Source organism: Giraffa tippelskirchi, chromosome 4, assembly GCF_054371585.1.
Source record: "Giraffa tippelskirchi isolate mGirTip1 chromosome 4, T2T-mGirTip1v1.2.pri, whole genome shotgun sequence".
NCBI lineage: Eukaryota > Metazoa > Chordata > Mammalia > Artiodactyla > Giraffidae > Giraffa > Giraffa tippelskirchi.
Window position 1 is genome coordinate 195,708,994 of NC_137278.1, and position 286,747 is coordinate 195,995,740.

Here is a 286,747-nt window from a genome sequence, read left to right on the forward strand (position 1 = left end):
ATGGTGTCCAGGGCTCCAGCCTAGACTCACACTTACAGTCTTCATAGTTATTGACTGTGCTTGGGGATGGGAAGATCCTCAGGACTTCTCCCAGGGCAGCTCACATGGACATTTACCACTGGGACGTGATGAAATAAATGACATATGATGAAATAAATAAAGTATACTCAACAAGAAGCTCAGTGAATGCCAAGAAGACACAGATAAAACAATTAAATTCAGGAAGAGAATATATGAACAAAATAAGATTTAAAAAAATTATTTGATGTCATTATTATTGTTTTTAGTTTTTGGTTGCACTCAGTCTTTGTTACTGCCATGGGCCTTCTCTAGTTGCGGCAAGCAGGGGCTACTCCTGTTTGTGGACAGCAGGCTTCTCTATGTGGTGGCTTCTCTTGTTGTGAAGCACAGGCTCTAGGTGCCCAGGGTCAGTGGTTGCAGCATGCTGTCTCCTATTTGTGGTTTGTGGGTCCTCGAGCTCGGGCTCAGTAAGTTGTTGAGCTAGGGTGAATTGGTTCACCAAATAAATTCAGATAGCAATCATAAAAAAGGAAGCAAATGGGGAATTTGTTGATGATTTATTGGTTAGGATTCAGTGTGTTTGCTGTTGTGGCCTGGATTCAATCCCGGTCAGGGAACTGGGATCCTTCAAGCTTTACAGTGAGGTGAAAAGAATAAAAGAAAGAACCAAACAGAAAAATGAACCAAACATAAATTCTCTTGCTTAAGATTACAATGAATGAAATGCAACAAAATGAAAAATGCTACAGAGAGCATCAGTAACAGCAGAAGAATCTGTGAGTTAAAGGGCAGGATCATTGAGATTATCCAGCCAGGGGACAAAGAAGGAAAAAGAATGAAAAAGTGTGAAAGAACCTGTATGAACTATGCAGAAACAACCTGCACATTATTGGGGTCCCAGAAGGAGAAGAGAGGGAGAAAGGGACAGAGACTGCACTTAAAGAAATAATACCAGATAAGTCCCAACTCTGATGAGATTTAGACATCCAAGTTCATGTAATTAATAGGTCACCCCTCAGAGTTCATTGAAAATGATCGTCTCCAAGACACATTGTTTGTAATAAGAAAATGAGATAATTTTAGAAGCAGCAAGAGAAAAGTAAATGCTCACAAAAATTAATTCCCTTAAAAATAACAGTGGACTTCTTAGAAGAAATCTGACAGGCCAGGAGAGAAAGGGATGATATATTCAAACTTATATATATATAAAAAAAGCCTGCCAACCAGGAATACTTTTCTCAGGAAGGTCGTTTCTCAGAAATGAAGATGAGATAAAGACTTTCCCAAACAAACAACAGTTGAGGGAATTCACCAACATTAGACTTGTCTTACAAGATTGCTGAAGGAAATTCTTCAAGATAAATGAAGGATGCTAATTTTTATATAAAAGAAGTGAAAATATACAACAGACTTGTAAATATTTAACCCAGTTCAGAATACACTTAACACTGTAATATGGTACTGTGCTAACCAGTTAGCTCTAGTATAAAGGAAGTATTAAAATAGCTATAGAGGAAAACAAACCTTGTGCACACCAGGACCCAGAGACCCCACAAAGACTGAGACAGAACTGGGTTTGAGTATCTCCTGTGGAGGTATGGGTCAGCAGTGGACTGCTGCATGGGCAGGGGCTCTGGGTACAGCAGACTTGGGTATAGCATAAGCCCTCTTGGAGGAGGTCACCATTAACCCCACCATAGAGCTGCCAGAGCTTACACAGGACTGGGAAAACAGACTCTGGGAGGGCTCAAACAGAACCTTGTGTGCACCAGGACCCAGGAGAAAGGAGCAGTGACCCCACAAGAGACTGGCCCAAACTTGTCTGTGAGTGTCCAGGAGTCTCTGGCAGAGATGTGTGTTGGTGGTGGCCTGCTGCAGGGTTGGGGGCACTGAGTGTAGCAGAGCCTGCATGGGACCTTTTGAAGGAGGTTGCCACTATCTCCATTACCCCCACCATAGTTTGGCCCCAGGTATATAACAGGGAGGGAACGTAGTCCCACCCATTAACAGAAAATTGGATTAAAGATTTACTGAACATGGCCCTGCTGATCAGAACAAGACCCAGTTTTCCCCTCAGTCAGTCTCTCCCATCAGGAAGCTTCCATAAGCCTCTTATTCTTCTCTATCAGAGGGCAGACAGACCAAAAACCACAATCACAGAAAACTAACCAATCTAATCACATGGACCACAGCCTCGTCTAACTCAATGAAACTATGAGCCATGATGTGTAGGGCCACCCAAGATGGATGGATCATGGTGAAGCTGTGACAAAATGTGGTCCACTGGAGAAGGGAATGGCAAACCACTTCAGTATTCCTGCCTTGAGAACCCCATGAACAGTATGAAAAGGCAAAAAGATAGGACACTGAAAGATGAACTCTCCACGTCGGTAGGTGCCCAATATACTACTGGAGATTAGTGGAGAATTAGCTCTAGAAAGACTGAAGAGATGGAGCCAAAGCAAAAACAACACCCAGCTGTGGAATTGACTGGTGATGGAAGTAAAGTCCAAGGCTGTAAAGAGCAATATTGCATAGGAACCTGGAATGTTAGGTCCATGAATCAAGGCAAATTGGAAGTGGTCAAACAGGAGATAGCAAGAGTGAACATCAACATTTTAGGAATTAGCAAGCTAAAATGGACTGGAATGGGTGAATTAAACTCAGATGACCATTATATCTACTACTGTGTGCAGGAATCCCTTAGAAGAAATGGAATAGCCATCACAGTCAACAAGAGAGTCCAAAATGCAGTACTTGGATGCAATCTCAAAAATGACAGAATGATCTCTGTTCCTTTCCAAGGCAAACAATTCAATATTACGGTAACCCAAGTCTATGTCCTGACCAGTAACGCTGAAGAAGCTGCAGTTGAATGGTTCTATGAAGACCTACAAGACCTTCTAGAACTAGCACCCCAAAAAGATGTCCTTTTCATTTAAGGGGACTGCAATGCAAAAATAGGAAGTCAAGAAACACCTGAAGTAACAGGCAAATTTGGCCTTGGAGTACAAAATGAAGCAGGGAAAAGGCTAATAGAGTTTTGCCAAGAGAACGCACTAGTCATAGCAAACACCCTCTTCCAACAACACAAGAGAAGACTCTACACATAGACATCACCAGATGGTCAATACTGAAATCAGATTGATTATATTCTTTGCAGCCAAAGATGGAGAAGCTCTATACTGTCAGCAAAAACAAGACCGGGAGCTGACTGTGGCTCAGATCGTGAACTCCTTATTGCCAAATTCAGACTTAAATAGAAGAAAGTAGGAAAACCCACTAGACCATTCAGGTATGACATAAATCAAATCCCTTACGATTATACAGTGGAAATGAGAAATAGATTCAAAAGATTAGATCTGATAGACAGAGTGCCCAAAGAACTATGGACAGAGGTTCAAAACACTGTACAGGAGGCAGGGATCAAGACAATTCCCACGAAAAAGAAATGCAAAAAGGCAAAATGGTTGTCTGAGGAGGCCTTACAAAGATCTGTGAAAAGAAGAGAAGTGAAAGGCAAAGGAGGAAAGGAAAGATATACCCATTTGAATGCAGAGTTCCAAAGAATAGCAAGGAGAGATAAGAAAGCCTTCCTCAGTGATCAATGCAAAGAAATAAAGGAAAACAATAGAATGGGAAAGACTAGAGATCTCTTTAAGAAAATTAAAGATAGCAAGGGAACATTTCATGCAAAGATGGGCTCGATAAAGGACAGAAATGGTATGGACCTAACAGAAGCAGAAGATATTAAGAAGAGGTGGCAAAAATACACCTAAGAACTATACAAAAAAGATCTTCACGACCCAGATAATCATTATCGAACGATCACACACCTAGAGCCAGACATCCTGGAATGCAAAGTCAAGTGGGCCTTAGGAAGTGTCAGTAGAAACAAAGCTAGTGGAGGTGGTGGAATCCCAGTTGAGCTCTTTCAAATCCTGAAAGATGATGCTGTGAAAGTGCTGCACTCAATATGCCAGCAAATTTGGAAAACTCAGCAGTGACCACAGGACTTGAAAAGGTCTGTTTTCATTCCAATCCCAAAGAAAGGCAATGCCAAAAAATGCTTAAACTATTGCACAATTGCATTCATCTCACATTGCTAGCAAAGTAATGCTCAAAATTCTCCAAGCTAGGCTTCAACAGTACGTGAACTGTGAACCTCCAGATGTTCAAGCTGGATTTAGAAAGGGCAGAGGAACCAGAGCTCAAATTGCCAACATCTGTTGGATCATCGAAAAAGCAAGAGAGTTACAGAAAAACATCTATTTCTGCTTTATTGACTATACCAAAGCCTTTGACTGTGTGGATCAAAACAAACTCTGGAAAATTCTTCAAGAGATGGGAATATCAGACCACCTGATCTGCCTCTTGAGAAATCTATATGCAGGTCAAGAAGCAACAGTTAGAGCTGGACATGGAGCAAGAGACTGGGTCCAAATAGGGAAAGGAGTACATCAAGGCTGTGTATTGTCACCCTGCTTATTTAACTTATATGCAGAGTACATCATGAGAAACGCTGAGCTGGATGAAGCACAACCTCGAATCAAGATTGCTGGGAGAAATATCAATAAATTCAGATAGGCAGATGACACCACCCTTATGGCAGAAAGTGAAGAACTAAAGAGCCTCTTGATGAAGGTGAAAGAGGAGAAGGAAAAAGTTGACTTAAAGGTCAACATTCAGAAAACTAAGATTATGGCATCTGGTGCCATCACTTCATGGCAAATACATGGGGAAACAGTGGAAACAGTGACAGACTTTATTTTTAGGGGCTCCCAAATCACTGCAGATGGTGACTACAGCCATAAAATTAAATGATGCTTGCTCCTTGGAAGAAAAGTTATGACCAACCTAGACAGGATATTAAAAAGCAGAGACATTTCTTTGCCAACAAATGTCTGTGCAGTCAAAGCTATGGGTTTTCCAGTAGTCATGCACAGATGTGAGAGTTGGACTATAAAGAAAGCTGAGAACTAAAAAACTGATGCTTTTGAATTGTGGTGTTGGAGAAGACTCTTGAGGGTCCTTTGGACAGCAGAGAGATCCAACCAGTCCATCCTAAAGTAAATCAGTCCTAAATATTCATTGGAAGGACTGAGTCTGAAGCTGAAACTCCAATACTTTGGCTACATGATGTGAAGAACTGACTCATTTGAAAAGTCCCTGATGCTAGGAAAGATTGAAGGCAGGAGGAGAAGGGGATGAGAGAGGATGAGATGGTTGGATGGCATCACTGACTCACTGGACATGAGTTAGAGTAAACTCTGGGAGTTGGTGAGGGACAGGGAGGCCTGGCATGCTGCAGTCTGTGGGGTTGCAAAGAGTCAGACACGACTGAGCGACTGAACTGAACTGAACTGATAGAGAAAAGTATTTCATTACTGGATATACAATACAAAGAGAGGTAAATTCTGATATCAAAAACAAAATGTGTAGAAGTGGATAAAAATGTAGAGGTTTTGTATGTCATTGAAATTAATTTGTTATCAGTGTAGTATATACTGTTGTGTCTATAAGATGTTTTACGTGAACTATCTGGCAACAAAAATGTAAATACCTATAGTGGAGTCACAAAAAGAGAAGATAATCAAAGTGCACCATTACCAAAACTATCAGTTCACAATTCTAACTGTTGTACAGAATAGCTGAGTTGTCCTGGTCTCTATTGCATCTTTCAAGATCAGCCCAAGAGGACTTTCCTTTCACAAAGTCAAAGACAAATTAAGCTGTTTGTTATTTTAAGCCAAAGAACTCTTTCCGCACCTCATCTCCTTTCTTATGTCATACAGACAGTGTAGCTACACTTCTTTAATCACAAATTTTCTTCCTGTGATATTGCTGTGTGATTTTAATTAAAAAACTGCCAAATGATATTTAAATCATATGAATACCCTGTCTCCTCAGTCGGGTTTGATTAAGACTTAATAAGAAGCCACATATTAGTACCTTATGGTTTGTCTTGTGTATCCTTAGAGATAGAGATTTGCAGTGTTCATTGTGACATATTTGTTGGTGATAAGCTGCTTGTTTCTGAAAATCAAATTTTGCCTTGTTAATTGCTGCAAACATTTGCCTTTAATGCAAAAATATTAGCTAAATGATGTTCTCAGAAACATTTCTTTATATTTAAGACAATTTCTCTTCAACATTTAGTACAATGCCATTCAGCCATTCAATAAATGTTAGCTGAGCATCTATTAAGTTACAGAGAGGGGAAATACAGAGCTTATACACAGGTATAGGCCTCACTTCAATCTGGTCCCTGGCAGGGCCTCAGGAGATGCCTGCAGCCTTCAAGAGCCTTGGTTAGCATGCCCATACGGAGAAGGATTCGATGATAAGGAAAAGAGAATCTGTTCACAGACTTTTTGATGTTCAAGGAGGAACACATTTTGCTGTATTTCCAGTGTTCTTAGGTTGGGGTGCCCGCAGGACTCTGCTGCACCAAAGCTCCATGTGCAGTAGAGCATCAGTTCATAGAGTTTGAGTCTGAGCAACCACTCAGACTTTGAACTCTGAGTGCCACCCCAGAGGCACTAACCTTAAATTTAAGTGGTTTAGGAGTCACCACCCACAAGAACTCAATAGGTCTGCAGTTGGTAATTACATCAATTCTGAGCAGAGGTGAATTAATCATGAAGTTAATGAAGCTTGTTCTTCAGAACCTCTCCTTGAACCAGCCCCTTCCAAGTCCTGAGGGGTGCCCTAGGGCTGTGGTTGAAACGGAGCAGGACTTTATGATCCTTGCCCCCACTGCCCGCCGCCCCCCACACCATGTCTTCTGCCTGCCTTTTGCCTGTGGAAAACTTTAGTCAAAGAACAAGATTAATCACAGAAATGAGAAACATGGAAACAAAGGAAAACAGTCAAAGGAGGCTAAGTAATAATAATGTACTCATTAAGCACAGTCAAGGGCCTTTAGTTCTTTCTCAAGGGTTATAGATAATATTCTGAGCCATATCCTGTGAGCTGTCTTATAAACACAAAGCACCATATGGAGTAGTTAACTACACGATGACCATACTGTACCTAGGACTTGAGCATCCACAATTCTGAGAACTGACCATAAAGAAATGTGAACAAGTACACTCAAGAACGGAAGATTAACTGTACCTAAAACAACCAATGGATGTTTTGTATGATATCACCGACTCGATGGACATGAGTCTGAGCAAGTTCTGGGGCGTGCTGCAGTCCATGGGGTCGCAAAGAGTCAGACATGACTGAGTGACTGAACTGAATTGAAAACAACCAAGATGATGCTAGTCAAACCACTGATGACTAATTTGGAAATGACTGTACTGTTTCTGCATGTAACCTTCCCTACCCCAACTCTATCTATAAAAGCTCTCACCCTCTGCTTGTCATGGGGGGTGGAAGTTGGACTTTGAACAGAGGTCTGCCACCCTCCTCACCAGTTGTTGGCATGTGAAATAAAGCAAACTTTCTTTTCTACCGACCTGGCCTGTTTACTGGCTTTTAAGCAGTGAGCAGCCGGACCCAACACACATACGTTTCCTTAACATGTTCACAAGGAGATAGGCTTTGAATATGACATTTTCTTCGGCTGAGGGAAAAAAAATTCAGCAAAATTATATCTTACCCAAAGGTGAAGAAGTGAATTAACTACATGGAGCACTATATCTAGGAATCAGATTTGTTCAGGAAATCAAGAAGAAACTGAAGAAGTTTAGAAAGTACATGCTGCCTTTTCATTAGTACAGGATTGGTGGAAAGTAAAATTAAGATCAAAGATGATGAACTGACTAACTCAGAGCAAAGAAGAGCTGTTTAAGGATGAAGGTCAGTCAAGATGCTAAGAGACAAATTTGGGAAACTGAACCTGACTGTCAGCACAGATGATATAAAGGGAACAGGAGATGTACCAGGGGCGGGTGCTCTTAAACAGGACTTAGATCTAGTGGTTAGTCAGTCAGAGATGGTGACTGAGAACCAACCAAGCCCAACACGGGAAGCCAGGTGAGACCTGAGGGAGCAGCTTGGGATGAAGGCACAGAAGGAAGAGGAGATCCAGGAAAGTACCTGCTTCACGTGACAGATTCTGTCTTCTTTTCAAGTCTCTCTCCTTTGGATCTACCAGAATAGACTCTGTTTTGCTACTGGAACTGCTGCTGCTGCTGCTAAGTCACTTCAGTCGTGTCCGACTCTGTGCGACCCCATAGACGGCAGCTCACCAGGCTCCCCCGTCCCTGGGATTCTCCAGGCAAGAACACTGGAGTGGGTTGCCATTTCCTTCTCCAATGCGTGAAAGTGAAAAGTGAAAGTGAAGTCGCTCAGTTGTGTCCGACCCTTAGTGACCCCATGGACCCCCTACCAGGCTCCTCCGTCCATGGGATTTTCCAGGCAAGAGTACTGGAGTGGGTTGCCATTGTCTTCTCTGGGCTACTGGAACTACTGACCCCCAAATCTCAGAAGCAACACATACATGCATACACACATTCATTACCAACCTACAAATGTACCGTGGTCAGTGAGGCACCATCAGCTTGCATGTGCACCATTTGGAACACACAGCTTCTGGGGCAGAAAAGAGAGAGACTAGAGAGTTACACGGGGTTTTCATGCCTCCACTCGGAAGAGACACATGTGACACCACCCACGTTTCGTTGGCCAGAATGAGTCACTGGGAGCTAGAAAAACAGCTATTTGATGAGTATTATTGTCGATGCCACATCCTTGATAGCAATGCTTTTGGTTTTTTTCTTGCCTTGGTAAAGTTTCTGAGGTACAGCTTTGTGCAGAAATTAAATGTGGTTGGACCCTCCCCAGAGTGAGATTTGAAAAAGGCATTTTCTATCTGGTTCTTTTGTCTGATGTGTCTCCAACTCCTTACTCCACTTCAGTCTGTGCCAAGTGGGATTAGTCAGATTTGTGTCTCCCCTGTCCCTTTCCTGCTCAGTATCATTAACTCAGGGTGATTTTCAGCATTTGTTCATGCATTCATTTCTTTATTTATCCACTATTTGTTAAGCTCTTTCTGTGTGTCTTTACTTGACTTTAAGGAGATATTGAAGAATAAGACACAATACTTGCTCTCAAGAAGCCCCCACTTAAGAGACAGTGGACAAGGTTTTATAGATTCAATAGACACAGTGGTAATTTTGAGCTGGAGGAATTAGAAAGACTTCACGGAGGTGACAACTCTGTGCATTTAAAAACGAGAAGATGTGTGAGTTTTCTTTCTGTAGTGGGCTTAAAAATGTGTCCTCTAGAATTCGAATTTACATAGATGTAATATACTCTATTTTTATCATTGATTTCATCTTGTGCACTAGCAAGGGATGTTTGTGTGGATTGAAAGTTCCATAAAGTTAACACAGACTCTCCTATTTAAAATTTGTCCCTCAACTTAGCTCGGGTTCATTGTGATAACTGTCTTGTCATTTCTAGTTCAAGCTCCTTGCTGAGACTGGTTTTCCTCTATTTAAGAAGGTACTTTCTTGTCTCTCTTCCCACAGATGGTGTCTGGGGTGGGAGGGTACCTTCTTGTCTCTCCTCCCACAGATGGTGTCTGGGGTGGGAGGGCTTCTTCCTTTCCAACAGCAGGGAAGGGTCCTTGGTCTGCATGCTCTCCACTTAGAATCTGCTTGTCTTTGATTTAGTAGCTTTGATCTGGTCTGGTCTCTGGGTATCTGATGTTGCACTATGGAGGAATGAATGAAGCCAGTTCAGTACCACGTTCTTTGTTTGATGTTTCTGGTTATAGACTGTAAAGGGCTGAACAGAGATGATGGGCTGGACCTCAGCCAGCTCATGACCTTGCTTTCCTTTATGCCCTTGTGATGAACTGGTCTTTGGTAAAGGAGTCTTTACGAACCCTGGTCCCATCCATACAAGGAACACAGATGGTGAAGGGGGTCTCCAACGCTTTGGTGTAACAACTTATTTAATAATATCCCTTTAGAGTTGTACACCTCTTTTTTAATTAAAACATATTTTGTATTTTAGTCACTCTGATTGGTCCTGAGGAAATGTTTCTCAAGCAAGCAGGTTTAATTATTAACTTTCCTAGCAAAGAGATGACTGAACCTCTGACCACCATTTTCTCATGGTGATTTGGGAATAATAATGCTACATGTTGTATTGCTTTACAATCCATAAGGACAAATAGTTAGCCTAAGTAAAAGAAGAAGATTTTTTCTGCTTTTTACTTCTGCACTTCTAATTCAACAGGGAAGATTTTGCATTTTTTTTATAACAAAATTTCTTCCTGTTACAGTTGTGTGTGGTTTGAATTGAAAATGTGCCAGATGATAAATACATAAACATCCTGACCACGTGGCCATATCTGATTAAGACCAGAACAGGAGGCTTCATGGCCTTCACCTGTCAGTGAGCTGTGGTTTGTCTTCTTCATCTTTGGATATACAAAGAAACTTGCAGATTTTATACATGTTTAGAACTGGCTCTCTAAGCACTGTTCTTGTACTCGGGCTAGGCTGTTTCTAGATATTGCAATTTATGGCATTCATTGCAGGAAGGGGTTGAAGTGAACCATATATAGCTCATACCATTTAATAGTGTTGAAATATCATTAAAACAAATGACGCAGCTTGCATTGTGCTGTTACTTCCTCACAACAAGTTAAATTATTTCTCAAAAGATTTCTTTTTGATTGAAATGATTTGTGTAAAATACCAAGCTGACATTCACTCATTCAGGTATACAAGAGGCATCATTTATGATTTTTAGTTAGCCAAGCATTGGGGGTATGGAGGTGAATTAGACACAAAATATTTTACAAAGTAACATTTGAGTTTATAAAGTAAAATGAGCAAGTAAACAACTTAATTCACAAAAGGTCACCAGTGGTAAGGTCGAGGTTCTTGAGCAGTTGCATGTAGCGCAGAGAGAAGGGGTGATGTGTGGAAGACTCACAACTCTAATCGGCACCAATGACCATCACAGCATGTGGTTCCTGGGAGAGTTCTGACAGCCGCAGCCAAGGCTCCAGGCATCAGAATTGAATTCCTGTTCTAGAGCCCTGGGATTCCTGTGATGAGATGGTGGGAGATGCCCTAACACAGCTTCTCTGCTACTACCGTGTGTGTGTGTGTGTTAGTCACTCAGTAATGACTAACTCTTTGCGACCACATGGACTGTAGCCCCTCCAGGCTCCTCTGTCCATGGGATTTCCCAGACAAGAATTCTGAAATGGGTTGTCATTTCCTTCTCCAGAGGATCTTCCTGACCGAGAGATCAAACTCAGATCTCCTGCATTGTCAGTCAGTTCAGTTCAGTTCAGTCGCTCAGTCGTGTCCGACTCTTTGCGACCCCATGAACTGCAGCACGCCAGGCCTCTCTGTCCATCACCAACTCCCGGAGTCCACCCAAACCCATGTTCATCGAGTCGGTGATGCCATCCAACCATCTCATCCTCTGTCGTCCCTTTCTCCTCCCGCCCCCAATCCTACCCAGCATTAGGGTCTTTTCCAATGAGTCAACCCTTCGCATGAGGTGGCCAAAGTATTGGAGTTTCAGCTTCAACATCAGACCTTCCAATGAACACCCAGGATTGATCTCTTTTAGGATGGATTGATTGGATCTCCTTGCAGTCCAAGGGGCTCTCAAGAGTCTTCTCCAACACCACAGCTCAAAAGCATCAATTCTGCGGCGCTCAGCTTTCTTCACCGTCCAACTCTCACATCCGTACATGACCACTGGAAAAACCATAGCCTTGACTAGACGGACTTTTGTTGGCAAAGTAATGTCTCTGCTTTTCAATATGCTATCTAGGTTGGCCATAACCTTCCTTCCAAGGAGTAAGCGTCTTTTAATTTCATGGCTGCAGTCACCATCAGCAGTGATTCTGGAGCCCAAAAAAATAAAGTCTGACACTGTTTCCACTGTTTCCCCATCTATTCCCCATGGAGTGATGGGACCAGATGCCATGATCTTAGTTTTCTGAACGTTGAGCTTTAAGCCAACTTTTTCACTCTCCTCCTTCACCTTCATCAAGAAGCTCTTTAGTTCTTCTTCACTTTCTGCCATGAGGGTGGTGTCATCCGCATATCTGAGGTTATTGATATTTCTCCCGGCAATCTTGATTCCAGCTTGTGTTTCTTCCAGCCCATCGTTTCTCATGATGTACTCTGCATAGAAGTTAAATAAGCAGAGTGACAAGATACAGCCTTGACGTACTCTTTTTCCTATTTGGAACCAGTCTGTTGTTCCATGTCCAGTTCTAACTGTTGCTTCCTGACCTGCATACAGGTTTCTCAAGAGACAGGTCAGATGGTCTGGTATTCCCATCTCTTTCAGAATTTTCCACAGTTTATTGTGATCCACACAGTCAAAGGCTTTCGCATAGTCAATAAAGCAGAAATAGATGTTTTCCTGGAATTCTCTTGCTTTTTCGATGATCCAGCAGATATTGGCAATTTGATCTCTGGTTCCTCTGCCTTTTCTAAAACCAGCTTGAACATCTGGAAGTTCACGGTTCACGTATTGCTGAAGCCTGGCTTGGAGAATTTTGAGCATTACTTTACTAGCATGTGAGTTGAGTGCAATTGTGTGGTAGTTTGAGCATTCTTTGGCATTGCCTTTCTTTGGGATTGGAACGAAAACTGACCTTTTCCAGTCCTGTGGCCACTGCTGAGTTTTCCAAATTTGCTGGCATATCGAGTGCAGCATTTTCACAGCATCACCTTTGAGGATTTGAAATAGCTCAACTGGAATTCCATCACCTCCACTAGCTTTGTTCGTAGTGATGCTTTCCAAGGCCCACTTGACTTCGCATTCCAGGATGTCTGGCTCTAGGTGAGTGATCACACTATCGTGATTATCTGGGTCGTGAAGATCTTTTTTGTACAGTTCTGTGTATTCTTGCCATCTCTTCTTAATATCTTCTGCTTCTGTTAGGTCCATGTCATTTCTGTCCTTTATCGAGCCTATCTTTGCATGAAATGTTCCTTTGGTATCTCTAATTTTCTTGAAGAGATCTCTAGTCTTTCCCAATCTGTTGTTTTCCTCTATTTCTTTGCACTGATCGCTGAGGAAGGCTTTCTTATCTCTCCTTGCTATTCTTTGGAACTCTGCATTGTAGGCAGATTCTTTACCATATGAACCATCAGTAAAGCAAGTTAACAGTCGTACATAATACTCCTACTATGTACTACTGTTCTTGCCTGGAAAATTCCTTGGACAGAGGAACCTGGCATGGGGTCACAAGGTGTCGGCCACGACTGAGCAAATTAGCATCAGCACATGTACTACTGTTAACTAGTGTTATAATATCACATACTAATGCCAACTCACTTAATCCTCACCAAAATCAGTCATCTGGGCACGAACATAACCCTCCTTTTACTAATCAGAAAGTGTAAGAACCCTGTTCAAGGTCCACACTTGGCGTGTGGCTAAACTGTGAGTCAAGACCAGGCAGTCTGGCTCTCGAGTCTATTCTCCTGACTTCTGTACTGCACTCTCTAAAGCTCATTGTGGATAAAGCTGGGTTAGTGTCCTGCCTAAAGCTTTCCTCCTTCAAATCTTTGATGAGACTGGACACTGAGATTTACTTATGTGTCAGAGAAGATGTAGCTTGATCTGAGGGTGAGTTGGTCCATGTTGACCCTGCACCCCCATCTCTGGGGTAGAGGGTGCTGTGAGGACAGCCTTACAGCCCTGAGTTTGCTGTGCTCCTTATAGCCCATTCCTTCCTATAAAGGGACTGGAGCCCCTAACAACGTCTTACCTCCATCCTGAGGCAAGACCATGTATATCCGGTTCACTAAATGCATCCCTGTGTCACCCTGTAGGAGGGATGACTGGACCTCAGGAAGCACGTCCTGTGTTCTAGGTGTCTAGCTGATGGTGTCTGGTGATGGTGTGGAGTCCATAACTGGGTAAAGAATGATGACTCTGGGCCTAGAGGGAGTAGAGCATAAATTCTAAGTGACTGAGCAGATCCTGGTATTACTTCAGCAACTGAATTTAAATTTTGGTTTTGATATTTAGAATAAGTTTTTATCATTAATGTGTTAAAGGTCCAGTTATAGAAGGAGATGGAGTCAGGTACAGTCATGGGGCTTGAGAGTGAGAGGACCAGATGACAAGGAAGTGAGACTTGTATAAATAATGGGTAAATATTAGCATATTTAGAGGAAGAAAAGCATGTATCCAATTGTTTTTTTCTCCCAAGTCTCAAGTAGGAAGGATGGGCATGGCAAGACAGAGAGGTTGTGTCTGCTGACAGGGATGAGGGGTCCCTCTGGTGGGGAATATGACAGGGCTGTGGACTAACCTGCAGCTGCCCTCAGTGTTGGCCCTACTGAGACCTTAAGGTGGGCCACGGGTGGCTCATGAAGCTGTCTCAGAACTCTGGTAGGGACTCTGGGGCCTGGGTGTCACAGATGCTTCCTTCCACATCTGTGCTGAAAAGATGGAGTCAGGATGAGGGGGCCTCAGGGTGGGCTTGTGTGAACCACAGGGCTGCATCATGGCAATCTTGAGCCTGAGGGGGCATGAGGAATGGGGGCAGCACATTAGTGACCTTGAATTTCGATGGGGGCGCTCTATCTTGCATCCCTTATGGCCCCCCTCAGTCTCTCTATTCATCCCAGGCTACCTTCTGGGGGAGCATCTGGGAACTTCTCTGATGAGTGGAAACAGAACAAGGCAGCAATGGCTACACTGGATATCATCCCTTCTGCTTGTATCTGTCCCATCAACCCACCTGAGATTTCATTCTTGCCGCCACCTTTCTTCTTAAATGTAGAATAGAGGAGGTGGGTTCATTGGTGGTTTCAGGCAGCAGGAGCCCCCTTCTCTTCTCTGCTTCACTCACCCCTTCTTTGTCCCCTGCCTGCAGCTATCATGTAGCAGAAGACTTTCTATTTCCTCATCTCTCTGGAGCTGTTCCCTTAAATTATATTTTGTGTCTTCTTTAGTTATGGTTTATAATACAAATGTACTCTGAATCTTATCAAGCCATATTCTCAGCATATAAAGGGGGTACATGTGAAGTTTAGAAAACTTTAGTCTTTCTAAACTATAATTTTCTTTTTGTTTTCGTTGCTTAGTCACTTAGTCGTGTCCAACTCATTTTGACAAGATGGACTGTAGCCAGCCAGGCCCTTCTGTCCATGGAATTCTCCAGGCAAGAATACTGGAATGGGTTGCTATTTCCTTCTCCAGGGGAGCTTCCTGACCCAGGGATCGAATCCACGTCTCTTGCTTTGTGGGCAGATTCTTTACTGCTGAGCCATCACTGAAGCCCCATGTTTTCTTCTAGAGATCCCTGCTCCTATTTTGGTGGGCTAGAGTTGAATGACGACTCCTCCTTTCTCTTTGTTTCGTTTAATAGCAATCTCTTTCTCTCTGTCAGCATCATTTAGTGACAAGCTGAAAGAGATACTTCACATAAAATGAAATGCAATAAAGGGAAAGGGATTTAACATGCCTGAATGTCCCTATAGGGAACCCGCCTGCCAATGCAGGAGACGTGGGTTTGATCCTTGAGTCAGAAAGATCCCTTTACAAGGAAATGGCAACCCCCTCCAATATTCTTGCCTGGGAAATCTATTGGACAGAGGAGGCTGGCAAGCTACAGTCCATGGGTTGCAAAGAGTCAGACACAACTGAGCATGCAGGCACGTGCTCCAGGACCCAGTCCAGATCATTCTGAGAAGGGGGAAAAGACATGCAATCTGATCCCCCCAACTTGATGGGTCTCACTTCATGCCTTCACAGTCACCTGTGAATTCCTGTTCTCCTGGCCCTCATTTTCTGCTGACCTGATAAATATTCTTGTATTTCAAGACTTCTTGTAGTTCTCTGCTTCCACCCTGAGCTCAGTGCCGAGCTCAGTGCCGGGGGAAAATCAATACTTGATTCTACAAAAGTTATTCTCCACAGGTCAACAGATCCCACACCCAGACCCTGTGAGATCTCACAGTCTGCAGATGTCGACCAGGGTGATTAGGAGAGAGAAAGGCACTCATGGTTTTTGATGCACCTTTTCTATCCCAGTCCCAGTCATGGGGCCCGGCTCTCAGGACCACAGAAGCAGGAGGTCAAAGGACCGTGTTGCTCATATAAGGAGATGTGGAAGATTCAGAAGCTCATTGGTGTTTGAGCTTCAGAAAGGGGCAGATGCAGCCTCCGATAGTGCCTGAAATGGTGAAAGGTGTTGCTATTGGCTCTCAGGAGGGAGGATGTAGGGGGTGGTCTATATAGACCCCGGTCGGCACCCTGACGCCACCTCACAGGCTGATTCTGCAGCTGGGACTGTGATCTTGGGGACGTGGGGTCAGGATGGCTCTGAGCAGACACCTCTCCCTCCAAGGACTCTGTGTCCTCCTCCTCGGCACCATGGTGGGTGGTCAAGGTAAGAGCTGCCCCGCTGTCCTGGGTCCATAGCAGGGAGTGGATGCCTTGGTGAAGGGAAAGGTATCTGGAGTTGTGGAGCCGAGTCTCAGTGTTTTTGACTGAAAAGGAGCCACGCTGACTGTGAATACTGGTCCTTCTCCTGGGGGTCCACTGGTTGTAGTGGCAGATTTTACAGAGCAGTGAGGTTTGGTCTGGACCGAGCTGGGTCAGCCTGAGTCCCCTCCACTGTCTCCCTTGTTCTCATGGAGCTTCTAGGAGTCCCTGTGGCTCCCAGTGTGTGGAAGGTCCAGCAACTAACTGACCTCAGCTGGAACTTTGGACTCTTCCCACACGCTGCACATGCCTGGTGTGTGAGCACTGCCCCGGGTCCCTGTGTTTCCTATGTCTTCATTCCTGTAGGCTCTGTGATTGTGTGTGTGTATGTGTGCAGGTGAGGAGTATGTGAGGGTGTGTGTGTGTGAGGGTATGAAGAGTGTGTGTGTGTGTGAGGAGTGTGTGAGGGTGTATGTGTGTGTGAAGAGATTGTGTGTGTGAGGGTGTGAAGAGTGTATGTGTTTGTGAAGTGTGTGAGTAGTGTGCAAGTGATGTATGGAGGTGTGTGAGGAGTAAGTGTGGGTGAGTCAGGGTGTGTGAGGAGAGTGTGAGGCTGTGTGTGTGTGTGTGTGTGTGTGTGAGGGGAAGTGGAGCCTGTCTGTGTGAGAGGAATGGAGCTGCTGAGCAAGGACTGAGTCTGTTGATCTGTGAAGCACACGGTGTCCACAGGGCTGTATGTTATGGCCGCTGCATGTATCTGGATCAGAGGTAATCGTACACCTGCCTGCCTCTCTCTGGCTCCTCTCCCCCATCTCTCAGGCTCCCCTCTGCTTGTTGCCGTGTCTGCCTAGCACTGGGCTCTGTGAGAGGCTCTGCCTGCTGGCCTCACCTGTTCCCACCAGGTGTCCATTAGGGCTAGCAAAGAAGCCTCCAGCCAGGAGAGGGGACCTCTTGTCTGTTCAGTTGCTCAGTCGTGTCCGACTCTTTGCAACTCCATGGACCGCAGCACTCCAAGCCTCCCTGTCCATCACCAACTCCCGGAGTCTACCCAAACTCATGTCCATTGAGTCAGTGATGCCATCCAACCATCTTATCCTCTGTCGTCCCCTTCTCCTCCCACCTTCAATCTTTCCCAGCATCAGGGTCTTTTTAAATGAGTCAGCTCTTCGCATCAGGTGGCCAAAGTATCGGAGTTTCAGCTTCAACATCAGTCCTTCCAATGAATCACTTGTCCCTCTTGTCTGTAAAGATCAGTTGATGTGCAGCCCCACGTGTGTAAGTTCCCAAGTCCCTGCCCTGGTCCCCATGACTTGTTTCCCGATGTGCTGGGTGCCTGGGTTGGTCCTTTCCCCTCCCAGGAGTTGCTGTGACTCTGTAGGGAGCACTTTCTCTCGTGCCTTCTCCAATCCCTCCCTAGGAGCTGCTGTCCACTCAGTGGGAATGGAGTATGTTATCAATCCTTTTGTCGTGGTCTGCGGAGAAGGCAATGGCACCCCACTCCAATAATCCTGCCTGGAAAATCCCATGGACGGAGGAGCCTGGTAGGCTACAGTCCATGCAGTCACTAAGAGTCGGACACGACTGAGCAACTTCACTTTCACTTTTCCCTTTCATGCACTGGAGAAGGAAATGGCAATCCACTCCAGTATTCTTGCCTGGAGAATCTCAGGGACGGCGGAGCCTGGTGGGCTGCCGTCTATGGGGTCGCACAGAGTCGGACACGACTGAAGCGACTTAGCAGCAGCAGCAAGTTTTTTTTTGGACAAATCCGCTGGTCTCCTTAGGGGAGTTCTCTTGCATGACAGAATTTTTTTCTTCTCTTTAGACCTTTAAAATTCTCTCTTTGTCTTTGCATTTGGACAGTTTATTCTGTGAGTCTTGGAGAAGGTTGTTTTGGATTGAAATTTTGGGGTGACTTATTAGCCTCTTGAACCTAGATGTCCAGATCTTTCGCCAGGTTTGGAAATTCACAGCTGGTCTTTCTTTCTTTTTTAATTATTTATTTTTGGCTGTGCTAGGTCTCCTTGCTGCATGCAGGCTTTCTCTAGTTGCGGTAAGCAGGGGCTACTCTTCGCTGCAGTGCACAGACTTCTCACTGCGGTGGCTTCTCTTGCTGTAGACCACAGGCTCTAGGTGCACAGGTTTCAGTAGCTGTAGCACACTGGCTTAGTTGTTCTGTGGCATGTAGAATCTTCTTGGACCAGGGATTGAACTGATGTCCCCTGCATTTGCAGGTGGATTCTTAACCACTACACCACCAGGGAAGTCCTCAGCTCTTAATTCTTTCTTCTTCACTACTTCTGCTGTGACTCCAGTCCATACATTGTTTCTCTTTATGGTGTCCATAGTTCCCACTGGATTTCTATATTCCTTTCATTCTCTTTTGGCTCCTCTATTTGGATGCCGTCAACTGATCTTTCTTCTAACTCATTGATTCTTTTTTCTTTTTCTTTCCCTTGGTCAAGTCTGTTGTTGAATCTCTGTTTTAAATTCTTCAATTTACTCATTGTATTGTGCATGTTAAGTCGCCTCAGTCAAGTCTGACTCTTTGTGACCCCATGGACTGTAGCCCACCAGGCTCCTCTGTGCATGGGATTCTCCAGACAAGAATACTGAAGTGGATTACCATGCACTCCTCTAGGGGATCTTCCAGACCCAGGGATTGAACCTGAGTCTCTTACATTTCCTGCACTTGCAGACAGGTTCTTTACCACAAGTGCCACCTGGGAAGCCCATTCATTTATTATTCAGCTTCAAAATATCTGGTTGAAGAATTGAAGAAGTGAAAGTCACTCAGTCATGTCTGACTCTTTGTGACCCCATGGATACACAGTCCATGGAATTCTCCATGCCTTACTGGAGTGGGTAGTCTTTCCCTTCTCCAGGGGATCTTCCCAACCCAAGGATCGAACCCAGGTCTCCCGCATTGCAGGTGGATTTTTACCAGCTGAGCCACGAGGGAAGACCAAGATACGGGAATGGGTAGCCTACCCCTTCTGCAGCGTATATTCCAGATCCAGGAATTGAACCGGGGTCTCCTGCATTGCAGGCGGATTCTTTACCACTGAGCTATCAGAGAGCTGCAAAATATCTGGTTAGTTCTTTTTTAAAAAAACATTTTATATGTCTTTTTGCTCTTCTTATTTTATTTGTATCCTTTTCCTGGTATCATTAAATATTTGAGTTCTCTTGGAACTCTCTGAGCATCATTTGAAGTATTATTTGGATTTCTTAGTCAGGCATTTCCTGGATCTCCATTACTTTGACCAGGTTACAGGAGGTTTAATGCATTCTTTTGGTGGGATTTTGTTTCCCCGATTCTTCTTGATGTCTTATTCTCTTGTAGATGTCTGCACATTTAAAAAAGCAGTCACCTCTACCAGAATCTATGTCCTGATTTCAGTACAGAAAGCCTTTCACCTCTGGATAGGAGAACACTGGAATGTACTCCAGGGTGCCAAGTGCAGAGACACAAGGTGGCACTGAGTCTGGGAGGGCATGAGACCCGTTAGGCTCAGGCTGCTGACATTCACAGCATTGACAACTGTGTGCTGTTTCACAAGTGTTGCAGGGGGCCTACCGTCACTGGAATGGTTGTTGGTGTCCTCAACAGCACCTCTGGTTCCAAAGCCTAGGGATCATGACCAGCAGTGGTGGTGGCCAGAGCCAATGGTGTGTACACATTTGGCTTTGGGGGTCTGTTGCAAGTGCCTCTGTGGGGGAGATGATGGTTGCAGGTGCTCATGTTGTGGGAAGGCCTAGGAAGGCAGCAAAGGCCAAGACCAACAATGGCTCATTGCTCAAACTCATGTCCATTGAGTTGGTGATGCAATCAAACCATCTGATCCTGTGCTGCTCTTCTCCTTTTCTTTCAGTCTTTCCCAGCATCAGAGGCTTTTCCAATGAGTCAGCTCTCTGTATCATGTGGCCAAAGTATTGTAGCTTCAGCTCCAGCATCAGTCCTTTCAATCAACATTCAGGATTGATTCCCTTTAGGATTGACTGGTTTGATCTTGCTGTCCAAAGAACTCTCAAGAGTCTTCTCTAGCACTACTGTTTGAAAGCATCCATTCTTCGGTGCTCAGCCTTCTTTATGGTCCAACTCTCACATTCATACATGACTACTGGAAACCATCATCTGTGCTGGTTATTAATTCTTTCAGGGGTAAAATCTGCTGCATCTGTCTGCAGAGCAGGCCACTATGAACTGTGATTTCTCCTGCCATGTGGTTGTTATTGGTCCTTGGCTCTTCTTTCTTATGCCTAGCCATCTCTATAAGACTGGCTCAGCTTTGCAGGTCTGTGGGAAGTGAACCTGAAGCAGGACTTTCATATGGTGCCCCCAAAGTCTTGGGACACTGGTTATTCAGCCTGCTCTTACCCTCCTGGTGAGAGGAACTCTCCTGGAACTCTTGGCACTGAGTGATGCTGGTTTGAAGGATGGAATGATGCCACTAAAATGACAGTGTCTTGCCATGGTCAAACTTCTTGAGTACTCCAGATCTTTCTGGAGCTGTATTAATTACTGATCACTGTCTAACTTTTGGTCTTTTTTAAGAGAATGGAGGCTGCTGTCTCCTACATCAGTATTTTGATAATGGCACATTTAAGGTCTTTATTCTTTGAGAGAATATTTTTGAGTGTAGAATTTTAGATTGGCATATTTTTTTCTCTCAGTAAATCTAAGGCTTCAATTTACTCTACCCTGGCATCTCTTTTTGTTCTTGGGTATTTAGATGTTAGTATAGATGTTTCTCAATTTTATATACCTAGTGTTTATCTTAGTATTTTTCTTTGTCAATTTTCTGCTGTTATTTTCCATTTTAGTAAAAGTAAGCTAGGTGTGTTATAGTAACAAAACCCCCAAATTTATCCTTATATGACAGGTTCTGTTTACTTTGACAGGACTTCTGCTATCATAATTCTTCAAGCACTCAGTTTGTTGAATGCTCCACCACTTTCTTATGCTCCCACTACAACACAAGGCTGTAGTATTTGCTGCGGTAGAAAAACATACTGGCTCTTAAATCTTTCTATGTGGAAGTGACATCATTCGTTCTCCCACTTCATTGAATGAGCCAGATAACATGGTTATGCTTAACTTCAAACAGGCAAGGAAGTATTACTATTTCCATGTGCTCATAAAAAGAGAATTTTAAATGTTGCTGAACCAGTCCATCCTAAAGGAAATCAGTCCTGAATTTTCATTGGAAGGACTGATGCTGAAGTTGAAAGTCCAATACTTTCGCCACCTGATGCAAAGAACTGACTCATTTGAAAAGACCCTGATCCTGGGGAAAATTGAAGGTGGGAGGAGAAGGGGGTGACAGAGGATGAGATGCCTGCATGGCATCACTGACTTAATGGCTATGAGTTTGGGTAAACTCTGGGAGTTGGTAATGGACAGGGAGGCCTGGCGTACTGCAGTCCATGGGGTCTCAAAGAATCGGACACGACTGAGCGACTGAACTGAACTGAAATGAACACTAGTATTGTCTCCATCTATGATGTTCCTACAAATGAACTCCTTTTTACATGCAGAAACCAGAGTCATCTTATGACTTAATTGCTAAAGTGACATCTGATCACCTTTGTTAAATTCCATTTGTTAGATGCATGTTACTAGGTACATTGGAGTGTGGAATTACACGAAGACATGAACACCAGATGGCAGGAATAACCAGGACATTTTGGAGCCTGTTACCCCAGCCCTCTGTTCCTAAGCTGGATGAGATGCTCCCTATGGACAGGGAAGGAGAGGGAGGATTCTTCCCTGGGTCCCGGGCCATGAGCTGTAACTGAGATGGGGAAGCTGGGCCTTAGTAGCCTTGGGCACAGCTACAGGGAGGGCAGCATCCAGAGTCTCTGAAGGCCTGTCCTCGGTTGTGTCCCTGGAGCTGGTTTTACAGGCTCCTAAGAAATACCTGGTACCTCCCTTCCTGCTCCGTGTTCAGGAAGAGCACGGAGCTATCACTGGGAGCTTCAAGTTGACCATGGTGGGAATGTTTATACCACAGAGGTCAGGAAATACTATATCCCATGCACTATTTTGCTCCTCAGAGAGGTAACATTTTAAATACTTATACCACTGCAAGTCTCCTAAAATCTTTCCTGTGTCCTGTGTCTGTGTCTCTTTTGCAGCTCTGGAGCTGAGGTTGAAGGATGGAGCCCACCGCTGTGAGGGCAGAGTGGAAGTGAAGCACCAAGGAGAATGGGGCACAGTGGATGATGACAACTGGAGCTTGAAGGATGCATCTGTAGTGTGCAGACAGCTGGGGTGTGGAGCTGCCGTTGATATTCCTGGAGGGTCTCATTTTGGACGAGGACTTGGCCCCATTTGGCTTTTGTATGCTTCATGTGAAGGGGCAGAGTCAACTGTCAGTGACTGTAGGCATTCTAATATTAAAGACTATCGTAATAATAGCTATACCCATGACTGGGATGCTGGAGTAGTCTGCTCAGGTAAGTTCTGTCTGGTCTGTGTGGGGATCTCTAGCAGGAAAAGCGTCTGTCTTATTACCAGAATGACTCGAGATTACAGATACAGCCTTTAGAATATACTTGGGTGAAGGGTCTTTGTTATGTGTCACAGGAGGCAGAGGTGAGGTCAAAAGTTTCACACAGATACAGCTTCTGGGTTCGACCTCTGTGACATAGTCTCATCATCGTAATTGTTCTGTATTCTTTGACTGGTCAGTAGGGTGTGGCTACATTGTTGGGAGAGGGGGTCATAGGAGATCTGTAGGCAACAAGGTTTATCATACTCATAGGTCCTAAAAGTCAGAGTCACCACACTCCATCAGGTTGGTATGTGGGGGATGTGCCAATAGAAGAGGCTCAACCAAGCAATGGTGACCCCAGAGGGCATGTGAAGACCCATGGACAAGTGACAATATTGGAAGTCATGGTTCAGTTACACAAGGAAAAGTTGTGAGAGAAATTCAATGGTGCATTTAAATGTCCCTAGGTCACAGTCAGAGGAGGCCAGAAGTGGGACTTGTGGTAGGGAAAAGTCTCATCACACTGGTGCACCTGATTAACCGAATGGGGAGCTAACATCACATTTGCAGGGATGTTGAGGGAACAGGAAAATGAAGTCTTGAAGTTTACAACACAGTAGCTGAAGCACATCACGTTTAAGAGGCAGTGAAGCTAAGAGTTCATGGGGTTCTCAAGGCAAGAATACTGAAGTGGTTTGCCTTTCCTTCTCCAGTGGACCATGTCTTGTCAGTACTCTCCACTAAGACCTGTCTGTCTTGGGTGGCCCTACATAACATGGCTCATAGTTTCCTTGAGTTAGACAAGGCTGTGGTCCATGAACTGTGAAATTCCAGATGTTCAAGCAGGATGTAGAAAAGGCAGAGGAACCAGAGATCAAATTGCCAACATCAGTTGGATCACTGAAAAAGCAAGAGAGTTCCAGAAAAACATCTACTTCTACTTTATTGACTATGCCAAAGCCTTTAACTGTGTGGATCACAACAAACTGGAAAATTCTTCAAGAGATGGAAATACCAGACCACCTGACCTGCCTCCTGAGAAATCTGTATGCAGGTCAAGAAGCAACAGTTAGAACTGGACATGGAAAAAAAGACAGGTTCCAAATCAGGGAAGGAATACATCAAGGCTGTATATTGTCACCCTGCTTATTTAACTTATATGCGGAGTACATCATGAGAAATTTTGGACAAGATGAAACACAAGCTGGAATTAAGATTGCTGGGAGAAATATCAATAACTTCAGATATGCAGATGACATCACACTTATAGCAGAAAGTGAAGAACTAAAGAGCCTCTTGATGATAGTGAAAGAGGAGAGTGAAAAAGTTGGCTTAAAGCTCAACATTCAGAAACTAAGATCATAGCATCTGGTCCCATCACTTCCTGGCAAACAGATGGGGAAACAGTGGAAATAGTGACAGACTTTTTTTTTTTTTGGCTGCAAAATCACTGCAGATGGTGACTGCAGCCATGAAATTAAAAGACGCTTGCTCCTTGGAAGAAAAGATATGACTAACCTAGACAGCATATTAAAAAGCATAGACATTTCTTTGCCAACAAAGACCTGTCTAGTCAAAGCTATGGTTTTTCCAGTAGTCCTGTATGGATGTGAGAGTTGGACTATAAAGAAAGCTGAGCACCAAAGAATTGATGCTTTTAAACTGTGGTGTTGGAGAAGATTCTTGAGAGTCCCTTGGACAGCAAGGAGATCCAAACTGTCCATCCTAAAGGAAATCAGTCCTGAACATTCATTGGAAGGACTGATGCTGAGCTGAAACTCCAATACTTTGGCCATCTGATGTGAAGAATTGACTCATTTGAAAAGACCCTGATGCTGGGAAAGATTGAAGGCAGGAGGAGAAAGGGATGACAGAGGATCAGCTGGTTGGATGGCATCACCAACTGAATGGACATGAGTTAGAGTAAACTCTGGGAGTTGGTGATGGACAGGGAGGCCTGGCGTGCTGTGGTTCATGGGGTCGCAATGAGTTGGACGTGACTGAGTGACTTAACAGAACTGGATTGAAGCTAAGAGGACCTGAAGTGACTCCTAAGACGTGCTCAGTCCCTATCTAAGTGTGTTTGATCTGGGCCATGGTGGATGCAGTAAAGACACAGTGAAACTAGAGTGTGAATGGGTGCTCACAGTATTTGACAGCGATGCTTCTAGTTGTTATCACAATGGCGGATTGGATGTCCAGGTTATTAATCACATCAGAACAGCTGGACTGGAGGAAGATATTGTTAGTTATCACAGTAAATTCCTTAAGGTACAAGGCTGGTCTTAGGATAGTATCAGCCTATCTAATGAGATGGTGGGACAGGGGAGCCCTGAGGACATCTGCAGTAGGTCCTTAGCAGTCACAGCCAATCAGCTCTTGGGTGTTTATGTCGAGGAAGATCATTGGAAAAGTGATCTTTTCTAATCTCACCTTCAGCAGATCTTTGATGATTCTAGTTGAGGACCTTAAGAAGACAATTCTTTTCCTTTTTAAAGAGTACTTTATTGAGGTACGACTGACATACAAGACTGCTTGATAAGTATGCCTTTGTGAAACCGTTACAGTACTTATGTCAAAAATCTATCCATCTCTTCAAATGTTTTCTTCCATTCTCTTTATTATTCTTATTAAAAATAATTATTTTCAAGGTGCATTTGGATTTTAGTTAGAAACTTTTGTTTTACAGAAACCTGTTGTCTGGCATCTCAAGTAACCTTCCTTAGTGTCACAATGTCCTAATCATGGTTCCAACTGCAGATAAATTTGTGGAAACACTACAGGTGTCTCTACCTTATTTTGATAAATCAGCATCTGAATGAAAATGGAGTGTGTGATGTTGGAACTTTGTGTGAAATTAGAAGTCCCAATGTTATCATCCTAAGAAAACTGATGTCTTGATATTAATTCCAGTTAAGATACACTTGAAAGTAGAGAATTGGAGAGTGCTCTGATATTTAAACCCTGATTGTGGTTTGTGCTCCCTGATTACCATTGCTCTAACTTAGGCTCTCACATTTTTATGAACGGTTCCAGGTTTCTTCTATTTCTCTTTTTGTCACTAGTTTCCTCCCCCTGGACTGTCTTTTCGGTATTTTCAGACATGTTTTAATGATGTGATGATAAGTCAAAGTGGTAGTGATATAGCAGAGATAAGATTGGAATAGCATGTCTTTTCATTATCTTAATCAAAATTGAACTCTTGGAGTTTCTTCTGCTCAACCTTAGGAGTCAGGTATGGAAGAGACATTTCAGTCTCAGTCGTGATTGTTGAAAGTGAAGTACCGTGTTTAGGAAACAATAACCAGAGAAGAATGTAGAGAAGCTTGTTTGAAATAAGGAGATTCCATGGGGCTCAGGAGGAAGACGTTGGAGGAAACACACAGATTGTGAAGGGCTGTGGTGCAGGTGTTCCCAGTTGCTTCAGTCCTTCCTACTCTCTGCGACCCCAGGGAACATAAGATTCTCCAGGCAAGAACACTGGAGTGGGTTGTCATTTCTTTCTCTAGGGGATCTTCCTCACCCAGGGATCAAACCTGGGTCTCCTGCATTGCAGGCAGAGTCTTGATTATATTCTGAGCCACCAGGGACTACAGTACTGAAGTGCAAAATGGTGAGGGGATGAAGATGCAAGGATTGCAGGAGGGAAGGGTTGGAAAGATGCATGTGAATTCATAGGTTCACCACAGCCTCTGTGTTACACTTCCTTCCTGCCCTCATTCCTTCCCTCCCTCTCTTCCTTTATCTTGTGGGACTCATTTCTGAGCTCTGTGGAAGTGCTAGCATTTGTAGCTGGCAGTTTCCTTAGTGGAAAATTTTTATACTATGGATTCTGTTTATTTAACAAATATGTTTACTCATATTTTTCTCTTTTTTTTGTATCAGATTTTGGTGAGTTGTGTTTCACAAGTAATGTGTTTTCAAAGACTTGGCCTATTTTACAAAACATTTTCAAATTAGTAACACTGGTTCATATCTCATATCTTTAGAAGTTGGGAAGATCTACAATAATATTCCACCTTTTGTTATTGGTGCTGTTAATGTGTTCCCTCTTTTTTCTTAATTGGTTTTGCTAGAAGATTATCAGTGTTAATGTTCTTTTTAAGAGAATCATTCGTGGACTCTATTGATTTTCTTGAATGTGTTTTTGCTTTCTTCTTAATTGATTTCTATACTCAGTTTTCATTCCTCTTTTTCAGTTATGATCGCTGTTGCTTTTGTAGATTCTTAAGGTGGAGTCTTGGATCATTTCCTTCTGGTTCTATTTTTATTCTAATGTAATCATCAACGAGCATCAAGGTTCTAAATTTTCTTCTAAGCATCACTTTATTTTTAACCCACCAGTTTCGATACTATATAATTTCTTTTGTATTTTATTATCATAAAGTGTTTCTTTTTTCTGAATGCATTCTTTGTCTTATAGTCTGAGTTTGTATGATATTAATTTAGATATTATATACAGTTTTCTCTGATTTGTGCTTGCATGGTATGTAATTTTTACCTCTTTAATATGTTTCTGTGTTCATATTTAAACACATATATGTTTGTAGACAGTATATTGTTTTGTCTTATTTTATCTGGTCTGATTATCTTGTTTTTTATTTGGAGTACTTAAATTATTTACATTTAATGTAATTATTGATATAATTGTGTTTAAGTGTATTTCCCTGCTATTTGTTATATCTTTGTTCTTATTTTAATCTTCGAGTATATTTTATCATTTTAGTTTAAATACTCTGTTGGTTTATTAATCGTATCAGATTTTTAGGTGATTATAATGTTTAACTGTTTTTAATTTTGAAAATAATTTTTATTTTTTTGCTCTGCTAGGTCTTCATTGCTGCATGAGCTTTTCTCTAGTTGTGGAGATCAGAGGCTACTCTTTAGTTGCAGGCACAAGCTTCTCATTGCAGTGGCCTTTCTTGCTGTGGAGCACAGGCTCTATGATGCACAAGCTTCAGTAGTTGTGGCCCCTGGGCTCTAGAGTACAGGCTCACTAGTTGTGGTGCATGGGCTTAGTTGCTCCGTGGTATGTGGGATTTTCCTAGACTATGGATCAAATCCACATCTTCTGCATTGGCAGGTGGAGTCTTCAGCACTGAACCACCTGGGAAGCCCAAAGTTGAATTATTAATCTTTAATTACATTTTACCTTGAAATGATATAAGGTCACAACATGCAATGTCAGTCACTATAGTTTTCTTCCACTTTCCTGTTCTTGTCTTTGGTGCTGTCACTGTCATACATTCTACTTATAAATTTATTATGGATCTCATAGTTTGTTGCTAATATTTTTGCCTTAAATCTTCTAATAGAGAATCAACATTTAGCACAGTCTCTATAGCTTTGAGTGGATCCATGTTTTCATCTGCTGTCATCTCCCTTTAGCTTGAAGAACTTTCTGAGGCAGTTTTGTGTAGTGTGTGTCTGGTGACCTCCAATTCTACCATCTTTCATTTACCTGAAATCATTTTAATTTTCACTCAGGTTTGAAAAGTATTTTCACAGGTCATTCAGTTCTAGGGTAACAAATGCCCAACCCCAATACTTTAAATATGATTTTACATTGTTATCTGACTTTCATTGCCTCCAACAAAAAGTCAGTAAATAATACTTATCCTTTTGTTCCCTGTATATAATGTGTCAAACTTCCCTGGCCACTCTTAAGAAATTTTTGTTTTGTTCGTCGAATTTCAGTAATTACATTGTCAAGTTTTCTGAGAATGGATTCATTATCTTGTTTGGGGTTTGTTTAGCTTTTTGGATCAGTGGGTTTACAGTTTTCAATAAATTTGGGAAAATATCATTTATCTTTTCTTAATATTTTTCTGCACATCCCTTATTCTGAATCTCCAAATACACATATTTTATATATTTTGACATTATCCCACACGCCATTGAGTTTCCATTCATATTTTTCTGCCTTTTTACTCTCTTTTGTTCAGTTTAGATAGTCTCTACTGCTGTGTTTTACTTCCCAATTCTTTTATTCTGCAATGTCTAGTCTCTTGTGTAATTAATCCAAATAAATGTTCATTCCAATACTATATTTTTAAAATTTTTCCTAGTTTTTCTCCCTGTTTATTTTTATACTTCATTAAGCATATTGATATTAGGGATTTAAGGAGCTCTTCAGCCAATTCAATCATTTCTGTAATTTCTGAAGCTGTTTTAAATGATTGCTTGTTAAAAATGTGTTATGGGTTACATTTTTCTCTTTTGGAAATTCTAATAATTTTTTGGATGGATGTTGGGCATCACTAAGCAGTCCTTTACCAGGCAGAACTTTAGAAATAAATAATCAGAACACACCCAGAAATCAGGGAATTGTACTTGATGAATTAAATGAAGTTTTTCATTGGGTTATCTTCATTCAGTTCAAAATATGTTCCTTTGATAACCAAATGATGAATTTTTATTTTGGTTTTCCTCATTTAGTTTCAAAACTTCCTTGATCCCACGTTGCCTGCTATATGCCCCACCTACATCCTACTTCTTCAGCAGTAGCTATCCTTTCTGATTTTCTTCTCCATCCATCTGTATCTTTTAAAATGGTGTTTGCTTGTCTGAAGTGGGAGAAATGAGAAAGGATAGCAGCTTAGGTGGTAGATGAGAGGAGCAGAGGGTGATGTAATATGCTAACAACCTATTCAACTAGTGTTTCCCACAAATATTTACATGTTTTATCCATATTGAGGCTTTTTCAACTTGGAACTCTGCAAATTATGGCTTGTTTGGTCACTTCCTCCTCCTTCTCCTTCTGTTTCCTCCGTCTTTTTTGGCAACATGCCATCTTCTTTTAGAACTGTAAAACATTCATGAAAGAAATTAAAGACAATATGATCAATGGAAAGTCATTCTGTGTTTCTTACCTGAAATAATTAATATTGTTAAAATGCCTGTACTTCTCAAAGTGATGTACAGATTTAATGTAATTCTTATCTAAATCCTAATGACGTTCTTTTTTTTCTTTTTTTTTAAATTTTTTAAATTAAATTAGTTTATTTTCTATTTTTTAACTTTACAATATTGTATTTGTTTTGCCATACATTGACATGAATCCACCATGGGTGTACATGTTTTCCCCTTCCAGAACCCCCCTTCCACCTCCCTCCCCATCCCATCCCTCTGAGTCATCCCGGTGCACCAGCCCCGAGCATCCTGTATCATGCATTGAACCTGGACTGGCGATTCGTTTCACATGTGATAATTTACATGCTTCCATGCCATTCTCCCACATCATCCTGCCCTCGCCCTCTGCCATAGAGTCCATAATACTGTTCTATTTATCTGTGTCCCTTTTGATGTCTCGCATACAGGGTTATCTTTACCGATTGACTAAATACCATATATATGTGTTAGTATACTGTATTGGTGTTTTTTTTTTCTGGCTTACTTCACTCTGTATAATAGGCTCCAGTTTCATCCACCTCATTAGAACTGATTCAAATGTATTCTTTTTAATGGTTGAGTAATATTCCATCGTGTATATGTACCACAGATTCCTTACCCATTCATCTGCCGATGGGCATCTAGGCTGCTTCCATGTCCTGGCTATTATAAACAGTGTTGCGATGAACATTGGGGTACATGTGTCTCTTTCAATTCTGGTTTCCTCAGTGTGTATGCCCAGCAGTGGGATTGCTGGGTCATATGGCAGTTCTATTTCCAGTTTTTTGAGGAATCTCCACACTGTTCTCCATAGTGGCTGTACTAGTTTGCATTCCCACCAACAGTGTAACAGGGTTCCCTTTTCTCTACACCCTCTCCAGCATTTATTGCTTGTAGTCTTTTGGATAGTAGCCATTCTGACAAGTGTGAAATGGTACCTCATTGTGGTTTTGATTTGCATTTCTCTGATAATGAGTGATGATGAGCATCTTTTCATGTGTTTGTTAGCCATCTGTATGTCTTCTTTGGAGAAGTGTCTGTTTAGTTCTTTGGCCCACTTTTTGATTGGGTCGTTTATTTTTCTGGAATTGAGCTGCAGGAGTTGCTTGTGTATTTTTGAGATTAATTGTTTGTCCATTGCTTCATTTGCTATTATTTTCTCCCATTTCGAACGCTGTCTTTTCACCTTGCTTGTAGTTTCCTTTGTTGTGCAAAAGCTTTTAATTTTAATTAGGTCCCATTTGTTTATTTTTGTTTTTATTTCCAATATTCTGGGAGGTGAGTCATAGAGGATCCTGCTGTGGTTTATGTTGGAGAGTGTTTTGCCTATGTTTTCCTCTAGGAGTTTTATAGTTTCTGGTCTTATGTTTAGATTTTAATCCATTTTGAGTTTATTTTTGTGTATGACATTCTTTATAGAAATAGGAAAACAATCTTAAAACATGAGTGTGTGGTTTAATTTTTATATATTCATGAATTCCTGTTTTCTAATCATTATTGAATTTTAGTTCCATTCCATTGTGGTCATGAAAGATGCTTGGAATTGTTTTAATATTTTTGAATTTGTTAAGACTTATTTGTAACCTAGCCTGGAGAATATTCCATGTGTGCTTGAGAAGAATGCATATTTTTCTGTGGTTAGAATTTGTACAATGATAGTATTAAAATCATTTATTATCAGCCCTTGGCATTTTCTATGAGTCCTGTTTCAGAAGAAAAACCTTTAATAGGAGACGATCTGGAAACTGAGCTGTCTGGTAAACACTCACTGAGAACACACTCCCAGATACTTTGACAAATCCTAGGATTTCAAGAGAAATGACTGGGACTCTCTCTCTATGACTCTCTGGGCTTTCTTAACTCATTTTCTTTCCCACTGAGGTCTCTGAAGGAATTCATGGAATTTTTTGCAGTTGAAAAGCATCAGAAAGATGAGATGTGATGACATAAATGTGAATTAGTGATACTGTCTATATTTCTTCTCTGAAGCCATCACCCTTCTACACATTGGCATGCCCTCATGCATCCAGCCTCAGGACTTTCCTTAACCTAAGTCACTTGAGGACTAGCTCCTGGGAGAGAAAACTGGTCAGAATATTAGCCCCACAAGTCCCACGAAAACTTTCTAAGCTTGTCTGGATGCTAGGTCTCTAATCTCATAGCCCACGTCCCTCTGGGTGGCTTCTGTTCTGCATATCTCTACATTCAAGTGCCTGCATATTATATATTATCTTGGATCTGTAGGTCCTAGGCTGCTAAATGAGAAATTCACTTCTCCAACCAATGCTAAAAGATGTGTTTCCAGTATTCAGCCATTCCAATGATGTGAATTGGGCTCTGTAGTTTCCAGGCTCCTAGACCAAGGAATTCACATTTCTAACCAGTCTCAAAGTGTATGTTCTTGGGATTCAGCCATTCCAAACTGACCCTGTAATCCTTCTGGATTTCTCTTCAGAAACCTGCTCATGAAAATTCAATTATGACACCTACTGTCAGAGACTCTCTTCATGCTCCACTCCTAAAAAGAAAATCTTTCACACCACTGTCTGTGATGTGCGGTCTCCAACTGCCAAGTCAGTACCATCAACACTCACTGGGTTTGTCGTTGTTTCTTTTCAGGATTTGTGCGTCTGGCTGAAGGAGAAGGACCCTGTTCAGGGAGAGTAGAAGTGCATTCTGGGAAAGCCTGGACATCAGTGTCAGACGGGAACTTCACAATCCCCACTGCCCAGGTCATCTGTGCAGAGCTGGGCTGCGGCAAGGCTGTGTCTGTCCTGGGACACGTGCCCTTCAGAGAGTCCGATGGCCAGGTCTGGGCGGAAGAGTTCAGATGTGAGGGGGAGGAGCCTGAGCTCCGGGTCTGCCCCAGAGCGCCTTGTCCAGGGGGCACTTGTCACCACAGTGGAGCTGCTCAGGTTGTCTGTTCAGGTGAGATGCAGGTCAGGCCTTTCACCTCTGTGAACATCCTATTCAGGTGAGAAAGTCATGAGATTTTGCTGAAATCATGTCTTTTTCTACCAGCATACTCAGAAGTCCGGCTCATGACAAACGGCTCCTCTCAGTGTGAGGGGCAGGTGGAGATGAACATTTCTGGACGATGGAGAGCGCTCTGTGCCTCCCACTGGAGTCTGGCCAATGCCAATGTTGTCTGTCGTCAACTCGGCTGTGGAGTCGCCATCTCCACTCCTAGAGGACCACACTTTGTGGAAGGAGGAGATCAGATCTTAACAGCCCGATTTCACTGCTCAGGGGCGGAGTCCTTCCTGTGGAGTTGCCCTGTGACTGCCCTGGGTGGTCCTGACTGTTCCCATGGCAACACGGCCTCTGTGATCTGCTCAGGTAAGAGAGGGTGAAGGACTAATGGTACTCAAGATGCTCCTGGAGTGAAATGTCTCCAAGAACACAGAGTGAGGTTAAACGGCCTTCAAAGTCAGATATTTTGTGGTGAAATATGGATCTTCTCTTTGTTCATTCATTTTTCAGATCAGGGTAAGAAGTGTGAAGGGGAATAATATATTTTTAAGCAACATCCTGCTTACATAAAATCGTAGAAAGCAATGTAGGAGTCCTAAGTATAGACCTCAGTATGAACCCTAATCCAGAGCAACAAAGAGAGTATCCCCAGCACCACAGTCACTGTTGCACCCAGTAACTGTGTCCTCCCTCCTCGACAGGGAAAAACACTTACCTAACTTCTACTAACATACAGAGTTTTATCAATGTTTGAACTTTATATAAAATGATGCAGTATGTTTCATCTTTTGTATCTAATTTCGTAGACTCAAAATTATGTTTGGGATTCTCACATGATGTTGTTTATTGTAGTACTTTTTTTTTTTTATTACTGTAGAGTATGCTTTGAATGATCACTTGGTCATGTACTGATTCATTCTACTGACAGTATAAATCTGAGTTATTTATATGATACTACAACTTACCATGACAATGTCTTTGGATGCAAATATGTGTTACTTATTTTCCATGTTTAACCCTTGCTCTTTTATTTTCATGTTCTTAATCAAATGGTGTCCTTTGACGGACTTATTTCTCAATCTTATATAAATATAACTTACCAACATTTTTCTGTACATTTAATGCTTCTCACATCCTTTAAAAGAGAACTTTGCCTACTCCAAGATCATAAAAACACTCTCTAAGAGTATCTTACAGAAATGTTACTATTTTTCTCTTGCATATTATTGTGCATTCCTTCTGAGATTGATATCTGTGTAAGATAAAGGTCAGGTTTCACATGGACATCCACTTGACTCAGAATCTTTTTCTGAAGACTCTTTCCCCCACTGTAGTGCTGCCTTCATCATAAGCAGAAGGGCAAGTATGTCTGTCTTATTTGAGACTCTCTATTCTGTTCCATGTTATCATTCGTATATCCTTGCATCAATACTTCATTTTCTTAATTAACATAACTTTGTAGTTGTTGTTGTTCAATGGCTAAGTCAAGTCTGACTCTTTGTGACCCCATGGACTACAGCACACCAGGCTTCCCTGTCCTTCACTATCTCCCTGAGTTTCAAACTGTGTAGTAAGTCTGAATAATTTAATTTACAAGAGTCACTTTACATTAACTCCTCTAACATCGTTGCTTTTCTTACAAACTGTGGTGGTCATTCTTGGTTGCTTGTATTTTGTATGAATTTAGAAATCAGCTTGTCATTTTCACCGAAAGAAAAGCTTAAAGGTATTTTCATTGAGATTAGATTTGAAAATCTGAGAGTAGATATAGAAATTTGAGGATGATTGACATTGACAATGTTGAGTTTTCCAAATCATTGACATAATACATCCCTCCACTCAGTTAGATCCTGAATTTCTTTCAGAGATTTTGCCCATCTTCTACTAGGATTTCTCTTAGGTCTTTTATTTTTGATGTTATGAGTATTTTTGTGAAAGTGTCCTGGCAATGAATTCTCTTTGACTTGTTTTCATGTTTTAATTCTTTAAATTTTGATGTATGCTGAGACATAAAAATGTTTGGAATACAATATAAAAATTCCCTTATGACCTTTACCTGGGTTTCTAAATGTTAGTATCAATATTTTGCTTTAATCTCTGTGTGTGTGTCCTTCCTTCTCTGTTCCCCTTCTGCCCCATTTATTCCTGAATATGTAAGTTCTTTCTGAATTAAGTTGAACACATGATGTTCCTTTACCCTTAGAACAGTTCTGGGAATTTCCTTACAGAATCAGAGTTCAGTCAAGTCGTTAAATGACTTCAGTTCCAGGTGACATCTAATTGCAGCACTGAAAGACCCCACTGAAAGACTGCCAAACTGAGTATTTTTCCTGATTAATGACCCAAAGTCATAAGCAAAATGAAGTACATATTTTTTTCTTCAGCTACTAAGTTTTGCCTGTTCATACTGATCAAATTGCCAACATCTGTTGGATCACAGAAAAAGCAAGAGAGTTTCAGAAAAACCCCTACTTGTCCTTTATTGACTATGCCAAAGCCTTTGACTGTGTGGATCACAATGAACTGTGGAAAATTCTTTTAAAAACAGGACTACTAGACACCTACCTGCCTCCTGATAAATCTGTATGCAGGTCAAGAAGCAATAGTTAGAATTGGACATGGAACAACAGACTGTTTCCAAATTGGGAAAGGAGTACGTCAAGGCTGTATATTGTCACCCTGCTTGTTTAACTTATATGCAGAGTACATCATGCAAAATGCTGGGCTGGAAGAAGCACAAGCTGGAATCAAGATTGTCAGGAGAAATATCAATAACCTCAGATGTGCAGATGACACCACCCTTACAGCAGAAAGCGAAGAGGAACTGAAGAGCCTCTTGATGAAAGTGAAAGAGGAGAGTGAAAACACTGGCTTAAAACTCAACATTCAGAAAACTAAGATCATGGCATCTGGTCCCATCACTTCATGGCAAATTGATGGGGAAACAATGGAAACAGTGACAGACTATTTTCTTGGGCTCCAAATTCACTGCAGATGGTGACTGCAGCCATGAAATTAAATGATGCTTGCTCCTTGGAAGAACAGCTATGACCAATCTAGACAGCATATTAAAAAGCAGAGACGTTACTTTGCTGAAAAAGGTCCATCTAGTCAAAGCTATGATTTTTTCCAGTAGTTATGTATGGATGTAAGAGTTGGACCATAAAGAAAGTTGAGCTCCAAAGAACTGATGCTTTTGAACTGTGGTGTTGGAGAAGACTCTTGAGAGTTCCCTGGAATGCAGGGAGATCAAACCAGTGGATTCTAATGGAAATCAGTCCTGAATGTTCATTGGAAGGACTGGTACTGAAGCTGAAGCTCCAATACTTTGGCTACCTGATGCGAAGAACAGACTCACTTGAAAAGACCCTGATGCTGGGAAAGATTGAGGGTGAGATAAGAAGGAGATGACAGAAGATGAGATGGTTGGATGGCATCACCGACTTGATGGACATGAGTTTAAGCAAGCTCCAAGAGTTGGTGATGAACAGGGAAGCCTGGCAAGCTGCAGTTAATTGGGTCACAAAGAGTTGGACATGACTGAGCAACTGAACTGAATTGAACCAAGGTTTTTGGAAAAACTGCTATACAACAATATAACCAGAGCTCTTGCTATGTGACCTTAATTTCTAGATTGAAGAATATCCTCTGATTTTGCATTTTGATGTTTCTACTTTATGCTGAGCTAATGTGAGGGTACACTTATTCTTTAGTTCTTAATTGTAGCTAACAAGTTTTTCAGCTCTAGAAGTATTTGGGTTTTGATATCATTTCTCTGCAAAGATACACATTTTGTCAATTAATTCCATAAGCACTTTAGCCATGGCTATTTATAGTCTCTGTCAGGTAGCTCTAGCAGCTGAAAACCCTGGGAATTCTTTCTAGTGTCTCCTTTTTCCTTTCTGTTTTTCATATCTATTTTATTCAAGTGTTTGTTTTAAAGATAGACATTGAAGAAATTGTAGAACTCCTTCAGAAAGAATTTTGTTTTGCTTTAACTTAGGGATAGATTTGGGCTTCCCTGGTGGCTCAGATGGTAAAGAATCTGCCTGCAGTGCAAGAGACCTGGGTTTGATCCCTGGGTTGGGAAGATCCCCTGGAGGAGGGCATAACAACCCACTCCAGTATTCTTGTCTGAAAAATTCTATAGGCAGAGGAGACTGGTGGGCTATAGTCCAAGGGGTTACAGAGAGTCGAACATGACTGAGCAACTAAACACAGCACAGGGATAAATTTAGGGATACAACAACTTACTTAACTCATTCTTAAAGGAACACTGGGGTTAAAACAGATATTGTGGTACTGTCAGAAGCAGAACTTTCCAGGGAGGAGATGAACACTAAGAGTATGATAACTTTACTGCTGGGTCACAGCTTTCATCTTAGGCTCCATCACTAGGTCATTATTTCCCTTAATTTAGTTTCCTGTTCTTCAACCCTTCCAGACTTCTGATCATTGTTGTTTCTTCAGGAAACCAGACCCAGGTGCTGCCTCAGTGCGACGACTCTGTGTCAGAACCAGCCGGCTCTGCGGCCTCAGTGGAGAGCGCCCCCTACTGCTCAGGTGAGGGTCCCACAAGACAGAAGACCCTTCTCAACCCCTGGGGTCACCACTCCATTGTCTATTTCTCTCTCCTCAGACAGCAGACAGCTCCGCCTGGTGGACGGAGCCGGTCCCTGCGCCGGGAGAGTGGAGATCCTTGACCAGGGCTCCTGGGGCACCATCTGTGATGACGGCTGGGACCTGGACGATGCCCGCGTGGTGTGCAGGCAGCTGGGCTGTGGAGAAGCCCTCAATGCCACGGGGTCTGCTCACTTTGGGGCGGGATCAGGGCCCATCTGGCTGGACGACCTGAACTGCACAGGAAATGAGTCCCATGTGTGGAGGTGCCCTTCCCGGGGCTGGGGGCGGCACAACTGCAGACACAAGCAGGACGCGGGGGTCATCTGCTCAGGTCTGCGCTGCACACTGTCCACAGTCTGGGGGAGGGGTGGGGCCCTGGAGGACGGGGGCCTGAGCCCTGAGGGAGAGATGCTCAAAGGACTAGAGAAGGAAGCTTCCTCCCATGGAGTTTGTCTTTCTAGCAGAAGGGAAGACGAGGTGCTTTCACTTTCTCCTGCAACAGCTGACGATCTGATCCTTTTCTTTTCAGCAGTGTTCCCTGGCAGAGCCGTTTCTTACATTTTTTTTCTTGAAAGCAGGGCTCTCTCTCCAGTTACATACAAAAATTTTAAACCCATGGTACTAGTTTCCGTTTGCTTCCCTAACGATTTACCAATCAGTGGTTTAAAACAACATATATTTATTTCCTTACTCTTCTGTAGCTTAGATGTCCAGCAGAGATCTCACTGGGCTGGGATCAAGGCTTTAGCAGGGCCTCATCACTTTTGCGGCTCTGGGGAAGAATCTCTTTCTTGTCTTTTCAAACTTCTAGAAACCGTCTACATTCCTTGGTTCATAGTCCCCTCTTCATCCATTATCAGACCAGCAATGCTGCAGGCTTCCAAGCATTATCCAGAGTCACATCTCTCTCTTTAGCCAGAGCTAAGAAAAGTATTCCACGTTTAAGGATAGTGGGTCTAAGGATGTGGTTAGACTCGGCTCACATTTTTCATACAATATTCTAGCTTAAACTCACCATCCCAGGGTCCTTACTTAATCACATCTGTAAACCCTCTTGTCAGGTACGGCAACATATTCACCGGTTGCAGAGTTTGGGATGTGGACATTTTTGGATTAATTATTATCCCTATATCCCTAATATCCACATCACATCCCTTTAACATACTCTTCAAAAATATTGTCAGGAAGCAGGATTCAGCTGCCCCTCCTTGACTAGCACCCATGCAATTTGGCCTTCCTCTCAGTTCATATCCACTACACCACTGTGGTAGAAATAGAAGGACAGACACAAATGGACAAAGTCAGTTAAAAGGGAGGTAATGTCAGTCTTGTCATCTAGTGGGTATCTCTTGAACAAGGTCAGAGATAAATGTTCACCATTTCTAGAAGAAAGGAAAACCTAGAACATCCAGCAAAGTTTTCACTGTGTCCTGTCTCCTCCACTTTCAACCTTAGAATTCCTGGCCCTCAGGATGGTGAGTGAGGACCAGCAGTGTGCTGGGTGGCTGGAAGTTTTCTACAACGGGACCTGGGGTAGTGTCTGCCGAAGCCCCATGGAAGACATCACTGTGTCCGTGATCTGCAGACAGCTTGACTGTGGGGACAGTGGAACCCTCAACTCTTCTCTTGCTCTTAGAGAAGGTTCTAGACCCCGGTGGGTGAATGGAATACACTGTCGGAAAACTGACACCTCTCTCTGGCAGTGTCCTTCTGACCCTTGGAATTATGCTTCATGTTCTCCAAAGGAGGAAGCCTATATCTCGTGCGCAGGTGACTTACTGTCTGTTTCTGTGTGTCTGTCCCAACCCTGTAGGATACAGTGAGATTTGATATTTTAAAATCTAAGTGATGGGTTTAATTTGGGTCCACAAAATGACATTAAGTGAAAATGTTAGTTGCTCAGTTGTGTCTGACTCTTTGCGACCACATGGACTGTAGCCTGCCAGGCTCCTCTGTCCATGGAATTCTCCAGGCAAGAATACTGGAATGGGTTGCCATTCCCTTCTCCAGGGGATCATCTTGACCCAGGTAGCAAAATCAGGTCTCCCACACAGCAGTCAGATTCTTTACTATCTGAGCCACCAGAGAAGCCTAAATGAGGTAAGAATGAAAATAATGTAATTCACATATACCAACCTTGTTTGTTAAAATTTTTAATTGAGATATAATTCTTATAACATTATATTAGTTCTAAGTGTACAACATAGTGTTTATGTATTTGTACATATTGGTAAATCATCACCACACATACAGTAATATCCATCACCACATGCAGTTACAATTTTTTTTTCTTATGATCCCACAAGTAAGAATTTGCATGCTGCAACTAAGACCCAGCCCAACCAAATAAATAATTAATTTTAAAAGAGCATTATTTTCTTCATAGTCTTGACATAAGAGCATGCATCATGTTTTTTAATCCACATAAGGGCTTCCCTGGTAGGTCGACTGGTAAACAATCCGCCTGCCATGCAGGAGACCCCCGTTTGATTCCTGAGTCTGGAAAATCCACTGGAGAAGGATAGGCTACTCACTACAGCATTCTTGGGCTTCCCTTGTGATTCAGCTGGTAAAGAATCTGCCTGCAATGTGGGAGACCTGGGTTTGATCCCTGGGTTAGGAAGATCCCCTGGAGAAGGGAATGGCTACCCACTCCAGTATTCTCACCTGGAAAATTCCATGGACTCTATACTCCATGGGGTTGCAAAGAGTTGGACGTGACTGAGGGACTTTCACAAACACTATATACAAAAATATTATCTTCTTTCCTATATTGCTGTCTTAAGATATCTTTCATGACAATATTTTTTCTCTAGAATGTTTTAAAATTTCTTATTTATTCATAGGAACTCTTTATAAACAAACGTCACTTACTGTTTTTCTTAAATATTTTTGGAAGATTTTCCCTGTATTTTACCTATATTTTTAAGGCTGAATATGTGTATGGGGAGGGGTTATGTGATCAAATCTGTAATGTTTTACTTTTTTGACTTCTGCCTTTAATGCAATGTTTCAAACACCATTCTTCATCTCAAAATAACATTGGATCAAGTTGTATTTTCTGCAAACAATTTTATAGTTCCACTAAAGAATATTCAAAACCTAATTTCAAATTTATTTATTTATCTGAATTTATTTTACTATGTGTGATGGTGTAACATCATCACCAGACAGGAATTACATTTCAGGTATGTGATATCTTAGCTCCATCACAAAATAAAAGTACATTGTTTCATGAGTTAATGGATATGACATCAAAAGTACAAGCAACAAAGCAAAAATAGACAAGTGGGAATATATCAAACTAAAAAGCTTCCACAAACCAAAGGAAAGATCAACAGAGTGAAAAAGCAAGCTAGAGCAAATTATATAAGGTATTAATTTCCAAAAATAATAAGGAACTCCTACAACTTAAGATAAAAAAAAAACCAATAAACTTAAAACCTAATAACTCAGTTAAAAAATTGGCCAAGGGGTTGGATAGACATTTCTCTAAAGACGTACAAATGGCAATAGGTATATGAAAAAATGCTTGACATTGTCAATCATCAGGGAAATGTAAATTAAAACCACAAAGAGATATCATCTCACACATGTCAGAACGACTTTTTTTTTTTAAAAGACACTTAAGTGTTGGCAAGGCTGTGGAGAAATTGACACTTTCTGTGTACTTATCTACATTAAATATATAAATTGTATTAATAAAACTATGTAATCCAGGGGTTAGATCTCTGGGCTTTCACTGTCATGGGTCCAGTTTCAATCCCTGATCTGGGAACTACGATCCCATGGACAACAGCACAGCCAAAAATCAAACAAACAACAGCACAAAAACTATGACCAAAAAATCTGTATGATTCATAGTGATGTCCCTTTTCATTCTTGGTATTGTTAACTTCATTTTCTCTCTGCTATTCATTAGTATTGCTCAGTGTTAATCAATTTTCAATGAGCCACGTTTAAAGGGTTTTCTTCTATATTTTCTATATTACGCTTACCTTCTTTTCCATTAATTTTTGTTCCTTTTTTAATTAACCCCAACATTCTACATTCTTTAGACTTTCTCATCATTTCCTAGTTTCATAATTGGAAGCTTACTTTTTTTCACTTTCAGTCTTTCCTCTTCTCTAAATCTAGGGCATTAATTTCCCTTAGGCACTACTTGGGTTTCATTGAAAGATTTATTATCATATCAGTATTTTGTGTTTATTATCATTATTATCATATCTTTATTATCATTATTTCACAATATTTTGTAAGTTTTAAATTTATTCCCTGACTCAGGTGTTTTTTGGAGGATGATTGCTGAATTTTCCCAAATAGGGATGGCTAACAATATTTTTTTATTAATTCTTAATTTTATTCCACTGTGGTCAGAGTAAATACTCTGTATGGATTCAAAGAGTGAAAGATTTTGTCCTATTATATGGTCATTTTGATAAGTGTTCCTAGTGCATTTACAGTAATGTGAACTCTTGCGTTGTCGGGTACATTGCTCTATATATTACTTAGTTAAATGTGCTGATTATGTTGTTCTACATCTACTGCATTCTTCTTTGTTTTTTGTATGTTTGGTCTGCATGCTATTGAAAAAGATAGGGTAATAATCCCCCATTTTGATTGTGATTTTGTCTATTTCTTCTTTTCATTCTGTCAAGTATATTTCAAAGTTATGTTCTGTTACTTTTCTTGAATTTTGTTGTCTAAAATACCTTTATTAAGGGTGCATCTCATTATAATCATGAAAATTCCCGTTTTAATTCAATTAGTGTATCTTTGCTTAAAGTCTACTTTCTGGGACATTGATATAGCTACTCCAGTTTTGTTACAGTTAGTACCTTTTTTCCATCCTTTTACTTTCAATCATTCTTTGCTTTCATAATATAAGGTGGGCATTTTGCAAGTAACATTTGTGTCAGTGTTGTTTTATCTTAATCCATTACGGTAAATGCAATTACTGATATTGACGTGTTGGTATCTGCCATTTGTTTTTAATTCATCCACCTGTTTTATGTTCCTTTTTCTCTCCTTTTTTTCCCTTCCTTTTGTATTAAATAAATCTGTTATTATTCCATATTTTCCTTTTTCCTTTTGATTTTAGGCAGCTTTACTAAGAGTGGGGGTTTTCATACTCTTCCATTTATTTTTTGAAAATATTCTCTATCGTTATATCTTCAGATATTGCTCCTGCAGTTCTGTCTCTCTGTCTCTGTATCTCTTCTCCCTCTCCTTCTCCTCTTTCTTCTCTTTCTCATCTCTCATCTTTAGGACTCCTCTAAATCATTATATTCTGAGTTCTATCTAAAATTCTTTTAACTTATTCATTCACTTTTTAATCCTAGATATTTTATTTTCGATTGGCAGTGGTTCCTTTGATATTTTTATTTATTTATGATTATTTGTTATTTTTTTCATCTTTTTACCTATTTATTCTCTCCTTCTCTTTTTTTCTCCCCTAAATACATTGATTGTAGTTAAAATCCTTATATGCTAAGTCCAGCATTCCTATCATAGGTGTCTATGCATTCTCTTATCTTTTTTCGATTTGGTCATTTGTCGTGTTATCCTAGCTTGTCAAATGTCATGTCATTTTGAATGCTATAAATTATATATGAAAAAGTAAGATACTCCTGATACAGTTTCTAACACCTGAAAGTATTTACCCTTTGTTTTCCTAGGCAGGTAGGGGGAAGGGATGTGTATCACTCAAATATCTAAATATAACCTAAAACTGAGCTGTAACAAGTATGGGTTGCAGTTTTGGTAGCACTCAGTTCACCGCTGATTGCTCTCGCCCTATGACGTGGGCTTTCAGAGATTTCAGTTCAGAACCTGGATTCTTTGGTAGCTCAGTACCCAACAGAATGAAAAAGACTCTGCTTTCCAAGTCTTTTTATGTCATCCTTTAGCTTCCTGCCCTTCACAGCTTATATACTGGGCAGATATTTGAGGAGAAAACCTGCTGTGTGAGAGAGGCTCTCAAGACTCTAATTTTGTCACTCCAGCACCAGGTAACTCCCAAATTATGCTGGCTTCCTGTCACAACAGTAGTCCTCTGCTTGCCTGAGTCCACATTCTGAATCATCAAATTATGCAATGAATTGACAAATTCCCACAGAGAAAAAGAAGCTATAAATCCTTGACTAACGTTGAAATAATCTCCACTCTTCAGAATTTTAGCATATTTAGTCCATGTTGTGTTAACAAATGTCAAATACATTTACTGTTTCTTAAGAAGCATTTTCCAGCTTTTTAAGTTGTATCCAGCAAGACCCAGCAAGACACATTGGCCTGCTGTGAACTCCTCCATTCTCCATGGAAGTGGAAAATTTTAGGTTTAATTCTCTACTTCATTATTTACTTAAGGCACAGCTCTGATAGACATTATTTAACCTTTCTTTACATCACTATGTATAAAAGGAAAGAATACAGTGAGTCTGTTAATGTTATTTGTTCAAGGGCTTTCAGAGCAGGAATATAACCTATTTTTGTTCTGTGATAGAACTAGAAGGGCTTCGCTGGTGGCTCAGTGGTAAAGAATCCACCTCCAATGCAGGAGATACAGGAGACACTGGTTAGATCGCTGGGTCAGGATGATCCCCTGGAGGAGGGCATGGCAACCCATTCCAGTATTCTTGCCTGGGGAATCCCATGGGCAGAGGAGTCTGGAGGGCTACAGTTCATAGGGTCTTAAAGAGTCGGACACGACTGAAGCAACTAAGCCCACATACACACTATTTCCCCCTCAAGATCACATAGCTCCAAAATTTGAATAACAGAGATTCTTGACACAAAGTCCAAGGAGGGATTGTATGTTTGGGGGAGAAGAAGCAACATTCTCTGATTCCCAGTGGAATCTGGCCAATGTCAATCAATGTTACCTGACATCATCTCTCATGCAAAATTGTTCAATATACTCAAAGAGATCACATATTTTGAAAGTAAGTATCCAGATCTGAAGTCTGAAGCTTAGAACAATGAATGAAATATTCTGGGGTAAACCAATACAGCACAGAATCCATTTGTTTTTCAGTTCTGAATGACTGTACCAGGGAGAAGAATTCTAATGGTAGAGAACTCATGGCTGCTACCTGAAGCATCTGATGAGGCCAGTTCCTGACTTCACTCTCTTTAATCAGCCCCTTTAACTCTCAGATTAACAGCATCAAAGTGTGTGTGGTTTGCAAGGAATCCATCCAGCTGCCAGCTCATTCCTGTGACTCTGAATTCATTTAACTGCTCCGGGTAGAGACCAACATTTCCTGTAAATCTTTCTCTGATGCTGTGCAGAACTCTACAGATCACAATGTTAACTCTGATTGGACCTTGTAACACCTTCTGTCTCAGACTACTCTCTAGAGTGTTTTCAACTTAACATTTTCTGTTTTATTTTCCTCCTATTTTTCAACCTTATTATTCTCTTGCTGCTGATATAAGAAACCAGACCCAGCTGCTGCTCCCGTGCAATGACTCCATGTCAGAACCAGCAGGGCCTGGTTCTCAGAAGGGAGCGCCCCTTACTGCTCAGGTAAGGGTCCCACAGGAGAGAAGACCCTTCTCAACCCCTAGGGTCACAGCCCCCTTGTCCCATTTCTCTCTCCTCAGACAGCAGACAGCTCCGCCTGGTGGACGGGGGCGGTCCCTGCGCCGGGAGAGTGGAGATCCTTGACCAGGGCTCCTGGGGCACCATCTGTGATGACTACTGGGACCTGCCTGATGCTCACGTGGTGTGCAGGCAGCTGGGCTGTGGAGAAGCCACCGATGCCATGAGGTCTGCTCACTTCGGGGCGGGATCAGGGCCCATCTGGCTGGAAAGTATGAACTGTGCAGGAAAGGAGTCCCACGTGTGGAGGTGCCCTTCCCAGGGCTGGGGGCAACACAACTGCGATCATCGCGAGGATGTAGGAGTCATCTGCTCAGGTATGGTTAGTTCATTGCCCACCAGCTGAGAGAATGACAAGTTCCAAGAGAGCTGGTGTCTGATCAGCAGGGCAATAAGAGACGGTGGGCTAGAGAGCACTGAGACGTCTACACATCCTCCCTGGGAGCACTGTAGCTGTGAGCCATGAGCTTCATTTACTTTCCTCTTACAAGTCTCTGCTATTCTTTTCTTCTCCAGTGGTCTTGAGTGACACTAAAGTAGCTTTATTTATTCTCCAATTAAAATAAATCCTCATAATTTTTTTAAAATTCACTTTTTGTAAGCGTGAAACATTTGCCACATACACACTTCCTTTGCACAAGGAGACTATGAGAGGGAGGGGCAAAAATGAGGATGTACTTTCCTGGGTGGAGTTGTTTCTATGCAAACAGTGTGAGACATTATTTTGCACTAGGTTAGGTGATTGCAGCCATGAAATTAAAAGATGCTTACTCCTTGGAAGGAAAGTTATGACCAACCTAGATAGCATATTAAAAAGCAGAGACGTTACTTTGCCAACAAAGGTCCATCTAGTCAAGGCTATGGTTTTTCCAGTAGTCATGTGTGGATGTGAGAGTTAGACGGTGAAGAAAGCTAAGCGCTGAAGAATTGATGCTTTTGAACTGTGGTGTTGGAAAAGACTCTTGAGAGTCCCTTGGACTGCAAGGAGATCCAATCAATCCATCCTAAAGGAGATCAGTCCTGGGTGTTCATTGGAAGGACTGATGTTGAAGCTGAAACTCCAATACTTTGGCCACCTCGTGTGAAGAGTTGACTCATTTAAGACCCTAATGCTGGGAAGGATTGAGGGCAGGAGGAGAAGGGGACGACAGAGGATGAGATGGCTGGATGGCATCACTGTCTCGATGCACATGAGTTTGGGTAAACTCCAGGAGTTGGTGATAGACAGGGAGGCCTGGCATGCTGCGATTCATGGGGTCGCAGAGAGTCAGACATGACTGAGCGACTGAACTGAACTGAGTACGAGTGGAGGCCACTCCTACTATAGGAGGATATCATTTACATATACAGAGGCTTTCCCTACAAGGGTTATCATTTAACAGATCAGAGATTTGTGCCAAATTTCCAATTTCCTTTGCAAATGTAGACATAAACATTCATAGTTTTTTGATGGTAGAACCAGAGAACTGTGGATTAAATGCTCTGAGTCATATATTCTTCCACTGTTACTAGAAAAGTCTCTCTCTCCAATTTTTCCTTTAAAATATCTGCATAAATGCAAACTTTGGAGGAACACCTAGCCATGCACTGACAAGTCAAAAAGGAGGTAATAAAACATGAATTTCTGTTTTTTATGATAAGAGATTATATAGTTGATATTTGATGACTTCAGTGACATAAGAGAATTGCATTTGGGGTTTATTTGGAGTAAGTGGACAAATATAATTTTTGAAGAAGGTGGAAAAGGTTTTATAGTAGCTGGAGGAAGAAGAATGGCAATGGGAGCTGATGAAGGCAATTGTAAGGTTCTCTGAGCAGCACTGGGGGGCTGGGTGTGGTATGGAGGATGCTACATGTGCCTAAGGACAGAGAATGTGTACACAGCAAGAGACCAGACAAGGATATATCTTTATTATATTTAATATCTTTACTCACATCAGCCTTCTATTTAATAATTTTCTTGGAATTTTCACACACTTATTCTTCAACGTAAATTTTAAAATCAAGTAGAAAATAAAAAGGAAATAATATATGTCTCAAAAGTCTCTATCCTGATGTGTATAAGCCTTTATTGATTATTCAGCACATATTTGAATATTTCTCACGTATCAGGGTATATAAAACAGAATACAAGATATACTTCTTTCTTGTTCTTTCTAAATTTTTAATCTCATAGAATTACTATAACAATATCAATAAACTCAGATATGCAGATGACACAACCCTAATGGCAGAAAGTGAAAAGGAGCTAAAGAACCTCTTGATGAAAGTGAAAGAGAAGAGTGAAAAAGCTGGCTGAAACTCCACATTCAAAAACTAATATCATGGAATCCAGTCCCATCACTTCACAGCAAAAAGATGGGAAAACAATGGACATAGTGACAGACTTTATTTTCTTGGGCTTCAAAATCACTGCAGACAGTGACTGCAGTCATGAAATTAAAAGATGCCTGCTCCTTGGAAGAATAGCTATGAGAAACCTAAACAGTATATTAAAAAGCAGAGACATTACTTTGTGACAAAGTTCCATATAGTCAAAGCTATGTTTTTTTTCAGTAGTTATGTATGGACATGGGAGTTGGATCATAAAGAAGGCTGAGCGCTGAAGAACTGATGCTTTTGAACTGTGGTGTTGGAGAAGACTCTTGAGAGCCCCTTGGACAGCAAGGAGATCAACTCAGTCAATCTTAAAGGATGGAAGAATGGATGCTGAAGCTGAAGCTCCAATACTTTGGCCACATGATAAGAAAAACTGACTCATAAGAAAAGATCCTGAGGCTGGGAAAGATTGAGGTCAGGAGGAAAATGGGGAGACAGAAGATGAGATGGTTGGATCACATCACTGACTCAGTGGACATGAGTTTGAACAAATTCAGGAGATAGTGAAGGATAGGGAAGCCTGGCATGCTGCAGTCCATGGGGTCAAAAAGAGTTGGACACGACTGAGTGACTGAGCAACAAATACAACCAGTTAAATAAAAATGTTTTAATTAGAATGTATAGCCTATGACCAAACTCCCAGCCAGAGGAGGCTAGGGGTCCTAACCTGGGCCTCTCTGGGGAGATGGAAATGGATAAATAATAAAAGGCAAGCAGATCATCCTCTCTCTCATCATTCATTCTTATATCAGTGGTCCAGCTAATCCTTCAATTCCTTAATTTCTGCAATGTCTTTTCTGTTCTCTCCTGCTCTCTATAGTAGATTTTTATTCTGTTGCATCATTCTTTTTGAGACTTCAAAGTTCACATACTTATGCAACCAGAGTCCTTTACCAGACCAAATTCCACCATGTACATAAATAATCATCAGCACACTCAGACACCAGGCAAATTATTTAAAAAATTGATCTTTATGATGTGCAGAGTTTTTTTCCATTGGCTTACCTTTTCTCTATCCAAAATATGGTCCCTGAAGGAGGAAATCATGATCGTGAGTCTTTTCTTTGGTCTTCCTCTCATACTCCATCCATTCCCTGTTTAACCTACCACTCACCCCGCCTCACTCCCTACAAAAGTTCTTCCCTTTTGGAGTCTCCTTTCCAACTATTTGTAGCTCTTAAGATTGTTTCTTCTTTTCTGCATTGGGGTAAATGGGAAAGGGTAGCACCCTTAGGTTGAAAATGGGAGAAACACAGGGGATAAAAGGTGTTAAAATCTTGTTGAACAAGTATTTGTTTTCCAAATCTTTCTATGTTTCATCCCTATTGAGGTTTTTGCAATTTAGAAATCTCTAAAATAATCTCCAAAATCACTGCTGATGGTGATTGCAGCCATGAAATTAAAAGACTCTTACTCCTTGGAAAGAAGGTTATTACCAACCTAGATAGAATATTTAAAAGCAGAGACATTACTTTGCCAACAAAGGTCCGTCTAGTCAAGGCTATGGTTTTTCCAGTGGTCATGTATGGATGTGAGAGTTGGATGGTGAAGAAAGCTGAGCACCGCAGAATTGATGCTTTTGAACTGTGGTGTTGGAGAAGACTCTTGAGAGTCCCTTGGACTGCGAACAGATCCAATCAATCCATCCTGAAGGAGATCAGTCCTGGTTGTTCATTGGAAGGACTGATGTTGAAGCTGAAACTCCAATACTTTGGCCACCTCATGCGAAGAGTTGACTCATTGGAAAAGATCCTGATGCTGGGAAGGATTCGGGGCAGGAGGAGAAGGGGATGACAGAGGATGAGATGGTTGGATGGCATCACCGACTCGATGGACATGGGTTTGGGTAAACTCCGGGAGTTGGTGATGGACAGGGAGGCCTGGCATGCTGCGATTCATGGGGTCGCAAAGACTCGGACACGACTGAGTGACTGAACTGAACTGAAAATATATATGGCTTGTTTGATCTCTGCTCTCTGCTCTCTTCCTCTCACTCTCTTTCTTCATAGCTTGCTGGCTTCTTATCTCATAAATCCAAATAGGAAAGGCATGTGCAGTTGGCAAATAAATAGGGTTAGAATACACTTATCATTACTCCTTCACATGTGCTAAGTATCTCATGTCTAGTATGAAGTAATCAACTAACTCAGTTGTATTGCATAATCCCACTGAGATATCACTTTCTCCCAGGTATGTTCATAAATCCCAGGTTTTTAAGAAAGATGGCTTGGACAATTCCCTTCCTCTCCTATGACTCTCTGAGCTTTTGTCATTTCCAAACTTTTCTGTGAACAACTTCTTTCACAATTAGGTTACCTAATTGCGACCTAATGCCTGCACTCAGACCCAGCCTGTGTGATGTTCCTGTCCTCAGTGACTTGAATATTGGCTCCAAGAGAAAACTGGCCAGAATTCTAGCCCCAGAAATCTCAGGATGGCCTTCTAAGCTTCTCTGGCTCTTAGGCCTCTAACCTCTTGAATCTCATGGTATTTTTTTCCCTCTCAGTTCAGCTCTGCACCCATGTTTGAATGTCTACCACTGTGCAGTTTCTTTGGGCACTGTAGTTTCCAGGCCCACAGATAGGAATTAACATTTCTAATCAAAACATATATTCTTGGGATTCAGCCATTCCAAACTGACTCTGCAATCCTTCTGGATATCTCTTCAGAAACTTGCTCAAGAAAATACAGTTTGACAATGACAGTCAAATTCTCTCTTCTTATCCCCTCTTATTCCACTGTTGGAAAGAAAAGCTTTCACACCATTGCCTGTGAAATGTTGTTTCCAATTGTCAAGCCAGGTTCATGAACACTCACTGGGTTTGTCGTTCTTCGTTTCTCTTAGGATTTTTGCGTCTGGTTGGAGGGGATGGACCCTGCTCAGGGAGAGTAGAAGTGCATTCTGGAGAAGCCTGGACCCCAGTGTCTGATGGAAACTTCACACTTCCCACTGCCCAGGTCATCTGTGCAGAGCTGGGGTGTGGCAAGGCTGTGTCTGTCCTGGGAAGCATGCCCTTCAGAGAATCAGATGACAGGGTCTGGGCTGAAGAGTTCAGGTGTGAGGGGGAGGAGCCTGAGCTCCGAGTCTGCCCCAGAGTGCCCTGTCCAGAGGGCACTTGTCACCACAGTGGAGCTGTTCAGGTTGTCTGTTCAGGTGAGATGCATGTCAGGACTTAACCTCTGTGTACACTTAGTTCAAGATAAAAAAAAAAAAAGATTTTGCTGAAATCCTGTCTTTTTCTATCAGTGTACACAGACATCCGGCTCATGACAAACGGCACCTCTCAGTGTGAGGGGCAGGTGGAGATGAACATTTCTGGACAATGGAGAGCGCTCTGTGCCTCCCACTGGAGTCTGGCCAATGCCAATGTTGTCTGTCGTCAGCTCGGCTGTGGAGTCGCCATCTCCACCCCAAATGGAGCAGAAGGAAGTGATCAACTCTGGAAAGCCCGATTTCACTGCTCAGGGACTGAGTCCTTCCTGTGGAAATGCCCTGTGACTGCCCTGGGTGTTCCAGACTGTTCCCATGGCAACACGGCCTCTGTGATCTGCTCAGGTAAGAGAGGGAAGGGCTACTATACTTAGGATGCTCCTGGAGTGAAATTTCCCCAGAGCAGAGAGTAAGGGAAAACAGGCTTAAAAAGAAAGATATTCTGTAGTGAAATGTTTAATATTGTTACTGAACTCAGGTTTCAGCTGGTCATTACTCAAGAATCCATCACTGAGAGACAAGTGTGGGGTAAAATTAAAGATAGCTTTATTGTGGAAACCAGCAGTTCTGGGGAAACAGAGGACTAATGTACCAAAGAACCAGCTCCTCATTGCTGATCGGGGCAAGAGTTTTTAAATGGGAATTTCAGGAGTGCATAGGTAGAGGTAGGGGACAGGTTACCTGCAGATTAGCATAGCTAACTCTGACAATCATCTTGAAATAGGTCTGATCAGTGTCACCTTTACTGTTTGAATTACAGTTAATCATCAGTTCTAGTGTTGGTTTGTTCCCATTTCCTTGAGGCTGATTCTTGGAATTGTATAAGATGAAGATTATGGGTTTCCCTGTTGGCTCAGATGGTAAAGAATCTGCCTACAATGCAAGAGTCTCGGGTTTGATCCCTGGTTGGGAAGATCCCCTGGAGAAGGAAATGGCAACCCACTAGTCTTGTTATCATGTAATTTATTGCTACCACCCGTTTGGGATTTCAGTATCTGCAAAATAGCTCAAAAGATATGGCTCAGAATGTTATCTATAGCCCATGAGAAGGAACTAAAGGTCCTTGAATTTGTTTAGGGCTAAACTATTATTATTTTGTTCTATTTGACTGTTTTCCTTTGTTTCTGAATGTTTTTCATTTCTGTGATTAAATTTATTCTTTAGCTAGGCTTTTTCTACAAACAGAGGCAGGTGGAGGACATGAGGGTGGTCTGTCCTGAGAAGGCTCCATAAGGTCCTGCTCCATAACATTCTCATTGTTCACTCATTTTTTTCAGGGGAAAGAAGTGCTAAGAAATGCTAAGAATTGCTATGTCAGGGAAAGAAATGCCTAGATGAATACTATTTTTTATGAAACATTATTATTTAAGGATAATAATAGAGAAAAAAGTACAAACAATAAGTGTATACCTAGGTCATGTTTCCCAATCTAGATCTACTAAGAGAACATTCATAGCACCACAGAATCACGATTTCCTCCCAATAGCTGTGTCCTCCTCCTCTCCAGGGAAGATGCTTATCTAAGACTTGTACTGCCATAGAATATTCTGTCAGTTTTTGAACTTTATGTAAAACCATACAGTATGTTTTCTTTTGTGTCTAATTTCTTTGACTCCAAACTGTGTTTGAGATTCACTTGTGATGTTGTTTATGGCAACATTTTATTCATTTTTATTATTATAGAGTATTCCTTTGAATGATCACATGATCATGCGTTGAACCATTCAACTAATGGCAGAGATTTGAGTTTGTTTCCAGTTCTTGACTATTAAAAATACAATGGTGCAAATTACCATGATGATGACTTTTGGCAGAAATATTTATTATGATTTTTGTGTGTTTAATTGTTGGTCTTATATTTTTATTTTCTTAATAGTATGCTGTACTTCAATGAGCCAAGTTACTCATCTTAGGTTTGACTTATCAACTTTTTTTCTGTACATGTAGTGCTCCTTCAGTCAGTCAGTTCAGTTCAGTTGCTCAGTCATGTCTGACTCTTTGTAACCCCATGGATTGCAGCACGCCAAGCTTTCCTGTCCTTCACCATCTCCTGGAGCTTGCTCAAGCTCATATCCATTGAGTTGGTGAAACCACCCAATCATCTGATTCTCTGTCATCCCCTTCTCCTCCTGCCTTCAATCTTTCTCAGTTTCAGGGTCTTTACCAATGAGTCAGTGCTTCCCATCATGTGGCCAAAGTATTGGAACTTCAGCTTCAGCATCAGTCCTTCCAATGAATATTCAGGACTGATTTCCTTTATGGTTGACTGGTTGGACCCCCTTGCTGTCCAAGGGGCTGTCAAGAGTCTTCTCCAACACCACAGTTCAATAGCATCAATTCTTCAGCATTCAGCTTTTTTTTATGGTCCAACTCTCACATCCAGACATGACCACTGGAAAAACCATAGACTTGACTAGATGGACCTTGATTGGCAAAATAATGTCTCTGCTTTTTAATATGCTAAGTTGGTCATAACTTTTCTTCCAAGCAGCAAGCATCTTTTAATTTCATGACCGCAGTCATAATCTGCAGTGATTTTGGAGCCCACAAACATAAAGTCTGTCCCTGTTTCCACATCTTTTTGCCATGAAGTGATGCGACCAGATGCCATGATATTAGTTTTTTGAATGTTGAGTTTTAAGCCAATATTTTCACTCTCCTCTTTCAATTTCATCAAGAGGCTCTTTAATTCCTCTTCACTTTCTGCCATAAGGGTGGTGTCATCTGCCTACTTGAGGTTATTGATATTTCTCTCAGCAAACTTGACTTCAGTTTGTGCTTCATCCAGCCCAGCATTTCTCATGATGTACTCTGCATATAAACTAAATAAGCACAGAGTGACAATATACAGCCTTGACGTACTTCTGTTTCACTTTTGAACGAGTCCATTGTTCCAATCCATAGAGCTCCTTCAGACAGTTCAATCACTCAGTTGTGCCTGACTCTTTGCGACACCATGAATCGCCGCATGCCAGGCCTCCCTGTCTATCACCACCTCCCGGAGTTTACCCAAACTCATGTCCATAGAGTCGGTGATGCCATCCAGCCATCTCATCCTCTGTTGTCCCCTTCTCCTGCCCCCAATCCTTCCCAGCATCAGGGTCTTTTCCAATGAGTCAACACTTCACCCGAGGTGGCCAAAGTATTGGAGTTTCAGCTTCAACATCAGTTCTTCCAATGAACACCCAGGACTGATCTCCTTTAGGAGGGACTGATTGGATCTGCTCACAGTCCAAGGGACTCTCAAGAGTCATCTCCAACACCATAGTTCAAAGGCATCAATTCTTCAGCGCTGAGCCTTCTTTATACTCCAACTCTTACATCCATACATGACTACTGGAAAAACCATAGCCTTGACTAGTCAGACTTTTGTTGGCAAAGTAATGTCCCTGCTTTTTAATATGCTATCTAGGTTGGTCATAACTCTTCTTCCGAGGACTAAGTGTCTTTTAATTTCATGGCTGCAATCACCATCAGCAGTGATTTTGGGGCCCCCCAAAATAAAGTCTGACACCATTTCCACTATTTCCCCATCTATTTCCCATGAAGTGATGGGACCAGATGCTATGATCTTAGTTTTCTGCATGTTGAGCTTTAAGCCAACTTTTTCACTCTCCTCTCTCACTTTCATCAAGAGGCTTTTTAGTTCTTCTTCACTTTCTGCCATAAGGGTGGTGTCATCTGCATATCTGAGATTATTGATATTTCTCTCGGTAATCTTGATTCCAGCTTGTGCTTCATCCAGCCCAGCATTTCTCATGATGTTCTCTGCATAGAAGTTAAACAAGCAGAGTGACAATATACAGCCTTGACGTACTCCTTTTCCTATTTGGAACCAGTCTGTTGTTCCATGTCCAGTTCTAACTGTTGCTTTCTGACATGTACACAGGTTTCTCAAGAGGCAAGTCAGGTGGTCTGGTATTCCCATCTCTTTCAGAATTTTCCACAGTTTATTGTGACCCATACAGTCAAAGATTTTGGCATAGTCAATAAAGCAGAAAGAGATGTTTTTCTGGAACTCTCCTGCTTTTCGATGATCCAGCAGATGTTGGCAATTTGATGTCTAGTTCCTCTGCCTTTTCTAAAACCAGCTTGAACATCTGGAAGATCACGGTTCACATATTGCTGAAGCCTGGCTTGGAGAATTTTGATCATTACTTTACTAGTGTCTGAGATGAGAGCAATTATGTGGTAGTTTGAGCATTCTTTGGCATTGCCTTTCTTTGGGATTGGAATGAAAGCTGAACTTTTCCAATCTTGTGGCCACAGTTGAGTTTTCCAAATGTGCTTGCATATTGAGTGCAGCACTTTCACAGCACCATCTTTCAGGATTTGAAATAGCTCAACTGGAATTCCATCACCTCCACTAGCTTTGTTCGTACTGATGCTTTCTAAGGCCCATTTGACTTCACATTCCAAGATGTCTGGCTCCAGGTGAGTGATCACACAATCGTGATTATCTGGGTCATGAAGGTCTTTTTTTGTAGAGTTCTTCTGTGTATTCTCGCCACCTCTTCTTAATATCTTCTGCTTCTGTTAGGTCCATACCATTTCTGTCCTTTATCGAGCCCATCTTTGAATGTAATTTTCCCCTGGTATCTCTAATTTTCTTGAAGAGATATCTAGTCTTTCCCATTCTGTTGTTTTCCTCTATTTCTTTGCATTGATCACTGAGAAAACTTTCTTATCTCTCCTTGCTATTCTTTGGAACTCTGCATTCAAATGGATATATCTTTCCTTTTCTCCTTTGTCTTTCATTTCTCTTCTTTTCTCAGCTATTTGTAAGACCTCCTCAGACAACCATTTTGCCTTTTTGCATTTGTTTTTCTTGGGGATGGTTTTGCTCCCTGCCTCCTGTAAAATGTCATGAACCTCCATCCATAGTTCATCAGGCACTCTGCCTATCAGACCTAATCCCTTGAATATATTTGTCACTTTCACTGTATAATCATAAAGGATTTGATTTAGGTCATATTTGAATGGTCTAGTGGTTTTCCCTACTTTCTTCAATTGAAGTCTGAATTTGGCAATAAGGAGTTCATGATCTGAGCCACATTCAGCTCCCAGTCTTGTTTTTGCTGACTGTATAGAGCTTCTCCATCTTTGGCTGCAAAGAATATAATCAATCTGATTTTGGTGTTGACCATCTGGTGATGTCCATGTGTAGAGTCTTCTCTTGTGTTGCTGGAAGAGGGTGTTTGCTATGATCTGTGCGTTCTCTTGGCAAAACTCTATTAGCCTTTGCCCTGCTTCATTCTGTACTCCAAGGCCAAATTTTCCTGTTACTCCAGGTGTTTCTTGACTTCCTACTTTTGCATTCCAGTCCCGTATAATGAAAAGGACATCTTTTTTGGATGCTAGTTCTAAAAGGTCTTGTAGGTCTTCACAAAATCGTTCAATTTCAGCTTCTTCAGCATTACTGGTTGGGGTATAGGCTTGGATTACTGTGATATTGAATGGTTTGCCTTGGAAACGAACAGAGATCATTCTTTCATTTTTGAGATTGCATCCAAGTACTGCATTTCAGATTCTTTTGTTGACCATGATGGCCACTCCATTTCTTCTAAGGGATTCCTGCCCACAGTAGTAGATATAATGGTCATCTGAGTTAAATTCACCCATTCCAGTCCATTTTAGTTAGCTGATTCCGAGAATGTCAATGTTCACTCTTGCCATCTCCTGTTTGACCACTTCCAATTTGTCCTGTCATGGACCTAACTTTCCACGTTCCTATGCAATATTGCTCTTTACAGCATTGGACCTTGCTTCTATCACCAGTCACATCCACAATTGGATATTGTTTTTGCTTTGGCTCCATTCCTTCATTCTTTCTGGAGTTATTTCTCCACTGATCTCCAGTAGCATATTGGGTACTTACCGACCTGGGGAGTTCCCCTTTCAGTATCCTTTCATTTTGCTTTTTCATACCGTTCATGGGGTTCTCAAGGCAAGAATACTGAAGTGGCTTGCTGTTCCCTTCTCCAGTGGGTCACATTCTGTCAGACCTCTCCATCATGATCCGTCCGTCTTGGGTGTCCCCACATGGCATGGCTTAGTTTCATTGAGTTAGACAAGGCTGTGGTCCATGTGATCAGATTGGCTAGTTTTCTGTTATTATGGTTTCAGTGTGTCTGTCCTCTGATGCCCTCTCGCAACACCTATCATCTTACTTGGGTTTCTCTTATCTTGGACGTGCAGTATCTCTTCATGGCTGCTCCAGCCAAGTGCAGCCGCTGCTCCTTACCTTGGAGGAAGGGTATCTCCTCACGGTCGCCCCTCCTGACCTTGAACATGGAGTAGCGTGTCTCAGCAGCCGCCCCTGACCTCGGGTGTGGGGTAGCTCCTCTTGGCCACCGCCCCTGACCTCCTTATATCTTTCTAAAATGAACTTTGTCTACTCCAAAATCACAAAAATGTTCTCTGAGAGTATCTCACAGAAGTGTAATTACTTTTTTTTTTTGCATATAATTGTATATTGCTTCTAGATTAACATCTGTGTAGGATAAGGGTCAAGTGTCATGTTTCCACATGGGTATCCAGTTGATTCAAAATCTTTTTCTGAAAAGACTATTCCCCACTGCAGTGCCACCTTTGTGATAAGCGAAAGGGCACATGTGTCTGAATACATTTTTTAGACTCTCTATTCTGTTCCACTGTATCTTTTGTTTCTCCTTACACCTGTACCACATTTTCTTAATTATTGTAACTTTATAGTAAGTCTTGAACCTTTCCTGGTGGCTCAGACAGTAAAGAATCTGCCTGCAAGGTGGGAGACCTGGGTTTGATCCCTGGATTGGGAAGATCCCCTGGAGAAGGGCATGGTAACCCACTCCAGTATTCTTGCCTGGAGAATCCCCATGGACAGAGAAGCCTGGCGGGCTCTAGTCTATTGGGTCACAAAGAGTTGGGCATGACTGAGTGACTAAGCACACATTGTAAGTCTGGGTAACTTTGATTTAAAGAAGTTATGTTGTTGCTTTTCTTGACAGCTGCTTTGGTCATTCTTAGTTTTTGTATTTTGTATACATTTTCGAGCTGAAGCTCCAATACTTTGGCCACCTGATGCGAAGAGCTGACTCACTGGAAAAGACCCTGATGCTAGGAAAGACTGAAGGCTGGAGGAGAAGGGGATGACAGAGGATGAGATGGTTGGATGGCATTACTGACTCAAAGGATATGAATTTAAGCAAGCTCCAGGTCTTGGTGATGGACAGGGAAGCCTGGCGTGCTGCAGTCCTTGGGGTCACAAAGAGTTGGACATGACTGAGTGACTGAACAACAGCAACATAAATTTTGAATCAGCTTGTCATGTTTCAGACACACAAAAGCACAAGGGAATTTGACTGAGGTTAGATTTAATCTGTATATAAATTTGAGAATGACTGACTTTGACAACATTGAGTTTCCCAGTTCACTGACAAAATATATCCCTTCATTCAGTTAGGTCTTGAATTTCTCTCAGATGTTTTGCACATCCTTAACTAGGTTTTCTCCATTTTATGGGTTTGATGTTATTAGTATTTCCTTTACTGAAGGTATTCTAAGAATGAATTCTTTCTGAACATTACCTGGATTTCCCAAATGTTAGATTAGTATTTTGCTTTAATCCTTCTTTCTTTTCACTCTCTCTCTTGCTCTAGCTTTCCCTTTCTCTCCTTATTTGTCCCCCGCCTGCCCTGTTTTTCCCTGAGTATGTAAAATCTTTCTGGGTTAGGTTGCAGACATGATGCTCCTTTATCCCTCCCTCCCAACAACAACAAAAATACTTCTTGGAATTTCCTTACATAACCACAGTTCAGTCAAACCTTTAGAGATGTCAGCACCAGATGACATCTAAGTGCAACCATGAGAAACCCCAAAGATAGAACTGCCAAGTTGAGTCTTTCCCAAATTACTGACCCAGGAAATCATGAGCAAAATTAAAAAATAAATTCCTTCAACTGCCAAGTTTGGGGGGAAATTTTGTTATATAGCATTATTAACCAGGCACTTATCATATTGCCAGCATTTCTAAATAGAGGAATATTTATCCTCTGACAGTGGCCACAGGACTGGAAAAGGTCAGTTTTCATTCCAATCCCAAAGAAAGGCAATGCCAAAGAATGCTCAAACTACTGCTCAATTGCACTCATCTCACATGCTAGTAAAGTAATGCTCAAAATTCTCCAAGCCAGGCTTCAGCAATACGTGAACTGTGAACTTCCAGATGTTCAAGCTGGTTTTAGAAAAGGCAGAGGAACTAGACATCAAATTGCCAACATCTGCTGGATCATCGAAAAGCAGGAGAGTTCCAGAAAAACATCTCTTTCTGCTTTATTGACTATGCCAAAGCCTTTAACTGTGTGGATCACAATAAACTGTGGAAAATTCTGAAAGAGATGGGAATACCAGGCCATCTGATCTGTCTCTTGAGAAACCTGTATGCAGGTCAGGAAGCAACGGTTAGAACTGGACATGGAACAACAGACTGGTTCGAAATAGGAAAAGGAGTATGTCAAGGCTGTATATTGTCACCCTGCTTATTTAACTTCTATGCAGAGTACATCATGAGAAACGCTGGGCTGGATGAAGCACAAGCTGGAATCAAGATTCCCAGGAGAAATATCAATAACCTCAGATATGCAGATGACACCACCCTTATGGCAGAAAGTGAAGAAGAACTAAAGAGCCTCTTGATGAAAGTGAAAGAGGAGAGTGAAATAGTTGGCTTAAAGCTCAACGTTCAGAAAACTAAGATCATGGCATCTGGTCCTATCACTCCATGGGAAATAGATGGGGAAATAGTGGAAATGGTGTCAGACTTTATTATTTTGGGCTCCAAAATCACTGCTGATAGTGATTGCAGCCATGAAATTAAAAGACGCTTACTCCTTGGAAGGAAGGTTATGGTCAACCTAGATAGCATATTTAAAAGCAGAGACATTACTTTGCTAACAAAGGTCCGTTTAGTCAAGGCTATGGTTTTTCCAGTGGTCATGTATGGATGTGAGAGTTGGATGGTGAAGAAAGCTGAGCGCCGCAGAATTGATGCTTTTGAACTGTGGTGTTGGAGATGACTCTTGAGAGTCCCTTGGACTGCGAGCAGATCCAATCAATCCATCCTAAAGGAGATCAATCCTGGGTGTTGATTGGAAGGACTGATGTTGAAGCTGAAACTCCGATACTTTGGCCACCTCATGCAAAGAGTTGACTTATTGGAAAAGACCCTAATGCTGGGTAGGATTGGGGGCAGGAGGAGAAGGGGATGACGGAGGATGAGATGGTTGGATGGCATCACTGACTTGATGGACATGGGTTTGGGTAGACTCCAGGAGCTGGTGATGGACAGAGAGGCCTGGCGTGCTGCAATTCATGGGGTCGCAGAGTCGGACACGACTGAGTGACTGAACTGAACTGAACTGATCTTCCAGTATACTGTTTCTACTTTATGTTGATCTAATGTTCTGGTACACTCATTCTCTAGTTCTTAATTTCAGCTCTTAACTTTTTCAGCTGTAGAATTTTCATTTCTTTTTGTTATCATTTCTCTGCCAAGATACACATCGTGTTAATTAATTCTTTGTGCACTTTAATCATGGCTATTTAAATTCTATGTCAGACTATAAAACTCTTAGGGGAAACATAGGCAGAACGTTCTATGACATAAATTGCAACAAGATCTTTTGTCATCAACCTCCTAAAGAAAACAAAAACAAAACAAATAAGACCTAATTAAACTTAAAAGCTTTTACATATCAAAGGAAACCATAAACAGAACAAAAAGAGAACTCTCAGAATGGGAGAAAATATTTGCAAATGAAGCAGCTTACAAGGGATTAATCTTCAAAATACACAAACAACTCAATATCAACAAACCAAACAATCCAATGAAAAAATGGGAGAAAGACCTAAATAGACATTTTCCCAGACATACAGATGGCTAACAAATACAACATCACTAATTATTAGAGAGATGCAAGTAAAAACTACAGTCAGGTAATACTTCACACCAGTTAGAATGCCTATCATTAAAAAAAAATCCACAAAGAATAAATGCTGGAGAGGATGTGCAGAAAAGAGAATCCTCCTACATATGAGTATGTAAATTGGTACAAATACTATGGGTTGCCATGCCCTCCTCCAGGGAATATTCCTACTCAAGGCCAGGTCTCCCGCGTTGCAGGCAGATTCTTTACTATCTGAGCCACCAGACTCAGAAGCCCTACACTATTGATACTAAGTATAAAATAGATATTGCCTGGAGAATCCCATAGACATGGAGCCTGGTGGGCTACAATCCATAGTGTCACAGAGTCAGACACTACTGAAGTGACTTAGCATGCACGCACACATAAATAGATAAATAATAACCTATTTTATAGCACAGGGAACTCTACTCAGTGTCCTGTGGTAACCTAAATGGGAAGTAAATCCAAGAAAGAGGGGATATATATATATACATATAGTTGTTGTTGTTTAGTCGCTGAGTTGTGTCTGACTCTTTTGTGACCTCATGGACTGCCATGCTCCTTTGTCCACAGGATTTCTCAGGCAAGAATACTGGAGTGGGTTGCCATGCCCTTCTCCAAAGGCTCTTCCCAACACAGTTATGCAACCCCAGTTTCCTGTTTGGTAGGCAGATTCTTTACCACTGAGTCACCTAGGAAGCCCATATGTATGTGTATAACTTATTAAATTTGCTGTACAGCAGAAGCTACCTCAACATTGTGAAGCAATTATACTCAAATAAAAATTAATAAAATAAAATAAATTCTCTGTCAGGTAACTTTAAGAGCCAAATACCCTGGGAAATTTTTTAATGTTTCTTTTTGCTCTTGGGTTTTCCATGAGATCTCTTTTATGTAAGTATTTTTAAAATCACAAACATTGTAGTTAAAAAATTGTACAAATCCTTCAGAAAAGATTTTGTTTTGCTTCTTCTATTTAAGGTATAGACTTAAGGATAGAACAACTTATTTAACTCATTCTTAGGGCAAAGCTTGGCTTAAAACAGGAATTGTGGCTTTGTCAGGACCAGGGCTCTTCATAGAGAAAGGGAACACTAAGATAATGATAACTTCACTGGTATGTTACAGCTTTCATCTCAGCTCCATCACTAGGTCACTTTTTTTTTTCTTTTGAACTTTTTACTTTGTGTTGGGGTATAGCCGATTAACAACGTTGTTATAGTTCAGGTGAACAGCCAGGGACTTGGCCATACATATACATGTATCCATTTTCCCCCAAACACCACCCCCCCCCCCAAATTACTTAGTTTAACTGACTTTCCTGTCCTTTAACCCTCCCAACCCTCTAATCATCGCTGTTTCTTCAGGAAACCAGACCCAGGTGCTGCCCCAGTGCAACCATTTTGTGTCTGAACCAACAGGCTCTGCCGCCTCAGAGAAGGGCGCCCCCTACTGCTCAGGTAAGGGTCCTACAGGACAGAAGACCCTTCTCAACCTCTGGGGTCATAGCCCCCTTGTCCCATTTCTCTCTCTTCAGACAGCAGACAGCTCCGCCTGGTGGACGGGGGTGGTCCCTGTGCCGGAAGAGTGGAAATCCTTGACCAGGGCTCCTGGGGCACCATCTGTGATGATGGCTGGGACCTGGACGATGCCCGCGTGGTGTGCAGGCAGCTGGGCTGTGGAGAAGCCCTCAATGCCACAGGTTCTGCTCACTTTGGGGCAGGATCAGGGCCCATCTGGCTTGACGACCTGAACTGCGCTGGAAATGAGTCCCATGTGTGGAGGTGCCCTTCCCAGGGCTGGGGGCGGCACGACTGCAGACACAAGGAGGACGCGGGGGTCATCTGCTCAGGTCTGTGCTGCACACTGTCCACAGGCTGGGGGAGGGGTGGGGCCCTGGAGGTCGAGGATCTGAGTCCTGAGGGAGAGATGCTGAAAGGACCAGAGAAGGAGGCTTCCTCCCATGGAGCCTGTCTTTCCAGCAGACGTGAAGACGATGTGCTTAAACCTCCTCCTGCAGCAGCTGAGATTCTGGTCCTTTCTTCTCAGTAGTGTTTCCTGGCAGAGCCTTTTCTCACAGTTTTTCTTGAAATCAGGGCTCACCCTTCAGGTACATATAGTAGAGACGTCTTAAAGCCACGATGCTTGTTTTTGCTTGTTCTATAACAAATTGCCACATTGTTAATGGTTTAAAACAACATATTTATTTCCTTACACTTCCGTAGCTTAGATGTCCAGCAGAGATCTCACTGGACTGTGATAAAAGTTTCAGCAAAGCCACATCACTTCTGAGCCTCTGGGAAAGAATCTTTTTGCTGTCTTTTCAAGCTTGTAGAAACCACCTGTCTTCCTTCACTCATAATCCATTCTGTTCATCATCAGACCACCAACGCTCCACCTCTCTAACCGTTATCCATATTCACATCTCCCTCTAGCCAGAACGAGGAAAAGGATTCTACTTTAAAGGAAAGTGAGTCTAAGTATGTGATTAGACTGTGCTCAGGTGGTTAATCTGCCATATTTCAGGTTAATCTCACCATCCCAAGGTCCATACCTTAATCACATATGTAAAGTCCCTTTTGCCAGATAAGGAAACATAGACACAGGTTCCATGTAGACATTTGTGGGTCCATTATTCTGCCTCCACACTGTCCACATCACATCCCTTTCATACACTCTTTTAGATGTTTTGTCAGGAAGCAGGAGTCAGCTCCCTCTCCCTGAAGGTGTCCAGGTTGGTCTTCCTCTCAGTTCATATCCACTACATCATGGTGGTAGAAATATTTCGAAAGACAGACACAAATGGACAAAGTCAGGTAAAAAGGAGCAAGTTTCGCTCTGGTCATCTAGTGGATTTACTTCCTCAGCTAGGTCACAGATGAATGTTCACAATTTGGGGGAGAGAGGAAAACCCAGAGCACTGAGTGGGGTGCTCACTGTGTCCTGTCTCCTCCCTTTCAATCTTAGAGTTCCTGGCTCTCAGGATGGTGAGCGAGGACCAGCAGTGTGCTGGGTGGCTGGAAGTTTTCTACAATGGGACTTGGGGCAGTGTCTGCCGCAGCCCCATGCATGATGTCACCATGTCCATCATCTGCAGTCAGCTTGGCTGTGGGGACAGTGGAAGTCTCAACACCTCTGTTGGTCTCAGGGAAGGTTCTAGACCTCAGTGGGTAGATTTAATCCAATGTCGACAAACGGATACCTCTCTCTGGCAGTGTCCTTCTGACCCTTGGAAATACAATTCATGCTCTCCAAGGGAGGAAGCCTACATCTCATGTGCAGGTGACTTATGTCTGTTTCTGTGTCTGTCCCAACCCTGTAGGATGTTATTAGTGAGATTTGATATTTTAAAATCTAAGTGATGGGTTTAAGCTGAGTTTATAAAGTGAAGTTTGGATGGAGCTAATTTAATCCGCATGTTCCAAACTTGCTTTCTTAAAAATTTTTAATTGATATAATTGATACAACATTATATTGTTTGCTGTGTACAACATAATGCTTATATATTTGTGTGTTTTGATAAATGATCACTACAGTAAGTCTAGTTATATCCATATATATATCCATATATGTAGTTAAATATTTTTCTTACATGATGAGAATGTTTAAGATGTATTTTCTTGCCATCTTTCAAATAGACAATACAGTATTCACTATAGTTACCATGTGGCGTGTTATATGTCTTCACCTATTAATTTTATAATTCAAATTTACACCTTTTGACTACCTTTGCCCACACCAAATCCCCCGCCTCTGGCAGCTACCAACTGCTCAGCATCTCTGAACTTGCTTTTTGTTTTAAGATTACACATATAAATCAGATTATATGGTATTTTTCTTTCTCTGTCTGATTTGTTTCACTTAGCATAATGCCCTCAAGGTCCATCCATGTTGTTGAAACTGGCAAGATTTTCTTCTTTTTTTATGGGTGGATATATGTCTATATTACATTTTATTTATTCATTCATCAGTGAAGACTTACATTGTTTGACTCATATATATTAGTATAAAATACTAAAAGGAAATACTGTTAAAGTGCTGCAGTCAACATGTCAGCAAATTTGGAAGATTCATCAGTGGCCACAGGACCGGAGAAGGTTAGTTTTAATTCCAACCTCAAAGAAGGGCAATGCCAATGAATGGTCAAACTACCGCACATTTGTGCTCATTTCACATGCTAGCAAGGTTATGCTCAAAGTCTTTCAAGCCAAGCTTCAGCAGTAAGTGAACTGAGAACTTCTAAGATGTACAAGCTGGGTTTAGAAAAGGCAGAGGAATCAGAGATCAAATTGCCAACATTTGTTGGATCATAGAGTAAGCCAGAGAATTCCAGAAAAACATCTGCTTCATTGTATGCAGGTCAAGAAGCAGCAGATGGAACTCGACATGAAACAACCAACTGGTTCCAAATTGGGAAAGGAGTTCGTCAAGGCTGTATATTGTCACCCTGTTTATTTAACTTATATGCAGAGAACATCATGGGAAATGCCAGCTGGATGAATCACAAGCTGAAATCAAGATTGCTGTGAGAAATATCAACAACCTCAGATACGCAGATGATACCACTTTAATGGCAGAAAGCGAAGAGGAACTAAAGAGCCTCTCGTTGAGGGTGAAAGAGGAGAGTGAAAAAGCTGGCTTACAACTCAACATTAAACATTCTAAAAACTAAGATCGTCAGCACTTCATGGCAAATAAAAGGGGAGAAGGTGGAAACAGTGACAGATTGTCTTTTCTTGGACTCTGAAATCACTGCCGATGGTGACTTCAGCCATGAGATTAAAAGAGGCTTGCTCCTCTGTGACAAACCTAGACAGTGTATTAAAAAGCAGAGACATTACTTTGCTGACAAAGGTCCATATAGTCAAAGCTATATTTTTTTCCAGTAGTCATAGCTGGACGTGAGAGCTGGGTTATAGAAGAAGCTGAGTGCCAAAGAGATGATTCTTTGAATTGTGGTGCTTGGATGCCACAATTGAATTGAGAGTCCTTTGGGCAGCAAGGAGATCAAACCAATCAATCCTAAAGGAAATCAACCCTGAATATTCATCAGAAGGACTGATGCTGAAACTGAAGCTCCAATACTTTGGCCATCTGATGAGAAGAGCTGACTCATTGGAAAAGACCCTGATGCTGGGAAATACTGAAGGCAAAAGGAGAAGAGGGCCACAGAGGATGAGATAGTTAGATAGCATCACCAGTTCAGTGGACATGAATTTGAGCAAACTTTGGGAGATAGTGAAGGACAGAAGAGGCTGGCATGCTGCAGTCCATGGGGTTGCAAAGAGTCAGACACAACCTAGCAACTGAACAAATATTGCTGCAGTGAACATTCAGTTTTCAAGTTAGTGTTTTTGTTTCCTTCAGATAAATACTCCAAAGTGAAATTGCTACATCATATGGCAGTTCTATTTTTAATTTTTGATGCACCTCAATATTGTTTCCATATGAGCTGCATCAACTTACATTCCCTCTAACTGTGCAAAAGCTTTCCTGTCTCCTCACATTCCCCTCAACTCCTGTTATTTCTTCTTTTTGATAAAAGCCTTTCTAAAGGAGATGAGGTGATATATCGGTGTGGTTTTGATTCGTATTTTCTGATGATTAGTAGTGTTGAGCACGTTTTCATGTACCTATTGGCAAGTTGTATGTATTCTTTAAAAAAATGTCTATTCAGATTCTCTGCCCATTTTTAAAAAATCAGATTGCTTGTTTTTTGCTATTGAATTGTATGAGTTCCTTGTGTATTTTGGATAATAATCCTTACCATAAATATAATATGCAAATATTTTCTCCAATTCCATAGGTTGCTTTTTCATTTTGTTGATGATTTCCTTAATTGGGCAGAAGCTTTTTTAGCCTTATGTGGTCGCAACTGCTTGTTTTTACTCTGTTCCCTTTGCTTTTGGTGTCAACTCCAAAAAATCATCACAAAGACTGGCGTCAAGGATTTTATTTTCTGTTTCTTCCTGTATAAATTTTATGGCTTCAGGACTTGTGATCAAGTCTTTAATCTATTTTGAGTTAATTTTTGTGAGTGCTGTAAGATAGTGATCCAGTTTCATTTTTTTGCATGTGGCTGTCCAGTTTCCCCCATGCCATTTACTGAGAAAACTGTCCTTTCCCCACTATATATTCTTGGCTTCCTTGTCAAAAATTAATTGACCATACAAATGTGAGTTTATTTATGGGCTTTCTGTTCTGTTCCATTGATCTCTGTGTCCATTTTTATACAAACAACGTACTGTTTTGATTAATATAGCTTTGTAATATAGTTTGAAATCAGAAGCATGACACCTCCAGCTTTGTTATTCGTTCTCAAGATTGCTTTGGTATTCAGCATCTTTTGTGGTTCCATGCAAATTTTAGGATTGTTTCTTCTGTGTCTGTGAAAATTTCCATTGGAATTTTGATAAGGATTGCAGTGAATCTATAGATTGCTTTGGGTAGTATGAGCATATTAATAATATTAGATCTTCCAATCCATGAGCACAGAATATCTTTCCATTTATTTGAGTCATCTTCAGTATCTTTCATCAATGTCTTATAGTTTTCAGTGTACAGGTCTTTCACCTCCCTGGTTAAATTTATTCCTAGATATTTTATTCATTTTCATGCAAATGTAAATAAAATTGTTTTCTCAGTTTCTCCTTATAGCAGTTTGTTGTTAGTGTAAAGAAATGCATATGATTTTTGTATACAGATTTTTTTTTCTACAACTTTACTGAATGTATTAGTTCTCATATTTTTGGTGAAGTCTTTAGTGTTTTCTACACATAATATCATGTAAGAGGGTTTCTTTCCTCATGACTCTGATGGTAAAGAATCTGTCTGCAATGCAAGAGACCCGGGTTCAGTCCCTGAATCAGGAAGATCCCCTGGAGGAAGGAATGGCAACCCACTCCAGTATTCTTGCCTGTAGAATCCCAATGGACAGAGGAGCCTGGCAGGCTGCAGTCCTTGGGGTCAAAAAGAGTCAGACACTACCGAGTGACTAACACTTTCACTTTTCAGTCTACAAATAGTGTCAGTTTTGCCTCTTCCTTTCAGATTTGGATGTCTTGATTTTCTTTTTATTGCCTGATGGATCTCGATAGGACTACCAAAACTAAGTAGAATAAAAGTGAGAGTAGACATTTTTGTCTTGTGTCTGATTTCAGAGGAAAAGCTTTTGGTTTTTTACAGTCAAGTATGACAGACTGGTTCCAAATAGGAAAAGGAGTACATCAAGGCTGTATATTGTCACCCTGCTTATTTAACTTATATGCAGAGTACATCATGAGAAATGCTGGGCTGGAAGAAACACAAGCTGGATTCAAAATTGCTGGGAGAAATATCAATAACCTCAGATATGCAGATGACACCACCCTTATGGCAGAAAGTGAAGAAGAACTAAAGAGCCTCTTGATGAAAGTGAAAGAGGAGAGTGAAAAAGTTGGCTTAAAGCTCAACATTCAGAAAACTAAGATCATGGCATCTGGTCCCATCACTTCATGGGAAATAGGTGGGGGAACAGTGCAAACAATGTCAGATTTTATTATTTTTTTGGGCTCCAAAATCACTGCTGATGGTGATTGCAGCCATGAAATTAAAAGACACTTACTCCTTGGAAGGAAGGTTATGACCAACCTAGATAGAATATTTTAAAGCAGAGACATTACTTTGCCAACAAAGGTCCGTCTAGTCAAGGCTATGGTATTTCCAGTGGTCATATATGGATGTGAGAGTTGGACGGTGAAGAAAGCTGAGAGCTGAAGAATTGATGCTTTTGAACTGTGGTGTTGGAGAAGACTCTTGAGAGTCCCTTGGACTGCAAGAAGATCCAACCAGTCCATCCTAAGGGAGATCAGTCCTGGGTGTTCATTGGAAGGACTGATGTTGAAGCTGAAACTCCAATACTGTGGCCACCTCATGCGAAGAGTTGACTCATTGGAAAAGACCCTGATGCTGTGAAGGATTGAGGGCAGGAGGAAAAAGGGTCGACAGAGGATGAGATGGCTGGATGGCATCCCCAACTCGATGGACATGGGTTTGGGTAAACTCCGGGAGTTGGTGATGGACAGGGAAGCCTGGCGTGCTGTGATTCATGGAGTCGCAGAGAGTCGGACACGACTGAGTGACTGAACTGAACTGAACTGATGATGTTAGCTGTGTACTTTTCATATGGCCTTAATTATGTTGAGATGCAATCCTTCTATATCTACTTTGTAAAAGTTTTTTACCATAAGTGGATGTTGAATTTGTCAAACACTTTTTCTGCGTCCTTTGAGGATATGATTTTTACCTTCATTTTGTTTATCTGGTGTATCACATTGATTAATTTGTGAATGTTGAACTATCCTTGCATCCTTGGAACAAATGTCACTTGATCATGGTGTATGATTCTTTTAATGTATTGTCAAATTCAGTTTTCTAATATTTTGTTGAGGATTTTTGCACTTGTATTTATCAGAGTATTAGCCTGTAATTTTTTTTCTCATGGTATCTTTATCTGGCTTTGGTATCAGAATAATGTTGGCTTCATAAAATGAATTTGGAAGTGTTCCTTTCTTCTTTTTTTGGAAGAGTTTGAGAAGGCTCCACCACTAAATACTGTTACATTGGGAATTGAGATTTCGACAATAAATTTTGAATGAAACAAATAAATGTTGGTGAGGGTGACAAATAGTCAAACCATAGCCCCTTACTTCCGTCAACATTTCTCTCTTCGTTTCTCTCTCTCCTTCCCTCCCCCTCCACATACACAGACACACACACCCTATTCAGGTACACCTTGAATGCTATGCTGGATGTTGCCTGAAACCCATAGCTAAGAGAATGTGGGAACAGATATTTCAAAAGCAGAGGCTCACTCCCTTCCTTGCCTCTCTTTGCTCATCTCTTTGTCTTTTTCATTTGAAGGCCAAAGAGGCATTAAACAATGAGACCTTTTATTGATGATATTTTCCCTACAATTAAACCCCGTAAATTGAGAGGTGGTAAAGTCTTTGACCATGAAAATGAGCAACCAGCTCACAGAAGTCCCGCCATCGTTTTCTCAGAGGTTCTCTGCATAGAGTGGGTAGGAGTTTTGATAGGATGATCAGGAAAGAATGTATAAATATTGATACTTTATGACAGGTACTATTTACCCTTCTGTTTTTTTGAATTTGTATTTATTTCTCTCAGCTTTAATTCTTTTATATATATTTTCAGTCTTTTGTTTATTATTTCTGCATCTTCTCAGTACCAATTTTTCTCTGTAGGCTTTTTTTTGACTATTGTAAAAATTTCTGGCTTACTCAGTGTGTACATATATGTGTACATATATCTTCTCAGAATTCTATTAAGTCTTTCCTGTATAATTCCTTTTTAAGAGATTCCTAACCAACACGATGGGCTTTTCTGGTGGCTCAGACAGCAAAGAAACTGCCTGCAGTGCAGGAGACCTGGGTTTGATCCCTGGGTAGGGACGATCCAGTGGAGAAGGGAATAACAATCCACTCCAGTATTCTTGTCTGGAAAATCCTGTGGACAGAGGAGACTGGTGGGCTGCAGTCCATGGGATCACAAAGAGTTGGACATGACTGAGCAACTGACACACACACACACACACACACACACACACACACACACACCCAACACTACATTGTGGAGCAATTATCTTCCAATTGGAAATAAATTTAAAAAAGAGAGTTTCCTTTTACAACAGTAGTCTACGCTTGCCCACTTGTCACACTGAATAATAGGTAAGAGTAGTGTATAATTTATCTAATAATTTTCCCTTAAAATTATGTATATGAGATTTTGAATATAAATTAACTCTGTGCTTCTGGACTGATTATTTTTAATATGAACTATTATCATAGACTGTTACCATTAATTTATATTTGGTTTACTATTTCACTGATTAGTATGAATTAAAAAAAAGAAATTTTATTTCACTGAATTTTATTTGTCTATTCATTCGTTTAATAAATATTTAACAAGCCCCTATCTAGGTATTTAGCAAAGGCTTTCCATAGATATTTGTTGAAAGAGTGCATACAATGTGTAGGCACTGTCCTAGTAGCAGAAACATGGCATATATAAAATATACAAGGTCCTTCTTATAATGGAACTTTCTTCAGAAGGGTGTGTGTACATTCGTAGATGCCTGTTTTTATATTAGCTGTGGGGTGTGAAGACTGATAAATAAGCAAATATTTAAAGTAATTTCAGCTGGTGATCAGATACAGTGAATGTTTCAGCCCAGGAAATAATGAGCTTGTGTTTTCACGTGTTGTTTGCACTGAGTCAGACCTTAAGGTAATCTTATTTGGGGACAAGACCACCCCCAGCTGCTCCTGATCCAGTTTTTCCTTCTTGTTTGCAGGAAGAAGACCCAAGAACTGTCCAACTGCTGCACCCTGCACAGGTACGTCAGCCCTGCCCCCTCCCCGTGGCTCCCAGGGGCTCCTTCCTCCCACCGGGGGCAGTCACAGGAGGGGCCGCTGCCTTTTCAGACAGAGAGAAGCTCCGGCTCAGGGGAGGAGACAGCGAGTGCTCAGGGCGGGTGGAGGTCTGGCACAGCGGCTCCTGGGGCACCGTGTGTGATGACTCCTGGAGCCTGGCAGAGGCCGAGGTGGTGTGTCAGCAGCTGGGCTGTGGCCCGGCCCTGGAAGCCATGCGGGCTGCGGCGTTTGGCCCTGGAAATGGGAGCATCTGGCTGGACGAGGTGCGGTGTGGGGGCCGGGAGTCCTCCCTGTGGGACTGTGCTGCGGAGCCCTGGGGGCAGAGCGACTGCAAGCACGAGGAGGATGCTGGTGTGAGGTGCTCTGGTGAGTGAGGGGCTTGGAGTCCACCCTGGGTGAGCTGGGGCAGCGCGGGGGCACTGGGCTGAGCCGGGCATGGTGGGGAGTTTGTGTTCAGACAGTGTCCCAGTGCTGGGGCTGTGATCTACGATGGGGGAGTTGGGAGGACTGGACACTGGTGTTGTAGAGACTAAGGGGTGATTTCAGGCTCAGGAGGGAAAAATGGTTTGCCCTGCGTTCTGGCCAATTCCCCTTCCCTACACTGCTGTTTTTCTCTTTAGGTGCAAGGACAACATTGCCCTCGACTACAGCAGGTACTGTGATCCATCCATGGGCAGGGGAGAATACTCAAATACTGAGGACCTCTTCTGTGGGCTCTCTGACAGCTCAGGAGAGGAAAGTCTGAGGAGCCGTGGCTGGTGGGAGGAGCCAGGGCATTACATTGGGGAAATCCCCTGCCTTGATGCCCAGGGTCAAATGTTCTCATGCCAGGGGTCCAAGGAAGTCTGTTCAATGTTGTAGAATCTAAGGATCTGCCCTTGAGTGTCGGTTCTCATCAGTGAGGTGCGGGTCCCAGGACTGTTTGATGCTCTGTCTCTTGAAGCCCAAGGAGAAGGGAGAGTTGGGTCCTCAGAGGCTGTCTCGGCAGGGCAGCTCCCTGACAACCCCTGGCTCTGCCTTGGGGCCACACTGGCTAGACTGGAGTTGACTTGTCTCAGGACGAGACTCGTGGGAGCCCTGACACTCTCTGAGGCTGGGACACCATTGTCCGGAGCTCCTGAAAATGCTGACACAGGGGATTTCTCTGTGCCCAGGACCTTCTCCATCCCTCTTTCCTGTTCTCCTTAGGGACCAGACCAGCCTCAAATCCTCTCCCTGGCATCTTCTCCCTGCCTGGGGTCCTCTGCCTCATCCTGGGGGCCCTTCTCTTCCTGGTCCTCGTCATCCTGGTGACTCAGCTGCTCAGATGGAGAGCAGAGCACAGAGGTGGGCTGCAGCAGGAACTGGGGACCAGGGAGAATGTGTGGAGGCAGGAGATGGGGCAGGTGTGAGGAGGGGAACCTGGGCCAGGTCTCTGTTCTGAGTCTGTAGAGCTCCACGTGCTCCATGCTGAGCTCTAAGGGATGAACAGACGGAGGTTCTTAGGACTGGGGTGAGAACTCTCATAAGTCATGGCCTCTCCTGTGAGACCAGACAGAGTTGGCGCTGAGCCGTATTCAGGGTCAGACAAGGGGAGAAGGTGCTGACATGGTGCACAGGGTAGGAGACGATGCTAAGGTCCTGGCAGCCCCCGTGTGAGCACCAGGGAGAAGAAGGGTGGGCCTGCTGGACCGGGGTATCTGGGGCAGCTTCTCTGACCTGCTGGTGGAATCTCTCAGCCTTATCCAGCTATGAAGATGCTCTTGCTGAAGCTGTGTATGAGGAGCTCGATTACCTTCTGACACAGAAGGAAGGTCTGGGCAGCCCAGGTGGGTGTCTCTGTCTGCCCTCCTTGGACCTCTGGTTGTCACTGCCCTCTGTCTGTGTGCATCTTCTCAGCATCTGTAGACCCTATGTGTGCCCCAGGCTCACAGAGATGTCTCCTCCAAAGAGGCGGGATGGCCTCTTAGAGCTCCGTGAGCTCCTAGCCTCTGTCTACACTGCAGAAGCCAGGCCTGTCCCTTCTCAGCCTTAACACAGGTCCCATGGGTATGGGGAGGGTCATTCTGTGTGTTGTGTGATGTTTGTCTCCACATGAGGTTTCCTGTCAGATGACTCACTGACTAAACTGCCATATTACACCAGGGATGGTGAGGACAACAGTGACTACAGATCTGCTCCAGGAAATAGAGGTGGACCTGTCTTGGCTGGGCTTTGGGGAGGAGTTTCCTTCATAGAGAGATTTAAGGGGAACGGTCTCCCTTTGATGGACCAGAGGCATCCCTTGTGTCCAGATGGGGTTTGTCCTTCTCCTTCTCTGGCTGTTCTGTGATGTTTCACGTCCGGGCTGGTCTCTCTATGTCCAGAATCACAACAGGCACACAATGTTTTAAAAAAATAACATCTGTAAAGCACAATTTGTCAAAGTACTTTAGTAATGCTCAATGGTGGAAAAGTTGCTTTGAGATATGTAGTTTCCACCAGAAAAATATTAAGATATGTAAAATCATGTTTTGGCTTATGGACATATCAAAATGAAACATGGTCTTAGAGAAAAAATCTTTTGAAACAAGGAGTGACTGGTGCCTCTATTTAGCAACTCAGAAACTTTTGGTCAGAGGGTATCTTAGGTATTCCCCAGACCAACCCACTTACTGCAGTTTCATACACACCCTTGTCTGCTCTTGGAACCCCCAGATCAGAAGACTGATGTCTCTGCTGAAAATTACGATGATGCTGAAGAGGTACCAGTGCCTGGAACTCCTTCTGCTCCTCAGGGGAGTGAGGAGGAAGTGCCCCCAGAGAAGGAGGATGGGGTGAGGTCCTCTCAGACAGGTGAGTGGGATCAGTAGATCTCCTGAAATCTTTCTGTCTGGAAAGAGTGAATTTGTGCTCCTCAATGCCCAGCCTCCCTAGAGATTAAAAATATAGGTAATCTCATACATTTGGTAGCACCATCTTGACCATATGCCGTATTTAATGCTGTCACACTCCTTGCAGGGAGTGAGGAATCACTCTGTTTTTGGCATTTATGTCTCCATAATGTGACATAAACATCACTTTATATGTGATATACTTGTATTAAGATTTATAGACTATGAAATTTCCTGGTAGTCCAGAGGTTAGGATTCTGCACTTTCACTGCTAGGGCCCAGGTCCAACCCTGGTCAAGGAACTAAGATCCCACATGCATTGTGTCAAGGCCAAAAGAGAAACTTATCAATTAATTGAGCATATTTATAAAGAAAGCTAAGCGCCAAAGAATTGATGCTTTTGAACTGTAGTGTTGGGCAAGACTCTTGAAAGTCCCTTGGATGGCAAGGAGATCAAACCAGTCAATTTAAAGGAAATCAATCCTAAATATTCATTGGAAGGACTGAGCTGAAGCAGAAGCTCCAATACTTTGGCCACCTGATGTGAAGAACTGACTCCTTAGAAAAGACTCTGATGCTGGGAAAGATTGAAGGCAGGAGGAGAAGGGGACGACAGAGGATGAGATGGTTGGATGGCATCACTGACTTGATGGATATGAGTTTGAGCAAGCTCTGGGAGTTGGTGATGGACAGGGAAGCCTGGTGTGCTGTAGTCCATGGGGTCGCAAAAGTCAGACATGACTGAGTGACTGAACTGAAGTGAACCAAATTCAAAGGTGGAACAAGTGTTTTAATAATATCTTTGCACTGTCTCATACATGAAGGCAAACCATTCAATATCACAGTAATCCAGATCTATGCCAAATCAGTAATGCTGAAAAAGCTGAAGTTGCGGTTCTGTGAAGACCTACAAGAACTTTTAGAAATAACACCCAAAAAAGATGTTCTTTTCATTTTAAGGGACTGGAATGCAAAGGTAGGAAGTCAAGAAATACCTGGAGTAACAGGTAAATTTGGCCACGGAGTCCAAAATGAGGCAGGGCAAAGGCTAACAGAATTTTGCCAAGAGAATGCACTGGTCATAGCAAACACCCTCTTCCAGCAACACAAGAGAAGACTCTACACATGGACATCACCAGATGGTCAATACCAAAATCAGATTGATTACATTCTTTGCAGCCAAAGATGGAGATGCTCTATACAGTCAGCAAAAACAAGACTGGGAGCTGACTGTGGCTCAGATCATGAATTCCTTATTGCCAAATTCAGACTTAAATTGAAGAAAGTAGGGAAAACCACTAGATCATTCGGGTATAGCCTAAATCAAATCCCTTATGATTATACAGTGGAAGTAACAAATAGATTCAAGAGATTACATCCGATAGGCAGAGTGCCTGATGAAATATGGACGGAGGTTCGTGACATTGTACAGGAGGCAGGTATCAAGACCATCCCCAAGAAAAACAAATGCAAAAGGGCAAAACGGTTGTCTGAGAAGGCCTTGCAAACAGCTGAGAAAAGAAGAGAACTGAAAGACAAAGGAGAAAAGGAAAGATATATCCATTTGAATGCAGAGTTCCAAAGAATAGCAAGGAGAGATAAGAAAGCCTTCCTCAGTGATCAATGCAAAGAAATAGAGGAAAACAATGGAATAGGAAAGACTAGAGATCTCCTCAGGAAAATTAGTGATACCAAAGGAACATTTCATGCAAAGATGGGCTCAATAAAGGACAGAAATGTTATGGACCTAACGGAAGCAGAAGATATTAAGAGGTGGCAAGAATACACAGAAGAACTATACAAAAAAGATCCTCATTACCCAGATAACCACGATGCTGTGATCACTCACCTGGAGCCAAACATCCTGGAATACAAAGTCAAGTGGGCCTTAGGAAACATCACTATGAATAAAGCTAGTGGAGGTGATGGAATTCAGTTGAACTATTTCAAATCCTAAAAGATGATGCTGTGAAAGTGCTACACTCAATATGTCAGCAAATTTGGCAAATGCAGCAGTGGCCACAGGACTGGAAAAAGTCAGTTTTGATTCCAATCCCAAAGAAAGGCAATGCCAAAGAACATTCAAACTACTGCACAATTGCATTCATCTCACACGCTAGCAAACTAATGCTCAAAATTCTCCTGGGCAGGCTTCAACAGTAATGAACCATGAACTTCTAGATGTTCAAACTAGATTTAGAAAAGACAGAGAAACAAGAGATCAAATTGCCAAATTTGCTGGATCATCAAAAAAACAAGAGAGTTCCAGAAAAACATCTATTTCTGTTTTATTGACAATGCCAAAGCCTTTGACTATGTGGATCACAATAAACTGGAAAATTCTGAAAGAGATGGGAATACCGGACCACCTTACCTGCTTCCTGAGAAATCTGTATGCAGGTCAAGAAACAACAATTAGAACCAAACATGGAACAACAGACTGGTTCCAAATTGGGAAAGGAGTATGTCAAGGCTGTATATTGTCACTCTGCTTATTTAACTTATATGCAGAGTACATCATGCAAAATGCTGGGCTGGATGAAGCACAAGCAGCAATCAAGTTTGTGGAAGAAATATCAATAATCTCAGATATGCAGATGGCACCACCCTTACGGCAGAAAGCAAAGAAGTAAAGAGCCTCATGAAAGTGAAAGAGGAGAGTAAAAGTTTGCTTAAAGCTCAACATTCAGAAAACTAAGTTCATGGCATCTTGCCCCATCACTTCATGGCAAATAGATAGGGAAACAGTGGCAACAGTGAGAGACTTTATTTTTTTGGGCTCCAAAATCACTGCAGATGGTGACGGCAGCTATGAAATTAAAAGACACTTGCTCCTTGGAAGAAAAGCTATGACCAACCTAGAAAGCAAATTAAAAAGCAGAGGCATTACTTTGCTGACAAAGTTCTGTCTAGTCAAAGCTATGTTTTTTTCCAGTAGTCACATATGGATCTGAGAGTTGGACCATAAAGAAGACTGAGCACTGAATATTTGATGCTTTTGAACTGTGGTGTGGGAGAAGACTCTTGAGAGTCCCTTGGACAGCAAGGAGATCCAACCAGTCAGTGCTAAAGGAAATCAGTCCTGAATATTCATTGGAAGGACTGATGTTGAAGCTGAAATTCCAATACTTTGTCCACCTGATGCAAAGAACTGACTCATTGGAAAAGACCCTGATGCTGGGAAAGACTGAAGGCAGGAGGGGATGGGGATGACAGAGGATGAGATGTTTGAGTGACATCACTGATGCGATGGACATAAGTTTGAGAAAGCTCCAGGAGTTGGTGATGGACAGGGAAGCCTGGTGTGCTGCAGTCCATGGCGTCGCTAAGAGTGGGACAAGACTGAGCGACTGAACTGAACTGAACTGATACACGAGAGGTAGAGATTTAAAAAACGTATTGGTTGGGTGAAGTATGTTTATAATTTAAGATGAGCTCTGCTTATATGTTAACATTAACAAGTACAAAGTCTATGATATACAGTGACCTTAACATTAAGCCATGGTAGTGGATCATAGACTCAGAATTTGTGATCAGCTAAGATCTAATTTGCTCCAGTTACTTCAGTAGCTGCAAAAAGACACTCATTCTCTAGAAAAGAGTATTTCTCCATCTGAGGGCCTGTGTAGTCTCTGGGGAGGGGCCATCTGTGGCTGCACCTGTGACATGATTTGTGGACATTCGGGAACAGGAGTCAAGTCAACCAAGAGCAGACTTGTATTGTGAGTGAGGAATTCAGATTTTTCCTGTCTCCAGTCTCCCTCTTATTGTGAATTCACATCTATCACCTGTGAAAGGAGAACATTTAAATTCTTTTTTATGATTCTTACCATTGCTGGGTATCTCCTTGCTATTGTGTGGCCTGGAAACAGGTCTTCCCAGAGCTTCTGTGTGAGCACAGATCTCCTGCAATACAGGAATTCCACATGATCTGAGGCCCCAGAGACCACATGAACTGGAGGACAGCTGGGATCCATCCTCACTGTTACTCATGTGAAATATCCTGAGACTCCCTCCCCACACCTGAATCCCAGGGATGCTTTGTCATCACCACTTGCTTGACTCCCTTCCACCATAGGGCTCTGTCCCGTCCCCGTGTCTCAGTTCTAATCAAACTTCTCTTTACTATTTCAGGCTCTTCTCTGAACTTCTCCAGACAGGTGGCTGATTCTGGGGAAGGAGAAGAGAGCCCTTGGCTGTTCCAGGGGGAGAAAGGGGACACTGGGTATGATGATGTTGAACTCAGTGCCCTGGGAACATCCCCAGTGACTTTCCTGTGATGCTGTATTAAATATGAGATGAAGCCTCAGATATTCTAATTGCCTGTATTTCAATAGAGTAGTGCTGATCTGTAATCGTGTTATATGAAAATTTCTCAAAATTGAAATATTCTGAATAAATTAACTTTTTGCTGTGATGCTAATTTAACAAGCTTCATGTCAAATGTTTTTAGAAGATTGGTCCTCAAACACCATTTTCCTCAAAGGAAATACAAGATGAGTGAGCTGACCTGCTCTCTTACTTGTCTTAGAGGCTAATGAGGGCATGATTTTGCCCCAGCTCACAAATGCTCCAGGTCACTCTTATTAAAAAAAAGGATATAAACTTGGTCCACATTCATACCCTCTTTCCTAACAAGATGAGCTCACGGAAAACAAAAACAAAAACAATTCTGGACATTCCTGGATGCTCTCCCTGAGATGTCACATCACCTGTTTGTAACATTTTCCTGGACACCAGACTGAGTGTGAGTTTCAAAGTGGAAGGTTGACTGGTGGGAGAGAATGGATACAGCTTTCCTTATCCTGCCTAAATGTTCATGGGCCAATTAAAAATCAGACTGTACATAACTACCTCTTCCTTTTTCATCTCTCATTTTTCCTTTAGTGGATACAGAGACCTCTTTGCTCATCTCCCATGTCTATTTGATTATCCAATCCTTATAAATCCATTCTTTCCTCTCCATCTCTTCCTACTATTTCTTCAGGATGCTGCTCTTTCTTGTCTCTCCAAGGATCTTTCCTTCTAAGTGAAATATATCTTCAAATTGATGGAGGGTAAATTGATGCTCACCCACACCCTGTATTCAGGTGGGACAAGAGGGAAAGAATGTGGAGACCTAGGCAGAGGGGATCCAGAAGAACGGATGTAGACAGAAAGATCAGGAACAGTTGGCTGTTTATGTTTCAGAGATGTGGATGGAGGCATCTTGTATGACTGATCTCTTAGAGGAAGAATTTCAGACCAATGGGCTACTTTGGAAACATTTATTTTCAGATGTTTCAAGATTGCTTTAATCTGCTTACTACTGAAAATGTAATTGTGATCCTGCTGTGATTCCTCAGGGTAGAGAGAGCTGTCATGCAGAAGTGGCCAAGTAAAGATTACGTTTACACAGCACTCCCCCTGCACCCCCCACCACCAATTCCATTGTGGACATATGGAGAAGCTGTTGAACTAATATAAGGCCTGAGAGTGCTGGCCTGGTTGTGAGCTGGACCCACCCAGTTACTTGGTTGATGACTCTGGATGGTTTCTAGGGCTTCAACCTACATTCACACTTGCAGTCTTCATAGTTCTAGGCTGTGCTTGGGGATGGGAAGATGCCCAGGGCTTCTCCCAGGGAAGCTCATATGTCTATTCACTTGGGAAGTGATGAACTCAATGACATATGCTGAAATAAGGCACACACACCTAGAAGCTCAATGAACTCCAAGAAAACACAGATAAACTATTAAATTCAGGAAGACAATATATGAACAAAATAAAATTAAAAAAATATTTCTCATCATCATTATTATAGTTTTTAATTTCTGGTTGCACTGGGTCTTTGTTGCTGCACATGGGCTTTCTCTAGTTTCAGCAAGCAGGCACTACTCTTCTTTGTGGACAGCAGGTTTCTCTATGCATGGGCTTCTCTTATTGTGGAGAACAGGCTCCAGACACCCAGGCTTCAGGGGTTGCAACATGCCAACTCCTGTTTGTGGTTTGCGGGTCCTAGAGCTCAGGCTCAGTAATTGTCGAGCTAGGGTGAGTTACTCCACAGAATAAATTTTTCACAGAGATAGAAAACATAAAAAAGGAAGTAAACAGGGAGTTTGCCGAGGGCTCGGAGAAGGCAATGGCACCCCACTCCAGTACTCTTGCCTGGAAAATCCCATGGATGGAGGAGCCTGGTAGGCTACAGTCCATGGGGTCGCTAAGAGTCGGACACGACTGAGCGACTTCACTTTCACTTTTCACTTTCATGCACTGGAGAAGGAAATGGCAATCCACTCCAGTATTCTTGCCTGGAGAATCCCAGGGACAGCGGAGCCTGATGGGCTGCCGTCTATGGGGTCGCACAGAGTCGGACACGACTGAAGCGACTTAGCAGCAGTAGCAGTAGTTGTTAGGATTCAATGCATTTACTGCTGTGTTCTGGATTCAATTCCTGTTAGGGAACTGAGATCTTTCAAGCTTTGCACTGAGGCAAAGAGAATAACAGAAGGAACGAAACAGAAAAATGAACCAAACAGAAATTCAGTTGTTTAAGATTCAGTTCAGTTCAGTTCAGTGGCTCAGTAGTGTCCTACTCTTTGTGACCCCATGGACTGCAGCAGGCCAGTCTTCCCTGTCCATCACCAACTCCCAGAGCTTGCTCCAACTCATGTCCATTGAGTCAGTGATGCCATCATCCAACCATTTCATCCCCTGTCGTCCCCTTCTCCTCCTGCTTTCAATCTTTCCCAGCATCAAGGTCTTTTCCAATGAGTCAGTTCTTGGCATCAGGTGGCCAAAGTACTGGAGTTTCAGCTTCAGCATCAGTCCTTCCAATGAATATTGAGGACTGATTTCCTTTAGGATTGACTGGTTGGATCAGTTGCTTAAGATTACAATGAACGAAATGCAACATAATGAAAAATGCTACAGAGAGCATCAACAACTGCAGAAGACTCTGTAACTTAGAAGGCAGGACCATTGATATTACCCAGCCAGGGACAAAGAAAAAGAGGAATGAAAAGGTGTGAAAGAACCTGTGTGAACTATGGGATAACATTCACAGCAACAACCTGCACATTATTGGAGTCCCGGAAGCAGAAGAGAAGGAGAAAGGGACAGAGATTGTGCTTAAAGAAGTAATACCAGGTAAGTCCCAAATCTGATGAGATTTAGACATCCAAGTGTATGTAGCTAATAGGTCACTCCTCAGAGTTCATTCAAAATGATCATCCTCAAGACACATTGCTTGCAATCAAGAGAAAGAGAATTTTTTAAGCAGCAAGAGAAAAGTAAATGCTCACAAAAAAAGAAATTCCCTTAAAAATATCAGTGGACTTCTTAGTAGAAACCTGATAGTTCTGGAGAGAAAGGATGGTATAGTCAAACTTATGGGAAAAAAAACAACTTACCAACCAAGAGTAATTTTCTCAGGAAGGTTGTTTTTCATAAATGAAGACTATATAAAGATTTTCCAAAACAAACAACAGTTGAGGGAGTTCACAAACATTAGGCTTGTCTTACAAGATTGTTGAGGGGAGTTCTTCAGACTAAATGAAGGATGCTAATTTTTATATGAAAGAAGTGAAAATATGCAACAGACTTATAAATGTAAATACTGAATCCAATTCAGCATACTCTAACACTGTAATATGGTAGTGTGCAAACCAGTTAGCTCTAGTCTAAAGGAAGTATTAAAATAGCTATAGAGAAAAATATTTTGTTAGTGGATATACAATATAGAGAGGTAAATTCTCACATCCAAAACAAAAAGTGTAGAAGGGGATAAAAAGAACTTTTGTATGACATTGGAATTAATTTGCTATCAGTGTAGTATATACTGTTGTATCTATAAGCTGTTTTATGTGAGCCATGTGGCAAGAAAAATGTAAAAACCTACAGCAGATTCACAAAAAGTAAAGAGAAGGGAATCAAAGAGCAACATTATCCAAAATGATCAGTTCACAGTTCTAACTGTTGCGCAGAACAGTTGAGTTGTCCTGGTCTCCACATCATCTTTCAAGATCAGTCCAAGAGGACTCTCCTTCGAAAAGTGAAAGACTAATTAAGCTGTCTGTTATTTTAAGCCAAAGAATTCTTTTACCACCTCATCTCCTTCCTTACGTCATATCGATGGTGTAGCCGTACTTTTTTAATCACAAATTTTCTTCCTGTGATATCGCTGTGTGATTTTAATGAAAAAACTGCGAATGATAAATGATATGAATATCCTGTCTCCTCAGTTGGGTTTGATTAAGACTTATTAAGAATCCACATGTAAGTACTTTGTGGTTTGTCTTGTGTATCCTTAGAGATAGAGATTTTCAGCGTTCGTTATGACTTATTTAATGTTGATAAGCTGCTTGTTTTTGAAAATCAAATTTTGTCTTTCTAAGTGCTGGAAACATTTGCTTTTAAAACAAAAATATTAGCTAAATGATGTTTTCAGAAACATTTCATTGAAGACAATTTCTCTTCAACATTTAGTACAGTGCCATTCAGGAATTCAATGAATATGAGCTGAGCATCTATTAAGTTACAGAGAGGGGAAATACAGAGCTTATACACAGGTACAGGCCTCACTCCAATCCTGGGCCCTGGCAAGGTCTCAGAAGATGCCTGCAGACTGCAGGAACCTTGGTTAGCATGCCCAGATTGGGAAGCAGTCAACAATAAGGAAAAGAGATCTGTTCACAGAGTCTTTGATGTTAAAGGAGGAACACATTTTGCTGTATTTCCAGTGTTCTTAGGCTGATCTGCAGGAAGGATTCAGCTGCACCAAAGCTCCATGTGCAATAAAGCATCAGTTCATAGAGTTTGAGTCTGAGCAACCACTCTGGCTTTGAACTCTGAGTGCCACCCCGGAGGCACTAACCTTAGGTTTAAGTGGTTTAGGAATCACCACCCACAAGAACTCAATAGCTCTGCAGTTGGTAATTACATCAGCTCTGAGCAGAGGTCGATTAATCATGAAGTTAATGAAGCTTGTTCTTCAGAGCCTCTCCTTGAACCAGCCCCTTCCAAGTCCCAAGGGGGGGCCCAGGGCTGTGGTTGAAACAGAGCAGGACTCTATGTTCCTTGTCCCCACTGCCCGCCGCCCCCCACACCATGTCTTCTGCCTGCCTTTTGCCTGTGGAAAACGGTAGTGAAAGAATAAGTTGCTAAGAGACAAATTTGGGAAACTGAACCTGACTGTCAGCACAGAATGATATAAAGGGAATAGGAGATGCAGCAAGGCTGGGTGCTCTTAAACAGGACTTAGATCTAGTGGTTGGTCAATCAGAAATGGTGACTGAGAACCAACCAAGCCCAAAGGGGAAGCCAGGTGAGACCTGAGGGAGGAGCTTGGGATGAAGACACAGAAGGAAGAGGAGATCCAGGAAAGTACCTGCTTCATGTGACAGATTCTGTCTGTTTTTCAAGTCTTCCTTCCCCTTTGGATCTGTCAGAATAGACTCCGTTCTGCTACTGGAACTACTGACCCCGAAATCTCAGAAGCAACACATACATGCATACACACATTCATTACCAACCTACAAATGTACGGTGGTCAGTGAGGCACCATCAGCTTGCATGTGCACCATTTGGAACACACAACTTCTGGGGCAGAAAAGAGAGAGACTAGAGAGTCACACGGGGTTTTCATGCCTCCACTCGGAAGAGACATGTGTGACACCACTCACATTTCATTGGCCAGAATGAGTCACTGGGAGCTAGAAAAACATCTATTTGATGAGTATTATTGTCGATGCCACATCCTTGGTAGCAATGCTGTCAGTTTTTTTTTCTTGCCTTAGTAAAGTTTCTGAGGTACAGCTTTGTGCAGAAATTAAATGTGATTGGACCCTCTCCAGAGTGAGATTTGAAGAAGGCATTTTCTATCTGGTTCTTTTGTCTGATGTGTCTCTGACTCCTTACTCCACTTCAGTCTGTGCCAAGTGGGATTAGTCAGATTTGTGTCTCCCCTGTCCCTTTCCTGCTCAGTATCATTAACTCAGGGTGATTTTCAGCGTTTGTTCATGCATTCATTTCTTTATTTATCCACTATTTGTCAAGCTCTTTCTGTGTGTCTTTACTTGACTTTAAAGAGATATTGAAGAATAAGACACAATACTTGCTCTCAAGAAGCCCCCACTTAAGAGACAGTGGACAAGGTTTTATAGATTCAATAGACACAGTGGTAATTTTGAGCTGGAGGAATTAGAAAGACTTCACAGAGGTGACAACTCTGTGCATTTAAAAACGAGAAGATGTGTGAGTTTTCTTTGTGTAGTGGGCTTAAAAATGTGTCCTCTAGAATTCAAATTTACATAGATGTAATATACTCTATTTTTATCACTGATTTCATCTTGTGCACTAGCAAGGGGTGTTCGTGTGGATTGAAAGTTCCATAAAGTTAACACAGACTCTCCTATTTAAAATTTCTCCCTCTACTTAGCTCGGGTTCATTGTGATAATTGTCTTGTCATTTCTAGTTCAAGCTCCCTGCTGAGATTGGTTTTCCTCTATTTAAGGAGGTACCTTCTTGTCTCTCCTCCCACAGATGGTGTCTGGGATGGGAGGGCTTCTTCCTTTCCAACAGCAGCAGGGAAGGGTCCTTGGTCTGCATGCTCTCCACTTAGAATCTGCTTGTCTTTGATTTAGTAGCTTTGATCTGCTCTTGTCTCTGGGTATCTGATGCTGCACTATGGAGGAATGAATGAGGCCAATTCAGTGCAACGCACTTTGTTCGATGTTTCTGGTTATAGATTGTCAAGGGCTGAACAGAGGTGATGGGCTGGACATCACCAGCTCATGACCTTGCTTTCCTTCATGCCCTGGTGAAGAAGTGGTCTTTGGTAAAGAAGTCTTTACGAATCTTGGCCCCATCCATGCAAGAAACACAGATGGTGAGGCAGGTCTCCAACGCTTTGGTATAGCAACTCAGTTAATAAGTTTCCATTAGAGTTGTATACCTCTTTTTTAATTAAAAAATATTTTGTATTTTAGTCACTCTGATTGGTCCTGAGGAAATTTTCTTCAAGCAAGTAGGTTTAATTATTAACTTTCCTAGGAAAGAGATTACTGAACCTCTGAAGCCACCATATTCTCACGGTGATTTGGGAATAATGATGCTACATGTTGTATTTCTTTACAATCCATAAGGACAAATAGTTAGCCTAAGTAAAAGAAGAAGATTTTTTCTGCTTTTTACTTCTGCACTTCTAATTCAACATGGAAGCTGTTCACATTTTTTATAACAAAATTTCTTCCTGTTACAGTTGTGTGTGGTTTGAATTGAAAATGTGCCAAATGATAAATACAAAAACATCCTGACCACTTGGCCATATCTGATTAAGACCAGAACAGGAGGCTTCATGGTCTTCACCTGTCAGTGTGCTGTGGTTTGTCTTCGCTAATCTTCAGATATACAAAGAAATTGCAGCATTTACACGTGTTTAGAACTGGCTCACTCAGCACTGCTCTTGGAATGGGGCTAGGTTGTTTCTAGTTATTGCAATTTACGGCATTCATTGTAGAAAGGTGTGGAAGTGAACCATATATAGCTCATACCTTTTAATAGTATTGAAATATCATTAAAGCAAATGATGCAGCTTGCATTGTGCTGTTACTTCCTCACAACAAGTTAAATTATTTCTCAAAAGATTTCTTTTTGATTGAAATGATTTGTGTAAAATACCAGGCTGACATTCATTCATTCAGGGATACAAAAGACATCATTTAGGATTTTTAGTTAGCCAGGCATTGGGGATATGAAGGTGAATTAGATGCAAAGTGTTTTACCAAGTACATTCGAGTTTTTAAAGTAAAATGATTAAGTAAACAATTTAATTCACAAAAGCTCACTGATGGTAAGATTGAGGTTCTTGAGCAGTTGCATGAAGCACAGAGAGAAGGGGTGATGTGTAGAAGACTCACAACTCTGATTGGCACCAATCACCATCACAGCCTATGGTTCCTGGGAGAGTTCTGAGAGCCACAGACAAGGTTCCAGGTAACAGAATTGCATTCTTGTTCCAGAGCCCTGGGATTCCTGGGATGAGATGGTGGGAGATGCCCTCATCTGCTTCTTTACTACTGCTATGTGTGTGTGTGTTAGTCACTCAGTAATGACTAACTCTTTGCGACCCCATGGACTGTAGCCCCTCCAGGCTCCTCTGTCCATGGGATTTCCCAGGCAAGAATACTGAAGTGGGTTGCCATTTCCTTCTCCAGAGGATCTTCCTGACCCAGGGATGGAACTCAGATCTCCTGCATTGCAGGCAGATTCTTTACCATCAGAATCATCAGGAAGGCAAGTTGACAGTAGTATATAATGCTACTACTATGTACTACTGTACTTGCCTGGACGATTCCATGGACAGAGGAACCTGGTGGGCTACAGTCCATGGGGTCACAAAGAGTCAGCAACGAGTGAGCAAATCAGCATCAGCACATGTACTACTGTTAACTAGTGTTGTAATATCACATGCTGATGCCAACTCACTTAATCCTCACCAAAACTCCATAATCTCAGCATGATTACAACCCTCCTTTTACTAATCAGAGAGTGTAAGAACCCTGTTCAAGGTCCACACATGACATGCAGCTAAACTGTGAGTCAAGACCAGGTAGTCTGGCTCCCGAGTCTGTTCTGACCCCTGCCTTCCACTCTCTCAAGTTCACTGTGGACATAGCTGGGTTAGTGTCCTCCCTAAAACTTTCCTTCTTCAAATCTTGGATGAGATTGGACACTGAGATTTCTTATGTGTCAGAGAAGAAGTAAGCTCTTCCGAGGGTGAGTTGGTCCAGGTTGACCTTGCACCCCCAGCTCTGGGGTAGAGGGTGCTGCCTGGGGACAGCCTGCCAGCCCTGAGTTAGCCCCTCCTTTCTAGCCCGTCCTTCCCTGTAACAGAGTCTGGAACCCTTAACAGTGTCTTACCTGTGAGATCTCAATCCCAAGGTGAGTGAGACCATGTGCACCTGGTTCACTAAACACATCCCTGTGTCATCCCGTGGGAGGGATGACTGGACCCCAAAAAGCATGCCCTGTGTTCTAGGTGTCTGGCTGATGGTTTCTGGTGATGGTGTGGAGTCCATAACTGGGTAAGGAATGATGACTCTGGGCCCAGAAGGAGTAGAGCATCAATTCTAAGTGACTGAGCAGATCTTGGTCCTTCTCCAGCCCCTGACTTTAAATTTTGGCTTTGATATTTACAATCAGTTTTTATCATTAATGTGTTAAAGGTCCAGATATAGAAGGAGATAGGGCTCAAGTACGGTCATGGAACTTGAGAATGAGAGGACCAGATGACAAGGAAGTGAATCTTGTATAAACAATGGGTAAATATTAGCATATTTAGAGAGAGGAAAGCTTGTGTTTAATTGTCTTTTCTCCTGAGTCTCAAGAAGGAAGGATGGGTATGACAGGACAGAGAAGCTGTGTCTGCGGACCAGGATGAGGGGTCCTTCTGGTGGGGGATGTGGTAGGGCAGTTAAATGGCCAGCAGCGGCCCTGGGTGTGGGCCAGGCTGAGACATTAAGGTGGGCATGTGTGTGGCTCATGAAGCTGTCTCTAGCTCTGGTGGGGACTCTGGGGCCTGTGTGTTACAAATGCTTCCTTCCATGTCTGTGCTAAAAAGACAGAGTCAGGATGAGGGAGCCTCAGGGTGGGCTTGTTTGGACTACAGGGCTGCATCATGGGAATCTTGAGCCTGAGGGGGCATGAGGAAAGGGGGCAGCACATTAATGACCTTGAATTTTGATGGGGAAGCTCTCTCTTGCATCACTTATGGTCCTTTTCAGTTCTATACTCATCCCAGGATTACCTTCTGGGGAGCATCTGAGAGTTTCTCTGATGAGTGGAAACAGAACAAGGCATCAGTGGCTAGACTGGACATCAGTCCCTTCTGCTTGTATCTGTCCCATCAACCCATCTGGGATTCCATTCTTGCCACCACCTTTCTTCTTAAATGCAGAACTGAGGAGGTGGGGTCACTGATGGTTCCAGGAAGCACGAGCCCCTTCTCTTCTCTGCCTCACTTGCCCCTTCTTTCCCCATCACGTGCAGCTATCATGTAGAAGAAGACTTTCTATTTCCCCTTCTGTTTGGAGCTGTTGCCTTAAATTACATTTTGCATCTTCTTTAGTTACAGTTTATAATACAAATGTGTTGTGAATCTTATCACACCATACTCTCAGCTTATGAGGGGGATAAATGCGAAGTTTAGAAAACTTTAGTATTTCTAAACTATAATTTTCTTGTTGTTGTTGTTGTTTAGTTCCTTAGTTGTGTCCAACTCTTTTCAATTCAATGGACTGTGTTGGATGCGAAAGGACCACCAGGCCCTTCTGTCCACCGAATTATCCAGGAGTGGGTTGCCATTTCCTTCTCCAGGGGATCTTCCTGACCCAGGGATCAAATCCACATCTCCTGCTTTGTGGGCGGATTCTTTATTGCTGAGCCATCAGGGAAGCTCCATGCTTTCTTGTAGAGATCCCCACTACAATTTTGGAAGACTAGAGTTGAATGATGATTTCTACTCTCTTTGTTTCCTTTAAAAGCAATCTTTTTCTCTCCATAAACATTTTTTTTGGTGAGTATCTGAAAGAGATATTTCACATAAAATAAAATGCAATAAAGGGAAAGGGATTTAACATGTCTGATCGTCCCTATAAGGAACCCGCCTGCCAATGCAGTTTTTATCCTTGAGTCAGAAAGATCCCTTTAGAAGGAAATAGCAATCCAGTCCAGTACTCTTGCTTGGGAAATCCGCTGGACAGAAGAGAATGGAGAGCTACAGTCCAGGGTTGCAAAGAGTCAGACACGACTGAGCACACAGGCATGTGCTCCAGGACCCAGTCTCCAGATCATTCTGAGAATGGAGAAAAGACCTGCAATCTGATCCCCCCAACTTGATGGGTCTCACTTCATGCCTCCACAGTCACCTGTGAATTGCTGTTCTCCTGGCCCTCATTTTCTGCTGACCTGATAAATATTATTGTATTTCAAAACTTCTTGTAGTTTTCTGCTTCCACCTTAAGCTCAGTGCTGGGGAAAATCATTACTTGATTCTACAAAAGATATTCTCCACAGGCCAACAGATCCCACACCCAGACCCTGTGAGATCTCACCGTTTGCAGATGTCGACCAGGGTGATTAGGAGAGAGAAAGGCACTCATGGTTTTTGATGCACCTTTTCTATCCCAGTCCCAGTCATGGGGCCCGGCTCTCAGGACCACGGAAGCAGGAGGTCAAAGGACCGTGTTGCTCATATAAGGAGATGTGGAAGATTCAGAAGCTCATTGGTGTCTGAGCTTCAGAAAGGGGCAGATGCAGCCTCCGATAGTGCCTGAAATGGTGAAAGGTGTTGCTATTGGCTCTCAGAAGGGAGGATGTAGGGGGTGGTCTATATAGACCCCGGTTGGCACCCTGACGCCTCCTCACAGGCTGATTCTGCAGCTGGGACTGTGATCTTGGGGACGTGGGGTCAGGATGGCTCTGAGCAGACACCTCTCCCTCCAAGGACTCTGTGTCCTCCTCCTCGGCACTGTGGTGGGTGGTCAAGGTAAGAGCTGCCCCACTGTCCTGGGTCCACAGCAGGGAGTGGATGCCTTGGTGAAGTCAAAGATGTCTGTAGTTGCGGAGCCGAGCCTCAGTGTTTTTGACCAAAAAGGAGCCACGCTGACTGTGAATACTGGTCCTTCTCCTGTGGAGGGTCCTCTGGTCGTAGCGGCGGATTTTACAGAGCAGTGAGGTTTGGTCTGGACCGAGCTGGGTCAGCCTGAGTCCCTCCACTGTCTCGCTTGTTCTCAGGGAGCTTCCAGGAGTCCCACTGGCTCCCAGAGTGTGGAAGGTCCAGCGACTGACCTCAGCTGGGACTCTGGGCTGTTCCCACATGCTCCACAAGCCTGGTGTGTGAGCACTGTCCCTGGGTCCCCGTGTTTTCTGTGTCTGTGCTCCTGTAGGCTCTCTGTGTTTCTCTCTCTCTCTGTGTCTCTGTGTGTGTGTGTGTATGTGTAGGGTGTGAGAGTGTATGTGAGGGTGTTTGTGGGTGTATGAGGCTGTATGAGGGTGTGGAGTCTGTCTATGTGAGAGGAATGAGACTGCTGAGCAGGGACTGAGTCCGTTGGTCTGTGAAACACACAGGGTGCCCGCAGGGCTGGGTGTCATGTCTGCTGCATGTAACCAGATCAGAGATTATTGTGTACCTGCCTGCCTCTCTCTGGGTCCTCTCTCCCATCCCCCAGCCTCCCATATTTCTTGTCCTGCCTTAAAATATAAATTTTATTTCATCAGGCATTTAGTAGTTTTCAACATTTCTGCTATTATGAAAAAAGTTGCTCTGAGCTTTTCTGTATTTAAATGTAAAGACCATTCATGATTATTTCTCTAATGATGTTCTCTGGGTGGAACTGTTGTTTAATGGGCTGTGAATATCTTTAAGGCTTTTGGTGCATAGAGATTAAGTGCCTTTTGAAACGTTTACCCTGAGTTTTATTTCCACTAGTATTTTGGGAGAATATTAGTTTCCACTAACCCTCACCAACATTTGCTTTTTACTAAGCTTTAAAATCTTATCCAGTTTCATAGGCAAAAACTAGCATATATTCACTAATTTAATGCTCATTTCCTCCTTCATTTCTTGCTGATGACATTTGTGCTTTTTAAATTGTGATGTTTGTCATTTTGGCATGATTTATATTGGAGCTCTCTATACTACTACTGTGACTACTGCCCCAGTTCAGTTCAGTCGCTCAGTTGTGTCAGCCTCTTTGCAACCCCATGGACTGCAGCACGATGGGCTTCCCTATCCATCACCAACTCCTGAAACTTGCTCAGACTCATGTCCTTTGAGTCAGTGATGCCATCCCACCATCTCATCCTCCCTTCCCCTTCTTCTCCTACCTTCAATCTTTCCCAGGATCAGGGTCTTTTCAAATGAGTCAGTTCTTCCCATTAGGTGGCTGAAGTATTGGAGCTTTAGCATCAGTCCTTCCAATGAATATTCAAGACTGATTTCTGTTCAGATGGACTGATTTGTTCTCCTTGCAGTCCAAGGGACTCTCAAAAGTCTTCTCCAATACCACAGTCCAAATGCATCAATTCTTCAGTGCTCAGCTTTCTTTATGGTCCAATTCTCACATCCATACATGACTAGTGGGAAAACCATAGCTTTGGCTAGATGGGCTTTTGTCAGCAAAGCAATGTCTCTGCTTTTTAATACGCTATCTAGGTTTGTCATAGCTTTTCTTCCAAGGAACAAGTGTCTTTTAACTTCATGGCTGCAGTCACCTTCTGCAGTGATTTTCGAGCTCCCCAAAATAATGTCAGCCACTGTTCCCATTGTTTTCCCATCTATTTGCCATGAAGTGATGGGACCAGAGGCCATGTCTTAGTTTTTTGAATGTTGAGCTTTAAGCCAACTTTTTCACTCTTCTCTTTCACTTTCATCAAGAGGCTCTTTAGTTCTTCTTCCCTTTCTGCCATAAGGGTGGTGTCATCTGCATATCTGAGGTTATTGATATTTCTCCCGGCAATCTTGATTCCAGCTTGTGCTCCATTCAGCCTGGCATTTCGCATGATGTACTCTGCATATAAGTTAAAAAAGCAGGGTGACAATATACAGCCTTGATGTACTCCTTTCCCTATTTGGACCCAGTCTGTTGTGCCTTGTCCAGCTCTGACTGTTGCTTCCTGACCTGCATCCAGATTTCTAAGGAGGCAGGTAAGGTGGTCTGGTTTTCCCATCTCTTTAAGAATTTCCCACAGTTTGTTATGATCCACACAGTCAAAAGCTTTGGTGTAGTCAATGAAGCAGAAATACATGCTTTTCTAGAACTCTCTTGTGTTTTCGATGATCCAACGAATTTTGGCAATTTGATCTCTGGTTCCTCTGTCTTTTCTAAATCCAGCTTGTAGTTTTGGACGTTCACGGTTCATGTACTGTTGAAGCCTGGCTTGGAGAATTTTGAGCATTACTTTGCTAGTGTGTGAGATGAGTGAAACAGTGTCATACTTTGAATACTCTTTGACATTGCCTTTCTTTGGGATTGGAATGAAAACTGACCTTTTCCAGTCCTGTGGCCACTGCTGGGTTTTCCAAATTTGCTGGCATATTGAGTGCAGCACTTTCACAGCATCATCTTTTAGGATTTGAAATAGTTCAGCTGGAATTCCATCACCTCCTCTAGTTGTTACCTATATGAATTTGAGTGCACAATAGTCCTACAAGGCAGAATACATTTATCTCAAAAACCAGATCAGGAAACTGAGGCAAAGCAAAGTTAAATCACTTGCCTAAATAAGACAGATAAGATTTGAGTAAGTAGCACAGGTAAAATTAGAACCCGAGCATTGGCCTTTCCAGGTGGTGTTAGTGGTAAAGAAGCCACCTGCCAATGCAGGAGATGTAAGAGACATGGGTTCGATCCCTGGGTCAGGAAGACCACATGAAGAAGGCCATGGCAACCCACTCCTGTATTCTTGCCTGGAGAATCCCATGAACAGAGGACCTTGGCCAGCTACAGTCCATGGGGTTGCAAAGAGTCAGACATGACTGAGCAGGCATCTTGGATACCTTGTTTCTCCTAATGGCATCCATAATTCCTGTAGGTTTTCTTTATTCCTTTGCATTCTTTTTGCTCCTCTGATTGGATAATTTCAACTGCTCTTTCTTTTAGCTCATTGAGTCTTCTGCTTGGTCAAGTCTGCATTTTTTAAAACTTTTTGTTTCATATTGGAGTATAGCCAATTAACAATGTTGTGATAGCTTCCGGTGAACAGCAAAGAAACTCAGCCATACATATATATATGTGTATCCATTCTCCCACAAACTTCCGTCCCATTCAGGCTGCCATATAACAGTCAGTAGGAGTCGGTCCTAAGTTCCTTGACTATCCCTTCCCTTCATTCTTTTCCCTTGGTAACGATAAGTTAAGTTCTCTAATATGTGAGTTTCTTTCTGTTTTGTAAATAAGTCCATTTTTAAAATTTCTTTTTGGAATCATATATAAGGGATATCATATGATATTTCTCCTTCTCTATCTGATAGTCAAGTCTGTTTTTGATGCTCTGTATTGAATTCTTGAGTTCATTCATTGTATTATTCAGCTCCAGAATTTCTGGTTAGTTTTTTGCTTTTTTTTAATGATTCTATCTGTTTGAAACTCAATAAATTTACAAGCTCCCTTCATATTAAAGCCGATTTTCCCCTCCTATTTTATTAGGTCTTTAATGATTTTAGATAATTTTTAGTAAATTAATTCTACTTTTTCAGCAGAAGAGATAGCCTCAATAAGCAAGCCCACCATTACCGAGAAAATCTCCTAGACCTCTCCGCAGTAATGAAATCACATATGTGTTTGTGTCATAAACGAGATAAAAGCTCCATGTAGGCAAGGACATTGTCTTATTATTTTCTGTATTTATAGTACTTTAAAAATACCTGCCTCTCCATAGATAATTTTATCATTAATAAAAATTTAATTATTTAGTATTAATAAAAAAAAAAGTAGCTTCTTGTGTGCTTTCAGGATCCTATTCCATGCTTTACTCTTACTTCAGTGTCAGAATTCTAAAATATCTGAGTAAGCATCATAGGGTGTCTCTCTACTTCTACTGTTTCCCTTACCTCCCCCCAAGTATCTATATTTCCTTCCTAGGGTGGACCTCTCTGGGTCTGTGGAGTAAACTGTGTCCCTCCATAATTAATATGTTGAATCCTAGCCCCCTAGTGTGACTGCACTGGAGATAGGGTCTTTAGGAAGTAACTGAGGTTTAATAGGCTTCCCTGTTGGCTCAGTAGTAAAGAATCCTCTTGCCAATGCAGGAGAGGCGAGTTTGATCCCTGGGTCAGGAAGATCCCTGGAGAAGGAAATGGCAACCCAATCCAGTACTTTTGCCTGGGAAATCCCATGGACAGAGGAGACTGGCAGACTACAGTCCATATGTCACAAGAGTTGGACACAATTTAGTGACTAAACCACTAACACCAAGGTTAAATAAGGTCATAAGGATGTGGCCTTAATCCAATAGGTGACTTTATTAGAAGAGAATGAGACAGATCTCCCTCCCTCTCTCCCTGTGCATCTGTCCCGAGGAAAGGTCAGGTGAGCACACATTGGGGGAGCCATGGCTACAAGCCAAGAGCAGAGGTCTCAGAATGAACACCGCCTTGCCAGCACGTTGATCTCGCACTTACCATCCTCCAGAACTGTGATAAGATAAATAATTTCTGTTTTTCAAGCAGCCAGATTCCGGTTTTTGGGTGGCTGCCTGCCTGATCTGACTATACACCAGGATCTTCTCCGGTTCAGTATTTCCCCAGATGTTCCTGCTGTGATGCACCACTTTGGTTTCCAGAGTGAGAGCACAAGGAGCAGGGTGGAGATGTGAGCGCTGTTAAGGGTGCCTCAGGGACAACATCTTGGTAGAGTGTAAGAAAGATTCCCATTTTCTGACCTGAATTTAAAGCTAATGGTGCCGATCAAGGTCTCAGGGAACTCACTTCTCAGTTCCTGACAGGCAGGCAGGAGCCTGAGACACTGAGTGAGATCTAATGTGATAGAGAGAGGTGGTTTCGGTCCCAGTTCCAGGTGGGACCAGGCAGCAGACCTGGTCACACAGGAAGAAGTCTCACCTGGAAGAAGCAGTGAAGGCTCATGTATAAACACCCAGCTTGTTTACCTGCTGTCTTCTGACTCTGGAGGGAAGCCCTGCATCAGTTATGGGTTGTTGTGCAACCAATTACTACTGAACTCGGCAGCTTAGGTCAGCAAACACCTAGTATCTCACACTTTCTGTGGGTCAAGAATTGACATGGCTTACCTGGGTCCTCAGAATCATGATGTCTCACAAGGATGCAATCATCTGAAGGTTCAACCAGGGGAGGATATCGCCCATGTACTTCCCTGGTTGTTAGCAGCATTCAGACTTTGGTAGATTGTTGAGCTGAAATCTAATCTCATAAGTGACATCTCATCCCTTTTGCCAAATTCCATGTGGTAGATGCATGTTACTAGGTACATTTGAGTGTGGGGATTACACAAGGATGCGAACACTAAGCAGCAGAAATAATCAGAACACTTTAGAGCCTGTTACCACAGCCCTCTGTTTCTAAGCTGGATGAGATGCTCCCTATGGACAGGGAAGGAGAGGGAGGATTCCTCCCTGGATCCCGGGCCATGAGCTGTAACTGAGATGGGGAAGCTGGGCCCTAGTAGCCTTGGGCACATCTACAGGGAGAGCAGCATCCAGAGTCTCTGAAGGCCTGTCCTTGGTGGTGTCCCTGGAGCTGGTTGTACAGGTTCATGAGAAATACTTGGTGCCTCCCTTCCTGCTCCGTGTACAGTGATGGAACATTGGGAGCTTAGAGTTGGTTATGGTGGGCATATATATACCACAGAAATCAACAAATGCTATACACAGAGAATTTTTTTCAGAGATCAGAGTGTTCATTTTTTATTACTTGGCAGTATACTAATGCATGGTGTCCTAAGACCTGTCCTGCATTTTTGTCTGTCTGTCTTGCAGATCTGGAGCTGAGGCTGAAGGATGGAGGTCACCGCTGTGAGGGGAGAGTGGAAGTGAAGCTCCAAGGAGAATGGGGCACAGTGGTTGATTACAAGTGGAGCTTAGAAGAGGCAGCTGTGGTGTGCAGACAGCTGGGGTGTGGAGCTGTTGTTGATGCTCCCCAAGGAGCTTACTTTGGACCAGCAGTTGGCCCCATTTGGTTTTCTTATATTTACTGCAGAGGGACAGAGTCAGCTATCATGGAGTGTACCTATCCTACTGTTAAAGATTATCGTCCTGAGGGCTTTTCCCATGATCGCGATTCTGGAGCAGTCTGCTCAGGTAAGTCCTGTCTTGTCTGGGAGGGGATCTCCAGCAGGAAAAGCCTCAATCTCATTCCCAGCCTAACTATAAGAATACAGATCACAGTCTTTAGTACATACATGGATGAAGGTTCCAGCCACACAGTTATTCCTAGAGCAGTAGGTGTTCAAGGGAGCAGAAGGGCTTGCTTGGCCCTGAACAGGAAAGGCTCCAGATCCATTGGTCACTGTACCCTTCAGGTTTGTGTGATGTGTCACAGGAGGCAGTGAGAGGAGTCAAATATATCATACATGTATAACTGCCTGGTTGAACCTATGTTAACTAGGTTCATCATGGTAGGTTTTTGTTTTTCCATAGGATGGTCAGACAAGTGCAGCTATAAGAGGTGATATAGTAGAGGTATAGGTAAGAGGAGGTGTGAGTTCATTATACTCACAGGTCCTAGAGAGACAGAATATCAGGAGGTGGGTACTTGGGGGAGGTGCAAATAGAACACCCTGATCCAAGCAGAGATGCCTCCAAAATGGAGTAAGAGGACCCACTGATGAGTGACAATACATATATATGGGTCTTGTTTTTGTTTTCATCCAGCCAATCTATGTCTTTTGGTTAAAACATTGAATCAGTTTACATTTAAGGGAATTATGGATATATGTGTTCTTACTGACATTCTGTTAATTGCTTTGTATTTTTTTGGTAGGTCTTTTTTTCTTCCCTTCCTCTTTGGTTCTCTTCTCATTATTTGATGGCTATCTTTAATGTTTTGTTTGGATTCCTTTTTCTTTATTGTGTGAATATATGCTATAGATTTTTGGTTTGTGGATACCATGAAGTTTTGATATTCAGTCTATTGTAAGTTGCTGGTCTCATAATTTCCAATGAGTTTCCAATACCTTGCATTTTTACTCTCCTCGTGATTGCTAGTTTTGGTATCATATTTGTGTGTGAAAGCTTTCCTAACTTTACTGTACGTTTGCTTTTACTGGTAAACTTTCTCATTCATACTTTCTTTTTCCTTCTCTGGTCTTTTAATTTTCTGCCTAGAGAAGTTCCTTTAGCGCTTGGAAATTGGTATAGTGGTGCTGAATGTTGAGCTTTAAGGCAACTTTTTCACTCAACATACAGAAAACATTCAGCTCAACATTCAGAAAACAAAGATCATGGCATCCGGTCCCATCACTTCATGGCAAATAGATGGAGAAACAGTGGAAACAGTGGCAGACTTTATTTTGGGGGCTCCAAAATCACTGAAGATGGTGACTGCAGCCATGAAATAACAAGACGCTTACTCATTGGAAGAAAAGTTATGAGCAACCTAGACAGCATATTAAAATGCAGAGACATTACTTTGCCAACAAAGGTCTGCTAAATCAAGGCTATGGTTTTTCCAGTAGTCATGTACGGATGTGAGAGTTGGACTATAAAGAAAGCTGAGCACTGAAGAATTGATGCTTTTGAACTGTGGTGTTGGAGAAGACTCTTGAGAGTCCCTTGGACTGCAAAGAGATCCAACCGGTCCATCCTAAAGGAGATCAGTCCTGAATGTTCATTGGAAGGACTGATGTTGAAGCTGAAACTCCAATACTTTGTCCACCTGATACGAAGAACTGACTCATTTGAAAAGACCCTGATGCTGGGAAAGATTGAAGGCAGAAGGAGAAGGTGACAACAGAGGATGAGATGGTTGGATGGCATCACTGACTCAATGGCCATGAGTTGCGCAAGCTCCAGGAGTTGGTTGTGGACGGGGAGACCCGGCGTGCTGCAGTCCATGGGGTCGCAGAGTCAGACACGACTGAGTGAGTGAACTGACTGACTGACGGATGGTGGTGCTGAATTCTTTTAGCTTTTTCTTGTCTGTAAAGCTTTTGATTTCTCCATAGAATCTGAACAAGGGCCTTGTTCGGTAGAGTATTCTTGATTGTAGGTTTCCCCCTTTTATCAATTTAAATATATCTTGCCACTCCCTTCTGGCCTGCAAAGTTTCTGCTGAAAAATCAGCTGATAAACTGATGAAGATTCCTTGTAAGTTATTTGTTGTTCTTTCCTTGTTGCTCTTAATAGTTTCTCTTTGTCTTTAGCTTTTGTCAATTTGATTAATGCGTGTCTTGATATGTTCCTTCTTGGGTTTATCCCCTTTAGGACGCTGTGCTTCTGGACTTCAGTAACTATTTCCCTTCCTATGTTAGGGAAGTTTTCAGCTATTCTCTTTTCAAACATTTTCTCAGCCCTCTTCTCCTTCTGGGACCCCTACAATGTGAATGTTTGTGCATTTAATGTTGTCCCAGAGGTTTCTTAAACTGTTCTCACATCTTTTCATTCTTTTTTCTGTCCCATAACAGTGACTTTTCACCATTCTCTCTTCTAGCTCACTTATCTCTTTTTCTGCCTCATTTATTCTTCTATTGATTCCTTCTAGCATAATTTTCATTTCTTTTACTATATTATTCTTCAACTCTGTTCTGTATATCTTCTAGCTCTCTGTTAAACATTTTTTGCCTCATCTCATTCCATGCCTCCATTCTTTTTCCAAAATCTTGGTTCATCTTTACTATCAGTACTCTGCATTTTTTTTTCAGGCAGATTGCCTATGTCCACTTCACTTAGTTGTTCTTCTGGGATTTTATCTTGTTCCTTTGCCTGGAAAATATTCCACTGCTATCTCACTTTGTCTAACTTTCTGCATTTGTGGTCACTCTTTCACAGGCTGGAGGGTTGTCCTTCTTCTTCCATTTGGTGTCTGCCCCCTGGCGGGTGAGATTCAGCTAGGGGCTTGTGCAGGCTTCCTGGTGGGAGGGATTGGCGCCTGCTGACTACTGGATGGAGCTAGTTCTTGATCTTCTGGTGTGCAAGGCCATGCCAAAAGAGGTGTATAGAGGCAGCTGTGGGCTCAGAAATACTTTAGACTGCCTATCTGCTAATGGGCAGGGCTGTGTTCCTGCCCTGTGGGTTGTTTGACCAGAGGCATCTCATCACTGGAGACTGCAGGCTGTTGGGTGGGGCCAGATCTTGGTGTTAAAATGGCAGCCTCCAGGGGAGCTCACACCAGTGAGTACTCCCTGGTACTTCTGACACCAATGTTTTTTTCCCTGCAATGAGCCACAGCTGCCCCCACCTCCCCAGGAGATCCTATACGACAAACAGGTAGGCCTGGCTTTGGCTTCTTTGAAGTCATGGCTTTTTCCCTGGGCCCCAGTGGCCTTCCCTGGGAGCTCAGCTGGTAAAGAATCTGCCTACAATGCAGGAGATCTGGGTTCAACTCCTGGGTTGGGAAGATCCCCTGGAGGAGGGAAAGGCTACCCACTCCAGTTTTCTGGCCTGGAGAGTTCCATGGACAAAGGAGACTGGCAGGCTACAGTTCATGGGGTCGCAAAGAGTTGGACATGACTGAGCGACTTTCACTTCACTTCCCTTGTTCCTGTGGAGTTCCTATGATCAAGCCCCCTGGCCTTCAAAACCAAGTGCTCTGGGGGCTCCTCTTCCTGATGCCAGACCCCCAGGGTGGGGAGCTTGACCTGAGTTTCAGAAACATTCTGTGGAGAATCTGTCATATAATTATTTTCCAGTTTGTGGATCACTCACCTGGTGGGTATGAGATTTGATTATATTGGAAATGCACCCCTCCTACCATCTGACTGTGGCTTTTTCTTTCTCTTTGGATGTAGAATAACTTTTTTGATAGGTTACACTCTTTTTTTGTTGATGGTTGTTCAGCAGTTAGTTGTGATTTTGGTGCTTTTGTGAGAGGAGGTGAGCCTAAGTCCTTATACTTTGCTATCTTGCACATTTTACCTTAATATGATAAGTGAAAACCGAAAACAAAAGTCATTTAGTCATGTCCAACTCTTTTCAACCCCATGGATGACTATACAGCCCATGGAATTCTCCAGGCCAGAATACTGTAGTGGATAGCCTTTCACTTCCCCAGGGGATCTTCCCAATCGAGGGATAGAACCCAAGTCTCCCGCATTGCAGGTGGATTACCAGTTGAGCCACAAGGGAAGCCCAAGAATGCTGGAGTGGGTAGCCTATCCTTTCTCCAGTGGATCTTCGTGACCTAGGAATTGAACTGGAGTCTTCTGCATTGCAGGCAGATTCTTTACCAACTGAGCTATCAGAGAAGCCCTTAAAATGTAGTGTGTCAGTTCGGTTCAGTTCATTTCAGTTCAGTTGCTCAGTCGTGTCTGACTCTTTGCGACCCCATGGACTGCAGCACGCCAGGCTTCCCTGTCCATCACCAACTCCCAGACTTTACTCAAACTCATGTCCATTGAGTCAGTGATGCCATCCAACCATCTCATCTTCTGTCATCCCCTTCTCCTCCGGCCTTCAATCTTTCCCAATATCAGGGTCTTTTAAATGAGTCAGTTCTTCACATCAGGTAGCCAAAGTATTGGAGTTTCAGCTTCAGCATCAATCCTTCCAATGAATATTCAGGACTGATTTCCTTTAGGATGGACTGGTTGGATCTCCTTGCTGTCCAAGGGACTCTCAAGGGTCTTCTCCAACACCACAGTTCAAAAGCATCAATTCTTTGGCACTCAGCTTTCTTCACCATCCAGCTCTCACATCCATACATGACTACTGGAAAAACCACAGCCTTGACTAGACAGACCTTTGTTGGCAAAGTAATGTGTCTGCTTTTATATATGCTGTCCAGGTTGTTCATAACTTTTCTTCCAAGGAGTAAGCATCTTTTAATTTTATGGCTGCAATCACCATCTGCAGTGATTTTGGAGCCCCCAAAAATAAAGTCTGCCACTGTTTCCACTGTTTCCCCATCTATTTGCCAGGAAGTGATGGGACCGGATGCCATGATCTTAGTTTTCTGAATGTTGAGCTTTAAGCCAACTTTTCCACTCTCCTCTTTCACTTTCATCAAGAAGCTCTTTAACAAATAGTAAAACAAATTAATAAATCTTATAAAATGTTGATGCTATTTTTGTCTTAAATATTCTATTATCTCAAAAATATGCAATAGTTTTTGTATTTTCCCACATAATTATCATTTAGAGCAGTCTTTATAGCTTTGAGGAGACCCAAGTTTTCACATGTTACCACTTTCCTTTAGCTTGAATAACTTACTATAACATTTTTTGTGTAGTTATGGTCTGGTGGTCTCAAATTCTATCATCTCTTTTAAATGAAAACATTTTAACTTTTAATAATTTTTAAAAATATTTTCACTCATGACTGAGTTCTAGTTTAGAAAATTCCACCACACTACCTTAAAGATATTTTTACGTTGGCCTATGGCTAGCATTGCCTCTAATAAATAGCCAGTAATACTTATTTTTGTCCCTGTTTACATAACATGTCAATATTTCATGACACTTCTAGGTATTTGTTTGTTTGTTTATCACTGGTTTTCCACAATTATATTACCAAGTGTCAGACGTAGTTTTCCTTATTTTTATCTTTCAGAGTTTGTTTAGCTTTTTGGCTTTGTTTATAGCCTTCATTAAATTTGGAAAAAATTCCATCCATTATTTACTAGTAGTTTTCTACTCATCCCTTATTCTGAGTTGCCAAACACATATTTTTACATGGTTTACTCTTGTCCTAAGTGCCACAGAGTTTCCATTCATGGTTTGTTTTCTGCCTTTTTTTCTCTCTGCTTAGTTTGGATAGTCTCTATTGATATGTGCTTAATTTCCCCACCCCCTTTTTTTGTTCTGCCCTATCTAATCTCTTTTTATGTTAATCGAGACAATTTTTTATTACATACATGATTTTTCAGTTTTAGAAGTTCCATTTGTCTATTTTTTCTACTTTTTTTTCTCTGCTTTATTTTTTTGCTACATAAAGCTTATTTATATTAGTGTCTTAAAATATTGGTTAAGTTAAGTCGCTTCAGTCGTGTCCGACTCTGTGCGACCCCATAGACGGCAGCCCACCAGGCTCCCCGGTCCCTGGGATTTTCCAAGCAAGGACACTGGAGTGGGTTGCCATTTCCTTCTCCAATGCATGAAAGTGAAAAGTGAAAATGAAGTCACTCAGTCGTGTCCGACTCTTAGCGACCCCATGGACTGTAGCCTACCAGGCTCCTCCGTCCATGGGATTTTCCAGGCAAGAGTACTGGAGTGGGGTGCCATTGCCTTCTCCCCTGAGTTCTCATAGATACTTTATTTTTTGATTGCCTGCTCAGCTATGTTACACATTCCTTAAATACCACTTCTGCTCTCTTATAAGAAAGCAATCCTTTCTTCCCTTAATGAAAATAATTATTCTATTATGACTATATGTTTATTTTTGTACTAAAAATACCAATATTGAATTCTAGAAGCTTGCTTCCTGGAAGAGCACATAAAAACTGTATCAGAGAAACCTGAACGTTATGAAGCTAAAAGCCAAATTAAAAAAAGTTAAGCCAAGACTCAGAAATGTTCCTTACACAGGAAGTACAAACTTTGCAGGTAGCAAAAAATATATATACTTAAAAAAAAAAAAAAACAGCAACAACAACAACAAAAAATGGAGCTTGCTCTGGCAGAAAAAAAGGAGCTTTGGCTCCTCTGAGATCACCTGGATACTCTGGGTATTGATGAAATGAACCGAAGAGGTTGGTTTTGGGCAAAGAAATCTAAACTCACTGAAGAATATTCAGCCATGAACACTGATCATAAAATTAAATTCTGACAAATCAGGACAAAGAGAAAGAAGTCAGGGATAAAGGCAGGAATCTGGGAGGCACAGAACCATATAAATTCCCAGGACAGGAACGAGAGAAGATTTTGCAAGGTTTTTCTCAAAAGTCTTTGGGCAGCCTAAAACCTGATTACGAAGTGACTTGTAATCCAGAAAATCAGGGACCAGAGGAGGATTTAATGGAGGAGGTGGCGAAATAAAAGAATAATCTAGCCACTGTAGAAGATGAATTACTTACAGCAAAGTCGAGCAGACACAACCCAAACCTTACCCAAAACACTGACCTACCTAGCATCCATTCCTCATACAGCCAATACTTTTCACCTTAAACTCTCGTAATCTCATAGTCAGGATTTATAAGAATAATCCATGTCTTTATACTCTGAAATAAAATATACAAAAAATACTGTATAGCACAGGAAACTCTACTCAATACTCTGTAATGACCTATTTGGGAAAAGAATCTAAAAAAAGGGTAGACATATGTACATGTATAACTGATTCACTTTGCTGTAGAGCAGAACAAAACATTGTTAAGTCAACTATACTTCAATAAAAATTAATTTTAAAATGAAATAAAACATACAAAAAATAGAAAAATTATTTGTGCTAAGAATGCTATGAAAGTCAACGTGAATCTTGCCTCTAATCAAATAAAAGGCCACGAGAAAAACACAAGTCTTCAGCCAAGATTAACAACAGCAACACTGGTTTTCATCCAATATATAAACAATAATTTTGTGAATTATCTAATGAATAATTTCATCTAGGACTCAGAGAGTGGTGCTTTCAAGAGCTATGCCTTTCAGAGAATTTCATAATCCTCAAATGAAGAAACCTTAAAAGTGACAATCTCATTATAGTCAATGCTCAGTGATTAGCCAGGCAGATCAAAACCATCCCTTCTGTGATAACCCAATCCAAAACTGCCAACAGCTCCTTTAGCCCTCTGGTATATTCTTACAACAGGTACTAAATTACCTTTCCTAATCCTAGCCCTATGAATGGTAAAGACCTTTAAGCCAAAGTCTGTCATCATTTTCTTTTTCTCTTCCCACCAACTAGACAGCAGTGGCATTAGAAATAGAAAGAGATGGCACCAGGAACAGGATGGAATGAGAATACAAAGATATTAAATAGGAGAGCAGTGAAGCAGGAGTGCTTTAGCTCTTGAGGAACAATATAATGCTGTAACTTTTCATAAAATAAGACATGCTTATAAAATTTAACAACAAAATATGCATTCCAGGAATATTTTTTACATTATTCAAAATGGTTTCCCACCTACTAGCATAGCTAATTAAGGACTATACTAAAACTACATTATATCAGAAATGAAATTCTCCTGGAAGCACACAATTGACCAAAACTATATTTTTAAAAAATCTTGCTGATATGTTGTTTATTCTAGAATATAGGCAGAAGATGCTGTTTCTTTTTTTTCGGTACTTGGCCATTAGATATTTTTATTTTAACTAATGAAATTCTAATAAGAAACTGTTTGAATTTCATTTCTGACTTCAATGCTGATACTTTAAAAAAATGTAGGTTTTATGTCATACCTATCCTTGATCTGTCTGGCAGCCTTGGAGCAAACCAGGGAGAAGAGAAAGAAGGCAGTGAGTGCTTTTCATGCAAGTTTCAATGGCAGTGAAATGCAAGAAAAGTTAGGATAAAATCCCCGGAACAGATTAGTTCATTTTCACCAAAACGAATTTCCTATAATTTGTACAGTTCATGTCAGCTTGCATAATGTGATGTTAGAACTATAGAAAATCTGGTCCCCATATAAATATGTATCACCTTAAAATAAGGAGGGAAATGTAACACTTCAAAGTAATTTCAGATGACCGTAAATTTTTTTCTTACCTTAAGATTATCAACACACACCTCCACTTTCATTCAGTCTGATACTCTTCAGCTAGAACACTCAGTCTCCTTCATGGGGCATACATTTCTACGCATTCTGATGGTTTTCTCATGTATTTCAAATCTGCTCTCCAATTTTTCCTCAGAGATCTCTTTCACCACTTCATAATGGTTGTTCCAAGTTTTCTCTATTTGCCTCCACATGGGCAAGGACTTTGTATTAGAACTGCAGCCTAGTTTTATATGTTAGCAGGCAAGCTTAAAATATTAGCAGTCAGTTAAATAATTTCTGGAATCTGTTTTTAGTGATTGCTCTTTTAAAATTTTGCTATGAGTTACATTTTTCTTTTTTAGAAAGCCTTGTAATTTTTTGATTGGATGTTGGGCATTGCTTAGAAGTCCTTTAACAGAAAGAATTCTAGCAATAAATAATCAGAATACAGTCAGGTAGCAGGGAATTGTACTTGATGAATCAAACAATGTTTTTCATTGAATTACATTGCATTCTCTTCAAAATATGTCCCTTTGGTGACAAAGTGATAAATTTTTATTTTGGTTTCTCTACTTTAACTTCAAAACTTCTTGTTATCCCACTTTTGCTTGCCACATACCCAAATTACACTCCACTTCTACAGCAGTTGTTTTCCTTTATCCATTTTCTTTGCCATCCATCCATATGTTTTAAAATTGTGTTTGCTTGTCTGAAGTGGGAGAAATGGGAAAGGATGGAACAGTTAGGTGGCACATAGGAGGAGCAGAGTGGAATGAAATATGCTAGTTACTAGTTTAACAACTATTTTCCCCAAATACTTGTGTATTTTATACAGATTGAGGCTTTTGAAGCTCAGAACTCTACAAATTAGGCCTTACTTGATTTCTGCTTCCTTCTTACTCCCTTCTCCCTCTCTTTGGGCAGCATGCCACCTTCTTTCAAAATTATAAAGCATTTATGAAAGAAACTGAAGATATAGATAAATGAAGAAGTATCTTGTGTTCATGGACTGGATGAATCAATATTGTAACGTGAACTACAGGTTTTATGCAATCCCCCTCAAAAGTCCAATGGCATTCATTACAGATATAGAAAGTACAATCCTAAAATACAATCTAAAATATGTATATTATTTACTTTAAATCTATTCATGATTTTTTTGTTTTCTTACCATTATTGACTTTTAGTTTCATTCCATTGTGGTCAGAAAAGATACCTGATTCAAATTTTCTTGAATTTGTTAAGACTTGTTTTCAACCTAACATGTCATTTATACTGGAAAATATTCCATGTGTGCTTGAGAAAAATGCATATTGATTTTCTATTTGAATGATCTATTAATTATAGAGAGTGGGATATTAAAGTTTGCTACTGTTAATGTATTGCTTCTACTTCTCCCTTAAGAGCTGTCCATGCTGTCTTGTATATAAATGCTATAATGTTGGGTACATCTATATCTGTAGTTGTTATATCTTCCAGTTGAACTGTTTCTTGTGACAGTTTTTGACTTAAAGTCTCTTTTGCCTGACTTAGATCTCTTTTAGTTATTATTTGCATGGCATCTCTTTCTCCACCTGTTCACTTTCAGCCTATGTGAGTCATGAAATCTAAAGTGAGTCTCTTATACACAGAATGTAGTTGGATCTTGTTTTTAATCCATTCAGATAATCTATATCTTTTGATTTGAAAGTGTAGTACATTCACATTTATACTCATACTGAAAGATAAGCACTTACTTTGCCATTTTATTAATTATTTTCTCTCTGTTTTATAATTTCTTGCTCCTGCTTTCTTCTGTGTTGCATTTGTGGCTTGATGATTTCTTATAGTAGTATGCTTTGATTCATTTCTCTTTTGGTGTGTGTATGTACTATACTTTTTATTGTAGTTACCATGGAACTTGTATAAAACATTTCATAACTATGACAGTATATAGCAGAAGTTAAGTACTGTTATGAAAGCAACTTAATTTCAATAGCATGCAGAAACTGCATTTTACTCCTCCCCTACATTTTAAGTAATTGATGTCAGATTTTACTTCTTTCTATATTGTGTTTCCAACAGCAGCTTTCTGTAGTTATAGTTACTTTTATGATTGTCTTTTGATTTATATTTACATGAAAGTGTAAGTGAAGTAGCTCAGTCGTGGCTGACTCTTTGTGACCCCATGGATTATAGCCTGCCACGCTCCTCCATCCCTGGGATTTTCCAGGCAAGAGTACTGGAGTGGGTTGCCATTGCCTTCTAATGTTAAAGGCAAGTTATGTACCACTATTACAGTATTACAATATTCTGTATTTCTCTTTAGCTTTACCAGTAAGATTTACACTTTCATATATGAAGATACTTTTGTATCCTATCTTGTTTATTAATTTAAACTTGAAGAACTCCTTTTAGCACTTGGGTAATGTAGTGATGATGAAATCCCTCAGATTTTGCTTGTCATTTTATATATATATATGACATATAATTATATTTATATGACATGTATATATATGCTTCCCTGGTGGCACAAATGGTAAAAAAATCTTCCTACAGTGAAGGATACCCAGGTTTGGTCCCTGGGTTGGGAAGATCCCCTGAAGAAGGGATTGTCTACCCACTCTAGTATTCTTGCCTAGATAATTCTATGGACAGAAGAACCTAGTGGACTATATATAGTTCATGGGGTCACAAAGAGTTGGACATGACTGAACAACTAACACACACACAAGTGTATGTATAATATGTATACATTACACAGTATATACACACACATGTATTATATAACATATATAATATTCATATATTATTGTTGTTTTGGTGGTGGTGGAGGTGGTTGGGATTAAACCTGCGTCTCCTGCATTGGCAGGCTGATTCTTTAACTCTGAGCAACCTGGGAAGCGCTTTTCTGTGTATATACACACATATGTATATACACATATATATATCTAATACCTCCATTTTTAGAGGACAGTTTAGCCATATAAAGTTTTGATGATTGGGTTGACAAGGTTTTCTTTTTCCTGTGGTACTTTTGATGTATCATCCTGCTCTCTTAGCCTAAAAGGTTTCTAGTTTTAAAGGGTTTTTCTTGGTGACAAGTCACTTTTTTTTTTCTGTTTTCAAAATTTTCTCTTTGTCTTTAAATTTTGGTAATTTAACCATAACATGTCTTGGTGTGGACCTCTTTGGGTTCCACCTATCTGGAAACTCATGGGCTTCATGAATCAAGACATCCATTTCCCTCCAGAGATTTGGGAATTTCTCAGTTATTATTCCTTTGAATAAGCTTTCTGCTCCTTTCTTTCTTTTTTCCTACTGGGATTCTCAAATATATATATCTTGCTTGTGGTATCCCATATGTGCTATGTATTCTGTTCACTGTTTTTTCTTTTTGTTTTTCTAACTTGATAATTTCAAATGAAATGTCTTTAAGCTTATTGATTCTTTGATTTCCATGATAGAGTTTGCTTGACATTTTCATTTGGATTTGTAACTCAATTATTAAATCCTTGAGCTCCAGAATTTGTTTGGTTTCTTTTTTTATGTTTTCTAGTTCTTTATGAAGCTTCTCATTTTATTCATGTATATTTTTCCTGATTGTATTTACTTGTCTCTCTGTATTCTCTTGTAGGTCACTGAGCTTCAAAACAATGAATTTGAATTTTGTATCAAGCAGTTCATACATCTCTGTTTCTTTAGGATTAGCTTTGGAGCTTTATTAGTTTCCTTTGGTGGTGTCATGTTTGCTAGATTCTTCATGATCTGCGTAGGCTTGCACTGGTGGCTGTGCATTTGAAGGAGCAGACACTTCTTCCAGACTTTACAGACTGGTTTCCACAAGTAAAGATTTACTGCCTTGTCCTTGAACTGATAGGACTGCCTCTGGAATCATGGACTAGCAAAGCTGGAGTCAGGTTATGTGGCTGCTCCTGGAGCTGCTTTGGCATCTATGGTCAGTGGGTATGTAGCAAAGGCATGGATGGGTGTGGTTTTCTCTGGGTTCCTGCATGGTCAGGATTGCCTCCCTACTGTGGTAGAATGGGTTTGGACCTAAGTCAAAGGGCTGCTTCTTAATCCATACTCAGGTCTGCAGTCGGCCATCCTATTACCAGAGTTGCCAACAGGTTGTGCCTCCTTCTGGATTTCTGGGTAGACAGGACTGCCCAGGACCATGGTGGTGGAGGGTTGGAGCAACATCATGGAGCTGATTCTGGGTCCACAGTTCTGTCTGAAGTTGGCAGCCATGTTGCTGGGGACACCCTGTTTCTGTGGGAGAATGAGAGCAGCGGAATCTCCTTTTCTGTCATCTTGATGTCAAATATGAATACAGAAATGTGAAATAATAGAATTAAAATCAGTAAAATATCAGATTTTCTGTGATTCCTGTCTCAGAAGAAAAACCTGTAATAGGAACTGTTTGGCAAACTCACAGTCCCATAAACTTCCAATAGAACTCACTCTCTCCCAAGTTCATTGACAAATCCTGGGGTTTCAAGAGAGATGGTTAGGACCACACCCCCTCTTCTATGACTCTTTGAGCTTTTTTAACTCATGTTCTTTCCCACTGAAGTCACCTAAGAAATTCTTGGAATATTTGCCATTAAAAATTATCAGAAAAATATAAAAACCATAAATGTTGATTATTTATAATGTCTATATTTCTTCTCTCAGACAACCCCTCTACAGGTTGCCATGCACTCATGGATCCTGCTTCATGATTTTCCTTACCTAATTCACTTGAGGACTAGCTCCTGGGAGAGAAAACTATTGAAAATAATAGCCTCACAAGTCTCAGGAATATTTCCTAAATTCGTCTGGAGGACAGATCTCTACTCTGTCATAGTCCATGTCTCTCTGGGGTGGTTCTGTTCTTCATATGTCTGCATCCACATTTGAGTGCCAACACATTATGCAATTTCCTTGGGCTCTGTAGTCCTGGGCTCTTAAATGTGAAATTCACTTCTCCAATCAATGATAAATTACCTGTTCCTGGTATTCAGCCATTTCTGATGATAGGTCTTGGACTCTGTGGTTTCCAGGCCTGTAGATAAGGAATTCATATTTCTAACCATTCTCAGAGTATACATTGTTGGGATACAGTCATCCCAAACTGACCCTGCAAATTCTTCTGAACTTCTCTTCAGAATCCTGTTCATGAAAAGGCAACTCTGAAACCAACGATCAAATTCTCTCTCCATGCCCCATTCCTGGAAAAGAAAAGCACTCACATCATTGCCTGTGATGTGTTGTTTCCATTTGTCAAGTCAGGATCAAGAACATTCACTGGGTTTGCTTATCTGTTTCTCTTAGGGTTTATGCGTCTAGCCGAAGGAGATGGACCCTGCTCAGGGAGAGTAGAAGTTCATTCTGGAGAAGACTGGACCCCAGTGTCTGATGGAAACTTTACATTCCCCACTGCACAGGTCATCTGTGCAGAACTGGGATGCGGCAAGGTTGTGTCTGTCCTGGGACAACTGCCCTTCAGAGAGTCAGGTGGCCAGGTCTGGGCTGAAGAGTTCAGGTGTAAAGGGGAGGAGCCTGAGCTCTGGTGGTGCCCCAGAGTGCCCTGTCCAGGGGGCACTTGTCAACACAGTGGGGCTGTTCAGGTTATCTGTTCAGGTGAGATGTAGATCAGGTTTATAACCTCTCTCCTTACCGTGTTCAGGTGAGAAAATCAGAGTGTGCTGAAACCCTGTTTTCTTCTACCAATGTCCGACAGAAGTCCGACTCATGAAAAACAGCTCCTCTCAGTGTGAGGGGCAGGTGGAAATGAGCATTTCTGGACGATGGAGAGCTCTCTGTGCCTCCCACTGGAGTCTGGCCAACGCCAATGTTGTCTGTCGTCAGCTCGGCTGTGGAGTCGCCATCTCCACCCGCAGAGGACCACATTTTATGGAAGGAGGTGATCAGATCTCAACAGTCCGATTTCACTGCTCAGGGGCTGAGTCCTTCCTGTGGAGTTGTCCTGTGACTGCCCTGGGTGGTCCTGACTGTTCCCATGGAAACACTGCCTCTGTGATCTGCTCAGGTAAGAGAGGGTGAAGGGTTACTGGTACTCAGGATGCTCCTGGAGTGAAATGTCCTGAAGAGCACAGAGTGACAGGAAACTGGCATCAAAAGTCAGATATTTCAGGGTGAAATGTGGTTCTTCTCATTGTTCATTCATTTTGCAAGTCAGGGCAAGAAGTGGTAAGGGGCAATAATGTAATTTTAAGCAACACTATTATTTAAATATAATCATAGAAAGCAGTGTATAAGCAGTAATTGTAGGCTTCAGTCATGTACCCAGATCAGCAAAGAGAACATTCCCAGCACCACAGTCGCTGTTGCCTCCCCATAACTGTGTCTCCCTCCTCTCCAGTTAAGACTGCTTACCTACCTTCTACTACCATAGAGTGTTTTGCCACTGTTTGAACTGTATATAAAATTATGCAGTGTGCTTTCTTTTGTGTATAACTTTGCATCAGCATTATATTTGAGATTCACTCATGAGGTTGCTTGTAGAAGCATTTTATTCATTTTTATTACTGTAAAGTATGTCTTTGAAAGATCACACGACCATGAATTGGTCCATTCCACAATAGATGGTAGAGATCTGAGTTGTTTCCTGTTCTTGACTATTACAAATATGATGCTACATCTTACCATGACAATGACTTCGGGTGCAAACATGTTATTTATCTTGTGTGTTTAACCTTTGGTCTTTCATTCTCATTTTCTTAATGGTATGGTGTTCTTGGATGAGCCAAGCTCTTAATCTTAAGAAACTGCAATTTACCAACTTCTTCCTTTACTTTTAATGCTTCTTAGATCTTTTCAAATGAACTTCGTCTACTTCAAGACCATAAAAACATTCTCGAAGAGTATCTCATATAAGTTTAATTATTTTTCTCTTGCGTAGAATTGTGCATCCCTTCTGCAATTGATATCTGTGTAAGATAAGATCAAGTTTCATATGGTATCAAATTGACTCAGAATCTATTTCTGAAAAGACTCTTTTCCCCACTGCAGTGCCACCTTTGTCATAAGAAGAAGAGCATATGTGTGAGTCTTTACTAAGACTCTTCATTCTCTTCCGTTGTATCATTTGTCTATCTTTGCACCAATACTGCATTTATTAATTATTGTAACTTTATAGTAAGTCTGGATAATTTTAATGTAAAGAGTTACTTTATATTATTAACCTATCTACCTTTGTTGCTTTTTTCATCAACTGTGTTGGTCATTCTTGTTCTTTTGTATATTATTTCAATTTTGGAATCAGCTTTTTGTTTTTTAAAAAAATTGTGTATTTGTTTTTGACTGTGTTGGACATTAGTTGCAGCATATAAATCTTCATTATGTCTTGAGGGATCTTCTGTTATGACACATGGACAGCCTAGTTGTGAAGCTCCAGCTGAGATGCTCTATGGCATACGGGATCTTAGTTCTCACACCAAGGATCGAATCTGAGTTCTCTGCATTGCATGGCTGATTCTCAATCAATGGACCAGGAGAGGCATCACTCAGCTTGTCATTTTTCACCAAAAATAAAAAGTCGGGTTTTTTTGAGATTAGAGTTAATCTACACAGAAACTTGAGGTGATTGACTGACAATGTTGAGTCTTCTAATTCATTGACACTATATATATATATATCTATATCCCTCCATTCAGTTAGGTTTCCAATTTCTCTCCAAGGTTTTGCCCATCTTCTGCTAGGTTTCTCTCCCAGGCATTTTATGTTTTTGGTGTTATAAGTACTTCTTTTAGTGGAAGTATCCTAGGAATGATTTATCTCTGACTTGCTTTTACTTTTCCCTTTTTTTATTTTGATGTAATTTGAGACTTACAGAAAAGATGTAAGAATAATAAAAGAATCCAGAAGACCTTTAGCTGCATTTCCCAATGTTAGTATTCTGCTTTAATCTCTCCCCTCAATTGACATCTCTCTCTATCTCTGTTTCTGTCTTTTGTTCTGTCCCCCTCCCACCACATTTCTCCATGAATATGTAAAATCTTTCTGAATTAGGTTGCAGACATGATGTCTCTTTACCTCTAAAATGCTTCAAGGGATTTCCTTATGTAACCACACTTCAGTCAAGTCATCAGACCACTTCAGCTCCAGATGACATCTAAATGCAACCACATGAAAGACTCTAAGACAGAACTGCCAAGTGGGATCTTTCCGAAATTACTTACCCAGGAAGTCTTAAGCAAAATGAAGTATATATTTTTCCTTAAGTGGCTAAGTTTTATGGGAAAATTTATTATACAGCAATATAACCAGGATACGCCTCCTGGTGACTCAGTGGTAAAGAACCCTCTTGCCAACTCAGGAAACACGAGTTCCGCCCCTGGGTCTTGAAGACTCCCTGGAGATAGAAATGGAAACCTACTCCAACATTCTTGCCTGGGAAATCCCATGGACAGAGGAGCTTGGTAGGCTATAGTCCATATGATCCCGAAAAGTATCAGACATGATTGAGTGACTAAACAACAACAATAGCAACCAGGGCACTTATTATATGACCTGCATCTCTAAATAGAAGACTATTTGTCCTCTCATCTTCTGTTTACTGTTTCTACTCTATGCTGAGCTAATGTGCTGAAATGGTCATCCTTTATATCTTAACATCAGCTGTTAAGTTTTTCAGCACTAGAATTTGTCTCTTTTTTTTTGTCAATTTCTTTTGTCAATTAATTCCATGAGGCCTTCAATCATGGCTATTTAAATTCTCCATCACATAACTCTAGAAACTGAACAACTTGGGAAATTGTTTCTAATGTCTTTTTCCTCCTGCTTTTCTATGAGATTTCTTTTATATGTGTATTGCTTTTAATAACAAACATTGTAGATGAAAAAGTGGTAGAATCCCTTTGGGAAAGATTTTATTTTGCTTTTCCTGTTTATGGATAGATTTAGAGACAAAAGAGCTCATTTAACTCATTCTTAGTGCAATGGTTGGCTGAAAACAATTGTGGCACTGGCAGAAGCAGATCTCTCCCTAGAGAAGGTGAACCCTAAATTGATAACCTTACTGTTACATTTCAACAGTACATGAACCGTAAACTTCCAGATGTTGAAGCTGGTTTTAGAAAAGGCAGAGGAACCAGAGATCGAATTGCCAACATCTGCTGGATCATCAAAAAAGAAAGAGAGATCCAGAAAAACATCTATTCCTGGTTGACTGACTATGTCAAAGCTTTTGACTGTGTGGATCACCACAAACTGTGGAAAATTCTTAAAGGGATGGGAATACCAGTCCACCTGACCTGCCTCTTGAGAAATCTGTATGCAGGTCAGGAAGCAACAGTTAAAACTGGACATGGAACAACAGACTGGTTCCAAATAGGGAAAGGAGTACGTCAACGGTGTATATTGTCACCCTGCTTACTTCACTTATATGCAGAGTACATCATGCGAAATGCCAGGCTGGATGAAGCACAAGCTGGAATCAAGATTTCCAGAAGAAATATCAATAATCTCAGATATGCAGATGGCAGCACCCTTATGGTAATAAGTGAAGAAGAACTAAAGAGCCTTTTGATGAAAGTGAAAGAAGAGAGTGAAAAAGTTGGCTTAAAATTCAACATTCAGAAAATTAAGACCATGGCATCTGGTCCCATCACTTCATGGCAAATAGATGGGGAAACAGTGGAAACAGTGACAGACTTAATTTGGGGGCGGGGGGGCTCCAAAATCACTGCAGATGGTGACTGCAGCCATGAAATTAAAAGATACTTGCTCCTTGGAAGAAAAGCTTTGACCAAACTAGACAGCATATTAAAAAGCAGAGACATTACTTTGCCAACAAAGGTCTGTCTAGTCAAGGCTGTGGTTTTGCCAGTAGTCATGTACGGATGTAACAGCTGGACTATAAATAAAGCTGAGAGCTGAAGAATTGATGCTTTTGAACTGTGGTGTTGGAGAAGACTGTTAAGAGTCGCTTGGATTGCTATGAGATCCAACCAGTCCATCCTAAAGGAAATCAGTCCTGAATATTCATTGTAAGGACTGATGTTGAAGCTGAAACTCCAATACCTTGGCCAGCTGATGTGACGAACTGACTCATTGTAAAAGACCCTGATGCTGGGAAAGATCGAAGGCGGCAGAAAAAGGGGACAACGGAGGATAATATGGTTTGATGGCATCACTGACTCGGAGGACATGAGTCTGAATAAATTCCGGGAGTTGGTGATGGACGGGGAGGCCTGGCATGCATTCAGTCTATGGGGTCGCAAAGAGTTGGACACCACTGAGTGACTGAAATGAACTGAATTGAACTGTTACATTAGCATTGTTTATCTCAGACTTATCACTAGGTCATTATTTAGCTTAATTCAATTTCCTGTTTTTCTACCCACCAACCCTCTAAACATTGCTGTTTCTACAGGAAACGAGACCCAGGTCCGGCCCCAGTGCAATGACTCCGTGTCTGAACCAGCAGGCTCTGCAGCCCCAGAGGAGAACGCCGCCTACTGCTCAGGTGAGGTCCCACAGGACAGAAGACCCTTTAAATCCCCTGTCACCTCCCCATTGTCCCATTTCTCTCTCCTCAGACAGCAGACAGCTCCGCCTGGTGGACGGGGGCGGTCCCTGCGCCGGGAGAGTGGAGATCCTTGACCAGGGCTCCTGGGGCACCATCTGTGATGACGGCTGGGACCTGGACGATGCCCGTGTGGTGTGCAGGCAGCTGGGCTGCGGAGAAGCCCTCAATGCCACGGAATCTGCTCACTTCGGGGCAGGATCTGGGCCCATCTGGCTGGACGACCTGAACTGCACAGGAAATGAGTCTCACGTGTGGAGATGCCCTTCCCTGGGCTGGGGGCGGCATGACTGCAGACACAAGCAGGACGCGGGGGTCATCTGCTCAGGTCTGCGCTGCACACTGACCACAGGCTGGGGTAGGGGTGGAGCCCTAGAGACCTGGAGTCTTAGTCCTGAGGGAGATATACTGAAAGGACCAGAGAAAGAGGCTTCCTCGCATGGAGCCTGTCTTTCCAGCAGATATGAAGACTAGGTGTTTTTACTTCCTCCTGCAGCAGCTGACATTCTAGTCCTTCCTTCTCAGCAAAGTTTCCTGGCAGAGCCGTTTCATAGAATGTCCAGTTGAAAGTCGGATTCACCTTGCCTTACATACGGGACGAAAATCTTAAGTCCATGGTACTAGTTTCTGTTTGCTTCTGTGACAAATTACCACATAGTGGTTTAAAACAACATATATTTATTGCCTTAGAGTTCTGTAGGTTCAAAGTTCAACAGGATCTCCCTGGGCTTGAATCAAGGTTTCAGCAGGGCCACATCACTTCTGAGGCTTTGGTGAAGAATCCCATTTTTCATATCCAGTTTCTTTTCAAACCGTCTGCACTCCTTGGCTCATAGACCCCCTTCATCCATCATCAGACCAGCAATGCTGTAGTCTCTAACCGTTATCCAGAGTCACACCTCCCTCTAGCCAGAGCAAAGAAAATGTTTCTGTAGGTTTGGCCAAAATATTCCTTCTTTTTTTCCTGTAAGATAGTCTAGTAACAGTTAGTTGTCTTTCACTTCATTGGAAACAATTTTGTTAGATTGTTTTGTGGCAGCTATCATATCAGCATGCATCCCTTCTTAAAAAAAATCAAAATTGGTGAATTTTTGTGTAGCCATTTTAATATTGAAAATGGAAGAAAAAAGCAACAGTTTTGGCATAGTATGTTTATTATTTCAAGAAAGGATAGAAATGCAACTGAAATGCAAAACAAATTTGTAGAGTGTATGGAAGTATGGTGACTGATCAAACTCATCAAAAGTGTTTTATGACGTTTTGTGTTGGAGATTTCTCACTGGACAGTACTGCACAGTAGGATAGACCAGTTGAAGTTGATAGCAATCAAACTGAGATATTACTTGAAGACAATCAATGTTAAATGATGCAGGAGATAGCCAATGTACTCAAAATATCCAATCAAGCATCGATAGTCATTTGTACCAGATTGGTTATATTAATTGCTTTGATGTTTGGGTTTCACATAGGTGAAAAAAAAACCATCATGACAGTATTTCTACATGAGATTTTCTACTTAAACATAATGAAAACATTTTGCTTTTAAAACAAATTGTGATGGGTGATGAAAAGTGGATACTGCACAATAATGTGAAATGAAAGGGATTGTGGGGCAAGTGAAATGAACCACCACCAACCACATCAAAGGCCAGTCTTCCTCCAAAGAAGGTGATGTTGTGTGTGTGATGGCATTTAAAGGTAGTCCCCTATTAAGGGAGTACCTTCCAGAAAACCAAATGATAATTCCAACAAGTACTGCTCCCCATTAGACCAACTGAAAGCAGCACTTAATGAAAACCATTCAGAATTGATTCAGAGAAAATGCATAACTTTACATCAGGATAATGCAAGACCACATATTTCTTTGTAGGCCAGGCAAATACTGCCACAGTTTGGCTAGTTCTGATTCATCAGCTGTATTTACCACGCACTGAAGTTTCAGCTTTCCAATTATTTAGATCTTTACAAAATTCTCTTAGTGGAAAAAAGTTTAAATTCCCTGAAAGACTATAAAACACACTTGGAATAGTTCTTTGCTTAGAAAGATAAAAGTTTCGGGAAGAGGGAAATATGAAATTGGCTGAAAATGACAGAAGGTAGTATAACAAAATGATGAATATGCTGTTCAATCAAGCTCTTGGTGAACATGAAGAATATCTTTTATTTTTACTTTAAAACCAAAGGAAATTTCTGGCTAACCCAATAAGAATGTGATTAGACTCGGTTCACATATTTAATGCACAATAGTCCAACTTAATCTCACCATCTTATGATTCTTACCTTAATCACATCTGTGAAATCTCTTTTGCCAGGTAAGGAAATATATTCTTGGTTTCAGGGATTTGCATGAGACATTTGCAGGTTCATTATTCTGCCACCTCCCCAATATCATATCACATCCCTTTCACACTTTCTTATAGGTTTGGTCAGGAAGCAGAATTCAGCACCCCCATCCCACCCCCCCCATCCCCCCGCACAGGTGCCCAGGTTGCTCTTCCTCTCTGTTCCCATTCACTACATCATGGTGGTAGGAAGGTTTAAAAAGATAGGCACAAATGGAAAGTCAGGTAAAAGGGAGACAGCTTTGGTCTTATCACCTAATGGGTGTCTCCTCAGCTGGTTCAGGGATGAATGGCCACTATTTCTGGGAGAGAGGAAAACCCAGAGCACTGAGTGAAGTAATCACCAGTCCTGTTTCCTCCCTTTTGATCCTAGAGTTCCTGGCCCTCAGAATGGTGAGCGAGGACCAGCAGTGTGCTGGCTGGCTGGAAGTGTTCTACAACGGAACCTGGGGCAGTGTCTGCCGAAGCCCCATGGAAGACATTACCGTGTCCGTCATCTGCAGTCAGCTTGGCTGTGGGGACACTGGAACCCTCAACTCTTCTGCTGCTCTTAGAGAAGGCTCTAGACCCCGGTGGGTAGATGGAATCCGGTGTCGGAACACTGATACCTCTCTCTGGCAATGTCCTTCTGACCCTTGGAATTACAGTTCATGCTCTTCAAAGGAGGAAGCCTACATCTCATGTGCAGGTGACTTACTGTTTGTTTCTGTGTCTGTCTTAAACTCATAGAATGTTAATAGTGAGATCTTATATTTTCATATTTAAGTCATGAATTTAACATAGGTCCACAAAATGAAGTTAAGACCAGTTCAGTGCACTAACTCAATTGTATCCGACTCTTTGTGATCCCATGGAATGAATGCACGCCAGGCCTCCCTGTCCATCACCAACTCCCAGGGTCTACTCAAGCTCATGTCCATTGCATCAGTGAAGCCATCCAACCATCTCATCCTCAGTCGTCCCCTCCTTATCCCACCTTGAATCTTTCCTAGCATCAGGGTCTTTTCCAATGAGTCAGTTCTTCACATCAGCTGGCCAAAGTATTGGAGTTTCAGCTTCCGCATCAATTCTTACAATGAATATTCAGGACTGATTTCCTTTAGGATGGACTGGTTGGATCTCCTTGCAGTCCAAAGGACTTTCAAGAGTCTTCTCCAACACCACAGTTCAAAAGCATCAATTCTTCAGTGCTCAGCTTTCTTTATAGCCCAACTCTCACATCCATACATGACTACTGGAAAAACCATAGCCTTGAATAGATGGACCTTTGTTGGTAAAGTAATGTCTCTGCTTTTTAATATGCTGTCTAGTTCGGTCATAGCTTTTCTTCCAAGAAGCAAGCATCTTTTAATTTCATGGCTACAGTCACCATCTACAGTGATTTTGGAGCCCTGAAAAATAAAGTCTGTCACTGTTTCCATAGTTTCCCCATCTATTTGTCATGAAGTGATGGGACCAGATGCCATGAGCTTAGTTTTCTGAATGTCGAGCTTAAAGCCAACTTTTTCACTCTCCTCTTTCACTTTCATCAAGAGGCTCTTTAGTTCTTCACTTTCTGCCATAAGGGTGGTGTCATCTGCATATCTGAGGTTATTGGTATTTCCCTGGTGATCTTGATTGCAGCTTGTGCTTCTTCCAGCACAATGTTTCTCTTGATGTACTCTGCATATAACTTAAATAAACAGGGTGACAATATACAGCCTTGACGTACTCCTTTCCCTATTTAGAACCAGTCTGTTGTGCCATATCCAGTGGTAACTGCTGCTTCTTGACCTGCATACAGATTTCTCAAGAGGCAGGTCAGGTGGTCTGGCACTCCCATCCCTTTAAGAATTTTCCACAGTTTGTTGTGATGCACAAAGTCAAAGGCTTTGGCATAATCAAAAAGCAGAAGTAGATGTTTTTCTGGAACTCTCTTGCTTTTTCAATGATCCAGCAGATGTTGGCAATTTATCTCTGGTTCCTCTGCCTTTTCAAAACCCAGCTTGAACTTTTGGAAGTTCAGAGTTCACATACTGTTGAAGCCTGTCTTGAAGAATTTGAGCATTAGTGTGCTAGCTTGTGAGATGGGTGCAATTGTGTGGTGGTTTGAGCATTCTCTGGTATTGCCTTTCTTTGGGATTAGAATTAAAACTGAGCTTTTCCAGTCCTGTGGCCACTGCTGAGTTTTCTAAATTTGCTGGCATATTGAGTGCAGCACTTTCACAGCATCATCTTTTAGGATTTGAAATAACTCCACTGTAATTCCATCACCTCCACTAGCTTTGTTCCTAGTGATCCTTCCCAACGCCCACTTGACTTCACATTCCAGGATGTCTGTCTCTAGGTGAGTGATCACACCATTGTAGTTATCTGGATCATGAAGATCTGTTTTGTATAGTTCTTCTGTGTATTCTTGCCACTGCTTCTTAATATCTTCTGCTTCTGTTAGGTCCATACCATTTCTATCCTTGATTATATTCATCTTTTCATGAAATGTTCCCTCAGTGTCTCTAATTTTCTTGAAGAGATCTCTAGTCATTCCCATTCTATTGTTTTCCTCTATTTCTTTGCAGAGATCACTGAGTAAGGCTTTCTTATCTCTTCTTGGTATTCTTTGGAACTCTGCATTCAAATGGGTACATCTTTCCTTCTCTCATTTGTCTTTAGCTTGTCTTCTTCTCTCAGCTATTTGTAAGACCCCCTCAGATGACCATTTTGCCTTTTTTCCCTTCTTTTTCTTGGGGATCATCTTGATCACTGCCTCCTGTACAATGTAACAAACCTACATCATAGTTCTTCAGGCACTCTGTCTATCAGATGTGATCCCTTGAATCTGTTTGTCACTTCCATTGTATAATCATAAGTGATTTGATTTAGGTCATACCTGAATTGTCTAGTGGTTTTCCCTACAAAGACTGAGCCAGAACTCTGTCAGAGTGTCTCCTGTGGAGGTGCAGGTCAGCAGTGGCCTGCTGCAGGGGTCTGGGTGCAGCTGACCTGGGTATGGCATGAGCCCTCTCGGAGGAAGTTGTCATTAAACCCACCATAGAACCACCAGAAATTGCACAGGAGTGTGGAAACAGACTCTTGGAGGGCACAAACAAAACCTTGTGTGTACCAGGATCCAGGAGAAAGGAGCAGTGACCCCACAGGAAACTGACCCAGACATGCCCATGAGTGTCCAGGAGTCTCTGGCAGAGGCGTGGGTAGCCAGTTGCCTGCTTCAGGGTTGGAGGCACTGAGTACAGCAGTGCGTGCATGAGACCTTTTGAAGGAGGTCACCATTATCTTCATCACCTCCACCATAGTTTGGCCTCAGGTCAAGCAACATGGAGGGAACACAGCCCTGCCCATCAATAGAAAATTGGATTAAAGATTTACTGAACATGACCCCACCCATCAGAATAAGACCCAGTCTCCCCCTCAGTCAACCTCTCCCATCAGGAAGCTTCCATAAGCCTCTTATACCTATCCATCAGAGGGCAAACAGGACAAAAACCACAGTCATAGAAAACTAACTAAACTGATCACATGGACCACAGCCTTGTTTAGCTCAATGAAACTATGAGCCATGCTGTGTAGGGCCACCCAAGACGGACGGGTCATGGTGGAGAGTTCTGACAAAATGTGGTCTGCTGGAGAAGGGAACGGGAAACCACTTCAATATTTTTGCCTGGAGAACCCCATGAACAGTATGAAAAGCCAAAAAGGTGTGATACTGAAAGATGAACTCTGCAGGTTGGTAGGTGCCCAATATGCTACTGGAGAAGAATGGAGAACTAACTCCAGAAAGAATGAGGAGACAGGGCCAAAGCAAAAACAACACCCAGTTGTGGATGTGATGGGTGATGGAAGTAAAGTCTGATGCTGTGAAGGGCAATATTGCATAAAAACCTGGAATGTTAGGTGTATAAATCAAGGCAAATTGGAAGTGGTCAAAAAAGAGATGGCAAGAGTGAACGTTGACATTTTAGGAATCAGTGAACTAAAATGGACTGGAATGGGCAAATTTAACTCAGAAGTTAAGATGAAGTTGATTTGATCCACATTTTCTAACACTATTTTTTAAAATTTGTAGTTGACATATAATTCACATAACAGTATTAGTATTAGTTTCAGTTGTGCAACATAATGCTTATGTATTTGTACATACTGGAAAATGATGACTATCCTATATTTATTTTTGACTGTGCTGTATCTTCCATGCTGTGCATAGTCTTTCTCTAGTTGTGTTAAGCAGGGTCTACTCCCTAGTTATGCTCTGCAGGCTTCTCTTGTGGTGGAGCACTGGCTCCAGGGCGTGAGGGCTTCAGTAGTTGCTGCACACAGGCTCAGTAGTTCTGGTTTGAGGGCTCCAGAGCACAGGCTTAGCAATTGTGGCACACAGTCTTAGTCACCACGCGGCATGTGGGATCTTCCTGGGCCAGAGATTGAACCAGTGTCCCCTGCACTCAAGGTGGATTCTTAACCACTGGACCACTAGGGAAGCCCTTACTTTTTTCTTGTGATGAGAACTTGTAAGATGTACTTTGTTACCAACTTTCTAATATATGATACAGTATTAACCCAGGTGACATTAGTGGTAAAAAGTCCCCTTGCCAATGCAGGAGACATAAGAGATGTGGGTTCCCTCCCTAGGTTGTGAAGATCTCCTGGAGGAGGAAATGGCAACTCACTCCAGTATTCTTGCCTGGGAATTCCCATCAATAGAGAAGCCTCTCAGGCTACAGTCCATAGGGTCACAAACAGATGGGCAAGACTGAGCACACACACATGTACACATTAACTGTACTCCCTATACCATACATTACATCCTCATGATGTTAATTTATTGCTGTAAGTTTGTGCCTTTTTACATCCATTTTGCCCACACCGACCCACCTCCGACAACCACCAAACTGCTCTCTGCATCTCTTTTTTTAAAAAGCTATTTTAAGATTCCTCATATATATGAGACCATATGATATTTTTCTTTATCTGTCTGGTTTAGCTCACTTAGCATAATGCATTCAAGGTACATTCATGTTGTTGCAAATGATGAGAATTTCTTCTTTTCTTTGGTGGCTGTGTATGTACATATATATATATATATATATAATTTTCTTTATCCATTCATCCATCAGTGAAGGCTTACATTGTCCGGCTATTGTAACTAATTCTGCAGTGAACATTGGGTTGCACATATATTTTCAAGTTAGTGTTTTCATTTCCTTCAGATAAATACCCAAAAGGAAAATTGCTAAATCATACAGCAATTCTGTTTTTAATTTTTCAGGAACCTCAAAATTGTTTTCCATAGGCGATGCATCAACTTACATTCCCTGCAACTGTGTATAAACTTTTTCTTCTCTCCACATCATCACCAACTCTTGTTATTTCTTGTCTTTTTGATAAAAGCAGTTCTGTGAGGTGATATCTTATTGAGGTTTTGATTTGCATTGACATGGTGACTACTAATATTGTGCACCTTTTCATGTACCTGTTGACCAGATGTATGTTTTCTGTGAAAAAAAAATGTCTATTCAGGTCCTCTGCCCATTTTGAAATCAAACTGTTGGTGTTTTTTTTTTTTTCTGTTATTGAGTTGTATGTGTTCTTTAAATATTAATAGTTTGGATATTAACTCTTATCAAGTACATTTAATTTGTTAATATTTTCTCAAATTCCATAGATTGTCTTTTCATTCTGTGTATCATTTCCTTTGTTGTGCAGAAGTTTTTGTTTTATGTAGTTTCACTTGCTTATATTTGCTCTTGTTCCCTTTGTTTTTGGCATCAAATCCAAAACATCATCACAAAGACTGAGGTCAAGGACATTTTTCCCTTCCTTTTTTGTCTAGGATTTTTATGGCTTCAGGACTTATGATCAAGTCTTTAATCCATTTTGAGTTGACTTTTGTGAATGGTGTATGATAGTCGTGCCTTTGCATCTTTTGCATGTAGCTGTCCAACTTTCCTAACACCATTTATTGAAGAGGCTGTCATTTCCCCTTTGTATATTCTTGGCTCCTTTGTCAAAATCTAATTGATTCTATATATTTGGGTTTATTTCTGGGCTGTCTGTTCTGGTCTGTTGATGTCTGTGTCCATTTTTATACCAATACCATACTGTTTTTATTATGATAACTTTGTAATAAAGTTTTAGATCAGGATGCATGACACCTCCAGCATTGTTCTTCTTTCTCAAGACTGATTTTGATATTCAGGGTCTTTTGTGGTTCCATACAAACTTTAGGATTGTTTATTCTATATGTGTGAAAATTTCCGTTCAAATTTTGTTAAGGATTAGAGTGAATGTGTTGATTTCTTTGTGTAGCATGAGCATTTTAACATTATAAGGTCTTCCAATCCATGACCACAGATTATCTTTTCATTTATTTGTGTCTTCTTCAATAACTTTCATCAGTGTCCTATAGCTTTCACTGTTCAAGATTTTCACCTCCTTTGTTAAATTTATCCCTAAGTATTTTATTGTTTTTGTACAATTGCCTATGTGTCATACTGAATAATAGATAAGAGTAGCTTTAGAACCTATTTAATAATTTTCCTTTAACATTGTGTAAGTGAGATTTTGAATATAAATTAATTCTGTGCTTACAGACAAATTAATTTTGTTGTTGTTGTTTAGTCACTAAGTTGTGTTCAACTCTTTTCCACCCCATGGACTGTAGCCCGCCAGGCTCTTCTATCCATGGGATTTCCCAGGCAAGAATACTGGAGTGGGTTGCCATTTCCTTCTCCAGGGGATCTTCCTGACCCAGGGATCAAACCTGCATCTCCTGCATTTCTAGCAGATTCCTTACCATTGAGCCACTGGGGAAATCCAGTAATGCCTACCTAATAGCAATGCTATGTGGTAAATTAAACTTATTTTCAATATACACTATTTATTATCATAAACCATTACCTTGAATTTATATTTGCTTTACTATTAACATTTCACTGATTAGCGTGAAGCTAAAGGACTTCTATTTCACTGAATTTTATTCATCTACACATTCATTCATTAACTATTTATTGAGCAACTAGCATGGTATTTAAAAAAGATTCTCCATATACATGCTTGTTGAATCTTGTTGAATGAGTGCATACAATATGTAGGCACTGTCCTAATAGCAGAAATACAGGGCAAATAAAATATGCAAAGTCCTTCCTCTAGTAAAACTTTAATTCAGCTAGGTTTGTGTGTGTGTGTGTGTGTGTGTGTGTGTGTGTGTGTGTGTGTGTCTACACATTTGGAGATGCCTGTATATCTGTTTCTATATTTGTTATTAGATGCAGGGAGTGATAAACAAGTAAATATTTAAAGTTATTTGAGAAGACTTTATGATAGCTTTCATTACCATTTTTATTTTTCCCTAGAATGTTTAAATTTTTCTTGTTTATTTATCAGTCAGTTCAGTCACTCAGTTGTGTCCAACTCTTTGTGACCCCATGAACTGCAGCATGCCAGGCTTCCCTGTCCATCACCAACTTCCAGAGCTTGCTCAAACTCATGTCCATTGAGTCAGTGATACCATCCAACCATCTCATCCTCTGTCATCCCCTTCTCCTCCTGCCTTCAGTCTTTCCCAGCATCAGGATCTTTTCCAGTGAGTCAGTTCTTCACATCAGCCTGCCAAATATTGGAGTTTCAGCTTCACCATCAGTCCTTCCAGTGAATATTCAGGACTGATTTTCTTTAGGATGGACTGGTTGGATCTCCTTGCAATCCAAGGGACTCTCAAGAGTCTTCTTCAACACCACAGTTCAAAAGCATCAATTCTTCCATGCTCAGCTTTCTTTATAGTCCAACTCTCACATCCATACATGACTGCTGGAGCTTTGACTAGACGGACCTTTGTCAGGCTTCCCTGGTGGCTCAGTGTTAAAGAATCTACCTGCCAGTGCAGGAGATGCCTGGTTGATCCCTGGGTTGGGAAGATCCCCTGGAGAAGGAAATGGCAACCTACTCCACTTTTCTTCCCTGGGAAATTCCACGGACAGAGAAGCCTGGCAGACTACTGTTCATGTGGTCACAAGAGAGTCAGACATGACTTGGTGACTCAACAACAACAATGCAGAACTCTACAAATCAGAAGGTTAATACCGATAGGACTTGGGTAACAACATCTGTCTCACACTACTCAGTAGAGTAATATTTCCTATTTTTGCCCGTTTTCAACCTTATTATTCTCATTGCTGCTATAAGAAATCAGACCTAGGTGCTTGCCCAAATGCAAAAACTCCGTGTCTCAACCAGAAGGCTCTGTAGCCTCAGAGGAGACTCAGGACCCGAAGATTCTTCTCATCCCCACCACCCCATCCCACTCCCCCACGCCCGCGTCAACGCCCCATTGCCCCATTTTTCTCTCCTCAGGCAGCAGACAGCTCCGCCTGGTGGACGGGGGCAGTCCTTGCTCCGGGAGAGTGGAGATCCTTGACCAAGGCTCCTGGGGCACCATCTGTGATGACGGCTGGGACCTGGACGATGCCCGCGTGGTGTGCAGGCAGCTGGGCTGTGGAGGAGCCCTCAATGCCTTGAAATTGGCTCAATTAGGTCAAGGATCAGGGCCCATCTGGCTGGATGAACTGAACTGTGGTGGAAAGGAGTCCCACGTGTGGAGGTGCCCTTCCCGGGGCTGGAGGCGGCACGACTGTAGCCATGTAGAAGATGCTGGGGTCGTCTGCTCAGGTACGGTCAGTGGATTGCCCATGGATGAGAAAGTAGTCCAAGGAAGTTGGTGTCTGATCACCTGGACAATAGAAGATGACTGAGTTAGAGAGGTGTAAAACATCTACCCATCCTCCCTGTGAGTGATGGGCTTCAACTACTTTCCTCTTGTAAGTCTCTGGTATTTCTTCTCCAGTGATCTTACCTGACAGAGTTTAATCTATTCTTCCCAATTAAAATTGATCTTCATAATTTTTTATATAATTTTTGGAATCGTGAAATACTCACAAATCACAACACACACACCCCTTTGCACAGTGAACCCATAGGAGGGAGGGGCAAGAATGAGGGTGCACCTCCCTGGATGGAGTTGTTTCCGTAGTTACCCTATGCCACGCTATTTTGCACCAGGTCAGTAGGAGTGGAGGCACAGGGGATATCATTAAACAAATCAGAAAGAAATTTATGGATTTATGCCAAATTTGAAGTCTCCTTTGCAAATTTAAATGTAAATATTCATAGCCATTTGGCTAGTAGGACCAGAGAACTGTGGATGAAATGCTCTGAGTCGTAGTTTCTCCTTCCATTGTTATTAGAAAAGATTCTTTGTCCATGTTTTCTTTTAAAACATCTGCATGAACCAAAACTTTGAAAGAACACTCTACCACGTGTTGTGCACTGACACATCAAAGGTGGAGGCAATGAAATAGTGATTCTGTGCTTTATAGTAAGAGATTATATAGTTTACACCTGATGATTTCAGTGATATAAGAGAATTACACTTGGGGGGTTATTTGATAGGAATAGAAGTAAGGGGACAAATAAAATTTTTGAAGAAGCTGGAAGAGAGTTATCATAGCTAGGAGGGATGGAAAGGCAATGAGAGCTGAAAAAGACACCTGTGGGGTTTTCTGAGCAGCACTGAGGGTCTGGGTGTGGTGTGGAGGATGCTACGTGTGCCTAAGGATGTCTGTATACCAAGAGACCAGACAAGGATAAATCTGACCACAGTTTCATTTTGCCTTTGCAGAAGTTGATTCATATAAATAAATGGTCCTCTGAAAGGGCAGTTTCTCTTTCTTTGATTATCCAAGTCTCTCATAAACATTTTGGAGGGCTTTAAACAGTCTACTTGTTTTTCTCCTGCACTTCTAAAAAGATAAAGGCATTGTTTTATTGTGATTTACATTCCCAACATCGGCCAAAATTCCTGAAAATAACAGACTCTAAAAAGGTGCTTGTATTTGTAATAAACCACATGAAAATAGATTCTAAATATTGCCTTCAAATAACATCCTCCTACTTAAATATCAGACCTCTGCAGAGGATTCAGATATGACTCCTTTGTAGCCTCTCTTCCCTCTACATTTCATTTGCCATTCAGAAGTTCTGTTTCTGGGCCTCTAGGAGCCCTCAATGACTTGAAATTTGCTCAGTTAGGTCAAGGATCAGGGCCTGCTCCTGGGCCTTTGCTGCCACCTTTGACGGAAAGGTCACACTGATCCCCTCTGGCTTTCAGAGGGGAACGTGCAGCCCAGGGGTCGAGGGCAGGTTTGGTTTTTCAGGAATATACTTGATCTTTGTGGATCTCTGAGAGGCTACATACCTCACCCATCAGGGATATTTCCTACACCTCAGGTCACACAGTGCTCTGTTCCAGCCAAACCAGTAGGAGTCCAGAGTGATGGGTGAAGAGCCTGAGAGTCCAGGGTCAGGTGAGGCTGAAGGTCAGAGGGCTGGGAGTTGGTCTGGAGGCAGATGTTATCACAGCTACAGGGAGAAGAGAGGAGGCCACCTTGATCAGAGGGAAAGAAATAAGGATGTGATCTACATGAACAATGGTAAAAACCCACCTGGTCCCTCATGCTCTAATGGTTCCCTGGATAAAATCCAGCCCCAAAGCTATAACAGTGAGATTGCGTCTGGGACAAAGGGCCCTAAGCAGAAGCTGACATACAGAAAATCAAGGTTCTCTCAGGCTCAGGCATAGGTGTAGAGAGAATCCTTCCCTGACAACCTGGCCCCTGAGGTCCCTCTTATGGCTCAGGTTGATGTCTCCCTTGCAAATGGACTAAACGTGGAAAATGGAGGTCAGAAAGTGTTTCAGCACTATTTATTGAACAGTCTATCTTCTCTAATGATATAAAATATTACCTTCTTCAAATACTAAATTTCTGTGCGTGTATGTCTTTGTGTCTGTTAGATATTTATATTCTGCCCCATTCTCTCTACTGTTATACAAGAACATGGTTGGTTTTATTATTTTTAATAACTTATCCCCTCACATCAGCCTTCTAGTTCATAAATTTTCTTACAATGTTCACACTCTTATTTTTCCATTTGAAAGGAAATATAAAGTAAAAAAGAAATAATAATACTAATTTGTCTTGGGAGACTATCCTGATGTGCCTGATACTTTGTTCCAAATATATTTGAGTGTCTACATGTGTCAGGCTATCTACAATAACATGTAAGCAATATTTGTTCTTTCTAAATTTGTAATCTGGTGGGACTAACACAGAAACTAACAAGGTGTTGAGTAAAAATTATTTAATTAGAAAGAGTAGCCTGTAACCAAACTCCCCACCAGACCAGTTTGATCTCTTTCAGTTTTATACTCCATCCACTCTCAGTTTAATCTACCACACATCCCACCCACACTCCACTCCTACAGATGTTCTTCCCTTTCAGAGTCTCCTTTCCATCCCTTTGTAGCTTTTAAGATTGTTCTCTTGTCTGCAGTGGGTAAAATGGGAAAGGGTAGCAGGGTTAGGTGGCCAGATGGGAGGAGCACAGTGGATAAAATGTGCCAAAAACTTGGACAAACATTTTCCTCAAGTCTGTCTATCTTTCATTCATAATGAGGTTTTTGCACTTGGGAAACTCTAAATTACGTATGGTTTGTTTGCTCTCTGCTCTCTTTCTCTCCCTCTCCTTTTTTTACTGCATGCTAGCTATTTCTCAAGAATCCAAATAGGAAAGGAATACGCAGTTAGCATATACGTACGACTACAATACATTAAATTATCATCATTTCTTAGTATTTGCTAAGATTCCCATGTCTTAGATTCCCATGTCTAGTAGAAAGTACTCAAACTCAGCTGATTTGCATACTCCCACTGAAAACTCATCCTCTCCCTTGATAAACCCTAGGCTTTCAAGAGAGATGGCTAGGACCAGCCCCTCCCTCTCCTATGACTCTCTGAACTTTCTTAATATTCAAACTCATCTACAGACAACTTCTTTTCACAATCAAGTCACCTAAGAAATTCTGGGAATTTTTCACCATCCAGAATTATGAGAAATATATGTGAAAACATAATAGGCTTGCTATAATATACATCAAATCATAATAGACTTGTAGCCTTGGTATGGTGTCTAGCATTCCTCCCGTGAGCCATAGTGTGTCTACAGTCTAGCCTGAATTAATAGACCTCCCGCTATGATGTTCCCTGTCTTCAGTGACTTGATTATTGGCTCCTGAGAGAAAACTGGCCAGAATTCTAGCTCCAGAAATCTCAGATGGCCTTCTAACATTGTCTGGCTCTTAGTCCTCTGAACTATTGAATTCCATAGACCGACTTCGCTCTGGGTTAGTTCAGCTCTGGGCTCAAGTCTGATGCCCACTGCAGTGCAGTTTCCTTGGGCCTTGTCCTTTCCAAGCTCCTAGATGAGGAGTTCTCATCCTAATCAACCTCAAAATATACATTCTTACTGACTGCAAATTTTTCTGGGTTTCTTGTCATAAACTTGCTCATGAAAATATTAATACAATTCTGACACTAACTGTCAAATTCTCTTTCCATGCCCCACTCCTAGAAATGAAATGTTTTCACATCCTTGCCTATGATGTGCTGTTTCCAATGCCAAGCAAGGACTATGAACCCTCACAGGATTTGTTGCTGCTGTTGATTGTTTCTCTTAGGATTTGTGCGTCTGGCTGGAGGAGAAGGACCCTGCTCAGGGCGAGTAGAAGTGCATTCTGGAGAAGCCTGGACCCCAGTGTCTGACGGGAATTTCACGATCCCCACTGCCCAGGTCATCTGTGCAGAGCTGGGATGTGGCAAGGCTGTGTCTGTCCTGGGACACATGCCCTTCAGAGAGTCCGATGGCCGCGTCTGGGCTGAAGAGTTCAGATGTGAGGGCGAGGAGCCCAAGCTCTGGTCCTGCCCCAGAGTGCCCTGTCCAGGGGGCACTTGTCACCACAGTGGAGCTGCTCAGGTTGTCTGTTCAGGTGAGATGTAGGTCAGGACTTAACCTCCTTGCACACTCTGTTTAGGTTTTTAAAAAAATGAGATTTTGCTGAAATCCTGTCTTCTTCTACCAGTGTATGCAGAAGTCAGGCTCATGACAAACAGCACCTCTCAGTGTGAGGGGCAGGTGGAGATCAACATTTCTGGACGATGGAGAGCGCTCTGTGCCTCCCACTGGAGTCTGGCCAATGCCAATGTTGTTTGTCATCAGCTCAGCTGTGGAGTCGCCATCTCCACCTCTAGAGGACCACACTTTGTAGAAGGAACTGATCAGATCTCAACAGTCCGATTTCACTGCTCCGGGGCAGAGTCCTTCTTATGGACGTGCCCTGTGACTACCCTGGGTGGTCTTGACTGTTCCCATGGCAACACAGCCTCTGTGATCTGCTCAGGTAAGAGAAGGGGGAAGGGCTACTGGTACTTGTGGAGTGGAATGTCCCCAACAGCAGAGAATTAGGGAAACCTGACTTCAAAAATCAGATATTTCATGGTGAAATATGCTTCCTCTCATTGTTCTTTTATTTTTCAGATCAGGCAAGAAGTGTGAAGGGGAATAACATTTTTAAGCAGCATTATTATTTACAAATAATCATAGAAAACAATGTCCAAGTAATAAGTGTAGACCTCAGTCACGTTCCCCAACCCAGATAAGCCAGGAGAACATTCCCAGCACTACAGAGTCACTGTTGCCTCCCAGTAACTATGTCCTGTGTCCTCTCCAGTGAAAACAGTTTAACTCCCACTACCATAGAATATTCACTGAAAGGACTGATGCTGAAGCTGAAGTTCCAGGATTTTGGTCATCTGATGTGAACAGATGACTCGTTGGGAAAGTCTCTGATGCTGGGAAAGATTGAGGGCAGAAGGAGAAGAGGGTGTCAGAGGATGAGATGGCTGGATGGCATTACTGATGCAATGAACATGAACTTGGGCAAACTTCGGGAGATGGTGAGGGATAGGGAGGCCTGGCATGCTGCAGTCCATGGGGTCAAAAGTTTGGACATGACTGGGCAATTGAACAACAACAATAACAACAACCATAGGATATTTTGATTTTTGAACTTTATATAAAATCATGCAGTATGTTTCTTGTGTGTCTAACTTCTTTGACTCAACATTATGTTTGGGATTCACTCATGATGTTGTTTGTAGCAGCTGACTATTCATTTTTATTACTGTAGATTAGTTCTTTGAATGATCACATGACAATTGACTGATCCATTCGACTGATGGTAGAGATTTGAATTGTTTTCTGTCCGTAACTATTACAAATATGATGCCACAGCTTACCATGACAATGACTCTGGGTGAAAACCTATGCTATTTATTTAATCCTTGGTCTTTTATTTTCATTTTCTTAATGGTACCATGTCCTTAGATGAGCGAAGTTCTTAATCTAAGGAAATAGAACTTACTAGTTTTTCCCGGTATATTTAGTACTTCTTATATCCTTTTGAAAACAGCTTTGCTTATTCCAAGACCATAGAAACATTCTGCAATAGTATCTTACAGGAGTTTATTTTTCTCTTGCATATAATTGTATATTCCTCCTGAGATTGATATCTGTATAAGATAAGGGTCAAGTTTCATATTGACATCTAATTGATTCAGAATCTTTTTCTGAAAAGATTTTTGTCTCCACTGTGTGCCACCTTTGCCATAAGGAGAAGGGGCACGTGTGTCTAAGCATTTTTTAGACTCTCTGTTCTATTCCATTGTATCATTTGTCTATCCTTGCACCAATAGTGTATTTTCTTGATTATTGTAATTTTATAGTAAGTTTGAGTAATTTTAATTTACAAGAGTTACTTTATGTTAACTAACTATGTTGCTTTTTTTGCCAACTGTGTTGGTCATTCTTGGCCTTTTACTTTTAAAAAAAATTTTTTGAATTAGTTTGTTATTTTTCACCAAAAGAAACTTCATAAATGTATTTTGATTGAGATTACATTTCATCTACCAGAAATTTCAGGAGGATTGACTGACAATTTTGAGTCTCCCAATTCATTGACATGACATATCCCTCCATTCAGTTAGGTCTAACAGAGGTTTTGCCCATGTTTTACTAGATTTTCTCCTAGGTGTTTCATGTTTTTGAAATTATTTGTATTTCTTTTAGTGAAAGTGTCATAGGAATTAATTCTTTCTGACTTATTTTTAGCTTTTAATTTTTTTTATTTTGACCTAACTTGAGACCTGAAAGTTGCAAAAATAATATAAAAATTCCCAGATGACCTTTGCCTGGATCTCCCAATATTAGTATTTTGCTTTAATCTTCCTCTCTTTCTCTCTGTCTCTGTCTCCCTCCTGCCCCATTTCTCCACAAATATGTAAAGTCTTTCTGAATTAGGTTGCAGTCATGATGTCCTTTTATCCCTAAAATAATTCAAGAAATTTCCTTATTAACCAAAGTCAGTCAAGTCCTCAGCTGACTTCAACCTCAGATGACATCTAAGTGCAACTACATGAAAGATCCCAAGACACAACTGCCAAGTTGAGTCTTTCTCAAATTACTGACCCAGGAAGTCTCAAGAAAATGAAGAGTGTGGAGATATAAATATATATATAGCTTCAGAGGCTGTTTTTATAATTTGTAATACAGCAGTGTAATCAGGACACTTACCATGTGGCCTACACTTCTAAATAGAGGCATATTTGTCCTATGACCTTCCACTTTATTGATTCTCCCTTATGCTGAGCTAATGTGCTGATATTCTCATTCTTTAGTTCTTAATTTCAACTAGTAAGGGTTTCAGCTCTAGGATTTTATTTGTTTTTTTGTTGTTGTTGTTGTTGTTATCATTATTTGTTTTTTTCCATCAGGGTGCACATTTTGTCAGTTAATTCCATGAGCACCTTAATCGAGGCTCTTTAAATTCTCTGTCAAGTAACTCTAGTAGCTGAGTATCCTGGGGAACTGTTTCTAATGTCTACATTTCCTCTTGGCTTCTCATGAGATCTATTTTACATAAATATTTTTTAAAATACAGGCATTGTAGATGAAAAATTGTAAATATACTTCAGGAAGTGTTTTATTTTGCTTCTTCTATTTAGGGATAGATTTAGGGACAGAACTTATTTAACTCATTCTTAGTGCTTGAGACAAAAATTGTTGCACTGTCGGAAGCAGAACTCTCCATAGCAAAGGCAAACACTACAGTTATGAAAATTTTACCACTATATTAACCTGGGCTTCCCTAAAGGCTGAGTGGTAAAGAATCCGTTGGCCAATGCAGGAAATACAGGAGATGACATTTCGACTCCTGGTTGGGGAAGATCCCCCTGCAGGAGGAAATGTCAGTCCATTCCAGAATTCTTGCCTCAAGAATCCCATGGACAGAGGAGCCTGTTGTACTACAGTCCATGGGGTCAAAAAAGAGTTGGAAACTACTGAGCAACTAAACAACTGCAAAAACTGCTATGTTACAGCTTTCTTTTCAGACCCCACTGCTTGTCATTATTTAGTTTACTTCAGTTTCCTGTTTTTCAATCACCAACACCCTGATCATTGCTGTTTCTGCAGGAAACCAGACCCAGGTGCTGCCCCAGTGCAATGACTCCCTGTCAGAACCAGCAGGCTCTGCAGCCTCAGAGGAAAGCGCCCTCTACTGCTCAGGTGAGGGTCCCACAGAACAGAAGACCCTTTACACCCCCCGTCACCTCCCCACTGCCCCATTTCTCTCTCCTCAGACAGCAGACAGCTCCGCCTGGTGGACGGGGGCGGTCCCTGCGCCGGGAGAGTGGAGATCCTTGACCAGGGCTCCTGGGGCACCATCTGTGATGACCACTGGGACCTGGACGATGCCCGCGTGGTGTGCAGGCAGTTGGGCTGTGGAGACGCCCTCAATGCCACGAGGTCTGCTCACTTTGGGGCGGGATCAGGGCCCATCTGGCTGGACGACCTGAACTGCACAGGAAATGAGTCTCACGTGTGGAGGTGCCCTTTCCAAGGCTGGGGGCGGCATGACTGCAGACACAAGGAAGACGCGGGGGTCATCTGCTCAGGTGCGCCCTTCACACTGTCCACAGGCTGGGGGAGGGGTGGGGCCCTGGAGGACAGGGGTCTGAGACCTGATGGAGAGATGCTGAAAGGACCAGAGTAGGAGGCTTCCTCGCATGGAGCCTGTCTTTCCAGCAGATGTGAAGACGAGGTGCTTTCATGTCCTCCTGCAGCAAATGAGATGCTGGTCCTGTCTTCTCACCAATGTTTCCTGGCAGAGCCATTTCTTACAGTTAACACTTGAAAGCAGGGCTCATTCTGCAGTTACCTGTGGTAGTAACACCTTGAAATCCTGGGCTTCCCCAGTTGGACTAGTGGTAAATAACCTGCCTGCCAATGCAGGACATATAAGAGATGCGGGTTCAGTCCCTGGGTTAGGAAGATCACCTGGAGGAGGGCATGACAACTCATTCCACTATTCCTGCCTGGAAATCCCATGGAGAGAGGAGCCTGGCATAGTGAAAACTCAGATTTATCCTTTACAGTTCTGTATGCTAGGAGTCTGAAGAGAGTCTCCGTGGGCCAACATCCCAGTGTCCACAGGGCTGCATTCTTCCTGGAGTCTCTGGGAGGACTCCTTTCCCAGCCTTTTGTGGTTTCTGTGTGGCCTCATTTCTTGGCTCAGAGCCCTCTTCTTCAACAACAGTGCCTCTTCCAACCGTTCTCCCTCACTCACATTTCCCTCTGACTGCAGCTGGGAAAGATGATGAATTTCTCAGCGTAGTGGGTTTAAAGATGTGTAAGCGGAGCTCACATAGTTAATCCTCTATATTTGAGCTTTATCTCTCCATCCCAAGGTCCTTATCACATTAGTAAAGTCCTTTTTTGAAATGTAAGGTAACATATCGCAGGTTCCAGGATTAGATCGTGGACATCTCAGGGGGTCCATTATTCTGTCAACCACCTCACTGTCCACATCACTTTCTGTTCTTTTAGAAGTTTGGTCAGGAAGCAGGAATCAGCTCCTGTCACTGCAGGTGCCCAAGTAGGTCTTGCTTTCTGTTCATATCTATATTGTTGTGGTAGAAATAGGTATAGTGATATTAATGGTCAAAGTCAGGTGAAAAGGCAGTAAAAGTCAGTCTTGTCACCCAGTGGGCATCTCCTCAACTGGGTCAGGGGTGTATGGTCACAATTTCTAGGGGAGAGGAAAACCCAGAGCACTGAGTGGGGTGCTCACTGTGTCCTGTCTCCTCCCTTTCAATCTTAGAGTTCCTGGCCCTCAGGATGGTCAGCGAGGACCAGCAGTGTGCTGGGTGGCTGGAAGTTTTCTACAATGGGACCTGGGGCAGTGTCTGCCACAGCCCAATGGAAGACATCACCGTGTCCATGATCTGCGGACAGCTTGGCTGTGGGGACAGTGGAAGTCTCAACACTTCTGTTGCTCTTAGGGAAGGTTCTAGACCCCGGTGGGTCGATGGAATCCAGTGCCGGAGAACTGACACCTCTCTCTGGCAGTGTCCTTCTGACCCTTGGAATTACAACTCATGCTCTCCAAGGGAGGAAGCCTATATCTCGTGTGCAGGTGACTTACTGTCTGTTTCTATGTCACTCCCAACCATGTAGGATGTCGTTAGTATGATATTATATTTTCAGATCTAATTGATGGGTTTTGGTTGAGTCTACAAAATGTAGGTGTGTGTTTGTATTTGTCTCTGTGTCTGTTTGTTTGCTATTGTTATGGGATGTGAAGTCTTATAAACTACTAATTAGATAAAGTAATTTCAGCTGCTGATAAGATCCAGTGAACCTCTCAGCCAAGTAGATGGTGAAGCTTCTGTTGTCTCTTGTCATTTGACTGTGACGAACACCTTACATACTCATGTTTGGGGACAAGACCTCCCCCAGCTGTCCCTGATACAGAGCTTCCCATCATTGCTTCTGCAGGAAGAAGACCCAAGAGCTGTCCAAATGCTTCCCCCTGCACAGGTACGTCAGCCCCGCCCCCTCCCCTGTGGCTCCCAGGGGCTCCTTCCTCCCACCAGGGGCAGTCACAGGAGGGGTTGCTGCCTTTTCAGACAGAGAGAAGCTCCGGCTCAGGGGAGGAGACAGCGAGTGCTCAGGGCGGGTGGAGGTCTGGCTCAGCGGCTCCTGGGGCACCGTGTGCGATGACTCCTGGAGCCTGGCGGAGGCCGAGGTGGTGTGTCACCAGCTGGGCTGTGGCCCGGCCCTGGAAGCCATGTGGGCCGCAGCGTTTGGCCCTGGAAATGGGAGCATCTGGCTGGACGAAGTGCGGTGCGGGGGCCGGGAGTCCTCCCTGTGGGACTGTACTGCGGAGCCCTGGGGGCAGAGCGACTGCAAGCACGAGGAGGATGCTGGTGTGAGGTGCTCTGGTGAGTGAGGGGCTCGGGGTCCGCCCTAGGTGAGCTGGGGCAGCGCGGGGGCACTGGGTTTGGCCAGGCGTGGTGGGGAGTTTGTGTTCAGGCTGTGTCCCGGTGCTGGGGCTCTGATCTAGGACCGGGGAGCTGGGAGAACTGGACACTGGTGTTGTGGAGACTGAGGGGTGATTTCAGGCTCAGGAGAGAAAAATGGGCTGCCCTGTGATCTGGCCAGTTCCCTTTACCCAATCTTCCGTTTTTCTCTTTAGGTGCAAGGACAACATTGCCCCCGACTACAGCAGGTACTGTGATTCATCCACAGGCAGGGGAGAATACTCAGATTCTGGTAACCTGTTCTGTGGGCTCTCTGACAACTCAGGAGAGGAAAGAGCCTGAGGATCCCTGGCTGTTGGGAAGGAGCCAGGGCGTTAAGTTGGGGAACTCCCCTGCCTTGGTCCCCAGGGCCACATGTTTCTCAGGCCCAGGATCCAAGAGAGTCTGGTTCCCGTGGTGCCGATTCTAAGGTTCTCCCACCTGCCTCTGAGTGTTGCTCCTCATCAGTGAGGTGCGGGTCTCAGGACTGTTTGATGCCGAAGAAGAAGGGATGAGCCAGGTCCTCAGAGGCTGTCTCGGCCTGGCAGCTCCCTGACAATCCCTGGCTCTGCCTTGGGGTCACACTGGCCGGAGTAGAGTTGACTCGTCTCAGGATGAGACCCCGGAGGAGCCCAGTCACTGTTAGTATATTTGTGTCTGAGGCTGGGATACCATCATCCAGAGTCCCCAGAAATGCTGGCACAGGGGGTTTCTCTGTGCGCAGGACCTTCTCCACACCCTGTTGCCTTGCTCTCCTTAGGGACCAGACCAGCCTCAAATCCTCTCCCTGGCATCTTCTCCCTGCCTGGGGTCCTCTGCCTCATCCTGGGTTCCCTTCTCTTCCTGGTCCTCGTCATCCTGGTGACTCAGCTGCTCAGATGGAGAGCAGAGCGCAGAGGTGGGCTGCCAGGGGAACTGGGGACCAGGGAGAGTGTGTGGAGGCAGGGGATGGGGCAGGTGTAAGGAGGGAAACCTGGGCCAGGTCTCTGTTCTGAGTCTGTAGAGCTCCACGTGCTCCATGCTGAGCTCTAAGGGCTGAACAGACGGAGGTTCTTAGGACTGGTGTGTGAACTCTCATAAGTCATGGCCTCGCCTGTGAGACCAGAAAGAGTCAGGGCTGAGCTGTGAATTCAGGTCAGATGAGGGGAGAAGGTGCCAACATGGTCCACGGGGTAGGAGATGATGCTAAGGTCCAGGCAGCCTCCGTGTGAGCATCGGGGAGATGAAGGTGGGCCAGCTGGATCGAGGTGTCTGGGGCAGCTTCTCTGACCTGCTGGGGGATCTCTCAGCCTTATCCAGCTATGAAGATGCCCTTGCTGAAGCCGTGTATGAGGAGCTCGATTACCTTGTGACTCAGAAGGAGGGTCTTCTGGGCAGTCCAGGTGGGTGTCTCTGCCTGCCCTCCTGGGACTTCTGGTTGTCACCTCCCATTGGCTATGCACATCTTCTCAGGGTTCACAGACCCCCATGTGCCCCAGGCTCACAGAAGCGGCTCTCCAAAGTGGTAAGATGGCCTCTCAGAGCCCCGTGAGCCCCCAGCCCCCATCTACACTGCAGGAGCCAGACCTGTCCCTTCTCAGCCTTAACACAGGTCCCATGGGTTTGGGGAGGGTCATTCTGTGTGTTATGTGATATTTTTCTCCACTTTAGGCCTCCTATTAGATGATGAGGACAACAATGACTCCAGATCCGCTCCAGGTAATAGAGGTAGACCTACCTCAGCTGGGCTTTGGGGAGGAGAGTTTCCCTCCTCATAGAGAGGAGATGTAAGGGGAACAGCCTTCCTTTGATGGACCAGAAGGATCCCTTGTGTCCAGATGGAATCCGTTCTTCCCTTTCTCTGGCTGTCCTGTGATGTCTCACTTTGGGTCCGGGCTCTCTGTGTCCAGAATCACAAAAGGCACACACTAGTTTTAAAAATAACATCTGGAAAGCACAATTTGTCAAAATACTTTAGTAATTCTCAATAGTGGGAAAGTTGCTTTGGGATATATATTTTCAATCAGAAAATATTAAGATATGTAAAATCATGTTTTGGTTTATGGACACATCAAAATGAAACATGGTCTTAGAGAAAAAAAATTTTTGAAACAAGGAGTGACTGGTGCCTCTATTTAGCAGCTCAGAAACTCTGGGTCAGAAGGATCTTAGGTGTTTCCCAGACCAACCCCCTTACTGTGGTTTTATCTGACCCCTGCTCTGCCCTCAGAAGCGCCAGATCAGAGGACTGTTGCCCTTGGTGAGGATTACGATGATGCTGAAGAGGTACCAGTGACTGGGGCTCCTCCTGACTCTCAGGGGAGCAAGGAGGAAGTGCTCCCAGAGAAGGAAGATGGGATGAGGTCTCAGACAGGTGAGTGGGGTTAGTTGATCCCCTGTAATCTTTGGTCTTTGTCCTGGAAAAGGTGAATTTGAACTCATCAATGCCCTTCTTCTCTGCAGTTTCAAAATATGGGTAATCTCATGCATTTGATGGACTTCCCTAGTGGCTCAGATGGTAAAGAATCTAACTGCAATACAGGAGACCTGGGTTTGATCACTGGATCAGGAAGATCCCCTGAAGAAGGGAATGTCTACCCACTCCAGTATTCTTGCCTGGAGAATCCCATGGACAGAGGAGCCTGGTGGGCTACAGTTCATAGCATCACAAAGAGTCAGACACAACTGAGTAACTAACACTTCACTTCTCAACCATATGCCATCTTTAATGCTGTCAGACTCCTTGGGGGTGAGGAATCACTCTACCTTTGGCATTTGTGTCTCCATAATGCAACATAAATTTTCACTTTATATGTGATATGCTTGCGTTAAAATTTATAGATTAGGGACTTTTCTGGTAATCCAGTGGTTAGGACTCTGCAGTTTCACTGCTAGGGCCTGGGTTCAATCCCTGGTCAAGGAACTAAGAACCCACAAGCACTGTGCAGTAGTCAAAAGAAATAGATAGCTTATAGATTAATTGAGCATATTTACCAAATCCAAAAATAGACAAGTGTTTTGATAACATTTCTGTGCTGCCCTGCATGTGAAAGATAGAGATTTAAAAAATGTATTGCAGTATTGAAATTTGTGAGTCATCTGATAATTTAAGATGAGCTCTGTGTATAAGGTTGCAATGACATGTACAAAGTCTATGGTATATGGTGGCCTTAACATTAAGCCATGTTGGTGGTTCATTGACTCAGAGCTTATGGTCAGTTCAGTTCAGTTCAGTCGCTCAGTCGTGTCCGACTCTTTGCGACCCCATGAATTGCAGCACGCCAGGCCTCTCTGTCCATCACCAACTCCCGGAGTTTACCCAAACCCATGTCCATTGAGTCAGTGATGCCATCCAACCATCTCATCCTCTGTCGTCCCCTTCTCCTCCTGCCCCAATCCTTCCCAGCATTAGGGTCTTTTCAAATGAGTCAACTCTTCTCATGAGGTGGCCAAAGTATTGGAGTTTCAGCTTCAACATCAGTCCTTCCAATGAATACCCAGGACTGATCTCCTTTAGGATGGATTGATTGGATCTCCTTGCAGTCCAAGGGACTCTCAAGAGTCTTCTCCAACACCACAGTTCAAAAGCGTCAATTCTTCGGCGCTCAGCTTTCTTCACTGTCCAACTCTCACATCCATACATGACCACTGGAAAAATCATAGCCTTGACTAGATGGACTTTTGTTGGCAAAGTAATGTCTCTGCTTTTAAATATGCTATCTAGGTTGGCTATAACCTTCCTTCCAAGGAGTAAGCATCTTTTAATTTCATGGCTGCAATCACCATCAGCAGTGATTTTGGAGCCCCCCAAAATAAAGTCTGACACTGTTTCCCCTTCTATTTCCCATGACGTGATGGGACCAGATGCCATGATCTTAGTTTTATGAACGTTGAGCTTTAAGCCAACTTTTTCACTCTCCTCTTCCACCTTCATCAAGAGGCTCTTTAGTTCTTCTTCACTTTCTGCCATAAGTGTGGTGTCATCTGCATATCTAAGGTTATTGCTTATGGTCAGCTAAGGTCTAATTTCCTCCAGATATTTCTGTGGTCAAGAAAAAACACTCTTTCTCTGGAAAAGAGTATTTATCCATCTGAGGGCCCGTGTGGTCTCTGGGGAGGGGCCATCTATGGATGCACCCGTGATACTCTTTGTGGACATTTGGGAACATGTGTCACAGTAACTAAGAGCAGAGTTGGTTTATGAGTGAAGAACTCAGATTTTCCCTGTGTCCATTCTCCCTCTCACTGTGATTTCACATCTGTCAGTTGTGAAAGAAGAACTGTTCCTGGGCATCTCCTTGCTATTGTGTAGCCTGGAGGCAGATCTTCCCAGAGCTCCTGTGTGAGCACAGGTCTCCTGTGATGCAGGATTTCCATATGAACTGAGGCCCCAGAGACCACATGGACCAGATCTGAGAGGACAGCCTGGATCCATCCTCACTGTAACTGCTGTGAAATAGTCTGAGCCTCCTGCCCACACCTGGGTCCCAGGGATGCTTTGTTATCATCACTTGTTTAACACGCTTCCAACACACTGTCCAGTTCCTTTGTCTCAGTTCTAATTATGCTTCTCTTTGCTCTTTCAGGCTCTTCTCTAAACGTCTCTAGAGAGGAAGCTGATCCTGGGGAAGGAGAAGCCTGCCTACTCCAGGGGGAGAAAGGGAACCCTGGTTACGATGATGTTGAACTCAGTGTCCCGGGAACATCCACAGTGACTTTTCTGTGATGTTGTATTAAATACAAGATGATGCCTCAGATATCCTAATTGCCTGTATTTCAATAGAAGCTGATCTGTGATGGTGTTATTGGAAATTGCTCAAAATGAAATATCCTGAATAAAGTAACTTTTTCTTTTTCTTTGTTAATAATTACCAAGTTCCATGTCAAATGCTTTTAGATGATTGGCCCTCAAACACCATTTTCCTCAAAGGAAATACAAGATGAGTGCACTGCCCTTTTTCTCACCTCCTTCAAAGGCTAATGAGGCCATGACTTTGCCTGGAATCACAAATGCTCCAGGTCACTCTTACTTAGAAAAAGCATCTAAACTTGGTCCATATTCACACCCTCATTCCTAGCAAGATGAATTTGTCGACCAGAAACTATAGTCAGAACCTGATAGAGTTATTTTATTTGGTGGGAATGCTTAGGACTCCAAGCCCAGGGGACAGCATCTCAGTAGCTCTGAGAAAACTGCTTCAAGGAGGAAGGAGGGGAAGTCAGCCTATATACAAGTTTGCAACAAAGGGAGCAGGCAGTCTGAACATCAAAGATCAGGTATCAAGTTAAGGAATTTAGCATTCTGCTTGTGGGAAGATGTAAGCCTCTGGACTCACTGAATTCATTCCTTTCATATGCACCTCAGCTATATGGCCAATCCTGTTTCCTTGTTCACCTTAATGTGTGGCAGATGCCTGCTTCTTGCATTCCCCCAGCTCCTCAGCAATCACCATGGTGGGTGGCAGCATCCTCCAGATCAAAGTTTTGGGAGCCCTCATTCACATTTGGAGACCAAAATAGCTGATGGCTATGACACTTCTTGTTTACTGATATGGCAGGAGATATTTTCATTTCACAAACTCATGGAAAAAAACCCAATCCTGAACATTCCTGTATGTTCTCCTTGAGATGTCACATCACCTGTTTTTAACCTGTCTTTGGTCACCAGACTTGGATGTGAGTTTCAAAGTTGGAGTTTGCTGTTGGGAGAGAAGGGGTACAGTTTTCCTTATCCTGCCTAAGTGTTCCTGGGCCAATTAAAACTCTAACTCTACCTAACTACCTCTCCCTTTTTCATCTCTCATTCCCTAGATTACTTTGTTTATTTCTTCAAGCAGATATAGATTCCTCCTGGCTCTCTCTCATGTCTAATCGGTTATCAAGTCCTTATGAATCCATTCTTTCCATCCCTTCGTACTTTTTCTTCAGGACATTACCATTTCTTGCCTGTCCAATTATCTATGCTTCTAAGTGAATTATATCAGCTCATATCTCTCTCTAGTTGATGGATGGCAAATTGGTCTCACCCTCACCCTGCATCCACGTGGGACAAGAGGGCAAGAAAGTGGAGACCTAGGCAGAGGGGATCCAGAAGAAGGGATATAGATGGAAAGATCAGGTTCATTTGTCTATTTACATTTCAAAGATGTGGATGGAGCTATCTGATATGATTGAATTCTTTTTTTTTTTTTTTTTTTTTTTTTTATAAATTTATTTATTTTACTTGGGGGCTAATTACTTTACAATATTGTAATAGTTTTTGCCATACATTGACAAGAATCAGCCATGGGTTTACATGTGTTCCCCTTCCCGAACCCCCCACCCACCTCCCTCCCCCTCCCATCCCTCTGGATCATCCCACTGCCCCGGCCCCGAGCCCTTGTCACATGCATCGAACATGGAATGGTGCTCTGTTTCACATATGACAATACACATGTCTCAATGCCATTCTCCCAGAACGTCCCACCCTCACCTTCTCCCTCAGAGTCCATAAAATTGTTCCATGCATCTGTGTCTCTCATTCTGTCCCGCATATAGGGTTATCGTTACCATCTTTCAGATTCCATATATATGCATTAGTATACTGTATTGTTGTTTTTCTTTCTGGCTTACTTCACTCTGTATAATGGGCTCCAGTTTCATCCATCTCAGTAGAACCGGTTCAAATGTATTTTTTTTAATGGCTGAGTAATATTCCATTGTGTATATGTACCACAGCTTCCTTATCCATTCATCTGCTGATGGACATCTAGGTTGCTTCCATGTCCTGGCTATTGTAAACAGTGCTGCGATGAACATTGGGGTACACGCGTCTCTTTCAATTCTGGTTTCCTCGGTGTATATGCCCAGCAGTGGGATTGCTGGGTCATATGGCAGTTCTATTCCCAGTTTTTTAAGGAATCTCCACACTGTTCTCCATAGTGGCTGTACTAGTTTGCATTCCCACCAACAGTGTAAGAGGGTTCCCTTTTCTCCACACCCTCTCCAGCATTTATTGCTTGTAGACTTTTGGATAGCAGCCATTCTGACTGGTGTGAAATGATACCTCATTGTGGTTTTGATTTGCATTTCTCTAATAATGAGTGATGTTGAGCATCTTTTCATGTGTTTGTTAGCCATCTGTATGTCTTCTTTGGAGAAATGTCTGTTTAGTTCTTTGGCCCATTTTTTGATTGGGTCATTTATTTTTCGGGAATTCAGCTGCAGAAGTTGCTTGTATATTTTTGAGATTAATTGTTTGTCTGTTGCTTCATTTGCTATTATTTTCTCCCATTCTGAAGGCTGTCTTTTCAAAGACAACCTCTTTAACAAGTGGTGCTGGGAAAACTGGTCAACCACTTGTAAAAGAATGAAACTAGAACACTTCCTAACACCGTACACAAAAATAAACTCAAAATGGATTAAAGATCTAAACGTAAGACCAGAAACAATAAAACTCCTAGAGGAAAACATAGGCAAAACACTCTCCGACATAAATCACAGCAGGATCCTCCATGACCCACCTCCCAGAATATTGGAAATAAAAGCAAAAATAAACAAATGGGACCTAATTAAAATTAAAAGCTTTTGCACAACAAAGGAAACTATAAACATGATTGAATTCTTAAAGGAAGTTCAGTTCAGTTCAGTCCCTCAGTCGTGTCTGACTCTTTGTGACCCCAGAGACTGCAGCACGCCAGGATTTCCTATCTATCACCAACTCCCAGAGCTTACTCAAACTCATGTCCATTGAGTCAGTGATGCCATCCAACCACCTCATCCTCTGTCGTCCCCTTCTCCTCCCACCTTCAATCTTTCCCAGCATCAGGGTCTTTTCAAATGAGTCAGTTCTTCCCATCAAGTGACCAGAGTATTGGAGTTTCAGCTTCAGCATCGGTCCTTCCAATGAATATTCAGGACTGATTTCCTTTAGGATGGACTGGTTCAATCTCCTTGCTGTCCCAGGGACTCTGAAGAGTCTTCTCCAACACCACAGTTCAAAAGTATCAATACATCAGCGCTCAGCTTTCTTTATAGTCCAACTCTCACATCCATACATATCTACTGGAAAAACCATAGCTTTGACTAGACAGACCTTTGTTGGCAAAGTAGTATTTCTGCTTTTTAATATGCTATCTAGGTTGGTCATAGCTTTTCTTCCAAGGAGTAAGTGTCTTTTAATTTCATGGCTGCAGTCACCATCTGCAGTGATTTTGGAGCCCAGAAAAATAAAGTCAGCCACTGTTTCCCCATCTATTTGCCATGACATGATGGGACCAGATGCCATGATCTTAGTTTTCTGAATGTTGAGTTTTAAGCCAAATTTTTCACTCTCCTCCTTCACTTTCATCAAGAGGCTCTTTAGTTCTTCCTCGCTTTCTGCCATAAGGGTGGTGTCATCTGCATATCTGAGATTATTGATGTTTCTCCCAGCAATCTTGATTCCAGCTTGTGCTTCATCCAGTCCAGCATTTCTCATGATGTACTCTGCATATAAGTTAAATGAGCAGGGTGACAATATACAACCTTGATGTACTCCTTTCTGGATTTGGAACCAGCCTGTTGTTCCATGTCCAGTTCTAATTGTTGCTTCATGACCTGCATAGAGATTTCTCAGGAAGCAAGTCAGGTTTTCTGATATTCCCATCTTTTGATGAATTAAGTCTATAACTTAAATAAAGAATTTCAGGATAACGGGCTTCTCTGAAAACACACTGTTTCAAGATTGCTTTAATCTGGTTACTACTGAAAATGTAAGTGTGATACTGCTGTTATTCTTCAGGGTAGAGAGAGCTGTCACGTAGGAGTGGCCAAGTAAGTATTACATTTCACAACACCTCCCTCTCCCCACTTCCATTGTGGACATGTGGAGAGGCTGCTGAACTAATATAAGACCTGAGAATGATGGCCTGGTTGTGATTTGAACCCACCCAGTCCCTGGCTGATGGCTCTGCATGGTGTCCAGTGCTCCAGTCTAGTTACACTTGCAGTCTTCATAGTTCTAGGCTGTGCTTGGGGATGGGAAGATACCCAGGACTTCTCCCAGGGCAGCTCACATAGCTATTCACCATTGGGAAGTAATGAAATAAATGACATATATGAAAGAAATAAAGTATACCCACTAAGAAGCTCAGTGAACCCCAAAGAACACAGATAAACAATCAAATTCAGGAAAAGAATAAGTGAACAAAATAAGATTAAAAACTATTTATTATCATTATTGTTATTGTTTTTACTTTTTGGCTTTACTGGGTCTTTGTTGCTGCACATGGGCTTTTTCTAGTTGCGGCAAGCAGGCACGACTCTTCTTTGTGGAGAGCAGGCTTCTCTATGCGGAGTCTTCTCTTGTTGTGGAGCACAGGCTCTAGGAGCTCGGGGTTCGGTAGTTGCAGCATGCAGGCTCCTATTTGTGGTTTGCAGGTCCTAGAGCATGGGCTCAGCATTTGTTGTGCACAGGCTCTGAGTTGCTCCACAGAATCAATTCAGGTTTTTGTTTTTTTTTTTAAAGAGACTGAAATCATAAAAAAAGGAAGCTTGCTGTTGGTTTAGTGGTTAGGATTCGATGCTTTCACTGCTGTGCCTGGATTCAATCCTGGTCAGAGAACTGAGATCCCTGAAGCTGTGTAATGAGGCAGAAAAAGAGAAGGAATCAAACAGAAATTCTTTGCTTAAGATTACAATGAATGAAATGCAACAAAATGAAAAATGCTACAGAGAGCATCAGCAACAGCAGAAGAATCTTTGAGGCAGAAGACAAGAAAATTGAAATTACCTAGTCAGAGGACAAAGAGGAAAAAAGAATGAAAAAAGTGTGAAAGAACCTGTGTGAACAATGGGATAATATTCACAGAAACAACTCGCAACATTATTGGAGTCCCAGAAGGAAAAGAGAGGAAGAAAGGGACAGAGATTGTACTTAGAGAAATAATACCAGATAAGTTTCACATCTGATAAGATTTATACATCCAAGTTCATGTAGCTAATAGGTCATTCCTCAGAGTTCATTCAAAATGATTTTCTCCGAGACACCTTGTTTGTAATCAACACAAAGAGAGAATTTTAGAAGCATCAAGAGAAAAGCAAATGCTCACAAAAAAGAGATTCCCTGAAGAACCTTAAGACTATCAGCAGATTTCTCAGAAGAAAGCTGACAAGCCAAGAGAGAAAGAGATGATATATTCAAACTGATGAAAGAAAAAACCTGCAAACCAAGAATACTTTTCTCAGGAAGGCTGTCTTTCAGAAATGAAGATGAGTTAAAGACTTTCCCCAAAAAATAACCATTGAGGGAGTTCACCAACAGAGTTTTGTCTTACAAGATCGCTGAGGCGAGTTCTTCAAGCTAAATGAAGGATACTAATTATTATATTAAAGAAGTGAAAATATACAACAGATATGTAAATGTAAATATGTAACGCAATTGTGAATATTCTAACACTGAATATGGTAGTGTGCTAACCAGTTAACTCTAGTCTAAGGGAAGAATTAAAACAACTATAGAGAAAAATATTTTGTTAGTGATATACAATATAAAGAGAGATAAATTCTGACATCAAAAACAAAAAGTATAGGAGAGGATCAAAAGGTAGAGCTTTTGTATGTGATTGAAATTAATTTGTTATCAGTGTAATATAGACTACTGTGTCTACAAGATGTTTTATGTGAGCCATGTGGCAACAAAAATGTAAAAACCTACAGCAGATTCACAAAAAGTAGAGAGAGAAAAATCAAAACACATCATTATCCAAAATGATCAGTCCACAGTTCTAACTGTTGTGCAGAAAAGTTGAGTTATCCTGGTCTCTACAGCGTCCTTCAGTATCAGTCTCAGAGGACCCTCCTTTCACAAAGTGAAAGACTAACTAGTCTGTTTGTTATTTTAAGCCAAAGAACTCTTTCTGCACCTCATCTCCTTCCTTATGTCATATAGATGGTGCAGCTGTACTTTTTTAATTGCAAATTTTCTTCTTGTGATGTTCCTGTGTGGTTTTAATTAAAAAACTGCCAAATGATAAATCATCCAAATACCCTGTCTCCTCTATTGGGTCTGATTAAGACTTAATAAGAAGCCACATGTGAGTGTGTTGTGGTTTGTCTTGTGTATCCTTAGATATAGAGATTTGCAGAGTTCGTTGTGATATATCTGGTGGTGATATGTACCTTCTTTTTGAAAATCAAATTTTGGCCTGTTAATTGCTGAAAACATTTGGCTTTGAAACAAAAATGTCAATTAGCTAAATGATGTCCTCAAGAATAGTTCTTTATATTTAAGATAATTTCTCTTAAATGTCTAGCATAGTGCCATTCAATCATTCAATAAACCTTAGATGAGCATCTGTTAACTTATAGAGAGTGGAAATACAGAGCTTATACTCAGGTACAGGCCTCACTCCAATCCTGGGCCTTGGCAGGGCCTCAGCAGATGCCTGCAGCCTGCGGGAGCCTTGGGTAGCATGCCCAGATGGGGAAGGATTCGATGATGAGGAAAAGAGAATCTGTTCACAGACTTTAAGATGTTAAAGGAGGAACACATTTTGCTGTATTTCCAGTGTTATTAGGCTGGTCCTCAGACTGGACTCAGCTGCACCAAAGCTCCACGTGCAATAGAGCATCAGGTCATGGAGTTCAAGTCTGAGCAACCACTCAGCCTTTGAACTCTGAGTGCCATTCTAGTGGCACTAATCTTGGATTTAAGTGGTTTAAGAATGACCACCCACAAGAACTCAATAGCTCTGGAGTTGGCAATTACATTAACTCTGAACAGAGGTGGATTAACCATGAAGCTAACAAAGCTTCACCTTCACAGCCTCTCCTTACACCAGCCCTTTCCAAGTCCTGTGAGGGGAGCCTTAGGGCGGTGCTCACAAGAATACAGGTTTTGAATGTGCCATTTTCTTAAGTTAAGGGGAAAAAAATTCAGCAAAATTATTTCTTAACCAAAGGTGAAGTAGTTAATTATCTGCATGGAGCACTAAATCCAGGAATCAGATTTGTTCAGGAAATCAAGAAAAACCTTAGGAGGCTTAAAAATACATGCTGCCTTTTCACTAGTACAGTATTGGTGGAAGGTAAAAACAGGATCAAAGATGATGGACTGACTAACTCAGAGGAAAGGAGAGCTGTTTAAGGATGAAGGTCAAGATGCTAAGAGAAAAATTTGGGAAACTGAGCCTGACTGTCAGCACAGAGTGATGTAAAGGGAACAGGAGATGCATCAGGGGTGGGTGCTCTTAAACAAGACTTAGGTCTAGTTGTTGGTCAATCAGAAATGGTGACTGAGAAACAACCAAGCCCAACAGAGGAAGCCAGTTGAGGTCAGAGGGAGTAGCTTATGATGAAGACACAGAAGGAAGAGGAGATCTGGGAAAGGACCTGCTTCATGTGACAGATTCTGTCTTCACGTCTTCTTTCTCCTTTGTATCCGTAAGAAGAGACTCTATTCTGCTTCTGGAAAAAAGTGACCCCCAAATCTCAGTGTCTCACACACACACACATACACATACATATACACACATATACACAAACGAGCACATACTTACATACTCATATACAGACACACACATACACACACACTCATCACAACCTACAGACGTCTGTGGTCTGTTGAGGCTCTTGCACATGCATCATCTGGAACATGCAGCTTCTGGGGCAGGAAAAAGAGAGAGACTAGAGAGTCACACTTGGGCTTTTCCTGCCTCCACTCAAGTGACACAGTTGACACCACCCACGTTTCATTGGCCAGAATGAGTCACTGGGGAGTAGAAATACAGCTATTTGACGAGTATTACTGTCTGTCCACATCCTTCAGTAGAACTCTTGAGAGCAGTGCTGTCAGTTTTTTCTCACCTTGGAGAAGCTTCTTAGGTACAGCTTTGTGCAGAGATTGGACGTGATCCGACCCTCTCGGAGTGGGATTTGAAGGCATTTTCTCTCTGGCTCCTTTGTCTGGTGTGTCTCTGAGTCCTTACTCCACTTCAGCTTGTTCGAATGGGATTAATCAGATTTGTGTCTCCCCTGCACCCACATCCCTTCCCCACTCAGTATCACTAACTGCAGGGTGATTGTCAGCATTTGCTCATGCATTCATTTCTTATCTGGTATTTGTTAAGCTCTTTCTATGTGTCTTTACTTGACCTTATGGAGACATTGAAGAACAAGACACAATACTTGCTCTCAAGAAACACCACTTTAGAGACAAAAAGAAAGTTTTTACAAGTTAAATAGACACAGATGTAATTCTGAACTGGAAGAATTAGAAAGAGTTCACAGAGGTGACAACTCTGTGCTTTTAAAAACAAAGGAAGTTATACATATTTTCTTTCAGTAGTGGGCTTGAAAGTGTGTCCTCTAGATTCAAATATGCATAAATGTAATATTCACTATTTTTATAACTGATTTCATCTTGTGCAGTAGCAAGGGGTGTTTACATGGAGTGAAAGTTCCATGAAGTTAACACAGACTCTCCCATTTAAAATTTGCCCCCCAAGTTAGCTCAGGTTTATGTTAATAATTATCTTGTCAACTCTAGTTCAAGCTCCCTGCTAAGACTGGTTTTCCTCTATTTCAGGAAGCGTTTTCCTATTTCTCCTCCCACAGATGGTGTTTGGGGTGGAAGGGCTTCTTCCTTTCCAACAGCAGCAGGGAAGGGCCCTTGGGCTGCATGCTCTCCACTTAGAATCTGCTTGTCTTTGATTTAGTAGCTTTGATCTGCTCTGGTCTCTGGGTATGTGATGTTGCACTATGGAGGGATGAATGAGGCCAATTCAGTGCCATTCTCTTTGTTTGATGTTGCTGGTTATAGACTGTAAATGGTTGAACAGAGATGATGGGTTGGACCTCAGCCAGCTCATGACCAGCTCATGACCAAGTTCATCACATGCCCTTGTTATGAAGTGGTCTTTAGTAAAGAAGCCTTTATAAATCTTGGTCCCAGCCATACAAGGAACACAGATGGTGAGGTGGGTCTCCAATACTTTAGTGTAACAACTCAATTAGTTGTTTCCTTTTAAAGTTGTATAGTTATTTTTTAATTCAAAAATATTTTGTATATTAGTCATTCTGATTGGTCCTGAAAATGTCCCTCTACCAAGGATATTTAATTATTAACTTTCCTAGCAAAGAGATTACTGAACCTCTGAAACCTCCATATTTCCATGGTGATTTGGGAATAATAATGCTGCATATTGTATTGCTTTGCAATCCATAAGACTGAATAAACAGTCTAAATTAAAGAACAGGATTCTTCCTGCTCTTTCCTTCTGCACTTCTAATTCAATACAGAACTTGTTAAACTAAATTTTTTTATAACAAAATTTCTTCCTGTTACAGTTACGTGTGGTTTGAACTGAAAATATGCCAAATGATAAATATATAAACATCTGGACCACTTGGCCATATCTGATTAAGACCAGAACAGGAGGCATCATGGTGTTCACCTGTCAGTGTGCTGAGGTTTGTCTTCTTTATCTTCAGATATACAAAGACGCAGTATTTATATGTGTTTAGAACTGGCTCTCTCAGCACTGCACTTGGAATGGGGATAGCCTTGTTTCTGGTATTGTAATTTACTGCATTCATTGCAGAAAAGTGTAGAAGTGAACCGTACATAGTTTATACAATACATTTAATTGTATTGAAATATCTTTACAACAATTGACAAAACTTCATTGTGCTGTTAAGTCCTCACACCAAGTTAAATTATGTCTCAAAAGATTTATTTTGATTGAAATGATTTGCATAAAGTACCAGGCTGACATTCATTCATTCAGGTATACAAGAGACATCATTTAGGATTTTTAATTAGCAAGCACTGGGGATAGGAGGTGAATTAGACACAGAACTTCTTCCAAGTCCGTTTGAATTTATAAAGTAAAATTAGCAAGTAAACAACTTATTTCATGAGGTTCACAGTTGGTAAGGTCGAGGTTCATGAGCAATAGAACCTCTCTCTGTGGCACAGAGAGAAGGGGTGATGTGTGGAAGACTCACAACTCTGGCACCAATCACCATCACAGCATGTGGTTCCTGGGAGAGTTCTGACAGCGCCAGTCAAGGCTCCAGGTAACAGAATTTAATTCCTTTTCTAGAGTGCTGTGCTTCCTGGGATGGGATAGAGAGAGGGGTCCTAATATTGCTACTCTATCACTACTGTGTACTACTGTTAACTAGTGGTTATATCTCTTACTAATGCCCATTCATTTAATTCTAACCAAAACTCTGTCATCTAGACACAAGTATAACCCTTATTTTACAGATGGAACTGCTACATAGAGAGTGCAAGGACCCTGTTCAAGGTCACACACATGGTATGTGGCTGAGCTCCAAGTCAGGACAAGGCAAACTGGCTCCTGAGTTTGTTCTCGTGACCCTTGAAGTTCATTGTGGACACAGCTGGGGTAGTGTCCTCCCTAAAGCTTTCCTCCTTCAAATCTTGGATGAGATTGGACACTGAGATGTCCTTATGTGCCAGAGAAGATGAACCTTCATCAGAGTGTGAGTTGGTCCATGTTGACCTGCATCCCCAGCTCCGGGGTAGAGGGTGCTGCCTGGGCACAGCCTGCCAGCCCTGGGTTAACCCTTCCTTCCAGCCCACTCCATCCTTATAACAGGGTATGAAGTCCATAACAGTATTTTACTTGTGAGATCTCAATTCTGAGATGAGATCATGTGTACCTGGTTCACTAAACACATCCCTGTGTCATCCTGTGGGAGGAATGACTGGACTTCAGGAAGCAACATCTTATGTTCTAGGCGTTTGTCTGGTGGTTTCTGGTGAGGCTGCAGAGTCCATAACTGGGTGAGGAATGATGACTCTGGGACCCAGGGGGAGTAGAGCATCAGCTCTAGTGACTGAGCAGATCCTGCTCCTACTCCAGTCCCTGAGTTTATATTCTGGTTCTGATATTTATAATCAGTTATTATCACTACTGTTTTAAGCATCCAGAAAAGATGGGCTTCATGTACAGATGGAGGCTTGGAAGTCAGAGGAACACAGGGCAAATAAGTGACTGTTGTAAAATAATGGGTTAATATTAGCATATTTAGAGGGAGAAAAGCATATGTTCAATTGACTTTTCTCCCTTTTCATTTACCTGAGTCTCAAGGACAGAGGAGCTATGTCTGTTGACTGGGATGAGGGGTTCTTCCGGTGGGGATGTGACAGGGCTGTTTACGGGTCCACAGCTGCCCTCAGTGTTGGCCCCACTGGGACCTTCAGGTGTGGGAGGAGGAGGGTGTGAAGCTGTCTCTGAGCTCCGGTGGGGACTCTGGGGTGTGCATGTCACAGGTGGGTCCTTCCCACATTTGTGCTGAAATGATGAGAGTCAGGGTGAGGGGGCCTCAGGGTGGGTTTGTGTGGACCACAGAGGGGCATCATGAGAATCTTGAGCCTGAGAGAGTATGAGGAATGAGGGCAGTATGTTAGTGACCTTGAATTTCGATGGGGGAGCTCTATCTTGCATCACTTATGGCCCTACTCTGTCACTATACTCATCCCTGGGCTGCTGCTGCTGCTGCTAAGTCGCGTCAGTCGTGTCCGACTCTGTGCGACCCCATAGACGGCAGCCCACCAGGCTCCTCCGTCCCTGGGATTCTCCAGGCAAGAATACTGGAGTGGGTTGCCATTTCCTCCTCCAGTGCATGAAAGTGAAAAGTGAAAGTGAAGTAGCTCAGTTGTGTCCGACTCTTCGCGACCCCATGGGCTGCAGCCTACCAGGCTCCTCCGTCCATGGGGTTTCCCAGGCAAGAGTACTGGAGTGGGGTGCCATTGCCTTCTCCGATCCCTGGGCTACAAGGCAGCAATGGCCACATTGGATATCAGTCCCTTCTGCTTGGCTCTGTGCCCTCAATCCACCTAGAATTCCATTCTTGCTGCCACCTTTCCTCTTAAACTCAGAATGAATGAACCCTCTTGTCTTTTCTGCTTCACTCACCTCTTCTTTGCCCCTTGCATGCAGCCACTGTGCAGCAGAATACTTCCTGTTTATCCTTCTGTCTGGGGGCAGTTGCTTTAAATTATATTTTACATCTTCTTTAGTTATGGCTTATAATACAAGAGTGTTCTGAATCCTATAAAACCAAACTCTCAATATGCAAAGAGGGACAATGTGAAGTTTAGAAAGCCTAAATCTTTCTAAGTTATATATTTTCTTCCCTTAGATTCCCAAATCCTATTTTGGCAGGCTAGAGGTGAATAACTCGTACTTTCTCTTTGTTTCCTGTAACAGCAATCTCTTTCTCTCTTGAAGCATGATTTGTTGACTAGCTGAGAGGGATATTTCATATAAAATTAATGCAATAAAGGGAAAGGGACTTAGCATGTCTGAAAATCCCTTATAGGGCTTCCCAGGTGGCTCAGCAATAAAGAACCCACCTGCCAATGCAGGAGACGCAGGAGATGTGGGTTCGACGCCTGGGTCGAGAAGATCCCCTCAAGAAGGAAATGGCAACCCACTCCAGTATCCTTGCCTAGGAAATCCTATTAACAGAGGAGCCTGGCGCGTTACACTCCAGGGGTCACAAAGAGTAGGACACAACTGAGCACACATGCACCTTCTCCAGGACCCAGTCTCCAGATCATTCTGAGAAGAGAAGAAAGACCTGCAATCTCATCCACTCAACTTAATAGTTCCCTCCCCACCCTCTCCACAGTCACCTGTGAATTCCTGAAATCCTTGTCCTCATCTTCTGCTGGCCCAAGAAATATTCTTGTATTTGAAGCCTTCTTGTAGTACTCTGCTTGACCCTGAGCTCAGTGCTGGGGAAGATCAATGGTGGACACCACTAAAGTTATTCTCCATGGTCCAATGAATTCCACAACCTGACCCTGAAAGATCTTACAGGCCTTGGGGATTGGCCAGGGTAATTAGAGGAAAGAATGGTACTCATAGTTTTTGATGTGAGTTTTCTACTCCAGCCCCGGTCAGGGGGCCCAGCTCTCAGGACCACGGAAGCAGGAGGTCAAAGAACCATGTTGCACATATAAGGAGATGTTGAAGATTCAGAAGCTCATTGGTGTCTGAGCTTCAGAAAGGGGCAGATGCAGCCTCCGATAGTGCCTGAAATGGTGAAAGGTGTCGCTATTGGCTCTCAGGAGGGAGGATGTAGGGGGTGGTCTCTATAGACCCCGGTTGGCACCCTGACGCCTCCTCACAGGCTGATCCTGCAGCTGGGACTGTGACCTTGAGGACGTGGAGTCAGGATGGCTCTGAGCAGACACCTCTCCCTCCAGGGACTCTGTGTCCTCCTCCTCGGCACCATGGTGGGTGGTCAAGGTAAGAACTGCCCCGCTGTCCTGGGTCCACAGCAGGGGAGTGGACGCCTTGGTGAAGGGAAAGATGTCTGTAGTTGTGGAGCCGAGTCTCAGTGTTTTTGACTGAAAAGGAGCCACGCTGACTGTGAACACTGGTCCCTCTCCTGTGAGGGGTCTACTGGTCATAGCAGCAGATTTTACAGAGCAGTGAGGTTTGGTCTGGACCTAGCTGGGTCAGCCTGAGTCCCTCCACTGTCTCCCTTGTTCTCAGGGAGCTTCTAGGAGTCCCAGTGGCTCCCAGTGTGTGGAAGGTCCAGCGACTGACCTCAGCTGGGACTCCGGGCTGTTCTGACACACTCTACGTGCCTGGTGTGTGAGCACTGCCCCTGGGTCCCTGTGTTTCCTGTGTAGGCTCTGTGTGTGTGTGTGTGTGTGTGAGGGTGAGGAGTGTGTGTGTGTGAGTGGGTGAGTGAAGAATGTGTGAGGATATGAGGAGCGTGTGAGGTTGTGTGTGTGTGGAGTGTGTGTGTGTGTGATTGTGAGGCATGTTTGAGGAGTTTGTGTGTGTGTGAGGGTGTGTGAGGAGTGTGTGAGGGGGTGTGTGTGTGGAGTGTGTGTGAGAGTGTGTGTGTGTGAGGAGTGAGTGAGGAGTTTGTGTGTGTGTGTGGAGTGGGAGTGTATGAAGAGTGTGTGTGTATGTGTGTGTACGAGTGTGTGTGAGGAGTGTGTGGATCCTGTCTCTGTGAGAGGAATGGAGCTGCTGAGCATGGACTGAGTCCGTTGGTCTGTGAAGCACACAGGGTCCCACAGGGCTGGATGTCATGTCCGCTGCTTGTAACCAGATCAGAGATAATCGTGCACCTGCCTGCCTCTCTGGCTCCTCTCCCCTATCCCCAAGGCTCCCCTCTGCTTGTTGCCCTGTCTGCCCAGCACTGGGCTCTGCCAGAGGCTCTGCCTGCTGGCCTCACCTGTCCCCACCAGGTGTCCATTATGGAGCAGAAGCCCACAGCCAGGAGAGGAGACCTCTTGTCTGTAGAGATCAGCTGATGTGCAGCCCCAGGTGTATAAGTTCCCTAGTCTCTGCCCCGGTCCCTGTGACATTTCCTGATGTGCTGGGGGCCTGGGATGGTCCTTTCCCCTCCCAGGATCTACTGTGACTCTGTAGGGCACACTTTCTCTCTGAGCCCTCTCCTGTCCCTCCCTGGAGCTGGTTTCCCCTAAGTGAGAGGACGGCGGGCGTCAGGGCTGGGGCTGCGGAGAATCTGGTCTCCAGTCTGGTGGAGACGGCCCTCTCAGATGTGGGTGCTGGTCTGGCTGAGACTCAGTGCAGCTCCATCTCGTCTCAGAGCTCACTGTCGCCCCCTAGACCTCAGCCTCCAGTCCACAGCTCTCCTTGGGAAGTCCCCTCCCCCCTCATCTCTGCTCCTTGAGTGCTGGGCAGATGCTGGTGAAGCGTCTCCTTCTCAGGGCTCTGGAGGTCAGAGGTGGGTTTTGGTCCCACAAGGGGGAGATGTTGGATGTTTTGATGCATGCCCCCCTCCTCTTACGAGGAAAATTGTAGGAAATTTCATCAGTTGTTTTTTAAGAAGCAAGAATGTTTCATCAAAGCAAGCACTATTTTCATTTTCTTTGAAACAACACCATTCAGAGTTATCCTATAACTTTTTATTCTTCTCCTTCATGCTACAGTAGACTTGCTCCTTGTAAAATAACAGTCTTAGCCTTTTGAGCACCTGATGATTTCTTACGTATTACAGGAATCTCCACCTTGAAATTCATGATGGGCATTGGCATAAAATTATCTCTCAAATGCAACTGATGCCATTAGACACAAAAACATAGATCCTCAGGATTAGATAATTTGGCATATATTGTTTTGTGTCCTGTTTTTACAATCTAGAATATATTTTGGACATTTTTCTATATCATTAAATATTCTTTTATGCACTAAAGCATTTTATTGTAGAATTAAAAAATACAGGCTATCACAGGGATAGTACTGAATTTTTTAACTGCCTCCAGTTATTTCACTGTATGAAGAAATGCAATATGCTCACCTGACCGTCTGTATTGAGCATTTAGTTGTTTTCAACATTTTTTGCTATTATGAAAAATGTTACTCTGAACTTCCCTATGTTTAAATATAGGATCACCCATGATTGCTTCTCTTAATCATATTCTAAAGTTTATGTTTAACTGAGAGCCTCAGTCTCTTGCTGGCTGTTGCCAAGAGGCCTCCCTTGGTTCCTTGTCGTGAGGGTCTCTCCATACACAGCTCACAACGTGGCAGCTGGCTTCATTAGAGCAAGAGAGAGAGAGATTAAGATAGATCACCAAAGGGAAACCAGAGTCATCATGAAACCTAATCTCTTAAGTGACTTCTCATCACTTTTACCAAATTCCATTTGTTACATGCATGTTACTAGATACATTTGAGTGTGAGGATTACACAAGGATGTGAACACCAGGTGACAGGAACAATCAGGACACTTTAGAGCCTGTTGCCCGAGCCCTCTGTTCCTAAGCTGGATGAGATGCTCCCTATGGACAGGGAAGGAGAGGGAGGATTCCTCCCTGGATCCTGGGCCATGAGCTGTAACTGAGACAGGGAAGTTGGGCCCTAGTAGCCTTGGGCACATCTACAGGGAGGGCCACATCCAGAGTCTCTGAAGGCCTGTCCTTGGTGATGTCCCTGGAGCTGGTTCTACAGGCTCGTGAGAAATACCTGGTGCCTCCCTTCCTGCTCCAGGTTCAGTGATGGCACATTGGGAGTTTCGAGTTGGCCATGGTGGGAATATTTATACCATAAAAGTCAACAAATGCAGGGATTTTTTTCCCCTCAGAGAGAAGATTTTTTTTTTAATACTTACCAGCACACCACTGCACTCTCTCTTAAAATCTCTCCTGGGTCCTTTGTCTGTGTCTCTCTTGCAGCTCTGGAGCTGAGGCTGAAGGATGGAGCCCACCGCTGTGAGGGGAGAGTGGAAGCGAAGTACAAAGGAGAATGGGGCACAATGTATACTGAGACCTGGCTCATAGTACATGTAGAAGATGTGTGCAGACGACTGGAATGTGGAGTTGCCATTGATGCTCCCAGAGGGTCTTATTTTGGACCAAGACTTGGCCCCATTTGGTGGTTGTATTTTTCCTGCGAGAGTAGAGATGTTGAATCAAGTTTGGCTATCTATAAGTGTGTTCATATTGATTTTAAAAACTATAATGGCACCTTCTCTCATGACCAGGATATTGGAGCAGTCTGCTCAGGTAAGACCTGTCTGGTCTGGTAGGGGAAACACCTCCATCTCATTCACAGAATGACCATGGGGAAACCAGATCACATTTTGGGGGAAGACTCTGGTCACACTTGATTCTTAAAGCATTAGGTTCTCAAGGGGGTGTAAGGGTTTGCTTGGCCCTGAACAGTAAAAACTCCAGACTTGTGAACAGCTGGACCCTTCAGATCTCTGTGATGTGTCATAAGAGGCAGGGAGGTGAGGTCAAATGTTACAAACAGGTACAACTGCTGGGCTGTACTTTTATACAATGATGTGACAGATTTGTTTCATCATGATTATTTTTTATTCTACTGAGATGGCCAGTCAGGTTTGGCCACAAGAGAGGACATAAGAGAGGGGCAGGCAAGTATAGTTTATTACACTCCCTTGTCTTAGAGAAACAGAGTCAGCAGAGGTATGAAGGGATCATATCAGGGAGGCTGCAAGGAGGATGACTCAACAAAGCACAAGAAGCCAAGAGCGTGAAGACACATGGAGAAGTGACAACAGCGGGAGTCAGGGTGCAACAGAAGGAAGGGGTGTGAGGGGACTTCACTGGTGCATTTGAAGGTCCTAGGTCACAGTCAGGGCAAGAAGGAGGATTTGCGGCAGGAGCTAGTCTCTTCACCTGGCCACCTCGGTGGGGAGCTCACATTATGTTTGTGGGGCTGTTGAAGGAGAAGCAAAATATGAAGCTTGGAAATTAACAACACAGCAGCTGAAGCGCATCAAGTATAACAGTCAGTGAGGCTAATAGGACCTGAAGTGACTCATGAGACGTGCTCAGTGCTAAGCGTATTGGATTGTGCCAAGGTGGAGACAGTAAAGGTAGCAGTGAGACCAGGGTGTGAGTACATGGTCACAGTTTCCAGTTGTTATTACAATGGTGGAAGATCTAGATGCTTTACACATTAATCCCATCAGACCAGGTGGACTAGAGGAAAAGTCAGATATCACAGTGAATTCCTAATGTAGGTAGTTGAGTCATTAAAAATGGTCAGCCTTCTGGTGGGTGAGACAGGGGGAGCCCTGAGAATATTTGCAGTATGATTCTAGCAGCTCATGGCTAATCAGCTCTTTTGGGGAAGATCACCAGAAAAGTGACTTTTCCGATCTCACCCTCAGCAGATCTTTGATAATACTAGTTGAAACTGTTAAGAAAAGAATTACTTTCATTTTAAGCTACTTTATTGAGGTATGACTGACATACAAAATGCTGTATATATTTAATGTATACAACTTAGAACTTTGGGAGGTCAGTATATATCTGTGAAATCATTACCGTGATCTATGCAAAAACTATTCAGCACTGCAAATGTTTTCTTCTGTTATTATTACTATTAAAAATAATTAGTTTCAAGGGGCATTTGAGTTTCAGATAGGAATTTTTTGTTTTAAGAAAATCTGTTTACTGGCATTTCAAGTAACATTTCTATTGTCACCATGCCCTAATCATGGTTTCAACTGCAGATAAACTTGTGGAAACACTACATGGGTTTCCACCTTATTTTGATAAATCAGCATCTCAGTAAAAATACAGTGTGTGATGTTGTAACTTTATGTGATGTTGGAGCTCCTAATGTTACTGTTTTAAGAAAATCAATGTCTCAATATTAATTTCAGTTAGGATACACTTAAAAATTAACAAAGTGCTATGGCATTTTAACCTTGATTATGGTTTTTACTCCCTAATGCTGCTCTAATTTAGATTTTCACATGTTTATGAACTGTCCCAGTTTTTTTGTGCTAATCTCTTTGTCTGTTTCTTCCCTCTGGTCTATCCCTTCTGTATTTTCAGAAACATGTTTTAGTGAAGGCAGGTCAAAGTGGTGACACAGGAGAAGTAAGAAGAGAATAGCATGTCTGTTCCAATTCTCTAATTGAAACTGAAGTCTTGGAGTTTCTTCTCAATTTTAGGAAAGTGGTGTGAAAGAGAGTTTCACTCTATCAGATTGTTGAAAGTGAAGTACTGTGTTTAGGGTAAATCCAGAGTAGAAACCATTTCTGAGTTCTGTGGAAGAGCTGAAATTGGAGGACTGCAATTTTCTTAATGGGAAGTTTTTAAGAAACTTCAGATTATTTTCAGATTTTTCATTTTTCGTGCTATCAAATATTGGTAGTTGTATTTTCAAGGAAAGAGATGGCAAGGACCTAACAGAAGTAAAATAGATCAAAAAGAGATGGCAAGAATACACAGAAGAACTACACAAAACATTTCTTATTGACCCAGATAACAATGATGGTGTGGTCACTCACCTAGAGCCAGATATCTTGGAGTCTGAAGTCAAGTGGGCCTTAGGAAGCATTAAGATGAAAAAAACTAGTGAAGGTGATGGAATTCCAGCTGAGCTAGTTCAAATCCTAAAAGATGACGCTGTTAGATTGCTGCATTCAATATGCCAGCAACTTTGGAAGACTCAGCAATGGAGTTCCACAGGACTGGAAAAGGTCAGTTTGTTTTCATTTCAATCCCAAAGATGGACAATGCCAAAGAAAGTTTAAAGTTCCACACAATTGCACTCATTTCACATGCTAGCAAGGTAATGCTCAAAATCCTTCAAGCTAGGCTTCAACTGTACGTGAACTGAGAACTTCCAGATGTACACGCTGGATTTAGAAAAGGAAGAGGAACCAGAGATCAGACATCTGTTGGATCAAATGCCAACATCTGTTGAATCATAGAAAAAGCAAGAGAATTCCAGAAAAAATCTACTACTACTTCACTGACTATGCTAAACCTTTTGACTGTGTGGATCACAACAAACTGTAGAAAATTCTTAAAAAGATGAGAATACCAGACTACCTTACCTGTCAAGAAGCAACAGTTAGAACCAAACATGGAACAATGGACTGGTTCAATGTAGGAAAAGGAGTATGACAAGGCTGTATGTTGTCACTCTGCTTATTTAATTTATATGCAGGGTACAACATGCGAGATGCTGGACTGGATGAAGCACAAGCTGGATTCAAGATTTTCAGGGGAAATATCAACAACCTCAGATATGCAGATATTATCACTCTAATGGCAGAAAGCGAAGAGGAACTAAAGAACCTCTTGATGAAGGTGGAAGGAGAGTGGAAAAGCTAACTTAAAACTCAGCATCCAAAAACTAAGGTCAGTCTATGGTCACACCACCCTGAACATGCCTGATACTGTTAAAAAACTAAGATCATGACATCCAGGCCCATCACTTCATGGCAAATGTGCAGTGCTAAGTTGCTTCACTTATGTTCAACTCTGTGCAATCCAATGGACTGTAGCCTGCCAGGTTCCTCTGTTCATGGGATTTTCCAGGCAAGAATATTGAAGTGGGTTTCCATTTCCTCCTCCAGGGAATCTTCCCAGGATGGAAGGGAATCAAACCCACGTTTCTTATGTCTACCTGCATTGGTAGGAAGGTTCTTTACCACTAGTATCACTTGGGAAGCAAATATACGGGGGAGAAATGGAAATAGTGGCAGATGTTATTTTCTTGGGCTCCAAAAGCACTGCAGATGGTGACTTCAACCATGAAATTAAAAGATGCTTGCTCCTTGGAAGAAAAGCTATGATAAACCTAGATAGCATATTAAAAAGCAGAAACATCACTTTGCTGACAAAGGTCAAAGCTATGTTTTTTCCAGTAGTCTGGTACAGATGTGAGGGTTGGACCATAAAGAAGACTGAGCACCAAAGAACTGATGTTTTTGAACTGTGGTGCTAGCGAAGACTTTTGAGAATCCCTTGGACAACAAGGGGATCAGACCAGTCAATCCTAAAGGAAATCAACCTTGAATATTCACTGGAAGGACTGATGCTGAAGCTGAAGTTCCAATACTTTGACCACCTGATGTGAAAAGCCAACTCATTGGAATAGACCCTGATGCTGGGAAAGACTGAGAGCAGGAGGAGAAGGGGGGTGACAGAGGACGAGATGGTTGGATGACATCACTGACTCAATGGATATAAATTTGAGCAAATTTCAGAAGATAGTGAAAGACAGGGAAGCCTTGGGTGCTGCAGTCCACAGGGTAGCAGAGTTGTATACGACTTAGCGACTGAACAACAATGTATTTTTTAAATATTGGTAAGATCTAAAAGGATAGCCCCCCTTTCATTCCTGGTGTCATTAAATTTGTGTTCTCTTAGTTTTTCTTGATTGAATTTTTTGCTAGAGGATTATCAGTTTCTTTAGCCTTTCAAAAAGAATTACCAATTGACTTTGTTGATTTTCTTTATTGTGTAATTATGTAATTACATGGGTTATCGATTCTTGTTGAATTGTCTATTTAATCACTATGTCTCCTGTGATGGTTTTGGCTTAACTTCTCTTTTGCCTGACTTTGCTTTCTTTTGATTACTGTTTGCATGGAATCTCTGTCTCTACCTCTTCACTTTCATCCTATATGTGTCATGAAATCTGAAGTATGCAGTTGGGTCTTGTTTTTTAATCTACTCAGGCCACTCAACATTTTTCAGTTGGAAGGTTTAGTACATTTACATTTAAAATCATTATTGAAAGATCAGGACTTATTGTTACTACTTTGTTTATTGTTTTCTGTCTATTTTGTAGTTCTCTTGTTCTTCTCTTCCGTTGCTTTCTTTGTGAAGTGTATTTCATAGTGGTATGCTTTGACTCTTTTCTCCTTATCTTGTTATCCACTATACTTTTAATTGTGGTTACCTGGGAATTTGCATCAAGCAATTGATAGCTATAATAGTCTATAACTGAAATTAAGTACAATTAAGGTAACAACTTAAATTTAATAGCACACGGAAACTCTATATTTTACTATCCTCCCAACATTTTATGTAATTGATGTCAGATTTTATTTCTTTACATATTCTTTTTCCACCAGCAAATTTCTGTGGTTATAGTTATTCTTGCTGTGTTTGACTTTTGATTTACAAAACATGGTTAAAATCATGTGCTAAGATTATAATATATCAGTATTCTGTATTTCTCTTCATATTTATCTTTAGTAATGAGAGGCAAGACAAGATTAGTGGTGATGAAACCCCTCAGATTTTGCTTTTTTAAAATTTAAAAAATTCTCTCTTCATTTTTAAAGGACAGTTTGCTAGATAAAAAGTTGATGATTGGCAGATTTTTTTCTCTAAGTGCTTTGTATATGTTACCCTGCTCTCTCTGGTCAGCAAGGTTTCTGCTGAGAAATCTGCTTTATGACAGGAACTCCCTTATATGTAACAAGTCACTTTTCTTTTAATGCTTTCAAAATTATCTTTGTGTTTGAATTTTGATAATTTAATTATAGTGAGTCTTGGTGTAGAATTCTTTGGGTTCTACCTACCTATGAAATTTTGGGCTTCATAAATCAAGTTGTCCTTTTGCTTTCCCTAAATTTGGGAAATTTTCAGTCATTTCTTTAAATAAGCTTTCTGCTTCTTTCTTTTTTCCTACTGGGGCTCCCATAATGCATGAATAATTTTTCTGTATGGTTTCCCATGCATTGCGTATGAATAATTTTCACTTTTTTCATCTTGTTGTTACTGTTCAGTTGCTAATCATGTCTGACTCTTTGTGACACCATGGACTTCAGCACACTAGGCTCCCCTGTCCTTCACTATCTCCCAGAGTTTGCTCAGATTCATGTCCATTGAGCCAGTGATGCTATTTAATGATCTCATCCTCTGCCATCCCCATCTCCTTTGCCTTCAATCTTTCCTAACATCAGGGTCTTTTCCAGAGAGTGGGCTCTCCACATCAGGGGGCCAAACTATTGGAGCTTCAGCTTCTGCATCAGTCCTTTCAATGAATATTCAGGGATGATTTCCTTTAGGATTGACTGGTTTGATCTCTTTGACGTCCAAGGGACTCTCAAGAGTCTTCTCCAGAACCACAATTCAAAAGCATCAATTCTTTGGTGTTCAGCCTTCTTTATGGTCCAAGTCTCACATCAGTACTTGATTTGTTCCTCTAACAAGATAATTTGAAATAAGCTGTCCTTAAGTTAGGCTTCCCTGGTGGCTCAGATGGTAAAGCGTCTGCCTGCAATGAGAGAGTTCTGGGTTCGATCCCTGGGTTGGGAAGATCCCCTGGAGAAGGAAATGGCAACCCACTCCAGTACTCTTGCGTGGAAAATTCCATGGACAGAGGAGCCTGGAAGGCTACAATCCAAGGGGTTGCAAAGAGTCGGACATGACTGAGCGACTTAAGTTTGCTGATTCTTTGTTTTGCACAATACAGGTTGCCTGAAGCACTCTATTGAATTTTCAGTTCAGTTACCATGTTGAGTTTCAGCAATTCTGTCTGGTTTCTTTTTGTGTTTTCTGTTTTTCAGTGTATGTGCTGCTGAAGTGAGGACTGTTTTCTATTTTTTAATTAAACTTTGCCATTTGTTCATGTACTATTTTCCTGATGGTGTTCAGTTGTCTGTTTCTGTTCTGTTGTAGCCATTGAGTTTGAACCAATTATTTTGAATTTTTTGTCAAGCAGTTCATAAATCTTCATTTTTTTCAGGGTAGGTTGCTGGAGTTGTTTTGGCTTCCTTAAGTGGTATCTTATTTTGCAGATTCTTCATGATCTGTGTAGTCTTGCATTGGTGAGTGTGCATTTGAAGGAGCAGACACTTATTCCAGAATTTACAGACTGATTTCAACAAATAAGATCTACTGCCTTGTCCTTGAACCGATAGGACTGCCCCTGTCTTGTGGTCCAGCAAAGCTGGAGTCAGGTTATGTGGCTGCTGCTGGGGCTGCTGTTTTGTCTCTGGTCAGTGGGCCTGTTGGCAATGCATGGATGGGTGTCGCTTCCTCTGGGTGCTGAGGTGGGCAGGATTGCCTCCCTAGTGTGGTAAAGTGAGACTGAGCCTAGGTTGCAGGATGCACTAGAATCTGCACTCACATTCATGTCTGCAGTTGACAATCCTATTGTCAGGGATGCCAAATGGTGTGACTCCTTCTGGATGTCTGGGCAGACAGGACTGCCCAGGACCATGGTGGTGCAGGGTTGGCACCACATCAGGGAGCAGTTTCTGACTCAGTACTGTCTGAAGTTGGCAGGCATGTTGCTGGGTGCACACTGTTTCTGTGGGAGAATGAGGGTTGGGGAACCTCCTTTTTTGTCATCTCACTGGTGTCAGATGTGAATACAGAATTAACACGATGATATAACTAAAATCAATTAATATCACTCCTTATGGTTTTCTATGATTTCTGTTTCTGTTCCTGTAGTAGGAACTCTTTGGCAAACTCACTGTCTTATAAATTTCCATTCAGAACTCATTCTCTTCCAGGTTTGTTGACAAATACCAAGTTTTCAAGAGAAATGTCTAAGACTACCCCTTCTCTCTCCTGTGACTTTCTGAGCTTACTTAACAGAATAGACTCATCTTTTTCCCCATTTAGGTCATCTAAAAAATTCTTGGAATATTTTGTCATCAAAAATTATCAGAAAAATAAAATTTGGTACATTAAAAGTGGGTTAGTTATTATGTCAGTATGTCTTCTCTTGAGCCATTATCTGTCTACAGGTTGGCATGCACTAATGGATCCAGCCTATACAATTTTCTCTACACCAAGCCACTTGAGGAGTGGTTCATGGGGGAGAAAACTGATTAGACTAGTAGCAGAAAGCCTCAGAAAAGCTTTCTAACTTTGTCTAGACGATAGATCTCTACACTCTCATAGCCATTTCGCTCTGGTTTGGTTCTGTTCTTCATGTCTCTCAAGTTTGAGTGCCACACATTACGCATTATTTTCTTGGGCTCTGTAGATCCCAGGCTTCTAAATGAGAAACTTTCTTCTCCAACCAAAATAAAACATATGTTCCTGGTATTCAGCCATTACAGATGATCTGTCTTGGTCCCTGTAGTTTCCTGGACCTTAGATAAGGAATTCACATTTCTAACCAACCTCAAAGTATAGCTTGCTGGGATCCAGTCATTCCAAGTTGACCCTGCTTCTGGGTTTCTCTTTAGAAACTTGGTCATGAAAATGCAACTCTGATAGTAACTGTTAAATTCTCAGTTCGTATCCCACTCCTGCAAAGTTTTCACGCCACTGCCTGTGACATATTGTTTTCCATTTGCAAGCAAGGAAAATGAACGCTCACTGGGTTTGTTGTTATTTTTATCTTAGGATCTGTGCGTCTGATTGGAGGAGATAGACCCTGCTCAGGGCGAGTAGAAGTGCATTCTGGGAAAGCCTGGACCCCACTGTCTGATGGGAACTTCACACTCCCCACTGCCCAGGTCATCTGTGCAGAGCTGGGGTGCGGCAAGGCTGTGTCTGTCCTGGGACACATGCCCTTTAGAGAGTCCGATGGCCGGGTCTGGGCGGAAGAGTTCAGGTGTGAGGGGGAGGAGCCTGAGCTCTGGTCCTGCCCCAGAGTGCCCTGTCCAGGGGGCACTTGTCACCACAGTGGAGCTGCTCAGGTTGTCTGTTCAGGTGAGATGTAGATCAGGACTATCCTCCCTACACTCTCTGTTGGGTAAGAAAATCATGAGACTTTGCTGAAACTCTGTCTTCTTCTACCAGCGTACTCAGAAGTCCGGCTCATGACAAACAGCTCCTCTCAGTGTGAGGGGCAGGTGGAGATGAACGTTTCTGGACGATGGAGAGCGCTCTGTGCCTCCCACTGGAGTCTGGCCAATGCCAATGTTGTCTGTCGTCAACTCGGCTGTGGAGCTGCCATCTCCACCCGTAGAGGACCACACTTGGTGGGCAGAGATGACCAGATCTCAACAGTCCGATTTCATTGTTTGGGGGCTGAGTCCTTCCTGTGGAGTTGCCCTGTGACTGCCCTGGGTGGGTCTGACTGTTCCCATGGCAACACGGCCTCTGTGATCTGCTCAGGTAAGAGAGAGGGAAGGGCTATTGGTACTCAGGACACTCCTGGAGTGAAATGTCCCCAAGAGCAGAGAGGGAAGGGAAACTAACTTCAAAAGTTAGATATTTCATGATGAAATACAGGTTTTATCATTATTCATTCATGTTTCAGATCAGGGCAAGAAGCATAAAGGAGAATACATATTTTAAGTAGACACAGCTATTTAAGTATAATCATAGTGAACAATGTATAAGCAAAAAGGGTATACCTCACTCAGGGATTTTTCCCCACTGAACCATGTGAGAATTTCTATATCCATCAGATTCCTTTACCCGATAACCTCAGCATGAATTTCTTAAGACATTCATTCAAATTCAGGAAATTTCCATTTCACACAACATTATTAATTATTTTGAAATACACCTGAACTTGAAATTATTTTGTTTTGAAGTTATAGTAGAAAGGTTTAACTACAAATTCAGTATTTTTAATAACTCAGAATTATTCAGATTTTCTATTCATCTTTATGTCATTTCAAATGGAACTATTCAAAGAATTTCTCTACTTCAGCTAATTGTGTAAAAGTCTTGGCAAAGAGGGAGTGATGTCAGCATCATGGTGGTTTGCTTCCTTCCTATTTGCTTCTCTTTTTAACAACTAATTAACCATACATCCATGATTAAAAGCGCCTCTGTGAAAGTTGTGGGATCCCATAACTTATATCAAAGGACCAGGAAGATGGTCACTCACCTGGGCATCCACTAATAGGCGGGTAGACACTGGTACAGACTGGAGCCAGAAGGAGATAGTGAAGCTGTCCCAGCCCCCTGGGCCATGGTCAGGGAAAACATGGAGAAATGTGGTGAGTGCTCATTTGGTCAGATACCTATAGAAATTGTTAGAAGTCCAGGACTCCTGAAGGGAGATTTCATTGCTCTGTTGGAGCCAAAAAAGTAAGTTTGAATTATTGGAGAGGATTAAAGGATTTTGCCAGGGCTGCTCCTTACCCCAAGGTGACACAGCATAAATTTGAACTAGCTGGTGAGGCCTCTCTCATGGGTGAAAAGGAAAACAGTGAGCTCATGCCCACTTGATATTGCTGAGGAAACCAATTTCTCTCCAGCAGCACCCAGAGTTCTGGGGCTGAACCTCCATGACTGAGGGGAGAGAGGAAATATGAAAGATCATTAAGAATGTCAAAGAGTGTAAAAGGGATGTAATTCCTGTGACTACACTCAGGGCTTCAGCAGGAAGCCCATCCATAAGCCTCTAGGAGAATGTCACCCAAAGATCTCTCTCCCTGGGCCCATAGGTACTCCAAGTCCCTGAGGGTACTAAATCTTTAGTAAATCATCTTTACTACCACCCTTCCAAAAGCTGCTTTTGTGTGTTTCCAAGTGTGGAGATGAAAGAAAACTCCAGTAAATGGAGTGATCTCAAAAATCAGATTAGGGTCTGTGGGCTGGGAGGTAACCACAGGCTTGAGCTGTAGCTCAACATTCCGCAAAACATAAGAGAGGTTTTCAGCAGCCTTCTGAGTTTTAAGGACCAAAGAAGACATAAAAGCTTAAGGTATTTTCTATAAGATGAAGCAAGAAATGTAGAGTGAGTCTATATAAGGTCAGAGAAGAGTATATACCACCTGAAGATAATCAGTAAAAATTTAATGTGGTGTCTGCTACATCTAAGGCAAAAGCAGCAAAGCAAAATTTCAAGGAACTTGAAGGATTTAAAAAAGTAGTCGTCACCAAAGAGTAACAGTAACTTTTCAAAACTGACAAAGACATATGTCAATGACATGGATCTTTGCAATCAAGCTTGTAAAGACTCCAACACAGCTGTTTTGAGGGAACTGAATGAGCTGTAAGAAAAGACAGAAAGGCAATTCAATGAAATAAGGGAAACAGTAAATAAAAAAATAAGTGTAACAAAGAGAAGTTATAAAAAGAACCAAACAGAAATTCTGGTGCTGAAGAGTTTAATAAATGAAGTGGGGAAAAATGCAACAGAGAGCGTCTGCAACAGAGTAGATCAAATTAAAGATAGAATCAGTGATTAAAAATGAGTAAAAAAGGAAGAATATATCCTATGTGACTTATGGGTCTATGCTAACATAAAAATGTCTAGAAGAGAGGGAGAGGGTGGGAGAAATTTTATTTAAATGAATAATAGCTGTGAATTTTTCTAACTTGGGGAGAGGCTTGAAAATTCAAGCTGATAAAACTAATAGGTCACCTAATAATCCTAATGCAAAAGATCTTTTCTCAGAAACGTAATTAAACTGTAAAAAATCAAAGACAAAGAATCATAAAAGTAGCAGAAAAAATATTGAATAAAGTGGAATAGCTAAATGATTATTTAACATGCTGTTTAAAATTTGAAACTCTGCTGGTCACATGCAGGACCAGCTAGTTCACATTGCTTAGGGTTGTAGATTGACGACTAACATATAGTTCATCCATGTACACAGACTGTCTTCACTAATGACCAATGAAGAGTAAACCAAACATGAGTGGTACTTCTTTATACTAGCAAAATCTGGGGGGAAATTGGGAAAATTCCATTTATTAAAGTATGAAAACTATTAAATATGTAGGAAGAAACTTAAAATATCTAAAGGGCTTGCATTGAAAGTCATAGAGCATCTAAAAAAATAAAAATGTGTACCATGTTCATGGATTACAAAACTTAATAGGCTGTCAATTCTCTTCACTTAATATACAAAATGAACCTAATCCTAATAAAAAACCAAGCAATATTTTGTAGAACTTTACAAGCAAATTCTAAATATTTATTTAAATGTGAAAGAAGTGGAATTGACAAAACAATTTTGAAAAAGAAGGGGAAAAAGAAGTATGCTAACTTCAAGTTTCCTACTACATATCCACAGCAACATGGCCATTGAATGAGAATAGCTAAATGCACCCATGGTGGATTCATGTCAATGTATGGCAAAACAAATACAATACTGTAAAATTGAAAAATAGAAAATAAACTAATTAAAAAAAAAAAAGAATAGCGAAATAGATCAACAGAACACAATAAAGTTCAGTAACAGACCCAAACCCACGTATATGTTGACATTCTACAAAGGCATAGAGATATTTCAAAGGGGAAAACATATTCTCTTCAAAAAAAAGATCTGCTAATTGAATATCTGCATGGGGGGAAGAAAATGAACCATGATCCTTATTTCACATTGTAAGCACCATTCCCCCTATCCTCACCCTGAAGAAAAACACCAGTCCGTCAGGGTAGCTCAAGTAAATGGTTATTCCCATATAAAATTTAACTACAAAACTGGTAGAAGAAAAAGTAAGAAAAGTTATCATGATTGTGGAATAGGCAAACATTTCCTAAGTCACACAAAACATTAACGATTAAAAACTGAGATGTGATTTTCATTAAAATTAAAACTTTTTGCTTTTTGAAAAAAAAATTAAGAAAATGAAAAGGCATTCAACTGATAGGGAGAAATTAATTGCAATACATATATCTAACAAAGGACTTATAACAAGACCAAGTGAAAAATTTATAACAGAAAAATAAGTAAAGAACTATCCAGTTTAAACATGGGCAAGATATTAAGAAAGACACTTTCCCAAAGATGATATACAAATGGTCAATAAGCAAATGAAAAGATACCAAATATCATTAGTTATTAAAGAAATTCAAATTAAAGTATGAGATATCAATTCACAAATCAGACTGGCTAGAATTAAGGAAACTGACAATTCCAAGTTTGGAGAAGGTTATTGATCCACTAGAACCTTTATACTTTGCTGATGATAACGTAACAGAAAACAACTCTTAGCAACTCTCTGTTACCCAAAATTTCTGTTACCCAAGAGGGATGAAAAGTTATGTCCACAAAAAATTTAGGCAGAAAAGTCAGACATGTTTATTTAAAAGAGTAAAAAAGTACAAGCCACTCTAATTTTCTTTAATGAAAGAAAGGAAAACTTTCTTTGGCATAGTCATACAATGTAAGACTTTAACAATAGAAAGAATAAGCTACTCATAAATCCAACTACACAGAAAATCTCAAAGCATGATAAGTGAAAGAAGCCATCTAAAAGGGATTACATATTGTATGATTTTATTAAATACTCAAAAAATGCAACTAATCTATTATAATAAAAGACAGATCAGTATTTGCCTGGGTCTCAGTTTGTGAGGCTTTTATTGGTTTCAAGAGGCACATAGGAACTTTGTGAATAATCCTATATATTCGGAATTTTAACTGTGGTAATGGTTACGCTGGCACATGCAATTGTCAAACTTAAGAAAGCATACTCAAAATATGTGTATTTTAATGCATGAGAATTATACCTCACAACAGAAGATTTTTGGAGAAGGAAATGGCAACCCACTCCAGTATTCTTGCCTGGGAAATCCCATGGATAGAAGGGACTGACAGGCTACAGCCCTTGAGGCCGCAAAACAGTCAGACATGACTTAGCTACTAAACAAACAACAGAAGATTTTACTATTTGTCTTTTGTTTTTAGTTTAATTCTACTTTAGTAAAAAAAAACATATTTTTAATTATTTTACTCTTTGAAAAGTTTTTGGATCTTTCTTTTTGTATAATATATGATGAGCCTTGGAAAATGACCTGTAAGTGCTTGAATAAGGGGTATTTTCTAGTTTTGAGAGGTGTGTTTGTTAAATCACCCCACTCAAATGTTCTAAATATTTAGTGACTGGCTTTGCTTGTTTTGCTCTATAGTTACTGAGGCTGAAGAAAGGTGTTTCTGGTTACTGTTGCCCAGTAATAAAGTACTTCAAAATCTAGTCACTTACAGCAACCATTTTATTTTGCATAAATATCACCATATATTTTTCCTTCAGCCCCAACTGTGTTTCCTCACTTCCTTTCAATCCTCATTGACAGCATTGCCCAAGCCCATGAGGCTTCTGCTAATAAGCTCCTTCACTCCTTCTAGCTTCTGCCTGTTACTTTGTTCCAAAAGCAATGTCACATGTTTTAGGTGGCATCCCAAATTTGAGCCATTATGGATAAAGATGGTATGCATATGCATATACAAGTTCTTCTGAAAACAAACACTTGGTTGGTCTTTAGTAAATACTTAGTAGAATGGTAATTATAAGTGTTTGGTACTATTGCTGCATAACCAAATTTGCAACAAAACTTAGCATCTTAAAACCCCTTTCTACTTTTGCTCACGATTTCCTGGACTTGGAGTCTTATCAGGTTGCAGCCCAATATCTGCTGGGACTAACATCATCTGGGGACACAACTGGGCTGGGGATCCAGGATGGCTTATGAGGACAAGCCTGGCAACTGGAAGGTCAGCTGGGTTGAACTGAGGGACCAGAGACCTGCATATGGCAGTCTCGCCAGGACGACGAGAGTCTCAACAGGGCAGACTTGCCCTAAAGCAAAAGTCCTCAGTGATTTCACAGGGCGCTGCATGAGTTTTCAGACCTACTGCTGAGAGTCAAGCAATTTTACCCTAACCCCCTTCTACTACAGAATCTGACATGACTGGGGAGCTTGGCATGCATGCATGCATTGGAGAAGGAAATGGCAACTCACTCCAATATTCTCGCCTGGAGAATCCCAGGGACAGAGGAGCCTGGTGGACTGCCTTCTATGGGGTCGCACAGAGTCGGGCACGACTGAAGCGACTTAGCAGCAGCAGCATTACTTACTAGGAATTCACGAAGATCAGCAGACCTTCAAGGGAAGGAGGCACAGACGTCACTTCTCAGTGACTGTAACAGCAAAGATTATGTGCTGCTGTTCAGTTGCTCAGTCGTGTCCAATTCTTTTCGATCCCCTGGAGTGCAGCACGCCAGGCTTCTCTATCCTTCACTATCTCCCGGAGTTTGCTTTAACTCATGTCCTTCTGATCATTGCTATTTCTGCAGGAAACCAGACCCAGGTGCTGCCCCAGTGCAGCGACTCCCTCTCTGAACCAACAGGCTCTGCAGCCTCAGAGGAGCGCGCCCCCTACTGCTCAGGTGAGGGTCCCACAGGACAGAAGACGCTTCTTATCCGGCGCCTCCCACCCCCTACCCACGCCGGAGTCACCGCTCCATTGTCCAATTTCTCTCTCCTCAGACAGCAGACAGCTCCGCCTGGTGGACGGGGGCGGTCCCTGCGCTGGGAGAGTGGAGATCCTTGACCAGGGCTCCTGGGGCACCATCTGTGATGACGGCTGGGATCTGGATGATGCCCACGTGGTGTGCAGGCAGCTGGGCTGTGGAGAAGCCCTCAGTGCCAAGAGGTCTGCTCACTTCGGAGCGGGATCAGGACCCATCTGGCTGGATGACCTGAACTGCACAGGAAAGGAGTCCCATGTGTGGAGATGCCCTTCCCGGGGCTGGGGGCAGCACGACTGCAGACACAAGCAGGACGCGGGGGTCATCTGCTCAGGTCTGCGCTGCACACTGTCCACAGGCAGGCGGAGGGGTGGGGCCCTGGAGGACGGGGGTCTGAGCCCTGAGGGAGAGATGCTGAAAGGACCAGAGAAGAAAGCTTCCTCCCATGGAGCCTGTGTTTCCGGCAGACGTGAAGACTAGGTGCTTTCACTTCCTTCTGCACCAGCTGACATTCTGGTCCTTTCTTCCCACCAGTGTTTCCTGGCAGAGCCATTTCTTACGGTTTCCACATGAAAGCAGTTCATGTGGTAGTACAGTTCTACTTCAGTTCCCTGTGGTAGTACAGTCTGGAGATCCTGTTGACATTGTAATGAAAGCACAGATTTACTCTGTTCAGTTCTATACCGTAGGAGTCTGACAAGGGTCTCTGTAGACCAACATCCCAGTGTCCAAAAGGCTGCTTTCTTCCTGGAGGCCCTGGGGGAGAACTCCTTTCTCCGTCTTTTCTGGTTCCTATTTGGCCTCATTCCTTGGCTTGGAGCCCATCTGCTTCTTCAGAAACATTCCTTCCCCTGACCATTCTTCAGTGTCTCATCTTCCTCTAACCACACTCTGGAAGAGTATTCCAATTTTAGGGATAATTAGATTGGGTTTATATGGTTAATTCATAATATTGCAGGTTAGTCTCACCATCCCAAGCTCCTAAGTTTCTTGTCTTAATAATATCTGTAAAATCCCTTTTGAAATATGAGGCAACATTCACAGGATTGAAAGACTGGAACATAGACATTTGTGGGTTCACTGTTCTGCCTGTTTCTCTACTACCCACATCCCTTTCACATGCTCTTTTACAGGTTTTATCAGGAAACAAGGCTCAGGCCCTTTCCCTGCAGGTGCCTATGTTGGTCTTTCTCTCTGTTCATATTCACTACATCATTGTGGTAGAAATAGAAAGACAGACATTAATGGACAAAGTCAAGTACAAGGGAGACAGATTTCAGTCTTGTCACCTAGTGGGTATCTCCTCAGCTGGGTCAGGGGTGAGTGTTCACAATTTCTGGGAAAGAGGAAAACCCAGAGCACTGAGTGGGGTGCTCACTGTGTCCCGTCTCCTCCCTTTCTATCTTAGAGTTCCTGGCCCTCAGGATGGTGAGTGAGGACCAGCAGTGTGCTGGGTGGCTGGAAGTTTTCTACAATGGGACCTGGGGCAGTGTCTGCCGCAACCCCATGGAAGATGTCACCGTGTCCATGATCTGCAGACAGCTTGGCTGTGGGGACAGTGGAACCCTCAACTCTTCTGTTGCTCTTAGAGAAGGTTCTAGACCCCAGTGGGTAGATGGAATCCGGTGTCGGAACACTGATACCTCTCTCTGGCAGTGTCCTTCTGACCTTTGGAATTACACTTCCTGCTCTCCCAAGGAGGAAGCCTATATCTCGTGTGCAGGTGACTTACTGTCTGTTTCTGTGTGTCTGTCCCAAGCCTGTAGGGTGTCAGTAGTGAGATTTTATATTTTAAAATATCTAAGTGATGAGTTCAAGTTGGGTCCACAAAATGACGTTAGGATGGAGCTAATTTAATCCACATTTCAACCTGGTTATTTAGAGTTTTAATTTGGATATAAGTCACATAACATTATATTAGTTTCAGGTGTAAAATGTAATGCTTATATATTTCTGTATATTGGTAAATGATCACTACAATAAGTCTAGTAATATCTATCACCATATATCGTTACAATTTTTTGATTATGAGGAGAATTTTTCTTACCAACTTTCAAGTATACAATACAGCATTCATTGTAGTCACCATGCTGTACATTACATCTTCCTGGAATTCACTTTAGAACTGCAAGTTTGTACCTTTTGACTACCTCCACTTGTTTTGCCCACATCAATCCACCTCTGGCAACCACCAAACTGTCCTCTGCATCTCTGAACCCTTTTTTTCTTTTTTGTATTTGATTTAAGATTACACATATAAATTAGATCATATGGTATTTATTTCACTTAGCATAATGCCCTCAAGGTTCATCCATGTTGCTACACATGGCAGGGTTTTCTTCTTTTTAGTGGCTGGACGTACGTACATATCACACTTTCCTTACCCATTTATCCATCAGTGAAGACTTACGTTGTTTGGCTATTGTAAATAATGATGCAATGAACATTGGGTTGCACATATTTTTTCAAGTTGGTGTTTTGTTTCCTTCAGATAAATACCCAGAAGTGAAATTGATGAACCATATGACAGTTTTATTTTTAATTTTTGAAGAACCTCAATACTGTTCTCCATAGGGGCTGCATCAACTTACATTCCCCCCAACCTGCCCAATTGTGCACAAGTTTTGCCTTCTCTCTGCGTTTTCACCAACTCCTATTATTTATTGTCTTTTGGATAAAAGCCATTCTAACAGATGTGAGATGTTACCCCATTATAGTTTGATTTGCATTTTTCTGATAACATAACATTGTGTGCCATTTCATGTACCTGTTGGCCTGCCTTATGTCTTCTTTGAAAAAAATGTCTATTCAGGTCCTCTGCCCATTTTTTAATCAGATTGTTTGTTGGTTTGCTTTTGCTATTGAAATGTATGAATTCTTTAAGTATTTTGGACATTAACCCTTGTCAGAAATGTAATTTGCAAATATTTTCTCCAACTCCATAAATTACCTTTTCATTTTGTTGACTTTTTCCCTTTGTTGTGCAGAAGTTTTTTAGTTTTCTGTATTTCCAATGCTTATTTTTTGCTCTTGTTGCTTTTGCTTTTGGCATCAAACCCAAAATATCCTCATGATGATTGATGTCAGGATCTTTTCATCCTATTTTTTCTTCTAGGATTTTTTTTTAATAATTTTTAAAATTTATTTATTTTTGGCTGTGCTGAGTCTTTGTTGCTGCACAGGCTTTTCTCTAGTTGCAGTGAGCAGGGGCTACTCTTCATTGCATTGCACAGGCTTCTTATTGCAGTGGCTTCTTTTGTTGAGGAGAACGGGCTGGAGGGCACCAAGCTTCAGTAGTTGTGGCATGTGGGCTCAACAGTTGCGGTTCCCAGGCTCTAAAGCACAGGCTCAACAGTTGTGGCCAATGGGCTGAGTTGTTCCGTGGCATGTGGAATCTTCCTGGATCAAAGATCACACTTGAGTCTCCTGCATTGGTGGGTGGATTCTTTACCACAGCCACAAGGGAAGCCCCTCTAGGATATTTATGTTTTCAGGACTTATGATCAAGTCTTTAATCCATTTTGAGTTAATTTTTGTGAATGGTGTAAGAGAGTTTTTCAGTTTCATTCTTTTGCATGTAACCGTCCAGCTTTCCCAACACCATTTTTGAAGAGCCAGTCCTTTCCCGATGATATAATCTCTACTTTTTTGTCATAAATTGATTGACCACATATATTTGGGTGCATTTCTGGGATCTCTATTCTGTTCCAGTGATTTCTGTGTCCATTTTTATAGCAATACCGTACTGTTTGATTAATACAGCTTTGTAATATAGTTTGAAATCAGGAAGCATGACACTTCTATCATTCTTTCTCAAGATTTCTTTGGTTATTCAGGGTCTTTTGTGGTTCCACACAAATTTTAGAATTGTTTGTTCCATATCTGTGAACATTTTCATTGAAATTCGGATAAGGATGGTAGTGAATCTGTAGGTTGCTTTGTGTAGTATGAGCATTTTAACAATATTAGGTCTTCCAATCCACGAGCACAGAATATCTTTCAATTTATTTGTGCCTTCTTTAATATCTTTCACAAAGACTTAAAGTTTTCAATAGTGTCTCAGTTTTGACTCTTCCTTTCAGATTTGGGTGTTCTTATTTTCTTTTGCTTGCTGGATGATTCTGACTAGAACTACCAAAACTGTGTTGAATAAAAGTGATGAGAGTAGGCATTTTTGCTTTGTGTCTGATCTCAAAAGAAAAGCTTTCAGCTTTTTACAGTTGAGTAGGATGTTTATTGAGGGTTTGTCATATGATATTTATTTTGTTGAGGTATAATCCCTTTATACCTACTTGTAAAGATCTTTTGTATCATAAATTGCTGTTGAATTGTGTCAAATATTTGTTATGCATCTGTTGAAAGGATATGATTTTTGTCTTTATCTTATTTGGTGTATCACATTATTAATTTGTGAATATTGAACCATCCTTGCATCCTTGGAACAAATCTCTGTTGATCTTGGTGGTGTTATTATTGTTGTTGTTTAGTCACTAAGTTGTGTCTGATGCTTTGCGATCCAATGGACTGTAGCTCACCAGGGTCCTCTGTCTGAGATTTCCCAGGCAAGAATACTGGAGTGGGTTGTCCAGTATTCTCTTCATGTATTGTTGAATTTAGTTTTCTAATGTTTTGTTGAGGATTTTTGCATCTATGTTTATTTGGGATATTAGCTAGTCTTTTCTCTTCTTGTGGTGTCCTTGTCTGGTATCAGGATAATCTTGGCCTCATAAAATGGCTTTGGAAGTATTTTTTTTCATCTGTTTTGGAAGAGTTTGAGAAGGCTCTACCACTTCATACCATTACAATGGGAATTGGAATTAAAAAAAAAAAAAAGAAATGTCAGTGGGGTGACAAATAGTCAAACCATATCACCTTACTTCCTTCAACATTTCTCTCTGTCTTATTCCCTACCCTCCACACACACCCCATTCAGGTATACCTTGAATGGTATGTTGGGCATTGCCTGAAATCCACAAATGAGAAAATGAGATAGATTAAACTAAATGAGATAGATATTTCAAAAGCAGAGATTTGTCCCTTTCCTTGCATCTCTTTCTTCATCTCTTTGTCTTTTCATTCAAAGGCCAAAGTAGTGTTAAACTATTGGACTTTTATTTATGATATTTTTTCAACAATAAAGCACCATAAAATAGGTTGTGGTGAAGTCTCTGACCCTGAAAGTGAGCAATCACCTCACAGAGGCCCTGCCATCATTTTTTCAGCTCTTCTCTGTATGCATTGGGAAGGAAGTTTGGTAGGATGCTGTGGAGAGAATACACAGGTTTTCATATTTTATGACAAGAACCATTTACACTTCCATTTTATTGTGTTTTTTGAACTTATGTGTATTTCTTTCAGTTACAATTCTTTTCTGTCTTTTTTTGTTATTGTTGTTATTTTTGCTTCCTCTAAATACAAATCTTTCTTAGAACATTTATTTGAGTCTACTGCAGACATTTCTGCTTTACTAGGTAGCTATTTGCCTTTTTCTGACTTTTTCTATATATTCCCCCTTTTAAGAGTTTTCTCTCTTTACAGCAATCTTTGCTTGACCAATGTCATACTGAATGACACATAACAGTAGCTTAGAATTCATTTAATAATTGTCCATTGAAAATTGCATAAGTGGGGCTTCCCAGCTGGTCCAGTGGTTAAAAATTCACCTGTCAATGCAGAGGACATGAGTCTGACCTCCAGTCCAGGAAGTAGTAAAGAACCTGCCTGTCAGTGCAGAAGATATAAGAGATGCAGGTTCAATCCCTGGGTCTAGAAAATCCTCTGGAGGAGGGCATGGGAACTCACTCCAGTATTCATTCCTGGAGAATCCCATGAACAGGTGAGCCTGGCAGGCTACAGTCCATTGGGTCACATAGAGTTGCACACGACTGGAGAAACTTAGCACACACATGTACACATGCCAGGAAGATTCCATATGCCACGGAAAAACTAAGCCTGGGCACCACAGCTAGAGAAAGCCCCCATGCAGCTCCAAAGACCCAGGATAGCGGAAAATACATTTAAGAAAAACTTCTTAAAAATTGCGTAAGTGGAAATTTGAATATAAATTAATTCTGTGCTTATGGACTAATTACTTTTAATATGCACCAGTTATTACCAGAAAACATTACCATTAATTTATATTTGCTTTACTATTTTGCTGATTACCATGAATTTAAAGAAATTCTATTTCACTGAATTTTATTCATCTACTTATTCATTCAATAAATATTTATCAAACCCCATCATGGTATTTAGAAAAGCTTCTCCATGCATTCTTGCTGAACGGTGAATGCGCAATCACCATCCGAATAGCAAAAACACAGGGTAAATAAGATATGTAAGGTCCTGCTTCCAGTGGAACTTTCATTCAGGGGTATATATGTGTGTGTATTTGTTGTGGAATGTGGACACGATAAACAAGTAAATACTTAATATTTCAGATATCTTTAAGATATCTTCCATCATCGTTTATTGTTTTTCTCTAGAATGTTTAAAATTTCATTTATTTATAGGAACTCTCTACAAATTGACACCACTTACTGCTTTTCTTAAATACTACTGAAAGTATTTACCCCATTTTTGCATATGTCTTTAGGGTTGTGTATGTGGTGTGGTTATGTGATCAAATATACTATGTTTTACTTTTATGAATTCTGCCTTTAATGCAGTGTTTCAGATGCCATTCTTCATCTCAAAGTAGCTTTTAATCATTTTATTTTCTTTAAATAATTTTATAATTTTGGTAAAGAATATTTATAACCTTACTGAATCTGAATTTATTTTACTGTGTGTGATGTTGTAATATCCTCAACAGATACAAATTACATTTTAGATACCTGATAATTTAGTTCCTCACCAAATAAATACACATTATTTCATGATTTTATGGATATGACACCAAAAGAACAGGCAAAAATAGACAATTTGCAAAATATATAAGGAAATCCTACAACTCAAGAGCAAAACAACAGCAAGAAAAAAAACCCTAATAACCCAATTAAAAAATTGGCTAGAGACTTGAATGGACATTTCTCCAAAGAAGATATAAAAATAGCCAATAGGTATAGGAAAATGTGCTCAACATTATTAGTCATCAGGGAAATGTAAATCAAAACTATAAGAGATATCATCTCACAACTCTCAAAATGGCTATGACTTAAAAAAAAAAAAAACAAAGAACAAGTGTTGGCAAGGTTGTGGAGAAATTGAAAACCTTCTGAGTATTTATCCACATTAGATATGTAAATTTAATCTCAATAAAACTATGACCAAAAGATTTGTATGATTTATAGTGATGTTTCTTCATTCTTGGTATTGTTAACTTCATTTTCTCTTTGTTCTTGTTTAGTATGCTCAGTGGATATCAATTTTCAATGAGCCATGTTTGAAAAGTTTTCCTTTATTTTCTCTATCATGCTTACCTTGGGCTTCCCTGGTGGCTCAGCAGTAAAGAATCCACTTGCAATGCAGGAGACCACCTGCAATGCAGGACATGCAGGCTCAATCTCTGGGTTGAGAAGATCCCGTGGAGAAGGAAACGGCAACCCACTCCAATATTCTTGCCTAAAATCCATGGACAGAGGAGCCTGGTGGGCCACAGTCCATGGAGTTGCAAGAGTAGGACTTGACTTAGGGATTAAACCACCATCACTACCACCATCCTTACCTTATTTTTTTTTAATTAATTTTTGTTCTTTTCTTTGTTAATCCCAACTTCTGTATACTTTAGGCTTTATTTTCTCTTCTCCTAGTTTCTTCAATAGAAGCTCACATTTTTTTTTTCATTTTCAGCCTTTCTTTTCTAGATCTAAGGTATAAATTTCCCTTAAGCACTACTTTAGCTGCATTAGAAGAATTTAGTTATATCATATCTTTGCTGTCACTGTTTCACAATATTTTCTAATGTTTAAATTTATTCCCAGACTCTTTTCAGATCTTTTCAGAAGGGTGTTGCTTAATTTCTCCAAATAGGGATGGCTAACCATATTTTCTTACTAATTCTTAATTTAATTACACTGTGGTCAGAGTAAATACTCTGTATACATTCAATTATCTGAAGGTTTTTATCCTATCATATGGTCATTTTTGATAAATGTTTCTAATACATTTACAACAATATGAATTCTTTCATTATTGGGTGCATTGCTCTACATATGTTCTTTAGCTAAATGTGTTGATTGTGCTGTTTTACATCTACTATAGTCTTCCTTCTGTTTTGTATGCCTGGTCTGCATGGTATCAAAAAAGATATGTTAAAGTTCCCCAGGTTGATTGTGATTTTGTCTATTTCTTCTTTTCATTCTGTCAAGTATTATTCTGTATTCCAAAGCTATGTTTCGATATCTTCCCTGGATTCTGATATCTGCAATATCTTTATTAAGGGTGTATCACTGTATAATCATGAAAATATCCTCTTTAACTAAATTAGCACACCTTCCCTTAAAGTCTCCTTTCTGTGACCTTGCTATAACTACTGCAACTTTCTTACAGTTAGTATTCACATGTGTGCATGCTTGCTAAGTCATTTCAGTCGTGTCCAACTCTTTGCTGTGGACTGTAGGCAGCCAGGCTCCTCTGTCCATGGGATTCTCCAGGCAAGAATACTGGAGTGGGTTGCCATCCCCTCCTCCAGAGGATCTTCCTGACCTAGGGATTGAACCCACGTCTCTTATGTCTCCTACAATGGCAGGCGGGTTCTTTACCACTAGCACCACCTGGAAAGCCTAGTATTCACATAATATATACAATTTTCCCCCATCATTTTACTTTTGACCTTTCTTTGCTCTCATATACAATGTGAGTATCTTGCAGGTAGCATTTACATGAATTTTGTTGTTTTATCAGTCAGTAGAGGGGCTTTAATTTGAAGTATCTAATCCATTGTAATTAGATTGCAAATCCAATTACTGACATTGTTGAGTTAGTATCTACCATTTCCTTTTAATTGACCTGTGTGCTTCATGTTCCTTTCTCTCTTCTTTTTTTCTTTCTTTGGTATTAAATAAATTTATTCCAGATTTTCCTTTGATTTTCTGCAGCTTTACTAGATGTGGAGGTTTTCATAGCCTTCCATCCATTTTTTAAAAATTCTTAATTATTATATCTTCAAGTATTACTTCCGTTACACTGTCTTTGTTTCTCCTCTCCTCCTATTTCCCCTCTTTCTTCTTCTCCTCCTTCTCTTTTTCCCCCTCATCTCTCAACTTAAGGACTCCTCTAAGACACTAATTTTGTGTTCAGTTCTGTCTAAAATTCTTTTAAACATATTCATTCAGTTCTTAATTCTAGATATTTTATTTTCAGTTGGTAACTGTTCCTTTGATTTTCTTATAGTTACAATTATTTATTAAATTTTTTCATTTTTTCACCTATTGAAATTCTTTCCTTTCCCTGTTTCCCCTGAACACATTGTTCGTAGTTAAAATCCTTATCTGCTAACTCCAGCATGTCTAGTATGTGTGTCTCTGCCTTCTCTTACCTTCCTTTTTTCAATTTTTCAATGTGTCCTGTCATCCATCTCTTTATATGCCATGTAATTTTTAACTGAATGAGAGAAATGATGTATAAAAAAATAAGATATTCCAGCTTTATTTTCTAACATCTGAAAGGATTCATATTCTGTTTTGTTAAGCAAGTGGGAAAAGGGGTTCAGACCACCCAGATGTCTAGATACTAGCTAGAATTGAGCTGTAACAAGTCTGGGTTGCAGTATTGGTAGCACTCAGTCTATCTCTGATTTCTCTGCCCCTGTGTTATGGGCTTTCAGAGTTTATAATCGAAAACCTGAATGTTTTGGTAGCTCAGCACTCAGGAGGATGAGGGAATATCCACTCTGTTTCCAAGGTGTTTGACACAGTTCTTTGGCCTCCTGCCCTTGACAGTGTGTTTACTGGGCAGATGTTTGAGGAGAAAATCTGCTCTATGGGAGAGGCTCTCAAGTCTCCAATTTTGTCACCGCAGCACCAGGTAACCCCCAAATCGTTCAGGCTTCTCTGTCCCACTTTGTTCCATTAACCCAGGCAACAAATTGGGAAATCCCCATAGAAAAAGAGACGGGGAAGGCAGTGGCACCCCACTGTAGTACTCTTGCCTGGAAACTCCTATGGACAGAGGAGCCTGGTAGGCTGCAGTCCATGGGGTCACTAAGAGTCACACACGACTGAGCAACTTCTCTTTCACTTTTCACTTTCATGCCTTGGAGAAGGAAATGGCAACCCGCTCCGGTGTTCTTGCCGGGAGGATCCCAGGGACAGGGGAGCATGGTGGGCTGCCATCTATGGAGTCGCACAGAGTCAGACACAACTGAAGCGACTTAGCAGTAGCAGTATAGAGAAAGAGAAGCTTCAGGTCCTTGGCTAACAATGAAATGATTTCCACTCTTTAGAATCTTAGCATGTTTAGTTAATATTGTGTCCACAAATGTCTACTATCTTCATTTTTATCTAACATTTTATAGCATTTAAAGTTGTATCCAGCAGACCATTGGCCTGCTGTGAACCCCTCCATTCTTCATGGAAGTACAAAAGTCTAGATTTTATTCTCTACTTCATCATTCACTTAAAGTGCAACACTGAATAGACATCATTTAACCTTTCTTTACATTGCTTTTTATGTATTAAAGAAGAATAATACAGTGAGTCTATCAATATTGTTTGTTCAAGTACTTTCAGAGCAAGAATTTAACCTATTTCTGCTCTATGGTAAAGTTAGGAATGCATATTTTCCCCCTGGAGAACAAACAACCCCCAAATTTGAATAATAGCGACTCCTGACACAAAGTGCAAGAAAAGATAATATTTACTTGAGAGAAGAAGCAGCATTACATGATCTCCAGTCGAATCTGGTCAATGTTAATCAATATCACCAGACACATTTCTAATGCAAGGTTGCTTAATCCACTCAAAGGGATCACTTTTTTTTAAACTAAGTATCCAGATCTGGAGTCTGAAGCTTAGAAACATCAGTGAAATATTCTGGGCCAAACTAAGAATTCCAAGGTCCATTTGTTTTTCAGTTCTGCCTGACTGTACCAAAGAGAACAATTCTAACAGTAAAGGATTTGTGCTGCTACCTGAGGCTTCTGATGAGGCCGGTTCCTGACTCCATTTCCTTGAATCTAGTCCTTTTAACTCTCAGGTCAAGGGCACCAACGTGCCCTATGTTTATAAGGAATCCTTCCAGCAGCCAGCCCATTCCTGTGACTCTGAACTCACTCAACTGCTCCGGGTAGAGAGGCTAACATTTCCTGTAAATCTTTCTCAGATGCTGTGCAGAACTCTACAAATCAGAGGTTAATACATCTGTCTCACCCTACTCGGTAGAGTAATATTTCCTGTTTTTGCCCCTTTTCAACCTTATTATTCTCTTATCACTGCTATAAGAAACCAGACTCAGATGCTGCCCCAGTGCAATGACTCCCTGTCAGAACCAGGGGGCTCTGAAGCCTCAGAGGAGAGCGCCCCCTACTGCTCAGGTGAAGGTCCCACAGGACAGAAGACCCTTCTCATCCCCCTGTCAATGCCCCCTTGTCCCATTTCTCTCTCCTCAGACAGCAGACAGCTCCGCCTGGTGGACGGGCGCGGTCCCTGCGCCGGGAGAGTGGAGATCCTTGACCAGGGCTCCTGGGGCACCATCTGTGATGACGGCTGGGACCTGGACGATGCCCGCGTGGTGTGCAGGCAGCTGGGCTGTGGAGAAGCCCTCAATGCCACGAGGTCTGCTCACTTCGGGGCGGGATCAGGGCTTATCTGGCTGGACTTATTGGACTGCAGAGGAAAGGAGTCCCACGTGTGGAAGTGCCCTTCCTGGGGCTGGGGACTGCACAACTGCACTCATGAGAAGGATGCAGGAGTCATCTGCTCAGGTATCGTCTGTGTATTGCCCTGTGGCGGCCGAATGAAAAGTTCCAAGGACGCTGGTGTCTGATCACTGGGGCAATAGGATATAGGTGGCTAGAAAGGACTGAGACAGACACATCCTCCCTGAATGCACAAAGCTTCTGTGGGTGATGTGCTTATTTACTTTCCTGCTGTAAGTCTCTGCTATTTCTTCTCCAGTGATCTTACCTGACATAGTTTAATCTACCATTCCAATGAAAATTGATCTTCATAATGAAGATGAAGATCAATCACATGAGACATTTTCAAATCACCACACAAATCCCTTTGCACAATGAGCCTAGGGGAGGGGAGGGCTAGAATGAGGATACACCTCCGTGGATGGAGTTGTTTCTGTACGTACAGTGTGAGACACTATTTTGCACTAGGTTAGTAGGAGTGGAGGTGCAGAGGATGTCACTAAACAGATCAGACAGGAATTGATGGATTTGTGCCAAATTGCAAGTTTCTTTTGAAATTTTAGATGTAAATATTCGTAGGTCTTGGCAGGTAAGACCAGAGAACTCTGGATGAAGTGCTCTGAGTCATAGGTTCTCCTTCCATTGTTACTATAAAAGAGTCTCTGCCCATTTTTTCTTTTAAGACATCTGTATAGGCCAAAACTTTGGAAGACTACTTAGCCATACACTGACAAGTCAAAAGTGGAAGCAATACAATTTCTGTGTTTTATGGGAAGAAATTATATGGTTTATATCTGATGACTCAATGATTTAAGAGAATTGAATTTGGGGGTTTATTTGATATGAATAGGAATAAGGGGACAGATGTAATTTTTGAAGAGGGTAGAAGAGAGTTATAGTAGCTGGGACGGAGAGGGATTGTAATAGGAGCTGGAAAAGGCACTGTGTTCTGAGCAGCACTGATGGTCCAGGTGTGGTGTGGAGGATGCTTTGTGTGCCTAAGGATGCAGGATGTCTGTGCAGCAAGAGACCAGAGAAGGATATATTTTTATTATATTTAATATTCTCATCCATTGACATCAACCTTCTATTTCACAAACTTTTTCGCAATTTTCACACACATAATCTTCCACGTAAATTTTAAAATCAAATAGAAAACAAAAAAGAAGTCATAATTTGTCTCAGAGGAGTCTATCCTTATGTGTATAAGACTTTACTGATTATTCAGTGTATATTTGAGCATTTAACATGTATCAGGGTACATAAAACAGCATATAACAAATATTACTTTCGTGTTCTACCTAATCTGTAATCTTATGGGGTTAATATAGCAACTAACAAGTGTCGAGTAAAAATGTTTTAATTAGAATGTGTCACCTATGAGCAAACTCCCAACCAGACCAGAGTAGGAGTTCTAACCTGTGTCTCTCTGGGGAGATGAAAGTGATAAATAATAAAAGGCAAGCAGACCATCTTCTCTCTCACTATTCACTCTTGTATAAGTGGTCAAGCTGATCCTTCAAGTCTTTTCTGTTCTTTCCTGTTTTCTGTAGTAGATTTTTATTTTGAGAGAATATTCCTTCTGAACCTTCAAAGTTCACATATTTATATAACCAGAATCCTTTACCAGAAAGAATTTCACCATGTACATAAATTATCATGAGCATATTCAAAACCAGACAAATGTGTTAAAGAAAGAGTTTTATGTTGTGGGTTTCTTTTTAATTTGGATTACCTTCCTCTACCCAAAATATGGTCCCTGAAGTTCAAACCATGATCACAAGTTTTTTCTTTGGTCTCTCTCTCAGTTTCATATCCCATCCACTCCCCATTTAACCTACCACACACCCTACCTCACTCCACTCCTGCAGAGGTTCTTCCCTTTCAGAATTTCCTTTCCACACATTCGTGGTTCTTAAGATTGTTTTCTCTTGTCTGCAGTGGGAGAAATGGGAAAGGTAGCAGGGTGAAGTGGTTGATGGGAGGAGCACAGGGGATAAAATGTGTCAAAAACTTGTTGGACAAATATTTTCCCCAAACCTTCTATCTTTCATCCATATTGAAGCTTTTGCAATTTGAAAAATCTCTAAATTACGTATGGCTTACTTGCTCTCTGGGCTTCCCTCATAGCTCAGTTGGCAAAGAATCCACCTCCAATGCAGGAGACCCCAGTTAGACTCCTGGATTGGGAAGATCCACTGGAGGATAGGCTACCCACTCCAGTATTCTTGGGCTTCCCATGAAGCTCAGTTGGTAAAGAATCTGCCTGCAATGCGGGAGACCTGGGTTCGATCCCTGGGTTGGGAAGATCCCCTGGAGAAGGGAAAGGCTACCCACTCCAGTATTCTGGCCTGGAGAATTCCATGGACTAGTCCATGGGGTTGCAGAGAATCAGACATGACTGAGTGACTTTCACTTCACTTCACTTAACTATTTGCCCTCTGCTCGGTTTCTCTTACTCTCTTTCTTTACAGCATAGTAGCTATTGCTCAAGAATCCAAATAGGAAAGGAACAAACAGTTAGCGTATAGACAGGATTAAAATACATTAACTTATCTTCACTCTTCAGCATTTCCTAAGATTCACATGTCTAGTATGAAGTAATCAAAAACCTCAGCTGTTTTGCATACTCCCACTGAGAACTGACTCTCTCCCAGGTTCTTTGATAAATTCGAAGCTTTCAAGAAAGATGGCTATGGCCAGCCCCTCCTCCTATGACTCTGAGCTTTCTTCCTATCCAAACTGATCTCTGGACAACTTCTTTTCAAAATCAGGTCACCTAAGAAATTCTTGGAATTTTTCACCATAAAAAATTATGAGAAATATATGTGAAATCATAACAGTAAACTTGTTATAATGTATAGCTTTCCTCTGGTTAGCCAGAAGTCTCTCTACTGTCAGCGAGCCCTCACAAATCCAGCCCACATGATTTTCCTTATCTTCAGTGACTTGAGTATCAGTTCCTGAGAGAAAATTGCCCAGTATTCTGGCCCCAGAAATCTCAGGATGGCCTTCTAACCCTGTGTGGCTCTTAGTCCTCTAACCTCTTGAGGCCCATGGATCTACTTCACTCTGGATTAGTTCAGCTCTGAACCTGAGTCTGGTGCCCACTACAGAGCAGTATCCTTGGACTTTGTAGTTTCCAGTCCTCTAGATAGGGAATTCACATTCCTAATTAACCTCAAAATGCATGTTTTTGGAAATCAGCTATTCAAAACTGAACCTGAAAATCCTTCAGAGTTTCTTTTCAGAAACTTGCTCATGAAAATCTTTGCTCATGAAATTCTGAGAATAACGGTCTAATTCTTTCTCCAGGTGCCACTCCTGGAAAAGAAAAGTTTTCACATTATTGCCCATGACGTTGTTTCCGATTCCCAAACCAGGACTATGGGCACTCGCTGGATTTCTTGTTGTTGTTTTCTTAGGATTTGTGCGTCTGGTTGGAGACAATGGACCCTGCTCAGGGCGAGTAGAAGTACGTTCTGGAGAAGACTGGATCTCAGTATCTGATGGAAACTTCACACTCCCCACTGCCCAGGTCATCTGTGCAGAGCTGGGATGTGGCAAGGCTGTGTCTGTTCTGGGACAGGAGCTCTTCAGAGAGTCTGATGGCCGGGTCTGGGCTGAAGAGTTCAGGTGTGAGGGAGAGGAACGTAAGCTCTGGTCCTGCCCCAGAGTGCCCTGTCCAGGGGCCACTTGTCACCACAATGGAGCTGCTCAGGTTGTCTGTTCAGGTGAGATTCAGGTCAGGACTTAACCTCCCTGCACACTCTGTTCAGGTGAGAAATCATGAGATGTTTCTGAAATTCTGTTATCTTGTATCCAGCATACTCAGAAGTCCGGCTCATGACAAACGGCTCCTCTCAGTGTGAGGGGCAGGTGGAGATAAATATTTCTGGACGATGGAGAACGCTCTGTGCCTCCCACTGGAGTCTGGCCAATGCCAATGTTGTCTGTCGTCAGCTCGGCTGTGGAGTCGCCATCTCCACCCCCAGAGGATCACACTTGGTGGAAAGAGGTGACCAGATCTCAACAGCCCGATTTCACTGCTCAGGGGCTGAGTCCTTCCTGTGGGGTTGCCCTGTGACTGCCTTGGGTGGTCCTGACTGTTCCCATGGCAACACGGCCTCTGTGATTTGCTCAGGTAAGAGAGAGGGAAGGGCTACTGGTACTTAGGATGCTCCTGGAGTGAAATGTCCCCAAGAGCAGAGAGTGAGGAAAAACTGGCTTTGGAAGATATTTCATGATGAAATATGGTGTTTCTCATTGTTAACTCATTTTTCAGATTAGTGCAAGAAGTGTGAAGGGAAATAATATATTTTAAAGCAAGATTGTTATTGACATATGATCATAGAAAACTGTATAAGCAATAAGTGTAGACTTCAGTCATGTACCCAGAGCAGCAAAGAGAACATTCCCAGCACCAAGAGTCACTGTTGCCTCCAATAACTGTGGCCTCCCTCCTCTCCAGGGAAAACTGCTTATAACCTCTACTACCACTGAGTGTTTTATCGGCTTTTGAACTTTACATAAAATCATGCGGTGTGTTTTCTTTTGTGTGTGACTTTGTTGACTCAACGTTATGTTTAGGATTCACTCATAATGTTGTTTATAGCAGTACTCTATTCGTTTTTATTACTGTAGAATATTGCTTTCATTGATAACATGGCCATTGATCCATTCAACTGATGTTAGAGATTTGAGTTGTTTCCTGCTCTTGACTATTATAAATATGATGCTATAATGTAGCATGGCAATGACTTTGGGCGCAAATATATGTTACTTATTTTGTTTGTTTAGCATTTGGTCTTTTCTTTTCATTTTCTTGATGGTACAGTATCCTTTCATGAAGCAAGTTTTTAATTTGAAGGAAATATTAATATAACTTACCAACTTTTCCCTGTATATTTAATACTTCTTATATCCCTTTAAAAAGAACTTTCCCTACTCCAAGATCATGAAAATATTCTCTTAAGAGTATCTTACAAAAATTTCTTTTTCTCTTGCATGTAATTGTACATTCCTTCTGGGATTGATATCTGTGTAAGATAAGTCACGTTTCACATGGACATCCAATTCGCTCAGAATCTTTTTCTGAAAAGACTTTTTTCCCCATTGGCAGTGCTACCTTTATCTTAAGCAGAAGAGCACATATGTCTGAGTCCTTTTTAAGACTCTGTATTCTGTTCCACTGTATCATTTGTCTATCTTTGCACCAATACTGCATTTTCTTAGTTACTATAACTTTTAGATAATTTTAATTTACTGGAGTTACTCTTTTTAAATAAATTTATTTATTTTAGTTGGGGGCTAATTACTCTAAAAAATATGGAACGCTTCATGAATTTGCGTGTCATCCTTGCGCAGGGGCCATGCTAATCTTCTCTGTATCGTTCCAATTTTAGTATATGTGCTGCCGAAGCGAGCACTGGAGTTGCTTTATATTAACTCTTCTAACTTTGTTCCTTTTCTTACCGACTGTGTTGGTCATTCTTGCTGTTTTGTATTTTGTCTAAATTTTGAAATCTGCTTGTTAATTTTTACACTCCCTAAAAAATAAGCATAAGGGTATTTTGATTAAGATTAGATTTAATCTACACAGAAACTTGAGAATGACTGACTTCGACAACTTTGGATCTCTCAATTCATTGACATAATTTTTATTGTTGTTTAGTCACAAAGTTGCATACAACTCTTTTGTTACCCATGCACTGCAGTCTACCAGGCTCCTTTGTCCATGGGATTTCCCAGGCAAGAATACTGGAATGTACTATATCCCTCCATTCAGCTAGGTCTTGAATTTCTCTCAGAAGTTTTGTCCACCTTCTTCTACATTTTTCCTAAGCATTTTATTTTATTTTTTTTATGTTATTAGTATTTCTTTTATGGAAGGTGTCCTAGGAATGAATAATCTCTGACTTGTTTACACCTTTTAACATTTTTTTTTAAATTTTGATGTAATTTGAGACTTACTGAAAAGTTATAAGAATAATATAAACATTTCCAGATGACCTTTAACTGGAGTCCCTCAATGCTAGTTTTTGGTTCATCCTGTCTCATTTCTCTCTGAACATATAAAATCTTTCTGGATTAGGTTGCCATCATGATGTCCCTTTACTGCTAAAATACTGTAAGGAATTTCCTTACGTAACCACAGGTTCAGTCAAGTTCTCAGCTGATTTTAGCCTCAGATGGTATCTAAGTGCAAGCACTGAAAGACCCCAAGACAGAACTATTGAGTCTTTCCCAAATTGCTGACTCAGGAAGTCTTAAGCAAAATGAAGTATATATTTTTTCCTCCAGTGGCTAAATTTTGGGGGAAAATTTGTTACACAGCACTATAACCAGGACGCTTACCAGGTGACCCATAGTTAGGTTGGTGCAAAAGTAATTGCGGTTTTTGCATTGTTGGAATTTGCCATTTGATATTGGAATGTATTCTTAAATAAATGTGGTTATGTTACACATCATTTAATGTGTATTTCTTGCTTTTTTTGCTAATGGTTTATTACTTGATGTTTATTTTATATGTATTTTAGACTATGGACATGATGCTAGACCCAAAGCAATTTCAAGTGATTTTCTTATTCGAGTTCAAAATGGGTCATAAAGCAGCAGAGACAACCTGCAACATCAACAATGCATTTGGTCCAGGAACTGCTAATGAACATATAGGGCAGTGGTTGTTCAAGATGTTTTGCAGGGCTTCTCTGGTGGATCAGTGGTAAAGAATCCTCCTGCCAATGCGGGAGACACGGGTTCAATCCCTAGTCCAGGAAGATCCCACATGCTGCAGAGCAGCTAAGCCTGTGTACCACAACTGTTGAGCCTGTGCTCTAGAGCCTGGGAACCACAACTCCTGAAGCCCAGAAGCCCTAAAGCTTGTTCTCCGTAACAAGAGAACCACCACAATGAGAGGCCTGCACATTGTAACAAAGACTAGTCCCCAGTCGCCACAACTAGAGAAAAGCCTGAACAGCAGCAAAGACCCTGCAAAGCCAAAAATAAATAAATAATAAATAAATTTTTTTTAAAAAAAAAGAAGTTTTGCAGAGGAGATGAGAACCTTGAAGATGAGGAGTGCAATGGCCTGCCATTGGAAGTTGACAACAACCAATTAGAGCAATCATCAAAGCTGATCCTCTTACAATTACATGAGAAGCTGCCAAAGAACTGCATGTCGACCTTTCTACAGTCGTTTGGCATTTTGAAGCAAATGCCAAAAGGTGAAAATACTTGATAAGTGGGTGCCTCATGAGCTGACCACAAATCAAAAAACTTGTCATTTTGAAGCATCGTCTTCTCTTAGTTTACACAACAACAATGAACCATTTCTCGATTGAAATGTAACCTGTGACGAAGAGTGGATTTTATACAACTGGTGATGACCAGCTCAGTGGTGGGACTGAGAAGAAGCTGCAAAGCACTTCCCAAGGCCAAACTTGCACCAAGTTTGGTCACTGTTTGGTGGTCTGCTACCAGTCTGATCCACTACAGCTTTCTGAATCCCAGAGAAACCATTATATCTGGGAAGTATGCTCAGCAAATCACTGAGATGCACTGAAAACTGCAACACCTGCAGTTGACATTGGTCAACAGAAAGGTGCCAATTCTTCTCCATGGCAACGCCCGGCCACACATCACACAACCAACGCTTCAAAAGTTTAACAAGTTGGGCTACAAAGTTTTGCCTCATCTGCCATATTCACCTGACCTCTCGTCAACTGAATACCACTTCTTCAAGCATCTCAACAACTTCTTGCAGAGAAAATGCTTCCACAACCAAGAGGAGGCAGACAATGCTTTCCAAGAGTTCATCAAATCCCAAAGCACAGCTTTACACTACAGGAAAAAACAAACTAATTTCTCATTGGCAAAAATGTGTTGATTGTAATGGTTCCTATTTTGATTAATAAAGATATGTCTGAGCCTAGTTAGAATGATTTAAAATTCATGGTCTGCAACCGCAGTTATGTTTGCATCAACCTAATAGAAGAATATTTGTCCTCTGATCTTCTGTTTTAATAACTGCCTTATGCTGATCTAATGTGCTGATACATTCATTCTTTAGTTCTTAAATTCAACTATTAAGTTTTTTAGCCCTAGAAACTTTTATTTCTTTCTTGTTAAAATTTCTCTGCCAAGAAACACATCTTGTCAATTAATCTTAAGAGCACTTTAATCAGGGCTGTTTAAATTCTCTGTCAGGTAACTCTAATAGTTGAATATTTGGGGAAATTTTTGGGAATGTCTTCTTTTTCCTTTTGGTTTTCCATTTTATCTCTTTTATATGAGTTTTTTTTTTTATTCTTCTTTTAGTGACAGACATGGAAGATGAAAACTTTTAGAAATCTTTCAGAAAAGATTTTGTTTTGCTTCTTCTATTTAGATATAGATTTAGGTATAGAACACCCTATTTAAGTCGTTCTCAGTGCAAAGCTTAGCTTAAACAAAAATTGTGGCACTGTCAGAAGCAGACCTCTCCATAGAGAAACTGAACTCTAAATTTATAATAACTTCACTGCAGTTACAGGTTTCATCTCAAACTCCATCACTAGGTTATTATTTAGTTTAATTCAATTTCCTGTTCTTCAACCCAACCAGACCCCTGATCATTGCTCTTTCTACAGGAAACCATATCCAGGTGCTGCCCCAGTGCAACGACTCCGTGTCTGAACCAGCAGGCTCTGCAGCCTCAGAGGAGAGCGCCCCCTACTGCTCAGGTGAGGGTCCCACAGGAAAGAGGATGCTTCTCAACCCCTGAGGTCACCACCCCATTGTCCAATTTCTCTCTCCTCAGACGGCAGACAGCTCCGCCTGGTGGACGGGGGCGGTCCCTGCGCCGGGAGAGTGGAGATCCTTGACCAGGGCTCCTGGGGCACCATCTGTGATGACCACTGGGACCTGGACGATGCCCGCGTGGTGTGCAGGCAGTTGGGCTGTGGAGAAGCCCTCAATGCCACGAGGTCAGCTCACTTTGGGGCGGGATCAGGGCCTATCTGGCTGGACGACCTGAACTGCACAGGAAAAGAGTCCCACGTGTGGAGGTGCCCTTCCTGGGGCTGGGGGCGGCACGACTGCAGACACAAGGAGGACGCGGGGGTCATCTGCTCAGGTCTGCGCTGCACACTGTCCACAGGCTGGGGGAGGGGTGGGGCCCTGGAGGACTGGGTTCTGAGTCCTGAGGGAGAGACGCTCAAAGGACCAGAGAAGGAAGCTTCCTCCCATGGAGCCTGTCTTTCCAGCAGACATGAAGACCGGGTGCTTTCACTTCCTCCTGCATCAGCTGAGATTCTGGTCCTTTTTTCTCAGTAATGTTTCCTGACAGAGCTTACAGTTAACACTTGAAAGTAGGGCTCACTCTGCAGTTATCTGTGGGAGTAACACCTGAAAATCCTAGGCTTCCCAGGTTGTGCTAGTGGTAAAGAACCTGCCTGCCCTTGCAGGAGATATAAAAGATGAGGGTTCAATCCCTGGGTTAGGAAGATCCCCTGGAGGATGGCATGGCAATCCATTCCAGTATTCTTGCCTGAGAATCCCATGGACAGAGGAGCCTGGCATAGTGAAAGCACAGATTTATCCTTTACAGTTCTGTTTGCTAGGAGTCTAACGAGGGTCTCCGTGGGCTAACATTCCAGTGTCCACAGGGCTGTGTTCTGCCTGGAGTCTCTGGGCAGGACTCTTTTCCCAGCTTTTTCTGGTTTCCCGTGTGGCCTCATTTCTTGGCTCAGAGCCATCTTTATTCTTCTTCAGACAACAGTGCCTCTTCCGACCATTCTCCCTCACTCACATTTCCCTTTGACTGGAGCTGGGAAAGTTGATGCATTTCTCAGCATAGGAGGTTTAAAGATGTGTTAGGCTGGGCTCACATGGTTAATCCACAATATTTGAGCTTTATATCTCCATCCCAAGGTCCTTAGTAATCACATCTGTAAAGTCTCTTTTGAAATGTAAGGTAACATGTCACAGGTTTGGGGATTAGGCTGTTGACATCTCCGGGGGTCCATTATTCTGTCAACCACCTCACTGTCCGCATCACATTCCTTTCACATGTTCTTTTAGAAGTTTTGTCAGGAATCAGGATTCAGCTCCCATCACTGCAGCTGGCCGATTTGGTCTTCCTCTCTGTTCATATCTACATTGTTGTGGTAGAAATAGATGTACAGACATTAATGGATAAAGTCAGGTGAAAGGGAGGTAAAAGTCAGTCTTATCACCCAGTGGGCATCTCCTCCGCTGGGTTAGGAGTGTATGGTCACTATTTCTGGGGGAGAGGAAAACCCAGAGAACTGAGTGGAATGCTCACTGTGTCCCATCTCCTCCCTTTCAATCTTAGAGTTCCTGGCCCTCAGGATGGTGAGTGAGGACCAGCAGTGTGCTGGGTGGCTGGAAGTTTTCTACAATGGGACCTGGGGCAGTGTCTGCCGCAACCCGATGGAAGATGTCACCATGTCTGTGATCTGCAGACAGCTTGGCTGTGGGGACAGTGGAAGTCTCAACTATTCTGTTGCTCTTAGGGAAGGTTCTAGACCCCGCTGGGTAGATGGAATCCAGTGCCAGAGAACTGACACCTCTCTCTGGCAGTGTCTTTCTGACCCTTGGAATTACAACTCATGCTCTCCAAAGGAGGAAGCCTATATCTCATGTGCAGGTGACTTGTTGTCTGTTTTTGTGTCACTCCCCACCATGTAGGATGTCATTAGTATGATTTCATATTTTCAGATCTAATTGATGAGTTTTGGTTGAGTCTACAAAATGTAGGTGTATATTTGTATTTGTCTCTGTGTCTGTTTGTTTGCTGTTGTTATGGTAAGCAACTAATTAGATAAAGTAATTTCAGCTGCTGATAAGATGCAGTGAACCTCTCAGCCAAGTAGATGATGTAGCTTCTGTGCTCTCTTGTCATTTAACCGTGACAAAAAAACCACAGATACTCATATTTGGGGACAAGACCACCCCCAGCTGTCCCTGATACAGAGCTTCCCATCATTGCTTCTGCAGGAAGAAGACCCAAGAGCTGTCCAACTGCTGCCCCCTGCACAGGTATGTCAGCCCCGACCCCTCCCCTGTGGCTCCCAGGGGCTCCTCCCTCCCACCAGGGGCAGTCACAGGAGGGGCCGCTGCCTTTTCAGACAGAGAGAAGCTCCGGCTCAGGGGAGGAGACAGCGAGTGCTCAGGGCGGGTGGAGGTCTGGCACAGCGGCTCCTGGGGCACCGTGTGCGATGACTCCTGGAGCCTGGCAGAGGCCGAGGTGGTGTGTCACCAGCTGGGCTGTGGCCTGGCCCTGGAAGCCATGCGGGCTGCGGTGTTTGGCCCTGGAAATGGGAGCATCTGGCTGGACGAGGTGCGGTGCGGGGGCCGGGAGTCCTCCCTGTGGGACTGTGCTGCGGAGCCCTGGGGGCAGAGCGACTGCAAGCATGAGGAGGATGCTGGTGTGAGGTGCTCTGGTGAGTGAGGGGCTTGGGGTCCACCCTGGGTGAGCTGGGGCAGCGTTGGGGCACTGGGCTGGGCCGGGCGTGGTGGGGAGTTTGTGTTCAGACAGTGTCCCAGTGCTGGGGCTCTGATCTAGGACCGGGGAGCTGGGAGAACTGGACACTGGTGTTGTGGAGACTGAGGGGTGATTTCAGGCTCAAGAGGCAAAAAAGGGCTGCCCTGCATTCTGGCCAATTCACTTTACCCAAACTCCTCTTTTCCTCTTTAGGTGCAAGGACAACATTGCCCCCCACTACAGCAGGTACTGTGCTCTATCTATGGGCAGAGGACAATACTGAGATTCTGGGGACCTGTTCTGTATGCTGTCTGACAGCTCAGGAGAGGAAAGAGTCTGAGGAGCCCCTGGCTGTTGGGGAGAAGCCAGGGTGTTACATTGGGGAACTCCCCTACCCTGGTCCCCGGGGTCAGAATGTTCTCATGCCCCGGGTCCAAGTGGGTCTGGTTCCCATGTTGCAGAATTTAAGGTTCTCCCACCTGCCCCTGAGTGTTTCTCCTCATCAGTGAGGTGCAGGTCCCAGGACTGTTTGATGCCCTGTCTCCTGAAGCCCAAGAAGAGGGAATAAGCCGGGTGCTCAGAGGCTGTCTCAGCAGGGCAGCTCATTGACAATCCCTGGCTCTCCCTTGGGGCGGCACTGGCAGGAGAGAGGTTGACTTGTCTGAGGACGAGCCCTGGAGGAGCCCAGTCACTGTTAGTGTACTTGTATCTGAGACTGGAACGCCATTGTCCAGAGCTCCTGGAAATTCTGGCACAGAGGGTTTCTCTGTGCCCAGGACCTTCTCCAACCCTCTTACTTTGTTCTCCTTAGGGACCAGACCAGCCTCAAATCCTCTCCCTGGCATCTTCTCCCTGCCTGGGATCCTCTGCCTCATCCTGGGGGCCCTTCTCTTCCTGGTCCTCGTCATCCTGGTGACTCAGCTGTTCAGATGGAGAGCAAAGCGCAGAGGTGGGCTGCCAGGGGGACTGGGGACCAGGGAGAGTGTGTGGAGGCAGGAGATGGGGCAGGTGTAAGGAAGGGAACCTCGGCCAGGTCTCTGTTCTGAGTCTGCAGAATTTCATGTGCTCCATGCTGAGCTCTAAGTGCTGTGTAGACAGAGGTTTTAGTACTGGTATATGAACTCTCATAAGTCATAGCCTCTCCTGTGAGATGAGACAGAGGTGGGGCTGAGCTGTATTCAGGGCCAGATGAGGGAAGAAGGTGCCAACAGGTGCATGGGGTGGGAAGCTATCCTGAGGTCCTGACAAGCCCTGTGTGAGCACTGGGGAGATAAAGGGTGTGTCTGCTGGATCAGGGTATCTGGGATGGCATCTCTGACCTGCTGGGGGATCTCTCAGCCTGCTGGATCGGGGTGTCTGGGGTGGCATCTCTGACCTGCTGGGGGATCTCTCAGCCTTATCCAGCTATGAAGATGCTCTTGCTGAAGCTGTGTATGAGGAGCTCGATTACCTTGTGACTCAGAAGGAGGGTCTTCTGGGCAGCCCAGGTGGGTGTCTCTGCCTGCCCTCCTGGGGCCTCTGGTTGTCACCTCCCATTGGCTGGGTGGGTCTTGTCAGCATCTGCAGCCCCCACGCATGCCCCATGCTCACAGAGGCGGCTTCTCCAAAGTGGTAGGATGGCCGCTCAGAGCCCCGTGAGCCCCCAGCCTCCGTCTACACTGCATGGACCAGGCCTGCTCCTTCTCAACCTTAACACTGGTCCTGTGGGTGTGGGGAGGGTCATTCTGTGTGTCATGTGATGCTTGTCTCCACATTAGGCTTCCTGTCAGATGGTGAGGACAATGATGACTCCAGATCTGCTCTAGGTAATAGAGATGGACCTGCCTCAGCTGGGTGTTGGGGAGGAGAGTTTCCATCATAGAGATGAGAGGCAAGGGAAACAGTCTTCCTTTGATGGAGAAGTGGCATCCCTTGTGTCAGGATGGAGTCCATCCTTCCCCTTCTCTGGCTATTCTGTCATGTCTCACATTTGGAGCCGGGCTCTCTGTGTCCAGAACCACAACAGAAACACAATGTTTCTAAAAATAACATCTGTAAAGCACAATTTGTCAAAACGCTTTAGTAATGCTCACTGGTATAAGAGTTCCTTTGAGAAAGATGTGTAAAATCATGTTTTGGCTTATAGACACTTCAAACTGAAACAGGGTCTTAGAGAAAAAAAGAAAATCTTTTGAAGTAAAGGTGCCTCTATTTAGCAGCTCAGAAACTCTGAGTCAGAAGGGATCTTAGGTATTTCCCAGATCAACCCACTTACTGTGGTTTCATCTGACCCCTGCTCTGCCCTCAGAAGCCCCAGATCAGAGGACTGATGCCCCTGGTGAGGATTATGATGATGCTGAAGAGGTACCAGTGCCTGGGGCTCCTCCTGCCTCTCAGGGGATCAAAGAGGAAGTGCTCCCAGTGAAGGAAGATGGGATGAGGTCTCAGACAGGTGAGTGGGGTTAGCTTATCTCCTGCAGTCTTCAGTCTCTGTCTTGGAAATGGTGAATTGGAGCTCCTCAATGCCCAGCCTTTCTAGAATTGCAAAACATCAGAAATCTCATGCATTTGATGGGCTTCCCTGGTGTCTCAGATGATAAAGAATCTGCCTGCATTGCAGGAGACCTGGGTTTGGTCCTTGGTTAGGAAGATCTTCTTGAGAAGGGAATGGCAACCCACTCCAGTACTCTTGCCTGGAAAATCCCATGGACAGAGGAGTTTGGCAGGCTGTAGTCCATAGGATCATAAAGAGTTGGACGTGACAATCTCAACCGTATGCTGTCTTTAATGCTATCACACTCCTTGACAGTGAGGAATCATTCTCCTTTTGGCATTTATGTCTCCATTGCTACTGCTACTGCTAAGTCACCTCAGTCGTGTCCGACTCTGTGCGACCCCATAGATGGCAGCCCAGCAGGCTCCGCCGTCCCTGGGATTCTCCAGGCAAGAACACGGGAGTGGGTTGCCATTTCCTTCTCTAATGCATGAAAGTGAAAAGTGAAAGTGAAGTCGCTCACCGACTCTTAGCGACCCCATGGACTGCAGCCTACCAGGCTCCTCCATCCATGGGATTTTCCAGGCAAGAGTACTGGAGTAGGGTGCCATTGCCTTCTGCAAAATAAATTTTCACTTTATATGTGATATGTTTGCATTTAAATTTACAGATTAGGGCATTTCCTGACAATCCAGTGGTTAGGACTCTGCGCTTTCACTGCTAGGACCCAAGTTCAATCCCTGGCCAAGCAACTAAATCCCGCAAGCATTGTTCAGTGGCCAAAAGGAAAAGAAAACTTGATTATTTGAGCATATTTATGAAATCCACAAATAGAACAAGTGTTTTGATAACTCCTCTGTGCTGTCTTATACATGAAAGGTAGTCAGAGATTTTTTAAAATGTACTGCTGTATTGAATTCATGAGGTATTCTGATAACTTAAGATGAGCTCTGTTTATATGTCAGCACTAACAAAATCTATGATATGCAGTGGCCTTAACATTAAGCCATGTTGGTAGTTCATGGACCAGAGTTTGTGGTCAGCTAAAGTCTAATTTGCTCCAGACTTTTCAGTAGCTGAAAGAAGACACTCATTCTCTAGAAAAGAGCATTTCTCCATCTGCGGGCCTCTGTGGTCCATGGGGAGGGTCCTCCTGTGGCTGCACCTTGATACTATTTGTGGACATTTGGGAACTGGAGTTAACTAAGAGCAGAGCTGGTTTGTGAGTGAGGAACTCAGATCTTCCTGTCTCCACTCTCCCTCTCATGGTGTTTTCACGTCTGTCAGTTGTGAGAGGAGAACATTAAATTCATTGATATGTTCTTACCGTTCTTGGGCATCTCCCTGCTGACTGTGTAGCCTGGAGGCAGGTCTTCCCAGAGCTCCTGTGTGAGCACAGGTCTCCTGTGATGCAGGGTTTCCACATGAACTGAAGCCCCAGAGACCACATGGGCCAGATCTGAGAGGACAGCTGGGATCCATCCTCATTGTAACTGATGTGAAATAGCCTGAATCTCCTGCCTACACCTGGGTCCCAGGGGCGCTTTGTTATCACCACTTACTTGACTCACTTCCACAACACGGTCTGGTCCCCTTTGTCTCAGTTCTAATCATACTTTTCTTTACTATTTCAGGCTCTTCTCTGTTCATCCTTGGAGAGGAAGCTGATCCTGGGGAAGGAGAAGAGAGCCCGTGGCTGCTCCAGGGGGACAAAGGGGACCCTGAGTACGACGATTTGGAACTCAGTGCCCCGGGAACATCCACAGTGACTTTCCCATGATGTTGTATTAAATATGACATGAAGCCTCAGATTTTCTAATTGACTGTATTTCAATAGAGTAATGCTGACCGGTAATTGTGTTATATGGAAATTGTTCAAAATGAAATATTCTGAATAAAGTAACTTTTTGCTGTGTTGCTAATTTAGCAAGTTCCACGTCAAATGCTTTTAAAGGATTGTAAAGTAATACTTAAAATTTTCCAAGTCAGGCTTCAGCAATATGTGAACCGTGAACTTCCAGATGTTCAAGCTGGTTTTAGAAAAGGCAGAGGAACCAGAGATCAAATTGCCTACATCCGAGGGATCATCAAAAAAGCAGGAGAGTACCTGAAAAACATCTCTTTCTGCTTTATTGACTATGCCAAAGCCTTTGACTGTGTGGATCACAATAAACTGTGGAAAATTCTGAAAGAAACGGGAATACCAGACCACTTGACCTGCCTCTTGAGAAACCTGCATGCAGGTCAGGAAGCAACAGTTAGAACTGGACATGGAACAACAGACTGGTTCCAAATAGGAAAAGGAGTATGTCAAGGCTGTATATTGTCACCCTGCTTATTTAACTTATATGCAGAGTACATCATGAGAAACGCTGGGCTGGAAGAAGCACAAGCTGGAATCAAGATTGCCGGGAGAAATATCAATAACCTCAGATATGCAGATGACACCACCCTTATGGCAGAAAGTGAAGAAGAACTAAAGAGCCTCTTGATGAAAGAGAAAGAGGAGAGTGAAAAAGTTGGCTTAAAGCTCAACATTCAGAAAACTAAGATCATGGCATCCAGTCCCATCACTTCATGGGAAATAGATGGGGAAATAGAGGAAACCATGGCTGACTTTGTTTTTCTGGGCTCCAAAATCACTGCTGATGGTGATTGCAGCCATGAAATTCAAAGACGCTTACTCCTTGGAAGGAAGGTTATGACCAACCTAGATAGAATATTTTAAAGCAGAGACATTACTTTGCCAACAAAGGTCCAGCTAGTCAAGGCTATGGTTTTTCCAGTGGTCATGTATGGGTGTGAGAGTTGGACTATAAAGCAAGCTGAGCGCTGAAAAATTGATGCTTTTGAACTGTGGTGTTGGAGAAGACTCTTGAGAGTCCCTTGGACTGCAAGGAGATCCAACCAGTTCATCATAAAGGAGATCAGTCCTGGGTGTTCTTTGGAAGGACTGATGTTGAAGCTGAAACTCCAATGCTTTGACCATATGATTCGAAGAGCTGACTCATTGGAAAAGACCCTGATGTTGGGAAAGATCGAGGGCAGGAGGAGAAGGGGACGACAGAGGATGAGATGGCTGGATGGCATCACCAACTAGATGGACATGGGTTTGGGTGGACTCAGGGAATTGGTGATGGACAGGGAGGCCTGGCATGCTGTGGTTCATGGGGTCACAAATAGGTGGACACCACTGAGCGACTGAACTGAACTGAACTGAACCGAACTGAACCGAACCGGTTCTCAAACACCATTTTCCTCAAAGGAAAACAAGATGTACTGCCCTGTTTTCTCACCTCCTTCAAAGGCTAATGAGGGCATGACTTTGCCCAGGATCACAAATGCTCCAGGTCACTCTTATTTAGAAAAAGCATCTAAACTTGGTCCACATTCACACCCTCATTCCTAGCAAGATGAACTTGTCAACCAAAAAACACAGTCAGAACCTGATAGAGTTATTTTATTTGGTGGGAATGTTTAGGACTCCAGGCCCTGGAGACAGCATCTCAGTAGCTCTGAGAAAACTGCTCCAAGGAGGCAGGAGGGGAAGTCAGCCTATATCCAAGTTTGCAACAAAGGGAGCAAGCAGTCTGAACATCAAAGATCAGGTATCAAGTTAAGGAAGTTAGCATTCTGTTTGTGGGAAGATGCAAGCCTCTGGACTCACTAAATTCATTCCTTTCATATGCACCTCAGCTATATGGCCAATCCTGTTTCCTTGTTCACCTTAAGGTATAGCAGATGGCTACTTCTTGCATTGTCCCAGCTGCTCAGCAATCACCATGCAGGGGGTGCCAGCATCCCCTGGATCAGTTTTGGGAGCCCTCATTCACATCTGAAGGCCAGAAATCACTAATGGCTGTGACATTTCTTGTTTATTGATATGACAGGAGATATTTTCATTTCACAAACTCATGGAAAAAAACCCAATCCTGTATGTTCTTCTCTGAGATGTCACATCACCTGTTTTTAACCTATTCTTGGGCACCAGACTTGGATGTGAGTTTCAAAGTGGAACATTGGCTGGTGGGAGAGAATGGATACAGCTTTCCTTATCCTGCTTCAATTTTCATGGGCCAGTTAAAAATCTAACTCTAAATAGCTGCCTCTCCCTTTTTCATCTCTCCTTCCCTAGGTTACTTTATCTGTTTATTCCTCAAGCAGATATAGATTCCTTTATGCTCTTCTCCCATGTCTAGTTGGTTATCAAATCCTTATGAATCCATTCTTTCCATCTCTTTGTACTATTTCTTCAGGATGTTGCTATTTGTTGTCTCTCCAATAATCTCTCCTTCTGAGTGAATTATATCAGCTCATATCTTTTTCCAAGTTGATGGAGGGCAAATTAGTGCTCACCACACCCTGCATCCAGCTGGGACAAGAGGGCAAGAAAGTGGAGACCTAGGCAGAGGGGATGCAGAAGAAGGGATGTAGATGGGAAGATCGGGAACATTTGGGTATTTATGTTTCAAATATGTGGATGGAGGTGTCTGTTATGATTGAAAACTGAAAGGAAGAATTTTATAGTAGTGGACTTCTCTGAAAACATATTGTTTCAAGATTGCTTTAATCTGGTTACTATTGAAAATGTAAATGTGATCCTCTTTTGATTCTTCAAGGTAGAGACAGCTGTCATGTAGGAGTGGCCAAGTAAATATTACCTCTACACAACACGTTCCCTGCCCCCACCCGCATTCCCTTGTGGACATGTGGAGAAGCTGCTGAACTAATATAAGAACTGAGAGTGCTTGCCTGACTGTGAGCTGAGTCCACCCAGTTACTGCCTGATGGCCTGCATGGTATCCAGGGCTCCAACCTATGCTCACACTTGCAGTCTTCATAGTTCTAGGCTGTGCTTGGGGATGGGACAATGTCCAGGACTTCTCCCAGGGCAGCTCACATAGCTATCCCCCATTGGGAAGTAATGAAATAAATGACATATGGTGAAAGTAATAAAGTATACCCACCAAGAAGCTCAGTGAACTCCAAAAAACACAGATAAACAATCTGATTCAGGAAAAGAATATGTGAACAAAATGAGATTAAAGGTATTTCTTATCATTATTATTGTTTTAATTTTTGGCTTTACTGGGTCTTTGTTGCTGCACGTGGGCTTTCCCTAGTTGCGGCAAGCAGGCAATACTCTTCTTTGTGGAGAGCAAGCTTCTCTCTGCGGGGGCGTCTCTTGTTGTGGAGCACAGGCTCTAGGCGCTCAGACTTCAGTAGTTTCAGCATGCAAACTCCTATTTGCGGTTTGCAGGTCCTAGAGCATGGGCTCGGTAACTGTTGTGCATAGGCTGAGTTGCTCCGCAAAGGAAATTGGTTGTTTTACAGAGATAGAAATCAGAAAAAAGGAAGCAACAAGGAGTTTGCTGATGGTTTAGTGGTTAGGATTCGATGCCTTCACTACTGTGCCTGGATTTTATCCTGGTCTGGGACCTGAGATTCCTCAATCTCTGCAGTGAGGCCAAAAAAAGGAGAAGGAACCAAACAGAAATTCTTTTGCTTAAGATTACAATGAATGAAACACAAAAAAATGAAAAATGCTACAGAGAGCATCAGCAACAGCAGAAGAATCTGTAATGTAGAAGACAATTGAAATTACCCAGCCAGAAGACAAAGATGAAAAAAAGAATGAAAAAGTGTGAAAGAACCTGTGTGAACTATGGGATAAGATTCACAGAAACAACCTGCATGTTATTGGAGTCCTGGAAGGAGAAGAGAGGGAGGAAGAGACAGAGACTGTACTTAAAGAAATAATACCAGGTAAGTCCCAAGTTGGATCAGATTTAGACATCCAGGTTCATGTAGCTACTAGGTCACCACTCAGAGTTCATTCAAAACTATCCTCTCCAAGACACATTTCCTATCATCAAGACAAAGAGAGAATTTTAGAAGCATCAAGAGAAAAGTAAATGCTCACAGAAAGGAAATTCCCTTAAGAATATCATTGGGTTTCTAAGAGTAAACCTGGCAGGCCAGGAGAGAAGATATATTCAAATTGATGAAAGTAAAAACCTGCCAACCAAGAATACTTTTCTCAAGAAGTTGTCTTTCAGAAATGAAGATGATGTAAAGACTTTCCCAAACAAACAACAATCGAGGAAGTTCACCAACAGAGGTTTGTCTTACAAGATTGCCGAAGGGAGTTCTTCAAGCTAAATGAAGGATACTAATTATCATATGAAAGAAGATACAACAGATTTGTGAATGTAAATATGTAATCCAATTCAGAATAATATACAAAATATACAGTGAAAGTGAAATTCGCTCAGTCGTGTCGGATTCTTTGTGACCCCCTGGACTGTCCATGGAATTCTCCATGCCAGAATACTGAAGTGCGTAGACTTTCCCTTCTCCATGGGATCTTCCGAACCCGGGGATCGAACCCAGATCTCCCACATTGCAGGCAGATTCTTTACCAGCTGAGCCACAAAGGAAGCCTAAGAATACTGGAGTGGGTGTCCTATCCCTTCTTCAGGGGATCTTCCTGACCCAGGAAACAAACCGGGGTCTCCTGCATTGCAGGTGGATTCTTTACCAACTGAGTTATCAGGGAAGCCCACAAAATATACAATGGACTTGTAAGTGTAAATGTGTAATACAACTCAGAATACTCTAATACTGAATATGGTAGTGTGCTAACCAGTTAACTGTCGTCTAAAGGAATCATTACAATAACTATAAAGAAAAGTTTTTTGTTAGTGGATATACAATATAAAGAGAGGCCAATTCTGACATCAAAAACAGAAAGTGTAAGGGGATAAAAAGGTATAACTTTTGTATGTGATTGAAATTAACTTATCAGTGTAATATACACTGTTGTGTCTGTAAGATATTATACATGAGCCTCACAGCAACGAAAATGTAAAAACCTACAGTAGAGTCACAAAAAGTAAAGAGAAAAGAGTCAGAGCACACCATTATCCAAAGGTATTAGCTCACATTTCTAACTGTTGTGCAAACAGTTGAGCTGTCCTGGTCTCTACAGCATCCTTCAGGATCAGGCCCAGAGGACTCTCCTTTCACAAAGTGAAAGATGAATTAGTCTGCTTGTTTTTTTTTTTTTTTTCAAGCGTAAGAACTCTTCCTGCAGTTCATCTCCTTCCTTATGTCATACAGACAGTGCAGCTGTACTTTTTAATTGCAAACTTTCTTCCTGTGATGTCACTGTGAGGTTTTAATTGAAAAACTGCCAAATGATAAATCATATGAATACCCTGTCTCCTCCGTTGGGTCTGATTAAGACTTAATAAGAGGCCACATGTTAGTATGTTGTGGTTTGTCTTGTGTATCCTTAAAGATAGAGATTTGCAGCGTTCGGTGTGACATGTCTGTTGGTGATAAGCTCCCTCTGTTTGAAAATCAAAATTTGCCCTGTTAATTGCTGAAAACATTTGCCTTTAAAACAAAAATGTCAGTTAGCTAAGTGATGTCCTCAAAAATAATCTCAATATTTAAGATAATTTCTCCTGAATGTCTAGCAGGGTCTAATTCAGTCATTCAATAAACATTACCTGAGCATCTATTAAGTTATAGAGAGTGGAAATACAGAACTTATACTCAAGTACAGGCCTTACTCCAATCCTGGGCCCTGGAAGGGCCTTAGCAGATACTTGCAGCCTGCAGGAGCCTTGGTAGCATGCCCAGATGGGAAAGGAGTCAATGATAAGGAAAAGGGAATCTGTTCACAGACTTTTAGACGTTAAAGGAGGAACACATTTTGCTGTATTTCCAGTGTTCTAGGCTGATCTGCAGGCTACGCTCAGCTGCATCAAAGCTCCACGTGCAATAGAGCATCAGGTCATAGAGTTCAAGTCTGAGCAACCACTCAACCTTTGAACTCTGAGTGCCATTCTAGTGGCACTAGTCTTGAGTTTAAGTGGTTTAAGAATGACCACCCACAAGAACTCAATAGCTCTGGAGTTGGTAATTACATCAATTCTGAGCAGAGGTGGATTAATCATGAACATAATGAAGACTCACCTTCAAAGACTCTCCTTGTACCAACTCCTCCCACGTTCCGAGGCAGGCCCTAGGGCTGTGCTCACAAGATTATAGGTTTTGAATGTGCCATTTTCTTGAGTTGAGGGAAAAAAAATTAGCAAAATTATTTCTTACACAAAGGTGAAGAATTCTTTCTGTGGAAAATTCTTCAAAGATGGGAATACCAGACCACCTTACCTGCCTCCTGAGAAATCTGTATGCAGGTAAAGAAGCAACAGTTAGAACCAGACATGGAATAAAGGACTGGTTCCAAATTGGGAAAGGAGTACGTCAAGGCTGTATATTGTCACCCTGCTTATTTAACTTATATGCAGGGTACATCATGAGAAACGCTGGGCTGGAAGAAACACAAGCTGGAATCAAGATTACTGAGAGAAATATCAATAACCTCAGATATGCAGATGACACCACCCTTGTGGCAGAAAGTGAAGAAGAACTAAAGAGCCTCTTGATGAAAGTGAAAGAGGAGAGTGAAAAAGCGGGCTTAAAGCTCAACATTCAGAAAATGAAGATCACCGCATCTGGTCCCATCACTCCATGGCAAATAGATGGAGAAACAATGGAAACAGTGTGAGACTTTATTTTTTTGGGCTCCAAAATCACTGTAGATGGTGACTGAAGCCATGAAATTAAAAGATGCTTGCTTCTTGGAAGAAAAGTTATGACCAACCTAGACAGCATATTAAAAAGCAGAGACATTACTTTCCCAACAAAGGTCCATCTAGTCAAAGCTATGTTTTCTCCAGTAGTCATGTTTGGATGTGAGAGCAGGACCATAAAGAAAGTTTAGCATTGAAAAAAAATGTTGCTTTTGAACTGTGGTATTGGAGAAGACTCTTGAGAGTCCCTTGGACAGCAAGAAGATCCAACCAGTCAATCCTGAAGGAAATCAGTCGTGAGTATTTATTGGAAGGATTGATGCTGAAGCTGAAACTCCAATACTTGGGCCACCTGATGCAAAGAACTGACTCATTTGAAAAGACCCTGATGCTGGGAAAGATTGAAGATGAGAGGAGAAGAGGACGACAGAGGATGAGATGATTGGATTGCATTACTGTCTCAATGGCCATGAGATGAGCAAGCTCCAGGAGTTGGTGATACAGGCAAGCCTGGCGTGCTGCAGTCCATGGGGTCACAAAAAGTCGGACACTACTGATCGACTAAACTGAACTGAAAGGTGAAGAAGTTAATTACGTACATGGAGCAGTAAATGCAGGAATCATATTTGTTCAGAGAGTCAAGAAGAAACTGAGGGGGCTTAGAAAGCATTGCTACCTTTTCATTAGTACAGGATTGGTGGAAGGTAAAAATAAGATCAGAGATGATGGACTGACTAACTCAGAGGAAAGGAGAGCTGTTTAAGGATGAAGGTCAAGATGCTAAGAGACAAATTTGGGAAACTGAACCTGACTGTCAGTACAGAGTGAAGTAAAGGGAACAGGAGACGCACCAGGGGTGGGTGCTCTTAAACATGACTTAGGTCTAGTTGTTTGTAAATCAGAAATGGAGACTGAGAAACAAGCCCAACAGAGGAAGCCAGGTGAGATCAGAGGGAGCAGCTTGGGATGAAGACACAGAAGGAAGAGGAGATCCAGGAAAGTACCTGCTTCATGCGACAGATTCCGTCTTATTTTCAGGTCTTCTTTCTCCTTTGTGTCCATCAGAAGAGACTCTGTTCTGCTCCTGGAAAAAGTGACCCCCAAATCTCAGTGTCTCACACACACACACACACACGCATATAGACACATACACACACATATATACACACATACACATGCACACATATAGACATACACATACACAGATATAGAAACACACACATACACACGTACATACACATGCACACACACACACACTCATCACAACCTACAGTCATTTGTGGTCAGTGAGACTCTTACATGTGCACCATCTGGAACATACAGCTTCTGGGGCAGAAAATAGAGAGACTAGAGAATCACACTTGGGCTTTTCATGCCTCCACTCAGAAGTGACACAGGTGACACCACCCACGTTTTGTTGCCCAGAATGAGTCACTGAGGACTGGAAATACAGCTATTTGATGAGTGTTACTGTCTGTCCACATCCTTCAGTAGAACTCTTGAGAGCAGTGCTGTCAGTTTTTTCTCACCTTGGAGAAGCTTCTGAGGTAGAGCTTTGTGAAGAAATTGAATGTGATCCTACCCTCCCCGAGTGGGATTTGAAGGCATTTTCTATTTTTATCCTTTGGCTTGTGTGTCTCTGACTCCTTACTCCACCTCAGTCTGTGCCAAGTGAGATTAGTCAGATTTGTTTCTCCCTTGTCCCCCACCTCCCTTCTCTACTCAGTATCACAAACTGCAGGGTGATTTTCAGCATTTGTCCATGCATTCATTTCTTTAGTTATCCAATATTTGTTAATCTCTTTCTATGTGTCTTTACTTGACCTTAAGGAGACACTGAAGTATAAGACACAATACTTGCTCTCCAGAAGCCCACACTTTGGAGACAATATAGTATATATAAGAAAGTTCTTATAGATTAAATAGATACAGCAGTAAATTTTAGCTGGAGAAATTAGAAAGACTTCACAGAGGTGACAACTCTGTGCATTTAAAAACAACAGAAGGTTTATGAATTTTCTTTTTGTAACAGGCTTAAAAATGTGTCCTCTAGAATTCAAATATACATACATGTAATATTCTCTATTATTATAACTGATTTCATCTTGTGCACTAGCAAGGGGTGTTTGTGTGGATTGCAAGTTCCATAACATTAACACAGGCTCTCCCATTTAAAATTTGTCCCTCAACTTAGCTCAGGTTCATTGCAATAACTGTCTTGTCATTTCCAGTTCAAGCTCCCTGCTGAGACTCGTTTTCCTGTATTTAAGGAGGCATTTTCTTGTCTCTTCTCCAATGATGTCTGGAGTGGGAGGGCTTCTTCCTTTCCAGCAGCAGCGGGGAAGGGTCCTTGGTCTGCTTGCTGTCCACTTAGAATCTGCTTGTCTTTGATTTAGTAGCTTTGATCTGGTCTGGTCTCTGGGTATCTGATGCTGCACTATGGAGGAATGAATGAGGCCAATTCAGAGCCATACTCTCTGTTCAATATTGCTGGCTATAGACTGTAAAGGGCTGAAGAGAGATGATGGGCTGGACCTCAGGCAGCTCATGACCTTGCTGTTTCCTTCATGCCCTTGTGATGAAGTGGTCTTTGATAAAGGAGACTTTACAAACCCTGGTCCCATCCATCCATGCAAGGAACACAGATGGTGAGGCATGTCTCCAATGCTTTGGTGTAACAACTCAATTATTTCCTTTTGAATTGTGTACCATGATTTTACTTTAAAAACACTTTGTGTTTTAGTCACTCTGTCTGATTAGTCCTGAGGAAATGTTCCTCAAGCAAGCAGGTTTAATTATTAACTTTCCTGGCAAAAAGATTACTGAACCTCTGAAACCTCTATTTTCTCATGGTGATTTGGAAATAATAATGCTACAGATTGTATTGCTTTACCATAAGACCAAGTAAACAGTTAGTCTAAGTTAAAGAACAGAATTCTTCCTGCTCTTTGCTTCTGCACTTCTAATTCAATACGGAAGCTGTTAAAATAAAATTTTTATAACAAAATTTCTTCCTGTTACAGTTATGTGTGGTTTGAATTGAAAATGTGCCAGATGATAAATACATAAACATCCTGACCACGTGGCCATATCTGATTAAGACCAGAACAGGAGGCTTCATGGCCTTCACCTGTCAGGGTGCTGTGGTTTATCTTCTTTATCTTCAGATATACAAAGACACTTTCACTTTTTTATACGTGTTTAAAACTGGCTCTCTCAGCACTGCTCTTGGAATGGGGCTAGCCTTGTTTCTGGTATTGCAATTTACTGCATTCATTGCAGCAAAGTGTTGAAGTGAAGTATACATAAGTTCAGTTAGTTCAGTCACTCAGTGGTGTCAGATTCTTTGTGACCCCATGAATCGCAGCACGCCAGGCCTCCCTGTCCATCACCAACTCCCGGAGTTAACCCAAACTCAAGCCCATTGAGTCGGTGATGCCATCCAGCCATCTCATCCTCTGTCGTCCCCTTCTCCTCCTACCCTCAATCCTTCCCAGCATCAGGGTCTTTTCCAGTGAGTCAACTCTTCACATGAGGTGGCCAAAGTACTGGAGTTTCAGCTTCAACATCAGTCCTTCCAATGAACACCCAGGACTGATCTCCCTTAGGATGGACTGGTTGGATCTTCTTGCAGTCCAAGGGACTCTCAAGGGTCTTCTCCAACACCACAGTTCAAAAGCATCAATTCTGCAGCGCTCAGCTTTCTTCACCGTCCAACTCTCAAATCCATATATGACTACAGGAAAAACCATAACCTGGACTAGACAGACCTTTGTTGGCAAAGTAATGTCTCTGCTTTTTAATATGCTGTCTAGGTTGGTCACAACTTTCCTTCCAAGGAGTAAGCTTCTTTTAATTTCATGGCTGCAGTCACCATCTACAGTGATTTTGGAGCCCCCCAAAATAAAGTCTGACACTGTTTCCACTGTTTCTCCATCTATTTCCCATGAAGTGATGGGACCAGATGCTATGATCTTAGTTTTCTGAATGTTGAGCTTTAAGCCATCTTTTTCACTCTCCTCTTTCACTTTCATCAAGAGGCTTTTTAATTCCGCTTCACTTTCTGCCATAAGGGCAGGGTCATCTGCATATCTGAGGTTATTGATATTTCTCCCAGCAATCTTGATTCCAGCTTGTGCTTCTTCCAGCTCAGCGTTTCTCATGATGTACTCTGCATACAAGTTAAATAAGCAGGGTGACAATATACAGCCTTGACGTACTCCTTTTCCTATTTGGAACCAGTCTGTTGTTCCATGTCCAGTTCTAACTGTTGCTTCCTGACCTGCATACAGGTTTCTCAAGAGACAGGCCAGGTGGTCTGGTATTCTCATCTCTTTCAGAAGCTTATACCATTTAATAATATTGAAATACCATTACAAAAATTGACACAACTTACATTGTGCTCTTAAGTCCTCACAACAAGTTAAATTATTTCTCGAATGATTTCTTTTGATTGAAATGATTTGTGTAAAATACCTGACTGACATTCATTCATTCAGGTATACAAGAGACATCATTTAGGATTTTCTATTAGCAGGCTTTGGGGATAAGGAGGTGAATTAGACACAGAACTTTTACCAAGTCCATTTATAAAGTAAAATTCGCAAGCAAAAAACTTAATTCATGAGGTTCACAGTTGGTAGGGTCAACATTCATGAGCAGTAGAATGGGGGACAGAGAGAAGGGGTGATGTGTGGAAGACTCACAACTCTGGCACCAATCACCATCACAGCATGTCAAAACTCTGGGAGAGTTTTGATAGCTCCAGTCAAGGCTCCAGCTAACAGAATTTAATTCCTGTTCTAGAGTTCTGTGATTCCTGGGATGGGATGGCGAGAGGGGCCCTAATACTGCTTCTCTATCACTACTATGTGCTACTATTAACTAGTGGTTATATCTCTTACTAATGCCAACTCATTTAATTCTAACCAAAACTCTGTCATCTTGGCACAAACGTAACTCTCCTTTTACAGACTAAGCCACTACATAGAGAGTGTAAGGACCCTATACAAGGTCACACACATGGTATGTGGCTGAGCTCTGAGTCATGACAGAGCAAACTGGCTCCCAAATCTGTTCTCCTGACCCTCGTACTGCACTCTCACAAGTTCATTGTGGACAAAGTTGGTTGGTGTCCTCCCTAAAGCTTTCCTCCTTCAAATCTTGGATGAGATTGGACACTGAGATTTTCTTATGTGTCAGAGAAGACACAGAGTGTGAGTCAGAGTGTGAGTTGGCCCATGTTGATGCTGCACTTCCAGCTCTGGGGTAGCGGGTGCTGGGGACCCCATGCTAGCCCTGAGTTAGCCCCTCTTTCCCAGCCCACCTCTCCCTATAATAGAGTCTGGAGCCCCTAGCAGTGTCTTATCTGTGAGATCTCAATCCCGAGGTAGGACTGTATGTACCTGGTTCACTAAACGCATCCCTGTGTCATCCTGTGGGAGAGATGAGTGGACCCCAGGAAGCACACCCTGTGCTCTAGGTGTCTGCCTCATGGATTCTGATGATGCTCTGGAGTCCATAACTGGGTAAGGAATGATGACTCTGGGCCCCAGGGGAGTAGAGCATCGACTCTAAGTGACTGAGCAGATCCTGGTCCTACTCCAGCCCCTGAGTTTATATTCTGGTTCTGACATTTATAATCAGTTATTATCACTACTGTATCAAACATCCAGAAGGGGATGGAGTTCATGTACAGATGGGGGTTTGGAAGTGAGAGGAACACAGAACAAGTAAGTGACTGTAAAATAAAAGTGACTGTAAAATAAAATATTAGCACATTTAAATAGAGAGAGAGAAAAAAATGTGTTCCGTTGACTTTTCTCCCTTTTCATTTACCTGAGTCTCAAATAGGAAGGACACACATGACAGGACAGAAAAGCTATGTCTGCTGACCAGGATGAGGAGTCCATCTGGTGAGGGATGTGACAGGGCTGTGGACTGGCCCACAGCTGCCCTCAGTGTTGGCTTCACTGAGACCTTAAGGTGTGTGTGTGTGGGGGGGGTGGTGCATGGAGTCATCCATCTCTGAGCTCTGGTGGGGACTCTGAAGTGTGTGTGTCACAGATGTGTCCTTCCCCCGTCTCTGCTGAAATGATGAGAGTCAGGGTGAAGGAGCCTCGGTGTGGGCTTGTGTGGACCCCAGGGGTGCATCATGGGAATCTTTAGCCTGAGAGGGCATGAGGCATGGGGATAGCATGTTAGTGACCTTGAGTTTTGTCACTATCTTATATCCCCTTACTGTCCTTCGCAGTCTCTATCACCCCAGGACTACTTTCTGGTTACCATCTGGGAGCTTCTTCTGATCAGTGGAAACAGAACAAGGCAGCAATGGCCACACTGAACTTCAGCCCCTTCTGCTTGGATCTGTCCCCTCATCCACCCGGGTTCCCATTCTTGTCACCGCTTTTCCTCTTAAATGTAGAATGAAGGAAGTGGGGTCACTGATAGTTTCAGGCAGCATGAACCCCTTCTCTTTTCTGCTTCACAGGCCTCTTCTTTGACCCCTTGCCTGCAGCTACCGTGTAGCAGAATACTTTCTATTTATCCTTCTGTCTGGGGCAGTTCCCTTAAATTATATTTTGCATCTTCTTTAGTAATGGCTTATAATACAATGAATCTTATCAAACCAAACTGTCAAAATGCAAAGGGGGAAACTGGGAAGTTTAGGAAACCTAAGTCTTTCTAAACTACACGTTTTATTCTAGAGATCCCCAAATCCTATTTTGGCAGGCTAGAGTTGAATGATGATTCCTACCTTCTCTTTGTTTGCTATAAGAGCAATCTCTTTCTCTTTTGAAGCATTATTTGGTGACTAGCTGAAAGGGATATTTCACATAAACTGAAATGTAATAAAGGGGAAGGGATTTAGTGTGGCTGAAAATCCCTTATAGGACTTCCCAGGTGGCTCAGCAGTAAAGAACCCACCTCCAGTGCAGGAGACACAGGAGATGCAGGTTCAATCCCTGAGTCGGAAAGATCCCCCAGAGGAGGAAATGGCAACCCACTCCAGTGTTCTTGCCTGGGAAATCCTGTGAACAGAGGAGCCTGGTAGGGCTAGTCTATGGGGTTGCAAAGAGTTGGGCACAACTGAGAATGTATGCACGTGCTCCAGTACCCAGCCTCCCGATCCTTCTGGGAAGGGGGGAAAAGACCAGAAAACTCATCCCCTCAACTTGATGGGTCCCACCTCACTCCCTCCGTGGTCACCTATGAATTCCTGTGCTCCTGGTCCTCAGTTTCTGCTGGTCTGATAAACATTCTTGTATTTCAAACCTTCTTGTAGTTCTCTTCTTTGTTCCTGAGCTCAGTCCCAGGGAAGATCAATGCTTGATTCCACCAGAGATATTCTCCACGGGCCAACAGGTCCCCGACTCTGACCCTGTCAGATCTCACAGTGTATGGTATTGGTCAGGGTGATCAGGTGAGAAAATGTCACTCATGCTTTTTGATGCAACTTTTCTACACCAGCCTCGGTCATGGAGCCCGCTCTCAGGGACCACGGAAGCAGGAGGTTAAAGGACCGTGTTGCTCATATAAGGAGATGTTGAAGATTCAGAAGCTCATTGGTGTCTGAGCTTCAGAAAGGGGCAGATGCAGCCTCCGATAGTGCCTGAAATGGTGAAAGGTGTCGCTATTGGCTCTCAGGAGGGAGTGTGTAGGGGGTGGTCTATATAGACTCCGGTCGGCACCCTGACGCCTCTTCACAGGCTGATTCTGCAGCTGGGACTGTGACCTTGGGGACGTGGGGTCAGGATGGCTCTGAGCAGACACCTCTCTCTCCCGGGACTCTGTGTCCTCCTCCTCGGCACCATGGTGGGTGGTCAAGGTAAGAGCTGCCCCGCTGTCCTGGGTCCACAGCAGGGAGTGGATGCCTTGGTGAAGGGAAAGGTGTCTGTAGTTTTTGTGGAGCCGAGTCTCAGTGTTTTTGACCAAAAAGGAGCCACACCAACTGTGAATACTGGTCCTTCTCCTCTGGGGGGTCCACTGGTCATAGCACCAGATTTTACAGAGCAGTGAGGTTTGGTCTGGACTGAGCTGGGTCAGCCTGAGTCCCCTCCACTGTCTCCCTTGTTCTCAGAGAACTTCCAGGAGTCCCAGTGGCTCTCAGTGTGTGGAAGGTCCAGCAACTGACCTCAGCTGGGACTCTGGGCTGTTCCCACATGCTGCACAAGCTTGGTGTGTGAGCACTGCCCCTGGGTCCCCGTGGTTCCTGTGTCTATGCTCCTGTAGGCTCTGTGCTTCTGTGTGTGTGTGTGTGTCTGTGTAGTGTGTGAGAGTGTATGTGAGGGTGTTTGTGGGTGTATGAGGCGGTATGAGAGTGTGGAGCCTGTCTGTGTGAGAGGAATGAGACTGCTGAGCAAGGACTGAGTCCGTTGGTCTGTGAAACACACAGGGTGCCCGCAGGGCTGGGTGTCATGTCTGCCGCATGTAACCAGATCAGAGATTATTGTGTACCTGCCTGCCTCTCTCTGGGTCCTCTCTCCCATCCCCCGGCCTCCCATATTTCTTGTCCTGCCTTAAAATATAAATTTTATTTCATCAGGCATTTAGTAGTTTTCAACATTTCTGCTATTATGAAAAAAGTTGCTCTGAGCTTTTCTGTATTTAAATGTAAGGAACATTCATGATTATTTCTCTAATGATGTTCTCTGGGTGGAACTGTTGTTTCATGGGCTGTGAATATCTTTAAGGCTTTTGGTACATAGAGATTAAGTGCCTTTTGAAATATTTGCCCTAAGTTGTATTTCCACTAGTATTGTGTGAGAATATTAGTTTCCACTAACCCTCACCAACATTTGCTTTTTAACAAGCTTTAAAATCTTACCCAGTTTCATAGGCAAAAACTAGCATATATTCACTAATTTAATGCTTCATTTCCTCCTTCATTGCTTGCTCATGACATTTGTGCGTTTTAAATTGTGATGTTTGTCATTTTGGCATGATTTATATTGGAGCTCGCTATGCTACGACTGTGACTACTATGCCAGTTCAGTTCAGTCGCTCAGTTGTGTCCGCCTATTTGTGACCCCATGGACGGCAGCACACCAGGCTTCCCTATTCATCACCAACTCCTGGAATTTGCTCAAACTCAGGTCTATTGAGTTGGTGAAGCCATCCAACCATCTCATCCTCCCTTCCCCTTCTTCTCCTGCCTTCAATCTTTCCCAGGATCAGGGTCTTTTCAAATGAGTCAGTTCTTCCCGTTAGGTGGCCAAAGTATTGGAGCTTAAGCATCAGTCCTTCCAATGAATATTCAGGACTGATTTCCTTTAGGATGGACTGATTTGATCTCCTTGCAGTCCAAGGGACTCTCAAGACTCTTCTCCAATACCACAGTCCAGATGCATCAATTCTTCAGTGCTCAGCTTTCTTTATGGTCCAATTCTCTCATCCATACATGACTATTGGGAAAACCATAGCTTTGGCTAGATGAACTTTTGTCAGCAAAGCAATGTCTCTGCTTTTTAATATGCTGGCTAGGTTTATCATAGCTTTTCTTCAAGACTCAAGTGTCTTTTAATTTCATGGCTGCAGTCACCTTCTGCAGTGATTTTTGAACCCCCCAAAATAAAGTCATCTACTATTCCTATTGTTTTCTCATCTACTTGCCATGAAGTGATGGGACCAGATGCCATGTCTTAGTATATTGAATGTTGAGCTTTAAGCCAACTTTTTCACTCTCCTCTTTCACTTTTATCAAGAGGCTCTTTAGTTCTTCTTCACTTTCTGCCATAAGAGTGGTGTCGTCTGCATGTCTGAGGTTATTGATACTTACCCGGCAATCTTGTTTCCAGTTTGTGCTCCATTCAGCCTGGCATTTCGCATGATGTACTCTGCATATAAGTTCAATGAGCAGGGTGACAATAAACAGCCTTGATGTACTTCTTTCCCAATTTGGAACCAGTCTGTTGTTCCATGTCCAGTTTTAACTGTTGCTTCCTGACCTGCATATAGATTTCTCAGGAGGCAGGTAAGGTGATCTGGTTTTCCCATCTCTTTAAGAATTTCCCACAGTTTGTTGTGATCCACACAGTCAAAAGCTTTGGTGTAGTCAATGAAGCAGAAGTAGATGTTTTTCTGGAACTCTCTTGCTTTTTCAATGATTCAACGAATTTTGGCAATTTGATCTCTGGTTTCTCTGCTTTTTCTAAATCCAGCTTGAAGTTCTGGAAGTTCACGGTTCACATACTGTTGAAGCCTGGCTTGGAGAATTTTGAGCATTACTTTGCTAGTGTGTGAGATGAGTGCAACTGTGTGGTAGTTTGAATACTATTTGGCATTGCCTTTCGTAGGGATTGGAGTGAAAACTGACCTTTTCAGTCCTGTGGCCACTGCTGAGTTTTCCAAATTTGCTGGCATATTGAGTGCAGCCCTTTCACAGCATCATCTTTTAGGATTTGAAATAACTCAGCTGGAATTCCATTACCTCCACTAGTTGTTACCTATATGAATTTGAGTGCACAACAGTCCTACAAGGCAGAATACATTTATCTCAGAAAACAGATCAGGAGACTGAACCAAAGCAAAGTTAAATCACTTGCCTAAATAAGACAGATAAGATTTGAGTAAGTAGCACAGGTAAAATTAGAACCCGAGCATTGGCCTTCCAGGTGGTGTTAGCGGTAAAGAAGCCACCTGCCAATGCAGGAGATGTAAGAGACATGGGTTCGATCCCTGGGTCAGGAAGACCACAGGAAGAAGGGCATGGCAACCCACTCCTGTATTCTTGCCTGGAGAATCCCATGGACAGAGGAGCGTGGCCGGCTACAGTCCATGGGGTTGCAAAGAGTCAGACATGACTGAGCAGGCATCTTGGATGCCTTGTTTGACCTAATGGCATCCATAATTCCTGTAGGTTTTCTTTATTTCTTTGCATTCTTTTTGCTCCTCTGATTGGATAATTTCAACTGATCTTTCTTTTAGCTCACTGAGTCTTCAGCTTCCTCAAGTCTGCATTTTTTAAAACTTTTTGTTTCATATCGGAGTATAGCCAATTAACAATGTTGTCATAGCTTCAGGTGAACAGCAAAGAAATTCAGCCATACATATATATGTGTATCCTTCCTCCCACAAACTCCCCTCCCATCCAGGCTGCCATATAACATTCAGTAGAGTTCCCTGTGCTGTACGGTAGGCCCTTGTTGATTATCCATTTTAAATATAGCAGTGTGTAAGAGCTGGTCCCAAATTCCTTGATTATCCCTTCCCTTCATTCTTTTCCCTTGGCAACCATAAGTTGAGTTCTCTAATCTGTGAGTTTCTTTCTGTTTTGTAAATAAGTCTATTTTTAAAATTTCTTTTTGGATTCATATATAAGGGATATCATATGATATTTCTCCTTCTCTATCTGATAGTCTAGTCTCTTTTTGATGCTCTGTATTGAATTCTTCAGTTCACTCATTGTGTTATTCACCTCCAGAATTTCTGGTTAGTTTTTTGTTTCTTTTAATGTTTTCTATCTGTTTGAAACTCAATAAATTTACAAGCTCCCTTCAGATTTGGGCCGATTTTCCCCTCCTATTTTATCAGGTCTTTAATGCTTTTAGAAATTTTTTAGTAAATTAATTCTACTTTTTCAGTAGAAAAGATAGCTTCAATAAGCAAACCCAACATTACTGAGAAAATCTCCTAGAACTCTTCACAGTAATAAAATCACATATGTGTTTGTGTCATAAACTAGATAAAAGGTCCATGTAGGCGAGGACATTGTCTTATTATTTTCTGTATTTATAGTACTTTAAAAAAGACCTGCCACTCCATAGATAACTTTATCATTAATAAAATTTTAATTATTTAGTATTAATAAAAGTAGCTTCTTGTGTGCTTTCGGAATCCTATTCAATCCTTTACTCTTACATCAGTGTGAGAATTCTAAAAAATCTGAGTAAGCACCACAGGGTGTCTCTCTATTTCTACTGTTTCCCTTACCTTCCCCCCAAGTATCTATATTTCCTTCCTAGAATGGACCTCCCTGGGTCTGTAGAGTAAACTGTGTCCCTCCGCAATTAATATGTTGAATCCTAGCGCCTAGTGCGACTGCACTGGAGATAGGGTCTTTAGGAATAGGCTTCCCTGTTGGCTCAGTAGTAAAGAATCCTCTTGCCAATGCAGGAGAGGCGAGTTTGATCTCTGGGTCAGGAAGATCCCTGGAGAAGGAAATGGCAACCCAATCCAGTACTTTTGCCTGGGAAATCCCATGGACAGAGGAGCCTGGCAGACTACAGTCCATACGTCACAAGAGTTGGACACAATTTAGCAACTAAACCACTAACACCAAGGTTAAATAAGGTCATAAGGATGTGGCCTTAATCCAATAGGTGACTTTATAAGAGGAGGATGAGACAGATCTCCCTCTCTCTCTCCCTGTGCATCCGTCCTGACGAAAGGCCAGGTGAGCACACAGTGGGGGAGCCATGGCTACAAGCCAACAGCAGAGGTCTCAAAATGAACACGGCTTTGCCAACAGGTTGATCTTGGACTTACCATCCTCCAGAACTGTGATAAGATAAATAATTTCTGTTTTTTAACCAGCCAGACTCTGGTTTTGGGGTGGCTGCCTGCCTAACCTGATTATACACCAAAATCTTCTCCGGTTCAGTATTTCCCCAGATGTTCCCTCTGTGATGCACCACTTTGGTTTCCAGAGTGAGAGCATATGGTGCAGGGCAGAGATCTGAGTGGTGTTAAGGGTGCCCCAGGGACAACATCTTGTTAGAGTGTAAGAAAGATTCTCATTTTCTGACCTGAATTTAAAGCTAATGGTGCTGATCAAGGTCTCAGGGAATTCACTTCTCAGTTCCTGACAGGCAGGCAGGAGCCTGGGACACTGGGTGAGACCTGATGTGATAGAGAGAGGTGGTTTCGGTCCCCATTCCAGGTGGGACCAGGCAGCAGACCTGGTCACACAGGAAGAAGTCTCACCTGGAAGAAGCAGTGAAGGCTCATGTATAAACCTTCAGCTTGTTTACCTGCTGTCTTCTGACTCTGGAGGGAAGCCCTGCATCAGTTATGGGTTGTTGTGCAACCAATTACTGCTGAACTTGGCAGCTTAAGTCAGCAAACACCTAGTATCTCACACTTTCTGTGGGTCAAGAATTGACATGGCTTACCTGGGTCCTCAGAATCATGATGTCTCACAAGGATGCAATCATCTGAAGGTTCAACCAGGGGAGGATATCGCCCATGTCCTTCCCTGGTTGTTAGCAGCATTCAGACTTTGGTAGATTACTGAGCTGAAATCTAATCTCATAAGTGACATCTCATCCCTTTTGCCAAATTCCATGTGTTAGATGCATGTTACTAGGTACATTTGAGTGTGGGGATTACACAAGGATGTGAACACCAAGCAGCAGAAATAATCAGAACACTTTAGAGCCTGTTACCACAGCCCTCTGTTTCTAAGCTGGATGAGATGCTCCCTATGGACAGGGAAGGAGAGGGAGGATTCCTCCCTGGATCCCGGGCCATGATCTGTAACTGAGATGGGGAAGCTGGGCCCTAGTAGCCTCGGGCACATCTACAGGGAAGGCTGCATCCAGAGTCTCTGAAGGCCTGTCCTCGGTGGTGTCCCTGGAGCTGGTTGTACAGGTTCATGAGAAATACCTGGTGCCTCCCTTCCTGCTCCATGTTCAGTGATGGCACTTTGGGAGCTTAGAGTTGGTTATGGTGGGAATATATATACCACAGAAGTCAACAAATGCTATACACAGAGAATTTTTTTCAGAGATCAGAGTGTTCGTTTTTTATTACTTGGCAGTACATTAATGCATGGTGTCCTAAGACCTGTCCTGCATTTGTGTCTGTGTCTGTCTTGCAGGTCTGGAGCTGAGGCTGAAGGATGGAGGTCACCGCTGTGAGGGGAGAGTGGAAGTGAAGCTCCATGGAGAATGGGGCACAGTGAATGATTACAAGTGGGGCTTAGAAGAGGCAGCTGTGGTGTGCAGACAGCTGGGGTGTGGAGCTGTTGTTGATGCTCCCCAAGAAGCTTACTTTGGACCAGCAGTTGGCCCCATTTGGTTTTCTTATATTTACTGCAGAGGGACAGAGTCAACTATCATGGAGTGTATTTCTCCTACTGTTAAAGACTATCATCCTGAGGGCTTTTCCCATGATCACGATTCTGGAGCAGTCTGCTCAGGTAAGTCCTGTCTTGTCTGGGAGGGGATCTCCAGCAGGAAAAGCCTCAGTCTCATTCCCAGCCTAACTATAAGAATTGGAATCACAGCCTTTAGTACATACATGGATGAAGATTCCAGTCACGCAGTTATTCCTAGAGCAGTAGGTGTTCAAGGGAGCAGAAGGGCTTGCTTGGCCCTGAACACGAAAGGCTCCAGATCCATTGGTACCCTTCAGGTTTGTGTGAGGTGTCACAGGAGGCAGTGAGAGGAGATCAAATATATCATGCATGTATAACTGCCTGGTTGAACCTATATTAACTAGGTTCATCATAGTAGATTTTTGTTTTTCCATAGGATGGTCAGAGAAGTGCAGCTATAAGAGGTGATATAGTAGAGGTATAGGTAAGGAGAGGTGTGAGTTCATTATACTCACAGGTCCTAGAGAGACAGAATATCAGTAAGTGGGTACTTGGGGGAGGTGCCAATAGAACACCCTGACACAAGCAATGGTGCCTCTAAAATGGAGTATGAGGACCCATGGACGAGTGATGATACATATATATGGGTCTTGTTTTTGTTTTCATCCAGCCAATCTATGTCTTTGGGGTAGAGCATTGAATCAGTTTACATTTAAGGGAATTATGGAAATGTATGTTCTTACTGACATTCTGTTAATTGCTTTGTATTTTTTTGGTAGGTCTTTTTTTCTTCCCTTCCTCTTTGGTTCTCTTCTCATTATTTGATGGTTATCTTTAATGTTATGTTTGGATTCCTTTTTCTTTATTGTGTGAATATATGCTGCAGATTTTTGATTTGTGGATATCCTGAGGTTTTGATATGCAGTCTATTGTAAGTTGCTGGTCTCATAATTTCCAATGTATTTCCAATATCTTGCATTTTTACTCCCTTCATGTTTGCTAGTTTTGATATCATATTTGTGTGTGAAAGCTTTCCTAAATATACTGTACGTTTGCTTTTACTGGTAAGCTTTCTCATTCATACTTTCTTTTTCCTTCTCTCGCCTTTTAATTTTCTGCCTAAAGAAGTTCCTTTAGCACTTGGAAATTGGTATAGTGGTGCTGAATGTTGAGCTTTAAGCCAACTTTTTCACTCAACATACAGAAAACATTCAGCTCAACATTCAGAAAACAATGATCAGGGCATCAGGTCCCATCACTTCATGGCAAATAGATAGAGAAACAGTGGAAACAGTGGCAGACTTCATTTTTGGGCCTCCAAAATCACTGAAGATAGTGACTGCAGCCATGAAATAAAAAGACATTTACTCATTGGAAGAAAAGTTATGAGCAACCTAGATAGCATATTAAAAAGCAGAGACATTACTTTGCCAACAAATGTCTGTTTAGTCAAGGCTATGGTTTTTCCAGTAGTCATGTATGGATGTGAGAGTTGGACTATAAAGAAAGCTGAGCACTGAAGAATTGATGCTTTTGAACTGTGGTGTTGGAGAAGACTCTTGAGGGTTCCTTGGACTGCAAGGAGATCCAACCGGTCCATCCTAAAGGAGATCAGTCCTGAATGTTCATTGGAAGGACTGATGTTGAAGCTGAAACTCCAATACTTATGCCACCTGATGTGAAGAACTGACTCATTGAAAAGACCTTGATGCTGGGAAATATTGAAGGCAGGAGGAGAAGGGAATGACAGAGGATGAGATGGTTCGATGGCATCACTGACTCAATGGCCGAGTTGAGCAAGCTCCGGGAGTTGGTGATAGACAGGGAAACCTGGTGTGCTGCAGTCCATGGGGTCGCAGAGTCAGACACGACTGAGCAAGTGAACTGACTGACTGACTGATGGTGGTGCTGAATTCTTTTAGCTTTTTCTTGTCTGTAAAGCTTTTAATTTCTCCATAGAATCTGAACAAGGGCCTTGCTGGGTAGAGTATGCTTGATTGTAGGTTTCCCCATTTTATCAGTTTAAATATATGATGCCACTCCCTTCTGGCTTGCAAAGTTTCTGCTGAAAAATCAGCTGATAAACTCATGAAGATTCTTTGTAAGTTATTTGTTGTTCTTTCCTTGTTGCTTTTAATAGTTTCTCTTTGTCTTTAGCTGTTGTCACTTTGATTAATGCGTGTCTTGACATGTTCCTTCTTGGGTTTATCCCCTTTAGGACTCTGTGCTTTCTGGACTTCAGTAACTATTTCCCTTCCTATGTTAGGGAAGTTTTCAGCTATTCTGTTTTCAAACATTTTCTCAGCCCTCTTCTCCTTCTGGGACCCCTACAATGTGAATGTTTGTGCATTTAATGTTGTCCCAGAGGTTTCTTAAACTGTTCTCACATCTTTTCATTCTTTTTTCTGTCCCATAACAGTGACTTTTCATCATTCTCTCTTCTAGCTCACTTATCTCTTTTTCTGCCTCATTTATTCTTCTATTGATTCCTTCTAGCATACTTTTCATTTCTTCTACTGTATTATTCTTCAACTCTGTTCTGTATATCTTCTAGCTCTCTGTTAAACATTTTTTGCCTCATCTCATTCCATGCCTCCATTCTTTTCCCGAAATCTTGGTTCATCTTTACTATCAGTACTCTGCATTTTTTTTCAGGCAGATTGCCTATGTCCACTTCACTTAGTTGTTCTTCTGGGATTTTATCTTGTTCCTTTGCCTGGAATATATTCCTCTACTATCTCATTTTGTCTAACTTTCTGCATTTGTGGTCACTCTTCCACAGGCTGGAGGGTTGTCCTTCTTCTTCCTTTTGGTGTCTGCCCCCTGGCGGGTGAGACTCAGCTAGAGGCTTGTGCAGGCTTCCTGGTGGGAGGGATTGGCACCTGCTAACTAGTGGGTGGAGCTAGTTCTTGATCTTCTGGTGTGCAAGACCATGCCAAAAGATGTGTATAGAGGCAGCTGTGGGCTCAGAAATACTTTAGACTGCCTATCTGCTAATGGGCAGGGCTGTGTTCCTGCCCTGTGGGTTGTTTGATCTGAGGCATCCCATCACTGGAGCCTGCAGGCTGTTGGGTGGGGCCAGATCTTGGTGTTAAAATGGCAGCCTCCAGGGGAGCTCACACCAATGAGTACTCCCTGGTACTTCTGACACCAATGTCTTTTTCCCTGCACTGAGCCACAGCTGCCCCCACCTCCCCAGGAGATCCTATAATACAAGTAGGTAGACCTGGCATTGGCTTCTGTGAAGGCATGGCTTTTTCCCTGGGCTCCACTGGGCTTCCCTGGGAGCTCAGCTGGTAAAGAATCTGCCTACAGTGCAGGAGATCCTGGTTCAATTCCTGGTTTGGGAAGGTTCCCTGGAGGAGGGAAAGGCTACCCACTCCAGTATTCTGGCCTGGAGAGTTCCATGGACAAAGGAGACTGGCAGGCTACAGTTCATGGGGTCACAAAGAGTTGGACATGACTGAGCAACTTTCACGTCTCTTCCCTTGTTCCTGTGGAGTTCCTATGATCACGCCCCCTGGCCTTCAATACCAAGTGCTCTGGGGGCTCCTCTTCCTGATGCCAGACCCCCAGGGTGAGGAGCTTGACATGAGTTTCAGAAGCATTCGGTGGAGAATCTGTCATATAATTATTTTCCAGTTTGTGGATCACTCACCTGGTGGGTATGAGGTTTGATTGTATTGGAAATGCACCCCTCCTACCATCTGATTGTAGCTTTTTCTTTCTCTTTGGATGTAGAATATCTTTTTTGATAGTTTACACTCTTTTTTTTGTTGATGGTTGTTCAGCAGTTAGTTGTGATTTTGGTGCTTTTGTGAGAGGAGGTGAGCTTAAGTCCTTATACTTTGGCGTCTTGCACATTTTACCTTAAAATGATAAGTGAAAACTGAAAACGAAAGTTACTTAGTCTCTGACTCTTTGCAACCCCATGGATGACTATACAGTCCATGGAATTCTCCAGGCTGGAATACTGGAGTGGATAGCCTTTTTCTTCCCCAGGGGATCTTCCCAACGGAGGGATAGAACCCAAGTCTCCCGCATTGCGGGTGGATTACCAGTTGAGCCACAAGGGAAGTCCAAGAATACTGGAGCGGGTAGCCTATCCTTTCTCCAGTGGATCTTCCAGACCTAGGAATTGAACTGGAGTCTTCTGCATTTCAGGCAGGTTCTTTACCAACTGAGCTATCAGGGAAGCCCTTATAATGTAGTTTGTCAGTTCGGTTCAGTTCATTTCAGTTCAGTCGCTCAGTCGTGTCTGACTCTTTGCGACCCCATTGACTGCAGCACGCCAGGCTTCCCTTTCCATCACCAACTCCCAGAGTTTACTCAAACTCATGTCCATTGAGTCAGAGATGCTATCCAACCATCTCGTCCTCTGTCACTCCCTTTTCCTCCCGCCTTCAATCTTTCCCAGTATCGGGGTCTTTTAAATGAGTCAGCTCTTCACATCAGGTGGCCAAAGTATTGGAGTTTCAGCCTCAGCATCAGTCCTTCCAATGAATATTCAGGACTGATCTCCTTTAGGATGGACTGGTAGGATCCCCTTGCAGTCCAAGGGACTCTCAAGAGTCTTCTCCAACACCACAGTTCAAAAGCATCAATTCTTCAGTGCTCAGCTTTCTTTATAGTCCAACTCTCACATCCATACAGGACTACTGGAAAAACCATAGCCTTGACTAGACGGACATTTGTTGGCAAAGTAATGTCTCTGCTTTTATATATGCTGTCCAGGTTGTTCATAACTTTTCTTCCAAGGAGTAAGCATCTTTTAATTTTATGGGTGCACCACCATCTGCAGTGATTTTGGATCCCCCAAAAATAAACTCTGACACTGTTTCCACTGTTTCCCCATCTATTTGCCATGAAGTGATGGGACCGGATGCCATGATCTTAGTTTTCTGAATGTTGAGCTTTAAGCCAACTTTTTCACTCTCCTCTTTCACTTTCATCAAGAAGCTCTTTAACAAATAATAAAACAAATTAATTAATCTTATAAAATGTTGCTATTTTTGTCTTAAATATTCTATTATCTCAAAAATGTGCAATAGTTTTTGTATTTACCCACAGAATTATCATTTAGAGCAGTCTTTATAGCCTTGGGTAGACCCAAATTTTCACATGTTATCACTTTCCTGTAGCTTGAACAACTTCAGTTCAGTTCAGTTGAACAACTTACTATAACATTTTTTGTGTAGTTATGGTCTGGTGGTCTCAAATTCTTTCATCTATTTTATATGAAAACATTTTAACTTTTAATAATTTTTAAAAATACTTTCACTGATGACTGAGTTCTAGTTTAGAGAATTTTGCCACACTACCTTAAAGATATTTTTACATTGGGCTATGGCTAGCATTGCCTCTAATAAATAGCCAGTAATACTTCAGTATACAAAGTATAATGAAATGAACTGAACCGAACTGACAAACTACATTATAAAGGCTTCCCTTAATTTTGTCCCCTTTTACATAACATGTCAATATTTCATGGTGCTTCTAGGTATTTTGTTTGTTTGTTTGTTTATCACTGGTTTTCCACAATTTTATTATCAAGTGTCTGAGATAGTTTTCCTTGTTTTTATGTTTCAGAGTTTGTTTAGCTTTTTGGCTTGGTTTATAGCCCTCATTAAATTTGGAAAAAATTCCATCCATTATTTACTACTAGTTTTCTACGCATCCCTTATTCTGAGTCTCCAAATGCACATATTTTTTTTTTTTTTTTTTTTTTTTTTTTATTTTTATAAATTTATTTATTTTACTTGGGGGCTAATTACTTTACAATATTGTAATAGTTTTTGCCATACATTGACAAGAATCAGCCATGGGTTTACATGTGTTCCCCTTCCCGAACCCCCCACCCACCTCCCTCCCCCTCCCATCCCTCTGGATCATCCCACTGCCCCGGCCCCGAGCCCTTGTCACATGCATCGAACATGGAATGGTGCTCTGTTTCACATATGACAATACACATGTCTCAATGCCATTCTCCCAGAACGTCCCACCCTCACCTTCTCCCTCAGAGTCCATAAAATTGTTCCATGCATCTGTGTCTCTCATTCTGTCCCGCATATAGGGTTATCGTTACCATCTTTCAGATTCCATATATATGCATTAGTATACTGTATTGTTGTTTTTCTTTCTGGCTTACTTCACTCTGTATAATGGGCTCCAGTTTCATCCATCTCAGTAGAACCGGTTCAAATGTATTTTTTTTAATGGCTGAGTAATATTCCATTGTGTATATGTACCACAGCTTCCTTATCCATTCATCTGCTGATGGACATCTAGGTTGCTTCCATGTCCTGGCTATTGTAAACAGTGCTGCGATGAACATTGGGGTACACGCGTCTCTTTCAATTCTGGTTTCCTCGGTGTATATGCCCAGCAGTGGGATTGCTGGGTCATATGGCAGTTCTATTCCTGGTTTACTCTTGTCCCAAGTACCACGGAGTTTCCATTCATGGTTTGTTTCCTGCCTTTTTTTCTCTCTGCTTAGTTTGGATAGTCTCTATTGAAATGTGCTTAATTTCCCCACCCCCTTTTTTTGTTCTGCCATATCTAATCTCTTTTTATGTTAACCCAGACAATTTTTCATTACATACATTGATTTTTCAGCTTTAGTAGTTCCATTTGTCTATTTTTTCTAGTTTTTCTCTCTGCTTTAATTTTTTGCTACATAAAGCGTATTTATATTAGTGTCTTAAAATATTAGCAGTCAGTTAAATAATTTCTGAAAGAGTCTGACACGACTGAGCGACTGAACTGAACTGAACTGAAATAATTTCTGGTATCTGTTTTTAGTGATTGCTCTTTTAAAATTTTGCTATGAGTTACAATTTTCTTTTTTGGAAAGCCTTGTAATTTTTTGATTGGATGTTGGGCATTGCTTAGAAGTCCTTTAACAGAAAGAATTCTAGCAATAAATAATCAAAATACCATCAGGTAGCAGGGAATTGTACTTGATGAATCAAACAATGTTTTTCACTGAATTACATTGCATTCTCTTCTAAATATGTCCCTTTCGTGACAAAGTGATAAATTTTTATTTTGGTTTCTCTACTTTAACTTCAAAACTTCTTGTCATCCCACTTTTGCTTGCCACATACCCAAATTACACTCCACTTCTACAGCAGTTGCTTTCCTTTTTCCATTTTCTTTGCCATCCATCCATATGTTTTAAAATTGTGTTTGCTTGTCTGAAGTGGGAGAAATGGGAAAGGATGGAACAGTTAGGTGGCATATAGGAGGAGCAGAGTGCAATGAAATATGCTAGTTACTAATTTAACAACTATTTCCCCCAAATACTTGTGTATTTTATACAGATGGAGGTTTTTGAAACTCAGAACCCTACAAATTAGGCCTTACTTGATTTCTGCTTCCTTCTTACTCCCTTCTCCCTCTCTTTGGGCAGCATGCCACCTTCTTTCAAAATTATAAAGCATTTATGAAAGAAATTGGAGATATACATAAATAAAGTATCTTGTGTTCATCACTGGAGGTATCAATATTGTAAAGTGATCTACAGGTTTTACGCAATCCCCCTCAAAAGTCCAATGGCATTCATTATAGATACAGAAAGTACAATCCTAAAATACAAATATGTATATTATTTACTTTAAATCTATTCATGATTTTTTTGTTTTCTTACCGTTATTGACTTTTACTTTCATTACATTGTGGTCAGAAAAGATACTTGATTCAAATTTTCTTGAATTTGTTAAGACTTGTTTGCAACCCAACATGTCATTTATCCTGGAAAATATTCCATGTTTGCTTGAGAAAAATGCATATTGCTTTTCTATTTGAATGATCTATTAATTATAGAGAGTGGGATATTAAAGTTTGCTACTGTTAATGTATTGCTTCTACTTCTCCCTTAAGAGCTGTCCATGCTGTCTTGTACATAAATCCTATATTGTTGAGTACATCTACATCTGTAGTTGTTATATCTTCCAGTTGAACTGCTTCTTGTGACAGTTTTTGACTTAAAGTCTCTTTTGCCTGACTTAGATCTCTTTTAGTTATTATTGGCATGGCATCTCTTTCTCCATCTGTTCACTTTCAGCCTACGTGAGTCATGAAATCTAAAGTGAGTCTCTTATATACAGAATGTAGTTGGATCTTGTTTTTAATCCATTCAGATAATCTATATCTTTTGATACAAAAGCGTAGTACATTCACATTTATAATCATACTGAAAGATAAGGACTTACATTGCCATTTTATTAATTATTTTCTCTCTGTTTTATAATTTCTTGTTCCTGCTTTCTTCTGTGCTTCGTTTGTGGCTTGATGATTTCTTATAGTGGTATGCTTTGATTAATTTCTCTTTTCGTGTGTATATGTAGTATTCTTTTTATTGTAGTTACCATGGAACTTGTATAAAACATTTTATAACTATGACAGTATATATCAGAAGTTAAGTACTGTTATGAAAGCAACTTAATTTCAATAGCACGCAGAAACTGCATTTTACTCCTCCCCTACATTTTAAGTGATTGATGTTAGATTTTACTTCTTTCTATATTGTGTTTCCAACAGAAGCTTTCTCTAATTATAGTTACTTTTATGATTGTCTTTTGATTTATATTTACATGAAAGTGAAAGTGAAGTAGCTCAGTAGCGTCCGAATCTTTGCGACCCCATGGACTATAGCCTGCCACGCTCCTCCTTCCGTGGGATTTTCCAGGCAAGAGTACTGGAGTGGGTTGCCATTGCCTTCTAATGTTCAAAGCAAGTTATGTACCACTCTTGCAGTATTACAATATTCAGTATTTCTCTTTAGATTTACCAGTAAGATTTACACTTTCATATATGAAGATACTTTTGTATCCTATCTTGTTTATTAATTAAACTTGAAGAACTCCTTTTAGCACTTGGGTAATGTAGTGATGATGAAATCCCTCAAATTCTACTTGTCATTTATATACATATATGACATTTTTATATATACGACATATATTTATATGTATATGACATGTCTATATATGCTTCCCTGGTGGCTCAAATGGTAAAAAAAATCTTCCTACAGTGAAAAATACCCAGGTTTTGTCCCTGCGTTGGGAAGATCCCCTAGAGAAGGGATTGTCTACCCACTCTAGTATTCTTGCCTAGAGAATTGCCTGTTCACTTTCAGCGCACGTGAGTCATGAAATCTAAAGTGAGTCTCTTATACACAGAATGTAGTTGGATCTTGTTTTTAATCCATTCAGATAATCTATATCTTTTGATTTGAAAGTGTAGTACATTCACATTTATACTCATACTGAAAGATAAGGATTTACTTTGCCATTTTATTAATTATTTTCTCTCTATTTTATAATTTCTTGCTCCTGCTTTCTTCTGTGTTGCATTTGTGGCTTGATGATTTCTTATAGAGGTGTGCTTTGATTCATTTCTCTTTTTTGTGTATATGTACTATACTCAAAATTCTCCAAGCCAGGCTTCAGCAATATGTGAACCGTGAACTTCCAGATGTTCAAGCTGGTTTTAGAAAAGGCAGAGGAACCAGAGATCAAATTGCCAATATCTGCTGGATCATCGAAAAAGCAAGAGAGTTCCAGAAAAACATCTATTTCTGCTTTATTGACTATGCCAAAGCCTTTGACTATGTGGATCACAATAAACTGTGGAAAATTCTGAAAGAGATCGGAATACCAGACCATCTGACCTGTCTCTTGAGAAACCTGTATGCAGGTCAGGAAGCAACAGTTAGAAATGGACATGGAACAACAGACTGGTTCCAAATAGGCAAAGGAGTACGTCAAGGCTGTACATTGTCACCCTGCTTGTTTAACTTCTATGCAGAGTACATCATGAGAAACGCTGGGCTGGAAGAAACACAAGCTGGAATCAAGATTGCCGGGAGAAATATCAATAACCTCAGATATGCGGATGACACCACCCTTATGGCAGAAAGTGAAGAAGAACTAAAGAGCCTCTTGATGAAGGTGAAGGAGGAGAGTGAAAAAGTTGGCTTAAAGCTCAACGTTCAGAAAACTAAGATTATGGCATCTGGTCCCGTCACTCCATGGGGACTAGATGGGGAAACAGTGGAAACAGTGTCAGACTTTATTTTTTTGGGCTCCAGAATCACTGCTGATGGTGACTGCAGCCATGAAATTAAAAGACGCTTACTCCTTGGCAGGAAGGTTATGGCCAACCTAGATAGCATGTTTAAAAGCGGAGACATTACTTTGCCAACAAAAGTCCGCCTAGTCAAGGCGATGGTTTTTCCAGTGGTCATGTATGGATGTGAGAGTTGTACGGTGAAGAAAGCTGAGCGCCGCAGAATTGATGCTTTTGATCTGTGGTGTTGGAGAAGACTCTTGAGAGTCCCTTGGACTGCAAGGAGATCCAATCAATCCATCCTAAAGGAGATCAATCCTGGGTGTTCATTGGAAGGTCTGATGTTGAAGCTGAAGCTCCAATACTTTGGCCACCTCATGCGAAGGGTTGACTCATTGGAAAAGACCCTAATGCTGGGTAGGATTGGGGGCGGGAGGAGAAGGGGACGACAGAGGATGAGATGGCTGGATGGCATCACCGACTCGATGAACATGGGTTTGAGTAGACTCCGGGAGTTGGTGATGGACAGAGAGGCCTGGAGTCCTGCAATTCATGGGGTCGCAGAGAGTTGGACACGACTGAGCGACTGAACCGAACTGAACTGAACTGAACTATACTTTTTATTGTAGTTATCATGGAACTTGTATAAAACATTTTATAACTATGACAGTATATATCAGAAGTTAAGTACTGTTATGAAAGCAATTTAATTTCAATAGCATGCAGAAACTGCATTTTACTCCTCCCCTACATTTTACGTGATTGATGTCAGATTTTACTTCTTTCTATATTGTGTTTCCAACAGCAGCTTTCTGTAGTTATAGCTACTTTTATGATTGTCTTTTGATTTATATTTACATGAAAGTGAAAGTGAAGTAGCTCAGTCATGTCCGACTCTTTGTGACCCCATGGACTATAGCCTGCCACGCTCCTCCGTCCATGGGATTTTCTAGGCAAGAGTACTGGAATGGGTTGCCATTGCCTTCTAATGTTAAAAGCAAATTATGTACCACTATTACAGTATTACAATGTTCTGTATTTCTCTTTAGATTTACCAGTAAGATTTACACTTTCATATATGAGGATACTTTTGTAGTCTATCTTGTTTATTAATTTAAACTTGAAGAACTCCTTTTAGCACTTGGGTAATGTAGTGATGATGAAATCCCTCAGATTTTGCTTGTCATTTATACATATATATATATGACATTTTTATATATATGACATATACTTATATATATATATGACATGTATATATATGCTTCCCTGGTGGCTCAAAAGGTGAAAAAATCTTCCTACAGTGAAGGATACCCAGGTTTGGTCCCTGGGTTGGGAAGATCCCCTAGAGAAGGGATTGTCTACCCACTCTAGTATTCTTGCCTAGAGAATTCCATGGACAGAAGAACCTAGTGGGCTATATATAGTTCATGGGGTTACAGGGAGTTGGACATGACTGAACAACTAACACACACACAAATGTATGTATAACATGTATATATTATATAGCATATATACACACATGTATTATATAACATATATAATACACATATATTATTGTTGTTTTGGTGGTGGTGGTGGTTGGGATTAAACCTGCATCTCCTGCATTGGCAGGCTGATTCTTTAACTCTGAGCAACCTGGGAAGCGCTTTTCTGTGTATATACACACATATGTATATACACATATATATATCTAATGCCTCCATTTTTAAAGGACAGTTTAGCCATATAAAGTTTTGATGATTGGGTTGACAAGTTTTTTTTTTTCCTGTGGTACTTTTGATGTGTCATCCTGCTCTCTTGGCCTAAAAGGTTTCTAGTTTTAAAGGGTTTTTCTTGGTGACAAGTCACTTTTTTTTTTTTTCTGTTTTCAAATTTTTCTCTTTGTCTTTAAATTTTGGTAATTTAATCAAAACATGCCTTGGTGGGGACCTCTTTGGTTCCACTTATTTGGAAACTCATGGGCTTCATGAATCAAGACATCCATTTCCCTCCATAGATTTGGGGATTTCTCAGTTATTATTCCTTTGAATAAGCTTTCTGCTCCTTTCTTTCTTTTTTCCTATTGGGATTCTCAAATATATATATCTTGCTTGTGGTATCCCATATGTGCTATGTATTCTGTTCACTGTTTTTTCTTTTTGTTTTTCTAACTTGATAATTTCAAATGAAATGTCTTTAAGCTTACTGATTCTTTGATTTCCATGATAGAGTTTGCTTGACATTTTCATTTTGATTTGTAATTCAATTATTGAATTCTTGAGCTCCAGAATTTCTGTTTGGTTTCTTTTTTTATATTTTCTAGTTCTTTATGAAGCTTCTCATTTTGTTCACGTATATTTTTCCTGATTATACTTACTTGTCTCTCTGTATTCTCTTGTAGGTCACTGAGCTTCAAAACAATGAATTTGAATTTTGTATCAAGCAGTTCATAGATCTCTATTACTTTAGGATTAGTTTTGGGGCTTTATTAGTTTCCTTTGGTGGTATCATGTTTACTAGATTCTTCATGATCTGGGTAGGCTTGCACTGGTGACTGTGTATTTGAAGGAGCAGACACTTCTTCCAGACTTTACAAACGGGTTTCCACAAGTAAAGATTTACTGCCTTGTCCTTGAAGTGATAGGACTGCCTCTGGAATCATGGACTAGCAAAGCTGGAGTCAGGTTATGTGGCTGCTCCTAGAGCTGCTTTGGGGTCTATGGTCAGTGGATATGTGGCGAAGGCATGGATGGGCGTGGTTTTCTCTGGGTTCCTGCATGGTCAGGATTGCCTCCCTACTGTGGTAGAATGGGTTTGGACCTAAGTCAAAGGGCTGCTTCATAATCCATAATCAGGTATGCAATTGGCCATCCTATTACCAGAGTTGCCAACAGGTTGTGCCTCCTTCTGGATGTCTGGGCAGACAGCACTGCCCAGGACCATGGTGGTGCAGGGTTGGAGCAACATCATGGAGCTGATTCTGGGTCCACAGTTCTGTCTGAAGTTGGCAGCCATGTTGCTGGGGACACCCTGTTTCTGTGGGAGAATGAGAGCAGGGGAATCTCCTTTTCTGTCATCTTGATGTCAAAGATGAATACAGAAAAAGTGCAATAATAGAATTAAAATCAGTAAAATATCAGATTTTCTGTGATTCCTGTCTCAGAAGAAAAACCTGTAATAGGAACTGTTTGGCAAACTCACAGTCCCATAAACTTCCAATAGAACTCACTCTCTCCCAAGTTCATTGACAAATCCTGGGGTTTCAACAGAGATGGTTAGGACCACACCCCCTCTTCTATGACTCTTTGAGCTTTCTTAACTCATGTTCTTTCCCACTGAAGTCACCTAAGAAATTTTTGGAATTTTTGCCATTAAAAATTATCAGAAAAATATAAAAACCATAAATGTTGATTATTTATAATGTCTATATTTCTTCTCTCACACAACCTCTCTACAGGTTGCCATGCACTCATGGATCCTGCTTCATGATTTTCCTTACCTAATTCACTTGAGGACTAGCTCCTGGGAGAGAAAACTATTCAAAATAATAGCCTCACAAGTCTCAGGAAAGTTTTCTAACTTTGGAGGACAGATCTCTACTCTGTCATAGTCCATGTCTCTCTGGGGTGGTTCTGTTCTTCATATGTCTTCATTCATGTTTGAATGCCAACACATTATGCAATTTCCTTGGGCTCTGTAGTCCTGGGTTCCTAAAGGTGAAAATCACTTCTCCAATCAATGATAAATTACCTGTTCCTGGTGTTCAGGCATTTCTGATGATAGGTCTTGAACTCTGTGGTTTCCAGGCCTGTAGATAAGAAATTCATATTTCTAACCATTCTCAGAGTATACGTTGTTGGGATACAGTCATCCCAAACTGACCCTGCAAATTCTTCAGAACTTCTCTTCAGAATCTTGTTCATGAAAAGGCAACTCTGAAACCAACGATCAAATTCTCTCTCCATGCCCCATTCCTGGAAAAGAAAAGCACTCACATCATTGCCTGTGATGTGTTGTTTCCATTTGTCAAGTCAGGATCAAGAACATTCACTGGGTTTGCTTATCTGTTTCTCTTAGGGTTTATGCGTCTAGCCGAAGGAGATGGACCCTGCTCAGGGAGAGTAGAAGTTCATTCTGGAGAAGACTGGACCCCAGTGTCTGATGGAAACTTTACATTCCCCACCGCACAGGTCATCTGTGCAGAACTGGGATGCGGCAAGGTTGTGTCTGTCCTGGAACACGTGCCCTTCAGAGAGTCAGGTGGCCAGGTCTGGGCTGAAGAGTTCAGGTGTAAAGGGGAGGAGCCTGAGCTCTGGTGGTGCCCCAGAGTGCCCTGTCCAGGGGGCACTTGTCAACACAGTGGGGCTGTTCAGGTTGTCTGTTCAGGTGAGATGTAGATCAGGTTTATAACCTCTCTGCTTACCGTGTTCAGGTGAGAAAGTCAGAGTTTTCTGAAACCCTGTTTTCTTCTACCAATGTACACAGAAGTCCGACTCATGAAAAATGGCTCCTCTCAGTGTGAGGGGCAGGTGGAAATGAGCATTTCTGGACGATGGAGAGCTCTCTGTGCCTCCCACTGGAGTCTGGCCAATGCCAATGTTGTCTGTCGTCAACTCGGCTGTGGAGTCGCCATCTCCACCCGCAGAGGACCACATTTTATGGAAGGAGGTGATCAGATCTCAACAGTCCGATTTCACTGCTCAGGGGCTGAGTCTTTCCTATGGAGTTGTCCTGTGACTGCCCTGGGTGGTCCTGACTGTTCCCATGGAAACACGGCCTCTGTGATCTGCTCAGGTAAGAGAGGGTGAAGGGTTACTGGTACTCAGGATGCTCCTGGAGTGAAATGTCCTGAAGAGCACAGAGTGACAGGAAACTGGCATCAAAAGTCAGATATTTCAGGGTGAAATGTGGTTCTTCTCATTGTTCATTCATTTTGCAAGTCAGGGCAAGAAGTGGTAAGGGGAAATAATGTAATTTTAAGCAACACTATTATTTAAATATAATCATAGAAAGCAATGTATAAGCAGTAAGTGTAGGCTTCAGTCATGTACCCAGATCAGCAAAGAGAACACTCCCAGAACCACAGTCGCTGTTGCCTCCCCATAACTGTGTCTCCCTCCTCTCCAGTTAAGACTGCTTACCTACCTTCTACTACCATAGAGTGTTTTGCCACTGTTTGAACTGTATATAAAATTATGCAGTGTGCTTTCTTTTGTGTATAACTTTGCATCAGCATTATATTTGAGATTCACTCATGAGGTTGCTTATAGAAGCATTTTATTCATTTTTATTACTGTAAAGTATGTCTTTGAAAGATCACACGACCATGAATTGGTCCATTCCACAATAGATGGTAGAGATCTGAGTTGTTTCCTGTTCTTGACTATTACAAATATGATGCTACATCTTACCATGACAATGACTTCGGGTGCAAACATGTTATTTATCTTGTGTGTTTAACCTTTGGTCTTTCATTCTCATTTTCTTAATGGTATGGTGTTCTTTGATGAGCCAAGCTCTTAATCTTAAGAAACTGCAATTTACCAACTTCTTCCTTTACTTTTAATGCTTCTTAGATCTTTTCAAATGAACTTCGTCTACTTCAAGACCATAAAAACATTCTCGAAGAGTATCTCATATAAGTTTAATTATTTTTCTCTTGCGTAGAATTGTGCATCCCTTCTGCAATTGATATCTGTGTAAGATAAGATCAAGTTTCATATGGTATCAAATTGACTCAGAATCATTTTCTGAAAAGACTCTTTTCCCCACTGTAGTGCCACCTTTGTCATAAGAAGAAGAGCATATGTATGAGTCTTTTTTAAGACTCTTTATTCTCTTCCATTGTATCATTTGTCTATCTTTGCACCAATACTGCATTTATTAATTATTGTAACTTTATAGTAAGTCTGGATAATTTTAATGTAAAGAGTTACTTTATATTATTAACCTATCTACCTTTGTTGCTTTTTTCATCAACTGTGTTGGTCATTCTTGTTCTTTTGTATATTATTTCAATTTTGGAATCAGCTTTTTGTTTTTTAAAAAAATTGTGTATTTATTTTTGACTGTGTTGGACATTAGTTGCAGCATATGGATCTTCATTATGTCTTGAGAGATCTTCTGCTATGACACATGGACTGCCTAGTTGTGAGGCTCCAGCTGAGATGCTCTGTTGCATATGGGATCTTAGTTCTCACACCAAGGATCAAATCTGAGTTCTCTGAATTGCATGGCTGATTCTCAATCACTGGACCAGGAGAGGCATCCCTCAGCTTGTCATTTTTCACCAAATAATAAAAAGTGTTGTTTGTTTTTTTTTAGATTAATCTACACAGAAACTTGAGGTGATTGACTGACAATGTTGAGTCTTCCAATTCATTGACACTAACCCTAACCCTAACCATTCGGTTAGGTTTCCAATTTCTCTCCAAGGTTTTGCCCATCTTCTGCTAGGTTTTTCTCCCAGGCATTTTATGTTTTTGGTGTTATAAGTATTTCTTTTAGTGGAAGTGTCCTCGGAATGATTTATCTCTGACTTGTTTTTACTTTTCCCTTTTTTTATTTTGATGTAATTTGAGACTTACAGAAAAGGTGTAAGAATAATAAAAGAATCCAGAAGACCTTTAGCTGGATTTCCCAATGTTAGTATTCTGCTTTAATCTCTCCCCTCAATTGACATCTCTCTCTATTTCTGTTTCTGTCTTTTGTTCTGTCCCCCTCCCACCACATTTCTCCATGAATATGTAAAATATTTCTGAATTAGGCTGCAGACCTGATGTCTCTTTACCTCTAAAATGCTTCAAGGGATTTCCTTATGGAACCACACTTCAGTCAAGTCATCAGACCACTTCTGCTCCAGATGACATCTAAGTGCAACCACATGAAAGACTCTAAGACAGAACTGCCAAGTGGTTCTGTCCGAAATTACTTACCCAGGAAGTCTTTAGCAAAATGAAGTATATATTTTTGCTTAAGTGGCTAAGCCTTATGGAAAAATTTATTATACAGCAATATAACCAGGACACGCCTCCCTGGTGGCTCAGGGTAAAGAACCCTCCTGTCAAGTCAGGAAACACGAGTTCTGCCTCTGGGTCTTGAAGATTCCCTGGAGATAGAAATGGAAACCTACTCCAATATTCTTTCCTGAGAAATCCCATGGACAGAGGAGCCTGGTGGGCTATATTCCATATGATCCCAAAAAGTATCAGACATGATTGAGTGACTAAACAACAACAGGACACTTACTAGCAACAGGGCACTTATTATATGACCTGCATCACTAAATAGAAGACTATTTGTCCTCTGATCTTCTGTTTCCTCTTTCTACTTTATGTCCAGCTAATGTTCTGAAACGGTCATCCTTTATATCTTAACATCAGCTGTTAAGTTTTTCAGCAGTAGAATTTTTCTCTGTTTTTATTTTGTCAATTTCTTTTGTCAATTAATTCCATGAGGCCTTCAATCATGGCTATTTAAATACTCCACCAGATAACTCTAGTAACTGAATAACTTGGGAAATTCTTTTTAATGTCTTTTTCCTCCTGCTTTTCTACGAGGTTACTTTTATATGTGTATTGCTTTTAATAACAAACTTTGTAGATGAAACAGTGGTAGAATCCCTTTGGGAAAGATTTTATTTTGCTTTTGTTGTTTATGCATAGATTTAGAGACAAAACAGCTTATTTAACTCATTCTTAGTGCAATGGTTGGCTGAAAACAATTGTGGCACTGGCAGAAGCAGAATTCTCCCTAGAGAAGGTGAACCCTAAATTGATAACCTTACATTTACATTTCAACACTACATGAACCGTGAACTTCCAGATGTTCAAGTTGGTTTTAGAAAAGGCAGAGGAACCAGAGATCAAATTGCCAACATCTGCTGGATCATCAAAAAAGCAAGAGAGCTCCAGAAAAACACCTATTAGTTGTTTACTGACTATGTCAAAACTTTTGACTGTGTGGATCACCACAAACTCTGGAAAATTCTTAAAGAGATGGGAATACCAGACCACCTGACCTGCTTCTTGAGAAATCTGTATGCAGGTCAGGAAGCAACAGTTAAAACTGGACATGGAACAACAGACTGGTTCCAAATAGGGAAAGGAGTACGTCAATGCTGTACGTTGTCACCCTGCTTATTTAACTTATATGCAGAGTACATCATGTGAAATGCCAAGCTGGATGAAACACAGGCTGGAATCAAGATTTCCAGAAGAAATATCAATAATCTCAGATATGGAGATGACAGCATCCTTATGACAGAAAGCAAAGAAGAACTAAAGATCCTTTTGATGAAAGTGAAAGAAGAGAGTGAAAAAGTTGGCTTAAAACTCAACATTCAGAAAATTAAGATCATGGCATCTGGTCCCATCACTTCATGGCAAATAAATGGGGAAACAGTGGAAACGGTGACAGACTTAATTTGGGGGAGTGGCTCCAAAATCACTGTAGATGGTTAACTCACCTGTGAAATTAAAAGATACTTGCTCGTTGGTAGAAAAGCTTTGACCAACCTACACATCATATTAAAAAGCAGAGACATTACTTTGCCAACAAAGGTCTGTCTAGTCAGGCTATGGTTTTGCCATTAGTCATGTATGGATGTGACAGTTGGACTTTAAAGAAAGCTGAGTGCTGAAGAATTGATGCTTTTGAACAGTGGTGTCGGAGAAGACTCTTAAGAGTCCCTTGGATTGCAAGGAGATCCAACCAGTCCATCCTAAAGGAAATCAGCCCTGAATATTCATTGGAAGGACTGATGCTGAAGCTGAAACTCCAATACTTTGGCCAGCTGATGTGAAGAACTGACTCATTGGAAAAGACCCTGATGCTGGGAAAGATTGAAGGCGGGAGGAAAAGGGGACGACAGAGGATGAGATGGTTGGATGGCATCACTGACTCGGTGGACATGAGTCTGAATAAATTCCGGGAGTTGATGATGGACAGGGAGGCCTGGTGTGCATTCAGTCCATGGGGTTGCAAAGAGTTGGACATGACTAAGCGACTGGACTGAACTGAACTGAACTGTTACATTAACATTGTTTATTTCAGACTTCATCACTAGGTCATTATTTAGCTTAGTTCAATTTCCTGTTTTTCAACCCACCAACCCTCTAATCATTACTGTTTCTACAGGAAACCAGGCCCGGGTGCTGTCCCAGTGCAATGAGTCCGTGTCTGAACCAGCAGGCTCTGCAGCCTCAGAGGAGAGCGCCCCCTACTGCTCAGGTGAGGTCCTATAGGACAGAAGATCCTTCTCATTTCCCAGGTCACCGCCCCATTGTCCCATTTCTCTCTCCTCAGACAGCAAACAGCTCCGCCTGGTGGACGGGGGCGGTCCCTGTGCCGGGAGAGTGGAGATCCTTGACCAGGGCTCCTGGGGCACCATCTGTGATGACGGCTGGGACCTGGAGGATGCCCGCGTGGTGTGCAGGCAGCTGGGCTGTGGAGAAGCCCTCAATGCCACGGGATCTGCTCACTTCGGGGCAGGATCAGGGCCCATCTGGCTGGACGACCTGAACTGTACAGGAAATGAGTCTCACGTGTGGAGGTGCCCTTCCCGGGGCTGGAGGCGGCACGACTGCAGACACAAGCAGGACGCGGGGGTCATCTGCTCAGGTCTGAGCTGCACACTGTCCACAGGCTGGAGGAGGGGTGGAGCTCTGGAGACCAGGAGTCTGAGTCCTGAGGGAGATATACTGAAAGGACTAGAGAAAGAGGCTTCCTTGCATGGAGCCTACATTTCCAGCAGATATGAAGACTAGGTGTTTTTACTTCCTCCTGCAGCAGCTGATGTTCTAGTCCTTTCTTCTCAGCAAAGTTTCCTGGCAGAGCTCTTTCTTAGAATGTCCAGTTGATCGTCGGATTCACCTTGCCTTACATACGGGACGAAAATCTTAAGTCCATGGTACTAGTTTCTGTTTGCTTCTGTGACAAATTACCACATAGTGGTTTAAAACAACATATATTTATTGCCTTAGAGTTCTGTAGGTTCAAGGTTCAACAGGATCTCCCTGGGCTTGAATCAAGGTTTCAGCAGGGCCACATCACTTCTGAGGCTTTGGTGAAGAATCCAATTTTTTATATCAAGTTTCTTTTCAAACCATCTGCATTCCTTGGCTCATAGACCCCCTTCATCCACCATCAGACCAGCAATGCTGCAGTCTGTAGCCATTATCCAGAGTCACACCTCCCTCTAGCCAGAGCCAAGAAAGTGCTTCTGTAGGTTTGGCCAAAAGGTTCCTTCTTTTTTTCCTGTAAGAAGGTCTAGTAACAGTTAGTTGTTTCTCACTTCATTTGAAACAATTTTGTTAGATTGCTTTGTGGCAGCTATCATATCAGCATGCATCTTTTCTTAAAAAAAAATCAAAATTGGTGAATTTTTGTGTAGCCATTTTATTATTGAAAATGGAAGAAAAAAGCAACATTTTTGGCATATTATGTTTCTTATTTCAAAAAAGGATAGAAATGCAACTGAAATGCAAAACAAATTTGTGGAGTGTATGGAAGGATGGTGACTGATCAAACTCATCAAAAGCGTTTTATGATGTTTTGTGTTGGAGATTCCTCACTGAAGGGTACTGCACAGTAGAGTAGACCAGTTGAAGTTGATAGCAATCAAACTGAGATATTATTTGAAGACAATCAATGTTAAATGATGCAGGAGATAGCCAACATATTAAAAATATCCAATCAAGCATCGATAGCCATTTGAACCAGCTTGGTTATATTAATTGCTTTGATGTTGGGTTTCACATAGGTGAAAAAAAACATCATAGCAGTATTTCTACATGAGATTTTCTACTTAAACATAATGAAAACATTTTGCTTTTAAAACAAATTGTGATGGGTGATGAAAAGTGGATACTGCACAATAATGTGGAATGGAAGAGACTGTGGGGCAAGTGAAATGAACCGCCATCAACTACATCAAAGGCCAGTCTTACTCCAAAGAAGGTGATGCTGTGTATGTGGTGGTATTGGAATGTAGTCCTCTATGAAGGGAGTACCTTCCAGAAAACCAAATGATAATTCCAACAAGTACTGTTTCCCATTAGACCAACTGAAAGCAGCACTTAATGAAAACCATTCAGAATTGACCCAGAGAAAATCCATAATCTTACATCAAGATAATGCAAGACCACATATTTCTTTGTAGGCCAAGCAAAAACTGCCAGTTTGTCTAGTTCTGATTCATCAGCTGTATTTACCACACACTGAAGTTTCAGCTTTCCATTTATTTAGATCGTTACAAAATTCTCTCAATGGAGAAAAGTTTAAATTCCCTGAAAGACTATAAAACACACTTGGAATAGTTCTTTGCTTAGAAAGATAAATGTTTTGGGAAGAGGAAAATATGAAGTTGGCTGAAAATGGCAGAGGTAGTGTAACAAAATGATGAATATACTGTTCAATCAAGTTCTTGGTGAACATGGAAAATATCTTTTATTTTTACTTAAAAACCAAGGAACTTTCTGGCCAGCCCAATAAGAATGTGATTAGACTGGGTTCACATACTTAATGCACAAGAGTCCAACTTAATCTCACCATCTCACGATTCTTACCTTAATCCTATCTGTGAAATCCCTTTTGTCAGGTAAGGTGACATATTCATGGTTTCAGGGATTTGCATGAGACATTTGCAGGTTCATTTTTCTGCCACCTCCCCAATATCATATCACATCCCTCTCACACTCTCTTAGAGGTTTGGTCAGGAAGCAGAATTCAGCACCCCCACCCCGCCCCCAAACCCCCACACAGGTGCCCAGATTGCTCTTCCTCTCTGTTCACATTGACTACATCATGGTGGTAGAAAGGTTTAAAAAGATAGGCACAAATGGAAAGTCAGGTAAAAGGGACACAGCTTTAGTTTTATCACCTAATAGGTGTCTCCTCAGCTGGTTCAGGGATGAACGGCCACTATTTCTGGGAGAGAGGAAAACCCAGAGCATTGACTGAAGTTCTCACCAGTCCTGTTTCCTCCCTTTTCATCCTAGAGTTCTTGGCCCTCAGAATGGTGAGCGAGGACCAGCAGTGTGCTGGGTGGCTGGAAGTGTTCTACAACGGAACCTGGGGCAGTGTCTGCCGAAGCCCCATGGAAGACATCACCGTGTCCATCATCTGCAGTCAGCTTGGCTGTGGGGACACTGGAACCCTCAACTCTTCTGTGGCTCTTAGAGGAGGCTCTAGACCCCGGTGGGTAGATGGAATCCGGTGTCGGAACACTGATACCTCTCTCTGGCAATGTCCTTCTGACCCTTGGAATTACAGTTCATGCTCTTCAAAGGAGGAAACCTACATCTCATGTGCAGGTGCCTTACTGTCTGTTTCTGTGTCTGTCTTAAACTTATAGAATGTTAACAGTGAAATTTTACATTTTCATATTTAAGTCATGAATTTAGCATAGGTCCACAAAATGAAGTTAAGACCAGTTCAGTTCAGTTACTCAATTGTGTCTGACACTTTGTGATCCCATGGACTGAATGCACTCCAGGCCTCCCTGTCCATCACCAACTCCCAGGGTCTACTCAAGCTCATGTCCATCACATTGGTGAAGCCATCCAACCATCTCATCCTCTGTCATCCCCAACTCCTCCCGCCTTCAATCTTTCCCAGCATCAGGGTCTTTTCCAATGAGTCAGTTCTTCCCATTAGCTGGCCAAAGTATTGAAGTTTCAGCTTCAGCATCAATCCTTCCAATGAATATTCAGGACTGATTTCCTTTAAGATGGACTGGATGGATCTCCTTGCAGTCCAAGGGACACTAAAGAGTCTTCTCCAACACCACAGTTCAAAAGCATCAATTCTTCAGCACTCAGATTTCTTTATAGTCCAACTCTCTCATCCGTACATGACTACTGGAAAAACCATAGCCTTGAATAGATGGACCTTTGTTGGCAAAGTAATGTCTCTGCTTTTTAATATGCTATCTAAGTTGGTCAGAGCTTTTCTTCCAAGAATCAAGCATCTTTTAATTTCATGGCTACAGTCACCATTTGCAGTGATTTTGGAGCACTGAAAAATAGTCTCTCACTGTTTCCATCATTTCCCCATCTATATGTCATGAAGTGATGGGACCAGATGCCATGAGCTAGTTTTCTGAATGTCGAGCTTAAAGCCAAATTTTTCACTCTCCTCTTTCACTTTTATCAAGAGGCTCTTTAGTTCTTCACTTTCTGCCATAAGGATGGTGTCATCTGCATATCTGAGGTTATTGATATTTCCCCTGATGATCTTGATTCCAGCTTGCGCTTCTTCCATCCCAGCGTATCTCATGATGTACTCTGCATATGAGTTAAATAAGCAGGGTGACATTATAAGGGTGACATTATACAGCGTTGATGTACTCCTTTCCCTATTTGGAACTAGTCTGTTGTTCCACATCCAGTTCTAACTGCTGCTTCTTGACCTGCATACAGATTTCTCAGGAGGCAGGTCAGGTGGTCTGGTATTCCCATCTCTTTAAGAATTTTCCACAGTTTGTTGTGATGCACAACGTCAAAGGCTTTGGTGTAGTCAAAAATCAGAAGTAGATGTTTTTCTGGAACTCTCTTGCTTTTTCAATGATCCAGCGGATGTTGGCAATTTATCTCTGGTTCCACTACCTTTTCAAAATCCAGCTTGAACTTCTGGAAATTCACAATTCACATACTGCTGAAGCCTGGCTTGAAGAATTTTGAGCATTAGTTTGCTAGCTTGTGAGATGAGTGCAATTGTGCAGTGGTTTGAGCATTCTTTGGTACTGCCTTTCTTTGAGGTTAGAATTAAAACTGAGCTTTTCCAGTCCTGTGGCCACTGCTGAGTTTTCCAAATTTGCTGGCATATTTAGTGCAGCACTTTCACAGCATCATCTTTTAGGATTTGAAATAGCTCAACTGGAATTCCATCACCTCCACTAGCTTTGTTCATAGTGATGCTTCCTAAGGCCCACTTGACTTCACATTCCAGGATGTCTGTCTCTGGGTGAGTGATCACACCATCGTAGTTATCTTAGTCATGAAGATCTGTTTGAATAGTTCTTCTGTGTATTCTTGCCACCTCTTCTTAATATCTTCTGCTTCTGTTAGGTCCATTCCATTTCTGTCCTTGATTATGTTCATCTTTTCATGAAATATTCCCTCAATATCTCTAATTTTCTTGAAGAGATCTCTAGTCATTACCATTCTATTGTTTTCCTCAGTATCTTTGCATTGATCACTGAGGAAGGCTTTCTTCTCTCTTCTTGCTATTCTTTGGAAGTCTGCCCTCAAATGGATATATCTTTCCTTTTCTCCTTTGCCTTTAGCTTCTCTTCTTCTCTCAGCTATTTGTAAGACCCCCTCAGATGACCATTTTGCATTTTTGCATTTGTTTTTCTTGGGGATGGTCTTGATCACTGCCTCCTGTACAATGTAACAAACCTCCATCCATACTTCTTCAGGCACTCTGTCTATCAGATGTAATCCCTTGCATCTATTTGTCACTTCCATTGTATAATCATAAGGGATTTGATTTAGGTCATACCTGAATTGTCTAGTGGTTTTCCCTACAGAGACTGACCCAGAACTCTGTCAGAGTGTCTCCTGTGGAGGTGCAGGTCAGCAGTCGCCGCTTCAGGGGCTCTGGGTACAGCTGACCTGGGTATGGCATAAGCCCTCTCGGAGGAGGTTGCCATTAACCCCACCATAGAACCACCAGAAATTGTGCAGGAGTGAGGAAACAGACTCTTGGAGGGCACAAACAAAACCTTGTGTGTACCAGGACCTAGGAGAAAGGAGCAGTGACCCCACAAGAAACTGACCCAGACATGCCCATGAGTGTCCAGGAGTCTCTGGCAGAGGCGTGCGTAGGCAGTTGCCTGCTTCAGGGTCAGAGGCACCGAGTACAGCAGTGCCTGCATGGGACCTTTTGAAGGAGGTCACCATTATCTTCATCACCTCCACCATAGTTTGGCCTCAGGTCAAGCAACAGGGAGGGAACACAGCCCTGCCCATCAATAGAAAATTGGATTAAAGATTTACTGAACATGGCCCCACCCATCAGAACAAGACCCAATCTCCCCCTCAGTCAATCTCTCCCATCAGGAAGCTTCCATAAGCCTCTTATTCCTATCCATCAGAAGGCAAACAGAACAAAAACACAGTCATAGAAAACTAACTAAACTGATCACATAGACCACAAAACTTGCCTAGCTCAATGAAACTATGAGCCATGCTGTGTAGGGCCACCCAAGACGGATGGGTCATGGTGGAGAGTTCTAACAAAATGTGGTCCACTGGAAAAGGGAACGGCAAACCACTTCAGTATTTTTGCCTTGAGAACTCCATGAACAGTATGAAAAGACAAAAAGGTGTGATACTGAAAGATGAACTCCCCAGGTTGGTAGGTGCCCAATATGCTACTGGAGAAGAGTGAAGAATTAACTCCAGAAAGAATGAGGAGACGGAGCCAAAGCAAAAACAACACCCAGTTGTGGATGTGATGGGTGATGGAAGTAAAGTCTGATGCTGTGAAGAGCAATATTGCATAAAAACCTGGAATGTTAGGTCCATAAATCAAGGCAAATTGGAAGTGGTCAAACAAGAGATGGCAAGAGTGAACGTTGACATTTTAGGAATCAGTGAACTAAAATGAACTGGAATGGGCGAATTTAACTCAGAAGTTAAGATGAAGTTGATTTAATCCACATGTTCTAACACTATTTTTTAAAATTTGCAGTTGACATATAATTCACATAACAGTATTAGTATTAGTTTCAGTTGTGCAACATAATGCTTATGTATTTGTACATACTGGAAAATGATGACTCTCCTATGTTTATTTTTGACTGTGCTGTATCTTCCATGCTGTGCACAGTCTTTCTCTAGTTGTGTTAAGCAGGGTCTACTCCCTAGTTATGCTCTGCAGGCTTCTCTTGTGGTGGAGCACTGGCTCCAGGGTGTGAGGGCTTCAGTAGTTGCTGCACACAGGCTCAGTAGTTCTGGTTCGAGGGCCCCAGAGCACAGGCTTAGTAATTGTGGCACACAGTCTTAGTTGCCCTGTGGCATGTGGGATCTTCCTGGGCCAGAGATAGAACCAGTGTCCCCTGCACTCAAGGTGGATTCTTAACCACTGGACCACTAGGGAAGCCCTTACTTTTTTCTTGTGATGAGAACTTGTGAGATGTAATTTGTTACCAGCTTTCTAATATATGATACAGTATTAATCCACGTGATATTAGTGGTAAAGAATCCCCTTGCCAACACAGCAGACATAAGAGATGTGGGTTCCCTCCCTAGGTTGTGAAGATCTCCTGGAGGAGGAAATGGCAACTCACTCCAGTATTCTTGCCTGGGAAGTCCCATGGATAGAGAAGCCTCTCAGGTTACAGTCCATACAGTCACAAACAGATGGGCAAGACTGAGCACACACACATGCACACATTAATTTACTCCCTATACCATACATTACATCCTCATGACATTAATTTAGTGCTGTAAGTTTGTGCCTTTTTACTACCTTCATCCATTTTGCCCACACCGACCCACCTCTGGCAACCACCAAACTGCTCTCTGCATCTCTGAATGCTTTGCTATTTTAAGATTCCACATATAAATGAGACCATATGATATTTTTCTTTATCTGTCTGGTTTAGCTCACTTAGCATAATGCCTTCAAGGTACATTCATGTTGTTACAAATGATGAGAATTTCTTCTTTTTTTTTGGTGGCTGTACATATATATATATACCACATTTTCTTTATCCATTCATCCATCAGTGAAGGCTTACATTGCCAGCTTTTGTAAATAATTCTGCAGTGAACACTGGGTTGCACATATATTTTCAAGTTAGTGTTTTCATTTCCTTCAGATAAATACCCAAAAGGAAAATTCCTAAATCATACAGCAGTTCTGTTTTTAATTTTTCAGGAACCTCAAAACTGCTTTCCATAGGCAATGGAACTTACACTCCCTGCAACTGTGTATAAACTTTTTCTGCTCTCCACATTATCACCAACTCTTCTTATTTCTTGTCTTTTTGATAAAAACAATTCTGTGAGGTGATATCTTATTGAGGTTTTGATTTGCATTGACCTAGTGACTAGTAATATTGTGCATCTTTTCATATACCTGTTGACCAGATGTATGTTTTCTGTGAAAAAAAAAATGTCTATTCAGGTCCTCTGCCCATTTTGAAATCAGACTGTTTGGGTTTTTTTTTTTTCTGTTATTGAGTTGTATGAGTTCTTTAAATATTAATAGTTTGGATATTAACTCTTATCAAGTACATTTAATTTGCTAATATTTTCTCAAATTCCATAGATTGTCTTTTCATTCTGTGTATCATTTCCTTTGTTTTGCAGAAGTTTTTAAGTTTTATGTAGTTTCACTTGCTTATATTTGCTCTTATTGCCTTTGTTTTTGGCATCAAATCCAAAACATCATCACAAAGACTGAGGTCAAGGACATTTTTCCCTTCCTTTTTCTTCTAGGATTTTTATGGCTTCAGGACTTATGATCAAGTCTTTAATCCATTTTGAGTTGACTTTTGTGAATGGTGTATGATAGTCGTGCCTTTGCATCTTTTGCATGTAGCTGTCCAACTTTCCTAACACCATTTATTGAAGAGGCTGTCGTTTCCCCTTTGTATATTCTTGGCTCCTTCGTCAAAATCTGATTGATTGCATATATTTGGGTTTATTTCTGGGCTGTCTGTTCTGGTCTGTTGATGTCTGTGTCCATTTTATACCAATACCATACTGTTTTGATTACTATAACTTTGTAATATAGTTTTAAATCAGGATGCATAGCACCTCCAGCATTGTTCTTTCTCAAGATTGATTTTGATATTCAGGGTCTTTTGTGGTTCCATAGAAACTTTAGGATTGTTTATTCTATATGTGTGAAAATTTCCACTTGAATTTTGTTAAGGATTACAGTGAATCTGTCGATTTCTTTGTGTAGCATGAGCATTTTAACATAAGGTCTTCCAGTCCATGACCACAGATTATCTTTTCATTTATTTGTGTCTTCTTCAATATCTTTCATCAGTGTCCTATAGCTTTCACTGTTCAAGATTTTCACCTTCTTTGTTAAATTTATCCCTAAGTATTTTATAGTTTTTGTACAATTGCCCATGTGTCATACTGAATAACAGACAAGAGTAGCTTTAGAATCTATTTAATAATTTTCCCTTAACATTATGTAAGTGAGATTTTGAATATAAATTAATTCTGTGCTTATGGACAAATTAATTTTGTTGTTGTTGTTTAGTCACTAAGTTGTGTTCAACTCTTTTCCACCCCATGGACTGTAGCCTGCCAGGCTCTTCTATCCATGGGATTTCCCAGGCAAGAATACTGGAGTGGATTGCCATTTCCTTCTCCAGGGGACCTTTCTGACCCAGGGATCAAACCTGCATCTCCTGCATTCCTAGCAGATTCCTTACCACTGAGCCACTGGGGAAATCCAGTAATGCCTACCTAATAGCAATGCTGTGTGGTAAATTAAACTTGTTTTTTAATATACACTATTTATTATCATAAACCATTACCTTGAATTTATATTTGCTTTACTATTAATATTTCACTGATTAGCATGAAGCTAAAGGACTTCTGTTTCACTGAATTTTATTCATCTACACATTCATTTCATAAATATTTATTAAGCAACCATCATGGTATTTACAAAACTTTCTCCATATACATACTTGTTGAATCTTCTTGAAGGAGTGCATACAATACGTAGGCACTGTCCTAATAGCAGAAATACAGGGCAAATAAGATATGCAAAGTCCTTCCTCTACTAAAACCTTAATTCAGGTAGGGGTGTGTGTGTGTGTGTGTGTGTGTGTCTACACATTTGGAGACGTCTGTATATCTGTTTCTATATTTGTTATTAGATGCAGGGAGTGATAAACAAGTAAATATTTAAAGTTATTTTAGAAGACTTTATGATAGCTTTCATTACCATTTTTATTTTTCTCTAGAATGTTTAAAATTTTCTCATTTATTTATCAGTCAGTTCAGTCACTCAGTTGTGTCCGACTCTTTGTGACCCCCATGGACTGCAGCATGCCAGACTTCCCTGTCCATCACCAACTTCCAGAGCTTGCTCAAACTCATGTCCATTGAGTCAGTGATACCATCCAACCATCTCATCCTCTGTCATCCCCTTCTCCTCCTGCCTTCAGTCTTTCCCAGCATCAGGGTCTTTTCCAATGAGTCGGTTCGTCACATCAGCTGGCCAAATATTGGAGTTTCAGCTTCAGCATCAGTCCTTCCAATGAATATTCAGGACTGATTTCCTTTAGGATGGACTGGTTGGATCTCCCTGCAGTCCAAAGGACTCTCAAGAATCTTCCCCAACACCACAGTTCAAAAGCATCAATTCTTCAGTGCTCAGCTTTCTTTATAGTCCAACTCTCACATCCATACATGACTGCTGGAAAAACCGTAGCTTTGACTAGACGGACCTTTGTCAGGCTTCCCTGGTGGCTCAGTGTTAAAGAATCTACCTGCCAGTGCAGGAGATGCCCAGTTGATCCCTGGGTTGGAAGATCCCCTGGAGAAGGAAATGGCAACCTACTCCAGTTTTCTTGCCTGGGAAATTCCACGGACAGAGAAGCATGGCAGACTACTGTCCATGTGGTCACAAGAGAGTTAGGCATGACTTGGTGACTCAACAACAACAATGCAGAACTCTACAAATCAGAAGGTTAATTCCGATAGGACTTGGGTAACAACATCTGTCTCACACTACTCAGTAGAGTAATATTTCCTATTTTTGCCCATTTTCAACCTTATTATTCTCATTGCTGCTATAAGAAACCAAACCCAGGTGCTGGCAAGAGTGCAAAAACTCTGTGTCTCAACCAAAAGCATCTGCAACCTCAGAAGAGATGCAAGACCGTATCCCCACGGCCCCATCCCAGGCCCCAACGCCCAGTCAACCCCCATTGTCCCATTTCTCTCTCTCAGGCAGCAGACAGCTCCGCCTGGTGGACGGGGGCAGTTCCTGCGCCGGGAGAGTGGAGATCCTTGACCAGGGCTCCTGGGGCACCATCTGTGATGACGGCTGGGACCTGGACGATGCCCGCGTGGTGTGCAGGCAGCTGGGCTGTGGAGGAGCCCTCAATGCCTTGAAACTTGCTCAATTAGGTCAAGGATCAGGGCCCATCTGGCTGGATGACCTGAACTGCGGAGGAAAGGAGTCCCACGTGTGGAGGTGCCCTTCCCGGGGCTGGGGACGGCATGACTGTTGGCATCTACAGGATGCTGGGGTCGTCTGCTCAGGTACAGTCAGTGTATTGTCCATGGATGAGAAAGTAGAAAGTTCCAAGGAAGGTGATGTCTGATCACCTGGGCAATAGAAGATGACTGAGTTAGAGAAGTATAAGACATCAACCCACCCTCCCTGAGGGCACATTTATCTGTGAGTGATGGGCTTCAACTACTTTCCTCTTGTAAATCTCTGATATTTCTCCTCCAGTGATCTTACCTGACAGAGTTTAATCTATTATTCCCAATTAAAATTGATCCTCATAATTTTTTATATAATCTTTGGAATAGTGAAATACTCGCAAATCACCACACACAAACCACTTTGCACAGTGAACCCATAGGAGGGAGGGACAAGAATGAGGTACACCTCCCTGGATGGAGTTGTCTCCGTAGTTACCCTATGACACGCTATTTTGCACCAGGTCAGTAGGAGTGGAGGCACAGGAGATATCGTTAAACAAATCAGAAAGAAATTTATGGATTTATGCCAAATTTCAAGTCTCCTTTGCATATTTAAATGTAAATATTCATAGCCATTTGGCTAGTAGGACCATAGAACTGTGGATGAAATGCTCTAAGTCATAGCTTCTCCTTCCATTGTTATTAGAAAAGATTCTTTGTCCATGTTTTCTTTTAAAACATCTGCATGAACCAAAATTTTGAAAGAACACTCTACCACGTGTTGTGCACTGACACATCAAAGGTGGAGGCAATGAAATAATGATTCTGTGCTTTATAGTAAGAGATTATATAGTTTACACCTGATGATTTCAGTGATATAAGAGAATTACACTTGGGGGTTTATTTGATAGGAATAGAAGTAAGGGGACAAATATAATTTTTGAAGAAGCTGGAAGAGAGTTATCATAGCTAGGAGGTATGGAAGGGCAATGGGAGCTGAAAAAGGCACCTGTGGGGTTCTCTGAGCAGCACTGAGGGTCCAGGTGTGGTGTGGAGGATGCTACATGTGCCTAAGGATGTCTGTATACCAAGAGACCAGACAAGGATAAATCTGACCACAGTTTCATTTTGCCTTTGCTGCAGTTGATTCATATAAATAACTGGCTCTCTGAAAGGGCAGTTTCTCTTTCTTTGATTATCCAAGTCTCTCATAAACATTTTGGAGGGCTTTAAACAGTCTACTTGTTTTTCTCCTGCACTTCTAAAAAGATAAGGGCATTGTTTTACTGTGATTTACATTCCCAACATCGGCCAAAATTCCTGAAAATAACAGACTCTAAAGAGGTGCTTGTATTTGTAATAAACCACATGAAAATAGATTCTAAATATTGCCTTCAAATAACATCCTCCTACTTAAATATCAGACCTCTGCAGAGGATTCAGATATGACTCCTTTGTAGCCTCTCTTCCCTCTACATTTCATTTGCCAATCAGAAGTTCTGTTTCTGGGCCTCTAGGAGCCCTCAATGACTTGAAATTTGCTCAGTTAGGTCAAGGATCAGGGCCTGCTCCTGGGCCTTTGCTGCCGCCTTTGACGGAAAGGTCACACTGATCCCCTCTGGCTTTCAGAGGGGAACGGGCAGCCCAGGGGTCGAGGGCAGGTTTGGTTTTTTAGGAATATACTTGATCTTTGTGGATCTCTGAGAGGCCACATACCTCACCCATCAGGGATATTTCCTACACCTCAGGTCACACAGTGCTCTGTTCCAGCCAAACCAGTAGGAGTCCAGAGTGATGGGTGAAGAGCCTGAGAGTCCAGGGTCAGGTGAGGCTGAAGGTCAGAGGGCTGAGAGTTGGTCTGGAGGCAGATGTTATCACAGATACAGGGAGAAGAGAGGAGGCCACCTTGATCAGAGGGAGAGAAATAAGGATGTGATATACATGAATAATAATGAAAACCCACCTGGTCCCTCATGCTCTAATGGTTCCCTGGATAAAATCCAGCCCCAAAGCTATAACAATGAGATTGCGTCTGGGACAAAGGGCCCTAAGCAAAAGCTGGGATACAGAAAATCAGGGTTCTCTCAGGCTCAGGCATAGGTGCAGAGAGAATCCTTTCCTGACAACCTGGCCCCTGAGGTCCCTCTTATTGCTCAGGTTGATGTCTCCCTTGCAAATGGGCTAAACTTGGAAAATGGAGGTCAAAAAGTGTTTCAGCACTGTTTATTGAACAGTCTATCTTCTCTGCTGCTGCTGCTAAGTCGCTTCAGTCGTGTCCGACTCTGTGCGACCCCGTAGAGGGCAGCCCATCAGGCTCCGCCATCCCTGGGATTCTCCAGGCAAGAACACAAAATATTACCTTCTTCAAATACTAAATTTCTGTGTGTGTATGTCTTTGCTTCTGTTAGATATTTATATTCTGCCCCATGCTCTCTACTCTAATACAAGAACATGGTTGGTTTTATTATTTTTAATAACTTATCCCCTCACATCAGCCTTCTAGTTCATAAATTTTCTTGCAATGTTCACACACTTATTTTTCCATTTCAAAGGAAATATAAAGTAAAAAAGAAATAATAATACTAATTTTTCTTGGGAGACTATCCTGATGTGCATGAGACTTTGTTCCAAATATATCTGAGTGTCTAACATGTGTCAGGCTATCTACAATAACATGTAAGCAATATTTGTTCTTTCTAAATTTGTAATCTGGTGGGATTAATACAGCAACTCACAAGGTGTTGAGTAAAAATTATTTAATTAGAAAGAGTAGCCTGTAACCAAACTCCCCACCTGACCAGTTTGATCACTTTCAGTTTTATACTCCATCCACTCCCAGTTTAATCTACCACACATCCCACCCACACTCCACTCCTACAGATGTTCTTCCCTTTCAGAGTCTCCTTTCCATCCTTTTGTAGCTTTTAAGATTGTTCTCTTGTCTGCAGTGGGTAAAATGGGAAAGGGCAGCAGGGTTAGGTGGCCAGATGTGAGGAGCACAGTGGATAAAATGAGTCAAAAACTTGGACAAATATTTCCCTCAAGTCTGTTTATATTTCACCCATATTGAGGTTTTTGCCTTTGGAAATCTCTAAATTACATATGGTTTGTTTGCTCTCTGCTCTCTTTCTCTCCGTCTCCTTTTTTTACTGCATGCTAGCTAGTTCTCAAGAATCCAAATAGGAAAGGAATACGCAGTTAGCATATACGTACGATTACAATACATTAAATTATCATTTCTTAATATTTGCTAAGATTCCCATGTCTTAGATTCCCATGTCTAGTAGAAAGCACTCAAACTCAGCTGATTTGCATACTCCCACTGAAAACTCATTCTCTCCCTTGATAAACCCTAGGCTTTCAAGAAAGATGGCTAGGACCAGCCCCTCCCTCTCCTATGACTCTCTGAACTTTCTTAATATTCAAACTCATCTACGGACAACTTCTTTTCACAATCAAGTCACCTAAGAAATTCTGGGAATTTTTCACCATCCAGAATTATGAGAAATATATGTGAAATCATAATAGGCTTGCTATAATATACATCAAATCATAATAGACTTGTAGCCTTGGTATGGTGACTGGCGTTCCTCCCATGAGCCATAAGTTGGTCTACAGTCTAGTCTGAATTAACAGATCTTCCGCTATGATGTTCCCTGTCTTCAGTGGCTTGATTATTGGCTCCTGAGAGAAAACTGGCCAGAATTCTAGCTCCAGAAATCTCAGATGGCCTTCTAACCTTGTCTGGCTCTTAGTCCTCTAAACTATTGAATTCCATAGACCTGCTTCGCTCTGGGTTGGTTCAGCTCTGGGCTCAAGTCTGATGCCCGCTGCAGTGCAGTTTCCTTGGGCCTTGTCATTTCCAAGCCCCTAGATGAGGAATTCTCATCCTAATCAACCTCAAAATATACATTCTTACTGACTGCAAATTTTTCTGGGTTTCTTGTCATAAACTTGCTCATGAAAATATTAATACAATTCTGACACTAACTGTCAAATTCTCTTTCCATGCCCCACTCCTAGAAATGAAATGTTTTCACATCCTTGCCTATGATGTGCTGTTTCCAATGCCAAGCAAGGACTATGAACCCTCACAGGATTTGTTGCTGCTGTTGATTGTTTCCCTTAGGATTTGTGCGTCTGGCTGGAGGAGAAGGACCCTGCTCAGGGCGAGTAGAAGTGCATTCTGGAGAAGAGTGGACTCCAGTGTCTGACGGAAACTTCACAATCCCCACTGCCCAGGTCATCTGTGCAGAGCTGGGATGTGGCAAGGCTGTGTCTGTCCTGGGACACATGCCCTTCAGAGAGTCCAATGGCCGCATCTGGGCTGAAGAGTTCAGGTGTGAGGGGGAGGAGCCCAAGCTCTGGTCCTGCCCCAGAGTGCCCTGTCCAGGGGGCACTTGTCACCACAGTGGAGCTGCTCAGGTTGTCTGTTCAGGTGAGGTGTAGGTCAGGAATTAACCTCCTTGCACACTCTGTTTAGGTTTTTTAAAAAATGAGATTTTGCTGAAATCCTCTCTTCTTCTACCAGTGTATGCAGAAGTCAGGCTCATGACAAACAGCACCTCTCAGTGTGAGGGGCAGGTGGAGATGAACATTTCTGGACGATGGAAAGCGCTCTGTGCCTCCCACTGGAGTCTGGCCAATGCCAATGTTGTCTGTCGTCAGCTCGGCTGTGGAGTCGCTATCTCCACCTCTAGAGGACCACACTTTGTAGAAGGAGGTGATCAGATCTCAACAGTCCGATATCACTGCTCTGGAGCTGAGTCTTTCTTATGGACATGCCCTGTGACTGCCCTGGGTGGTCTTGACTGTTCCCATGGAAACACAGCCTACGTGATCTGCTCAGGTAAGAGAGGGGGGGAAGGGCTACTGGTACTCGTGGAGTGAAATGTCCCCAACAGCAGAGAGTTAGGGAAACCTGGCTTCAAAAAGCAGATATTTCATGGTGAAATATGCTTCCTCTCGTTGTTCATTTATTTTGCTGGTCAGGGCAAGAAGTGTGAAGGAGAATAATATATTTTTAAGCAGTATTATTATTTACAAATAATCATAGAAAACAATGTCCAAGCAATAAGTGTAGACCTCAGTCACGTTCCCCAACCCAGATAAGCCAGGAGAACATTCCCAGCACTACAGAGTCACTGTTGCCTCCCAGTAACTATGTCCTGTGTCCTCTCCAGTGAAAACAGTTTAACTCCCACTACCATAGAATATTCACTGAAAGGACTGATGCTGAAGCTGAAGTTCCAGGATTTTGGTCATCTGATGTGAACAGATGACTCGTTGGGAAAGTCTCTGATGCTGGGAAAGATTGAGGGCAGAAGGAGAAGAGGGTGTCAGAGGATGAGATGGCTGGATGGCATTACTGATGCAATGAACATGAACTTGGGCACACTCCGGGAGATGGTGAGGGACAGGGAGGCCTGACATGCTGCAGTCCATGGGGTCGCAAAGGTTGGAGGTGACTGGGCAATTGAACAACGACGATAACAACAACCATAGGATACTTTATTGATTTTTGAACTTTATATAAAATCATGCAGTATGTTTCTTGTGTGTCTGACTTCTCTGACTCAACATTATGTTCGGGATTCACTCATGATGTTGCTTGTAGCAGCTGACTATTCATTTTTATTACTGTAGATTAGTTCTTTGAATGATCACATGACAATATACTGATCCATTCGACTGATGGTAGAGATTTGAATTGTTTTCTGTCCTTGACTATTACAAACATGATGCCACAGCTTACCATGACAATGACTTTGGGTGAAAATCTATGCTATTTATTTAATCCTTGGTCTTTTATTTTCATTTTCTTAGTGGTACCATGTCCTTAGATGAGCGAAGTTCTTAATCTTAAGGAAATAGAACTTACTAGTTTTTCCCGGTATATTTAGTACTTCTTATATCCTTTTGAAAAGAGCTTTGTTTATTCCAAGACCATAAAAACATTCTTTAATAGTATCTTATAGAAGTTTATTTTTCTCTTGCATATAATTGTATATTCCTCCTGAGATTGATATCTATATAACATAAGGGTCAAGTTTCATATTGACATCTAACTGACTCAGAATCTTTTTCTGAAAAGATTTTTGTCTCCACTGTGTGCCACCTTTGCCATAAGGAGAAGGGCATGTGGGTCTAAGCGTTTTTAAGACTCTCTGTTCTATTCCATTGTATCATTTGTCTACCCTTGCACCAATACTGTATTTTCTTGATTATTGTAATCTTATAGTAAGTTTGAGTAATTTTAATTTACAAGAGTTACTTTATGTTAACTAACTATGTTGCTTTTTTTGCCAACTGTGTTGGTCATTCTTGGCCTTTTACATTTAAAAAATTTTTTTTGAATTGGTTTGTTATTTTTCACCAAAAGAAACTTCATAAATGTATTTTGATTGAGATTACATTTCATCTACCAGAAATTTGAGGAGGATTGACTGACAATTTTGAGTCTCCCAATTCATTGACATGACATTTCCCTCCATTCACTTAGGTCTAACAGAGGTTTTGCCCATGTTTTACTAGATTTTCTCCTAGGTGTTTCATGTTTTTGAAATTATTTGTATTTCTTTCAGTGAAAGTGTCGTAGGAATTAATTCTTTCTGACTTATTTTCACCTTTAATTTTTTTCTTTTTTTGACCTAACTTGAGACCTGAAAGTTGCAAAAAATAATATAAAAATTCCCAGATGACCTTTACCTGGATCTCCCAATATTAGTATTTTGCTTTAATCTTCCTCTCTTTCTCTCTGTCTCTGTCTCCCTCCTGCCCCATTTCTCCACAAATATGTAAAGTCTTTCTGAATTAGGTTGCAGTCATGATGTCCTTTTATCCCTGAAATAATTCAAGAAATTTCCTTATTAACCAAAGTTCAGTCAAGTCCTCAGCTGACTTCAACCCCAGATGACATCTAAGTGCAACTACGTGAAAGATCCCAAGACACAACTGCCAAGTTGAGCCTTTCTCAAATTACTGACCCAGGAAGTCTCAAGAAAATGAAGAGTGTGGAGATATATATATATATAGCTTCAGAGGCTGTTTTTATAATTTGTAATACAGCAGTGTAATCAGGACACTTACCATGTGGCCTGCACTTCTAAATAGAGGCGTATTTGTCCTATGACCTTCCACATTATTGATTCTCCCTTATGCTGAGCTAATATGCTGATATTCTCATTCTTTAGTTCTTAATTTCAACTAGTAAGGGTTTCAGCTCTAGGATTTTATTTGGTTTTTTTTTGTTGTTGTTGTTGTTATCATTATTTGTTTTTTTCCATCAGGGTGCACATTTTGTCAGTTAATTCCATGAGCACCTTAATCAAGGCACTTTAAATTCTCTGTCAAGTAACTCTAGTAGCTGAGTATCCTGGGGAACTGTTTCTAACGTCTACATTTCCTCTTGGTTTCTCATGAGATCTATTTTACATAAATATTTTTTAAATACAGACATTGTAGATGAAAAAATTGTAAATATACTTCAGAAAGTGTTTAATTTTGCTTCTTCTATTTAGGGATAGATTTAGGGACAGAACTTATTTAACTCATTCTTAGTGCTTGAGACAAAATTTGTGGCACTGTCAGAAGCAGAACTCTCCATAGCGAAAGTGAACACTACAGTTATGAACATTTTACCACTATATTAACCTGGGCTTCCCTAAAGGCTCAGTGGTAAAGAATCCGTTGGCCAATGCAGGAAATACAGGAGATGACATTTCGACTCCTGGTTGGGGAAGATCCCCTACAGGAGGAAATGTCAGTCCATTCCAGAATTCTTGCCTCGAGAATCCCATGGACAGAGGAGCCTGGTGTACTACAGTCCATAGGGTCAAAAAAAGAGCTGGAAACTACTGAGCAACTAAACAACTGCAAAAACTGCTATGTTACAGCTTTCTTTTCAGACCCCACTGCTTGTCATTATTTAGTTTAATTCAGTTTCCTGTTTTTCAATCACCAACACCCTGATCATTGCTGTTTCTGCAGGAAACCAGACCCAGGTGCTGCCCCAGTGCAATGACTCCCTGTTAGAACCAGCAGGCTCTGCAGCCTCAGAGGAAAGCGCCCTCTACTGCTCAGGTGAGGGTCCCACAGAACAGAAGACCCTTTATATCCCCCTCACCTCCCCATTATCCCATTTCTCTCTCCTCAGACAGCAGACAGCTCCGCCTGGTGGACGGGGGTGGTCCCTGCGCCGGGAGAGTGGAGATCCTTGACCAGGGCTCCTGGGGCACCATCTGTGATGACCACTGGGACCTGGACGATGCCCGCGTGGTGTGCAGGCAGTTGGGCTGTGGAGACGCCCTCAATGCCACGAGGTCTGCACACTTTGGGGCGGGATCAGGGCCCATCTGGCTGGACGACCTGAACTGCACAGGAAATGAGTCTCACGTGTGGAGGTGCCCTTTCCGAGGCTGGGGGCGGCACGACTGCAGACACAAGGAGGACGCGGGGGTCATCTGCTCAGGTGCACCCTTCACACTGTCCACAGGCTGGGGGAGGGGTGGGGCCCTGGAGGACAGGAGTCTGAGCCCTGATGGAGAGATGCTGAAAGGACCAGAGTAGGAGGCTTCCTCGCATGGAGCCTGTCTTTCCAGCAGACGTGAAGACGAGGTGCTTTCATGGCCTCCTGCAGCAGCTGAGATGCTGGTCCTGTCTTCTCACCAGTGTTTCCTGGCAGAGCCATTTCTTACAGTTAACACTTGAAAGCAGGGCTCATTCTGCAGTTACCTGTGGTAGTAACACCTTGAAATCCTGGGCTTCCCCAGTTGGGCTAGTGGTAAATAACCTGCCTGCCAATGTAGGACATGTAAGAGATGCGGGTTCAGTCCCTGGGTTAGGAAGATCACCTGGAGGAGGGCATGACAACTCATTCCACTATTCCTGCCTGGAAATCCCATGGACAGAGGAGCCTGGCATGGTGAAAACTCAGATTTATCCTTTACAGTTCTGTATGCTAGGAGTCTGAAGAGAGTCTCCGTGGGCCAACATCCCAGTGTCCACAGGGCTGCATTCTTCCTGGAGTCTCTGGGAGGACTCCTTTCCCAGCCTTTTGTGGTTTCTCTGTGGCCTCATTTCATGGCTCAGAGCCCTCTTCTTCAACAACAGTGCCTCTTGCAACCGTTCTCCCTCACTCACACTTCCCTCTGACTGGAGCTGGGAAAGATGTTGAATTTCTCAGCATAGTGGGTTTAAAGATGTGTTAGGCGAAGCTCACAGAGTTAATCCTCAATATTTGAGCTTTATCTCTCCATCCAAGGTCCTTATTAATCATATCTGTAAAGTCCTTTTTGAAATGTAAGGTAACATATCGCAGGTTCCAGGATTAGATCGTGGACATCTCAGGGGGTCCATTATTCTGTCAACCACCTCACTGTCCACATCACTTTCTGTTCTTTTAGAAGTTTGGTCAGGAAGCAGGAATCAGCTCCGGTCACTGCAGGTGCCCAAGTTGGTCTTGCTTTCTATTCATATCTACATTGTTGTGGTAGAAATAGGTATACAGACGTTAATGGTCAAAGTCAGGTGAAAGGGAGGAAAAAGTCAGTCTTGTCACCCAGTGGGCATCTCCTCCGCTGGGTCAGGGGTGTATGGTCACACTTTCTAGGGAAGAGGAAAACCCAGAGTACTGAGTGGAATGCTCACTGAGTCCTGTCTCCTTTCTTTCAATCTTAGAGTTCCTGGCCCTCAGGATTGTGAGCGAGGACCAGCAGTGTGCTGGGTGGCTGGAAGTTTTCTACAATGGGACCTGGGGCAGTGTCTGCCGCAGCCCCATGGAAGACATCACCGTGTCCATGATCTGCAGACAGCTTGGCTGTGGGGACAGTGGAAGTCTCAACACTTCTGTTGCTCTTAGGGAAGGTTCTAGACCCCGGTGGGTCGATGGAATCCAGTGCCGGAGAACTGATACCTCTCTCTGGCAGTGTCCTTCTGATCCTTGGAATTACAACTCATGCTCTCCAAGGGAGGAAGCCTATATCTCATGTGCAGGTGACTTACTGTCTGTTTCTGTGTCACTCCCAACCATGTAGGATGTTAGTATGATTTTATATTTTCAGATCTAATTGATGGGTTTTGGTTGAGTCTACAAAATGTAGCTGTATATTTGTATTTGTCTCTGTGTCTGTTTCTTTGCTGTTGTTATGGGATGTGAAGTCTGATACACTATTGATTAAAGTAATTTCAGCTGCTGATAAGATGCAGTGAACCTCTCAGCCAAGTAGATGGTGAAGCTTCTGTTGTCTCTTGTCATTTGACTGTGATGAAAACCTTACATACTCATGTTTGGTGAAAAGACCTACCCCAGCTGTCCCTGATACAGAGCTTCCCATCATTGCTTCTGCAGGAAGAAGACCCAAGAGCTGTCCAACTGCTGCCCCCTGCACAGGTACGTCAGCCCCGCCCCCTCTCCTGTGGCTCCCAGGGGCTCCTTCCTCCCAGCAGGGGCAGTCACAGGAGGGGCCGCTGCCTTTTCAGACAGAGAGAAGCTCCGGCTCAGGGGAGGAGACAGCGAGTGCTCAGGGCGGGTGGAGGTCTGGCACAGCGGCTCCTGGGGCACCGTGTGCGATGACTCCTGGAGCCTGGCAGAGGCCGAGGTGGTGTGTCAGCAGCTGGGCTGTGGCCCGGCCCTGCAAGCCGTGCGGGCCGCGGCATTTGGCCCTGGAAATGGGAGCATCTGGCTGGACGAGGTGCGGTGCGGGGGCCGGGAGTCCTCCCTGTGGGACTGTGCTGCGGAGCCCTGGGGGCAGAGCGACTGCAAGCACGAGGAGGATGCTGGTGTGAGATGCTCTGGTGAGTAAGGGGCTCTGGGTCCGCCCTGGGTGAGCTGGGGCAGCGAGGGGGCACTGTGCTGGGCTGGGCATGGTGGGGATTTTGTGTTCAGACAGTGTCCCAGTGCTGGGGCTCTGATCTAGGACCAGGGAGCTGCGAGGACTGGACACTGGTGTTGTGGAGACTGAGGGATGATTTCAGGCTCAGGAGGGAAAAAAGGGCTGCCATGCATTCTGGCCAATCACCTTGCTCCAATCTGCTGTTTTTCTCTTTAGGTGCAAGGACAACATTGCCCCCAAATACAACAGGTACTCTGGTCCATCCATGGGCAGGGGACAATACTCAAATACTAGGGGCCTGTTCTGTGAGCTCTCTGACAGCTCAGGAGAGGAAAGAGCCTGAGCAGCCCTGGCTGGTGGGGGAAAACCAAGGCATTATGTTTGGGAAATCCCCTGCCTTGGTTCCCGGGGTCAGAATGTTCTCATGCCCGGGGTCCAAGTGAGTCTAGTTCCCATGGTGTAGACTCTAAGATTCTCCCACCTGCCCCTGAGTGTTGATCCTCATCATTGAGGTGCAGGTCCCAGGACTCTTTGATGCCCTGTCTCCTGAAGCCCAAGGAGAGGGGATGAGCCGGGTCCTCAGAGGCTGTCTCGGCAGGGCTTCTCCCTGACAATCCCCGGCTCCACCTCAGCCAGAGTGGACTTGACTCATCTTAGGACGAGACCCAGAGGACCCCAGTCACTGTCAGTGTATTTGTGTATGAGGCTGGGACACCACTGTCTGGAGCTCCCTGGAAATGCTGGCACAGGGGGTTTCACTGTGCCTACGACCTTCACCGCACCCACTTGCCTTGTTCTCCTAGGGACCAGAACAACCTCAAATCCTCTCCCTGGCATTTTCTCCCTGCCTGAGGTCCTCTGCCTCATCCTGGGGGCCCTTCTCTTCCTGGTCCTCATCATCCTGGTGACTCAGCTGCTCAGATGGAAAGCAGAGCGCAGAGGTGGGCTACAGAGGGAACTGGGGACCAGGGAGAGTGTGTGGAGGCAGGAGATGGGGCAGGTGTGAGGAGGGGAACCTGGGACAGGTACTGTTCTGAGTTGCAGAACTCCACGTGCTCTGTGCTAAACTCTAAAGGCTGGGTATACAGAGGTTCTTAGGACTAGAGTGTAAATTCTCATAAGCCATGGCCTCTCTTGTGAGACCAGTCAGAATTGGGGCTGAGCTGTGGATTCAGGTCAGATCGGGGGAGAAGGTGCCGACATGGTGCACAGGGTGGGAGGTTAAGCCGAGGCCCTGGCAGCCCCCGTGTGAGCCCTGGGGAGATGAAGTTGGGCCGGCTGGATCGGGGTGTCTGGGGCGGCTTCTCTGACCCACTGGGGCATTTCTCAGCCTTATCCAGCTATGAAGATGCTCTTGCTGAAGCTGTGTATGAGGAGCTTGATTACCTTGTGACTCAGAAGGAGGGTCTTCTGGGCAGCCCAGGTGGGTGTCTCTGCCTACCCTCCTGGGACCTCTGGTTGTCACCACCCACTGGCTGGGCGGGTCTTCTCAGCATCCTCGGACTCCACCTGTGCCTCAGGCTCACAGAGGCAGCTCTCCAAAGTGGTAGGATGTCCTCTCAGAGCCCCGAGAGCTCCTAGCCTACCCTGCAGGAGCCAGGCCTGTCCCTTCTCAGCCTTAACACAGGTCCCATGGGTGTGGGGAGGGTCATTCTGTGTGTCATGTGATGTTTTTCTCCACTTTAGGCTTCCTGTCAGATGGTGAGGACAACAATGACTCCAGGTCTGCTCTAGGTAATAGAGGTAGACCCACCTCAGCTGGGATTTGGGGAGAAGAGTTTCCCTCATAGAGACAAGATGTAAGAGGAATAGTCTTCCTTTGATGGACCAGAGGCATCCCTTGTGTCCAGATGGGGTCCATCCTTCCCCTTCTCTGGCTGTTCTGTGATGTCTCACATTGGGGCTGGGCTCTCTGTGTCCAGAATCACAACAGGCACACAATGTTTTTAAAAATAGCATCTGGAAAGCACAATTTGTCAAAATAGTTTAGTAATGCTCGATGGTATAAGAGTTCCTTTGAGAAATCTGTGCAAAATCATGTTTTGGCTTATGGACACTTCAAACTGAAACATGGTCTTAGAGAAAAAAATCTTTTGAACCAAGGTGCCTCTATTTAGCAGCTCAGAAACTCTGTCAGAAGGGATCTTAGGTATTTAACCCACTTACTGTGGTTTCATCTGACCCTTGCTCTGCCCTCAGAAGCCCCAGATCAGAGGACTGATGCCCCTGGTGAGGATTATGATGATGCTGAAGAGGTACCAGTGCCTGGGGCTCCTCCTGCCTCTCAGGGTGGTGAAGAGGAAGTGCTCCCAGTGAAGGAAGATGGGATGAGGTCCTCTCAGACATGTGAGTGGTGTTAGCTGATCTCCTGCAATCTTTTCTTTCTGTCCTGGAGAGGGTGAATTTGAGCTTCTCAATGCCCAGCCTCTCTAGAGTTTCAAATTTGGGAAATCACATGCATTTGATGGCTCAGATGGTAAAGAATCTGCCTTCAGTGCAGGAGACCTGGGTTTGATCACTGGATGAGAAGATCTCCTGGGGAAGGGAATGGCAACCCACTCCAGTATTCTTTTTTTTTTTTTTATTTAATAAATTTATTTATTTTAGTTGGGGGCTAATTACTTTACAATATTGTAGTAGTTTTTGCCATACACTGACATGAATCAGCCATGGGTTTACATGTGTTCCCCATCCTGAACCCCCCTCCCACCTCCCTCCCCATCCCATCCCTCTGGGTTATCCCATTGCCCCAGCCCTGAGCATTTGTCTCATGCATCAAACCTGGAATGGTGGTCTGTTTCACATATGATAATATATATGTTTCAATGCTATTGTCCCAGAACCTCCCCCCCTCACCTTCTCCCTCAGAGTCCATAAGATTGTTCTATGCATCTGTGTCCACTCCAGTATTCTTGCCTGGAGAATCCCATGGACAGAGGAGCCTGGTGGGCTGTAGTCCATCGGGTCACAAAGAGTTGGACACAATTGAATATCACTTCACTTCTCAACCATATGCTGTTTTTAATGCCTTCACACTCCTTGGCAGTGAGGAATCACTCTACTTTTGTCATTTATGTATGTATACTGCAACATAAATTTTCACTTTATATGTAATATGCTTGCATTAGAATTTACAGATTAGGACATTTCCTGACAATCCAGTGTTTAGGACTCTGCACATTCACTGCTAGGAACCAAGTTCAATCACTGGTCAAGCAACTAAGATCCCATAAGCATTGCTCAGTGGCCAAAAGAAAAAGAAAACTTACAAATTAATTGAGCATATTTATGAAATCTAAAAATAGAACAAATATTTGATAACACCTCTGTGCTATCTTAAACATGAAAGGTAGCTAGAGATTTTTTAAAATGTACTGCAGTATTGAATTTGTGAGGCATTCTGATAATTTAAGATGAGCTCTGTTTATATATCTGCACTAACATGTACAAATCTATGATACACAGTCAGTCAGTCAGTTCAGTCTCTCAGTCGTGTTTGATTCTTTGCGACTCCATAGACTGCAGCATGCCAGGCCTCCCCGTCCATCACCAGCTCCCAACGTATTCTCAAACACATGTCCATTGAATCGGTGTTGCCATACAACCATGTCATCCTCTGTCATCCCCTTCTCCTCTTGCCTTCAATTTTTCCTATCTTCAGGGTCTTTCCCAATGAGTCAGCTCTTCACATCAGGTGGCCAAAGTACTGGAGTTTCAGCTTCAGCATCAGTCCTTCCAATGAATATTCAGGACTGATTTCCTTCAGGATGGACTGGTTGGATATCCTTTCAGTCCAAGGGACTCTCAAGAGTCTTCTCCAACACCACAATTCAAAAGCATCAATGATACACGGTGGCCTTAACATTAAGCCAATTAGGTGGGTCATGGACTCAGAGTTTGAGGTCAGCTAAAGTCTAATTTGCTCCAGACTTTTCAGTAGCCAAGAGAAGACACTCATTCTCTGGAAAACAACATTTCTCCATCTGAGAGCCCAAGTGGTCCCTGGGGAGGGGCCTCTGTGGATGCACCTGTGATAGTATTTGTGGACATTTGGGAACAGGAGTCAATCCAACTAAGAGCAGAGCTGGTTTATGAATGAGGAACTCAGATTTTCCTGTCTCCACTCTCTCTCTCATTGTGATTTCACGTCTGTCTGTTGTGAGAGGAGAACATTTAAATTCGTTGTTATGATTCTTACCATTCCTGGGCATCTCCTTGCTGATTGTGTAGCCAGGAGGCAGGTCTTCCCAGAGCTCCTATGTGAGCACAGGTCTCCTGTGATGCAGGGTTTCCCCATGAACTGAGGATCCAGAGACAACATGGACCGGATCTGAGAGGACAGCCTGGATCCATCCTCACTGTAACTGATATGAAATAGCCTGAGCCTCCTGCCCACACCTGGGTCCCAGGGATGCTTTGTCATCACCACATGCTTAACTCGCTTCCACCACACTGCCTGGTCCCCTTGTCTCAGTTCTAATCATACTTCTCTTTCCTCTTCAGGCTCTTCTCTAAATGTCTCTAGAGAGGAAGCTAATCCTGGGGAAGGAGAAGAGAGCCCTTGGCTCTGCCAGGGAGACAAAGGGGATCCTGAGTACGATGATGTTGAACTCAGTGTCCGGGGAACATCCACAGTGACTTTCTGGTGATGTTGTATTAAATATGAGATGAAGCCTCAGATATTCTAATTGCCTGTATTTCAATAGAGTAATGCTGACCTGTAATTGTGTTACATGAAATTGTTCAAAATGAAATATTCTGAATAAAGTAACTTTTTTGCTTTGTGGATAATTTAGCAAATTCCATGTCAGATGCTTTTAGATGACTGGTCCTCAAACACTATTTTCCTCAAAGGAAATACACGATGAGTGCACTGCCCTGTTTTCTCACATCCTTCAAAGGCTAATGAGGGCATGACTCTGCCCAGGATCACAAATGCTCCAGGTCACTCTTACTTAGAAAAAGAATCTAAACTTGGTCCACATTCACACCCTCCTTCCTAGCAAGATGAACTTCTCAACCAAAAATGATAGTCAGAACCTGAAAGTAGTGTTATTTTATTTGGTGGTAATGTTTAGGACTCCAGGCCCTGGAGACAGCATCTCAGTAACTCTGAGTAAACTGCTCCAAAAAGGCAGGAGGGGAAGTCAAGCTTGCCCTGACTTGCAAACATGAGTTTGCAACAAAGGGAACAGGCAGTCTGAACATCAAAGATCAGGTATCAAGTTAAGGAATTTAGCATTCTATGTATGGGAAGATGCAAGCATCTGGACTCACTGAATTCAATTCTTTCATATGCATATCAGCTATCTGGGGCCAATCCTGTTTCCTTGTTCACCTTAAGGAATGGCAGATGGCTGCTTCTTGCATTCCCCCAGCTCCTCAGCAATCACCATGGGGAGTGGCAGCATCCCTTGGGTCAAAGCTTTGGGAGCCCTCATTTACATTTGGAGGCCAGAAATCGCTGATGGCTGTGACATTTCGTGTTTATTGATATGGCAGGAAATATTTTCATTTCACAAACTAGTGGAAAAAAACTAATCCTGTGTGTTCTTTCCTGAGATGTCACATCACCTGTTTTTAACCTGTTCTTGGGCACCAGAGTTGGGTGTGAGTTTCAAGGAGGGAAGTTGGCTGATGGGAGAGAATGGGTACAGCTTTCCTTATCCTGCCTAAATGTTCACAGGTCAATTAAAAATGTAATTCTGCACAGTATCGCTTCCTTTTTCATCTCTCATTCCCTAGGTTATTTTATCTGTTTATTCCTCAAGTTGATACAGACTTGTCTTTGCTCTTCTCCCATGTCTAGTTGGTTATCAAATCCTTATCGATCCATTCTTTCCTCTCCATCACTTCCTACTATTTCTTCAAGACGCTGCTATTTCTTGTCTCTCCAGTTATCTCTCCTTGTAAGTGAATTATATCAGCTTACATATCTCTTCAAGTTGATGGAAGGCATATTGGTGCTCACACATACCCTGCATCCAGATCGGACAGGAGAGCAAGAAAGACCTAAGCAGATGGGATCTAGAAGAAGGGATGTAGACAGAATGATCAGGAACCTTTGGCTACTTGTTTCAAAGATGTGGATGGAGGGGTCTGATATGACTAAACTCTTAAAAGAAGAATTTCAGACTAATGGGCTTCTCTGAAAACATACTGTTTCAAGATTGCTTTAATCTGGCTACATGATCCTGCTGTGATTCTTGAGGGTAGAGAGAGCTGTCATGTAGGAGTGCCTAAATAAAGATTACATTTACCCACCCACCCATCCCCCCATTCCATTGTGGACATATGAAGAAGCTGCTGATCTAACACAAGACCTGAGAGTGGTGGCCTGGATGTGAGCTGAACCCACACAGTGACTTGGCTGATGGCCTGCATGGTATCCAGGGCTCTGACCTACACTCATGCCTTCAGTCCTCATAGTTCTAGGCTGTGCTTGGGGATGGGAAGATGCCCAGGAATTCTCCCAGTGCAGCTCACATGATCATTCACCATTGAGAAGAGATGAATTAAATGACATTTGATGAAAGAAACAAAGTATATCCAACAAGAAGTTCGGTAAACTCCAAGAAAACACAAATACACTATTAAACAAATTCAGGAAGAGAATATGTGAACAAAATAAGATTTTAAAAAATTATTTGTTATCATTTTTGTTACTGTTTCTAATTTTTGGTTGTACTCAGTCTTTGTTGCTGCCACTAGCGTTCTCTAGTTGTGGCAAGCGGGGACTACTCTTTTTGTGGCTTCTCTATGCAGTGGCTTCTCTTGTTGCGAAGCAAAGGTTCTAGACAAGCAGGTTTCAGTAGTTGCAGAATGCGAGCTCATATTTATGGCTCAAAGGTCCGAGAGCATGGGTTCAGTATTTGTTATGCAGAGGCTGAGTTGCTCCGCAGAATAAATTTAGATTTTTTTTTTTTTTTACAGAGATAGAAATCATGAAAAAGGAAGCAAACAGGGAGTTTACTGATGGCTTAGTGGTTAGGATTCTATGTATTTACCTCTGTGGCTGGATTCAGTCCTGGTTAGGGAACTGAGATCCCTCAAGGTGTGCAGTGAGGCAAAAGAGAAAAAGGAACCAAACAGATAAATGAAGCAAACAGAAATTCTGTTGCTTAAGATTACAGTGAATCAAATGCAGCAAAATGAAAAATGCTACAGAGAGCATCAGCAACACCAGAAGACTCTGTAAGGCTAAAGACAAGACAATTGAATTACCCAGCCAGGGGACAAAGAAGGAAAAAGGGCAAAACGTGTGAAAGAACCTGTGTGAAAAATGGGATAACATTCACAGAAACAACCTGCACATTATTGGGGTCCCAGAAGCAGAAGAGAGGGAGAAAGAGACAGAGATTGTGCTTAAAGAAATAATACCAGATAAGTTCCACATCTGACAAGATATAAACATCCAAGTTCATGTAGCTAATAGGTCACACCTCGGAGTTCATTCAAAATGATCGTCTCCAATACACGTTCTTTTATAATCAACACAGAGAGAATTTTAGAAGCATCAAGAGAAAAGTAAATGCTCACAAAAGAGAAATTCCCTTAAGAATATCAGTGGACTTTTCAGAAGAAACCTGTCATGCCAGGAGAGAAAGGAATGATATATTCAAACTGAGGGAAGTAAACTTGCCAGCCAAGAATACTTTTCTCAGGAAGGTTGTCTTTCAGAAATGAAGATGAGATAAAGATGTTCCCAAACAAACAACAGTTGAGGGAGCTCACCAACACAGGTTTGCCTTACGAGGTTGCTGAGGGGAGTTTTTCAAGCTAAACGAAAGATGTTAGTTATTATATGAAAGAAGTGAAAATATAAAACACACTTGCAAATCTAAATAGGTAATCCAATTCAGAATACTCTAACACTGTAATATGGTAGTGTGCTAACCAATTAATTCTAGTCTAAAGGAAATATTAAAATAACTATAGAGAAAAATATTTTGTTACTAGATATACAATATAAAGAGAGGTGAATTCTGACATCAAATACAGAAAGTATAGGAGGGGATAAAAATGGAGAGCTTTAGTATGTGATTGAAATTAATTTGTTATCAGATCAGTATTATATAGACTGTGTCTATGTGTGTTTTTCTTGCTCAGTCGTGTCCGACTTTTTCGACCCTGTGGACTGTAGCCCACCAGGCTCCCCTGTCCGTGAATTCTCTAGGCAAGAATACTGGAGTGGGTTGCCATTTCCTCCTCCAGGGGCTCTTCCCAACCCAGAGATCAAACCTAAGTCTCCTGCACTGCAAGCAGACTCTTTACCTTTTGAGCCACCAGTTGTATCTATAAGATGTTTCATGTGAGCCTCATGCCAACAAAAATGTAAAAACCTACAGTTGCTGCTGCTGCTGCTAAGTCACTTCAGTCGTGTCCGACTCTGTGCGATCCCATAGACGGCAGCCCACCAGGCTCCCCCGTCCCTGGGATTCTCCAGGCAAGGATACTGGAGTGGGTTGCCACTTCCTTCTCCAATGCATGAAAGTGAAAAGTGAAAGTGAAGTTGCTCAGTCGTGTTGGACTCCTAGCGACCCCATGGACTGCAGCCTACCAGGCTCCCCGGTCCATGGAGTTTTCCAGTTAAGAGTACTGGAGTGGGTTGCCATTGCCTTCTCTGAAAATCTACAGTAGATTCACAAAAAGTAAAGAGAAGGGAATCAAGCCACAACATTATCCAAAATGATCAGTTCACAGTTCCAACTGTTGTGCAGAACAGTTGAGTTGTCCCAGTCTCTTAAAGCATCCTTCAAGATCACCACAAGAGGACTTTCTTTACACAACATGAAAGACTAATTAGGCTGGGGTTTTTTTTTGTAAGCCAAAGAACTCTTTCTGCAGGTCATATCCTTCCTTATGTCATACAGACAGTGCAGCTGTACTTTTTTAACTGCAAATTTTCTTCCTGCTATATTTTTGTGTGGTTTTAGTGAAAAACTGCCAAATGATAAATCATATGAATAACCTTTCTCCTCTGTTGGTTCTGATTAAGACTTAATAAGAAGTCACATGTTATTACGTTGTGGTTTTTCTTGTGTATCCTTAGAGATAGAGATTTGCAGCGTTTGTTGTGACATGTCTGTTGGTGATAAGCTCCTTCTTTTTGAAAATCAAATTTTGCCTTGGTAATTGCTGAAAACATCTGCCTTTAAAACAAAAATATCAATTAGCTAAATGATGTCTTCAAAAATAGTTCTTGGGGGCGGTCCTAAGATGGCAGAGGAATAGGACGGGGAGACGACTTTCTCTGCCACAAATTCACCGAAAGAACATTTAGACACCGAGCAAATTCCACAAAACAACTTGTGAATGCTAGCAGAGGACATTAGACACACAGAAAAGCAGCCTATAATCTTTGAAAGGAAGTAGGACAAAATATAAAAAATAAAAAAAGACGCAAAAGAGGTGGGAGTCTTAAAAAAGAGAGAAGTTTCCAAACACCAGGAAACACTCTCTCCAGCGGGTCTGTGGCAGCCTTGGAATCGCAGAGGGCAAAATAACCGGGAGGAAAAATAAATAAATAATCAAAACCCACAGTTTACCTACCTAACAGCAACTCCCAGAGGGCATGCAGCGCAGACACCCGCATCCCCAATTAGCAAGCGGGGGCTGGGCAGGCAGGGGCGGGCTGCATTGCTTTGGGTAAGGACTGGGCCTGAATGCCCAGAGGGCAATCTGAGGGAACTAAATTAAGACAGCAACCTAGACCTTGGGATAGCTTTCCCTCGAAAAGCCTTAACCTAAGACACTTCCAGGCCTGCTCACAGAACAAAGGACTGAGCAGAGCAAACAGGCTGCAGACTGGCCCATCCCCCACAGGAGACAGGTAGGCGAGGACAGCCAGAGCTGGAAGAGCGGAATGGCGGCCCCAGAGAGGCAGTCTATACCAAACTGCAAACAGACCTCACTGCTAACCAGGACTTCTTGGGACTCTGGAGGGTCGACACCCGCCCAGAGGGTCGCAGCCAGAGATCAGCTCCCCAGGGGAGAGCACAGCACATGTTGGAAGCTGCGCCCATTGTACACCCAGAAAACCGAGCGGCTGGGATGGGGGAAGGGAAAAAGGCGCAGTCCCTGACTGCGCTAGCCAAAAACTTGGTCACCGGAGCTGCTCGGACCTGGGAAGGGCACAAAACCCAGGCTCAACCAAGTCTGCGCCTTTGTGAAGTACCTGGGAACCAGAACCTGATTGGCTTAGACCTGAGAAGTACAGGCAACCCCAGGGGCCGCTTCAGACAGTTTCTGGCAGTGCAAAGTAGAGCCCGAGCAGTGTAGACTGGGAAAGCACACGCCAGTGAGATTTGTTTGTAGTGTTCCTCCCTTTCCACAGCATGACTGAACAAGTGAGACTAAAAAAAAATAAAGTGACCACCACTGCCCCCCTTGTGTCAGGGCGGAAATAAGACACTGAAGAGGCCAGCAAACAGAAGATGCTAAAAGAAGCAGAAGGAACCACTTTGGAAGTGACAGATGCAACAGATTAAACCCCTGTAGTTAGCACCGACTACATAGGAAGGGGCCTAGAGACCTTGAGAAGTACAAGCTGGACCAAGGAACTATCTGAAAATGAACTGACCCCACACTGTCCGTAACAGCTCCAGAGAAAGTCCTAGATATATTTTTACTATTATCAGTTTTTAAATTTTTAAAACTTTTTTGTTATTTTTTAAAATTTTATTTCATTTTCTTATTTTATTTTTAAGTCCCCTATCACTCCTTCAATTTTCATTTTTATAACCTACAATTACCTTGCAAAAAAAAAAAAGACCCTGTTTTTGTTTGTATTTTTAAAATTTTTTAAGACCTTATTTTTAAAGCGAACTTCATATATATATATATTTTATAATTTTTGTGACTCTAGTGGTTTTTTCTTTTTTTCTCTCTTTTTTTAATACAGTATTTTTGAGAACCTAACCTCTACTCTAGATTTTTACTCTTTGCTTTTTAGTATTTGTTATCAACTTTGTATCTTCAAGAAGCCAATCTTCAGTACCCATTTTTACTTGGGAATGAGATCACTGGCTTGATTGCTCTCTCCCCCTTTTAATTCTCCTTTTTCTCCACCAGTTCACCTCCATCTCCCCACTCCCCCTTTTCTTCTCAATCCAACTCTGTGAATCTCTTTGTGTGTTCCAGGCTGTGGAGAACACTTAGAGAACTGATTACTGGCTGGATCTGTCTCTCTCCTTTTGATTTCCCCTTTCTTCCTCCTGGCTGCCGCTGTCTCCTTCCTCCCTCTTCTCTTTCCTGTCTAACTCCGTGAACATCCCTGAGAGATCCAGACAGTGGAAAACACATAGGAAAGTGATTACTGGCTAGCTTGCTGTCTCACCTTTTTATTCCCCTCTTCTCCTCCTGGCCACCTCTATCTGCCTCTTCCCTCTTCTCTTCTCCATGTAACTCTGTGAACTTCTCCGGGTGTCTCTCACTGTGGAGAAACTTTTCATCATTAACCTAGATGTTTTATCATTGGTGCTGTATAGATGGAGAAGTCTTGAGGCTACTGTAAGAATAACACTAAAAGCCAGAGACAGGAGACTTAAGTCCTAACCTTGAGAACACTAGAGAACTCCTGAATCCAGGAAGCATTAAACGATAGGAGCTCATCAAATGCCTCCATACCTACACTGAAACCAAGGACCACCCAAGGGCCAACAAGTTCCAGAGAAAGATATATCACGCAAATTCTCCAGCAACACAGGAACATAGCCTGGAGCTTCAATATACAGGCTGCCCAAAGTCACACCAAACCCAATGACATCTCAAAACTCATTACTGGACACTTCATTGCACTCCAGAGAGAAGAAATCCAGTTCCACCCACCAGAACAGTGACACAAGCTTCCCCAACCAGGAGACCTTGACAAGCCACCTGTCTAACCCCACCCACAGCGAGGAACCTCCACAATAAAGAGGAACCACAAACTGCCAGAAAACAGAAAGGCCACCCCAAACACAGCAATATAAACAAGATGAAAAGGCAGAGAAATACCCAGTAGGTAAAGGAACAGGATAAATGCCCTCCAAATCAAACAAAAGAGGAAGACATAGGGAATCTACCTGATAAAAAATTCCAAATAACAATAGTGAAAATGATCCAAAATCTGGAAAACAAATTGGAGTTACAGATAAATAACCTGGAGACAAGGATCGAGAAAATGCAAGAAAGGTTTAACAAGGACTTAGAAGAAATAAAAAAGAGTCAATATATAATGAATAATGCAATAAATGAGATTGAAAACACTGGAGGGAACCAACAGTGGAATAATGGAGGCAGAAGATAGGATAAGTGAGGTAGAAGATAGAATGATAGAAATAAATGAAACAGAAAGGAAAAAAGAAAAAAGAATTAAAAGAAATGAGGACAACCTCAGAGACCTCTGGGACAATGTTAAACGCACCAACATATGAATCATAGGAGTCCCAGAAGAAGAAGACAAAAAGAAAGACCATGAGAAAATACTCGAGGAGATAATAGTTGAAAACTTCCCTAAAATGGGGAAGGAAATAATCACCCAAGTCCAAGAAACACAGAGCATCCCAAACAGGATAGACCCAAGGCGAAACACCCCAAGACACATAATAATCAAACTAACAAAGATCAAACACAAAGAACAAATATTAAAAGCAGCAACGGAAAAGCAACAAATAACACACAAGGGGATTCCAATAAGGATAACAGCTGATCTTTCAATAGAAACTCTTCAGGCCAGAAGAGAATGGCAGGACATACTTGAAGTGATGAAAGAAAATAATCTACAGCCCAGATTACTGTATCCTGCAAGAATCTCATTCAAATATGAAGGAGTAATCAAAAGCTTTACAGACAAGTAAAAGCTAAGAGAATTCAGCACCACCAAACCAGCTCTCCAACAAATGCTGAAGGATCTTCTCTAGACAGGAAACACAGAAAGAGTGTATAATCTCGAACCCAAAACAATAAAGTAAATGGCAATGGAATCATATCAATAGTCATATCAATGAGTAATTATCAATAATTACCTTAAATGTAAATGGTTGAATGCCCCAACCAAAAGACAAGGACTGGCTGAATGGATACAAAAACAAGACTCATATATATGTTGTCTACAAGAGACCCACCTCGAAACAAGGGACACATACAGACTGAAAGTGAAGGGCTGGAAAAAGATATTTCATGCAAATAGAGACCAAAAGAAAGCAAGAGTAGCAGTACTCATATCAGATAAAATAGACTTTAAAACAAAGGCGGTGAAAAGAGACAAAGATGGACACTACATAATGATCAAAGGATCAATCCAAGAAGAAGATATAACAATTATAAATAAATATGCACCCAACATAGAAACACTGCAATATGTAAGACAAATGCTAACAAGTATGAAAGGGGAAATTAACAATAACACAATAATAGTGAGAGACTTTAATACCCCACTCACACCTATGGACGGATCAACTAAACAGAAAATTAACAAGGAAACACAAACTTTAAATGATACAATAGACCAATGAGACCTAACTGATATCTATAGGTCATTTCACCCCAAAACAATGAATTTCACCTTTTTCTCAAACGCACACAGAACCTTCTCCAGAATAGATCACATCCTGGGCCATAAATCTAGTCTTGGTAAATTCAAAAAAATTGAAATCATTCCAAGTATCTTTTCTGACCACAATGTAGTAAGATTAGATGTCAGTTATAGGAGAAAAACTATTAAAAACTCCAACATATGGAGGCTGAAAAACACACTCTTGAATAACCAACGAATCGCAGAAGGAATCAAAAAAGAAATCAAAGTATGCATAGAAATGAACAAAAATGAAAACACAACAACCCAAAACCTATGCCACACTGTAAAAGCAGTGATAAGGGGAAGATTCATAGCAATACAGGCTCACCTCAAGAAACAAGGAAAAAGCCAAATAAATAACCTGACTCTACACCTAAAGCAACTATAAAAGGAGGAAATTAAGAACCCCAGGGTTAGTAGAAGGAAAGAAATCTTAAAACTTAGGGCAGAAATCAATGCAAAAGAAAAAAAAGAGACCATAGCAAAAATCAAAAAAGCCAAAAGCTGGTTCTTTGAGAAGATAAATAAAATTGACAAGCAATCAGCCAGACTCATCAAGACGCAAAGGGAGAAGAATCAAATAAACAAAATTAGAAATGAAAACGGAGAGATCACAACAGACAACACAGAAATACAAAGGATCTTAAGAGACTATTATCAGCAACTATATGCAAATAAAATGGACAACTTGGAAGAAATGGATAAATTCTTAGAAAAGTACGACTTCCCAAAAGTGAACCAGGAAGAAACAGAAAATCTCAACAGACCCATCACAAGCACGGAAATTGAAACTGCAATCAGAAATCTTCCAGCAAACAAAAGCCCAGGACCAGATGGCTTCACAGCTGAATTCTACCAAAAATTTAGAGAAGAGCTAACACCTATCCTACTCAAACTCTTCCAGAAAATTGCAGAGGAAGGTAAACTTCCAAACTCATTCTATGAGGCCACCATCACCCTAATACCAAAACCTGACAAAGATGCCACAAAAAAAGAAACTACAGGCCAATATCACTGATGAACATAGATGCAAAAATCCTTAACAAAATCCTGGCAAACAGAATCCAACAACATATTAAAAAGATCATACATCATGACCAAGTGGGCTTTATCCCAGGGATGCAAGGATTCTTCAACATCTACAAATCAATCAATGTAATACACCACATAAACAAATTGAAAAATAAAAACCATATGATTATTTCAATAGATGCAGAGAAAGCCTGTGACAAAATTCAACATCCATTTATGATAAAAACCCTCCAAAAAGCAGGAATAGAAGGAACATAGCTCAACATAATAAAAGCTATATATGACAAACCCACTACAAACATTATCCTAAATGGGGAAAAACAGAAAGCATTTCCCCTAAAATCAGGAACAAGACAAGGGTGCCCACTCTCACCACTACTATTCAACATAGTTTTGGAAGTTTTGGCCACAGCAATCAGAGCAGAAAAAGAAAGAAAAGGAATCCAGATTGGAAAAGAAGAAGTAAAACTCTCACTGTTTGCAGATGACATGATCCTCTACATAGAAAACCCTAAAGACTCCACCAGAAAATTACTAGAGCTAATCAACAAATATAGTAAAGTTGCAGGATATAAAATTAACACACAGAAATCCCTTGCATTCCTATACCCCAACAACGAGGAAACAGAAAGAGAATTAAGGAAACAATTCCATTCACTATCACAACGAAAAGAATAAAATATTAGGAATATATCTACCTAAAGAAACAAAAGACCTATATATAGAAAACTATAAAACACTGGTGAAAGAAATCAAAGAGGACACAAATAGATGGAGAAATATACCGTGTTCATGGATTGGAAGAATCCATATAGTTAAAATGAGTATACTACCCAAAGAAATCTATAGATTCAATGCAATCCCTATCAAGCTACCAATGGTATTCTTCAGAGAACTAGAACAAATAATTTCACAATTTGTAAGGAAATACAAAAAACCTCGAAAAGCCAAAGCAATTTTGAGAAAGAAGAATGGAAGTGGAGGAATCAACCTGCCTGACTTCAGGCTCTACTACAAAGCCACAGTCATCAAGATAGCGTGGTACTAGCACAAGGACAGAAATATAGATCAATGGAACTAACTAGAAAGCCCAGAGATAAATCCACGCACCTATGGACAGCTTATCTTTGACAAAAGAGGCAAGAATATACAATGGAGAAAAGACAATCTCTTTAACAAGTGCTGCTGTGAAAACTGGTCAACCACTTGTAAAAGAATGAAATTAGAACACTTTCTAACACCATACACAAAAATAAACTCAAAATGGATTAAAGATCTAAACGTAAGGCCAGAAACTATAAAACTCCTAGAGGAAAACATAGGCAGAACACTCTCTGACAAAAACCACAGCAGGATCCTCTATGACCCACCTCCCAGAATATTGGAAATAAAAGCAAAAATAAACAAATGGGATCTAATTAAAATTAAAAGCTTTTGCACAACAAAGGAAACTATAAGCAAGGTGAAAAGACAGCCTTCGGAATGGGAGAAAATAATAGCAAATGAAACAATGGACAAACAATTAATCTCAAAAATATACAAGCAACTCCTGCAGCTCAATTCCAGAAAAATAAACGACCCAATCAAAAAGTGGGCCAAAGAACTAAACAGACACTTCTCCAAAGAAGACATACAGATGGCTAACAAACACATGAAAAGATGCTCAACATCACTCATTATCAGAGAAATGCAAATCAAAACCACAATGAGGTACCATTTCATGCCCGTTAGAATGGCTGCTCTCCAAAAGACTACAAGCAATAAATGCTGGAGAGGGTGTGGAGAAAAGGGAACCCTCTTAACACTATTGGTGGGAATGCAAACTAGTACAGCCACTATGGAGAACAGTGTGGAGATTCCTCAAGAAACTGGAAATAGAACTACCATGTAACCCAGGAATCACACTGCTGGGCATACACACTGAGGAAACCAGACTTGAAAGAGACACGTGTACCCCAATGTTCACCACAGCACTGTTTATAATAGCCAGGATATGGAAGCAGCCTAGATGCCCATCAGCAGACGAATGGATAAGGAAGGTGTGGTACACACAATGGAATATTATGCAACCATTAAAAAGAATACATTCGAATCAGTTCTAATGAGGTGGATGAAACTGGAGCCTATTATACAGAGTGAACTAAGCCAGAAAGAAAAACACCAATGGAGTATACTAACTCGTATATATAGTATTTAGTTAATCAGTAAATATAACACTGTATGTGAGACATCAAAAGAAAAACAGATAAATAGAACAATATTATGGACTCTGTGGGAGAGGGTGAGGGCAGGATGATACGGGAGAATGGCATTGAAGCATGTAAATTATCACATGTGAAACGAATTGCCAGTTCAGTTTCGATGCATGATACAGGGTGCTCGGGGCTGGTGCACCGGGATAATCCAGAGGGATGGGATGGGGAGGGAGGTGGGAGGGGGATTCTGGAAGGGGAAAACATGTACACCCATGGTGGATTCATGTCAATGTATGGTAAAACAAATACAGTATTGTAAAGTTAAAAAATAGATAAATAAACTAAGAAAAAATAAATAAATAAATAAAAGGGCCTAACAGTTTGCGTTTTAAAAAAAAATGAAATATTCTGAATAAATTAACTTTTTGCTGTGATGCTAATTTAACAAGCTTCATGTCAAATGTTTTTAGAATATTGGTCCTCAAACACCATTTTCCTCAAAGGAAATACAAGATGAGTGAGCTGACCTGCTCTCTCACTTGTCTTCGAAGCTAATGAGGGCATGATTTTGCCCCAGCTCACAAATGCTCCAGGTCACTGTTATTAAAAAAAGGATATAAACTTGGTCCACATTCATACCCTCCTTCCTAACAAGATGAACTCATGGAAAACAAAAACAAAAACAATTCTGGACACTCCTGGATGCTCTCCCTGAGATGTCACATCACCTGTTTGTAACTTGTTCCTGGACACCAGACTGAGTGTGAGTTTCAAAGTGGAAGGTTGACTGGTGGGAGAGAATGGATACAGCCTTCCTTATCCTGCCTAAATGTTCATGGGCCAATTAAAAATCAGACTGTACATAACTACCTCTTCCTTTTTCATCTCTCATTTTTCCTTTAGTGAATACAGAGACCTCTTTGCTCATCTCCCATGTCTATTTGATTATCCAATCCTTATAAATCCATTCTTTCCTCTCCATCTCTTCCTACTATTTCTTCAGGATGCTGCTCTTTCTTGTCTCTCCAAGATCTCTCCTTCTAAGTGAAATATACCTTCAAGTTGATGGAGGGCAAATTGATGCTCACCCACACCCTGTATTCAGGTGGGACAAGAGGGCAAGAATGTGGAGACCTAGGCAGAGGGGATCCAGAAGAACGGATGTAGACAGAAAGATCAGAAACAGTTGGCTGTTTATGTTTCAGAGACGTGGATGGAGGCATCTTATATGACTGATCTCTTAGAGGAAGAATTTCAGACCAATGGGCTTCTTTGAAATCCTCTATTTTCAGATATTTCAAGATTGCTTTAATCTGGTTACTACTGAAAATATAGTAGTGATCCTGCTGTGATCCCTCAGGGTAGAGACAGCTGTCATGCAGAAGTGGCCAAGTAAAGATTACGTTTACACAGCACTCCCTCTGCACCCCCCACCACCAATTCCATTGTGGACATATGGAGAAGCTGCTGAACTAATATAAGGCCTGAGAATGCTGGCCTGGTTGTGAGCTGGACCCACTCAGTTACTTGGTTGATGACTCTGGATGGTTTCTAGGGCTTCAACCTACACTCACACTTGCAGTCTTCATAGTTCTAGGCTGTGCTTGGGGATGGGAAGATGCCTAGGGCTTCTCCCAGGGAAGCTCATATGTCTATTCACTTGGGAAGTGATGAACTCGATGACATATGCTGAAATAAGGCACACACACTAAGAAGCTCAGTGAACTCCAGGAAAACACAGATAAACTATTAAATTCAGGAAGACAATATATGAACAAAATAAAATTAAAAAATATTTCTCTTCATCATTATTATAGTTTTTAATTTCTGGTTGCACTGGGTCTTTGTTGCTGCACATGGGCTTTCTCTAGTTTCAGCAAGCAGGCACTACTCTTCTTTGTGGACAGCAGGTTTCTCTATGCATGGGCTTCTCTTATTGTGGAGAACAGGCTCCAGACACCCAGGCTTCAGGGGTTGCAACATGCCACCTCCTGTTTGTGGTTTGCGGGTCCTAGAGCTCAGGCTCAGTAATTGTCGAGCTAGGGTGAGTTACTCCACAGAATAAATTTTTCACAGAGATAGAAAACATAAAAAAGAAGTAAACAGGGAGTTTGCCGATGGTTTAGTGGTTAGGATTCAATGCATTTACGGCTGTGTTCTGGATTCAATCCCTGTTAGGGAACTGAGATCTTTCAAGCTTTGCAGTGAGGCAAAGAGAATAACAGAAGGAACAAAACAAAAAAAGGAACCAAGCAGAAATTCTGTTGTTTAAGGTTCAGTTCAGTTCAGTTCAGTGGCTCAGTAGTGTCCTACTCTTTGCGACCCCATGAACTGCAGCATGCCAGTCTTCCCTGTCCATCACCAACTCCCAGAGACATAGGGACCAACTTCCTCCAACTCATGTTCATTGAGTCAGTGATGCCATCATCCAACCATTTCATCCCCTGTCGTCCCCTTCTCCTTCTGCCTTCAATCTTTCCCAGCATCAGGGTCTTTTCCAATGAGTCAGTTCTTGGCATCAGGTGGCCAAAGTACTGGAGTTTCAGCTTCAGCATCAGTCCTTCCAATGAATATTCAGGACTGATTTCCTTTAGGATTGACTGGTTGGATCAGTTACTTAAGATTACAATGAACGAAATGCAACATAATGAAAAATGCTACAGAGAGCATCAACAAAAGCAGAAGACTCTGTAACTTAGAAGGCAGGACCATTGATATTACCCAGCCAGGGACAAAGAAAAAGAGAAATGAAAAGGTGTGAAAGAACCTGTGTGAACTATGGGATAACATTCACAGTAACAACCTGCACATTATTGGAGTCCCGGAAGCAGAAGAGAAGGAGAAAGGGACAGAGATTGTGCTTAAAGAAATAATACCAGGTAAGTCCCAAATCTGATGAGATTTAGACATCCAAGTGTATGTAGCTAATAGGTCACTCCTCAGAGTTCATTCAAAATGATCATCCTCAAGACACATTGCTTGCAATCAAGAGAAAGAGAATTTTATAAGCAGCAAGAGAAAAGTAAATGCTCACAAAAAAAGAAATTCCCTTAAAAATATCAGTGGACTTCTTAGCAGAAACCTGATAGTTCTGGAGAGAAACGATGATATAGTCAAACTTATGGGAAAAAAAAAACAACTTACCAACCAAGAATAATTTTCTCAGGAAGGCTGTTTTTCATAAATGAAGACTATATAAAGATTTTCCGAAACAAACAACAGTTGAGGGAGTTCACAAACATTAGGCTTGTCTTACAAGATTGTTGAGGGGAGTTCTTCAGACTAAATGAAGGATGCTAATTTTTATATGAAAGAAGTGAAAATATGCAACAGACTTATAAATGTAAATACTGAATCCAATTCAGCATACTCTAACACTGTAATATGGTAGTGTGTGAACCAGTTAGCTCTAGTCTAAAGGAAGTATTAAAATAGCTATAGAGAAAAATATTTTGTTAGTGGATATACAATATAGAGAGGTAAATTCTCACATCCAAAACAAAAAGTGTAGAAGGGGATAAAAAGAACTTTTGTATGACATTGGAATTAATTTGCTATCAGTGTAGTATATACTGTTGTATCTATAAGCGGTTTTATGTGAGCCATGTGGCAAGAAAAATGTAAAAACCTACAGCAGATTCACAAAAAGTAAAGAGAAGGGAATCAAAGAGCAACATTATCCAAAATGATCAGTTCACAGTTCTAACTGTTGCGCAGAACAGTTGAGTTGTCCTGGTCTCCACATCATCTTTCAAGATCAGTCCAAGAGGACTCTCCTTCGAAAAGTGAAAGACTAATTAAGCTGTCTGTTATTTTAAGCCAAAGAATTCTTTTACCACCTCATCTCCTTCCTTACGTCATATCGATGGTGTAGCCGTACTTTTTTAATCACAAATTTTCTTCCTGTGATATCGCTGTGTGATTTTAATGAAAAAACTGCGAATGATAAATGATATGAATATCCTGTCTCCTCAGTTGGGCTTGATTAAGACTTATTAAGAATCCACATGTAAGTACTTTGTGGTTTGTCTTGTGTATCCTTAGAGATAGAGATTTTCAGCGTTCGTTATGACTTATTTAATGTTGATAAGCTGCTTGTTTTTGAAAATCAAATTTTGTCTTTCTAAGTGCTGGAAACATTTGCTTTTAAAACAAAAATATTAGCTAAATGATGTTTTCAGAAACATTTCATTGAAGACAATTTCTCTTCAACATTTAGTACAGTGCCATTCAGGAATTCAATGAATATGAGCTGAGCATCTATTAAGTTACAGAGAGGGGAAATACAGAGCTTATACACAGGTACAGGCCTCACTCCAATCCTGGGCCCTGGCAAGGTCTCAGAAGATGCCTGCAGACTGCAGGAACCTTGGTTAGCATGCCCAGATTGGGAAGCAGTCAACAATAAGGAAAAGAGATCTGTTCACAGAGTCTTTGATGTTAAAGGAGGAACACATTTTGCTGTATTTCCAGTGTTCTTAGGCTGATCTGCAGGAAGGACTCAGCTGCATCATAGCTCCATGTGCAATAAAGCATCAGTTCATAGAGTTTGAGTCTGAGCAACCACTCTGGCTTTGAACTCTGAGTGCCACCCCGGAGGCACTAACCTTAGGTTTAAGTGGTTTAGGAATCACCACCCCCAAGAACTCAATAGCTCTGCAGTTGGTAATTACATCAGCTCTGAGCAGAGGTCGATTAATCATGAAGTTAATGAAGCTTGTTCTTCAGAGCCTCTCCTTGAACCAGCCCCTTCCAAGTCCCAAGGGTGGCCCTAGGGCTGTGGTTGAAACAGAGCAGGACTCTATGTTCCTTGTCCCCACTGCCCGCCGCCCCCCACACCATGTCTTCTGCCTGCCTTTTGCCTGTGGAAAACGGTAGTGAAAGAATAAGTTGCTAAGAGACAAATTTGGGAAACTGAACCTGACTGTCAGCACAGAATGATATAAAGGGAATAGGAGTTGCAGCAGGGCTGGGTGCTCTTAAACAGGACTTAGATCTAGTGGTTGGTCAATCAGAAATGGTGACTGAGAACCAACCAAGCCCAAAGGGGAAGCCAGGTGAGACCTGAGGGAGGAGCTTGGGATGAAGACACAGAAGGAAGAGGAGATCCAGGAAAGTACCTGCTTCATGTGACAGATTCTGTCTGTTTTTCAAGTCTTCCTTCCCCTTTGGATCTGTCAGAATAGACTCCGTTCTGCTACTGGAACTACTGACCCTGAAATCTCAGAAGCAACACATACATGCATACACACATTCATTACCAACCTACAAATGTACGGTGGTCAGTGAGGCACCATCAGCTTGCATGTGCACCATTTGGAACACACAAGTTCTGGGGCAGAAAAGAGAGAGACTAGAGAGTCACACGGGGTTTTCATGCCTCCACTCGGAAGAGACATGTGTGACACCACTCACGTTTCATTGGCCAGAATGAGTCCCTGGGAGCTAGAAAAACATCTATTTGATGAGTATTATTGTCGATGCCACATCCTTGGTAGCAATGCTGTCAGTTTTTTTTTTCTTGCCTTAGTAAAGTTTCTGAGGTACAGATATGTACAGAAATTAAATGTGATTGGACCCTCTCCAGAGTGAGATTTGAAGAAGGCATTTTCTATCTGGTTCTTTTGTCTGATGTGTCTCTGACTCCTTACTCCACTTCAGTCCGTGCCAAGTGGGATTAGTCAGATTTGTGTCTCCCCTGTCCCTTTCCTGCTCAGTATCATTAACTCAGGGTGATTTTCAGCATTTGCTCATGCATTCATTTCTTTATTTATCCACTATTTGTTAAGCTCTTTCTGTGTGTCTTTACTTGACTTTAAAGAGATATTGAAGAATAAGACACAATACTTGCTCTCAAGAAGCCCCCACTTAAGAGACAGTGGACAAGGTTTTATAGATTCAATAGACACAGTGGTAATTTTGAGCTGGAGGAATTAGAAAGACTTCACAGAGGTGACAACTCTGTGCATTTAAAAACGAGAAGATGTGTGAGTTTTCTTTGTGTAGTGGGCTTAAAAATGTGTCCTCTAGAATTCAAATTTACATAGATGTAATATACTCTATTTTTATCACTGATTTCATCTTGTGCACTAGCAAGGGGTGTTTGTGTGGATTGAAAGTTCCATAAAGTTAACACAGACTCTCCTATTTAAAATTTCTCCCTCTATGTAGCTCGGGTTCATTGTGATAATTGTCTTGTCATTTCTAGTTCAAGCTCCCTGCTGAGATTGGTTTTCCTCTATTTAAGGAGGTACCTTCTTGTCTCTCCTCCCACAGATGGTGTCTGGGATGGGAGGGCTTCTTCCTTTCCAACAGCAGCAGGGAAGGGTCCTTGGTCTGCATGCTCTCCACTTAGAATCTGCTTGTCTTTGACTTAGTAGCTTTGATCTGCTCTTGTCTCTGGGTATCTGATGCTGCACTATGGAGGAATGAATGAGGCCAATTCAGTGCAACGCACTTTGTTCGATGTTTCTGGTTATAGATTGTCAAGGGCTGAACAGAGGTGATGGGCTGGACATCACCAGCTCATGACCTTGCTTTCCTTCATGCCCTGGTGAAGAAGTGGTCTTTGGTAAAGAAGTCTTTATGAATCTTGGCCCCATCCATGCAAGAAACACAGATGGTGAGGCAGGTCTCCAACGCTTTGGTATAGCAACTCAGTTAATAAGTTTCCATTAGAGTTGTATACCTCTTTTTTAATTAAAAAATATTTTGTATTTTAGTCACTCTGATTGGTCCTGAGAAAATTTTCTTCAAGCAAGTAGGTTTAATTATTAACTTTCCTAGGAAAGAGATTACTGAACCTCTGAAGCCACCATATTCTCACGGTGATTTGGGAATAATGATGCTACATGTTGTATTTCTTTACAATCCATAAGGACAAATAGTTAGCCTAAGTAAAAGAAGAAGATTTTTTCTGCTTTTTACTTCTGCACTTCTAATTCAACATGGAAGCTGTTCACATATTTTATAACAAAATTTCTTCCTGTTACAGTTGTGTGTGGTTTGAATTGAAAATGTGCCAAATGATAAATACAAAAACATCCTGACCACTTGGCCATATCTGATTAAGACCAGAACAGGAGGCTTCATGGTCTTCACCTGTCAGTGTGCTGTGGTTTGTCTTCACTAATCTTCAGATATACAAAGAAATTGCAGCATTTACACGTGTTTAGAACTGGCTCACTCAGCACTGCTCTTGGAATGGGGCTAGGTTGTTTCTAGTTATTGCAATTTACGGCATTCATTGTAGAAAGGTGTGGAAGTGAACCATTTATAGCTCATATCTTTTAACAGTATTGAAATATCATTAAAGCAAATGATGCAGCTTGCATTGTGCTGTTACTTCCTCACAACAAGTTAAATTATTTCTCAAAAGATTTCTTTTTGATTGAAATGATTTGTGTAAAATACCAGGCTGACATTCATTCATTCAGGGACACAAAAGACATCATTTAGGATTTTTAGTTAGCCAGGCATTGGGGATATGAAGGTGAATTAGATGCAAAGTGTTTTACCAAGTACATTTGAGTTTATAAAGTAAAATGATTAAGTTTGCAATTTAATTCACAAAAGCTCACCAATGGTAAGATTGAGGTTCTTGAGCAGTTGCATGAAGCACAGAGAGAAGGGGTGATGTGTAGAAGACTCACTACTCTGATTGGCACCAATCACCATCACAGCCTATGGTTCCTGGCAGAGTTCTGAGAGCCACAGGCAAGGTTCCAGGTAACAGAATTGCATTCCTGTTCCAGAGCCCTGGGATTCCTGGGATGAGATGGTGGGAGATGCCCTCATCTGCTTCTTTACTACTGCTATGTGTGTGTGTGTTAGTCACTCAGTAATGACTAACTCTTTGCGACCCCATGGACTGTAGCCCCTCCAGGCTCCTCTGTCCATGGGATTTCCCAGGCAAGAATACTGAAGTGGGTT

The 286,747-nt window shown here is 42.1% G+C and overlaps 4 protein-coding genes, 3 long non-coding RNA genes and 1 other non-coding gene across 27 annotated transcripts; 4 read left to right on the forward strand and 4 right to left on the reverse strand.

The window, feature by feature from the left end:
• The first annotated feature begins 16,247 nt into the window (after positions 1–16,247).
• On the forward strand, positions 16,248–78,250 carry LOC145544788 (antigen WC1.1). 7 transcript variants are annotated; one of them, XM_081587993.1, is made up of 20 exons: positions 16,248–16,375; positions 22,552–22,872; positions 32,421–32,729; positions 32,823–33,140; positions 37,245–37,337; positions 37,414–37,728; positions 38,853–39,167; positions 45,003–45,317; positions 50,225–50,533; positions 50,627–50,935; positions 61,905–61,997; positions 62,075–62,389; positions 63,505–63,819; positions 70,892–70,933; positions 71,022–71,336; positions 71,591–71,623; positions 72,159–72,296; positions 72,689–72,778; positions 73,647–73,784; positions 77,957–78,250. In XM_081587993.1, exons 1-20 carry the CDS (start codon positions 16,303–16,305, stop codon positions 78,100–78,102), a joined length of 4,302 nt encoding a protein of 1,433 aa, XP_081444119.1. In that variant the 5' UTR covers positions 16,248–16,302; the 3' UTR covers positions 78,103–78,250. The 7 variants fall into 7 exon arrangements, with proteins under 7 accessions (XP_081444119.1, XP_081444121.1, XP_081444120.1 ...); XM_081587995.1 differs by having other exon boundaries at positions 62,261–62,389; XM_081587994.1 differs by lacking the exon at positions 72,159–72,296.
• Positions 28,846–33,111, reverse strand: LOC145544792 (uncharacterized). Its single transcript, XR_014081648.1, has 2 exons — positions 30,421–33,111; positions 28,846–29,715 (listed from the first exon to the last, which is right to left on the reverse strand). It is a non-coding gene; the product is annotated as an uncharacterized LOC145544792 (long non-coding RNA).
• On the reverse strand, positions 55,250–83,408 carry LOC145544790 (uncharacterized). The gene is made up of 3 exons (XR_014081646.1): positions 83,335–83,408; positions 77,653–77,728; positions 55,250–62,697 (listed from the first exon to the last, which is right to left on the reverse strand). It is a non-coding gene; the product is annotated as an uncharacterized LOC145544790 (long non-coding RNA).
• Positions 83,409–89,221: 5,813 nt separating this feature from the next.
• On the forward strand, positions 89,222–141,124 carry LOC145544787 (antigen WC1.1-like). 2 transcript variants are annotated; one of them, XM_081587991.1, is made up of 21 exons: positions 89,222–89,349; positions 95,316–95,636; positions 109,423–109,731; positions 109,832–110,140; positions 114,488–114,580; positions 114,654–114,968; positions 117,356–117,670; positions 125,323–125,637; positions 129,542–129,850; positions 129,944–130,261; positions 133,393–133,485; positions 133,560–133,874; positions 135,080–135,394; positions 135,757–135,798; positions 135,888–136,202; positions 136,457–136,489; positions 137,041–137,178; positions 137,570–137,662; positions 137,931–137,978; positions 138,490–138,633; positions 140,846–141,124. In XM_081587991.1, exons 1-21 carry the CDS (start codon positions 89,277–89,279, stop codon positions 140,983–140,985), a joined length of 4,353 nt encoding a protein of 1,450 aa, XP_081444117.1. In that variant the 5' UTR covers positions 89,222–89,276; the 3' UTR covers positions 140,986–141,124. The 2 variants fall into 2 exon arrangements, with proteins under 2 accessions (XP_081444117.1, XP_081444118.1); XM_081587992.1 differs by having other exon boundaries at positions 138,493–138,633.
• Positions 122,525–130,250, reverse strand: LOC145544791 (uncharacterized). The gene is made up of 3 exons (XR_014081647.1): positions 129,461–130,250; positions 127,223–127,411; positions 122,525–125,698 (listed from the first exon to the last, which is right to left on the reverse strand). It is a non-coding gene; the product is annotated as an uncharacterized LOC145544791 (long non-coding RNA).
• A 13,260-nt stretch (positions 141,125–154,384) lies between the features above and the next one.
• On the forward strand, positions 154,385–200,285 carry LOC145544784 (antigen WC1.1-like). Of its 7 annotated transcripts, none has more exons than XM_081587968.1 (21): positions 154,385–154,510; positions 157,423–157,752; positions 165,844–166,152; positions 166,243–166,560; positions 172,432–172,524; positions 172,625–172,939; positions 174,014–174,328; positions 184,154–184,468; positions 187,828–188,136; positions 188,229–188,546; positions 193,033–193,125; positions 193,203–193,517; positions 194,739–195,053; positions 195,404–195,445; positions 195,535–195,849; positions 196,104–196,136; positions 196,702–196,839; positions 197,285–197,377; positions 197,648–197,695; positions 198,178–198,321; positions 199,998–200,285. In XM_081587968.1, exons 1-21 carry the CDS (start codon positions 154,438–154,440, stop codon positions 200,141–200,143), a joined length of 4,377 nt encoding a protein of 1,458 aa, XP_081444094.1. In that variant the 5' UTR covers positions 154,385–154,437; the 3' UTR covers positions 200,144–200,285. The 7 variants fall into 7 exon arrangements, with proteins under 7 accessions (XP_081444094.1, XP_081444095.1, XP_081444097.1 ...); XM_081587969.1 differs by having other exon boundaries at positions 198,181–198,321; XM_081587971.1 differs by having other exon boundaries at positions 188,229–188,420.
• On the reverse strand, positions 189,725–189,831 carry LOC145503992 (U6 spliceosomal RNA). Its single transcript, XR_014051984.1, has one exon. It is a non-coding gene; the product is annotated as a U6 spliceosomal RNA (small nuclear RNA).
• A 14,384-nt stretch (positions 200,286–214,669) lies between the features above and the next one.
• On the forward strand, positions 214,670–266,818 carry LOC145544786 (antigen WC1.1-like). Of its 7 annotated transcripts, none has more exons than XM_081587984.1 (21): positions 214,670–214,797; positions 220,789–221,109; positions 235,132–235,440; positions 235,540–235,848; positions 240,193–240,285; positions 240,361–240,675; positions 243,054–243,368; positions 250,995–251,309; positions 255,328–255,636; positions 255,730–256,047; positions 259,188–259,280; positions 259,354–259,668; positions 260,877–261,191; positions 261,547–261,588; positions 261,678–261,992; positions 262,247–262,279; positions 262,834–262,971; positions 263,361–263,453; positions 263,717–263,764; positions 264,230–264,376; positions 266,534–266,818. In XM_081587984.1, exons 1-21 carry the CDS (start codon positions 214,725–214,727, stop codon positions 266,677–266,679), a joined length of 4,362 nt encoding a protein of 1,453 aa, XP_081444110.1. In that variant the 5' UTR covers positions 214,670–214,724; the 3' UTR covers positions 266,680–266,818. The 7 variants fall into 7 exon arrangements, with proteins under 7 accessions (XP_081444110.1, XP_081444111.1, XP_081444112.1 ...); XM_081587985.1 differs by having other exon boundaries at positions 264,233–264,376; XM_081587986.1 differs by lacking the exon at positions 263,717–263,764 and having other exon boundaries at positions 235,531–235,848; positions 264,239–264,376.
• Positions 266,819–286,747: the final 19,929 nt, after the last annotated feature.

Excerpts from the sequence above, each read along its gene's own strand:
- LOC145544788 (XM_081587993.1), top strand. The coding sequence starts at position 16,303 with ATGGCTCTGAGCAGACACCTCTCCCTCCAAGGACTCTGTGTCCTCCTC. Across the intron at positions 33,141-37,244 it reads GGCCTCTGTGATCTGCTCAG|GAAACCAGACCCAGGTGCTG; the intron begins GTAAGAGAGGGT and ends TTGTTTCTTCAG. Across the intron at positions 71,337-71,590 it reads TGCTGGTGTGAGGTGCTCTG|GTGCAAGGACAACATTGCCC; the intron begins GTGAGTGAGGGG and ends TTTTCTCTTTAG.
- LOC145544787 (XM_081587991.1), top strand. The coding sequence starts at position 89,277 with ATGGCTCTGAGCAGACACCTCTCCCTCCAAGGACTCTGTGTCCTCCTC. Across the intron at positions 133,486-133,559 it reads AAGCGCCCTCTACTGCTCAG|ACAGCAGACAGCTCCGCCTG; the intron begins GTGAGGGTCCCA and ends CTCTCTCCTCAG. Across the intron at positions 135,395-135,756 it reads AGCCTATATCTCGTGTGCAG|GAAGAAGACCCAAGAGCTGT; the intron begins GTGACTTACTGT and ends TTGCTTCTGCAG.
- LOC145544784 (XM_081587968.1), top strand. The coding sequence starts at position 154,438 with ATGGCTCTGAGCAGACACCTCTCCCTCCAGGGACTCTGTGTCCTCCTC. Across the intron at positions 172,940-174,013 it reads CGCGGGGGTCATCTGCTCAG|AGTTCCTGGCCCTCAGGATG; the intron begins GTCTGCGCTGCA and ends TTTCTATCTTAG. Across the intron at positions 174,329-184,153 it reads AGCCTATATCTCGTGTGCAG|ACAGCAGACAGCTCCGCCTG; the intron begins GTGACTTACTGT and ends CTCTCTCCTCAG.
- LOC145544786 (XM_081587984.1), top strand. The coding sequence starts at position 214,725 with ATGGCTCTGAGCAGACACCTCTCTCTCCCGGGACTCTGTGTCCTCCTC. Across the intron at positions 261,192-261,546 it reads AGCCTATATCTCATGTGCAG|GAAGAAGACCCAAGAGCTGT; the intron begins GTGACTTACTGT and ends TTGCTTCTGCAG. Across the intron at positions 261,589-261,677 it reads AACTGCTGCCCCCTGCACAG|ACAGAGAGAAGCTCCGGCTC; the intron begins GTACGTCAGCCC and ends CTGCCTTTTCAG.